Here is a 288,358-nt window from a genome sequence, read left to right on the forward strand (position 1 = left end):
TTTAAGTTAGCGCTACATAAATGTAATGCCTACTTTAGATTGGCAATTAATCCATTCGAGTAGATGAAGCATAATGCCATCCAACAACAGTAAAATTGTTAGAATCCGAGCAGAAATGAGAAAGCTACAGCATATTTGGTGGAGGCAGTATTCATCGATCACAGCAAACTGTGGGCGGCTTATACTGAACCATGATCGAATCGCCTTGAAAAATGCATTGGAAAAACGCTTCGTTGAGCGGTTACGTTTGAACAACGATTTCTCGTTTTGTAGATAACATATAAACGTGAAAGTTGTTAGGTTAATAAAACAAGACATACTCTTTTAATTTGTGTTGGTTTGGTATTTTTATTGTAAAAATTGAATTGCTGAGAATTGTTACAATATAGTTCAGTTCAGTTCAGTTCAGTTGTTTTTTTATTTCTGACCATCATATCAAAACAATACACATCAACATAGCAAAGGTCAAGAAAAAGGTAGAAGCGACAAAACGCGAACGTTAAAACGTGCTTGTGATCGAAGTAAGTTATTGAGTTGAAAAAAATTTGGCACGGTCGCAACACCTTCAGAAAAATTTAAGATATAAAGGGAAAATTAAAAAAATAAAAAATGTTACAAAACAAATAAACATATAGCCTATAGGCTATAACTTTATTAGCCTACATAACTTTAGCTGATATATTGAAGATTTGTATGGACAGTTGCTATGAAGATCGGCCATGGTGCGTTATCAAGAGTGCTGATGGTCGTAAGGGGAACACGTCTTGATGCGTTTAGCTCATAGCAAAGAGCAAGGCAGGCAAAGAAAACCCCACAAAGAAATCCTACCACGGGCAAAGCCATTTCAAGCGCAACGCACCAGGCCTTGCACGACTCACAAAATAGATAGGCTATAACTTGACGACATGAAACAATGACAAAAAACAAACTAGCAAAAAACAACATCATCATCTTGCGGAAATTCAATTATACCCAGGGAAGTTATGTCTTAAAGATATCAAGCGTGCTTTGATAAAAGTTGCGTTGATAAAGCGATAATTTTAGACCCCAGTCAGCTAAACTCGCCACTTCCACACCGATCCAACGTTGGCTAACGTTGTACTAATGCAAAAATGACAGGCATCGCCAGCTGGGATGTAGTAGTGGTATGTCCCAGTAATATGATAAATTTGGGTTACCGTATGTTTTACACGTTAAACCATATTAAAGTGACAAAAAATATCCAATTTGGCATATTACGTTAAAAAACATAGATAAACAATCAGACAATAGCATGACGATCCAGTCCAAGATATTGAAATAAAAACAACTGGTTGGAGCACATGGCCACCGCTTCACCGAAAGATGGAGATTGGTCAAAAAGGATGGAAAAACTTCTGCAGACTCTGTAGAACTTCTGTGGACAAAAAAACACAAGAACCAGAAGGCCAGTAGGAGTACTTACAATCTTACTATTTTGCTAATAAATCTACACACATTGGCTTATCATTGCTGGGCAAAAAAAAAAAATATATATATATTTATATATTAGTATGTTTGGTGCATGATGTAATACTTAGATGGGATTATTTCAAGGAAGATTTAGCTTGTTTATTTTTGATTTAAAGCCTTTTACAGTTTTACATTCATTTCTTATAGTAGGGGGTAGCTTGTTCCAAACTGTTGGCCCCATGTACCGTATTGATTGTTTGCAAGTGTTAATTCTGCAATATATCGGAATATAAGGAGAATTACTTCTTGTTGTTAGGCTACTTGATTGTTTACACATAAGTATATCATTGAATGTTGTGGGAAGCAGCTTTTTTGAATATTTAAACATGAAAGTTGCAATCTCTGTAGTTTTCATGTGGTTAATTGATTTTAAATTATTGAGTTCCATTACACCTTTTATGCTTTCTCTGCGGTCAATGTCAAATACAGTACGAAGAAAGTTATTGCATGTACGTTGTAGCTTTTGCAATATAGTTTTGTTATCATGACACCACGTTGAGATGCAATATAATATCTGACTCTCAACTAGAGAATGGTAAATGGAGAGAAGTGCTTGTTTGTTTAGGAAAGGCTTAATTTTTTTTTTGTCACGCAGAGTGTTGATCTTATTTTTTGAAGCAAGATTTCCATATGAGATTTCCATGACAAATGCTCGTTTACCATTATTCCCAGAAACTTTATTGAGGCAACCTGTTCTATGTTGCTTTTTCGAATATTCAAGGGTGGGTGGTATGATGGTGTCTTGCTTCCTTGACTTGAAAATAATATATGTTTGGTTTTGGTGACATTTAGAGACAATCGATTTGTTGATAGCCATTGATCTATGCATACAAGTTCTTGATTTGCCGTATCATATACCGTAGAAACGGTTTTATTTTTATATATAATGGTGGTGTCATCTGCAAACATAATTGCAGTTCCGTGTTGAAGGCAGTTAGGAAAGTCATTTACATAAATCAGGAATAGAAGAGGGCCTAAGATAGACCCTTGTGGGACACCCAAAGATATGTTGTTAACATTAGAAGATAGTGTGCCATTGAAAACCACTCTTTGTTTTCTATTACTCAGGTAACTCATGAACCAATCATAGGCCACGCCTCTTATTCCGAAATGATATAATTTAGCTAGCAATATTTTATGGTCAATGGTGTCAAATGCTTTAGATAAATCAAGAAAGATTCCTAATGCAGGGTGGTTGTCATTGAGTATACTAGTGATACTATCTATTAGCATTGAAGCAGCATGGCTTGTGGAATGATTTTTTCTGAAACCAAATTGATTGTTATAGAAAAATTTATGTCTAATTAAAAACGAGTATAATCTGTTGTACATGAGTCTTTCTAATATCTTTGAAAAAACAGGTAGTAGGCTGACTGGTCTGTAGTTGTTTGAATCTTTGCAGCTACCCTTTTTAAAGATAGGTATCACCTTCCCCAACTTAAATGAATTTATGAATTTTCCACTCGTTAAAGATAAGTTAAATATATGAGTTAAAGCATGCAGTATGTTGTTTGGGGTTGACTTTACAACTATGGATGGTATTTCATCGATGCCACTGCTAGTTTTTGCTGGCATTGCATGAATAATATTGCTTATTTCATTTAAAGTAGTTTGATAAATATAAATTGTCTCAGAGCATGGAGAATCAAGATATGTTGAAAATATTGTATTTGATTTGGGAATTTTTTTTGTAAGGGAATGGGCAACACAGGAAAAGTGATCATTGAAGTGATTTGCAATAGTTAATCTGTCAGTGACTGTACTATCATTTATTTTAATGCCATGGTTAGTCTTAGACTGGGATTTACCTAATAGATTGTTGATTGTTCGCCAAGTAGCTTTCATATTAAACTTTTGCTTTTCAAATTCGGATTTATAAAATTCCTTCTTTTTTTGCTGAACTGTATGGAAGTATAAGTTTCTTGCAGAGGTGTAGTTCTGTTTGGAGTGAATAGTTTTATTTGATATGTACTTTTTAAACAAACGCTCTTTTCTTCGTAATAGATGTAGTAGTTCTTTATCAAACCAAGAATTATTCTTTTTTAAAGGTGTTTTTTTCAAAGGAAAATGCTTATTAAATTGACTGGTATATTCTCCTATGAATGACTCATAAGCTTCATCAGCATCAGTTTGATTTAAGCAACAAGTGATGTCCATATTTTCCAGAGCATTTGAGAAATTTTGTATGTTTGAGAGATTAAATGATCTGGTATATTGATGACATGTAACTGAGGGTTTTCCAATGTTAGTACAATACATAACTGGGAAGTGGTCTGAGATTTCATTAATTAGAATTCCACAGCGAGTTTCATTACCTGTTTGCACATTGGACCATATTTGATCTAAGACTGTTGCACTGGTGTCAGTTATTCTGGTAGGTTTATTAATTAGTGGGTAAAAAGAATTTAAAAACATCAAGTCTGTAAAATTGCCTACATTGATGTTTTCATAATCCAATAGATTATAATTAAAATCTCCCATTATATAGCATTGTTTTGATGTACCTATGTTATTTATGCACTCACTAAGAAGATCAAGAAAATCCAAATTTGACTTAGCTTCCAATACAGGTGCTCGATAAATGCTACCACAGGTCACTTGTTTACCACCAACAAAAATATCAATAAAAATAGACTCAAATACTTTTTCTTTCATAATGGTTAGGTCATCACGCTTGGTATACATAATATCACTTTTTAAGTATATTCCTACTCCTCCACCGCGACTGTTTTTTCGAGCATTTGATATGAATGTATAGCCCGGTAGGTTTAAGTAAGGACCTTTTGAATTAGGCTGAATCCATGTTTCGACTACAGAAATTAAATCAGGACTGATGTTTATAGACATCAGTAGGGCCTCAAGTTTGGTGAAATTTTTTACATTAACAATAGATCGAGCATTGATGCATAATGAAGAGAACACTGGCCCCAGTGAGCAGTCCATTTTTAGTTTGTTAACAGTTGTTGAGTCTACATATGTTTCAGATATGTTAGGCATAAAAAGGTCATCTATGTCATTGTTATTTGTGTAAGATGTGCTAGCAAACATATCATTCAATTGATCAGGCTTGAAGGTAAGATTTGTTGATACACTGTGGCTTTCAACCAGTGTAATTAATTCGGCGTTGGATAGATGGACAAAAGGGGGATTCCAGTTACTGCACAAGGTACATGTCCAATTTTGTATGTCATGATAATTTGCACTTTTTTTACAACATTTGACATGAACTTCAATGGGACAAGTTAAACACTTAATATATTTTTGATTTTTTCTGATTGTTTTTGAACAATAGTTACATTTTGGTTTTATTATCATGTATAAACAAAAAAGTTTAAGTTAGCGCTACATAAATATAGTGCCTACTTTAGATTGGCAATTAATCCATTTGGGTAGATGAAGCATAATGCCATCCAACGATAGTAAAATTGTTAAAATCCGAGCAGAAATGAGAAAGCTACAGCATATTTGGTGGAGGCAGTATTCATCGATCACAGCAAACTGTGGGCGGCTTATACTGAACCACGATTGCTCGTTTTGTATTGTTACGTTAATAAAGCAAGTATTTTTATTGTAAAAATGAATTGCTGAGAATTGGTACAAAATAGTAACAGTTTAAGTTAGCGCTAGATCAATAATAATGCCTACAAATATTTAAAAATCAATAGGCATTCCGCTTTTACTTCTATTCCGCGTTTTTGCACCCTTCCTAAAAGTAGTTGCGTTTTTTTGCATGACGTCACAGATTTTTGTGACGTCACTAACCAAGGCGGCCGATCCTAAACCAGCACCGGATATTGTACTCGAGTATGACGCAGTCATTGATATATTTGCCAAGCACAGCTATCGCACTAAACTGTAAATTGTCATTGTGAATCGCCGAGAATGTTCAAAAGGTATTCGAGGTTGGAAATACTAACTTATTATTTATATTCTGAAGTGTTTGATATCTTTTGTTGGTTCATTAATTGGAACAGTAACTTACTTCTCTGGATTCGCTCTTAATTTTGGACCCCCTCCCCTTATCTGACGGTATTCTGACTGTTTCAGCTAACCCCATCCCTCTGTTCTGACGCATTATATGACATTTTGGTATACCCCATTCTTTTTAAAGGATCAAACAAGTCTAATTTTAACCCAAGTAGAAAACATTTGAACCAATTAACAGCTCTTTTCACCAAATTTGAGCTTTCTGTGTATACTACCGTTGAGACTATACCCGGTGTGTACTACCCCCAGACCCCCATTGGCCTCCACCGCCGAGTCAGCCGCTACGCGGCTGACTGACACAATGTATTGCCCCCCCCCCTAACAAACTTTCTAAATACGCCACTGCTTACAGTGCACAGTTTAGCAAAAGTTGAGGAAATCAAATCTCTCGCAAAGCTAAACATACAGGCAGAGCTTTGGAGCAGGGCAGGCATAAATATTAAGTTGCTCCAGCTCCAGAGCTCTCTTTTATCATAAATTAGCTCCAGCTCCTGAGCTTATTGATACCACTGCTCCGGCTCCAAAAAGTGCTTTCATTAAAATAATGACGACATATAAATTTAATTTTTAAAGCTTAAAATTGCCTGCAGTCAACTGTTGCTAAAAATGGCACAACTTTATGAAATTTAAGGTACCGTACAGCATATGATATACAGTAGCCTACTGTACCGTACTTTCATCATAGATATCTTACATATAGATATGCAACTCAGCAATCGTGGAATTATCGTCACGCTCGACTGACTTTATGGACACAATCAACAATCAAGGTTGCCAGCTTGGCTAGCGTATCTATGGTAGGCTATTATTGTACGGTTTGGGCTTGGCGAGTGGTGGCTTTTGAGCTCCTTTGGAATATTTTTGATGTCGCATATTTCAAGTTTTCACAGAATAGCCTACTATGAAAAATCAAGACAATAATTTTTCTTCACGTAGGTTACGCAACTTCTGTTTCATGATCGTTGGAACTATCATTTAAGCTTATTTCCAGTGACTCATTAAAGCTTGTTGTAGGCAGTTTACAAACCTGAGATAGAGGGGCGCCGGAACGATTTTAGAGTGAGATATACGGTAGCGATAATTGTCAAACATTTTCAGGGGTTGTCGAGGATTTTCAGGGGTTGTCAGGCATTGTAGAGTAGCTACTTTCAGGCATTGTTGGGAATTTCCAGGCATTGTCGATCAATATCAGTGGTTGACAGGGTTTGGTAGTCATTATGGAACATTTTCAGGCATTGTCGAACATTTTCAGGAATTGTCAAACATTTTCAGGGGTTGTCGAGCATTTTCAGGGGTTGTCAAGCATTGTAGAGTAGCTACTTTCAGGCATTGTTGGGAATTTCAAGGCATTGTCTAGGATTTCCAGGCATTGTCGATCAATATCAATGGTTGACAGGCTTGTCAACCATTATCAGTCATTGTCGGAAATTTTCAAGAATTGTCGAATATTTTTAGGTGTCAGGGGCTCTCAGGCATTATAAAATACTTTAGATTCTTTCTGGCAGGCATTGTCGGCAGTGGCGTAGCTAGGGAATGTGCCGCCCGGGGTGGATTCAGATTTTGCCGCCCCTTCAAGAAAAAGCATGTGAAAACAGGCCCGATTTAGAGGGGGGGCAGAGGGTGCAGGTACCCCGGACCCCCCGACTTTTAAAGGGCCCCCCTACGTGAAAAAAATGTGATTTTTTTACTATTAGCTTTTGTGGTTTCTGCAAAATGCTGTGCAGTGCTGGATTGATGCTACTGTAGACGTCGAGGGGGTGTTTCGCGCCGTAGGCGAATTTTTTTGCACGGGGGCCCCTGATCTAAAAGTGCCCGGGCCTCCCATTAGCTAAATCCGGCCCTGTGTGAAAATGAAATGCGTTTTTTATCAGATTATAATCAAAATCAAAATCTGAAAGTAGCTTAATCTAGAATGCCTGACTACCCCTGAAAATGCTAGACAACCCCTGAAAATGTTCGACAATGCCTGACAAACCCGTCAACCACTAATAATGATCAACAATGCCTGGAAATCTTAGACAATGCCTGGAAATTCCCAACAATGCCTGAAAGTAGCTACTTTGCAATGCCTGACAACCCCTTAAAATGCTCGACAATCCCTGAAAATGTTCGACAATGCCTGAAAATGTTCCATAATGACTACCAAACCTGTCAAACACTGATATTGATCGACAATGCCTGCAAATCCTAGATAATGCCTAGAAATTCCCAACAATGCCTGAAAGTAGCTACTTTGCAATGCCTGACAACCCCTGAAAATGCTCGACAATTCCTGAACATGTTCGACAATGCCTGAAAATGTTCCATAATGACTACCAAACCTGTCAAACACTGATATTGATCGACAATGCCTGGAAATCCTAGACCAGTGGTTCCCAACCGGGGAGGAATTCCTCCCTAGGGAGGAATTTCATGAGTTCAGGGGAGGAATTTCAGTTATTGCCCGTTCGTGTGCAAGAGCTACCTTTAATAAGTTAATAGCTGTTTATTTGCTAATAAATTTCATACAAATATTACCCTAAAAGTGTTTCCAGAAAGCGCTATAATCCATTATTTTAGTGTAATTTTGCAAAAATTTCCCGGGGGAGCATGCTCCCGGACCCCCCTAGAATACGCGTGCCTTTGGCACGCTCTAACCCCCCACCAGTTTTATTGCTTTCCTTGCTCAACCCACCAGGATACGCCACTGCACATGAGGTAGCGATGTCTTTAATCAAACACTTTGTCGTTCTCTTCGATCCATCAAATATTTGGCCCCCCCAAAAAACATTTCTAGCTACGCCACTGGCCAACACGCCACTAAAAAGCCTTCACATACCTTGGGTTCCGCTTGCGCAGAATGAATATGATCGACACGATGGTTTTGAGAAGCCAAACCAAAAACTGGCTTATCCGGTAATTTTTATAGACCGCCGGCTGTGCGGTCCCTGCTCCCGTTTTTACTTCCGATCGGAATGAGGAAAGAGTCTTAGAACCCTAACATAATGGTGTCTATTACAATCTGGGGGAATTGTAGAGACACCATTTTAGTTAAAATTCTAGGGTTTCTAAAATTTAGGACTCCCTTTTTTGTTTTTAGTAATATGGGGAGGAATGAATAGTTCCAAAATAGGCAAAGGGAGGAACGCAACAAAAAAGGTTGGGAACCACTGTCCTAGACAATGCCTGGAAATTCCCAACAATGCCTGAAAATAGCTACTCTACAATGCCTGACAACCCCTGAAAATGCTCGACAACCCCTGAGTATGTTCGATAATGCCTGAAAATGTTCGACAATGCCTCACAAGCCTGTCAACCACTGATAATGATCGACAATGTCTGGAAATCCTACACAATGCCTAGAAATTCCCAACAATGCCTGAAAGTAGTTAGCCTACTCTACAATACCTGAAACCCCTGAAAATGTTCGACAACTCCTGAAAATGCTCCACGACCCCCCAAAAAGCCGACAATGCCCGACAATGCCTGACAATGCCCGACAATGCCTGACAAAGGGTATTTAGAGGTACCCTCTGTGACTGTGATTAGTTTTCAATCGCCAGAATCTCCATAAAGCAGTCCATGCGGAACGAGAATGTGACGTCATCACAAGCAATCCATACGTCAACTTAAAAACGAAGAAAGTTTTATTTAAACAAAAACCAAAAAAATATATTAAAAATAAAGTTGTTTTGCTGTGCCAAGTTTGAAGTCAATGCATACAGCCATAGCTACGCTGTTAGCCTTCAAACATCTTACGCACCACTGAGTTGCATATCTATATATAAGATATCTATGCTTTCATCAAAACGTCATGCGGAACTGCGTTTCAAAACATATTTGTTAATTCGACGTCTGATTACACAAATAATTTCTTAATTTTGTGAAGGGGGCTGTTAAATTAAGTGATGGTTAAATTGTTAAATTATGGAATGGACGACAAGTGGCTCCTCGTGCCCCATCCTGTGAGTAACATCTGCACCCAAGCAGATGCCAAACGAAACTTGTCAAAGAGCCTCCACCCGGATGGCACAGCTGCAAGGGGCAATGGACAAGTTCAGACGCCCCACCATTCTGCAGCTCAACATAGAAGGCTACACAACAAGCAAGATCAAAGTTGTGGAGCAGCTTGCCCATACCAACCGGGCACTCGTCATCCTCTTCCAAGAGACCCACTGCACCTCTGCAGATAGGCTAGCTATTCCTAACCACACGCTAGCCGGGTCTACCTTAAGCAGGAAGCACGGCATTGCCACGTTTGTGCATGAGAGCCTAAAGTGGACCTTTGTCGACCAATCTCCAATTGATGCTGAGATTGAGTGGGTGTGCATTTGTATCTCAGACTACAAATCGTCAACATCTACAAGCCCCCACCCTCGCGAATGTTGCCACCACCCCTTCCAACGTTCCCCTCCCCCAGTCTCTAGGCTGGCGATTTCAACTGCCAGCACATCGACTGGGGCTACAACAACACAAGCAGCGACGGAGAATTGCTGGCTAACTGGGCCTCTACAAACCATCTTGCCCTTCTATTCAACCCAAAGGAACCAGCCAGTTCCACTCCGGCCGCTGGGGCACTGGAACAAACCTTGACTTGGCCTTCGCGAGTGTCGACAGCTCTCTTCCAGACAGACGTGTGCTTGAGAAGTTCCCGCGGTCCCAACACCGGCCGTCCCTCATCATCGCCGCAAAACTTGTGGTTCGTGTCCCGAGTTCACCGGTGAAGCGATGGAACTTCAAAAAAGCCGATTGGAATCAATGTAGGCTACAGCCTCCTGACAAATGAGTCTGCTGCAAAGTTACCATCACCTGAAACATGCAACGCAGACAAGACATACCAGGACTTCTGCAATGCCATAATAACTGCGGCAAAGGCCACAATACCATGTGGCCATCGAACCAGCTATAGGCCTACACCATGCTGGAACTCTGAGTGTGAAGCTCTCTATCGCTCCTACTTAAGCACCACAAGTGGCGCTGCTTCTAACACCGCCGCCACCAGACTACTTGAGCGGCTGGACACAAGTAGTTGCGATCCCTAAGCCTCACAAGCCACCAGAGGACCCAAGGAGTTATCGTCCAATATCCCTCCTCTGTGTTCCTTTCAAGATCCTCGAAAGACTGATCTACGCACGCGTCAACCCAATCATCGACCCGTTCCTTCCAAAAGAGCAAGCTGGGTTTCGGCGCGGAAAATCCACTGTAGATCAGGTCACACTCTTAACCCAAGACATCGAGGATTGCTTTGAGGTAAAAAAGAAGGCCGGCGCTGTTTTCTAGATCTTACAGCTGCCTATGACACCGTATGGCATCGCGGCTTTACTTGCAAGCTGCTTCGCCTGCTTCCTGACCGACATATGGTTCATATGATTATGGAACTTGTCAGGAATCGAAGCTTTACCCTTGTAGCGATCCATTATTTCAACATATAAGTTTTTCTGCCTTTTGCTAAAGTTTCTGTAACTTTCCATGCAACTGCTCCCGAAGTAAATAGAAAAAAGGGAACAGAAAATAAAAGGGTTTGTTCGCCCTTTGACGAGAGCTCGATCACATCAAACCAGCTCAATTAGACAAAGAGCTCTATCAAATCGGACCAGCTCAAGCAGAGCTCAGTTAGACCAGTTCAGCTCTCAGAAAAACATTAAATTGATTGTTTATTTAAAATGTAATAACTCGTGATAATGTTTCACTATCCTGTAATTTCATTATTCTGTACTGCTTAAATTCAAATTGTGTTATAGACCTACAACATTATACGAACACCTTCTGATAACTTAAAATTATAATTCGAATAACAATTGTGTGGAAATTAGATAATGGAGTCAGATAGCTAAATTAGATAGATAGAAATGTCATCAAGCAGTTAAACAAACCATTCTCATACTTAAACTCATACTTAAACATAAACTATCCTTACACTTAAATAACCTAAATATAATATTACCACATTTTTATAAGTTGCGCTAAATAAAAATGTTACCACACCCTCACCACCGGTAGCTCACGGCGAAGCAGACTGAGACGCCTGAAAAACGGCGTCCCACAGGGCAGGGCCTCCGAGAGAAATCAGCACTGGTCGGGAAACAATACGAAAAATAGGCCCCATAATATTTTTTAGCAATTATAGCCTACAACTATAATTTGTATGTTGCGTTGCATGTTCGTGTTAAGCTGAAATTAGCCTACTTTCCTCAGCATGAAAAGAACTTCCTTCAATGTAAAAATCATCAATAATAGGCTAATCACTGGATTACACTTGCAGCAAAAATGCCATTGAGGCAAACGATTTTGTCTAGAAAGCTTTGTAAATACACAATAGGCCTGCAGGCAACGAAAATAGTTCAACCAAGCATTTAATTCAGGAGTGTCCAAACTTTTTCCTACGCGAGCCAGATTTGATAATAAGTGTTCGCGGGCCAACAACCACAATAATTTTTCTGAAAACTGCAAGTTGAATTTAAATGATTTTTGTGTGTCTGCAGGCCAAAACTAACACATTGTACGACAACAGGCGCGAGCCATACAAAAACGTCTCGTGTGCCGGAGTTGGCCCGCGGGCCGGACTTTGGACATCCCTGATTTAATTCAACTCTTTGTGGACTTTTTGCAATGCAAAATTACGGATCACAGCATCAAATGATAAAATTTTGCGACGTCTGAATTGATGTACATGTATAGTTAGGCTTTTCAGTCGGTTTTGAGTCATAGGCCTACTGGAGCGCAAACAATTCTTTACAAATTTCAGTAATTGCTCAAACCACGTTCTCAAAGCGCAACCGTTGGAGGTAGCTACCGGAACACAAAAAAAAATCATACCAAAACTATTTGACAAAACCTTTCGAAAGTTGCAATCAATGATTCCTTGTGTAGAAATTATGGGGTGGTTCGTTCTGGTTTGCAGCTGAAGTTTGCTGTGTGGCTTTCTGTCAAAAGTACCAACTCATCCAAAATGTCTTGAAAAATGTCGTTGCTGTAGCCTACAAATGGTTTAAATTTATCCCACATGCCCGCAACTGCACAACAGACATAGGCTACGATGAAATTTTTATGGAACTTCAAACTCATCGACGATATGGTTGAGTTTGTTGATACATTTGTCAATTCCAACAACTATCGAATCCTTTGCAATGTACGATAGAATACATTTCCTTTGAATGATTCGGCTAGTTAAGTGGAGTTATAAAAGCGTTCTGTCCTCCGGAAAAGAAAATCATTTTCTTTTAAATTTATAATTGCCACTGCAACTTTAGCTTGCGAGTAGTGTAGCCTACACTTACTTACATTACATCTTCCTTTAGGCTAATTTCATTAAATTCATCGTTGAATCTTGTTTAGGACCGTAATCCACATAATGCAAAGCGTCACAAATTTAAAACTGCTAGTTGTAGGCTACTTTAGCATTGACTCAGCCTCCGATCAAGCTCTTGTTGGTTCCAACTTGATGCATTTAAGAAACGTCTTTAGAGCTTCAATTTCAAACGGATAATGCAAAGCATTGGGTTTGACTGCACCACGCCTTGATTACCCTCTCGAAGTCAATTTTCTTTGCAAGATGATAGGACAGCTTTCTTTAGATTTTTCAGAATTTTTCTCTGACTGGGCTATAACTTTAAAGATGCCACAAGCTTACAAGATAATCAATTACTCCAAAATGATAAGACATTTGAACAACGCTGTCTGTAGGCAACATTATGAATTCCAACTAGATTTAGCCTAAACAACAACATCCATAAACAAAAAACTCAAATAAAGAAAAAACTCACTACCTTCCAAAATCACATCATGAGTTCAGTTCAGTTTATTTTTTGTTTTGTTGGCGAAAAAGAAAGACACAAAAAGCAAAAACACAATAAACACAAATAATTCGCACAACCAGGATGGCAGCGAAAGACCAAAAGCTCACCAAAGTCAGCTGCCACCCAAACATTTAAACAAAAGACCCAAAATTAAAAACATTAACACATACGGTATATAATATATAGCACAATACCAGCACTTCACTTTGTAAAAATTAACAATGGAATTAACAATACATTAACAATGAAATAACACAGGGCAACATAAAAAAAACATTGTGTAGAGAAATAAGCGGATGATACGTTTCAGGAGTGATCATTGTACAAATTCTTTAATGAACATTTATATTTAAATTTAAAAACATTGTAAGACTTTTCTTTTATTTCTTTTGGTACTTGATTCCATAGTTTCACTCCATTAAAACATAGCATCTTCTTACCAGAGTTTGACGTTGTAGAAGGCAAATATAAATCATTTTTTTGGTTCTGACGGGTTTTATGATGGTGAATTTCATTTACAAAAATAAAGCAGCCAGCAAAGGCCCGGGGCAGCATTTTGTGCACATATTTGTACATAAATTTTGCAGTTTCTAATTTAATAATATCGTCAATTCTGAGCACATTAAATTGGTGATAAAGAACAGTTGTATTTGTTGACCTCGGCAAAAATAAGCAGGATCGAATGAACTTGTTTTGTAACACTTGTAGTGGAGCAAGCAATCTAGAGTTTGCTCTTCCCCAATTTATAATCGAGTATTGGATCTTGGATTGAAACAAAGCATAATATAAAGCCCGTAATACTGTTAAAGGGGCTATATATCTCAGCTTAAATGCTATGCCGCAGCCCTTTGCAAGCTGCTTTCTAAGATTAATAATATGACTAGCCTATCCCATGTCAATCGCTCATCCAAAGTTACACCTAGATAGTTTATACAGTTTATACATTTTTTCTTTTCGATGGATCGGCCACTGATGGACAGACTAAAATTTTCTGCTGCACTTTTTTTGTTGCAGAGGATCATATAAGTAGTTTTACTATAATTTAATGAAAGTTTATTGGATTTCATCCACACACCAATTTTTTCTATTTCTCTATTGACATTTTTTTGGAGAGATGACAGGCATGAGAACTTGAGAAGCATGACCAAGAAAAGGCTACTTGACCACACGAAAACAGAAGATCTTTTAACTATGACAAAATTACATTCAATTGCAGCAATAATAAAATCAAAAGTTTTAAAACTATTCGGCCACACTAAAAGATCACAATTCGGAATCAGCAAAGGTTGCACAGAAGGAAAAGTAGAAGGAAAAAGAAAACGTAGCAGACAACCAAAACGATGGTAAGACAACATCCAATCATGGACCGGACTCAACTTGACGACACTGGGCGAGTTGGCTCAAAATCGCCACTCTTGAAAGCAAATAACCCATGTTGATGCGCAATCTGCTGCAGGCGGAGATGATGACTGATGATGATCCATAAACAAAAAATATACAGGATTTACTGTCTTTAATCGTGCTTGGACTGATACCTCTAACTTTCCCAGATAACTTATGTTGGATACAACATCCTATGCCTGGCCAACGCAGATTTTGAAGTTAAGGTTCAGTTGTCAAGCAAAAATAGTTTCCGCTTAGCTAAAACAGCACCAGTTTTCAAGTTGAAAGTATCAATACAATCGAAACCGTTCAGTTATACAGAAATCATTTCAGCTTCAGATTTTACGTCTTGAAGCTGTTCAACATCGCCTACCTTAACACGAAAATGATTTGTTCTTAATGAGAAGCATCGAGAGTGACATTTACAATGATTGAGAAATACTTGGAACTACGCACTTCATTTAAGAATTTGTTGATTATTTAGTTGGTACATTTTTACTTTAGTACTAAAAATGGGCCCCCCTCAAAAGTGCAAAAACAAAAAACTACTCGTTTTTCCTTTACAATGTTTTGCTAGGGGGGAAACTGGCTCGACTTCTTCCCCCTCTCGGAGCCACTGCCACAGAGATCGGTCCTGGCTCCACTTCTTTTCAACATCTACACCCACGACCTGCCAACTACGGTCTCCGCAATATATGCTTATGCGGACGACCTGGCAATTCTCCACTCCGCAAAGTCGTGGGAAAATTTAGAAGACACCTTGAGCCAGGACATGAAAACTCTCTCAGCCTATCTCCAGAACTGGCGACTGAAACTCAGCGAAACCAAAACTGTAGCAGCAGCTTTCCACCTCCATAATCGGAAAGCTTATCATGAGCTACACGTCCAGAACAACGGAAAATCTCTGTCCTTCTGCCCCGAACCAAGATATCTTGGGGTGACACTGGACAGATCGCTCACATACCGCCACCATTTGGTGTCACTACGCAAGAAACTCACATCCCGCGCTGCGCTACTCAAGCGCCTGGCAGGCTCTAGCTGGGGGGGCGAGGGCTGACACTTTGCGTATAGCAGCCTTAGCCCTTGTCTACTCTTCAGCAGAGTACTGTGCACCTGTTTGGTGCCGCAGTGCTCACTGCCATAACATCGACACTGCCATAAACAGCGCCCTGTGCACAGTGACCGGATGCATGCGTCCCACACCATTGGACAACCTCCCCATTCTCGCTGGCATCCAACCCGCTGAGCTTCGTCACGAAGAAGCCACTCTGTCCCTCGATCGACGGGCACTGGAGCCTAACCACCTTCTCCACCACAAGATCTCTGCTCTCCCAAACGAGCACCCCCGTCGACTGAAATCAAAACACCCATTCGTGCCAGCCGCTCAACTTCTTATCAACAAAGCTGATGTACAAGACATCTCTGCGACTGCTTGGGCGGACCATAAATGGAGTTCTGAATGGAAGTCAACCGCCACCAGACTCCATTCGTTCATCCCCGACGCCGACACACGCCCCATCGGTCTAACACTACCAAGACAGGCATAGGTGCGCCTTAACCGTCTCCGTACGGGCGTCGGGCTTTTCCGCTCAACCATGCACCAATGGGGAATGGCCTCTTCCTCTTCCTGTGAATGTGGTGCCGAGGAACAGACCGCAGACCACATCATCAATGACTGCTCCATCTTCAAGCCACCTAACGGAGTGGAAGGTGTGCGTGTCATGGATGATGAAACCAAAGACTGGCTGCTCTCTAGTAGCCTTCCAGTGTAGTCAGGGAACATCGTGAATCTGGGGTGGTAAAAGGATAGACCCTCGGCCCCAGACGCTCACACGACGACGACGAATTATGTGAATTCAGCCTATAGTAGTAGCATCTTGGTGCATTGTGTCAAAGTAGTTGGGTGTGATTCCGTGAATGTAAACACGGGGTTTAAATCAGGTGTGATAACTGGACTAGAACAACGCCTTGGTCATCGTGTGAGTTGGTTTATATGCTTATTGCACACCAATGAGCTACCCCTTCTTTTCTACACGTCGTCGCTACATTAGATGGACCTACCACTACCAGTGGTGATAGATCATTTAAAAGGCCAATAGGGAAGCTTCTAAGTAGAGTTGAATTTGAAGAAATCAACAGTGGCCGAGTGGTTAGCGCGTTGGGCTCGCAGTCGAGAGCCTGCATGTTCGGCTCTAGCCACCCACACTTGCTGTTGTTTCTATGGGCAAGAAACTTTACGGTAATTGCCTCTACTCAGTAATCGATTTCGAGTAATGGGTAGTACCAAATTTAAGTCATAAGTTAAGTAGACAACCGGAAACAGACATTGCAGTCGGCTGCAGCGTGGGTCAGGTGTACGTCGGAAGGCGTACACCGATGCATAGCGCTCAAGTCCGCTTTCCCGCAATGCAGGATAAAGATATGAAAACAAACAAACAAACAAAACAAACGTTGCTGCAAACTATACACAGGGATATCTAAAGAAGGGGATACGAAGGCCCAGAGCGATTGCTGATTCTCATAACACTAGAAGGGCGGTAGTAGTTGTTGGTACGCCCTAGAAGGGTACGCCCTAGTTGGTACGCCCTAGAAGGGCGGTAGTTGGTACCGCGTTAAACATGCTATTCTTTTTAAAATTGCAGAAAGTTTTGTGGTGCAGCTGGTACACTCAGCTACACAAGACAGTTAGCAAGTGTTATGTAGAAGATATTTTAAGAATACTTGTTTGAAAAGACAGTTGAAAGGTTACCAGTAAGCTGTTTTTTGACAAACCTTTGCAGTTGGCTAGGTGTAAAGCAAGTAGGCTATACGGGTAATTGAATTAACAAGTGATTATGAGCATTCATTGAATGTCCATACCTATGGTTGTAATAGTGCAATGCAGGTTGTCATAACAAAGTTTATTAATTACTATATGTGCCAATTGTCATTTTACCATAAACAGAGAGTATTTACGATAAATAGAAGCCCTTCTATTGTCAGACGTAATCAAAGCCTTCGTATCCCCTTCTCTAGATATCCCTGACTATACATCAGTGATGTATAGTTTGCAGCAAGGTGCCAAGCAACGTACAAATTGCCAAGTGACATTGCAAAAAACTTAAAAATAATTGTTGTGCATATAGTAATTCAATATGCCCCATGTTGGTTCGATATAGAATGTGAACCATTGTAGGTACAAAAACAGACCAAAGCATATCCTTAAATCGTTGCAGTGCTGTTCACTTTTGCCTGATAAAATTCAAGATATTGCGTTGAAATATGTTTAAAACAATGCCTATTTTGCACATCCGGAAAGGCAGTGTAGAAAAAATCTTTAAAGAACAGTAGCCTATTGTTATTTAAAATCAAGCCAATCATAACTAATTGATAACGATCCATTGATAACGATCTAATTGATCTAATTGATAACGATCTAATTGATAACGATCCATGATAACGATAATTGATAACGATGCAATTGCCAAGTGACATTGCAAAAAACTTAAAAATAATTGTTGTGCATATAGTAATTCAATCAAGCCAATCAAGCCTCGAAAAAAATCGCTTCAAGTAGCCTACCTTTATAAATCGCGATTTTTACAAATGAAGACGATGTCCGATCAAGCTCAAACTTTCAGGAATGTCGTTTTATGACTATTTGCAAGAAAGAAAGTTTGCAGCAATGAAATCGGAGAAAAAGTCCAAATTTAGACCCACCCCAAATTACGCAGCTATGGAGAATCGTAGCCTAAGTTATGTTATGAAAATTTAATCTCTGCTTATTTCTAGTAATTTTGTGAAAATGTTATGTTTGTTTTCCTCTTTAGTGTGTAGTTTTAAGCTCGGGAACATTGTAGCCTATTGTTCTGTTATTTACATCTGAAGTGACAAAATTATAGTTTTTGCATTGACTGTTAGGTTCGAACGTCCCGCATGGCTTCATCAACTGGCACTCCTCCAGTTGGTTTAGGTATGTAGCCTAAAGCCAATTATACTATTGGTTCTTTCAACTAAATCTTTTATTTGTAGATAGAGGCTCTTGACGCAGGGCCGGTTACCGAGATTGGCAGAGTGAAGTTTTCCGATTGCTGAAGTGTTGTTGCCGGGGAATTATTCCATTTACCAGGTGCCGCTGAATGGAGAGCAGTCCTGAAACGCGTTGCTCAAGCGCACACCCCGAGAGTCAAATTAGCGCCGCGTGATCTTGAGCCGGACGCGTAACCATCTGAGCTATCGGGGCGGAATGTATAGGCTCTTTCAACTTGGATATTTCGACAATGTAGGCTACTGTTCTTGACAAATAAACTATTGATTGGTTGATGGTCTGATATAATCATCAAAACGGTAAAAAAATTCTGTTTCTGGCAACGCTGCTATTTCTGTCGTAGGCTAAATGATGCAAATAGCAAGTGTTGAAGGAAAGGTTTCAGTTTTCACTTTCAGCAGCTATTTAACATTATTTCATTCAAAGCTTTCATTATTTTTTGCAGGAAATCAAGTTGACTAAAGTTTTTAGGGTACCGGTAGGCTCTTATAGGTTAGTGGTAAGAATATAGCCTACATACCTATCGCTAATAAAAAGTGTGATTTTTGTGTAGTCAAGTGATGTTTGAGAATGGTCAACAGCAATTGTAGTGGGAAATGTGATATAAAATGTTTAAAGGTAGGCAGCTTATCCAGTGCATATATCAAAACAAAAGAAGATACAGAGAAACATTTCAGCAAGTCTACAGTACAGGACCCAGCATGCAATAAAAGGCAAATCACATGACTCAGGTTCGGATAATAGTTCAAGTGCAGAAAGTAGGCTACTAATATAGCCTCCTGGTAGCCTAAATGTAAAAAAATTGCTTTACGTACTGTATATGAATTCTATTAAGATTGCCATGCATGCACTTCTGGAAGTACCCTGCGTTGCTTTCAGATTTTTTGCGGGGCGGGAGCAGTGTGACATTTTCATATTTTTTGGTATTTTTTTGGAAATTTTCATATTTTTTTTGCAACATCAGTAATGAACACTTCTCAATTTCAGCCGCACCTAAAAAGATTCAGTATTCGGTGCCAAAAATTCAACTTCAGAAAAAATAGGAAACCTTTTTGGGTACATGGCGAGCAGCTCGAAAATCGGCTTTGCTTGCATGCCAAGATTAACAATGACATGCCGTTTCCATTGAAGGCATCCTTCTCGCTTGCACCAAACGCCACAAATAACGTTTTAATTTATTTTAGATTATTTAGCAATGATAAGTGCAAACACTACGGAGTTATTGCAAATAATAATTGCTCATGTAAATCTGAAAACAGTCGTGCATAATTACGGACAAGCAGTGATGTACGCGCATACAAAAAACATTGACGCCGTCAGCGTAAACGCAAACGTTCGAAAAACCATACGCCGTATGCGTCAACGTAACTTGTAAAAAAAGTTGGCGGCGTCAGCGCATACACTAGCGTAAACTCATTTTGTTGGCTAGGTGCCAAACATTCACACGATATAAACCACTCGAAACAAACAAGTTTTATTTTGAATTTCCACGAAGAAACACAAGCATCTGAAAGGGTTCATCTGACATTTTGCTGCGTTTTGGTTTCAATATGTCTTTGCCCATAGAAAACATTCTTTCAACTTATCCAAAATTTGAAAAGTTTAATAAAAAAAAAATGCAAACAACAGCTAAGACATTAAAAAGTATGCGTTGACGCTATGCGCTAAAAAACCGCGAAAACTTTACGGCGTAGCCTCAAGCGACAACTATTCAAAAAAATGTGGCCGCAAGCGTTAGCGTAAACAAAAAGTCTACGGCGTAGAATTTGCGGCATATACGAAAAACTAAACTACAGCAATGAGTATTTGCTATGTTAGAGATCGATTGATGGAATGTGAAGTGCGGTAACGCAACTCAGTGAATTTTCACTGCGTATGAAGCAGATTATTGCATGAAGTAATAATAAATAGCAACATAGCAAGCTCTTATATTTGAAGTAATTAATAACAATAATTATAACCTAATACATGACATAAACATCAATAATTAAATAAAAGACGACGATAATAGGCTACATCTCATGATTAATGAACTTTGATGCATATTTTCCGTGATACCTTGCCGTGATAAAGCGTCTACAAAATCGTCACACAGGCTATGCTACGGAAGGTTTAACCTAATAGGCTATTGATTGCACAAAACAGGAAATACAAAGAAACAATGGAATTAAATAGCCTACCAATATTCATAAAAATTAAGATAAAAAAGGAACACTATTGGTCTAAAGAGAAGATGTAAGATTGTTCCACTTGAAGCGTTTTTGTAAAATTTCGCTGGCATCAATAGCGCAACCCCAGTGCAGCGCGACGCCAGAACCCCCATGGCCATAGTTGTGCAGGATGGCAACTTTCTTTCCACGCAGCAACTTTTCTTCAATTTCCAGTCTACATCAAAACAAAATGAGGGATAAATAATGCTAAAAAACTTTCAAATGCCCTAAAGTTAAATACAGTTGAGGTTCAAATAATAGATAACAACTGCAGCCAGGTGGGTTATGGACTTTGACTGCTTGTTGTGGAAGAACAAAGTAGTTCAATAACTTTTCCCTAAAAAGAAGTATAACTTGGCAGAAAAATCTACGATAGGGTAGCTATATATTTGACTTGTCCATTATTAAAATCTGTAGCCTAATGGCCGAAATAGGGTGGGCCGGGTGGGCGACGCCCACCCAGCCGTGAAACGAGGGTGGGCAAAATATGTTTCGCCCACCCTGTTTTCATGACACTTATGAAGTATTCGTTACAATTATTTCCGTTTTTGTTAAACGCTGAATTATCCAACCAACTGCAGCGCAACTTCTTGTTTTACGCTATGTCTCTCGCTAGGTGTCCGGCAGAACAAAGCAATTCCGCAACAACGCTGCGTGAAAAAAAGGTGGTTACTAAGTGCATTGTTGTTGCTACGGCAACTGCCACACGCTGGCAATTCCTGGTGAGAGAAAGCCACGTTTGATCTTTTCTCCGAATGGTCTCACTTTCGTTACGTCACAATCAAACTTCAGTTCCGGGTCAGCGTAAGGAAATATGACATCATAATGAACATCACAATAAAATAACCGATACAAACTAAAAACGCACTGAAACAATCGCTTTTTACAAACCTTTGCTTTTTACAAATCAAAATGCGGCAAATCCGAAGGCGCCACTTTAAAGATAACAGGTCACGAATCACGCGCTTTTTAGGTCGCAAAGGAAAACATAAAAGAAGTTTGTTTAGTTTAGCAGCGCTCATAAGCAGCGCTTCCACTTTTGTGGTAATTACCACAATTGTGGAATTTTCATCATGCTTGTGGTAAAAATGTGGTAATGAAAAATTTGTGGTAAAAATGTGGTAATGTAGAAATTTTGTGTGGAAATGTTGCCAAAATATGGAAATTATAAATTTTGAAAATTTGACATAAAATACTATCAATAAATAAGAGCATTTAAACTGTTGTCCTCCAAAATCGAACAGATATGCAAAAAACTACTTATAACAGCATGTGACTAGCATGTTCCGCTGTTTTCGGTTTGATTTTGGAATGCGTCCTGACTTTTGACTTTGAAGGTAAGGTGACCATGTGATCATATTCATAGTCAAGATGTCTTTCAGATTCTAGCTGCGGTGTCAAGTACAGTACTTTGCAGTGGCGTAGCCGGGGGGGGGGGGGGGGGCTGGGGGTTACAACCCCCCCTTTGGCACGCGTGTGACGCCACGATATTGAGAATGATGCTTTCAGTCTCTACGGTATGTCTCTAAAACAAAGTATGCTTAATTTCAAACGAAACTGCATTAAAAGAGCAAGTTTTGCGAATAGGCTACTAAACATTCAAATATCTCAGCCAGGAATTAGCAACAAGAAAACATAGAGACTTAGCTTTATTACCGAAAAATGCCCAAGAAAACAGGATTTTATTCTTTTGCTATGCCACCAGACAGCACTATTTTACAGGAATATTTATACCCAGTAGCGTAGCCAGGAATTTTGAAAGGGGAGGTTTTGACCACCCAACGGCGGGGGGTCTGGGGGGCCTCCCCCAGAAAATTTTGAAAAATTACTTTGAATTTGGTGCATTCTGAGAGCATTTTCAACAAAAATGTGGGTACGAATATTCCTGTAAAATGGTGCTGTCCGGTAGCATAGCAAAAGAATAAGATCATGTTTTCTTCGGCATTTTTCGGAAAAAAAAGCTAAGTCTCTGTGTTTTCTTGTTGCTAATTCCTGGCTGAGATGTATGAATGTTTGGTATTGGCAAAACTCGCTCTTTTAATGCAATTTTGTTTAAAATTAGGCAATTTTTTTTTTTTAGACTGAAAGCATCATTCTCAATATCGTGACGTCACACGCGTGCCAAAGGGGGGGTTGTAACCCCCAAAACCCCCCCTTGGCTACGCCACTGTTTATACCCACATTTTTGTTGAAAGTGCTCTCAGAATGCACCAAATTTAAAGTGATTTTTCAAATTTTTCTGGGGAGGCCCCCCAGACCCCCCGCCACTAGGTGTCGCCTTTGGCGAAAAGGCCGGCGGCCGTCAAAACCCCCCCTTTCAAAATTCCTGGCTAAGCTACTGGTACTTTGCTTTCTTATTTCGGACGTTCTGTTAATAAACTAAGTAGTTGTTTTAAGCCTTATTTTACACTATACCCTATAGTGTAAATATAACCAAATAATAGCGTTGCCGGATAAGGAATTCTGTCGTAATTTGAGAAAAGTTTAAAGCTGTTGAAAACAAAAACTTGCATTTTAGAAAAATTTTTAGTTCTGGGTAAAGATCAAAACCCTAACCTTATTCCTAAGTCTTACCTTACTAACTTTAATCCTAACTCTGACAACACCTGATAGTAGCTATGGCAACAAGTGGGTAAAGATAGCCACTGTGTTAATGTAAAAGTAAGTCGAAATACGGTTAAGATCGGGTAAAAAATCACAGTAAAAAATGTGGTAATCTGAGGACAAATGTGGTAATACAAGTGGTAATCTAGCTTTGTAAAAGTGGAAGCACTGCTCATAAGATCGCAAGGTGCAAGAAAGCAAACATCAAACCTATTAAAGCTTAATTGCTGCAGCGACGCTAAACGCAGTCTTTGTGAGAAAGACCAGCCACAGTCTTCGAAATTAGCATCGGCAATTGCCGACGCAGATGCATGAATGGCGCATTAGCATCGGCAATACAAATGCCGAAGCCACACGAGCGCTTGCAAGGACCACAAGATTTCAAAAAAAAACTAATTTTCTTAGACTACACCAGACTAGGATGTTGATTCAATCTTACTATTGCTGGATGTTTTATTTGGGTTACTTCCTACTTCGCCGGCGCTTAGACACGTGCCCATCTGGGAGAATCTTTTATAGAAATATCACCCTATTTGCAATGATTTAACTCCAGTAGACGTCAAATTATTGTAAGCATCTATTCTCCTTATTGCGCCTCGCTTGCCGTTATCTCGTCCAGCTGATACAGCATCTGATGACACCGATTCTGACTAGTTCATCAAACAGACTTTGTGTTGCTCGCAGTGTCCCAATTGTGCCGAAATTATGTTAGTGCATACGTAAATCAAGGCAATCTTCTCGCAGGGAGCTATTAATTTGTTACCTGTACCTGGTTGAGTATTGAGCAATTAACGTTATTTTATGATAATTCAACGTCAGTAGATGTCGAATTAATGTAAAACAAACGTAAATTTCTTATTGGGCATTGTTGTTACGCAATATAACCCGCCGGGAAAATTAAATCGATTTGTGCTGACTTTGAACGTTGAATCAACCCAAAATTAACTTACTTTCCCCCTCCCCGTGAGTTTTTTAACGTGAATTACCGTAACAGCGTGCGTAATCCATGGCGTATCGCGTTGCTCGCTTTATCGCTACTTTTGGTATTATTACATCACAACAAATCAAACAATGCGTTCGTGATAGACTAGTCTAAATATTTTTAGCTTCTCGTTTTACATGTTTTAGTACAATCTTTTCGTAATAAGTGTTCACAGCAATTGCCGAGGCAATTTGGCCTCGGTAACGTTTTTGCCGAAGTAAAAATATGCTAATTTCGAAGACTGAACCATTGCGAATTTGCAAACATACAGATTCAATGAAATCTGTTTGAAAACTCTCGCCCACCCAGAATTCCTCTCTTCTAAGAAAAAATCGACGCCTATGTATAGGCACAGGCCTCTAAGCTGCTTTATCTTTCCGGCAACCAAGCATGGCCTGCCAGAGCTTCCGGCGGCCAAATTCTTGCGCCCGGCAGCCAAACTACAACAGTCCGTTAAAAATTCGTATTTTTAAAAATCCGTTAAATCTATCCTGTGTTTGCTTTCACTCAGGTAAGAACAACGCAAACAAGGCCCTGAAACGTATTTGCAGTCGTATTTATATGCACTGCTTCTCAAGTAGATGTAGAGGTAATCTTCGAGTTTTTATAAGTCGACGCTCAGACTTTTTACGAAACTTTTATCAGCAATACTTCTCATCCGCGTGTGAGAGACTTTGCCTTGTTTGTGAAAAAAGGTTGCAAGGGAAGAAAAAAAAGTTCCACTTACGAACGCCAGTGGAAAAAAAAGTTTCAAATACCAACGGAATGGAGAAATGTTGGCTTGTGGAACCCGGCGACCACACATGGCCTACCGGCGCGGTAGTTTCGGAAGCCATCTAACGACTTCTCGGCTGCCGGGAACGTATTAGGCTTGAGGCAGCAGTAAGACTTATACTCGCCTTATTGGATCTCTTTGGGGTCTTAATCCGACACGTTCTTCAACTATTTCGCTGTATTTGACACTCGGGTTGAGCTTACAGCATTCTTCCCATATTATTTGGCTGTCAGTGGGATCAACTTTAGTATTGAAATCACCTGACAACAAAAAATATAAATTAATCAAAGTTTTCTTAGACAGTAAGAAATTCAAAGCCGTAGGTCAACAGTTACTCGTTGACAATCTCAAATTAGTTTGGAACAATTGGACATTACCTTTTATCAAGATACCTGCTTTCAATAGTTGGAAATCTCACGTTTTGGTTTGACCATGGCGATGAATCGCAAGAAAAAAAAGGATTACAAAAATGCTGAGAATGTATATAGGCCGACTTGAATGACTAAAGTTATGATGTAACAGTTTGTCTAGACATGTAAAGTTCACATTTCCATAACTTATAAAATCCAGGGATTAATAAAAAAAAAAACTGAGTTGTTCCTGAAGTTCCAGATGGGGGGCTTCGCATAGGCTACTTGCGAAAGCTTTGCACCACTGGCGCAAGCTCCGTAACTAAAGTGGGCAAGGCTGCTGTTAGCCTGTTAATATACGTAGGCTAAATGAAATCATACACTAAGAGCTAAAGATTATATTAATATAAAAAAGAAAATACAACATGATTAAAATGAAATTTCAAACGTTTTCGACACGTACTTGTGTCATCAGGCATTTCTCTACGTCTACAACATGCATAAATGTGAGAATTAGTAGATAAGTTATGATATATTGGAAGATGCAATTCCTGATGACGACACAAGTACGTGTCGAAAACGTTTGAAAATTTACTTTAATTGTGTTAAATTTTGAATAAGGCCCGATCGAACAAAAAATGGAACACGCCATTGTTGAGTACCACCCTAGCTTTGTATCATCAGTGGTGCATATATAATATCCATGTGTCCAGAGTCGGAATTGAACCTCCGTCAAAACCGCACTACGGGGTAGTACGGTCTCAACGGGGTTCGTATGAGAGTGAAGAGTGATTTCGAGTGAATTCGGAGACGTTCACGGTTCCATTAAGTTGAAAGTTTGAGCCCTTCTCAAGACACATGCACCACTGATGATTCCAAACATGGGTGAAACTTGAGTAACATGGCGTCTTCCATTTTCGTTCGATCGTGGCCTCAATGACTTTACAAAGCCAACACACCCTTAAAGTTGTATTTTCTTTGCGTAATGAAAATAAAATATGTTCATTCCATTGAAGTTACTTTGTTTTGTATGCCTGTGGTACAACAAAGCAAACACTCTACCAAAGCTTAGTATGGAAAAATCGCTAATCAGACCGTGAAACAGTAAAAAGATTAGTTTGTAGTGGAAATGTCGGCGTTTAAAACTATTTGTGATAAATGCTACGTACGAATCACCAAGTTAATTGGAAGGTAGAGTTTCTTTTTTTAAAACTACGTTTCAATTAAATGAAAGCAACATTATTTGCTATCAAACTGTTCACGTTACCTTTTTGACAGGTGCCTCCCAGTACCACGTTGTTCAAACGGGGCAATATATACCAAGGTAGCTTTAAAATCATGTGATTAAGCCAAGGAGCCTTAACAACCATAACCTGTAAAAATAACCCAATGAAAGCCAAAATAAAAAAACGATTTTATCTCATGACATGGATTGGTAATGTTGCTCTTTTAATTTGATTTGCGAACCATAACAGTAAGCTGATGTTTCTTTGAGCGCAGTGATATCCACGCAATGGAATTTCTCATAAGGCGTCATTGGAGAATGTGAAGAAAGTAATTAGGTATTTTGTCTTTTAAAATTGCTTTTTTCAAAACGCAATTTTGAATAAATCCTTATCAAATAAGATTTGCCAAATTACCTGTCCACGAACCGGAATCAACTTGTCATCATTGGTTAGATATTTTGCTGACAAGCCTGCACAGTTCACAATGACGTCATACGAATTTAGCTCTTCAAAAGAAGTAATGTGACGCTTCACAAACCTTCCACCTGTGTTCAAATGAAACAACGCTTATATATAGAAAACTACTACACTTTTTACTATTTTTTTTTCAAAAACAACACACGGATAACATTTTTAGGTTGACCATAATAATTTTGTGATTGGTTTTATTATAGACCACAATTTATAATAAAATCTCTAAAAAGAAGTCATTTTTTTAAGTCGTAAATTGGAAAGTAGCGTTAGTTCGACTGAAAGAAATGCAGCGCCTCTCTGCTACATTGAAAAAACAGCAGTGCGGCTACTGCAGCCGCTACTCCAACAAAAATGTAGCGCCGCTACAATTGCCATAAAAGTAGCGGCGCTACAAAAGTAGAGCGTTAATGCCCACCTTTGGTGGTTACGGAACTACATCACTGAACTTCATCACAGCAATGCTACAAATTAGAAAAAGTAATAGTAAAAGAACCCAAAAATAAAATTTAAACGCAATTTTTTCTAACAAATTAACCAGATAGCCTAAAGAAATAAAACCTTCTGTTGCTAGTATTGTAGTAACCGATTGCTATTAAACTGACAAAGTTACATAACTTAAATTCAGCGTTGGTTGCACCTAAAGTTTTTATTTTGCCTGTAAGCCAAGGTAGGTATTTGTTGCACTGACAAATCCATGTAGTTAACTTCCACCAATTTTCTTCTAGAGATAAAACAGTTGACTCATTTTGTGATAGTGGTTGAAGAAAAGGAAAAGCATTCATTTCAATAACATTAGGTGGCATGTCACCTGCCACATACCCAGAGGTTGGTTGAACACCTGAAAAGCATAATTAACATGAAATTTTAAATATATTTTGTCGATTCAACCACATTTTTTCCACCCGTCCCATGTGTGCAAAAAATCAATGAGCAAAAATATTTAAAAGCAATGTTTTTAGAGCACTGTGAGAGTGGTAGTCGTTAAAAATCCAAAAGGAAAATCTATACTCAACATACAATGACTAGAAAGTATTTTCGAGAGAGGGTATATTTTCCAGTCGGGATATTTTCTGTATCGATTTTTACCTAACCTTTAGTAAGGGCATAGATGAATTTGAAACATAGGGTAACTTTAAAGGATTATGCACACATTCTGTTGCAAATTACATGACAAAAACGTAACCAAGTACGGTAACTCAACAGTCAGTTAAAAATTGAATGAGGCTGTTCACCAGGCATTTATAACACGATAAACGTTCTTCTGGTGCAAACTAAGCTGAACTATCACAAAATGTATGAGGTGATAATTTCCTTTTATTCTGACGTTTCGTCAATCAGACACGACTGGCTTCTACAGGGAGTTAGGTCAGGTAGTAATTACCTGTCTAGCATGGCAAAACACAGGACCATGTTGCTGTAAACCAACCAAACATGCAAAATGAAATTCAGCGTCCAAACAAAAATGATTGCACGCAAATTTTGAAACTAGAAAAAAGAGTTTAAATGTTATCAATGAGCAAGAAACTTAGATAACGGCTGAGCGGGGAGAGAGTGAACCGTATGAGTCATGAGGAATCAACTTGCATACGTAACACTACACAGTTTTCAATCAGCATGAAACCAATTTAAATACATCAGTGTGACGAAGTTCTTCATATGTCCTATTGTCCTACCCCTGGCACCTGCTGGTTTTGTTGGCTCTTTTCTTTCCACAAAGATAAGAATTAAACTGACTAGTAAAGCGGTGGTCGATTACGCCACCCCTAAATCACGCCGCTCCCCGCCGCCGCGGGGTGTGGCAGGCCGGTTTCTTAAAACATTCATTACCTTATATCATCACCTTATGTCTATAAACCAGTGTCATCTTTTTTATAATGCTTCAGTCTCATCTTCGAGGACAGCAGCGACTGAAATCAAGACGCCCATTTGTGCCCGCCGCACGACAGCTTCTGAACAACGTTGAAGATCTTGGAATAAGTGCGGCACACTGGACGAACTACACATGGAGTGGCAAAACAACACCTCCCGACTCCGTGATTTCCTACCCGACGTCGATCCCCACCCTCCGGGAATGTCCCTCGCAAGACTTGCGTGGGTCCGGCTTAACCGCCTACGAACCGGCGTCGGTCGCTTTCGTTCAGACATGTGCAAATGGGGCCTGGCTCCCTCACCGGGATGCGAGTGTGGCGCCACAGACCAGACAGTAGATCATGTCGTCCATGACTGCCCAATCCATCAACCACCACATGGAGCGCCTGGACTGAAGGCCCTGGATGACGAGACTGTCGAGTGGCTGATGACATCATGCCCAAACATATAGTCCAGAAGAACAGCTCATACGACGAAGAAGAAGTCTCATCAAACCCAAGCATTCAAAAATGAACAAAGGAAAGGAATAAAATGTCTCATGCACATTGTGAATCGAGACTGGTTTAACAGCAATTAAGTAACTTCAATCATCACTAGATCTCTATGTATTAATCAATCAATTGTTTTCGCCTTGTAACGCTGTTCTTGCCCGCTCGGATCAACCTCACTCTGCTTTCAACGCATTGATCAACACGATCCCCTGATCAACTCGATGCAGCCTCAAAATTTCCACCCCAATATTCTACTTTTTCCTGGTAATGTAGCCTGTCAGTGCCTCTGGTTTCGATCGCTAGCCTCCCCAACCCAGCTGGGCGAACCTGCCTCAACGTCTGGCCAGTGCACATCCGTGCTCGCCGAATCAAAGCTTACTCTTCTCCAGTGAGTATGTATACATTCCCACCTATATTTTTTGTTTCTATTGATTAATCGAGCCTCTGCTCCACATTTTTATTTGAATTTCGTCTGCCACGAGAGCCAAATTATCCTTAAATAGTTGACTCTCTTCCTCGTGGTAGACCTCAATTTTATCCGCTCTGCCTACTGGCAGACCGGGTATAAGAGTCAAGTACCTGCGCCGAGGTCGCGTGAAGGAGACGTGGGCACCGCCCGGTGGTCAATTACTGCCGGTTCCAGCGTCCACACACGACGGGTCGCCCGGCCCGTCGCAGGCCATCTTTCTAGGCTATGCAGAAAGAGCCTGTCTCCCTGGCCGCTCCGCCATTCTAAATTTGCGGACGGGTCATGTAACGTTTTTGATCCACACTCTCCCTCCACAGGTACCTCGACTCCCCAGCCTGGCCCCCGCAACCTAAGCTGGTGGACTTACCCCTCCGGATGCATCGTCACCCCTAAATCACGGCGCCGCGGGGTGTGGCAGGCCGGTTTTCTAAAAGTCTTTGACCTGGCTATGTTTGTTTGTGCTCTCTCGCCGTGTCAATCCTTTGTACCCGTGCGCTGTTGATGCGAATAAAACAGTTGAACAATAATACGGTGAGATACTGATGAGCCCAGCCTCATGGGCGAAACACGTGTCTATCGCTGTCAATTCTTGCTACAAATCGGCTGCCCAGAAACTTAAATACATCAGACAAGCACTTATTATAGTCTTTTTATAAATAGTAGGAAAAGAGATGCCATCATTACGATTCATTATATGGGGCTTTTGATTGATAAACCAACTTTCGGAAAACATCCATTTTTGATAATCACTTTCAACTTTTAGAATAGCTCCATGTTATTTTATGATCTGAAGTTATGGCATGTATGCAGAGAGCTGAGTTTTAAAGCTCTTTGTGGAGGAATAGGAATAAAAGCAGATTATCACCTCATACATCTTGTGATAGTTCAGCTTAGTTTGCACCAGCAGAATGTATATCATGGTATTCAACAGTCAGTTGTTACTCTAAAGCAGGGGTGTGCAACGTGCGGCCCGCGGGCTAAATGCGGCCCGCGAAGAAAAATTGTGCGGCCCGCGAAGATGTGCCAATTTTGAATTGTGTGCAGCCCGCGAAACGTGTTTATAATTTAGTTTAGTCTGGTACATGTGAACAATTCATTGTGGAGTGGATTATTGTAATTTCGCACCTTCTGTTAACCATTTTAGAAATTTCCCACTGGCCACCGCTAATCCATTGTATTTAATTATTTGGAACTTCAGCAGATCAGAGGCGGAGCCCTGCTCCCGTCTCTGGCTTTATCGCCTTTTTGTTTGATCTCGTGCTTAAGACCTTTTGTAGAACCGGCTTGTGTCAAATTTAGCAGTTGTCTAATGTAGGCCTAGCCTACAAGCAGTTGGATCAGAACAACTTCAGCCTAACGGCCCATTCCTTGCCAAATTTGTTGAACCAGTCAAAATAGCAAACTTGTTAAAATTAGAAGTAAAGAAGTAGAGGTATGGGAAAAAAAACAATTGAAAAAGGGCAAAAAAACAATTGAATGAACTCAATACAAGACTGCAGCAAAAAAACAGGATGCGAATCCTCAGAAGAAAACTGAATTTGCAAACCAACTTGAAAAATTGTTATATGAATTTTTGGCTCGTTTCAAGGACTTTAAATCTCATGAACATTTGTTTGGTGTATTCTCTTCGCCATTCAACACAGACATTGACAAAGCTCCTGGTGATATCCAACTTGAACTGATTGATCTTCAAGAGAAAACGGATTTGAAAGCAAAGTATTTAGAAATGAATCTTGGCGATTTTTACCGAAAACATCTCAACCAAGATGACTTTCCACATTTGAAAAAATTCATGGCTTCAAAATGGCTCTTTTTGGCTCAACGTATTTGTGCGAGCAATTTTTTTCTAAAATGGGCGTCATAACATCTCCCTATCGATCAATTCTGACAGACAAACACTTGGAAAATGGACTTCAAATTGCGAGCACTTCCATTAAAGTAAATTTGGAAAAAGCCGTGGGGAAAAAAGAAGCCAGCTGCAAACTTCTCACTGAACTCGTTTAAAGATTGTGTGACAATAGAATTGAATAGCAGTTTTCTTCAGAAATTTATATGTCTTAACTTATTATTTCTGCAAGGAAATCCCCTAATAATCCCATATGAATAACAAAAAACTACTTTTTTGTGCCTACAACTACTAGAAATTATATGTTAAATAAAAATGCGGCCCGCGGTTTCACCCAGTTATTTATATCTGGCCCTCCTGTAAAAAAGGTTGCACATCCCTGCTCTAAAGCACTTGAAAATACGAAAGTTTGCGAGACAGCTCAAGATTATGAATTTTGATGAGACGTTACCTGAATCATGTTTTTGTAAGGGTTTATCATTAACAAATTAAAATTAACTGAAGTACTGTAGTTTATAGCCTACAACTATTTCATTTATGCCAATAATGATCACAAATAGTATTGCATTTTGAAATATAGATGCAATTGATATAACACCACTGAAATTAGCAAAAGACTGTACAATCATCTAGCATTCTGGTTAGTTGCTTCCGTTTTTGACATGCTTTAAACTGTCTGGCCAAGACACATGCTCTCGTACCATGTCGAACTGTCGTCGTGTTGGTGTTCTCACACGTTTTAGGCAACTGAATAGAATATACTGTTGCTAGTAAAACTTAAACCAGTTCTGCAGTATTATCTTACCTATTTCAAACGCATTTGAATTTTTGAAAATATCTGCAAGGTGTTCAGTTGTTAATTTTATCCATTTAGATATTCTGTTGTCATCACATGAATAAGGAAAGATGTAACCAGCTGAAATATCCCCAGTGGTATTTGGTGAACAATCATCAAAAAATATGGTAACCTGAAAAAAAAATTCACCAAAAATGTCAATGTATATAATATGACATATAAAATTTCATTAGTATTTATAGTAGTAGACTATTTTATAATTCAAAATTATATAATACAAGCAAAATAAGTATAGAAAGAGAAATAACTTTACTTGCCAGTCAGATTCTAATCTATAATAGTAGGCTACGGTACCGGGAAACAATACGCTTACATCACAATAACACATTATTCATAAACATAGAGGCACGAATAAGTACGCTCAGTGCTGAAAAATCCATTCTGATTAGCCAGTAGCAGTGAAAGACCATTTGGTCAGCTGCTCGATAGACTCACTGACTTGTTAGTAAACCAAAAAATAACATTAATGGAAAAATTTGAAATAAACTAAACTAGCAGATGGCAAAATAATAATGCAGTAGGCATAGCTACAGTTACCACTTACTAGCCTATATGGTAGCCATACCCTCTGAGGCTATTGTCCTATCATCACCCGATTATAAAACTATGATATATACTTGATTTTGGTTTGTTCTTTATCCTCAGACTGGGAAAGCTTCTTTGATCCTGGCAGTTTAGCATACTTGTACATAGCTCAAGCGCACACCCCGAGAGTCGAGTCAGCAGCCGCTTAATCTTGAATCAGGTATGTAACCACTGAGCTAATGGAGAGGATTGGTTTCAAGTTTGTATGTGTACCGTACTGTATACGGCACAGGCATGCGCTTATTTTTAGAAAATATACACATCAGTGCATGAGTTTATGCTTGAGTGACATGCTTGACATAATATAGCCTCAGTCCAACGATAAACTAGGATTTTAACCATAACATTATATAGAAAACGAAAATATAATAAAAGAAATTGATTGATTGATTGAATCTTTATCCTCGGACTGGGAAAGCTTCTTGCAGAGCTTAATCCTGGCAGCTTCGCATACTTGTAGAGGCTTTGAATCACTAACGCAGGCCCGGTCACCGAGATTGACAGAGTGAAGTTTCCGATTGTTGAAGGCTTGTTGTCGGGGAATTATTCCATCCATTAGATACCGCTGAATGGAGAGCAGCCATTAACGTGCGTTGCTCAAGCGCACACCCCGAGAGTCGAACCAGCGCCGCTATTGATCTTGAAGTTTCTTCGTTCCAGAAGTGACGCGCTAACCTATTGAGCTATCGAGGCGGGGCAAATAACTTGTAAGATGTACCAAAAGTATTAGCATTATAATTATCAATGATATTAGTGGCCTACCAAAATACACTGATCTGTGTAAACATTGTTTCAAAGTTTTTACTGACCTTGCAGTTCGATAAATTTTCCAATATTTTATAAGAAGTTGATAAACCAATAATTCCAGCTCCAATAACAGCTATATCAATAGACTGACTCATGTCAACTTAACTTTGACAGTAGGCTACATCTAAAAATGCCAAAACGATTTACATTATCAAGTGCAAAATATTTTGAAAACACAATATATATTATATACTATAGGCTAATACTTGTCTAATGTCCAGCCTGATAGCTCAATTAGTGAAGTGCTCAACAAGATCAAGCAACGCTGGTTTGGCTCTTGGGATGTGTGCTTCAGCAACGTATTTAACAACTGCTCTCTATTCAGTGGCACATAGTGCATAAAATAGTTCTAGCTTTTTATAACTCATCCTATGTTTTTGCAGTGATTTCTTTTGCTTTGATGCTCAGAAATAAAACTAAACTTCTCGAGGGAAACCTATCAAGCAGGATTGATGTTTGCTGATGTCCTACTTTCGCAGTACCGGTAGGCTACTGTAGGCTATGTGAAAAAATATTGCAAAACCAGGGAGTAGTGTTAGGCTAGTATACTGTCAACGGGACAAAAAAAATATAGGTACCACTCTATACAAAACGCTAATAACAGTAAATTTTACCATTGCTGGGATTTTCAAAATATTTTTATTAAAAAAAAAAAATCAACTTGATCAGATTAGATTTCATGGTTATCTATTGGGCATTAGTCTTCAAAGTAGATGCAATTTGTCATAGTAAATAGTTTCGTCCACAAAAATTCGAGTTTGCCAAGATTATGAGGGTGGGCACTATGTAGAGTGGTAGACTGGTACAGGTACTCACTTTTAAAAATTAAACATAAAAGTTTTTGGTAAAACAAATGAATCATGGCATCAATCAGTAGGCTAGTTACAGGAACAGTGTTTCAACCAATCAGAAAGGTACAAATAAAGCAGAGAATATACACAAACATATCTGATGAAAGTAAAATTACTGAACATTCCGCCGTAGCCAGCAATGGTCTATTGCAGGGGTGGGTAAACTTTTTCAATGAAAGAGTCACTTGCCAAAAATTAAAACCACTAGTGAGCCGCAAAATGTGTAGCGTCAGTAAATAATGTATATTTACTGTATTATTATTATAAATAAAGTAAAATATTTACTGTATTATATATATATTATTATAAATAATGTATATATAGCCGCAAAATGTGTAGGGTCAATGAATAATGCAAGCTTTACATGAAATAACTTAAGACAGTATTAGGTTTTTGTTTGATTTGCTAATCTCTGAAAGTTTGGACTTATGTGTTATTAAAGTGGTACAAATTAATTCTTCCCAGCATTCATTTGTTATGATTGCAGGATGCCATGACTTTGCAAACTTCATTTCAGAAAATAAAGATTCACAACAATATATCCTGCTAAATACAGAAATGTCTTTTACACTCAGGAAGCTTTCTTCCAAACTCAATTGTAGTGTGGCATTAACAAAAAAACTTTAGAGCCATGTCTTGCATTTCATTCAGTTTTATTTCTAAGGCACACGTGCCTGAAACAAACGGTTGGCAAACTGGACAGCCATAGCACTGACTACATTAACATTGAATGAATTTTTAAGGATATCAAAGCATGGTTTTAACTCCTGCAAATCTGGCTCGCAACTCCTCCTGCAACCTTTGCACTTTAATTTTGTATTCTTTCAATTTGATCTGACCTTGCCTCTTTAGGAGAACATTTGTTCTCATACTGACACTGAGAAAATGAGGTAACAACACTTTCTCATTTCTCAACATTACTATTCAGCTGAAAGAGCCACAAGAAAGATGTCGGCAAGCTGCATGAGACACTCGCATCTAGTGGGTTAAGGTTAGGGAATACATTTTGATAATGTGAGTTTGATTCCTACTCCTGTGATAACTCGATTTCTTCTGTACGGTAATTACCAAAAAAAAGTTCAAAGTAGGATCAACTCTCTAGCTGAATGCTAGAGGGGTCCCAATTGAACAGTAGCCACCTTAACATAATATGTTCTGATTGGTTGGCGGTGTCTTACAAGGCTTACAGAGATTGTCATAAGTGGCTACGGTACTGAAAAAAAATAAATTGAATGAATACTGGCTACCATGTAAACCAGTTTTTCTCAATCTTTTTTGGTCCAACGCCGGCCTTCATGAACTGGCAAAATTTTACCACCCCTCAACGAAAACGGTTAATTACGAAAAGCGAATATAAAACAAAAAATACTATTAAGTACTACAAAAAGTGCTCAATGCCAAGCAGAGCGAATTACATAAAATTTAGGCTAGTTACCAGTCTCTAAAACCCTTACAGCCTGTTTTACCCTAAAAGGGGGATCATCAGGTCTTTATTCAAATAGAATTCTATTTCTATTAGAATAAGGACCTTTTGATGATCCCCCTTTTAGGGTGAAATGGGCTGTAAGGGTTTACCCTAATCTTATTCCTAACTTACCTTAAACCTTCCTAACTTTAATCCTAACTCTGGCAACACCTGGTAGTAACCATGGCATTGAGTGTGGAAAAATAGCCACTTCCTAAAGTAAATTGGAATCACTCTTCACTTGGGTGAATTCCCTTCTTTGTGATAAAATGTGTATCAAGATGTGGGAAGGTTATGCTTGACAAGGAAGCAGAGTTGCCACGGTCTACCATGGTTCGTTGCTATTTTTAAATTATTCTAATTTGGAATGTCGTTTCTCAGAAAATGTATTTTTTTGCAAGAAAATCAGTTTCAGACTAAGAGGTTTCAAGTTCATTGGAATTATTAAGAAATAAACTGATTTTACATTTTTGGAGTGGAAATCTTGTTTTTAAACAAATAATGTTAAAAACATAAGTGAAGCTCTCAAGAAACTTTCTCAGACCAAGGATAAAAATTCCCACAACTGAAATGTAAGCTCACGCAGGCATTAGTAATCTGCGATAGCACAGTTGATAAAGCGATCGACATTGTGAAATAAGAAGCCGCAAAATCAGTCTACGATGATTCTACCCTACTCTCGGGGTGTGCGCTTAAAAACGCTTCTAGGGAGGGTGACTAGTCCTCACACCCAAGTGGTTGAAGTTGTCTGTGACATGCGAGCAGTAGCGTTGACGTGAAGGTCCAAAGTGTAGCTACTTATAGGCCCGGAATGGTTTCAGGAGCGCGGGAGTTTGAAGAAGCCACCGAGTATGCTTTGGATATAGTACGTTTTTTTTTTAGAAGGCTGGATTTGGTGGGGCTCAAGGATCTCACCAAGCCATGGCCCAAATTATCCTCTGCATGCGAGACCTCCCGCTCACCAAGGCGACCCTTGGATCTAGTTGTTTCGTACCACAACGCAATTCCACAGTAAAACAGCCCTCTATCCAGCGACCAGCGGCACTTATTTTCTTTACTTTCTGTTAGCCTACTGGGGATGACACACAACAATTTGCAAACTGCTATGATTCGCCGTTTTATTAGAAAGCTTGATATTCTTTGCTGTCAACGGAAGTTCATTATAAACATTGTAAGCGGTGATACCAAGCAAAGAAATAAAATCAATCAAGTAGGTGTGAGCTAAAAGCTGAAATACCTAGTAATTGGATTGTGCATTGGTAAGTTATTGAACAAGAAAGCGATTTTTACAAACAACATAAAAAATAATTACCGGTACTTTGCATAGGATAAATGCTGTAAAGCAAAATAATAAGAGTATACATCGACAAACCGTTGAAGTTTAGATCATTCGACAAAACAACATGTACAGAACAAATTTCAACCAATTATGTACGATAGAGAACATTTAATAATGTCATGTTAAATTGCATTAGAAAAGGAAAAAGACAAAAAAATGAACGTATCCCTTTAACACTTTTTCGAATGAAGTACATAATAGAGAATTAAACAGGATCGAGCATAAAAGCAAATACAACCAGTTTACATACCGTAATTAAAGAAGAAAATCCCCATTGGTTAACCATAAAAAAAAACTATTCTTCACATCACCTCGTCTAACAAGACCAATAAACACGCAAAATTAATAGCAATATGTTCATCTTGCATAACCGGTTTTCATCTATAGAAACTCAGTAATGACGAGTCCTCCAGGTGAAAATCGGTCCTGCAACATGAACAATGAACATATTGCTATTACTATGTTGTGTCTATTGTTAGATGAGGTGATGTGAAGAATACCATGTTTTATGTTTAATCAGTGGGGATTTTCTTGAATTACAGAAAAAGAATTGCCTTTTTTCGATAAAAATTCGTACACAAAACACCGTGTGTTGCACAAAAGTTTAAAGCTGCATGAGCAACACAAAACATACCAAAAATTGCAAGTCAACCTCAAATCATGATAACGTTAAAACGATAGTACTTGATGGGATATATGTTCTGCAGTCCAGTGGTGTGGCATGGCCATTTTTTTGGGTGTATACTTTTTCAGTCGCCTTTAAGCATTATACTGTAGTCTACTTGTTTTTGAAAAAAAACAAAACAAGCAAACATGGTGGCGCTGACTCCGTTGAACAGCTCACAGGACTTTTTTTTATATACAACTCAGCTTGAATTAAAGTTAACACCCGAAAAATGGTCACGCTCACTACCACTGCAGTCCCAACTTCGACAAGAAAGTGAATGTAAAACTCAACGTTGCACATCTTGTTGCGCGTGTTTCAACCCAGCCAGCAAAAGCTACCGTTTTCATATGAGACGATGAAATAATGTAAAAAAACGGTAACTTTTGCTGACTGGAAGCTTGCCATTCAAACGACAGTGTTCCCTGTAATTACTTGGTAAAATCATACAAAACGACTGAAGAGGAGGTGGTACAATAACGTGCGGAGCGACCTACGAAAGGGGAACCTTGTGGCAGTCAATGTTCAAAATAGGGGCAATGGAAAGCCGCCATAAAGCCGGATCGAAATTTGCTGATGTTCCACCATCGCAACACGGGATACAAAAGACGTAAAACCGTGCACTAACTAACTAAAGACGCAAACCGCTAAAAAAACGTTTTTGCAACATGAACTTATTTCCTGACTTAGCAAGTGCGTTGTCAAAGATAAATCCAACAAAGCATAAGAGGTTCTTAATAAGTACAACTTAACCACCTGTTTACCGACAAAGATATTTTGAAAAAGAAGGCGGAAGAATAAACAAGAATAGTTTCTCTACCATATAAAGTCTACTTTTTCAGTGCATTTGTGATGTACACTGGCATACAGAATAGATACTAGTGGCAAAATCATTAAGTACAAGTGCTTGCATTTCATTCTTTTTTCATTTCATTTCATTTCATTCCAGCAGGGTTGATCTCTAAGTGGTCAAAACTGGTTTTGACCACTAAGCAGTTTAAACCTGGTTTTAACCGGTGAAAACTAGGTTTAAACCGGTCAAAACCCAGAATAATATTTTATGTAGTGAATGGTCGGCTACCTGGGCTATGGGCTATTTAGGAAATATAAAAGCAGTTGTGAGGTGTGACCATTTTGATAGGCAGGCCTCGAAATAGCTGGCGGCCATGGCCGCCTGAACTTTCATTAATGGCCGCCAATACCGACCTGTCAGGCAGCCACAGATGGCTGCCTGTAAAATTCGTACGAAAGATTATATCTATCTTGGATTTTTTTCTTGTTTCAGCGCTGCCAAAAACAAGACATCAAACAGCGTTAAGACTACTACCTTAATTACATGTCGTGCTACGTCTAAATTTGTTGGAATATTCCAAATTCCAAATTTTATTCCAAATTTGTTGGAATAAATTCTTGTACTTCAGTTGGCTGTGCAAATGATTCATCTTTCTACCAAGCATTTTTTGGTTCATCAGAAACGTATTTTTAGAATTTGAATTTTCTCAATTAAAATAACCAACTGATTGAAATATCAAAAATAAACCGAGAAATTGAGTATTTTTTGTTCCAAATCCAGCATTTAGGTTATTGTTGATCAAAACAAAATATAGTTGAACATCATTACTAAACATGGAGGGTAATATTTTTAATTCAATTGAAAAGCAACTTGATTCATACACTAAAGGGGTTTTGACCAGTAAGAGGTGGTCAAAACTGCCCGGTTTAAACCGATCAACCCTGATTTCTAGCATATCTTGAATTTCATATACAATTCGAACGAGTGTTAAAAGGTTTAAGCTCACATTGATTTGCTTGCTAATTACAAAAGTAGAATCTTTTACAAATTAGAACTGATTTTGATCTTCTGCAAATGCTTTTGCAAAATTTCGCTGGCATCAATAGCGCAACCCCAGTGCAGCGTGACGCCAGAACCCCCATGGCCATAGTTGTGCAGGATGGCAACTTTCTTTCCACGCAGCCACTTTTCTTCAATTTCCAGTCTACCAAAATATGTAGCGTGTCATTCCCTTGAAGTTTTAGCTTATTTAGTAAGCCTACAAAACCAATACAACAAATTTTCGTCATATTCAAGGTCATGCCCCTTGGTGAAAGACTTAGATAAAAAAGGAACGGAAAGAGGAGAAAAAAATGAAGAAAAAATCAACTTCAATGCGGACATGATGACCAACCCCTCGCCTTGGAGCATACGACACTGCAGGCAAAATCCACTGAGGCTGAATGAAATGCGGCCTTGATTTGTTGAAAAATATTATATTTGTAATAATTGTCCTGTTCATCTTCAAAAAGCCAATCTTCCTGTTCATCTTCAAAAATGTTACTAAGTGTTTCCGAAAATCCAACAACGCTGGTTCGGGTCTCGACATGCGCCTTTGAGCAACGCATTTTTGAAGACTGCTGCTTCGAAAACTTTACTTTGTCAATCTCGGTGACTGGGCCTGCGTCAGTGGTTCAAAGCCTCTACAGTCTACAAGTATGCAAAACTGTCAAGATTAAAAAAAAGTTGTTGATAAAACAAAAACGAAACAACTTAACTGACAAGACAGGTTGTTAATATATGGTGAGCTGTCATAAAAGCTAAACATTAAGCTGAAGAAAACAGGAATGCTTTTAGCACAAAGAAAATACTTGTTGGCCACAATAATGGGACTATTTCATGTTTTTGTTACATCCCGGCCTAAGCTAGGGTACTGAAAATCTGGATTACGTGGCATAACTAGAACGGGGCTAATCTTTGTGTCAAACTTTAAGCATGCCATTAAGTCTTTTGTTCAACCACAGGCGTGTCCTCACAGTATGAGGGTGAAATCGGTGATGCTAGGCATCTGTAAGACACTTAGACCGCACATTTCATATATTTATGGGCTTGTGAATGTCTCATTCATAGGCACCAGATAAAATGCATGGTATAGCAGCACTGGACGAAGCTGTACACTAACCTAGCTTTCCATCAGTTGCCCTGAAATCTGAGCAATTACGAAAGAAGAAGTGTAGCCTACATTTCATGATACTTTACACGTAATTTTCACCTCACTGGATCCCTGTAAGGTCTCAATCCGACACGTTCCTCAACTATTTTGCTGTATTTTACACTTGGATTGAGCTCACAACATCCTTCCCAAATTTTTTTGCTGTCGATAGGATCAACGTTTGTATTGAAATTGCCTGATGAGAAAATGAAAAGTGGATCAAAGATCTGGCAAAGAAAGAGTTTAAACAAAGATAAATTTAAAAATTTAAAATATCAACTTCAATGCGGATATGATGACCATCGACCAACCATCGCCTTGGAGCATACGGCACTATAAGCAAAATTCACTAAACCACAGGCTAAATGAAATGCTGTCTTAATTTGTTGAAAAATATTATTATTATATGTGTGATAATTTTGAGACGATCAATGTGTCATTAATCAGTCGCTTTGAAACCCAAACCCATCTTTTATATTGATTCAACGTTTTTAGACAGTGAATCAATGTAAAATACATTGATTTTTTAAACATGAGAATGTATGTCTATATTTTTTATATATAGTTTGAGCACTTCGGCAAGATGGGTGAAAGTACATTGCGTACCACAAATGGAAAAATCACCACTTTGCATTACTTATATAGTAATAAGGCGTTCCCGCCTAGCGTGCGATTTACTGCACTGAGGAGACCTCACGGTCGAAACAGTGGCGTCCTGTCTGCATTTATACAATATATATACAGCCGGTTGTTGAAAATGCCACTCACCTCCACCTACATCCTAGGGTGTAATAAATTGGGTGGGCATAATTGCTGCAGGAAAGGCGGCCGAAAGAAATGAACTGACCATCCTACTGTCCTTAGTGCCGAAGGCTTAATGTACAAATAGAACCTTATCTTCTTATACCCGACACTTGAATCAAGTATGGGATAACGTTTACCTTTACCCTGTTTTACAGTAATCGGGACTCATCACAAAGAGGTTAATCCAACTGATGAAACGAAGGTATGATATTAAAAGTAAGATCTTGAAAAAATGGAAAATACAGTATATCAATGTTTGTTCTACCTTGCTGGGCAGTGCCTCCAAGTACAACATCGTTTAGACGCGGCAATATGTAAGAAGGATTTTTCACAATTATCTGTTTCAGCCAAGGCGCCTTCACCACTGTAACCTGCAACAATCAAATACTAAAAGCAAAAGATGCTGATATTTAAAAGTACGATTTTGTCAGTAATACATACAGTACATATATACATACTACATACACATAATGCAAACCTAGCATAGATTGCTCACATTTGCAACCAAGGTTTATCACCAAACTGCCACAGATTGCAATAGCTAATGCAAAAAAATCTTCTTCCCTTTAATTGGCAAAAACTTACCTGTCCGCGAAAGGGCACTAATTTCTCATCTGATGTCAAGTATTTAGCCGACATACCAGCACAGTTCACAATGATGTCATAATTGCACAATTCTTCAAAATTACTGATGTGACGCTGAACAAATTTTCCACCTGAATTGATATTTTGGAAAAACGAACTGATCCTTAATTCGGAATTTAGAATAATAGAGGTAGGCCTACCACCAAAATGATAGGCTACGCAATACAATGAAAACGGTTATAGGCAAATTGTTTGTAAGCAATTATTCGTAAAGCAATTGTTCGTAAGCAATTGTTCGTAAGCAATTGTTCGTAAACTGTTTTTCGTAAAATGAAATCCGTAAAACAATTCTTTGTAAACCATTTCTTCGCATATAGGGCCAACATCAAATTTTAACTGCATGCACAAAAAAATGCTTTAGGAAGAATTGTTTACAAAGAATTAATTTTACAAACAATTGTTTTACGAACAATTGCTAACAAACAATTTGTCGGACACCAATGAAAACTAACCCATCCCATTCAACAAAGATGAAAAAAGTGTTTTAAAGAATAATTGACATATGATAATATATAATATATCAAAATTAGTTACGGTAGTTAGTTCACTAAAAGTTTCATCAATGTTGACAATAGCTCATATTACAAGCTTTTGAAAAGTTTTCAAAATCAAATTATATATATATATTACATTTGCTGCTAAATCAAGAGACTTAAACTGCTCTGAGAGCCAAAGGCACATTTGTAAATTCACCCGAAGGTTGCAATACACAATAAAAAAATCAATACATAAAATAACACAGTAAGAACGCAATAAAAGAGATAGTAAGAAGGCATAAAGAACATAAGGTGACAATAACAGAAATACAATGGAAGTAAGAACAAAGAGATAGAAAAACACTGTAAGAATGCAAATGCAATGACTTGGACCAGAAGAGCAAAAATCTTGCAACCAACTTTTGAAAAGCACGAAAAAAAATGAAGTTCACTGACTGCCGCAAAGACCAAGGTTACTATTCTTAAAGCGGCACGATAAGTTATTAAGTAGATTAATGTGATTGTGATGTAACATTACGAGTTTCTTGTTACTTAATGAAATGGAATGACAGTAGCGCTCAAAACTCGTGTGAAGTTTCAGGGGCATTTTCAGATTTTTTGATAGTTACATAGCCACATTTTAGAGAAATTTTACCATTTCAAAGCTATATAGAAAAAATATGTGGTGCTTGAACAGTTAAATTATAGTAAGTTGTTTGAAAGTTCAAAAATACATCGCAGGCCACACCAAAACTTTGTCGAAGTGTGTTTGAGACCATTGTGCAAAACTATTAAAATCTTGACATGGAAAGCATTGCATCACACACTACATAAGTTCAAAGAGAATGCAAATTATTACCGTACCTAAATCTTTTATATTTTTTGTCAGCCAAGGCAGGTACTTGCTACAGTCACAAATCCATGTGGAAATTTTCCACCAGTTTCCCTTCAAAGATAAAACCACTGATTCATCCTTTGTCAACGGTTGACAAAAAGGTAAAAAGTTTTCATCTGCAGGCTGAGGGATGTCTTTTTCATCTACATAACCACTGGACGGCTGAACTCCTGAACGTATGGTAGTGGTGCAGTTGTTATCTTTGGCTTACAAACATGACCAAAAAAGCACAAAGTGTTGTTCTTTGGGCCTTTGGGGTTAACAGCACTAAAGAAGGTGGCAGTTTTAAATATTTAAAGCAGTAAGATTCTTGGGTGTTACTCTAAATTAGGGCTACAAGCACAGAAATTTTTAGATTTAATTTTGAATGTCAGATTTGCCTTTCATTAAACTTACATAGAATTTACCTATTTCGTATGCATTGGGATCTTTAAAGAGATTGGCAAAATGGTCCATAGTAACTTTTAACCACTTCTTTACTGAATTGTTGCCAGCACATTTGTATGGAAAAATGAAACCAGCTGAAACATCTCCTGTTGTATTAGGTGAACAATCTTCATAGAAAATAGTTACCTTGAAAAGATGCAAAGCATAGTATGTAATATTTCTGAAGAGCAAGATAAGTTTGTATTGTTGATAAATAAATAAAACAGCCAGGAATTTAAATCCACACTATTTTAACTGACATTTCTTCAAAGTAGTTTTAAAATTATTTGATTGCATGGAACATAAAGCAATTATTCATTTAATGAGTTCTAATTGATACACAGACAAGTTGTATATATCTGTAGAACTTAAATAATAGGGAGTAATATATTGCTTTCATGTGGACAAACCCTTAACATCAATCAAAGTCAACACATAGTCACATTTCTAATGTACAGTACTTAAACATGTTAGCATAAGCAAAGATCGCGTTTTGAGTTATGTAGGTATAATACCTTCTTTAGACCCAGACAGTTTTTAGACTTGCAACAACAACTTTACTAACCTTTGCATTGGGTATATCTTGTAAAACCTTATAAGCCGTCGGTAAACCAATAATACCAGCTCCTATAACAGCTATATTGACACTCATTATTTAGTTCGGTTAAACCTTGATTCCAAAGTAAATATGCAAAGATATGTCTTAAAAATGGCTGTATAGTATAGCAGTGACGATCGGTGAGGGAAAGCAAGGAAAGCAGTGCTTACCTGAGCGAAAACTATGCAAAGTAGGCTATAATGACTGAATTCTAGGTTTAACTTCTTATTATTTTTATCATGTCTATTTTAACTTGAAAATTACTGTATTCGTGACTAGAATTACTCGTAACGCTTGTGAGTAGTCTAAATCCTCACCAAACCGCATGTCTTGCCTATAAATGCCAATTAACGCAAACGCTTCTGTCAGAAACAATCACTGAGGCTCTAGGTAAGCAACTATCAAAGTTGCTTACCCAGATTCAAAAATGTCAAAAAACGCCTTCGTTTTATCCAATCATCACTCGTTTTGCAAAACGTCACCAGCTGCTTAGCGAATCAGATGTGTTATGGTGAGACCAGGTGAGTCTTGCTTTCCCAGTGACGTCAATGCATACATTCGCTAGAGCGGCTAGACTAACTCGTCAGAATGGTGCTCGTCACGGTACACAGCACAAGCATCATAATGCCGAAATAATTGTTGCTGTTTTTTGATGTCTCCTCGCCATGTACTGTACTTTAGCCTACTAGCTTTCATAGTCATGCCTTTGCCCTTTTTACAGCGTTGATGTAACGTTACTTCGCCAATGAACGTTCAGGTGCGGCTGCAATATTTAGTTTGTTAAGCTTCTATACGCAGGAAGCAAACTTATCCAGCTTTTTGTACAAATTGCTTGCGGTTGTAATGTTTAGACCTAAGTGTTAGTTTTTGTAGTGTAGGCCTAACTGAATATCTCAGAATGAACATTCATGACGAATTAAATATTTAGACAACTATTATTCCATGTCTAACACTGGATTTTGGTCCTGCAACGTTAAAATTAAGATTGTTCATGACTTCTAAACATTAAATGGATGTATGATCACGACATAGGCGAAGCACAATTTGACAGATTTTTGTGTTTGATTTGTTTTGAAAATGCTCTCAGAGCGCACTAAATTGGAAGTGTTTTTCAAAAATTTCTGGGGGAGGCCCCCCAGACCCCCCGCTGGAAGTGTTGCCTTCGGCAACACGCCTTTGGGGTTTGCCCGACGGTTACGCCCTTCGTGCCTAGGCCTACTACCTTGCTGCAGCATATTTACAAGTTGCTTTCCCAACGGTTTAAGCCACCGAACGTCACTGTAGTATAGTGTATTATATAAAACCTAGCCTATGCAGCAACTATAGTTAAGTATATACCACCTATATGGTAATGGTAGCAAAAGCTTCTGAAATTATTATCCTTTTTTTAGCACAAATCTTACAATTTTTGTAACAAGGCTGGCTTAAATAACCTCATAATTCGTTTTTTTTTACAATTGAGTTAAGCAAATTGTGGAGTTTCATTGAGCCAGCTGATCTAGTTTTTTCAGCAAACTTGAAATGATTCAACTCAGTGCTACAAATAAAATCTCCACACAGCTATCTCACAAATTTCCAAAGATAAAATCTTAATAAAATATCTTCCCCTAATTATTGATACTTTTTTTTCACCATTTTGTGGATGCTCTTTCAAAAACCACTACAGGTTGTGCCAAGCTTGCTACGAATATCTCACTGTTTGCCACAACTTTCAGATTTTAAATATTGACCCAATTCAAAAAATTACTTCTGATAACAATCTGGCAACTCTACCGGTATTCATTTTTATTTATATGTATTAGACAAGAATATCCATATTCAAATTACACAAAAAAATAAAAATACAAAAATAAAAGTCATAGGCTACAGAACTACAAACAAACCGCAAAATATCTTGATCTCAAAAAGAACTCAAATCAGTTTGACTCTCATAAATTAAACCATCGTCGCAACTGAACTGGAATCATGGCTTGACTAAAGAATAGAACATGGTGCAATGATTGAACAATGTCACCACTCAACAACTGAGAAAGGAATAGTAGGCTACTGAACGACTGAGAAAAAATCATACTAATGAAATTTCTACACCAAACGCATTGGTTTAAGGAGTTTTCAAAGTTGATAGAAATATCCTGAGCGAAGCTTGCAATCACGATATACAAAAGCACTGTGGCATGCAACATAATGTAGGCTACAACGCTAAGAAGACATAAAACTATGTGTCGTAAATGTTAAACTGCCAGTAGTAAAAATGTGCTCAACTTATTAGTGACATTCAAAATTCCTTAAAAGCACACAAATACTTGAAGAATTGCACAAATACTTGAATTCCTAGCTAGCTCTTCAAATTTCTAACTTAATAAACGACACAATGTCCTAAAGAAAAACTGCAGGGGATGAAAGGCCTCCAGATTTCACAACAGTAATAAGACGTAAAAAACACATACCGGTAATCTTGAAAAACCACTGGATGCTGCAAAGGTCATCTCAAATCGTATTTTATAAAACAACCTTTTCTGAATGTATATTGTTTGCAACAGTTTTTATATTATGACTAATCAAGTATACATTTTTGAACTGACTTGCAATTTTGGATTATTTCTCTTGATGATCTCTTTAGTTTGTGTTTTTAACACTCAACAACAGAGAAATGAGAGAATGTGATTCTGTTTAGTGTTGCCAGATTCCAGATGGTGTTTTACGGCACCAATTTTGAAAAAAAATGGTGTAATTTGAAACGGCTTGGTGTAGAAAAATTGTTCTTCTACACCATCACAGATTTGGTGTAATTTGATAAATATTTGCCAGTTTGTTCTAATTAAGTATATTTATTGTTGTGTTGCATATATAAACCTGTTGTTCCGTAATCCTAATCCTAATAATTATTTTAGCTGTTTGCATACTTGCACTGTCTTATTGGAAGAACAATTGAATGTTATTATGTTTGACAAACTATTTTCATTTTAACCTCTTAACTTCTCCACCTAACTGTCATACTGTATTGGCTGTGTTGTACATGTAACTGAGTGATTTTCGTTCTTTGCTATGAAAATTTTTGTTATTTTCATTACTTTTCTAACACTTCTGTATTTTTAGGAGAAAATTTAGGGCTTTGTTGTAATTCTATTCTAAGTGAAATGGTGTAATTTGGAGGTTGAAATGATGTAGTGAGCAAATTGGAGTCTGGCAACACTGATGCTGTTTCCCTGTTTGCCAAAGGATAACATTTCATGGCGTCATGCAACCTTTACTGCACAACTGTACAGTGTACAGTGTTTCTCTTAGTTTTTATAGTCAAATTTTATTTTAATGTAGTTTTGGAAACTAAGAAACCTTAAATTACACAATTTTTATTTTTTATTGCCACTAGCATCAAATGTTCCTGAAATAGTAGGCCTAGGCAAAATACCCAATATAGTAATAATAATCATGCTTTTATTTGCGCCTATTGCGATAACATACGGGTTTTTAGCTTTTAGCAGAAAATTTAGCTTTTATCATAGTAGTTATTAAAATTAATTCATATTTTTTATTTGACATGAAAGAGTATTGATATAAGTATAAAATATGTGAATTTCAGTTCTTAATTTTTATACCCATTTTTTTTATAGGCCCCCAAAGTTTGGCCTCCAAAATATGCATGTAGCAAATTGAAACCTTTATAATCATATAAAGAAGTTCTCTGTCAACGTTTTAATTTACATTTTTGGATTCCTTGGGTCTTAAAATGTCTGTCTAGCAATTTTCAGCCATTTTGTTTGATCACAGGTTAAGAAATTAGAAACATAATAAGAAATTGGACAAAATCACTGAAGCGGAACAGGCAAAAATGGTGATTTTTCTAATGACCATAACTCTACTAATATTTAAAATTTTTCTTTGCATTCTTAATATTTCTTTGACATCTACAAGTATGCCAAATTTCAATAAAATCTATGACATGTGGTGTAACCCATTTGCTCATTTGGCATGGAATGACCCATACAGTACACTGCGATCACAGATGCGATACAACAGACGACAGGAAGCAGCGAAGTGACATATAGTCTTCGAGTCAGCTGCTCTCCAGCTGCTTCCGCTATAGCAATACATTGTACGGTATCGTACTAACAATAGCCTACTTATCTAGTGTGTAATACCATTTTCTTGCTTTATCTCATTCTCAATATTGTTCTGGAGGCTCATTTGCCTTAAGTGCTGTATCAGATCTACTTTTTAGCTCTAGGCATAATTTGTTATTGTGCTCATCTCACTTTGCTTAATTGTTGTTTGTACCTTCATCTACGGCATGGGTGACGAACCTTTTTGCGGTCGCGGGCCACTTTGTCAATTACACATGAGTTATCGGGCCACACGCCTTTTTAATCGTAACCTACTATGAAATCTTTTAGAAGCGACTCAAGATATTATTCAAGAAAAGTACGGTAACAAACGGCAGATGAAAGTTATAAAACCCACACAGTTGAAATTATCTTAAGCAGAATCGAAACATACAACAGTAAAAAATAAAAACAAATCAACTTGAGCAAAAAGGATAGAGCAACAGTACTGTACTTGCACTGATAATGACGACAGTTTAATTTTTGAAGCGTTTGCTTTCATATGAATATGATTTCTTCTTTTTTGACTTTATCCTTTTTGCAAGTTGACTAAAAAGTTAGTGCTTAGGGCAAGAAAATAGCAAAGGAATGGTGTAGGCTACCAGTGAAGGATAAAACCATTCCATAAAACAGTTTTGAGATGTCTTTTGTCTTAAATGCATGAGCGATTGTCGAATTGTTTTGCAGGCCGCACAAAATTCTTTGAACGGCCGCATGCGGCTCGCGTGCTTCAGGTTCGTCACCTCTAATCTACGGGAAAAGAAACACTTTTTTGTATAGTGTAGTGCTATGTTAGATGCAATCGGGATGGCTGTGACTCACTTTATGTTCCATTTTTTGTTGTAAAAATCTATTGTAACCTAGTTAGGTAGAAAAAAAAAAGAAAATAAGAAATTTGGTGATGGTATAAAATCTGCCACAACAAGATAGGGAGACTTGTTGAACAAGCTCCCTAAAGCTAAGCGTAGCAAGTGTTCCTAGAAAGCCTTGAGGGATGCTCCAAATACAGTAGGCTATATAAAGTTTTTGTCAATGGTTTATTAGACATATATATATAAATATTATTTATTTTAGAAATATGCTATGCCAATAATTGAATAAGCTGTATAGATTTGGTAGACTTACAAGTTGTAAACTGTCTAATACTTTTGTTTTGATACATTCGTGTGTACCTTAAACTATCATGAAATTGGTGAGTAGTAACTTAGTAGGCTAGGCTACTACTGTAGTGTTTTTTCCTCAAATATATTCATAACTTAATGTTTAACTTCTTTGTATTAATGTAAACAAAGTTGATGCAATGATAAAAATTCTGGTTGCTGCATCTGAAATGATTGTTAGAGAACCTCATTCAAATTTTTTTAATGATATCAAATTGGTTGGTTGGTTTTGAATCTTTATTCCTTGACTAACAAAGCCTTGGTTGGCTATTCTTGGTGGCCTAGTTTTGCATACTTGTAGAGGCTTTTGGCACAGGGCCGGTTACTAAGATTGACAGAGTGAAGTTTTCAATTGTTGAAATGCTGTTGCTGGACGCTGGTAAGTTATTCCATCCACTTGGTGTCACTAAATAAAGATGGAAAGCAATCCTGAAATGCGATGCTCAAGCGCACACCTCAAGAGCCGAACTAGTGCTGGGTGATCTTGAGTTGAGCACTTAACCACTGAGCTAATGAGGCAGAAAGCATATTGTAATTGCCGTATTGAATTAATGTGTACCGGTAACCTTTTGTGTTGTTCCATGTAAGAATTTGTCTATTGAATGATTAAATGTTTTCACATTAGCCTTTCACATGTTTAAGAATTTCTATATTCTAGTACTGTATTTAAAAAAAAATTGTTTAAAAAAATTCCATGCTTTGCAGTACAACTTATCAGCAAGCGACAGCTGCCCCTGCATTGTCATGAAATTCAAGACTTGTACAATCATGTTTGATTGTTCCCTAGACTTATCTTCACTGTTCAATTTTCTTCCTCTTTCATTGGTTGATAAAAGGTTGGTTGTAATTTTGCAGTATTGATCTAATCACAAAAACGACAAAGCTTATGAATTGTCATTCATAAAAGTATTCAATCTTTGAAGAAAAAAAACAGATAAATTTGACAATTTACTGTGCTACGGTAGGTTATTTGTTGTGGTTTTGTCTCTTCATCTAATCCTATTCAGAGTCTTAAACTAAATTACATTGATTGCAGTTTATATTAATTTTCATCTCAGTCTGTAGAAAAAATATTTCTCAGTCTATTTATTTGTTTCTGGCAAATTCAATCCACAACACTTTTCATTAGGCTGTCATTCATTACTACATGTGTGCTTCACTCTGTTTTTGTTTTATTTGTTGCTATTTGTTTTTTTTTGGGTTTTGTGGCCGTACTAACTACTGATATATATATAGCGTACTACATAATTTTTCATTCAGGCACGTTTTAAACCCTTCAAGGTTTTGCCATCTTTTCCCGTTTGTTAACATGCTGGTAGGTTTATATCGATTTTTGTAGTTAGTATCTTTTTTGTCCCGGACGCGTTAATGACGAAAAATAAAATGATTGATTGATTGGTTGTGCAAGATTGATGTATTTTTCGTATATAGAGATTCTAACTTGCTTCCATGGAAACTAAAAGATGAACACGGTCGTCTGGTAACAAATGAGGTATGGTTTAAAGTTACCACATATTTTCCGGCAATTATGTTGTGTGCAAGCAACACAGCTTTACTTTATTTGGTGACTAACTGCAACAAGGATGTTTCAACTAAATCACGTTTGCAATTTCTTTTTGGTTAGAGGTTGGTGAAAAACCTTTGAATAGAATTATTTATCTAATATATAATGTTTTTGAATATTTTGCTGAAAGGCAGAAGTCCACGGTCAATCGTGATATGATCCTCAACTATTGAAGATCATATCAAAATTGGATCTACTGTTATTTCCTTGCGGAAAAGTGGTTAACCGTAGACTATCTACAAATGGATGTATAACCTACATTATTAGCCTGTTCACTTCGTAACCCCAGAAGAGGGAGTTTGTAAAAGTATGCTATTGTATGTGATTGATATTGAAAAGGCATTCTACAAATATAGCTCCATACATTTTATTATTTTTCTTTTGTTTAGGAACTCAAGGATTGTTCAGGAAAAGTATTTGTTGATAGTACTCCAGAATTTTGTTATCCTGAGGTTTGTAAAACACTATCGTATTGTTTATGTTGTACATAAGTGGAAGTGGTGTAGCCTACTTCTTGTTTAAGTACAAGCATTTGAAAACTAAACTGCCTCTTGTTGCAACTGACTGACTGACTCTTAATCGACCTGATACAAGGCGTAGTAACGCAGTACAGTAGAACGACAATGGATAACTCGACCTTCTGCTTGTCTGATGTTCACTTTGTTAGAATCAGTGAAATAGCATTGATTTTATTAAAGAGATATGTTTTACTATTTCTTGATGCAAAATCCAATTTCATCAATGTATTTACCTAATATTAGTGTAGATCTTCTATCTTTAACACTCTTTGATTGTATGTTTAGACTGAATTGATAGATCTTGCCAGCATTGACGTAATTTTGATATCTAATTCTGGAAGCATGGCTGCATTACCATACATCACTGAAGTAAGTTATTCGAATTGTAAAATCATACTGAGAAATCCTCTTCTGAAGCTTAATCTTAATAATTCCATATTTTATTTGAGAAGCAGGGCCTCATATCACCAAGATTAGCAATGTACTGTTTCTGTTTGTTGTTAAAAAGTAGCTGTCTGAAAACTATTAAATTAATATTCTTAGGCAAATTGTATATATTAATTTTTTGTTAGTGTATTCAAAATTAAGTAGCAGGTTTTAGTTGCATTACTTTATGCCCATTCAATGTATCCCACTTTTGCAAAAGTCTCATTTGCTGTTTTGATATCAACATTTGACAAGTTTTGTTGAATGCTCAAAATGATTGAGGTGGTTTTTTCATAAAATGGATGTAAAATTAACCCCCAGTTGTGTTGCTTTGCTTCTTAATGTTTGTGATATGTTTTTAGTTTTTTATATGTGTGAGTTGTGTACCAGTTACCAAAGTATATATAATATGCTTTTTATCAAAGCTCAATCATTCTTATATCTATCAATGATAGAAAATATAAAAACGACCACAATAAAGGCATTCTGGCAACAAATTCGACCTGTTTTTTTTTGTCCGATTTTAACAATATTTTCTATCTTTAAAGTTTGTATATATTTCATGCTTGAAAGCTCGATTAATACTTGGCTTAAATTGTGTCCTTGATAAATGGTCACCCAATCATATTATTATATTCATTTTATTTTTTTAGTATCATGGCTTCCACGGTATGATATATGCCACAGAGCCAACTCTTCAGATGGGAAGGTATGTGAAAATTAGTTGATCATTTGAGAGTGAAAAATTATGTTTATAAATATGTGTCAATGGTATTTTTCGATTTACTGTTAACAAAAGTTCTTCCTCGAGTATAGGTTTCATTCACTGGCCCTTTATTTTAGGTTACACATGGAAGAATTAATCGAATATTGCCATACAGTGTCAAAAGGCCGTCAAGCTACAAAATGGAAAGACCGAAAACTACGAAAGTGCGTCAGTGCTACATAAATGCATGATTTGCATTGAATTGTTTTGGCTAACGTTGTATCAATACAACGCAATAGCAAACTTATCAACTTATATTGCTCTCAAAGCCTTTTACAAATGTTTGACCCACAATCACAGCTCTTCTCATCAATCAATTATTTGATCATGATCATATGCTGTCGTCAACTGATGTCTCAGCTGTGTGGCCGAGTTCTTCAATGAACACTCCAACAGTTTTCCATTCGACAGCCACCGATATCACATTTCGTGTTTTGGCTAGTCACTTGACGTGCTTGAAGGTGAACACGAAGATTGGCATTCATGCCTTCCGGACCACTTAACCTAAACCATCCAGCACAAGTCTAGATTTGATTAATGTTAAGCAAAACCCATGTGTTTTTTTCTCTTTGGTGTGTGTTTTTGTTGACTGTAACAACCTAAATTTGTCACAGACAATTGCCAACGTCATTGGCTGGCTGTTGGGATCACAACTTCCAAGCATGGAAGCAGTGCTTCAGTGCTGACGATCTTCAGGCGTCCTTATCAAGAGTTTCTGTTGTAAGATATGATGAAAAAGTTGTAAGTAGCGTTGTTGATTTTTTTAATCTATTCTATAATCTTGGTGACTTTTTATATTTAACTCTTAACATCAAAACACATATGTCTTTTGCTGCCAATCTTGTTATTGCTAAATTTCTCGATAACCATCGACTGAAAATGTTTGTTTTCAGATATTTTTTAATATTACATTCCAATGTTATTCTATAACGTTAGCAATAAAATTTAGAGCAAAAATGCCAGGTGGAAACATTTGCACAAATCTCATAGAAATGTTGTTTGTATTTGGCTATTTTTAAAAGAAAAAGTTCGCAATTTGATTTATGCTTTACAAGTCAGTCATGAGAATTTTTTTGCATGAGCTTTCGTTTTAAAGCTAAAATATGCTTTGTAGAATATTTTTGGAGCCCTCAATGTCACCGCATACAGTAGTGGCTACTCCCTCGGTAGCTGCAATTGGCTTGTGGAATCCGAATTTGAAAAAGTAAGTTCATTTTTATTATTTACAAGTGTCTTTTTGATGACTCACTGACAGTTTTTAGGTGCAGTGCCAAGTTCGCAAAATCGATTCTTAGACAAGAAAATTACGTTAACAGATTAAACTGTTGTGCGTACGCAACCATTTCAAACTATTGTGATCAATTGAAATTGCCCATTTTCAACGTGCACATCCTACTTTTTCCTGCAGATCACTTATCTTTCCGGAAGCTCGTCTCTCATCACACATCCCCAACCTCTGGACTCGCGATATCTCAACAACAGTGATCTTCTTATTTTCACAGGGCTAACGCAAGCTCCTACTCACAACCCTGACAACATGCTGGCCGAGTTTTGCGCCTGCATCTGTAAGTGTGTGCAGATTTTGTTGCCTAGATTCCCATGTAGACACATCTTGTTTAAAAGTATATGAGTTTATGCTTAAACTGCGTGCTAAATGAATGATTTGCTCCCTGCTTTTGGGTAAACGACGATCTTTCGAAGCCGACCTCTCGCAAGAACTTTTTTTTCATTGATCCCTTGCGTGAAAGTAAAGTAACCCTAATGTTTGAAAATTTATATTACTCATTGTGACCTGTTGATATAATTTGTTTCCTAAAAGTCCTGGCGTGGAAACTATTAAAATCGCTCTTCATTTCAAGTCTTGAAAAGTTTTATATCGTCAATAGACTAACAACCACTTCCTAGCCTACGGTATATCTAACTATTTGTATTCTCAAACTGTTTGACTTTCTTGTTTCTCAGCTAAAACTGTCAAGAACGGCGGTAATGTCCTCATCCCTTGCCTCCCATCCGGACTTTTATATGATCTTTTGGAATGTTTGCTTCCTTACATGGAGCAATCGAACATGATTAACATCCCCATATACTTGGTCTCACCAAGCGCCAAAGCATCTTTGGCCTTATCTCAAATTTACTCAGAGTGGTGCGTATCAATGCTCGTTACATTGTTTTATCTTTTGGGAAAACAGAAACTGTGTAACGTTCTCTAACATTCAATCCACTATATCTTTATCTATACTTTTATTTTGCATATAGTGACGTTAATTTAAGGGAAACCATGCAGACTATACTTTCAATTGCTTGATTACATTAAGGTTGTGATTTTATAAATACAGTAGTATGAGATGGCGTAACGGTTAGCGGTTGATTTTCAGTATTTGTTTTGAAAACTGACACGTTGTTACTTTGAAGGTTACACCCAAACAAACAGAACAAAGCCTACTTACCCGAGCCACCGTTCCCCCACGATGAACTGCTGCAACTTGGGAGGTTGAAAGTCTTTTCCAGTGTCCATGGTATTTTGTTGTCATTGACTTTTTACAATTTTGTTTATCATGCTAAAACATAACTATTGTCTTTCTTTGCTGGCCCTTGCTTGAGGTGCGGATTATACGCAAATTGTTTTAATTAACCTCTGCATTCTTGAAAGATCGTTTTTTATCAAAATATGGCGCCCAGCGAGCTTTTTGGAATGAAGTCGTTGCACCAAAAGCACCATGTGAAACGAAAGAACCACACGAATTTTCTGTTTGTTTTTTTTTGGAATATTTGGATCTCCTCGCAGATAAGGTTCGGACTGTACCTATATGAAGTTGCAAACCATTATTTTCATCCCCTTTGTTAGGTTTTTAAGAAGTTATCGTCTATCGACCGAGATCTTTTTGCATTTCAACACAGTTTTATGATGCTTTTTTCTGCGGATCTTTCAAACGTAGGCTACTGCGTTATCATGCGCATTGTCCAACATCAGTTTTCGTTGTTCGTTTCAGATGGTTTATCCGTCGGTTTTAAGAAGCCGTGTATTACATTTGCCGGCCATCCGTCCTTACGATTGGGAGATGCGGTTCATTTTATTAATCTATGGAAAAATTCCTCTTTAAATTCAGTTATATTTGTAGGTAAGTCGTTACAGAAAATGTGGTGAATTAGATTTTGATTGAGATATTAAGGTATTTTTTGTCACGAAGGCAACATATTTGAAATATATGTCAAGGATATCTGTGTTCATTGAAAGCCGATTTCGCGACTACATCAACGATTATTTCGTTTATTATGATTGTTTAAACATACATATTTCCTACAATCGGTTTTACCTGAAGGATTTACTGTATGTCTTCATCATTATCATTGGCGTCTGTTCTGGACGTGTCTGAGAACAAATCAGTTTGTTCCAACATACTTTTTCATGTGCCATGCTTGTTTCAGGCCTATATCAAATTATATTCTGAAAATTTCTTCAGTTGCGAGAAGAAAATAGTTACTGATGTTGCCTGGAAAACTCAAGACATTGATACAAAAAGTGATTGTTTTTTTTACATTAAATAAACGTAAACTAACTTATGAGGTATTTTACTTTGTACATTAGTTTCAAAACGTTTGTTCCAGAATCTAATTTTTCGTATCTCGATGCTCTGGCGCCTTTCCAACCTGTCGCCGCTCGTGTTTTTCACTTTCCCATTGACACGCGAACCAACCACCAAGCAGCAGGTCGCATGATTGACAGCCTGAAGCCCCGGCTTGTTGCCATGCCAACCAGTTACAAAAATCCTCCTGTTCTGGCGCCGAATCGCACCGATCTGGTTTTAAGCACAGTTGAGTATTCCGAATAGAGGTGTTGCCATTTTAAATTTATAAATGCCATAATATCGGGCTGGGATTATGTAAAGCAGTATATTTAATTATTTATATCCCAGATTCAACGTTAGGAGTTGGATGTACCATCACTGGATTAAGAAAATCGACAGATTAAATAGCTTAATTCACGGACTGATATGTTTAGCTTACGTACCAACCGTAATCCGCTGATAAGAATCACCAATTACTGATCAACCGATGAACTTTGTGCAAAGTGGTTTTCAATTAACTAGTCATGCGATTAGCTTAATCAGCTGCTTAAAAGCTCCGCTGTTGGTGCACCCAATTTTAAGAGTTGATTAATACGTTGGACTTATACCTGGTCCGGAAAAACATTATGTAGTTTTATCACTGCCATTCTACTGTATATTAATCTAGCAAACATATATTATAAATACTATTTACTTACCGATTTCCTTGTCCCAAGCATTTCGAGTGAGGCATTTGCTTGTTTGTCTCATTGTTAAATTTGAGCGGTTGCGCATCGAACGATACGTGTCTCATTCTTTCACTGAACTCTGTTCACAAAATTAACTCAAGTGCTTATCACGTGATCAGGAATCCCAGACCATTGAACTTCAGCGCGCCTCTGTTCACTGTTTGAATGTTAAAAGAACTCTTGAAAAAGTGGACTTGGAACCAGAGGTTAGTTTGCAACGATGGTTGATACCATTGTTTCTCTGTTATATGCTGTAAGCAATAGTATCGTAAACTAAGTACCATTTTTCGTGTTTTCTCTCATCGCAAAGATATTTCTTAGCTTCTACTTCAACACATCGTCGTATTGTATAACTGATTTGAAAGACACATCTATGTGGAAAGTGGGTACATGCAAGATGTGCTAATGTCAAGAGAGCCGCAACAAGATTGGCGAAGTGTTTTGTTTGTGGGAAATGCAGTAAAGGAAGGAATGAAGTGGAAGGCCATGATGATGAGTTCTGCCAATTGCATCGAAACAGTGACAGACTTCTGTTATCTGGGTGGTCGGATAGATGGAAGTGGTGGATGTGAAGCAGCGGTGACAACAAGGGCAAGATTGGGCTGGACAAAGTTCAGGGAATGTGGGGGAATGTTGTATGGCAGAAAATTTTCACTAAGGATGAAAGGAAAAGTATATCGGAGCTGTGTGCGGCCTGCAATGCTATATGGTAGCCAGACATGGGTATTGAGAGAGAGTGAACTGGCAATCCTGAGAAGAACGGAAAGGTCAATGGTGAGAGCAATGTGTGGGGTGAAAACGAGAAAGGAAAAAAGGACTGAAGAATTGTTGGATATGCTTGAGATGAGAGAGACCATAGACCAAATGGCAAGGGCAAATGGAGTAAGATGGTATGGACATGTGATAAGGAGGGAGGAAGGAAGTTTTCTTAGAAAGGCACTAGATCTAAAGGTGGATGAGAAGAGGAAACGCGGTCGTCCAAGAAGAACGTAGAAACAACAAGTGAAAGATGAATTTAAAAAAGTCGGACTGAAGGAGGAAGATGCAAGGGACAGGGTGAAATGGAGAAAAGGGATTAAAACAATTGCTGCGCGGAAACAATCGGCCACCCCCACTAGTGGGGAACAAACCGACGATGGATTATGATGATTATGATGATCAGCGAAATTGTATAACTAATTTGAAAGAACGACGGGTTTCGATTTTATGCAAATTGATTTTGAAATCTCTTCCGCTGACAACTGAGTTTGCAGCGAAGTTTTCTGCTTATTTTTCTGCATCTTTGTGTCATTCAATCTCACCACACTATCATTACTGCAGCTTGCTTCTTCGCTCCAGCCCACAGAAGTCCGCGGGGTTTTGATGGCTCCACTGTCCACACAAATAGTCACCAAGAACAATCAACATTTACTTAAGGTAACATTGCACTAGAAAAAAAAACGTAAATTGCTGTCTGTTTTCCGTAGTACGGTATCTGATATGCTTTGTCTTCACTGCAGGCGATACACAAAAGAACTTCGACCGGTCGTAAGCGGAAGTTTCATAGCGAAGTTGTTCATCGACCGATTCTGTGCGGAAAACTGAAAGTAGATTCTTTTGTTGACAACCTTAAAAAGGTAAAGCTCCATGTCGTTCGATGATCACAGAAAATTTATTTTTGTTTTCTTTCAAGCAACGTGGCCTGTGCTCATTGGTCAATAAAAGTCCTCTAAAACTGTTTCGTCGAATAACCGCTGCAGGAAAAAGCCAAAACAAAAAAAAAACGCTAAAAACACAAAAGTTAAAAAGAATACTACCAGTAACCTTGCTTGGTTTGATGTTTTCACTATCTTGTAATTTTTTGTTTTTTGTTCTACACGAAGATGATTGTCTGTCCCTGTCAACTCCGCCAAAACGCGATTGGGGTGAAATCATCATGTATCTTGTGGTGGTAAACTCTTTCTTTGTGTGGGGTTTTTGAATGGAGACCTCTTTAATCCAATCTCTTTTTTTTGTCACCCAGGAAGGATTTTCAGACGTCAAAGTGGAAGAGGGGAGTTCCGGAAAAATCATTTTGTTGGTGAGATTGCGTTCCAGCTACGGTTATGAAAGTTATCAATCGCCAGCAACAATCCTTGTCTTTTGTGCAATGAGTTTCAAAATTGCGCTTTTAGACAGCTTAATCCATGTGCTTGTAGTGCTCTTCCATGCTTCTGCACGGGAACCAAAATAGCCTTCATTCTATGAGGCAAATCATCCACTTATATCATGTTAAATTTAACATTCGCTCTTCGGAGCTGATTGTGAAACGGATTCTTAGCTTTTGTTATAACATCTTCATTAGAACATCCGTGTGGTCTACCCATCTTAGTATCATGGACAAAGTAAATTTGCTCCAGGTTTCCGATTAATGACGTGTCACTGTTAGGGTTTTTCGGTTTCCGTGATTGTTCAAGGAATGTTGCAGTTTTACATAACGTTTAAAACATCTTATTTACAGTTCGTTTACCAGCACACAATGCAATGGTCTCATCATTCAAACAAAAGAGCGAATCACTGAAAACACTTCTTTCTTTTTCAGCAAGACACAGTTATACAAATTGAAGACGGATCGACTCATATTGTATGCGAAGGTAGTGACACTCTGCGTGTGAAACTGAGAGACATCATGTTAAAGAATCTCAGCGGCATTTGATGGCTTTCCAATTGGTCAAGAAAGAGTTAAGTTTCAGTTGTAGCACTGCCTTGGCTGTTGGCTTAGAGAAGAGAACTGAAAGAGATATCAGAGGAGTCGCTTGCGCTGACCAGCTGACATTAGACTCTAACCTTTACACTATAACGTAACGGTTAGAGTATTCCACAATTGTGTGCCTCGGAATATCTGTCAGCTGATTCCATTTATTGTGTTTTACCCAGCCATCAAATTATTTTTTGACGTTAGTTCAACGTCTGCAAACTGATTTGCCGACTGGGTACCGGTAACTAATAATAATCTGCTGAAGAAGATTTTTCTTGCCCGCTGCAGTTTTGTAAACTGAACTTTCAGCGCAATGGTAGTCAAATATACTTTTGGAAATAAACGAACTGAGATGAGTTAAATTAACTTGTGGACAAACAAATCTTAGGCAACGATGATCTGCATTGCAGATTAGCTTTTTGTGTTCATTGTGAGAGTAGGCCAATATACAGTATACGAAACATTATAGGCTGACGCGCAATCGTTTTGCTGCAAATATCGGTAACGCAGTTATTATTGAGAATACAAAATATCAAAAGCGTTCTAATAGATTGTAGGTTGACTTTTATGTCTGGACCAAGCAATTAGAGTTTGGAGATTAATCACACAATAGTCAACAAATAACTTAGAATTACATTAAGCTCTCTTAATTTCGACTTGGCTTTACATCCAAACGAACCGCTCTCCGCTTGAATCAATGCGTTTCTATGTGGACCAAAAATCTGTAGCATAATTAATAAGCAAATTAAAATTTAGGCCTAAATAGTTATTTTTGTAGTAATTTTCCTGTTGTAGGTTACTATGGTAGCTGGTAAGGCTTAAGCTTCCTAATTAAAGTTGGCTATTGAAATTGCGAAAACCTTCAGTCTCGGACTGATAAATCCTCTTTAATGCAAATTTGTTGCCAGACGCTTTTTGAATTTCCAGTACAAGTGCCAAAATCTACTCGGTTATTTGAATGGTAGCAATAGCACAGAAGTAACTCAAAATATAATTTACGCAAAAAGTTCTTCTGGTTTTATTCCCACTTCAAGTGAGGTCGCCAGTGCAAATTGCAGTCTTCCACATCACTCGGTCAGCAGTATCTTTTCCTTCACTCTTAACTATTTCCATGTCTTCTGTCACACAATCTTCTTTTCGGCATACCTCACTTTCTTTTACTAACTTCAAATTGTGTGATTCTTCTGACATAATCTTTGTCTCTCCTTACGACGTGACGCAACCATTTAGACTTGTCTTCCAGCTCTCCAACTTGCATTCGTTCTCTGATGATTTCATTTTCTATTCTGTCCTTCTTTGTCAACCCCAAAGACCATCGCAACATTTTCATTTCTGTCACTTGCATTTTTCCTTCCAGTGTTTTTGTCAGGGCTACCGCTTGCATCTCATACAACAGGGCTACTCAACTGGCGAACCGCGGTCCGAATCCGGACCTTCTAAGTGTTGATAGTGGACCTCGGGTCTTCAGAAGAATAATCTCATTGCCACATTTCTGGGCCTCTTTCTTTTCTCAACACATTTCTACTGGAAGAAAGCATTTTCTTCTGTGATTATCCTAGTAGGCCTATCTGGGGTCGGGGCCCCCCAACACTTTGTCAAAAATCCTGGAGGAGTACGTTTTACTTGAAAATGGTTCGTTACTATCATTGATACTTTAACTTTCGTGGTTGCGTATGAAATAATTTATTCACCAGACCGCTAAAAGCATTCAATTTGTCACACTGGACCTTTATTAACATTTCTTGAGTAACCCTGTCATACAACATTGCTAGTCTTACTGTTGTTTTATAAAGTTTCCTTTTAGTTTTTCTGGCACCTTTCTAACAAACGACTACTGTTATTTTCTTCCACGTTCCCCATCTTGCCTGACATCTCTTTGTCACTTCTCTGTCCAAGTGTCAATCGTTCCGTTCTCTTGAACTGTCGAACCAAGATGTTTGAATTCTGAAACTTGTTTCACCGTTTTTCCTTGCAGTTGTATTTCTGTCTCATTTTCTTCTTCATTATCTTCTGTTGACCTCCGGAGTTTGAGATATTTTGTCCTTTGCCTGCTTATTTTTATGCCTCTATCTTCCGTCGCTGTTCTTCAAGTCTCCATCAGCCCCTCTGCCGCTTCCTCCTTCGTCTTTGCACACAAAGACTACATTTATTAATTAATACTCAAATGATCAAACTTATAGCCTAGGCCTACTATCTATTTTAGCTACCAACAGATCAAGCTTCAGTCAAATTTTAAGCTTCACGTTGTCATGGCCTGTGTAGGCTATAAAGGTCTCCATGGTTTAAAATATGCATAAATAGTGCTTGGAAATCACTGTTGTAACAATCCAGTATTATGCCAAACACGTTTTCCTTCCTAACAGTTGGTGAACCATTTTAACCCATAGGCCTACGTCATTTTCTAAAGATTTTGTAATTTTCCATCCGAACTGCTTTAAATAGAAGAAAGGGAAAAGAAAATAAAACAGTTCAGATTCGCCCTTTGACGAAGAGAGACGAACAACAACACGAGAGACTGAGAGAGAATAAAAATTAGAACGTAGGCCTATAGCCTACATTATACAATATGGATGACTGTTACAATGTGATAATTCGTAACCTTTTATTGACTGTTTCGTTATTCTGTAATGTTTAAATTCATTTTTGTTATAGGTCTACAATATCATATGAAAACTTTCTGATAGCTAAATTTTATAATTCGAGTAATAATTGTGTAGAATAGTTTAATAGAGTCAGATAGTCAAATTACAGTAGAACTCGGTTAATCCGGATTCGATTTGACCGACGATTCCATCCGGATTAGGCGAAGATCCGGATTAACCGATGACGGTTCTATCAAGCCTGACGTTACCTAGATAGAAGGGTATCGGTAAAAATCACCGAAATTGAACGCATTAGTGTGGTCATCTGCAAATTCCGAGACGCGCGATCACTATATTACGATAGAATTCTTTTGAAATGCAGTATGCATGTAAAACGAATGTATTTGTAGACTCTGCGTCTAACGCAAGAACACACTGGCAAAAGTTATATCTTCAGACATGCGTGTCGGAATAATCTGTAGTAACTCAAAACTTTTGATAACAGTTACAGAAAACGAGTTTCTTTGGAAAACTTACAAAAAATCAAACAAAGTCTTCTATTGGAAAAACATCACCGACATACCTCCGAAAATTCCACCGACATCTTTTCAAGTTACAGTACGAGTTTGAGCATTTGCGCACGAATTTTGCGTTAGGAGGGATTACTGTTCATGAAAAGAAGAAATCCGCAATAATTTATTGCGTCACATTAATGGAACAATAGATAAGAAATTTCTCGCAATAAGCCACGTTACGTTTTAGCATAAAATGGCAAAACTGTCGGGAAAATCCGGATAAAGCGATAGAGAAAGCGCAACTTTTGTCTGGAATAGGCGAAGATCCGGATTAAATAATCCGGATAATCCGAAGCCGTTTCTCAAGAAAAAGATTACAAATCATTTGTACTTCCAGTTTCATCCGGATTAGGCGAAGATCCGGATTAACCGAGTTCTACCATCTATGGTTCTACTGTAGTTAGAATATCCACCAGGAAAACATAATTTCATTTAACAGACAATTAACTATCATTAATTTGCACAGCCACCACACCTAGAAGAGAATATCCCTGGAAGTAACACAAAAAAAAACAACTTAATCTGTGCTGTTTAAATGTAACAGTAAAATAACAAAACAAGCCAATGAAAAACCTAAAGATTATGTGCATAGAAATAAGAAAATGATATGTTTAGGGGTGATTTTTGCATGGATTCTTTAAAAAAACATTTTATTTAAATTTAAAAGTATTGTAATGTAAAGATGTTTTTTTTTTATTTGATGTGATAGCTATTTTGGAATAAAAGTGCATGTTGTTTAGTTCAGTTTATTTATTTTTTCTGCTGGCAAATCAACAAAAATATACACAACACAATGTACAAAAACAATTCGCACAGAAAGGATTGGCAGCGAAAGACCAAAAGGTCACCAAAGTCAGCTGTCACCCGAACATATACTAAGCAAAACAAGGTTGTGTGTATTGTTTTAATTTCTCTGAGTGTAAGGCTTTTTTCAGATATTGTTGTTATTTTATTTGTCAAAAATAGAAAGAAACAAAACTGCACAGAGCACAAGAATCAAACCCCCTACAATTTCAGTTTTTACCAGTCATAATGGAATCGTTTCACGCTTGGTTTGCAACATTTTGGGAAAAATCTAGAACATCACACAACTCAGGCGAAAGAGAAATTGAAAAAAGAGAACTAATCGGGAAAAAAATAATGGTTTGCGAAAATGAGAGAACTTGTATACCTGGGACTGGTATATAAGTCCCCCCACCTCCCTTGGTAACTCATGACAAAGACAAAGACAGGACTCAATGGACATGGCTCTTTCGCCTTAGTTGTGTGATGTTCTAGGCGTTACCAACAATTTGCTGTAGCCGTGTTGCCACCAAAATTTTGTTTTGGAATTTTAATTCACTCTTGAATTTTGCCTGACTGTTCTCGACTCCAAATGCCCGCACGCGTTGGTTGACATTTCTAGCTAGCTTCCGTCCATAAGTTAGCGTAACTATTACCATTATAAATAGAATAGTTCTGATAAATTTTAGTATTGCTAGGCTTTTCAAATACATCGGCTACTAAAATATACATTTTATATACCCGGTAACTTACTATAGGGTAGGTGTACATATCATCACACTTTACTTTAACATTTATGCTTGGGCTTAATATTTACCTAATGTTTAATGCAAATCTGAACTATTCTATCTCAATGTGTAGATTGTCAACTTGAAAACTAAATTTCACCTTAAGCAACTTAAGAAGATATTTTCCATGTAATAATGAGAAATAAATTGTTTACAATTGTGTCTTTATGGTGCATTTTCATAATCTCAATTGTGAGTGCTTTTGAAAAGCCTGACCATTGGGTTGATCCTGGAAACATGGTGACATTTGATTATGTTACAAAGACTAATCGTCAACCAGAGGTAATTGGGATACAAGTATAGGTTGCTGTTTCTAGTGGTTGTGAATATATTTTATTAATTACAATAGTGTTTCTAAAAACTCTCATGGTAAAAGCTGAGAGCAATTTGATAAATAATTATTTTGTCGGTTCCACGGCCGAGTGGTGAGAACGTCTGTGCGACATTTGAAAGAACTTGGGTTAGACACCGCTCTAGAGCATGCAGCTGTGTCTTGGTAAATATACTTAATAACATGGAAAAATATGAATAACAGCTGACTTGAAGACTGAATGTATCTGTGATCACAGTAAACTGCATGTCATCACAATAAGCAAAACTTCAATTCAGTTTAATTTTTTTTCTGCTGGCCAATGAATAAAAATAATTTGGCAGTGGCTATTTGACCGGCGCCGGTCTTTGAATCTGAAACACTATTTTACCGGTCATGACGTCACTATATAGGCACTTTTTTCTTTTTCTCTTTCAAAGCAAAAGACGAGAAGAGTGCCTATATAAGTTCTAAATTCAACAATTACGTTCAAGTGATTCGGTGGCGCTTAGGATACGTCTCGGGTTGGTGTTCCAGAGGGAATGAGTTCGATACTACACAGAAGCGTTTTTTTTTTTAAATTTTAAATTTAATTTTGACCCGAAGTGACTCAATCGTTGGGTTGCTGCATTTTTGTGGTCAATTTTTAATTTGAGTAGCCTACAGCCCAATTTTTTATGTCTTTTCAAATATGAATAATAAAATTCAAAGAAAATGAAGGGGTGTACCAGCAAACATCTATAGGATTGGCCCATGATACAAGAGAAGGATCCCCAGAGGATACACACTGATATAAATGAATCAACAAGTGAATAAAAAAATAACAGTTAACCTCTCAAGTACATGTAGCTCCACACAGAGTGAAATTTACATGCCTTTTGACTCTTTTTTATTTCTTTAAAAGTATTATTGACCCAAAAAGAATGTCTAAAAAGACATTACGAAAAGTAACTACGGACAAAGGCCAGTGTTTCGATCTTCCGATCTCTTCAGCGTAGTAAAGTGAAAGTAGAAAGTTGTCTTGAAGAGTTGGTCGAGATGATGATTTGAAACTTGTGTGATTGTTGTGCGACAATGAGACTGGATTTAAGTTTTAAATTTGGACCTCAGCGAAACGTAGCTTTATAGCCTACTAGAAGGTGTGATTTTTTTGAGAGAATTTGTGCTAAGGAATGGCAGGAATTTGTTAAAAATAAAAACTAGAAAAGAAGACAAGAATTTGCAACTGAGCTAGGACAAAACAATCATCTGAGATGGATCTAAAATACAAGAAATTAGATACTAGCGGCACATATAAGTATTAAAATTCAAAGAAAATGAAGGGGTGTACCAGCAAACATCTATAGGATTGGCCCATGATACAAGAGAAGGATCCCCAGAGGATACACACTGATATAAATGAATCAACAAGTGAATAAAAAAATAACAGTTAACCTCTCAAGTACATGTAGCTCCACACAGAGTGAAATTTACATGCCTATTGACTCATGTAAAGGCATGTAAATTTCACTCTGTGTGGAGCTACATGTACTTGAGAGGTTAACTGTTATTTTTTTATTCACTTGTTGATTCATTTATATCAGTGTGTATCCTCTGGGGATCCTTCTCTTGTATCATGGGCCAATCCTATAGATGTTTGCTGGTACACCCCTTCATTTTCTTTGAATTTTAATACTTATATGTGCCGCTAGTATCTAATTTCTTGTATTTTAGATCCATCTCAGATGATTGTTTTGTCCTAGCTCAGTTGCAAATTCTTGTCTTCTTTTCTAGTTTTTATTTTTAACAAATTCCTGCCATTCCTTAGCACAAATTCTCTCAAAAAAATCACACCTTCTAGTAGGCTATAAAGCTACGTTTCGCTGAGGTCCAAATTTAAAACTTAAATCCAGTCTCCTTGTCGCACAACAATCACACAAGTTTCAAATCATCATCTCGACCAACTCTTCAAGACAACTTTCTACTTTCACTTTACTACGCTGAAGAGATCGGAAGATCGAAACACTGGCCTTTGTCCGTAGTTACTTTTCGTAATGTCTTTTTAGACATTCTTTTTGGGTCAATAATACTTTTAATGAATAATAAAGTTAGAGTTTTTTATTTTTCTTGAATTTGAGAATTTCTCTGAATAATTTTCCGTTCATCATAAGAGGATGTGACCGTGTTTGCCAAACGACGCATTCGGCAATTCACACGAAGAAAAAAGTGCCTATATAATGACGTCATGACCGGTCAAATAGTGTTTCAGATTCAAAGACCGGCGGCGGTCAAATAGCCACTGCCAAATAATTTGCACAGCAAGGATGGCTGCAAAGGACCAAAGTCACCTGTCACTCGAACAAATAAGCAAAACATAATCAATAAAACATTGTTGTGTGATGCGTAGCACTTTACTTCACTACATATCAGTATTAATTAAGTTTTGCAAAACATCAGAAATTCCTTAAAATGGTAACCCATCCTGCAGACAACATGCACAATAATAAGGTTTATTAATGTTTCCAGGAATAGAAATTTGTTTAGTAGTTACCCCAATGCATTTTAAATGTAACCAATAATCACAAATAACAGATTGGATAGATCTTTGCGTAGGTCTACACTCTGCAATCTACATAGGTTGATACAAACATTGCAAAAATATTTGGACATCACAGTTATCAGAAAAATAAATTTCAAAATAGAATTACCATTTCAAAAAACATAGATGTGTTCAAACTATGTACGAGTGACTCATAATTGACAGTGCAAAGTCAACATCAATTTTTATGTTAGATAAAATAATAACAATGAAAAGTTGTAGATAAGTTTTACAACTCTAACTACTTGTTATCATACTGTGTTATTAACTCAGTTTTAAAGGAGTGTGCTTACTTGAACTAAGCCTATGCCAAATCATTACAACTAAAATCTTGCATTCCTTCATAAAAAAAAACTCATTATTTTAACAGGAGAAAGCAAAAAGTGTTGAACAAACTGAAAAGTTTGAACTGGAATCACCAAATAACATGCAAGGGGCTTCAAGTGAGCAAGAAAATTCTGACAAAACATTTGCTGAAGAAAATTGTCCCAAAGTTGAATGCCCAAATGTGCCATCCTTGCAGCCAGTAGAGCAATGTAGTGAAGTTCATGAAGGTTTGTAATCTAATAAGTTAAGTGATTGTGAGATGGTTTATCTTTAAACTAAAAAAGCCTCTCTGTAGCCTTAAACTTTGCAATTTTACATAATGGTTCTTGTAAGGACTTGAGTGTTACATATTGTAATTGTATGGTCATGATGAAAATAGCTTGTTGTGTTTGTGTTGTATATATATATTAGGGTGTTGCATTTTTTGAAAAAAATTTGAAATTATTTTGGTATATAAGTATTATTTTCAGGTTGGGAATTTTGTAAAACTGGCTCAAAAAAAATATTTTTGAAAATTTTTAAGTTTTAGCGGTCCCACGCTCACCCCCAATTTTTCATCCTTTGATGATTATGGTACAATCTTCAATCGCATGTAAAACTTACATTTTTGAAGTTAAGTATGACATGTCACATATCATTTCAATCAAGATTCAAAGAAGAATATGTTGATGTAAACAAAAATCGTGTTTTATTCAAAAACAAAAACTCAATAATTTCAGGATTGAAAGTTAAAACTACAACCTTTGTTTAACTGCCACCACCTAAGCTTCGGTATGAACTTAGGGTTGGGTCAACCATGGTTATTCGTCAAGCACTCATTTATTTCAAATTCTGGACTTTGTGAGCATCACAAGTCCATGAACCATGCTTGTGTGTCAATATCCTTTATGTATGCTAACTAGCCTTGAGGCTTGGGGCAGTGGTATGACAACAAATGAGTTGTTGACCCAGGTCTATGCATTTCATAAAAGACATAAAAGACTGCTTGGAAGTTTTGTTGTGCCATCTATCCAGAAGCAATCAACAGTCCATGAGAGATGACCAAGCCTGTCTTTTAGCTCTTGTGTGCTTCACATTTATGGATGTTCCTCAAGCAATATGCAAATATCTATTTCGACGGCAAGAAACCATTCACCATCCAAGATGGCTGACGAAAGCCAATGGATAGCTGAGAATTCTAAATTTTCATCCTTTTAAATTGACTATATCACAATCAGCAGTACTTGAATCTATATGTCAGTTTGTTGTGGATGTTTACGCCCAAATGTTCTTCTCAATTTACACCAGACCAAGTGCTGTAGAAGGACCTGCTTTAGTGTTGTTAAACCGTAATTTGATGAAATCGTCTCAACCTGAAATCGTGAAACACACAAGGGAGTGCTTTTTGAAACATACGAAGGCCTGGTTGTCTCCAAAAATCGTTGCATTGTCTTGCCATTCCACAAATCCTCCTGTGCCAACTGCCGAAGTGTCGAAAATATCAACTTCTTTGGTGGATATCACGCATTTACTTTGGAGCAATCGCCCACTGGTTGCATTTTTCGATATCACAAGCCAGTGTTCTCTTTGTCTATTCCTGGGCCAACCAAAAGATTGGCTATCAATCATTCAAAAACAATCAGATGGCAAATGAGAGACTGATAGGTAACATGGCAAGATGCTTAAAGCAGAGAAAAGTAAAAGACAGTGATGACACAATGTCTGACGAGGAAATGAAACAAACTGATGACAAAATTCGAGCATATGTCACCACAATGACAGTTGATCTCGAGAAGTTATGAGTAGGACGTGACGTGAGTAACAATCGGCCACCCCCACTAGTGGGGAACAAACCGACGATGGATTATGATGATGATGATGTGAATTGACATGACAATGCGAATTGAAATATTTTTTGGAATTTTGTGAAACATTTTTGCATATTTGTTGGAACTTTCAGAAAAACACATTGATTATTGTAATAATTAGACTACAATTTGATTAAATGAATATGTCATGGTATGAGTGATCAAAATCGGTCTCAATAAAATGATACAGAATTTTTTTTTATAAATCTCAATTTTTTTTTTTTTAGAGCTGAACATTTTTTTGTTTATAGCAACAGATTCTTCTTCAAATCCTGATTGAAATGATATGTGACATGTCATACTTACCTTCAAAAATGAATTTTTTACAAGTGATTGAAGATTTTGCCATAACCATCAAACGACAAAAATGGGGGGTGAGCGTGGGACCCCTAAACCTTAAAATTTTTCAAAAAATAATATTTTTGGGCCAATTTTGCACAATTCCCAACCTGAAAAACATACTTACAACATAAGTCACAAAATTTGCAACACCCTAATATATATATGTAAACTGTAAATGTGTTTTAGAAAAAATTTAAAGGCCTTACTGTATATGATACGGCAGGGTTCAACCTTAACTTTTTCTCGCACTGGCCAACCGGACCAGTGCCTCACCATTTGCACTGGTCCGCATGAGATCGCACTGGTCCAACCCGTTTACTGATAAAAACAAGATTGTCGTGGTAAGCACGAGGCCAACCCAGGGAAAACCACTGGTCCATCCCGTTTACTGATAAAAACAAGATTGTTGTGGGAAGCACGAGGCCAACCCAGGGAAAACCACCTTAAAACGACAATAATGAATGGTGGCAATAACATGGATAAATTGGATATATATATACAATGGCAATAACAGTAACAACAGTTTATCTAGGCAAGACATTCAATCTACGTTGAGTCTTACGATTTAACACCGTCATGTGATGTTGCAATTGCTTTTTTCTTACGATTTAACACGTGATGTTGCGATTGCCTTTTTCTTACGGTTTAACACGCACGGATCATGTGTTTTATTGTTTGAAGAGAAGCGCAAATGAGAACCACGCACCCTAAACGATCAAACGACATAATACGATGATATTTTCGCACTGGAAAGTCGGACCAGTGTGAAATGATTCGTACTGGTCCACGGGGAACTCGCACTAGACATTGGCCAGAGGGCCAGTGCTAAGATCGAACCCTGTACGGTATATATTTCATAGTTTATTCTTGAATCGTAAAAGTTTGTAAATTTTCTATTGATTTTTATATGTGATAGTGATAATAATATAGTAGTAATGTATGTGATAATAATGCATTTTATTTTTTTAGGTTCAATTTTCATGAGACGGTTTGTCGCATTTTTTTTGGAGAAATTGTCAGCTGTTGGAAAGGTACTATGACTGAAACATAACATGGTTTAGACATTTATATATGTTGTTTTTTTTTCATACTCATACGATTTTGTCACTAACATTTTTGCACTCACTTTTTTATGTCTATCATTATCTATTAATTATTTTATGAGATATACTGGTACAATTATGAAGTTACAAGAACTCTATTATGGCAGTAGTACAATTCCAAACCTTATGCATTTATTATAACAGCCGACAGATAACTCAGATTACCAAATCATGGTTCGATTGAATCAACGCGATTGGAATTTCTTGGAAGAGTTCTGTGCTCAACCAGACACAGTTGCTATTCAGGTGCTTTTTTACAATATGTATATACGAGTTCTGTGCTAGTTACAACTGGATTTTCAAATGTCTTTATCCAACTATTTTCTAATTCAATCTTGTGTCTTGATGAAAATTTGATTTTAGATAGCCTTGAACTGCCTTAAATTATATTTATTCATTTAGGAGAATTGCTCGCAACCACATTTTGTACGGCTAGTTTTTTCACATTATATGTTTGCTGTGTAAAATATATACCACTACAAATTTAGGGTCTGCTACTATTCGGTGAGTCCGATTCGGTGAGTCTGATTCGGTAAGTTCCTAACCTCTAACCCCTAACCCTAACTCCTAACCCCTAACCCTAAAACGGCAATGATAATTAGGCTACGGTACCCGATAATTAAAAAAAAAAATTGAAAAAATCCCCCGTTAAGGGATCGGACTCACCGAATCGGACTCACCGAATCGGACTCACCGAATCGGACTCACCGAAACGGACTCACCGAAACGGGCCATTCCGACAAATTTAATGCATACATTTTTTCAGGAAGTATTGCAGAAGGTTGAGGACTCCTTTCGAGAATTTGACTTTTACAGGCAGAATCACAACAATAACTGGTTTTGGAAGTTTGAACATTACTTTCATGTGACAGTTGATGATGCAATAAAGGTAATGTTGTTCATTTCGGTTAAGAAATATATGACCTGTTATACTTTAAGATGTCTATACTGTATATATATTTCGTTTGCTGTTCCCACCAGTTAACTGTTGCATGTAAACTATTTGTACGCATGTTATTGTTATATGTGTTGGTAGCTGAACAGAATATTTTACCTCAGTTCCTGCTTTTTTCCCTTGATCAACACATACATATTTAAATTAACAAGGCTAATTGCATTTGTTACCTCAGCCGTATACGGTGGCCATGATACATACTGAAGATTGTAGCTCTTCATAATAAGACTACATGAAATGCAACAAATGTTTCTGTTTTTCTGACAGTTTCAAACTTTTCTATCTTGAACAATGAAGTATTGTTTTCATGAGGTTAACTAAGCACCGTGAATTTGTAGTTTTGTAGCATTGTATGTGTTTAATTTTTTAGTGCTGCATGGTGGCGCTGTTGGTTATGACGATTCTTACTCTGGAGTACTTCAGCCGTATATCTTGGTCAACACAACTAAAGAGGTTTTGCATCCTCATGCTCCTTGTCAGCTACACTTGGACATACATCCATCAGTATCAGGTGTGGAAAACTCTACTGCTATATGGAATGACCTGATCTACCATATATATGATTTTGAATTATGATTGTATTACTATATACAATAAAATGCAAGTAATCTTCATCTGCTTACAAGTTACCAACCGTCTGAACCGCTGATTTCCCTTCCATAATATTATTGACTACTTGCTAGTAATAGTACCATTTGTTGTAACGTCCGTTAATGGTATGAAATCGTGCCCCTTTTACTTCCGTGATTTGCTTAATGTTAATGTATTTCTTTTTGTCCCATCCTTTGGTCCGTTTACCTCATCATCGGAGTCAGCATTTCGTTTTCTATTTAAGCAATGTTGCTTTAATTAAGCAATTGTTGCTTCTTGCAATGTGCCCGTACTATTTCTTGTTGACTGGATATATTTTGATGTTGTTGAATTTTTTCAACTTTTGTTGCTTTAGATTGCCGTTGCAAAACGCAATGCCGCCGTGTCCAAGAGTATTCCAGATTACTGCGTGAACGGGGAAAAGCAGATGACCTATTTTGAGACAATCGCAGCCACTTTTAGGAACACTTTCAGGTTTTTGTAGCAAAAAGTTCAATATGATACTTATGACATTGCAACTTCACCGTTGATTACTCAAACAGCAAATTAGTTGTTTTTTTCTATTGATTCAACATATGCAAACGTTAAGTCAATGTAAAAAAAGGTTATGCGTCAATTCAAAGCTGATAATTCAAAGCGGTAAATTCAAAGCCATTAATTATTGACGATAACCCTAACACTAACCCTAAGCCTAACCTTAACCCTTCGTCTTTGAATCATCGACTTTGAATTGTCGCGATACCGTAAAAAACGATTTGCTGTCTGGGATAGTTGAATACTAATGACACGTCGTGAAGCAGGAAAACTGTATTACTTAGACACTGCTTTACCATAAAATAACGTGATTTTGCTTCAACAGAGATGTTGTTTGTTACAGCACAGCGGACGACCCTTGCACTCAGCATCACAAAGATTTTGTGGAAAGTCCTTTTCTTACGGTGACACCAACTAAGGTACTTGGAAACGAAACTAAATGTCTTGTGTTTACGCATCTCTTTTCTCACAATAGTTACGCAGTGGGAATCCAATGCGAATTCATGCAGCACAGTGGGAATCCAATGAGCTTTCACGATCATTTATACAAGATTCAATACAGTATATTATGTGGAATGCACTGTTAAATCTTGTTAAAACTGTAGACCACGTGAATTTTACACTAGCTATGAGGTCGAGTCTAATTGAAATGATGTCACTGGTCAACAGCACGTTTTAATCAGAGACCCGATTAGGCGATTTTTGAAGGTTTTTGACGTTGATTCAGAAATGTCCATATTTTTCCTCCAGCACACCAGGTTTTTGAGATATTTGAATTTTTGTTGTTTAAATTTGGCTTATAGCGACTCATTGGGGATGTTTGAAACGTATTTTTTATAACTAAATACGTAAAATACCTAAACTATTAAAGTACAGATATTTTCAAAACCTGATGTGCTAAAGAAAAAACGAGTGCAGATTCCGAATCAGCGCCAAAAAGTTACCTAGAAAAGTTTACTTAAGTACCTCTGATTAAAAAATTTAGTTAAAATTTGTTGACCAGTGTAATTTTTAATTAATACCGTGTGTTTACTTGCCTTGCTAAAGCTGTAAGTTTAAACTTCCTCAGGCCCTTAAAATGGATTTAAGCTCAAACATTCTTGATGTTATAATAATAATCTATTTCTTTTAACTACATTCGCTTTAGGTACTAGCAGTTACAATTTCGGAGTTTTTTTTGGAACCACTTTCTCATTTTGGAAAAGCATTCAGCAAAACATTTCGGAACATGTTTTCTGAACTCCCAGCAGTTTTGTGGATTCCAGCCTTTATTTTCATCATTGTTGTAGCGCTATGTGTCCTTCTTATGCTCACAGGTAGGCTTGGCTTTGTCATACGTCATAGCCAATTACGTCATAGTTAACTGAACACCGTTGTAATGGTATATAGTGGTCGGTTTTAAACAATAAATATTCATAATTGCCCAACTAGAAGGTGAATTTATAAAACGATTATTTTATTTTCTAATGACGCTAAAAATGGAATGGCACTGTTCACCAGGCATTTTGTTCAATAACACTCGTCTAATCCAAAGCAAGAAACTATCACAAGGTGTTTCAAGGAATAATCTGTATTTATTCTTAGAATAATGAACTATCACAAAATGTATGAGGTGATCATCATCATCATCATCATTTTGCTCCTTCCTCGTATGGAGGGTTGGATACAATGCGCCATTGTTCTCGACCATGAGCTGTTCGTACTGCACTTTCATAAGTTAATTTTGTCCATTTTGCGATGTTTGTTGTCCAAATCATTCTTGGTCTGCCTTTACTTCTTTTACCGTTTATCTTCCCTTCTATTAATGATCTTTGTAACGAGTTTTGCCTTATTGTGTGTCCGAAATACTTCAATTTTCTTCTTTTAACTATTTGTAAGAGAATTTTGTTTGAATTAAATTTGGATAATACATCATCGTTAGTGATCTTTTGTTTCCATGAAATTTTTAACATATTGCCTGTATGTCCAGAGCTCGAAGGCATCGATCCGTTTCTCCATTTTTTGTGACATTGTCCAAGTTTCAGAATTGTATTTATAGGGTCGACCAGATATAGCATTTTAAGATCCTGAGACTGATAAATTTAAACGTTGATTGGTTAAAATATTTTTCATTTTTCCAAATGTAGTTCTTGCAATTTCAATCATACCTCCCATCTTCAGTTATTAAATGTCAAAGATATGAAAAAGATTTTACTTTTTGTATAATTTCATTTTCAATTATAATTTGGAGTACTGGAGTGTCTGGTGATTTTGAGATTATCATTAATTTGGTCTTTTTAGCGTTAATTTTCATATTAAATTCTTTACCAATTGAGTTAACATTGTCCAATATTTCTTGAAGATCTTCTTGTGACTCAGCGAATGGAACAGTATCATCAGCATAGCGTAAATTTGTTATGTTCAATCCGCCAACATTTACCCCTTTTATATCATCAATGGGTCGAAAAATCATTTCTGTATATATACAAATTAAAAAGACATGGAGAAAGTACACATCCTTGGCGTACTCCACGCTTGATATCAATTCCTTTAGACAAATCTTTTTCCATGCGATAAATGCTTTTTGATTCCAGTACAAATTGATAATAAAACGTAAGTCTTTGCCATTCATACCAATATTGGACAAACAATGAATCAGTTTCTCATGGTTAACTTTATGAAATGCTTTCTCATAATCAATAAAACATGCATATACAATATACATCTTTATTTACTGCATTGTAACTCTCACAAATTATTCTGAAATTAAGTATACCCTCTCGTGTTCCTTTACCAGTTATAAATCCACTTTGAGTCATGCTAACCTCATTCTCAATAGTTTGTTTTTCGATTTCTAAACAAAGTTATTCTCAACAAAATTTTCAGTACATGATTGATCAAACTTAATGTTCTAAAGTCACTGCAGTTCTTTGCTTTGGATTTCTTTGGTTGTCTGACAAAAACAGTTTCATTCATTTCTTTAGGTATAAATCCAGTCATATAAATTTCATTACATAATTTGTGTATGCGTTTTAAACTTATGCCATTGAGTGTTTTTAGCATTTCTGGATAAATGTTATCTTTTCCTGCAGCTTTATTACATTTTAGATCTTGAATGGCTTTCTCAACTTCAGATATCAATATTTCTTCTTCATTGTTGGTAATTTCAGGCATATATACATGTTCTATCATCATCATATAATTCTGTTACATACTCTTCCCATCTACTCTTTATATCCTCTTCCTGAAATAACATTTTTCCTCCACTATCCGTGATGCTACTGTTTGCTTGTTCAACTTTCTTCAAACATGTTAGCTGTTTAACTTTATTGTGTAATTCAAGTGACTTATGAGATGTTTCTAGTTGTTCTATTTCACTGCATTGATTTTCCCACCACCTTTGTTTAGCATCTTTGCATAATTGGGATATTTCCTTATTTAAAGCTTTATATTTCTTGTGATTGTAGAATTTGTTTTTCTTTCTCTGTTGCATTAAGTCAAGTGTCAAGTATCTTATGAGGTGATAATTTTCTTTATTCCGACGTTTTGTCAATCAGACACGACTGACTTCTTCAGGGGGCAGCTCAGGTAATGACTACCTGTCCAGCATGGCAGAACACAAAACCAAGTTGCTGCAAAAGCAATTAAACATAATTATGTAAAATGAATCTCAATTTCGAAATAAAATTATCGTGCCTAAATTTTGAAACTAAAAAAGGAATTTTAATGTTATTAATCAACAAGAAACTTAAATTGAGACCAGAGAGGGATAGCGCCCAGTATTAATCATGAAGAATCGAATTCTACACGCACCACTGCTCAGTTTATGATCAGCATGAAACCAATTTAAATACCCCAAACCAGAACTTACAATATATAGTTTTTTTTTTTTTGTATAATCGTAGGAAATAAAATGTCACTATTTCGATTCACTGCATGTTACTTTTGATTGACAAACCAGCTTTCAGAAAATATTCGTTTTTTGTAATCACTTTCAACTTTAAGAATCGCAGCGTTCCTCCATGTTGTTTTGTGATCTGAAGTAATAGCATGCTTGCAAAAAGGACATTCAGTTCTTTTAAAACTGTGTGTTCTTCTAGAATCTACAGTGGAAGAAGGTTGGGTCGATAGGGTTTTTGGTAATGATAAAACAACGGTATAACCGGGCAATGGAAGAAGAGTCGTTGTAAAACGTCACATAATAATAGTATACAATGCAAACTTCCGTACATACAGAACCCCTTTAAGTTACAAAACATCTTGGTGCCAAATAGTCTGACGTCAAAGTGTACCTAGCCTACAACGTTTTGCGTCGTAAATTGTATGCAAACCACAATTTATATTCTCCCAGTGTGCCTTGGTTATTCCTGGAACTTGCATTTGCCATTTTGGTCTGGCTTGGAGATAGCACCTCCTACACATGCTCTCAATTCGAGACATCATGAAGAAATGGTTTGCAGTCTTAGGTAAGCAAATTTAGTGGTGGGTGACGTTTGACTATACGCAAAGTAACAGAACGTGCTTCATCGCTGTAATGTTCAACTTGTAATTGAAGTGTGTCAATTGTATTGTTATTGCATACTTCATTACTTATACATTGTCATAGTGAGTTGATCACTTTATTTGAGTAAGAAAAGTTGTCATTGGATACTGCACGTTTTTAAATTCGAATTAAAATCACGACAGCTTTTGAAATGACAATCACTCGCTGAAATAAAAAAAAACAAAAAAACTTTGGGACTGTCTTATACTGTATTACATAATTTTAGAATAATTGAGTAGGCCTACTTGCAGTATAAAGATTGGGCCAAGCACAGCTTTGTGCCAAAGCTTTGTTTGTATTATGACGGCATCTCATAGTTTATTAATGTTATGTTTTTGTAAAGGTCACATCTTTTATATTTTTTGCATAAACATGAACAATACTTTTTTGTTAAGTTTATTATAATTTCTTCCATTTATAGCATTTTAAGTAAATATAGTTTCTTTGGTTTAGGCAACAACTTGAACATCAACGCCAAATAATCAACACAATGCAAACCCATCAACGGTCAGCTATCGAGTATCCAAGTAATGACGAGTCTTGGGGGTCGTCAGTACGACGCTTGTTTGGTTACCGTGACGACAATCGGCCCAGCCCTCCCCTTCCTAATCAGGGTCAAACGTCTGGATGTCAAAGGGAGCCATATTCAAACAATCCGTCAACAACTGACGTTCCTTTACTTCCTCCAACTGAGGTCAGCGGAGAAGGAATAAGGCGAAGACACACTCTTCCCTATCCAACCCAACTTCCTTACCCACCTGAGCCCCAGTATCCACCCATATCTCCTCCAGCTCTCAACGTTTCTCAAGGACCCCGTTTTTCCCAAAGTTCTCCTCAGTACGAAGCAAGAGCAAGTGACGATGACTTATTTATGGACACCACAGAGTCTAGACCACCATCTTCTCCTGGAAGTCGTACCCGACCTGACTCTTCATCAATGATGCTGGATCCTGAAAGTTTAGGTTTGATTGTTTTATACGATGCTTAATCAGTGAAGTGTTTGATTCTCTAAAGTGGACATCAGCATATGACGTAGCAGTTTCAACTTCTGTGCAAGTAGACAATATTGAAAACTTGGCCTTTAGTCAGTTGTCTCATTTCTGTATGACCTGTTAGTGAATTCTATATTCATTCTTATCACATGTTTTGGAATTATTGTGTTTGTGATGTTTTTACAGTACACTTACGTTAATTAGCCATAGACATACCGACTGTGTAGCATTGTATTTCTATTAAATTGTTAAAAGGATTAACTTTCTTTGTTAAGGTGATCCCCCACCATATGAGGAAGCAAATCCTTCACCATCGCAAACAAGGTAAATCACCTTGTTTCATTTCTGAACCCTACTACCCAAGCGGAATCGTTACTATCTTAAACGTGTATGTAGATTTGTGTAATCTAGATAGAGGCAAAGACACTATCAACAACCAATAAATTTTTCTGCACATTAATCTTATCATAAACACATAAAATAGCTTTACACAAGATAAAATAGAATTTGTACAAATAAATCGTGTTGAATATCCAGAAAACAGTTTTAATCACATATGAAGCTTGCTGACTAAAGAGAGAAACGACTCAAACAGTCAAACACAGTCTGTGATTTATAATTTTTGATGTGCACTACCTGATTTACTAATTTTCTTCTACACGGTTTGTGTGTTCAAGCCACCGGCTCCCTTGGTTGATTTTTATTCTAATTTTGCAGAGAAATTGGATTCACAAGACATGTTCTCGAAGGTTCCACTCTGATGAGTAACTCCCAAGAGATCTCCAACACCAACTTGCCTCCAATAAATGAAGATCCTTCGCCATCAACATCGTCAGCAGCTGGTGCTCAAGTTTCCAGCGCCACTAAGCCAGTTGAGACAATTAAACATAAACATTCTTAACTTCTTAGACTTGTGATAGCATTTTTGCGACCATTTTATCCTATTTGTTGCTGCTGTGCCAGTATAGTACGTGTTTCTAATATAACTTGGCATCTGTATTTCGACTGTGGTCTATGTGAGAAAATGGCTTTGTTATAAATTATAATGAACTAAAAAACCTGTAGTTGTCTCTCACAATTTATTTTCTTGCAGTATGAATTTTGAAAACAAAAAATAACAGTTTTAGCAACTTGCTTGCTCATTACAATCGATTTTAGATTAAATTCGTGGATCTTAGCAGAAGTTACTATTTAACACATAGAGACCACATTGCAGCTGTTTCTCAAAGATCACAATCTACTCTGAAAATATGGCCGTTGATCAAATACCCTTTTTTTCTTGAATTTAGATAATTTTCGCGTGTAGATCATAATATGTTGCACTGGCTGGCAACGTTTCTTTTACCAAATGATGCAGAAGGTCTGCCTGTCTGAACGAAGACATCTAGGATGATGTTTTTATCGTGTTTTCATTTTATGTTTAACGTCTGAAGCACATGCATAAGTTTCGATTTAGCTCAGCAATGGTACATTTTGATCAACTTCCGACTAGCTGCTATAGTTCATGGTGTTCGTTGCATACATTCTCAAACGCGCAATGCTGTTGCAAAGTAGTAAACTCGTTTATCCAGTTTTCCGCCCTAGTTACTTTCTTTGTTTTGAAACAGGGTTCTCTGCTCTTGTGCTGTTCACTTTTGTGTTGCCTTCAATACGTTTTGTGCTTATGTTTTTTTTTTAGTAATTTCAGTGTTTATGCGTGTGTTGCCTTCAATACATTTTGTGCTTATGTTGTTTTTTTTAGTAATTTCAGCGTTTATGCTTGAAATTGAATTGAAGTGAGTATCCCCGTTAGCAATATTCATCATGTTTACATTGATTCAACGTCTGCAGACGTTGGATCAATGTAAAATGATGGATTTTGTTGTCTTTGTAGGTACATGTATTTTGTTGATACTATTCTCGTTATCCCACTCTTGATCACCTTCAGATTAGAATTGATTGACAAGAGACAGGGAAATTGTCTGCTCTACCCCAGGCGAAAAGAAATGTCAACACTGAGTCGCTGGTGACTGTGTTATGAATGTGGACCAATTTCAGTTACGCTTACCCATTTTTCTAGAGAAGTGGATTGTTTATTTATTTTTAGTTTTGTAATTCTCTGCTTGTGTTGCATATGAGCAATGACAATTATATTCCACTGGCACTGCTGTTTCATCTTGTTATGTGTCACAGATGATTTCCTTAAGAATTTTCTGTAATGATTTGTCAACATTAGCATGCTTGCGGTGTTGATCGTTATGCGAAAGTAAAAGTCAGCTACTTTTTATGGGTTTCTGTAAACTTGTATTGTAGTAGTAGTAGTCCAGTTTTAATCCGGTGATGTCCCCGTTACCGAGGGTGGCCGGATTCACCTCCAAGTGCTGCAATCGCCTTCACACCCTGCCTCACATCGATTTGTCTAACGCGTCCTCTCTTGTCAAGCCCATCTTGCTACTTTCCTTCTCAACTTGCCTTTTTCACGTTGTCTTGGGTCTTCCTTGTTTTCTACGACCCCCCACTTGCAACTCCAGCGCTCTTCTCAAAACATCATCTTCATCCCTTCTCAAAACATGCCCATACCACCTCACTCCATTCGCTTTCGTCAACTTATCAACATTCTCATTCAAACCAAGCAAATTCATAAGTGTATTATCACAAATATATTCCCCTAGATCTTGAGACAATTTATTTCTAACTTTTTTGATGGTTTTTATTTGATATGTAAATATGAGCCACTTTGAAAGTGTTTTTTTGCTTGTTTTACTCCTTTAAGTAACACTCCTTCAAGACATGTGCTTTCTTTTTCTCTGTATAGTTTTATCTGCCTATTGTGGCAGCTTTAGCTGGTTAGCACTTGCCGAGTGTTTTTTAAGCACATTTTTCAATTTTTTGCCTGATTGCTGTTGTTGTGTATATGAAGCCGTTTACTCGCGCGACAATACCCCAGAACGCAATTCCTTTCTTTCGTACATTGATTTAACGTCTGTAGACGTTGCATCAACTGCGGACGTTCAATTCACACGAAGAAGATGTTTTGTTCTAGCCCTTGCTCTTATCTTGGTGTAAGGCTTTACTAGTCGTAATGTTCTTGTTGTAGTGAAATTATTTTCGAAAAATTTCAGGTTGTTACCTAAATGTTGATGGCTGTTGTCCTTTACATGGAAATTGCAAGATCATGTTGGTGATGTGTTTGCTTTTTTAATGTGAAATATGTCAAGCAAAGCCGATGAAACTATTATATTTGGGTAAGCCGTGTTTTGCATGTGATTTGAGGTATTTTGATAATCTTCATACTCAGTATACCATTCTCGTAAACAAACTGCTTCCTTAAAATTGTAGTTTCACTGGTTTTTGAATTGAAGGATTCATGATAGCGTTCATGTCCTTGCTTGATAGTCATTTGGTTTGAATTTCACAGTAACAAAAAAGTGCCAGAGGACGTGAAACGGAAAGTACTGGCTGAGAAGCGGGCTCATGACACGGTGAAGGAACTGTTGGAAGAAAATATCACCGAACATTTTTTCACCGATGCGGTATTGTATTGATCTATGTTGCAGTTGGAGTTGTTGATTCTCGAATTTTTTAATTGAAGGTGCTTTTCGCCCAACACAATACTCTGCTAGGCTGTGCAGTGGGCAACGACAGTGTCGGGTTAGGGTTGTTTCTACAAAACAAGCACGTTTTTTCCCCGGTGGATTCGTTTGCGAGCTTTATTGCCTTTTTTGTCAACTTCCAATTTAAACTTCTCACCATCAAGTATAACCCTTCCTACGACAAAAACTACAAAATCAAAGTCATCATTTTGACGTGATGCAATTTTTTGTTAAAGTCAAATACCATTGAATTCGCTATAGTGACATTTCACTATGGTTGCATCTGATGCAAAGCCCATTTTTCAGACCACAGGTAGAACTCAGCCATAGTGGTATTTCTCTATAAGTCTATATAGTGACTAGAGTTGAATTAATTTTTTGAATGTATAATTACAATTACACAACAACAAAAGGTCTCCATTACAATTACATGAAAATGAATAATTAATTACATTTAATTACAATTGTAATTAATCCAACTCTGATAGTGAATCGAAGGTCCCTTCAAGTGTCACTATAGGCCGAGTTCTACTGTGTTTTAAAAATTAATCATTTTTAGTCATTGTATGCTCCTTTCAGATAAATCTCATCACGAAGGAGCACTACAACGACGTCGTCGAAGAGAGAGCGATCGTGCATCTTTGTGGATACCCCCTCTGTGCCAACAAGCTCAAAAACGTGAGAGGATCAACTTTGCATGGGGCTGTTTCAATCGTACTGGCTGTTGGTTTTCATTGAAATTAATGTCCCTCGTCGGGAAGTAACTGTCTCCGCCTCGGAGTATTTTGACCAAGCAGCTGAATGAACGATTGAACGTGAAATATATGTAGTGGGCTAGGTTTTATATAATTTACGTGTGGTATACAATACTGTACATGGCGTTTGGCGCTCGCCCTTCTGGTGACAAAAAGTTAGCTTTGAAACGCTGAACTGCTGCTAAATTTTCATTGGCTTGGATTTGGCTCAATCTGTTGTCAGGTCCGGGTCTACTGCTACAGAGACGACACCTGTAACCATTAGACCAAAAAACGGAAAAAAATGTTGATTTGTGGCTGATTTTGTCCCCCCTCCACAAAAAAATTTCAACTAAACTAAGTCTCTATCTCAAGTAAGAAATGAACGGAACTGTTCTTTGTGTTTATTTTAACTCGCTAACGTAACCACAACGTTTATTTCAGGTTCTTTCGCAGCAATACAAGATATCAAGTAACAAAGTATACGATATCACGAATCGGAAGAATTTTTGTAGCAACGCTTGCTATAAAGCGTCGGAACACGTCAGAAAGCAGATATCAACGACACCTCTTTGGTTGAGAGACAATGAAGAGTACGAGCGTTTTTTCGAACAAACATATCCTCTGTAAAAACTTTTTGAATCTTTGAATAACAGTTCACGTTCAAGTCAAGAGTGCTTCTCAGCTCGAGGGATTATGCACCCACACTTCAATGATTGGAACCAGTGTTACGATAAGTGGTATTGATTGTTTGCTCGCAATTGCCTTTGTTGTTTTTAATCTCACTGTAAAAGAAATTCTGTGACGTATCACATTGCAGAATACTTTCCGTGGAACTGGATTCATCCTGTTCAGGCCTGAAAGGTGACGAAATAGATCTCGTGCAGTTTGCCTGTAACGAAGACGACAAACGCGCAGGTGCGATTGAAATTGTGAATTACAATAATCTACAATTTTTGAACTGCCATCATCTTTTCCAAGCCTGTCAGCTAAGATTGTACAAAACCGTACATTGTGTAGAAGGTAGCCAAGGTGTCTCAAAATCATTGCTCTGTAAATTTGTCTCACGACACGAGTGCGTGCCTTCGATGCAACGACACCCGTTTCCACACCATCCGACGTCTTTATCATTCGGTGACGTAATTTACATTTTCTGTGCACTTGATGTTTGCTGCTGACGTTGCATCAAGTATTGAGCTCTTATTCGCGGTTCAGTTGCTTGGTTGTTTGTGCCTTTGGTTTAATTAGTTTGGTGACGTAGCTGCAGTAGAAGGACATTTGTTTGGTTACCGTTTATAGAATAATTAGCAGCCTTTTTTGGATGTTAGCAAATCAAGATTATAGAATAAGTTACTTTTTTATTGACGTTTTCAAACCATTTTACCTTCAGAATCCTCTGATGGATCTGGCAGCTCTGGAGAAGCCCCGGAAATTGATACTTGTGGGTCTTCTGTTCTTCCCCACGATAACCCCCACTTTTCCCTACCCAATTCTTCACGGACTCCCCACAGATCGGACCAAGAAAACAAAGCTACCCCTAAACCTGCTACAACTTACCAAAAGCCTCCACCCCAGTCGGGGACGCATCAAGTTTCTATCGACCCTGTTCTGAACATCTTGAAGGAATGGATTACTAACGATTCCCTGGTCTACCTCGGCTACCGACCTGCTCAACCTGTAGCGCAGGTATGAATGTACAATAATCTCCGCTTCTAAAGCCCACGTCGGGACCGGATGATTTGGGTTATTAAGCGAGGGCGATTCTCTGCCACTCCTTTACGTTCAGTAATTCTGGACCCGACAATATAGGGCTAATAAGCTGGTAGGTTGGGCCTATTAACCGTAGGCTGAATAAGCGAAGCCTACTGTAGTACATATCGTTTGTGGCAATTTCAGTAGGTTGTCTTTCACTGGCTTCATTGCAAGTTCACAATTTTATTATCAGCAAACATTTCTGTGAATTTAGAGCTTTTTATGTCAAGTGAAGAGGCGACACTTGAAACGTCGAAAACGGAAGGTTTTCGCATCAAGGATGATAAACACCATAATATAAAGCCGCGATACCAGAGATTGTTTGAAAAGTATGGAAACGCAACGATTTCTTTGTGTTTGTACAGGATGTGGAGGCAGATGAAGAATCAAAAATGAAAGTGATTAGAAAAGTGAATAAACAAAAGTTATTGAAAGAAAAAATGAATCAAATTGTTCTCGGAGACAAAGCCCCTGGTAAGATTTTCAACATTTAAGCTCACACTAATTAGCACGACTTCTGCCACATCGGTTTTACCTCATGGTTAATCTCACTTGTATTTTGTTTGAAATTTGTTTGAAATATTTTCAGATTCCTAATGAGGGGTTAAGTTAAGCAGAAAGCTTTCGACTGTTACAATTATATGTAAATATGTAAAATATATTTATATTATGCTCAATCCTGTTGTGTTATTGTGCCTTGCCTGTCTTTCTGTGGTACAAAATAAGCGAACTCTCTTCCGAAACGATATTATTCCGATGCAGTGCTGCCAGATAAAGCTAAAATAGTCGAAACAGAAGCGGTTCACATCTACACTCGACGAGTTGAACAATTCTACAAGGGACATCTTACTTCCAAGGAAGTCCAGTTTCAAGACGCGAAACAAAACCAAGTGGTGATTATCACATTTTATCCAATTCAAAATTTATTTAAAAGATACAGCTGTTATTTTATCTAAAACTTTGCGTTTTAAACAAAACAAACACGCGATACTGGTAGATTGCGGTGTATTGCTATACTACCACATTTGAACATAAACTTTATGTCTTCAAACACTATGCACATCGACTTTATCGATTTTCCGTACTACGTACTCTTTGGCACCAGCGCAAGTTTATATCTTGCATAGAAGCAAGCATTGCGCATCGCTCACCATACCAATTGGCCGAGTTATGCATCTCTTTGTTCTCATAGTCGACTACCTAAATGTGTATTGTGTAATTGGGTTTACAATTAAGTTGTCTTTATGGTTTATTTCTTGGCATAAGTAACTTGTCCTCTGTTTAGAAAGCCGACAAAGTGGAAACACCGGTTTATCCTCACGTCGATTCAAGAAATCAAACCGTGATCCGCAGAAAGATCTTGCACGAGAAACTTGCGAAGACGTGAGTTTAAGCTTGGTGGCGCTAAACTGGATAGCTGATTAATTTCTTTTTGTTGTAACATCAGTGCATTAAAATTCATGCAAGAAGCCGTTTTAAATCAGTCTACAGACGTTAAATTAATATAAAATGAGGGGTTGGCTGTCTGAGATGAAGAAGCATGGCTTCATCACTTTAATTTATCAGAGTAAATATTCTACTTTAGGTATACGAGTTTTGCTTGGTGAGGTTATGCCAGTATTTTCCTCCACAACAGGCTTTCGCATGTTTAATGTACATTTAATTGATGCACTTATGTAGGAGGCTACATGTAAGGCAAACCGGGGCGTGTTGTCACAGGTTTGGGGTTTTTCGATTTGTGCTTTTGCTATAATATACAATGCAAGTGATTTAGTTATATCATTCGTACGCTGTCCACTTACACTTCCTTTTGCAACTAGTTAAACTTTTTAACCGCAAAAGGATTTTAAGAAAATCAAATTTTTGTAAAAATAAAAAATTGTGACTGTTCTTTTGCACGTTTGCAGTAACTTAAAACCTGCTAACCAGTGCCGCATCAAGTCCATTTGGGGCCCCCGCCCAAATTCTAGCAAAAAGGGCCCTCTTAAAATTAGCCTATGTTAAATATTTACGGTTTGAAATCCTAAAATGTACTTTTTAGCACTTTGGCGTTACGTTTTCACTATAAAGTTAATAGAAAAATCCGTAAATTAAACAGAATTCAAAGAAAAGGCTTGTGTTGATGGGGGTGACGTCCCCAGTTTTTGAAATTGTTTGGAATGTTTCCAAACAATGGATGTTTGGAAACATTTTCGGAATGTTTGGAATGTATGGAAACAGTTTGGAATGTGCAAAAAAATTGCTGTGACAACACGCCCCGGTTTGCCTTATTTGTTGATGTATTCAAGTATTACACTTAAGTATTTGTTATTACACATAAGTGAGTATCATAGTTATTTGGGTTCTCAGGCTCCAAGATCTTATGCCACAACTTCCTGCATCTGTTTCTGCGCACGATTTGAAGCAATTAATAACATCCTTTCAGTAAGTGCCTGGTTTTTGTATTTCATTTTGAAGCACACAGTAGATTAGATTTAGTTAGTTTCTTATAACTCTGTGAACAAACACGGCTTTGCGAACGACACAACGGTAGCAACAATGGTTCAACGATAGTTACTCTTTCGGGCTATGCTCTGTGGAGAGAAAGAAGTTATAGCTGGCGACACTGCGACAACAAATAGACACTTCAAACTGCCGACCTCAGCCTAACCTATGTCGGTGGCTTAAAGTCTCTACATGTTTGCGAAATCGCTATAGATTAAGCTTCAAATTATGCTTTGTCAGAGTTAAAGATCTCCACAATCCATTATTTTGTTTACTGTTTAAGCCGTTTTCAATAGTTTGCAACAATCTTTTAGGTTGTCAAGCTCGAATATTGTACTAGCGACTACCCAGTACCCGCTGATGGCCGTCATGCTCGTGATTTTGTAAGTTTTGGGAAAAATATAAAACATCGTTTGACGTGAACAGATTTTATGATTGAATTGCACTCTCTTGAAAATAGTTTTCAAAAAGGTTAATGTTGCCTTAGGGAATCATTTAAAATGCTTAAAAAATTTTGACAGTTCGTTACATGGTTAACTGTGCTTAAAACAATGTGACAAAAATGCATTTTGTGTAGAAAATGAGAAGCATTTGCACCGTTTTGTTTCAGGTTTGAAGGTTGTCTTTTGGTTGTTTGCGAGTTACTTTGTTAAAATTTCCTCCCTCTTGGGATGCAACCAGTCAACGTGGCTTTAGATTTTGCCACACAAAGAGCTATGACGTCATTTTTTACTTGCAGGTTAAGCAAGCGCAATGCTGACGTAGGAAAGTGTCTGCTCCAATCAGAAGCTTTGGTTAATCACGTGACTTCGTTTTACCAACTCAGTTTAATAAGTTTGAAAAAAAGAATTCACAATCTTCTTAGTTCAATGATTATGGACAGATAACAGTAATTTGGTTACAAAGCATTGTACCCGTCGTGTCTACTCATATCTCCTACCAACCTTCGGCTACATTCGTGGCAGGATAGAGCTCAAACTTGTGTGGAAGTATGGAAGCTGTAAAGTTACTGTTCTATGAATTCAGTTGGCCTCGTTCTGTACATGTTTTCTTGATTTATTCGTTAAAAGCAAACAATGTTTTTAGCATCTCTTTACCAAGGGAACTTGCAGTCTATTGCTTGTGCTTTTTTGATATTTTTTATCGTGTATTTTACGTAAGTGACTCGACTTGCCAAAGTACATTCTTAACATTCTACTTTAGGCTACTGGTCGGTTGGTTTTTGAATCTTTATCCTCGGACTGACAAAGCCTTGATAGGTTATTCCTGGTAGTTTCGCATACTTGTGGAGGCTTTTGACGCAGGGCCGGTTACCGAAATTGGCAGAGTTAAGTTTCCGATTGTTAAAGTGTTGTTGCTGGGAAATTATTCCATCCATATAGTCAGCGGAATGGAGAGCAGTTCTTAGAATGCGTTGCTGAAATGCACACCCCGAGAGTCGAACCAGCGCCGCTTGATCTTGAAGCTTCTTTGTTTACAAAGTCACGCGCTAATCAACTGAGCTATTCACTAAAGTACTAAAAGGAACATTCTTTGTGAAATCATCCCGAATTTTGTTACCCATAGTCACAGATTTTCATGAAATTTTACACAGTTGTAGAACCTAGTTTTTTTGAGCAAAATAAGACTAATTTGAGAAAGATTGGGTCAGTATTTTTTAAGTTATGGCCTTTTAAAAATGGAAAATATTTGCGTTCACTCATGCATGAAGTTTTAAAAAAATTCGAAGAAAGTTTTTAAATTGCTATAACGGACGAAATTTTGAACTTGTAAATATGGAATTTAATCAACTTGTTACTAGTGCATCATTATCCTATGCACATTTCAAACAACTTTAGTCACTCTGAGTGATTTCCTACACACTTTTCTAAGTTAACAATAAAAACGAACAACGAGATTCTGAATTTAAAGCGGAAAGAAGTTTAACCACTAGACGACAGCAGATGCAATCCGTACGGCGCATTCCCAAGCATGGATAGATTCTACGGAACGTAGGCTATTTTGGAAGTTATAAAAGCAAGGATCTACGGAAATTGACATATTCAACCAGTGTAAACAAATGAGCCACTAACGCAACTGTCAAAACCAAGAAAGTTAACTGCACATGACAAAGACTGATGACTAACGTCTATACCAAATTTGGTAGGGAAAGGTATGGACTGATGAGCCACTTTTTCACATTAAAAGCTATAGTTGGTTAACCAATCACTCTATGATGACGAAACTTTCACACAACATAGTGTGATCACTTCAGTATATTGTGTAAAAAATTCAACCACATATAATTATAGGATCAACAAAAATATTTGACAACATTGACGGTGATCAGAGTGGTTCAAGGGTGCAAACGCGTTTGGACCCTTGAACCACCGGGTATGGACCCTTGAACCACTCTGATAAGTTTGACCTTAAAGATGTTTAGAGCAAACTTTTATGATACAATAAATACACTGTCAAATGCGCTCACTGCTAACAGTTTGCAAAAATAGATTAAGCAATATTAAACTGCGAAAAGTCGGTTCAAAACTTTTTAATGTCGACTGTTTGTTTTGTCGTTCCTGCAAGTGGTGGGGGGAGGACAAAAACAATTGATAAGGCATCACCAGCTTCGCTAGTCATTTTATTATACTTCACACTTCACTTACAATACACAATAATTTCTAAAATAAATGAAACATGTTTATTGTCCCTCAATTAGGCATTGTGCTAACCCATGAACTACGTGGTTCAAGGGACAACACTTTTGGTGGATCATCGGTCAGAATTGTTGGTGACAAAGTTCCATCTTAGCTTTACTTAATTAGAATGAGGTAAAGTCTAAATGAACTGTACTAAATCCTGCACTATATAGTCCATTACAATTTCTGAATTTTATATCTCGATGCTAGCTGTGTTTAAGTTTCTCCAAAGCTTCAAACGCAAACGAGAAATTTTACTAAAACACCTCAAAATCACACCCCACCCTCTAACTTGCAAAATTTTAAAAGATTCCATCCAGAACTTTCCAAGAAATACAATTGAACTAAATGCAATTTATTTAGTTGATAAAAATCTACTATAAGGTTTTATTCGAATTTGGAAGGGGGTGGTTCATGGGTCAGGTATGGTCATGGGTCCATACCTTCCCCTACATGATCAATACTACCACACTGAAACTGTTTAACCCCCCCCCCCCCCCCCATGCTACCTTGGCAATGACAAACCGGTGATTGTAAACCGAAAGTTCACTTTTGAACAAGGGAATTTCCCCACTCTTTCTAATGAGTGGTTTTGCTTAGATTAGACTCTTAGTTGAATGTGAAGTAGTCATGCGTAGCCTACTTTTACTAAACCATGCCTGTAGGCAATGCTGCTCAATAAATTCAATTGCCGTAAGCTGTAGGTTCAACGTTTTCTGGTTTTGGTTCCTTTTTCATGTGAATAGGCCTATCTCTAATAATTGCTCGTGATCAGGCGTAGGGCTAACCTCCAACAAAACTGATCGTAAAATTAACCACAGACCAAATAGTGAGTTAGGCTGTAGTAGACAGTCGTAAGCCTAAAAATGCAGAAGTCATATTTTATATGAATTAGTTAGAGAGTCGTGTGCACTGTTGCAAACCGAGTGGATCCAATCAGTTTTGAAAAACGGAAATTTTTTCCCACAGCCTGGGTGCCAATTTCCCAAACTTAACCTTTTGTCCCCAACAATGTTCACCAACTTCGGTTAAGCTAAAATGCTAAACTGAACATGATTTAAAAAAAGAACTTTAGCTACCTGTTTTCGAAGCAATTTTCCCGTCGATTTCAACGTATTCTTATGGAACGAATAAGAACGGTCTTCGCCTATCTTTATAGGAGCTTTCGCAACCCGTTCAGGTTTTTCAGAGCCACATGGTTAATGTTTCCAAAACATAGGAATCCAACTTTATCCGTTTCTTGAAAATTGCACAGAACCTTCAATCGTTTTTCATCTTTGTCAGATGAGCTGCTTGAATCATTAGGGTTTTATAGCTCTTTTTTATCACTTTGTTCATGCAACCCATCATCGTCAGACTCCTCCTGCAGAATAGACATTGCTTTTCCAAGAGAATATATTGAGCTCATTCCATTCTTATAAAACATTCATTGGCAATGATACACTTTCAGTTCACCCTTTTGTCATGTAAGCTATTGGCCTACCTCCAACCTATTTTGACAAGGTTCACAATTCACATATTTTGTGAAGTATAGCCTACCTTTCTAAATTTCTTTGTTTGTAAAACGGCTTGCAGCAAAATTGCCCTAAAGCGTTCTATTTACAACTCATCTGTGATGTTATCAAAAACACAATCTGAGTAGGAGAGACCGGGGCAAGTTGTGCAAGTCCCCGTTTGAAAGGAAAAAAAGAGCGTAATGAATCTTTAACGCCTATAATGCCTTTAAAGCACGTGTATCGCAGTTATCAGTTTTTTTGGGCAGGTTAGGCTTGATCAACAATATAAGGTGTTTACTGTTTAGGTCTTAGGATTTAAAATCGGATGCTGACGAAATTTTGATTTTTTGGATGCATAGCAGAACTAGTCAAACTTTAACAGTAGGGGTCAGTAGACATAGAATGTGGTTGTATTTTCGCAATTAATTTTTTTTCGTACATTTGCTAGTTTTCTTGAAATTTTCTGTTTTTTGAAAAAAATGTGAATGGGGCAAGTTGTGCAATTGATGACGGGGCAAGTTGTGCAGTTGCACAACTTGCCTCATCAACTGCACAACATTATTTGTTTTTTATTGAACTTATGTGGACGAATGGTTTCAGATCAAATTAGGCCTAGATCTAATTTTTAACTTCCGAAAACTTCAACCCGGGGCTACGATCTAGGAAGATGGGGTTTTCACTCCCTCCCCCACACACACACAATTGAATGGAGGATGATTAATACAAAATTACCCTCCCCACTCATTTGGCTTTTGGCACATCGCTTGATTGAAAATCACCCTCTCTTAATTCAAAAAGTGATCCAAGGCCCTGGCTTCAACAACAACGTATTTACTTTACCTTCTTTTTTTTTTACAAAGAATTGAATTAAAATAATAGCAAAATAGTTCGCACCGGTAGGTACGTATAAACGGAAGATAGATCCGTACCAAAAGCAGTTGGTGGAACAGCACGTTGTAAAAAGCGACTGGTTCTTCCTTGCCAGTTCAGCGAATGGAACATTGACTAGCTGTAGCTACTAAACTGCTTTTTGGATGATGTGAAAAATTTGTCTCAACAATATCCGAAAAAATTTTGAAGCTCCAAGCAGAGCCCAAAATATAGGGATGTAAAGTGGATGGAAATGTTTGGTTGAGCTCAGAGGGAAACAGCTCAGCTGCATATTTTTCCTCCTCCATACCTATTTGGGACTATGCTAAAAGTGCCTCAAATTTTTTTTTATTTGCTGAAAGTTCATGCTTAACCGCCTTTGTTAATTTACAATGCTGTAGCCTATTAGCCATTTTTACATAATTTCAAAGTCTGGAAAAGTTTGATCAATGTAAAAATAGCTGACCTGTTACAATTGTCTGTGTTTTTGCTGGCGTAATATGTTGCTCAACTTGTCCCTGGTGTTGCTCAATTTACCCCATGGTGCTACACAACTTGCCCCATTGTGCTGCACAACTTGCCCCGGAAAAATAATCCGGGGCATGTTGTGCAATCGTTACTTAAACTCGAATACAGTGCAAAATAATAAATAAAACCAACCAGTTTTTTTCTTAAAATTTGGCTTATTAGCATGTGTTTGAAATGCAATACTTGAGTCTTCGAAAAAATCAGTGAATTAATAAAAATTAGATTTAAAAAAAACCTGCTCAACTTGCCCCGCCTTCCCCTAGGCCTATCACTGTATCAATAATGTCATTAAAAGGCAGCTGGTGTCGATTTCGATACCTCCGTTCTCAAAATATTATTTATATCCTTAATATTTTTATCTTGGTCTTTTTACGGTTTATCCAGCTCTGAATTTAGCTAAAAATATTTAGAAAATGCCTGAGAACTCTAAAAACCGTGTTTCTTGTAGGCAAGCTGACAACCAAGTAGCAACAAAAGTTAGCTTTACAGAGGTAAGTCAGATTGAGATTGAAGTTAAAAAAAACTCATGAAATAACCAAGAAAATAAACGTGGCATAAAATTACTACGTGAAATAAACGAAGCAGAGTGACATACACACAAGACTTACGTTTTTAGAAAAACACATGCACGTAAAACAACGTTCAAGCCAACGCACTTACCACATTTGAGAAAGGTGGTTTGTTGTTTGCTGTTAATTGAAATAGAAATTTTCGTTGAATTTTTTCCAAAAAATGTATAGGTTTCCTCTTAAAAATCTATTGAATCAGCTTAAAATTGTTGGCTATCACATGTCTAACAAACGCATTAGCCTTTCGAGTGAAAAACAAACATGCATTTTTGTGGAATACGGTATGATGAAATTAAATCGTAGCTTAGTAGCCTATCGTACAAACAGACAACTACTTTCATTGAAAGCGACTTTCTGAAAATTTTACTTTTAACTTGAACATATAGCCTCGAAAAATATTACAGAATACAGAGAAAATAAAAGCGTTTGACTTTTAGATCGTGTCTCGTAAGGTTTAATGCAGGAGTTCCCAACCTGGGGGCCATGGCCCACTAGTGGGCCATGAGCCTTTTTCAAGGAGGCCATGGAAAATTTAGAAAAATAACAATTTTTTTCATTTATTTTCTCTAAGTCCACTCCAACACTATATAACAAAAGAAATAAATTAAAATTTAATAAAAATACTAGTACATTTTGCCCAAATTTTGGTGCGCAAAGCGAACTCAAAAGACGGTAACCCAATTGAGATTTGAGAAAGATAGTTTGACCACATTTTGGGCAAAACTAAGAAAATCGTACCTTAAGCATAATGAAATTGTCATGCCATTGGTGTTGCCTTTCCCATCAATATATCGTTGTGAATGTGGGTTTTCAACAATGTTACTTCTGAAGACAAAGCAACGCAGTGTCTTGGATATTAAATATGACATGCGGCTTGCTCTTTCCACCACCAAACCAGCAAGACATTGTCAGAGCAAAAACAAGCTCAAACATCACATTAATTGCATTGGCTATGTAATAACTAATTAATGTAGCCTACTATCATGTTTATTGTGTGTTGTATTTATATCATTTTGTCATTCTAACTACCAGTTACTGTATAAACAAGTTTTTTTTATTAAAATGACGTTTCTTAATTTTTTCAAAAGGTTGAAAAAGGTTTTCAAAAGGTTGAAAATATAGGAGGGCCATAGATTTTTCAAAATTTTCAAAGGGGGCCCACGGTGGAAAAAAGGTTGGGAACCCCTGGTCTAATGAGATGCGTTGGCCGCCCACCAGCAGTAGCTTAACCAGCACTGATCTATTTAAAAAACGTTGGCAAATATTTTAAATCAGATCTGTGTTGATTTTGATGTTGCCTAGTTTGTTTTTCAGATGTTCCTGTATCCATTCTGGGTATTAGTTTTCATTGTGTGGGGACTGATTATACTTACATTTTGGGCAAGTTTTGTCATGACGTACATGCGTGAACACCAGGTAAACTATTGTAATAAGCACATTTTGATGAATACCTTATGGTACTTTTTAACAAAATTCTGTTTATCAAAAGTTAATTACCGTATGCAAGTCAATAACAGTTGTCTACCGATAGCATTGTTAATAGTTAGTAGAGGTTAATAAACAATTAATCAATAGGCGTTAATAGGCAATCATAGACGTAGATAAAAATGATGTCGCACAGAAATTTTTTAGGCTGCTTTCCGTAACATGTTTTTAAGTCACACCACATTGCAACTGCTTTTCTTCAAACAACTGCTATGGCTACTGAAAACGAGATAAGTCTTGCAGTTTGATTTATGTTGTTGAACACCGGTTTCCATCGTTTCTATCTTCAAAGTTGTTCGGAGGAACATGTGCTGGCATTTGAAGTTAGATTGGAAGATAACACCTCCACAAATTACAATCAACTCTATGGGAAGATAACACTAGGGCTACCATATGTCCTCTTTTAAGAGGATTTGTCCTCTTTTTTGAAGAAAAGTAAATTGTCTTCCGAGGACACCCAAAAATGCTCGAATGTCCTCTTTTTTACATTTTCAGTTTTCTTGCTAATATTTTCAACAGAATTTCATTGTTATGTGACTTTTTCGCAATTTCTAACCATTTTTGTACCAATGTAACATGCTGATTTGTAGATTTTGAAAAAAACATTGACGTATTATTTGATCTGCTGTTCTAAACAATCTTAGAGGTTCATTGAAACATACTACATTGCTTTGCAATTGTCGTAGGTAGCCAAATAGTGGTCAGCGATGAGTGCTAGTGGAACTGCAAATCCACTTGTGAGGAAATTTCCTCATTTGAGGAGATCTGATCAACAAATTTATGAAAATGAAAAATTGGGACAAAATCAAAAAAAAATAAGAAAATTAAAAAATGGAGTAAATCGCAAAGAAATAAAACATTAAGAAACGCAAAAACTTGCAAAAGAGTTTGACATGTTTACATTTTAAGCTTCTCACACTTTTGCTGTAAATGATTGTTTTACCCAGATCTATTTTGTATTGATATAGCGCTTGTAGACGTTGCTAATTACTAACTTAATAGTTTGACTAATTTGTCAAGTGGAGCAAATCTAAAAAAATATCCAATGTGCACTGTGCATAACATAAATATTTCAAAAATAATTATTTTTAAAATAAATCGTGGCATGGATACTTACAACTTATGTGGGTGCAAATGTAGAATGAGTTTAATCTATGATGCAGTCACAATAATACAAGGAAGGTAACAGCCTTTTAGTTGAATCTGTCCTTAGCATCTCATTAACAGCTGTATACAACTTCAACTATATTTCATGCAAGTAATTTTATGATTTCGTTAAAGCTGATCCTTTTTTTCTGAAAAAAGTTAAGGCATTGTGATTTGTCACATTTGCTGATTTAGTGATTTGTCACATTTTTATCACATTATTACATCACATTTTTATTTTGTCTCACAAATCGGCTTGCGAAAAACAAACTTGTCTGGATTTTTTGTATCTGTTTTTTTGCTGTAACTTTTGCTGCATAAGTCTATAATTATCCAAAAGGATGTAAAAAATTCTTCATACGTAACATTCTACTTGTATTTTACTCGCTGGCAAAACGTGTCCTCTTTTTAGGCGATGAAAATATGGTAGGCCTAGATAACACACAAGATATGAATCCTCAGCAAATAATTACTTGTCGCATTACTTATTGCTATCTGTGATTAATTGCTTGGCTTCGTTCCTCAGAAGGCTCTTCCTACTTGTGAAGGCTTGCCTTGGCGAGCGATCAATTTAAATCGATGCGGGTTAAAAAGAAGCCAGTAGCCTGCTTTTACCGACAATCGCTCCAAATCAAACGTCATATAAAACCGTTATGGTCTACTGAACCTAGCGTCTTACGTAATGGAATATTACTAAAAAATGAGCAGAGATTGCACAATTCCTTTGCAACACCTGTAAAATATTACACAAACCGTTTGAACACCTGTTAGAGTTGCATAACAATATTTATCACTGTTACGTCACAGAAGCTGGTTACGTACGTTTGAAATATCTCAAGTCAGTTTCGTCATTTTTAGAATCGCTGTTTGAAAGGTTGGTCGCTTTGCTTGTGCTTACCAACTAGACGAAATTTCCGTCTTTATTTAAGTAATTTGTATTGTAGTGACAAGTTTTAGTGGTGTATAGCGTTGCACTCCATTTTCGACAGCCAGTGGCTATTTTTTGCTGAAACACAATTCTTGAAAAAGGACGTTTTCCTGAAGAGTATTTTATTCGTTTCGATGTCATCGCATACAGACGAACGGATCCAGGAATTTTATGCCTTCATCCTGAAAGGTTATTTTTGTATGTGCAGTTTAGTAGTGTCCAGCTGTAATTTATTTTCTTAGGTTTATTTTTATGCAGGAAATTTCGTCTGTTCTGAAAAGGATAGTGTCGATATTGAAACAACATTTTTTCTTACAGAGTGTAGTGTTTTTTCTTATTTGCTTAGTTCAATTTTTTCACTCTTGTAATTTGGCACAGGTAGGAAGTAGCGATAAGGCAATGTACTAATTTTACTGCATTGTTTTGCAGACTGATAAGCTCACTTTTTGCTCCATAATAAATCATTACTGTGCAAGTTTAAATTTTAAGATGACGTCATCACGACTTTTGCAAAGTCATTTTGACGTCATTGTCAGAAAATAATCTGAGGTCTTTTTTGTGATACACAAAACCCATTGAAAAATTTTCAAAGATGTGCATACATGTAGGTTAGGGTGGGTCGTTTTTTACTTTTTTTAAATTCAAAAACGGCTAGTCATAAAAGTGGCACATGCAAGTTAAAATGTTACGTGTGCAAAATTTCATCAGTTTGGGGTGCATCATCTGCTGCCGCAGGAAGGTCAACTTTCAATTTTTCGAAAAAAAGATGGAAATTTACTTTCCGTTATAACATAATTTTTTTTGTAATTTTTCTTCTGGCGAGTTATAAATTGTAAATGGGATGTACCCAGAACTTTCCTATGTAAAGGTATGGTCGAAGGTTAAGGTTTACTGCCCCCGCATCAACGACCAAAATGCTGAATTTTCACCAATTTGAGATGCAATTTTGTCATTGCTCTATAAACAAGCTTGTCGCAAAAGGGCGAGATGATGTTAACGCAGTACGCTCATTTATGTTTTGTTCATTAACTTTGCAGGATGATACAAATGAGGTACATCAGCTCACTTGGTGTCGCCACGTTACTCTTGTTGGACCATGTTACTTTGCTTTGCTGACAAGCTTTGCTAACTGGGTTGATTCGTAGTTACGAACTGAGATAAAAGAGAAAAGCAATAACAAGTTTGATCAGTTGCAGCTATAAAATACAACTTATAAATTACAGTGGTCGGTTTGTCCAGATACTATACTTCAGAATAAAAGCTATATGAACTGCAGGTTCCTTAAATACAGTGTAAACTTACGATAATCTATGAGGCTCGCAGACTAGTTAGGCTTAATATTGCCATGTAAAATAGAAATAATTCATACGAAAAGCATAGGTTTTTCATCCTTTTTGTGAGAGTCTATAAAACCGTCTTTCCTTGAATATTAGACAACTGTCACTTGCGGTGCTTATCAGCATGGCAAGAATATTGTTGATTAACAACATTTTGCAGTAGCCTACTAAGCTAATTACATTCATAATACCAGAAAAAGTCTTTAAATTTATAAGTGTATAATATTTTTCCAATTTATTATAAATTGAGTTGGCACACCGACCTATATTGCCATCAAAAACTTGCATAAAGGAACACTGCTCGTGAAACCCAATACCGGTGAAACGCACACTAGTGTTTACATGACATTTACAAACTTAAAATAAGCAACCCTATGCTCACAGACATTTTCGAAATTCGAAAACAGACGTTTTAATCAATCACTGGGGCAGTGTGGCTGGACATCGCATTGGAATAACTTTAAACGACCCCTACCTAGAGCTACAATCTGATTGGTCGGTCGGTGGAATCGTATGCAAAGCAAAAATATGCTTCTCGGAAAGTATTTTTTGCCTTCATGCTGTTTAACTCCTCAAGAAAAGTGTTTTTAGTTATACTTGTGCGCTGATACCATCCGCGGGCCGCACATAACAGCGTGGCGGGCCGCATGCGGCCCGTGGGCCGCCAGTTGGTGACCCCTGCACTATTAGGCCATTGCGTTGGTCATTACTGTGCGTTGATGTGAGCTAGAATTGTAGATCTAGGCCTAAGTCTTGGATTGTTTTTCGAAAAGTATTAAGACCTAATCACTGTTTGCAGATAGCTGTTGCCAAGCATATGGCTGCCGTATCTGACAGTGAATATTATCGACAAAAATGCAGAGAAAAGAGGAACATGGGATTCATTGATCGAGGAATTAAGTGGTTTTCGGATACCTTCGGGTATGTTTGTTGTGGTAACCTTGTAAGTTTCAGTTGACTGGACAAGTTCTAATGACTTTATAAAATATGCGTTCATTTGCCGTTCCAACGTCTTTTCTTTATGAAACCTCAAAACTTTCTCAATCCTAATTTTGTGCCCAACGACCTTGCAATTTTTCAATATTACAGTATATTAGGCCTACATGTAGGCTATTGCAATAAACAAAATAGATTTGTTTTCATGAAAGTAAATAGGAGAAACTTCACAAAGTGGAACTCTTTCAAACAAGAGACTAGATGTGAAACTTTGGCTTGACGCTAATGCACGAGAGATGTTCTAATCCACCTTTTCCAAGATCCTGATCCTGTCCTGATCCAATTTTGTCTTGATTCCATGGTTTTGGAAATTTAAATGATCCGATCCAGTTCAAAGCCAACTGATATCCTAAATCATAGTTACATTTGTTCACAGTGGTAGAAGAACAAGCACCTTCTCGTGGTCCCTCCCATCAGTACCATATTTTCAAGGAAAAAACATGCGAAACGAAGCTTGTCATACTCGAGCAAACCAGGCCCAGGTTCAGCGCAGGGTGGATAGGGAAACGCCCTTATCAGGGCGCGTCAGCTTCTCTGTCGAAAAGTACCGACGACCCATCGTACTGCAGCTGAACACCGAGGGCATTACGGCCAGCAAGCTCAGCATCATCGAGTATCTGGCCACAAAACATCAGGCCCTCGTCATTCTCCTCCAGGAGACCCACTGCACATCTGTGGATAAGTTGGTATTACCCAACTTCACACTCGCAGGCGCAACCATCAGCAGGAAACACGGCCTTGCCACGTTTTTCCATGAGCAACTGAGCTGGACGCCAATAGACCAGTCCAGTGCCCAATCGGAGATAGAGTGGCTATGCATAGAGAGTGGCTATGCATAGACATATCAGGCTATCACATCATCAATGTCTATAAGCCACCACCCTCACGCTTAACACCAACAGCCATCCCAGTGTTCCCCCAACCCAGCCTCTATGCTGGCGATTTTAATTGCCACCACGTTGACTGGGGCTACAACACCACCAACATCGACGGAGAAAGCCTGGCCTCATGGTCAGCTAATAATAACCTCACCCTACTGCACGATCCCAAGGGTGCAGCGAGCTTCTTCTCCGGACGCTGGAACACTGGTACAAACCCCGATCTGGCTTTCGCAAGCGATGACCCCGATAATTGCCAACCGGACAGACGTGTTCTAGAGAAGTTCCCCAGGTCCCAACATCGACCCTCGATTATCACGGCTTCAACGCTCATAATGCCTGTCCCGAGCAAGCCTGTTAAGCGATGGAACTTCAGAATGGCTAACTGGGAGTACTATAGCCTCCTCACAAATGAAGCCACACAGTATCTCCCATCCCCTCACACCAACAACGTAGAAAAAGCCTACCAGGACTTTTGTGATGCAATAACATCAGCGGCAAAACAATCCATCCCCCGCGGCCGACGAAAGACCTACATACCGTGCTGGGATAAGGAGTGCGAAAGCCTCTACTCCGACTTCCTCCACGCCCCTCAGGGCAATGACACCAACAGCTCAGCCACAGCTCTGCTGGCAAGGCTGGACTCAAAGAGGAAGAAGCGCTGGACAGAAGCAGTTGAATCAATCGACTTCACGCACTCCAGCCGCATAGCATGGAGTACACTGAACAACCTAACTGGCAGATCACGTGCCTCTCGTCAACAATGTCCCGTTTCAGCAAATTCCATCGCCTCACAACTTGTGGAGAACGGGAAATACAGATCGAGAGATCGTGAATCAGATAAATCCGTCTTGCAAGAAATGACGGACCTCTGGAGGGCAACAACCCCAGACGGGGACAACATCTTGGGTGAGTTCACCCTGGAAGAATTTTCCGCAGCCCTCCAGCACATAAAGCCAGGTAAAGCCCCGGGCCCTGACCACCTTTGCCCGGAGCTGATACTCCATGCTGCTGCCTCCTTAAAGTCCTGGTTAAAAGACTTCCTTTCCTGCTGTTTGCGCCACCTGAGAATTCCCAGAATCTGGAGAAGAGCCCTTGTGGTTGCAGTTCCTAAGCCAAACAATCCCCCAGGGGACCCGAAGAGCTACCGTCCAATCTCACTGCTCTGCATCCCCTTCAAGATTCTCGAGAGACTCATCTACGCCCGTGTCGAACCAATAATAGATCCGAAGCTCCCCCGTGAACAAGCTGGTTTCCGACACGGACGATCAACCGTAGATCAGGTCACACTTATGACCCAAGACATTGAGGACAGCTTCTCAGCTAAGAAGAAGGCTGGCGCTTTGTTTGTTGATCTCACGGCTGCCTATGATACCGTATGGCATAGCGGCATTACCTGCAAGTTACTCCGTCTGCTCCCTGACAGACACATGGTCCATATGATGATGGAACTTGTGCAAAACCGCAGTTTTACCCTCACAACCGGTAGCGGTCGTCAAAGCAGACTACGCCGACTTAAAAACGGCGTCCCACAGGGCTCAGTCTTGGCTCCTCTCCTGTTCAACATATACACCTACGACTTGTCCTCCACCATCTCCAGGAAATATGCTTACGCAGACGACCTGGCACTCCTGCACTCAGCAGGAAACTGGCAGTCAGTGGAGAGGAACCTCAGCCAAGACATGCAAACACTATCAGCTTACCTCCAGAAATAGAAGCTACAGCTCAGCAAGTCAAAGACAGTGTCGGCGGCCTTCCACCTTAACAACCGGGAGGTACAGCGTGAGATAAACATCAACATTGATGGGGAACGCCTGCCCTACTGTGCCGAACCTACATACCTCGGCATAACCCTGGACAGGTCACTCACGTACCGCCGGCACTTGAAGTCACTGCGCAAAAAACTATCTACACGCGTCGCGCTTTTGAGGCGGTTGGCGGGTTCCGGCTGGGGAGCTGGTGCTAAAACTCTTCGTACAGCTACCCTAGCCCTTGTTCATTCCACCGCTGAGTACTGCGCGCCGGTCTGGTGTCGTAGTTCTCACACCCACCAGATTGATACCGCCATCAACGACGCACTGCGTACTGTGACTGGATGCCTGCGTCCCACTCCAACGGACTGCCTACCCATCCTAGCAGGCATCCAACCCGCTGAGCTACGCCGTAAAGGAGCCACGATTTCTCTCGCTCGCCGCGCTTTGGACCCCGACCATCTCCTCCATGCAACATTCAAGAGACCACCGCCTATAAAGCAGCGGCTGAAATCAAGACGCCCTTTTGTGCCTGCCGCACAACAACTACTTAAGAACGCAGAAGAACTTGGTTTAAAGTCTTTTGTTTCTTTACCTTATGTTAAGGGAGTTTCTGAAAAAATTCGGCGTATCTTAAATGAAATTGGTGTAAAAGTCGCTTTAAAACCTTTCTTGACAATAAGTAAATTTTTGCCATCTTTAAAAGACCCCTTGAATCAAAGCGAAATCTCAGGTTTAGTGTACCAAGTTTCTTGTGATGATTGCAATTTAATTTATGTTGGCCAAACAAAACGAGATCTCAAATCTCGCATTAATGAACACAAAAGAGCTTTCAAATATCAACGCCCTGAACATTCCGCTCCTTGCATGCATGCCATAACTTCAGATCATAAAATAACTTGGAGCAATTCTAAAATTCTAAAAGTTGAAAGTGATTATAAAAAGCGAATGTTTTCTGAAAGTTGGTTCATCAATCAAAAGCCTCATGTAATGAATCGCAATGATGGCATCTCTTTTCCCGCTATCTACAAAAAACTATTGTAAGTGCTGATTTGACGTTTTTTTAAATTGGTTTCATGCTGATTGTAAAACTGTGCAGTAGTGCGTACAAAACTCGATTCATGACTCATGCCGTTCACTCTCCTATCTTGTTGTTATTTTAGTTTCTTGTTGATCGCAATTAAGTCCCCCTTTTTTCTAACTTATTTCAAACTTTGCGCGCGATAAGTTTTTGTCCAGAAGTTGAATTTTCATTTTGCATGTTTAGTTGTTTTCAGCAATATGTCCTGTGTTTTGCCATGCTAGACAGGTAGTCACTACCTGGTCTAGCCCCCTGAAGAAGTCAGTCGTGTCTGATTGACGAAACGTCGGAATAAAAGCAGATTGTCACTGTATACATCTTGTGATAGTTTAGCTTAATTTGCACCAGTAGAACATCTCATATCATTTAATTTAATGCCTGGTGAACAGCCTCATTCAATTTTCAGCATTATCAGAAAAGAATATGGCAAGGACGTGTTAAGAAAAGCGAGGAAACTTGTGAATGAAAATTTGAAGATTAGCAAATTATATCAGCATCTCAAGTTTAATCATTGCTGTTTGAGAGAAAGAATTCTTCCTAAAAGTCTACAGTTTTCTCCCCCTATTCGCACATCTCGTGGTTTTCGATTAGCGTCTAAACACGGTTTTGAATTTTTAAAATTGCGCATAACGGAATGTCACTTTCAAATTAAGAAGAAAAAATCATTTTATAATCAACTTTATGACTTTTTGAAGAGCAAGCTAAAGTCAGGCCATGTCCAAGATTTACTGCATTACTCTACTAAAACGCAACATTCTTCAAACAATAAAACAAAGAAAATTCATGAAAAAAAGTTAGCTGCTTTACGACAAACACAGCTCTCAGAAAGAAATGATACATCATCGTTGACAAACCGATGGGTGAAAAATCTAAGCCAGAAAGAACTCACTAAACCTCAAATCAAAGTGTTGAAAAAAGGTCTCAATTTTGCCATTTCGCCCAAGTCAATTCCTAAATTAGATATTGTAGCGGCAACAGAAAAAGGATACAGAGGAGTAAATGACGCAGCTGGTGTTGCAATGGCCAGATCAAAGATTACTCAAATTCTGAATACGGCAAGACCCCCACCACCTAACCTTCTTCCAGAAGAAATGACAGCTTTAAAAGAACTGAAATCTGACAGCTCCATCAAAATAATGAAAGCCGATAAAGGGAACGCAACGGTAATTATGGACAGTTCTGAGTATCATAACAAACTCTCTGAACTTTTAAATGACAATACTACATATAAAATTTTAAGACGTAGACCTAATCCTATTGCATCTATTGAAAAATCTGTAAACAAACTAGTTTGGCAATTTGCAACTCAACGAAAAATCACCATGCCAGTTTATCATCGTCTTAAGTGTAATAAGAGTGTAACTCCGAAAATCTATGGATTGCCCAAAATTCATAAAAACCACACCCCTCTTCGACCTATCGTTTCCTTTATCGGTTCGCCTACTTATAATTTATCGAAATTTTTAATTGATATTTTATCGCCATTGTTGAACCAAGAATACACTGTAAAAAATTCATCTGAGTTTGTACAATTAATCAAAAACACCTCTGTTGATTGCAATAATTGCTTTGTTTCTTTTGATGTTGTGAGCTTATTTACTTCCGTTCCTCTCAAAGAATGTTTGCAGATTATCTCTCTACTACTTTCGCAAGATAAGTCTTTACACGAACGCACTAAACTTTCTATCAATGACGTCACAGAAGCTTTGAAATTGTGTTTTGAGTCTACTGTATTTTGTTATAATAACGTTCTTTATCGTCAAATTTATGGTACGCCGATGGGTTCTTGCATTTCCCCGGTCGTGGCTAACATTTTCATGGAATACATTGAGCGCACTGCCATCACTTCATTCCATACACCACCGCAACTTTGGGTGAGATATGTAGATGACACTTTTTGCATTATAAAAAAGTCTGCGGTCAACCAATTTCATCAACATTTGAATAGCATATCTTCTTCAATTCAATTCACAACAGAACATGAAAAAAACAACTCCATATCATTTTTAGACGTCTCAGTTATTCGTCACAATGCCACAAACACGTTGACCACTACAATTTTCAAAAAACCCACACACACTGACAGATATTTAAATTTTAATTCACACCATCCCAAACATCAAAAACTTACTGTAGCTAAAACTTTGTATGACCGCATTGACACACATGTCGCAGATCCGCATGAACGTTCACGACAGAACAAAGCATTACACAATACTTTGCGCCTCAATGGATTTCCAAGAAAGCATGCTTGCCAACGACAACCTAAAAGTTTAGTACCCCCATCTACCCAGTATAAGTCTTTTGTTTCTTTACCTTATGTTAAGGGAGTTTCTGAAAAAATTCGGCGTATCTTAAATGAAATTGGTGTAAAAGTCGCTTTAAAACCTTTCTTGACAATAAGTAAATTTTTGCCATCTTTAAAAGACCCCTTGAATCAAAGCGAAATCTCAGGTTTAGTGTACCAAGTTTCTTGTGATGATTGCAATTTAATTTATGTTGGCCAAACAAAACGAGATCTCAAATCTCGCATTAATGAACACAAAAGAGCTTTCAAATATCAACGCCCTGAACATTCCGCTCCTTGCATGCATGCCATAACTTCAGATCATAAAATAACTTGGAGCAATTCTAAAATTCTAAAAGTTGAAAGTGATTATAAAAAGCGAATGTTTTCTGAAAGTTGGTTCATCAATCAAAAGCCTCATGTAATGAATCGCAATGATGGCATCTCTTTTCCCGCTATCTACAAAAAACTATTGTAAGTGCTGATTTGACGTTTTTTTAAATTGGTTTCATGCTGATTGTAAAACTGTGCAGTAGTGCGTACAAAACTCGATTCATGACTCATGCCGTTCACTCTCCTATCTTGTTGTTATTTTAGTTTCTTGTTGATCGCAATTAAGTCCCCCTTTTTTCTAACTTATTTCAAACTTTGCGCGCGATAAGTTTTTGTCCAGAAGTTGAATTTTCATTTTGCATGTTTAGTTGTTTTCAGCAATATGTCCTGTGTTTTGCCATGCTAGACAGGTAGTCACTACCTGGTCTAGCCCCCTGAAGAAGTCAGTCGTGTCTGATTGACGAAACGTCGGAATAAAAGCAGATTGTCACTGTATACATCTTGTGATAGTTTAGCTTAATTTGCACCAGTAGAACATCTCATATCATTTAATTTAATGCCTGGTGAACAGCCTCATTCAATTTTCATCAATAACCAGTAAGTTATGTTGTGTAAGATTAGCCCTACCATACTCAGCTTGCATTAACGATACTTTTTTAGTTTGCATCAACTAGTTTGCTCATTTGGATAGATTTTGTATAGAAAACAAAAAGGTCTGAGATAACACTCTTGACGTCGCATATAATTGTTTTACGTAGACGACGTAGTTAGCTTATTCAACCCAATGAACCATACGTGTTGAGGGTATGTTCAGTGGCGTACGCAAGATTTTCTTACTGGGGGACGGGTAGCCTACATTCGATATAACTTAAAATTTTTTTTATCAAGAGTAGCTTTATGCTACTTAGTCTGACCAAGGTTTAAGAAAACTCTCACAGTCTTTGCGTATGTCACTGTACTTTTGAATTGAATTGTTAGACATGTGAATGTCAGATTAAAGCATCAATCAAACCTTTCTGTGCAAGTTTAGATATCGAATGCAATTTATTATGGTACTTTAAACAAAAATTATTGCACTCTAAACACACATACCGAAAAAGAAGGGCTATTTTACAGGGCCGTTTGAACACCATTCTGTCTCACCCCCCTCTCCGAAACTCCCCATAGGAGACCTCTACATTTTAGTAAAAGTGCCTAAAATGTTGTTCAAACCATGGGCTGTGAATTCGGATCATAAACATCAGACTGACTCCACAATCTGTTGGAATTCCATCTTTGACTAGCCTACATACAATGTAGTAAAGGTCTATAAGGAGTTTAACAAAAGTAACTAAATGATTTTCATTATCATTATTTTCTTTCAGCCTGTGGTAGCCCACTGCTAAGCCACGGCCTTTCCTTTTTCTTGCCAATCTAGTCCATCGTGTGTTTACCAGTTTGTTGTTCCAAATTCTACAAAAACTAGGTAAAAAATGACGCAATGTTTATCTTGAAAAAAAAAGACCCTGAGTTGAATGCAAAACAGCCCACTTTAATAAGGTTGTTACAAAAAATGGAAACGTGAAGTTTCCTTCCGTATGCAAGCCCTTCCCTTCCTAAAAAGTTTTTGAATTAAAAAAATCATCTCAAATGCAAAGGTATACGCAGGATACCCTATCAACACTTCTGGATGTCATTATTCAACATCTTTGTCGCGTTCAGTCGTCGAAGCATTTAAGTTTGGGCAAGTCTTATGCTATCAAACATTGAAAGACGTTTTAATTTTGGGTAAGTCTTGAAAGACGTTTTCTAAGAAAGCGAGAGCGTGGGGTTTTTTCTGTCGTATTTTTCTGTAAACTCCAACAAAATAGCATAAATTTACTAGTTTCGATCATTCCATATCATGATCAACAATACAAAAGCAGATAGATGCAGCCTATAAACTATAAAATGCTGAGTTTTTGTAGCAGTATTGTCAATTTTTTTTATTTAAAAAAATGCCTAAAACGCTGCACTAAGTAAACATGAATATGGCTGGGCTCCTGAACTGAGATGTGGGCCCTCTAACCGGGGTTTTGGAAGTGGTAAAATAGGGCCTTGCGTAATTTAAGTTATTGAATATTGAGCTTCTGCAGCAATATTTACAACATTTTTTCATTTGAAGTAGTCCAAAAAACAATAAACAAACTAAAATGAGTGATAGGGGAAGGGAAGGTAATTTGATACGGAAGGTAATTTGATACACCCCCCCTACAGAAATGTACAAAAAATATTGGTCAAAAATATTGTCATTAGGTGGAAGCTCTGTGAAAATAATGCCTACAAAAATTGCACCATGCAGCTAAATCGTGCTTTTATGGCATAAAATTGTAAAAGTGTGTTTTTTGAGTATTTTTGTAAAATTTTTAACTCATGATTATTTTCGTCTGGAAAATTAAAGAAAAGTTCCTGAAAGATGAAACCTAACTCATTTGACAGTTCATTGATAAGGCTTCAAGGGCACGTCACGTTTTTTTCTGCAATGTGCATTGGAAGGTAAATTGATACATTTTAGTGACGTTTTTAAAATTTCAATTAAAAAAAAGTAACAAACATAGAAAAGTGAAAATGTTTTTAAGAAGTGTGTAAGGGATCAGACTTTCATTTCAGCTTAAAATTAATAGTTTGTGTCACATAATTTTCAGTTAACAGGCAAAAATGTTAAAAGTGTATCAAATTACCTTCCCTTCCCCTACCCTAAACAGCCGCGCCCCTCCGGGTGGTGCGAGGGGCGATTAATATGGCCCATGTTACCCAAGACCATTTTTGATCAAAAACATGTTTGCACTACATAATCACTACAACACTAAAAAAATTAACATTTTTGAAGGGGAGGGCATGGTCCATTGCCCCCCTACGTACGCCACACTTTGTTTATCATAAAAATTTTCAGAAAAGAAGTTACTTTGTCGAACAACTTTATAAACAAAATCAAGTAACATTTTTTTGCTTGTGAAGAAAGGCGTTCTTCCCGGCTATCAGCACAAGGCTGATTACTCACTAGCACAGCGAGCAGCAGTAACGCTTCGCTAACCAGAACGGTGTAGCTTCCACGCTAGCCATAAAGACCTCCAATTAAACGTTTAAGTTATTTTGGCAGCCGATTGTAGCATCGAATAGACAGCGATAGACACGTGTTTCGCCCATGAGGCTGGGCTCATCAGTATCGCACCGTAGTGTTAAACTGTTTTATTTGCATCAACAGCGCACGGGTACAAATAATTGACACGACGAGAGAGCACAAACAAACATAGCCAGGTCGAAGACTTTAAGAAACCGGCCTGCCACACCCCGCGGCGGCGGGGAGCGGCGTGATTTATGGGGTGACGATGCACCCGGAGGGTTAAGTCCACCAGCTTAGGTCGCGAGGGCCAGGCTGGGGAGTCGAGGTACCTGTGGAGGGAGAGTGTGGATCGAAAAACTATATGGCCCGTCCGCAAATTTAGAATGGCGGAGCGGGCCAGGGAGACAGGCTCTTTCTGCATAGCCCAGAAAGAAGCCCTGCGACGAACCGGGCGACCCGTCGTGTGTGGACGCTGGAACCGGCAGTAATTGACCGCCGGGCAGCGCCCACGTCTCCTTCACGCGTCCTCGCGCAGGTACTTTGACTCTTATACCCGGTCTGCCAGTAGGCAGAGCGGATAAAATTGGGGTCTCCCACGAGGAAGAGAGTCGAACCATTTAAGGATAATTTGGCTCTCGTGGCAGACGAATATTCAATAAAAATGTGGAGCAGAGGCTCGATGAATCAATATACTGTAATCAAAAAAAAAAAAAAATATATATATATATAGGTGGGAGTGTAATTAATACTCACTGGAGAAGAGTAAGCTTTCATTCGGCGAGCACGGATGTGCACTGGCCAGACGTTGAGGCAGGTTCGCCCAGCTGGGTCGGGGAGGCTAGCGATCGAAACCAGAGGCACTGATAGGCTGCATTACCGGTAAAAATAGAAAATTGGGGTAGAAGTTTTGAGGCTGCATCGAGTTGATCAGGGGATCGTGTTGATCAATGCATTGAAAGCGGAGCGATGTTGATCCGAGCGGGCAAGAACAGCGTTACAAGGCGAAAGCAGCGTATGACAGTTCGAAACAATTGATTGATTAGTACATAGAGAATCTAGTGAGGATTGAAATTGCTTAATTGCTATTAAACCAGTCTCAAGTCACAATGTACATGAGGTATTTTATTTCCTTCCTTTTTACTTTAGAATGGTTGTTTTTGAAGAGACTGGAGTATCATATAAAAGAAATGGCGCAGGTTTATAGAAATAAGGTGATGACATAAGGTGATCAATTTTAAGCCAATATTGTTATAAGGTTATAACGTCTAAACGGTTTGCTGTCTTGCACGCCCGGATACTTACTGCAACGTTATTGGGGAATAAGTTTCTGATCGCTGATGTCGTCTTTTCTATGACGTAGCCCCTCCACAAGTGAGCCCGGCGTTCCAAGCTTTCCAGACGCGGAAGGATCCTTTGATTGAGAGGGAAGCCACTTTTCTAGCCACCTCTGCTACCCCACGAGTAGGAACGCCCAAGGCCGTCAGAGCTCGAGAGCTCATCGGGGCATAGCTCCCGAGGGAGCCTACGACGAACGGAAGTGACAGGACGTCCCTGCAAGGGCGCTTCCTGTCTTCCTTTATGTTGACACATAACTCGCCGTACTTGTCGTGTTTCCTGTCGGCGGCTTTTCGAAGAGAATCCGCGCCGTTGTCGAACGGACATGTGACGTCACATACGACCGTGACACCGTCAGGGCGTTGCAGGACGATGTCAGGACGCAGATCGGCACCGCCCGCTTCCACGTGCTGTGGAACCGTACTATCTATGGAAAGCCCGGGTTGCCATTCGGCAGGCACATGCCCCACGATCTCCCTTAATACCGAATTGTGTCGTTCCGTGATGACAGTCATCACGGTAGGGCAGTGATTCAATATGTGGGGGAGAGTCTCTTCCGCTTTCCCACACGCACGACACATGGAAGGTAGGTAACGGCGGCCATGGCTTGGTTTTGATTCAAGTGGCATTAGATTCAATCTAGCTTTGTACGCAAATACTCGGTCCGCGTGATCCAGGAGCTCCGGGTGCCGGGTCCAGGAATTTGAAAATCCGGACAGGCAGTGGGCACTGACCGTCTTGCCTTGGTCAGGTTTGGATTCCCACTGTCTCCTCCACCACAAGTCATTGTGTTGATGGAGGGTCGGCACCACTTTTTTCCTTATAGGAGGGGTGATTGTGGAGCTCCCCGCGGCCAACTCAAGGCCGCCATCCGGGCGGGCGGACCAACGTACGTTCAGGCGACGGGTGGCCGCCGGGACACGGCCCCACAGGCTCTCGCCTGTAGGGCACGGTTTAGGACGGGCGCCGTCAGGAGGGGGGTCACTATTCAGATAACTGGCCAGGTGGTCAGTCGTGGGATCTGGAGTGCCGAACCTCAGACAGGCATGACGCCTAAGCTGCCCGAGAGCGACGGCAGAGACAATGCTGTCAGGTGACGTCAGCATCTTGAAAGCATGAGCTAGCGAAAGCGTGTCACTTTCGCGACACAAGTTCGTGATGCCCAAACCTCCCAATGCAGGCTTACAGTAAAAGAACGCGCTGCAGGCCCACTTGGGAAGACGCCACGCCACCTTCAAACACCGCAAAACCAGTCGGTCAAGCTTCAGAAGCTCATACTGTCTAAAGCGCCGCACTCGCAGATGGTATGACGCGGACGGGAGAATGATGGAAGTGAGTGCCAGAAGTTTCTGGCTTGGGGTAAGAAAGGATTTCATCAATAAGGAAATGTGCTTCTCCAGAGTGGAGATGAAGGGTTGGGTTAGGGATGCGTCCGAGGCGTAACCGGTTCGAGCGCCGAGGTATTTATACGTCTCGCCTTTGGGGATGACTCGAATTTTCTCCCCGGCAAGGGAGAAAGGTTTCGGGTCGACCCGCAGACGGGACGCCGACACTTTCCCATAGGAAAGGGTGCCACACTTGCGTGGGTTGAACCGTAGCCCGGACCAGGAAGAGAAGGGTTCAGTAGCAGATAGAAGAGAGATCATCTGCTCGCGATCGGAAGAAACGAGACAGATGTCGTCCGCATAAGCCATACAACGCACTTTGATGTCGTCTTCTTTGGCAGGAAGGTTGTAGCCGCAATCCGTTTTGTCACGGACGCCCCTGAGGAGCACCTCGATGACCAAATTGAATAGCAGCCCAGACAACGGGCAGCCCTGACGGACTCCCCGCCCCACAGGGATACGGTCGGTTTCACCATTGCCGCAGCGGACGGTGCAGGTGTTGTCGACGTATATGTCGGAGATGCACTCAATAAGGTCTGTGGGGGCGTCGAAATGACGCAGGACCTCGGCTATGCATTCGTGCCGGACACTGCCAAAGGCGTTTCGAATGTCCAGAAACGCAACCGACACAGGCCTTTTGCGTGACTGTGCATCCGAGAGGATGGTGTCGAGCATGAACACATGCTCATAGACGCCCTCTGTGGGCATGAATCCCTTTTGCTCTCGGCTGATAACATTCCCCTCCACCGCCCATCGCTGCAGGCGCCGGGCCAATACGGCGGCGTAGATTTTATAAATGTTTCGGCAGATGGAGATGGGCCGCCAGTTGCTGACGTCGTGCAGGTCACCCTCAGGGTCTTTACATATCGACCGCCGCTTTACCAGTCAGTTTAACTCTTATCTTTGTGGAAAGAAAGAGCCAACAAAACCAGCAGGTGCCTGGGGTGGGTTATGTGAAGAAAGGCGTTCTTCCCGCTGTCTATTCGATGCTACAATCGGCTGCCAAAATAACTTAAACGTTTAATTGGAGGTCTTTATGGCTAGCGTGGAAGCTACACCGTTCTGGTTAGCGAAGCGTTACTGCTGCTCGCTGTGCTAGTGAGTAATCAGCCTTGTGCTGATAGCCGGGAAGAACGCCTTTCTTCACATAACCCACCCCAGGCACCTGCTGGTTTTGTTGGCTCTTTCTTTCCACAAAGATAAGAGTTAAACTGACTGGTAAAGCGGCGGTCGATTACTCAAGTGGCAAGAATACGGTGCGATACTGATGAGCCCAGCCTCATGGGCGAAACACGTGTCTATCGCTGTCTATTCGATGCTACAATCGGCTGCCAAAATAACTTAAATTTTTTTGCTTATCAATGTCAAAAAAGAAATACAATCATTGTAGGTCAGTTAATAGCTACAGCAATGGTGTAAGCAGGTTCTCTGAGGGAATTTTTAATATTTTACTGGACAGTAAAACTCCAATACAATCGAAAATTGTACATAACCTGTCAATATGTGATTTAGAATTCACGTCAACGTCATTTAGAACTCGAGTGCACACTGCACACCAAACTTTAGCTCACTTATTCATCTCATGGATCTACATGTAGCCTAAGCCAAAAAAATTTGTAAGTTCTTGAAACATTTATGTGGTGTTTTCAACCTTTGATTTGCTGCAAAAACTTTTGAATCCTGTCCTGATCCTGCTTTTCAGCGAAAATTAAGATCCGGTCCTGATCCTGTGAACATCTTTGTAATGCATTACATAGCAGTGCTGCCAGATGTTGTTTACATCTAGGACTAATCTAAATAAAGATTTTATTCAGCTTACCTGAAGAAGATCCATGTGTAACATATCACAAAATACACAATGTTGCTCCAAGTGCCACAGTGATACCAACAAAGGTTAGTACAATTTCGTGCTGTTGGAATAAATTTAGAGTTGACATATGGTTTCAAGGAATGGCTGCCATAGCACACTCAAACAGCTAAAAAAAGACGTAGAAGATTAAAAAAACATATCATAGTTTTACGAAATTTAGTTTTATAGGGCTTTTTGAAAAATCCCTCATTAAAACTGGGCCATTCAGTTCATAACTTCCATCTGAGGACATTTTCATCATAACAGTGAATCGAGCCGTTACATCAGCGGTCTGACGAAGTCCCTCTTTGGCTGTCTCTTTGCTCAAGCTCATAAAATACAAATATATTATGATTGTTTGATAAAATGACAATAGTAAATTTTTAATAAGAAACTTAAAACTAATTAAATAAAATCCAGACTAGTCTCACTTAGGATTAAAAATTTTATTTCAAAATTCTGTTAAAAGTGGAATTGAACAAACGAAACCAACCGGCTTCCCTTTTTCAGATATTAGCAATGGTGCTTTCTGAAAGTATTTTTGAACCTTTGTCTCACCTTGGCACTGCTTTTAGCCAAGGTTTTGGAAATATGTTTAGTAAAATTCCGGTACAGCTTTGGGCTCCAGCATTCATATTTGCAGCGTTTATTCTTTTACTCATAGGTAAGTTTTTCTTAGCCTGTGCCGTTTTTGTAAAAATACGATAACAGTCTGCTTGACGAAAACAATGTCTCAGCTTCTTAAGCACCATGAAAGAAGGAAAAATCCTAGTAATGATGGAATTGAAAAATAATACTTAAAATTTGCATTAAATCATATAAACCAGGCCTAGATATTAATGATTCAACGCAAGAAGTTTTATGGGAATGGATTGTTTCGATGCTAGGTTTGTTGGCAAGGTAAGTTTAATCAGAAACAACTTTGATTTGAAGTAGGCTACCGAAATAGAGCGAAGTTAGAGCCGAAATAGAGCGAAATCCAAAAAACGGATACGTTACTCAACTCTTGGTGCCACTGTGTACAAATACTCGATGTACTTTTTCGTGAAACGCATGGCTTAATCTAGACAAGAAGAATTTAAAAAATTGCTTTAGAATAGCACAAAAGCTGGCTCCATTAGCCTGTTATTTCGTTTAAATCATCATTCCTACTTCGTTTGAGCACTAACTTAGAGGTATAGGCTATACTATAGATTTGAGTAGATATAAATTACTCAAAGTACTGCTTTTGCGGAATATTTTAGCGGCCTGTGTAATGCGCTGGTTGTCAACGAGGACTTCATCGGATTTGGCAGCTACAGTGAAACGTCAGGAGGAAATGGTGACTCAATTGCAACACAGACTGGACGCCATAGCCAAGTAATTATAGTTTGTCTGGAATATGTGCAACGGACTTTAACCGCAGTCTAAACCGTTGATCAAACTGAATGTCCGAAATGATATTCTAGTACAGGAGTCGGCAGCTACCGGGACGCGGCCGGTGCTGGTCCGTGAGGAATTTGTTACCGAACCGAGCAAAACCAAAACCAAATTGCTACAAAAATTGCAATTTTTTTTATTAACCTGGCTGAAGCTTCTTCTTTTTCTGGCTTTATTCCCGCTTCAAATGGGGTCGCTGGTGTTGATTGCAGTCTTCCACATCGCTCTGTCAACAGGATTTTCTTCCTTCACTCTCACTATTTCCATATCTTCGGTCACACAGCCTCTTCATCGTTTTTTCTGCCTTCCTCTCTTTCTTTCACCAGCTTCCAATTGTCTTATTCTTTTTTCGACATAATCTTCGTCTCTTCTTACTACGTGACCCAACCACTTAAGGCGTGTCTCTCTCAGCTTATCTTCCAGCTCTCTGAATTGCAAACGTTCTCTGAGGATTTCATTTCTTGCTCTGTCCTGCTTTGCCAACACCAGAGACCATCGCAATACTTTTATTCCTGCCACTTGCATTTTCCCTTCCTTTGTTAAATTATATATTTTTTTAATAATTAATAAAACGTTTGCAGCAAAAAATGCTCAAACAAAAAAGAACAAGAATTTCATAAATTTTTCTGATAGCAATTCCGCAACAACACTTCAACAATCGGAAACTTCACTCTGTCAAACTCGGTAACCAGCCCTGCGTCAAAAGCCTCTACAAGTAGGCTATGCGAAACTACAAGGAATAACCTATAAAAAGCTTTGTCCGTCCGAGGCTAAACATTCAACACTAAACCAACGGTCCAACCAAACCGACTTTTCTATCACAGACTATATTTTGTAATTTTTATTTTTTAGGCAGAAAACTGAACTCGAATTCACCACAGCAGCAATTGCACCTCACAACATTACGTCTTCAAATCCTCGTAGTTTTACGATGCTTTCGACAACCCATGATACAACCGAGCAAACTGATCCTGACTTCACTTTAAGAATGTTCGGAACTCATAATCGGTTTTGAATTTTTTAACTTTTGTGGATAAGCGATTGTTGAACGTTAAACAAGTTGAATGTGACGAATGTTAGTTTTAATATTTAAATTTTTTTTAATTTACTCTGTAGCCTATACTGCATAGTGCTTAGCAACCTATTTGCATTTTCTTAAATAATTTAGTTGCAATTAAGTGAGAAAAAAACGTTTTGTAATTTTTGTATAATTGCCTCTTGTGAAAAGTTGAAGACGTTTCATGTGGAATCGCACACGCTGGAAATTAAAACATTCTCCATTCGATAACTGATTGTTAATTGTTTATTTATAAAATCATGTGTTTCTCATTCGTCTATAGCGCTGAAAAAATAAGAAACTTCGAATTTTTCCTTGTTTAACTCTTGCAATGCTTTTTCGTTTTCAAGGAACGAAGATTTGCAAAGAACACGTTTTGAACCTCACCACAACTCTTACTCTTCGCATCCAGTTTTTTCTCAGGTTGACGATCAGCAGCAATCTCGTCGGAGGTAAAGTTTTCTTCTTCATTTTTTGTTTTTAACTTGCCCAGATCTAACTGTTTTTCCTTTAAGAAATTTAGAAGACGTTAGGACATTGTATAAACTTTGCTTGTGCAAACTCGAGCGAGAGTTATGTTGGTTCAAATTTGTTCTTTCACAAATTATACAGTTTATTAAATTTCTATCATTGTCATCATCCATTTTGCTTTAAAGAAGCCTGGTCTTCATCCCGAAACATCAGGGTCGACCAGCTGTCTTCAATTTTCATGTTTTCTTTTGTTATGTTATTTTTCACGGTGTTCCCACGTTTTCTTTGGTCTTTATTTTCTCATTTTTCCTGCCACTACCTTATTCCAAACTATCTTTGTCAAATTGTCCTCATCCATTGGTTAAAGATGTCCAACCCTTTAGAGAAATTTGTGAAATATTTCCCCGCAACAACACTTCAACAATCGGAAACTTCACTCTGTCAAACTCGGTAGCCAGCCCTATGTTAAAAGCCTCCACAAGCATGCGAAACTACCAGGAAAAACCTATGAAAAGCTATGTCCGTCCGAGACTAAAGATTCAACACTAAAACAGCCAAACCGACTTTTCTATCACAGACTATATTTTGTAATTTTTATCTTTTAGGCAGATAACTGAAAATGAATTCACCACAGTAGTCCAGTCGCTGAATGATTTGACCAGGAAAAAAATAACACCAAGCTGAAACTTTGTCAGGAGGTTCGATTGGTGATGTGTAGTCACCAAAAAAAAAGCCCCATGATTCCCCTTTGGGAATAGCGAGTTTTGGCCATTTTTCCATAATGGCCGCAGCCCCCATAAGCCAAAAATTCGAAATCGTCTAAAATTGATGTTTTATACCTCATTCGAAAGATAATTTCATACTGAATCACTTTCACAAAAGAACTATGGTCAAAAAATGCACACATTTGAAGTTATTAGCCATTAAATGCGGACTATAAGGCAGAATCCACCATTAGGTTTTAGCCTGGTGGATTTTTGTGAGGAGTGACAATTAAGCAATGAATTACTCCATGGTTAAACCAGAGCTTACGAAAAAGTGTACAATTTCCCATCCGAAGTTACTCCTCAAACTGATTTAGGAAAACTTAATATATAAACAAAAAGTCTCCATAAAAGTGGGAAATTTAAACCAATCGTAGGTGTAGAAATTCAAAAATTGCTAAATCTATAATTTTTGGAATATTTTATCCTGAATTACTCCCAAACCAACAGTAACATATTTTTGACATTAAAATACACCACACTGAAAAAATGTTGACCGGTAAATAGCAAAATTGTAGAAATTATGTAAAAAAATATGAAAAATGTTCCATATTTTATATTAGAATAAATCAGAAATATTCCGTCCATCATCATCGTCGTTATCATCATCACTTGATTCATAAACTTCGAGTATCTAAAATTAATAACATTGATCTTTATGAAATATTTGATCTGACTGCATGTCACCTGACATATAAATAGTTAAAGTCACTCCATACAACTAAAATGATGGTCACATGACTTGCTTCTGTTGTAATGAATTATGGCATTATACACTTATTTTCAGCTTAATTGACTAAAAGCTTGATTGTCCAAGAAATTAGAAAACATTGAACTGAAGAACTGTTTCACCTCTTTATTTTCACATCCTTCACCATGACAACCACTGCATGCTGCTACACAACTGAGGCCATTGCTTCTTACCTGAACATGTCTTTGTACCACACTGATTCTTCGTTGATTGGCATTTGCATCTTATAACCTGCAGGAGACACTCTGGAGCAACTTTATTGTCCGTCATTATTGGAGAATAATTGTTGTCTTCAAGTTTCCAGCCCCACTCCTCTTCCTTTGACTCTATTTCCCTATTGCTTAAAAATTTCCGTATGGTTACTTGATGATGTGCACGAAGAGCATGGTAATGAGCTGCTCTGCTTGTTGCTGGCATTTTTCTGGTTCCAACACACCTTGGGTTGCCATCTCCATATACTTTCTATCACTATGTCCAAAGTAAAATTAGTAATGGAAGGTATATGAAATAATAACTTATTACAGGGATGTTTAAAAGATCAAGGAAATTATCTTAAATTGCTTCTCTTCTGCGTTAATTACTTAAAATGTTGCACCCTTATTCACAAATGCAATGTCTTTGAGATTCGTGCTAAAATGCTGATTTGTTATGTGGTTCTTTAATTTTCTGTAGGCTACTAGGGTAATATAAAGTGATCTTCAGTGAGAAATACATATGTATAAACTATACAATAACTGACTGAGCCAATACTATTAAAACTAACCTGAGGTTCGTTAAGGTTTCAAATTTCTTTCAACCATACATTGCTACAAAGGTTGGTTCTGCTAACATTGCAATTTGAGCTTGGTCTTCCCAAACATCGCTCATTTTTATGGATAAATCTTTCAGTTCATCAGATGTTTTCACAAGCTTGAGAAAGCTTACTTTTCCTTTTCCAAATGGAGCCGAAACAGTAGGTGCATGAATAAACAGAGGATGCTCTCTGATTGTCTCCAGTGGTGGTGGTACAGTTTTCATGCTCCATCCCTTCTGAGCTCTTTCTTGGAAAAATACAACATCTTGAAAATCTCCCTTCCAATGATAAAGTAACATAATAATGATGTCTGTGTCGTCGGCTACAACAACAATAGGGTTTCGTCTGCTTGCAGAAAGATTGATTGCTGTTTCCACAATTTCATTGTCAGCATCGCCATCACAGTTACCGTAGTTACTTGCTGTCCATCTTTCATCAAACTCTCAGAAATCAGATCAATAAATTGAGCTTTGTTGTGTTCATTCGAAAGAAAACGATCTTGTGTAGCTGGTACAGAATTGATAGACGCCACTTCAACTAATTTGGACACTTTTTACTAGCAGTTTGTCAAATATGTTCATATGACTTTGTACAGTAGAAGCGTATTTATATCCATCAAAGATAACATGAGCAGAACCATACTGTCTTCTAACATAAGATACATAGAGTTGAGCCAATTCAGCGAATGTTGAGTCTTTCAACCATCTGACTCTGTGAAGTAGGGCACCTCCATCAACAACATACAATCTGGTCCAATTACCAACAGCTTCTGTATTATTCATTAGTGCTGTTCTCAAAGCAGCTTTATCAGCTTTCCTCATAAGTCCATCCTTCAACAGTGGAGGAGGATATGGTATCATTTCGAATGAAAAGTAGGCTACTTCTCAACATCGTCTTCACGTTCTGCAATAGCGGCCAGTCTTGTAAAATGAATGATTGGAATGACATTTACGTGTTCCTTGTCTATCTTTACAAAAATTCCAAGTACCTCAAGTGGTTTAATGCAGGTTTTGTGTTGAATAGTTGCAGTTGCTAAATTTTGACCATCCAATGTTTTTTGAATGATTGCTCCTATCTCCTCTGATCTCTCACAATTAACCAAATCTTCTCCAGATATACTAATAGAAACCCAGCCGGATGTCAAGGAATGTAGATGCTCATCAGAAAAAGTAAATGGATTGCGTTGTTCAAGCCAATCTCTAAACATTACATAATCATCATAGTCGCGCTTGCGTCTGGAGTCACCCATACCTATGTGCTGTTCACTTGACTTTATATCTAGTGCGGAAAGCACCAGGCTAAAGCCTAATGGTGGATTCTGCCTTATAGTCCGCATTTAATGGCTAATAACTTCAAATGTGTGCATTTTTTGACCATAGTTCTTTTGTAAAAGTGATTCAGTATGAAATTATCTTTCGAATGAGGTATAAAACATCAATTTTAGACGATTTCGAATTTTTGGCTTATGGGGGCTGCGGCCATTATGGAAAAATGGCCAAAACTCGCTATTCCCAAGGGGGAATCATGGGGCTTTTTTTTTGGTGGCTCCACATCACCAATCGAACCTCCTGACAAAGTTTCAGCTTGGTATTATTTTTTTCCGGGTTTGACCATTTTTTTCAGTTCAGCGACTGGACTACAGCAGAAACTGCACCTCACAACATTACGTCTTCAAATCCTCGTAGTTTTACGATGGCTTCAACAACCCATGATACAATCGAGCAAACTGATCCTGATTTCACTTTAAGAATGTTGGGAACTCATAATCGGTTTTGAATTTTTTAATTTTGTGGATAAAGCGACCGTCGAACGTTAAACAAGTTGAATGTGACGAATATTAATTTTAATGTTTTTAAAAAATTTTAATTTACTCTGTAACCTACTGCTTAGCAACCTATTTGCATTTTCTTTAATAATTTAATTGCAATTAAGCGAGGAAAAAACGTTTTGTAATTTTTGTATATTTGCCTCTTGTTGTGAAAAGTTGAAGACGTTTCATGTGGAATCGCACACGCTGGAAATTAAAACATTCTCCATTCGATAACTGATTGTTAATTGTTTATTTATAAAATCATGTGTTTCTCATTCGTCTATAGCGCTGAAAAAATAAGAAACTTCGAATTTTTCCTTGTTTAACTCTTGCAATGCTTTTTCGTTTTCAAGGAACGAAGATTTGCAAAGAACACGTTTTGAACCTCACCACAACTCTTACTCTTCGCATCCAGTTTTTTCTCAGGTTGACGATCAGCAGCAATCTCGTCGGAGGTAAAGTTTTCTTCTTCATTTTTTGTTTTTAACTTGCCCAGATCTAACTGTTTTTCCTTTAAGAAATTTAGAAGACGTTAGGACATTGTATAAACTTTGCTTGTGCAAACTCGAGCGAGAGTTATGTTGGTTCAAATTTGTTCTTTCACAAATTATACAGTTTATTAAATTTCTATCATTGTCATCATCCATTTTGCTTCAAAGAAGCCTGGTCTTCATCTCGAAACATCAGGGTCGACCAGCTGTCTTCAATTTTCATGTTTTCTTTTGTTATGTTATTTTTCACGGTGTTCCCCCGTTTTCTTTGGTCTTTGTTTTCTCATTTTTCCTGCCACTACCCTATTCCAAACTATCTTTGTCAAATTGTCCTCATCCATTGGTTAAAGATGTCCAACCCTTTAGAGAAATTTGTGAATTATTTCCCCGCAACAACACTTCAACAATCGGAAACTTCACTCTGTCAAACTCGGTAGCCAGCCCTATGTTAAAAGCCTCCACAATAGGGTGGCTCGTTTTTGAACTTTTTTTTTAAATTCTCTCGGGGTAGTGGGGAAATGGTGCCAATGAGTGAGAAAACGACCATGACAAAATTTGAGATTTGTAAAAAATTGTCTTCAGCCTCCTCATGGGGCCCAAAAATCGAAAAATGGGGTCAAAAACGCAATTTTTTTTTAAATATTTTTAGTTTGGGTAGATACAATATTGTTTAGATATATTTAATTAACCTAAGAAAAAAAATTGGCGTCATTTGAACTATTCCTTCAGCTTCCTCACAGCTTCTGAAAATTTTCATTTTGCTGAAAATTTTGCATTTTTGTTTGTGGTTACATAACTACAAACTTCGTCAGTGACGTAAATTCAAATAAATGACGTCACTTTTTCCTACCAAATTAACCCAATTTCATTAAAAAATGACGCAACAGCTCAGGGCAGGTCTATAAAGAGAAATACAATGACGTTTTATAGCTGGCAAAATGTCTAACGCAATTATGTATCATGTAACCACACACAAAAATGCAAAATTTTCAGCAAAATGGAAATTTTCAGAAGCTGTGAGGAAGCTGAAGGAATTGTTCAAATGACGCCAATTTTTTTTCTTAGGTTAATTAAATATATCTAAACAATATTGTATCTACCCAAACTAAAAATATTAAAAAAAAAAATTGCGTTTTTGACCCCATTTTTCGATTTTTGGGCCCCATGAGGAGGCTGAAGACAATTTTTTACAAATCTCAAATTTTGTCATGATCGTTTTCTCACTCATTGGCACCATTTCCCCACTACCCCGAGAGAATTAAAAAAAAAAGTTCAAAAACGAGCCACCCTACTCCACAAGCATGCGAAACTACCAGAAAAAACCTATGAAAAGCTATGTCCGTCCGAGACTAAAGATTCAACACTAAAACAGCCAAACCGACTTTTCTATCACAGACTATATTTTGTAATTTTTATCTTTTAGGCAGAAAACTGAACTCGAATTCACCACAGCAGCAATTGCACCTCACAACATTACGTCTTCAAATCCTCGTAGTTTTACGATGGCTCCGACAACCCATGATACAACCGAGCAAACTGATCCTGATTTCACTTTAAGAATGTTTGGAACTCATAATCGGTTTTGAATTTTTTATTTTTGTGGATAAAGCAACCGTTGAACGTTAAACAAGTTGAATATGCCGCATGTTAATTTTAATATTTAAAAAAAAATTTAATTTATTCTGTAGCCTACTGCTTAGCAACCTATTTGCATTTTCTTTAATAATTTAGTTGCAATTAAGTGGAGGGAAAGACGTTTTGTAATTTTTATATAATTGCCTCCTGTTGTGAAAAGTTGAAGACGTTTCATATGGAATCGCACACGCTGGAAATTAAAACATTCTCCATTCGATAACTGATTGTTAATTGTTTATTTACAAAATCATGTGTTTCTCATTGGTCTATAGCGCTGAAAAAAGAAGAAACCTCGAATTTTTCCTTTTTTAACTCTTGCAATGCTTTTTCGTTTTTAAGGAACGAAGATTTGCAAAGAACACGTTTTGAACCTCACCACAACTCCTACTCTTCGCATCCAGTTTTTTCTGAGGTTGACGATCAGCAGCAATCTCGTCGGAGGTAAAGTTTTCTTCTTCTTCATTTTTTGTTTTTAACTTGCCAAGATCTAACTATTTTTCCTTTTAGAAATTTAGAAGACGTTTGGACATTGTGTAAACTTTGCTTGTGCAAACTCGAGCGAGAGTTATGTTGGTTCAAATTTGTTCTTTCACAAATTATACAGTTTATTAAATTTCTATCATTGTCATCATCCATTTTGCTTTAAAGAAGCCTGGTCTTCATCCCGAAACATCAGGGTCGACCAGCTGTCTTCAATTTTCATGTTTTCTTTTATGTTATTTTTCACGGTGTTCCCACGTTTTCTTTGGTCTTTATTTTCTCATTTTTCCTGCCACTACCTTATTCCAAACTATCTTTGTCAAATTGTCCTCATCCATTGGTTAAAGATGTCCAACCCTTTAAAGAAATTTGTGAAATATTTCCCCGCAACAACACTTCAACAATCGGAAACTTCACTCTGTCAAACTCGGTACCCAGCCCTGTGTCAAAAGCCTCCACAAGCATGCGAAACTACCAGGAATAACCTATGAAAAGCTATGTCTGCCCGAGGCTAAAGATTCAACACTAAAACAACCAAACCGACTTTTCTATCACAGACTATATTTTGTAATTTTTATTTTTTAGGCAGAAAAATGAAAATGAATTCACCACAGCAGAAACTGCACCTCACAACATTACGTCTTCAAATCCTCGTAGTTTTACGATGGCTCCGACAACCCATGATACAACCGAGCAAACTGATCCTGATTTCACTTTAAGAATGTTCGGAACTCATAATCGGTTTTGAATTTTTTATTTTTGTGGATAAAGCAACCGTTGAACGTTAAACAAGTTGAATGTGACGCATGTTAATTTTAATATTTTTAAAAATTTTAATTTATTCTGTAGCCTACTGCTTAGCAACCTATTTGTATTTTGTTTAATAATTTAGTTGCAATTAAGTGAGGAAAAGACGTTTTGTAATTTTTGTATAATTGCCTCCTCCTGTTGTGAAAGGTTGAAGACGTTTCATGTGGAATTGCACACGGCGGAAATTAAAACATTCTCCATTCGATAACTGATTGTTAATTGTTTATTTACAAAATCATGCGTTTCTCATTGGGATATAGCAGTGAAAAAAGAAGAAACCTCGAATTTTTCCTTTTTTAACTCTTGCAATGCTTGTTCGTTTTCAAGGAACGAAGATTTACAAAGAACACGTTTTGAACCTCACCACAACTTCTACTCTTCGCATCCAGTTTTTTCTGAGGTTTACGATCAGCAGCAATCTCGTCGGAGGTAAAGTTTTCTTCTTCATTTTTTGTTTTTAACTTGCCTAGATCTAACTGTTTTTCCTTTTACAAATTTAAAGGACGTCAGGACAATGTGTAAATTTTGCTTGTGCAAACTCAAGCGAGAGTTATGTTGGTTCAAATTTGTTCTTTCACAAATTACACAGTTTACTAAATTTCTATCATCGTCATCATTCATTTTGTTTTAAAGAAGCCTGGTCTTCATCCCGAAACATCAGGGTCGACCAGCTGTCTTCAATTTTCATGTTTATTTTTGTTATGTTATTTTTCACGGTGTTCCCCACGTTTTCTTTGGTCTTTATTTTCTAATTTTTCCTGTCACTACCTTATTCCAAACTATCTTTGTCAAATTGTCCTCATCCATTGGTACAAGATTTACAACCCTTTAGAGCAGGGGTTATCAACCTTTTTTGCATGCGGGCCACTTTGGCACTAAGGAGAGCTGTGGCGGGCCGCACTAATAAAATGTTAGGTAGGTTGACTCTTATGCTAGAAAAGAACGCATTTCGTACCCAGTAGCCTATCCAGCGTTACATGTTGTTCATATTTATGTTAGAATACCGCAGCAATAAAATTAATCGAACAACGCTACTGCCAGGCCAAGCTCCTTTAACAACACTTTTGACTTTTTTAACAATGCCTAATAAACGAGGCCACTTGTTTTGCGCACTTATAGCGAGGCGAGCGGTTTCATCAGAATATTCATTGCCAAGCAAAAGTGGTGTTGTCACTTCACTTCACAAAAGATATCTTGCAATTAACAATTTCAGTAAACAAGGAAATGTTTGACACATCGCAATACAGGCAACAATAGTGACCTGCAAACATATCAGCGAAAAATAGGCTCTAATAACAGGGAAAAAGAAACCAGGCACCATAAAACAAACGCTTGTGGAAATCACCGAAAAATCGTAATTCTATCGTAATTCATGAACAGTCTTCCCTCTAAAAAAGCAATGAGTTGGTTTTTCATCTTTTTTGTGAGAGTCTATAAAACCGTCTTTCTTTGATTAATAATTATTAGACAAAAAAAAACAGAGAGAGACTGTTCACCAGGCATTTGGTAATAAAATTAATTTGCGTTCTTCTGGTGACTATTTACTAGGTTACCTCGTGATGTTATAGATGATAACTAGCTTTTTTTTTTCCGACGTTTCGTCAGTCAGCACGACTGACTTTATCAAGGTGGCTAAAACAGGTTGATACAACCTGTTCAGCAACGATGGCACAACACAAAAACATACTGATAAAATGAGTAAAGTAAAGCAGCAAGAATCAGAATTAAAACACGCAACAAGATACCTAGAGGTTAAACTAAATGCAGTGAATGCCTAAAACCAGTAGGCTACTTCCCGCAGCGTAAATTTATCTATCTATTGGGCCACTGTCAAGAAACGTTGAAAAGACATCAGACAAGACAGAAAGCAATGGGATTAGCAATAACAATGGTAGAGAAGACGCACTGAGAATGGAAAAGGTGAAGCTAAAGTTAAAGTAATTTGTTGTACACAGAGGGGAAATTCTGACCATCTTTTTGGTTAAGAGCATGTTGTGCCTTCTGGTTTATGTACCATTTTTCTGTGAACAATCTTTTTGTATAATCCTTTTCAGTTTTAAGAATGGTGGCGTTGGTCCAAGTAATTTTATGGTCTGAGTTTATAGAGTGTTTGCAAAGAGCGGAATGCTCTGGACGTTGAAATTTAATAGCTCTTTGGTGCTCGTTGATTCTAGATTTAAGATCACGTTTTGTCTGTCCAATGTAGATTAAATCACAGTCATGACACGGAACTTGGTAGATCAATCCAGAAACTTCACCTTCTTTCATGGGGTCTTAGCCGAGGGACAACTGTCACTTGCGGTTCTTATCAGCGTGGCAAGAATTTGTTGATTAACAACATTTTGCAGTACTTGCTTCGGCAGTACATATACTAAAATTGGAACGGTACAGAGAAGATTAGCATGGCCCCTGCGCAAGGATGACACGCAAAATCGTAAAGCGTTCCATATTAAAAAAAAAAAGAATTTGCAGTAGGCCTAGCCTACTAAGCTAAATATTTTCATAATACAATCAGAAAAAGTCTTTAAATTTATATATAATGTTTTGCCAATTTATTATAAATTGAGTTAGCACACCGACCTATTTTGCCAACAAAAACTTGCATAAAGAGAACACTGCTCGTGAAACACAATAACGGTGAAACTCACACTAGTGTTTACAGGACATTTGCAAAGTTAAAATGAGCAACCCTATGCTCACAGACAATTTTGAAATTCGAAAACAGACGTTTTAATCAACCACTGGGACAGTGTGGCTGGACATCGCATTGGAATAACTTTAAACAACCCCCACCTAGAACTATAATCTGATTGGTCGGTCGGTGGAATCGTATGCAAAGCGAAAATATGCTTCTCGGAAAGTATTTTTGCCTTCGTGCTCTTTAACTCCTCAAGAAAAGTATTTTTGGTTATACAGTACTTGTATCCTGATGCCTTTCGCGGGCCGCAGCGATACAGCGTGGCGGACCGCATGCGGCCCGCGGGCCGCCATTTGGTGACCCCTGCTTTAGAGAAATTTATGAAATATTTCCCCGGCAACAACACTTTAACAATCGGAAACTTCACTCTGTCAAACTCGGTAACCAGCCCTGTGTCAAAAGCCTCCACCAGCATGCGAAACTTCCAGGAATAACCTATGAAAAGCTATGTCCGTCCGAGGCTAAAGATTCAACATTAAAACAACCAAACCGACTTTTGTATCACAGACTTTATATTTTGTAATTTTTATATTTTAGGCAGAAAACTGAAAATGAATTCACCACAGCAGCAACTGCACCTCACAACATTACGTCTTCAAATCCTCGTAGTTTTACGATGCCTTCGACAACCCATGATACAACCGAGCAAACTGATACAGACTTTACTTTAAGAATGTTCGAAACTCTTAATCGTTTTTGAATTTTTTAACTCTTGTGGATAAAGTGACCGTTGAACGTTAAACAAGTTGAATATGACGAATGTTAATTTTAACATTTTTTAAAAATTTTAATTAATTCTGTAACCTGCTGCTTAGCAACCTATTTATATTTTCTCTAATCTGGTAATTGCAATTAAGTGAGGAAAAGACGTTTTTAATTTTTTATATAATTATCTCCTGTTGTGAAAAGTTGAAGACGTTTCCTTGCTGTGCGATGTTGAATCGCACATGGCGGAAATTAAAACACTCTCCATTCGATAACTGATTGTTAATTGTTTATTTACAAAATCATGTGTTTACTCATTGATCTATAGCAGTGAAAAAAGAAGAAACCTCGAATTTTTCCTTGTTTAACTCTTGCTTTGCTTGTTCGCTTTTAAGGAATGGAGACTTGCAAAGAACACGATTTGAACCTCACCACTATTACTCTTCGCATCCAGTTTTTTCTGAGGTTTACGATCAGCAGCAATTTCGTCGGAGGTAAATTTTTCTTATTATTATTATGTTTTTAACTTGCCAAGATCCAACTGTTTTCCTTTTTAGAAATTAATTTAGTGGCTGGTCACAACGGTAAACCATAATTTCTTTGTGGGAAAATTGTAACTTAAGATTCCCGCATCCGTTCGTCTGTATGCAATGACCGAAAGAAACACTCTTTTGAAAACGTCTATTCAAAAAGTGTATTTTTGTAAAAATAGCCACTGGCTGTCGAAATTGGGGTGCAACGCGATACACCACTAAACTTGTCACTACAATGCAAATTACTTGGATAAAGACGGAAGTTTCGTCTAGCTGGCAAGCACTAAGCAAAACAGTTAAATATGCGACCAACCTTCAAGCAACAATTTTAAGAATGACGAGAATAGATTGCAATCTTCCAAACGCACGTAGGCAGCTACTGTGACGTAATAATGATAAGCAATGATAAGCTATTCAAGCACCTGTTCAAGTTTGGCTTACACCTGTTCAAGTTTGGTTACACCTGTTCAAGTAATTAAAGATTTAACGATAATGTAATGTTATGCTGCAGCTGCAATGTTTTACAGGTCTTGCAAACGATAGTGCAATCTGCTCATTTTTTAGAAATATTCCATTATACGTAATACGCTAAGATTCAGTAGACCTGAACGGTTTTATATGACGTTTGATTTGGTGAACAATTGTCTGGAACAGCGGCATCTATTAGATGGAATAATTCCCCGGCAACAACACTTCAACAATCGGAACTTCACTCTGTCAATCTCGGTAACCGCCCTGTGTCAAAGGCCTCAACAAGTATGCGAAACTACCAGGAATATATCAAGGCTTTGTCAGTCCGAGGAAAAAGCAAACCAGACCAAGACTGCAGTTAAATTCAATTTCATATTGTTTATGCAGAAAAAATGGAAATGTACGCCAGAAAAAGATGATATAGGCCTACCCGGAAAAATATGGATACAGACTAGAATCGTGATGCAAATCTTTTTCGTGTGCTTGTAGGCTACCAGAAAAGATGTTCGTAACCAGGCCTCTGTGTAATCATGTTTCCATCTTACTGAAAAGAATGACTTTGAAATCGCATCACAGTTATCGTGCTATGCTTCTTTCAGTGTGTAGCTTACATAAAGTAGTGTATATACAACGTAGATAGTAGATTTAAGGATGCACCGCAGCTTGATTTCCTTCCAAATATGAAATCCAAGAAAGGGTGAAAAAAGTAAATTACCAGCCTCAAACTACTTAGTTTTGAATGATTTTTGAAACCTTCCAGCAAACACACCGTGTTATACCACGTGACTATAAATATGTTGTTATTGTGACCGGCTGTCGACTATAGGCCGTAGGATCGTTACCACCATGACATTTGCTTGCCTGCTGAGGATGAATGTTGCTGTAACAAGTGAGCAAGTCTTATACTGTTCGTAATACGTTTGATACCATCAGCAATATCAAAAGGCCACGGCCACGCAGAAATAAAGAAAGGAACGCCGGAGAAATGTCGTGTAAACGCCTTACATTATTGACATCATTGAAATGTTGTTAGGCCTATCATGTTATTTGAGTTACAACGTTGTAATCGGGAATACCTCGTTTTAAAGTAACTTGGCAAAGTGACCTAAATGCTACGATATTTAAAGTAATACGTGCATGTAAAAATTAACAATATGGCTGCTGGTCACATTTGTAAGTTTTGGGCTGCCTATGTGCTTTAAATATACGGTTCAATCTAAGCCAAATATTTACTTCTCAAGTCGTTTTTAAACAGACAACACAAAACAAGAAGGCCAAAATAGGAAAAATTAAGTGAACTACTGTAGATGGAAGCCAATATTCGTCCCACCTTTATGCATATCATTAACACTTTCACTGCCAACCTCTGGATATCCAGTGACAAAATTCTAAAAAATACACTCTGTTTGCAATCACCATAAATCTGGTCTTTGTTTGCCAAACTGCATGAGTCTGACTGTTTTAGAAAGAGGAAGACTTGTATTGTCTAATAATTGAAAGAAATTACTGGGTTTGTATTTAAATTTTTTCTGCAATTATCAATTATTTACAAAAAACTGTCATTTTTTGTGCAAAGTGAAGTATATCCAGTTCTTTCTTCGCAAAACGCATCAATATCTCCGTGACAACCTTTGTGCGGCAAGCGTAGTACTTGCCTGACAACTACCGGTGAAGTTTATCACAGTTTGAACATTTTTTTCAGATATCTGAACGGAAGCGAAAAAAAATCAAAAAAACACAGAATTTTTGTAGTTTGTCAGACATTTTAGTCATTTAAGGCATTTTAAAAAGAAAATACATGAAATTTGTAAACATACTATAAAAGACTGTTGAAAATGCAACAACTTTCATGTTTTGATTTTTTTCTAGCAGCTACGGTTCTCAAAATACAGCAGTTCAAAATCAAAGCCTTTGCTCAAGCTAAATCCTGAAAATTTCATCAAAAAAAGCGTGGCAGTGAAAGTGTTAAGTGCCTTGCCCTACATAGCCGCTTGTTATTGAGCGGTTTTGAACCGACAACCTTTCGAGCTTCGTACAGAGTACAGTTGTAGGCTACCTCTAATCGACCGACAGACTCACTATGCAAAGAGCCTCGAAGTACTTACCGGTACAAACTAAACTTTAGTTAGAAAAGAATCACAAACTTGGCAATACACATGACACAGTAGGCCATATTACCGATATTAGCTTATCCCACAGCTTACGATGAAAGAAATGTTGATTGATAGGTAAGAGAGCAGCAAAGGGGTAGAAAGCTGTAGGCCTAAACTCCAAACAAAGATCATGTACAAAACGAAGTTGAGAAGCATTATTTTAGAACGCAGTATTATTTTTATAAAAGCGGCATAAATCAACTCAGACATGAGCAATTGAGCTCATTCTTCATTAAGTCTCAAAGTTTTGCATGCACTCAACGTTATCCAAGCGCACGAAATCCCAACGCGAAGCTGCAGTTGCTTCGGAATCTTAATCCTCGGACTGAAAAAGCCTTTACTTTTTTTCGTGAGATTAGTTCTATAAATGTACGGTATGGTGGCAACTGACCATGGTAACCTTTTGGTCTTCTGCTGCCATACTTATTGTACGAATTATTTGCATATATTGTGTTTTGTATACCTATGTGTGTTTTTTGCTAACAAAATAAACTGAACTGTATGATAAATTAGTTTCTGTACTTTTTTGCGTTCGTTAAGTTTTTGATAACAAACAAAATTTCGCTCAATAAAGCTCGGTATGAAATAAAAGAAACAACAAATTCACAATAATACTGTATATACTTTGAATGATAAATTGGTAATGCATAGATGATCATAAACCAAACTACCATAACTTACAACTTTACGACTGGTTTGTGCGCTCGAAGATTTTATTGCCTTTTGATTTCGTTTGCCGCCTTTTGTTTTCGTTTTGAGTTGATGACAAAACTAAGCTTTTTTTAATTTGAAAAAAAAAACACGAAATCAACTCAACAAGTTTTACGTCTTAACACAATGCCTTCGACAATTCTTTGTTTGTGATAGACGTAAGTTATAAAATCTTTCCTCGCCGATTGCACAAACCTAACGTTTCTTTTGATCAATCAAGCAATGTGAAAACGTCAAATGTTAGTTTTTGGGTTTCTATTGATGTTTGCCTGAACTAAGTCTGGGGCAATAATGCAGTGTCTTTGCATGGTTGGTTGAATTTTGGTTTAAGCTTCAGGATATATAATTTGAGCTTACGCACGCCCGGCCAATGGTGCGCCAAGTGGAACAGGTACCGCAAAACGACAAACAATGTCTTTCTGTCGCTTGCAATGTGTTGCGTTTGAATAATTCACTTCGCACACTTTTTCAACCTTTTAACTCAGTTTAGTTCAGGGCCATTCGAAAACGAAACTTTTTTAATAATTTGAGAGGAACCATTAGGCTATCCTGTCTACGCGACAATTCCAAGAAAGAACAGACAGTACAAAGTTGAAATCTGCAGAAACAAATATTTGAAAAGGAGTTTCTGGGGAACATTTTCTCCCAAGAAAACGTTAACAAACGGTTCCTTCCTTTAGTTTTGCGTGGTCTGTTTGTTAGACTATAATGATACTTGTTGTTTTAAGAGGCAAATTTGCATTTCATCGTAAGCGTCAAGCAAAAGCTTTTTGCAGATGTCGAATTTAAAAGGTTAGTTTAAAATTGAAGTTAAAAACGAAACTAAGCTTAAAAACTTTTTTTTTTAATAATTAAAATTAATGACAAGAAAATGTGATTAGACTCATATTAATTGCGATGGAGAAAGACTTCGGACTTCGGATAGAATAGACTATTTGAATGAGGACCTTCTGATGATCTTCCTTTTAGGGTAAAACAGGCTATAAAGGTTTGAGAAAGTATAACTGTATTTAATGTAATTATTTGCTCTGCTTTGTATTTCTATCTAAAACCCCTACAGCCTGTTTCACCCTAGAATGGAGATCATCAGAAGGCCATAATAATATGCAAAAGTGATAAATCAGTAGGCTAATACCTGAAAAAATATTGAATATCACAACTTTAATTTAATCTGCAAAAAAACCCTCAAAATTACAAAGAACTATCTCGGATGCCACAAAACCCTCAATGAAGACGTTCAAATGAAGACCGACCAGATTTATTAACAACGTTGGTGACGTTTCAGCGAAGAAAAATGCGATGACCGTAGTAACCTGCAGAAATCAAATTCAATTTATTTTATTTTGAAGTATTTGAGTGTAAATTTATTGTGATGACAACATTTACTCACCAACTCAGACCGCTTCTTCAGAAGGCGGCTACAATCGGTCTTTAGAATGGCCAGTTTTTTAGCAAGACAAAGGCCACAGTTTTTGCCGCGACCTCCACTGTAAGGCCGGGTATAGCTGTGGATGGACCATGATATTTTAGGATCAATATCCTTATCCTTGAGGCACACCTTGAGGTCCTAAACCGCCTTAGATAGTTTCGTGCTATTTCGCTTTAGACCTATCCATAAAGAAACATTTGTGGTTGGAGAAACGTTTTTTAAAAGTCGTTTCACAGCAATCAATGTAATTTGAAACCTTATGGCCGTTGTCAATGGTGGCTTAGTAAATAACGGCCTTCTGCAAGCATTGCTCATTCAAAGGGCAATCTGATTTCACCCTATACTTGCAACCAGGCTGATAGTTCATTTGTGGCCTGCAATATTGATTTATTGTCGGTGGATATGATACTTGCAACATTCGGAGTACATCTATAGCTTAGCTGAATAGCATTACGGTTGAATATATACAGTATAGGTATTTTCAAAGTCATCCAAGGTTTGAAAGTGAAACGAGTATGCATTTAGCTAATTCAAATTTTTTTAGCCAAATTTTAATGATTAATAAATGTCATATACAAAAATAAATAAATTTTGTTCAATTTCTTGCCTACAATGTAAAGCTTCAATCAGTGGTGTAACCAAAAGGTGATATGCAAAACTCTGTGAGCAGAGTTTGAGCCAGGGTGGCGTATAGTGAGGAGACTAGGCCGCATAGCTTTCATACATTTGGTTAGCTTAACTTTTACACGAAATATACTGTACTTTAAAAAAAACATTCTAGAAATTCAGACTCGTTAGTTCAACACCGGAAAAGTAGTTTAACCTATAACAAAATTCTACTTACAGAATTGATTCGTTTACATTCAGGCAGACAGGTGTTCTCAAGTTTGATGAGATTTGCTTTAAAATGCAGATAGGTCTTATATTTAGGTTTTTGACTGCGATAGTATTCTTATTTGTAACTGGATATTGTCAGATTCCAGGTAAGAAGTAATATTATACTTGTTATTCTTTTTATTAATTGCTTTATTTTTAATACTATTTGTATGTCAAAACTTCAAATAGTCGAAATATAAAGCGCAGAACTTATAGTAGGTTTTAAATTTCGGTATAGTTATTATATTGACAGTAATTTTTCTGCAGAGTTTAAGGTCCGTGAAAAGTCCATAAACTAAATTTAAGGCTGATACGAAAAGAGATTTCAAAGTTCTGCAGTAAAAAAGCTAAATATTATCGTTAGGTGAAAACATTTTGCGCAGTTTTTATTTTTTTGATAGTTTTAAAGCTGCAACACATATTAATCTTTTGTTGCAATTCTGACATGATAGTCTTTGTTTTGCGTGTTACAATGATTGAATAGCAGGATAGGCTTGAAAGGCGAGTATTTTATAGATGATATTACACCACATTGCACAGCTTGCTGAGGAACTCCCGAGCATCCTCTGCATCAGTAGAGAGAAGCTTTTCTGTTAAAAAACATAAATTGGCAAGAGACAGGAACTTCATAGTAGAAAACGTAAAGCATCTCAGACATCAAAATCTATCATTTTTACAATGATTCAACGTTTGCAGACCCTGAATCAATTTGGTGTTATAAGAACGACAGATTTTGCTGTCTGGGCAGTACTTGATAAATATTTAAAGACACTGCATATTTATTTCTTGTGGTTTTTATAGTGATCTTTGTTGGTATGTTTGAATCTTCTACAATTTGATATTACTTTGTCAGCAGAAAAAGAAGATAACCGAATAAAATGTTTTATCTTTTGCATTTGATTGGAAAACGCAATAAGTTACTGGTCAAAATTGTAAAATATAGAGTCAAATTTCACGTTTTATATTAAAAAAATCGGTTGCCCTAGTGATGAGACCAAACATTGACTGCATTCAAGAAGCTTTTGTTCTCGCAAACATCGAGTAGTGTAACACAAATCTAAAGTGCAGAACCGCACAAAATAGGAATATAATTTAACGCTTGAGTGCATTTTATCAACATGCCCCTCGCCTTACCAAGCTTCGGGACAGCAACCGCTATTACTATGTTGCTTTGCAAGCAGGGGCTCTATCCACTTTTAGAATTCGGGGGGGTGATTTTTGGACAGTGGGCTAAAATCGTTATAGTCATTTCAACTTCTGGGGGGCTACGCCCCCCAGACCCCACATTGCAGCATCAGCTTCTTTCTGATCGACGCGTAGGGTTTCCAAGTCGTTTCATAAAGTATGTTACGGAAAGGGCATTTTTGGGTAAGCAAACTGGTAGTCACTTACCAAGAAATAATTCTGGCACTGCAAATGAAAACTCGAACTCGAACCAATCATAAACTACGTTTTCCGTGACGTGAAAAAGGGCGAAAAGAAGATGATACAAAGCAAATCAAGTGCTGGATTTTCTATCAGCTGTTTGTTTGTTTGTTTATTTGTTTTTCATATTTTTACCCTGCATTGCGGGAAAGCGGACTTGAGCGCTATGCATCGGTGTACGCCTTCTGACGTACACCTGACCCACGCTGCAGCCGACGGCAATGTCTGTTTCCGGTTGTCTACTCTACTTATGACTTAAATTTGGTACTACTCATTACACGAAATCGATCACTGGGTAGAGGCAATTATAGTGAAGTTTCTTCCCCAGAGAAACAACAGCAAGTGCGTGGGGGGTGGAGTCGAACATGCAGGCTATCGACTGCAAGCCCAACGCGCTAACTACTCGGCCACTGCTGCCGACTAAGTTGGCAGCTGGTCGGCTTTTTAGGGGTTAGGGTTAGAAAGTAGTCATTTGATTGACGTGGGTTCGATTCTCACAACTGCTATTGCTCTTTTTTCTTCTGTAATTACCAAATAAAGTTCAAAACAAAGATTAACTCTCTGGCTAAGTGCGAGAAAGGTCACAATTGGACGGTAGCCTCTTATAACATGTTCTGATTGGTTGGCGGTGTCATTCTAGTCATTTGCAGTGGCAGAATTTTTTCTTGTTAAAGTGGCTACTAAGCAAACTAAGTTAAAACACAATGTAAACGCCTGGCTCGTAGTTCAGGGTTGCCAAACCAAAAAATCATATTGAAATGAAATATATATTCATATTGATAAAAAATTTAAAATGTGCTAACAGCGAAAATATATTTTTCAAAATTTGATCAATAAAATATCACAAAACCTTTTCAAAGCCAAATGAGTGGGGGGGGGGGGTGATTTTGCATTGATCACCCCCCCACTCCAATTAGTGGGGGGGTGATCACCCCCCTCACCCCCCCTTGGATAGAGCCCATGTTTGCAAGTCAAGTAAGCGAAGATGTAATCTTGAAAGGCAATGACTTGCAGCTTTCAAAACCACTGTTGTCGCACGTCAATAAAAACAAGCGAAGCAGGACGAAAGCCTACAGTTTAGGCTACAGCTATTGAGATATTACCATCCATCATGCTATTTGTCAAGCTCAGTGCAAATGAACTGCCCTTTCACTAAACAACAGTGAATTCTTTTTTAAGGCATACCGGTACAGCAGTAATTCATTTTCTCTGTTCAGTTGTACGCTGCGTGTTACACAAATGTTTTTGGTTGACATAATTTTTTAAAACTTCGTATTTCAGGCACATCTTCAGGATCTCAAACATCGGTAAGCGATATGTTAGCCTTTATCCCTTGTTGTATGTTACAGTAATATATTTCTGTACAACCTAATTGTCAAGTTTTGCTTTGCAAATGAAACACTTTCAATACGGTAACTAAAAAAAAAAAATCGTTTTCGTCTGCTGCTGGGTCTTGATAATATGCTTTGAGAACAACGTTATTTTTTTGTTAGTTTGAGTAGTTATTCTTTATCCGTTTTTCTATTCTTTTTGATGATCGCTGTTTTCATGGGACAACGCATTTCACCACTGCTCTTCGTCCAGTGGCACCTAGTGGATGAAATAATTCACAGACAACAAGAGTTTAACGATTGGAAACTTCACTCTGTCAATCTCGGTGACCGGCCTTATGTCTGTGGTTCAAAGATTCTACAAGTATGCGAAACTGCCAGGATTTAAGCGCCGAAAGAAACTTTCTCAGTCCCAGTATAAATATTTCCACAATCACAATTTTTCTCAACAAACAAAAAAAAATCGAGCAATTCTGTTGTGTCGAAATAAAATACTGTATGCTATCCCGAATTTAAAATATATTTACTGAAATAACCCTACTTTTAGTTTGTTTCATTATGTTATATCACAACTAATAGAATTCACAAATTGAATAAAGAGCAGAAGACTGTGTGTTAATATTTTGTTCTTTGTTTCAGGCACTTTCAAACGGCACCGACGCATTCCTCATATTTGCTGACTATGATCTGGTAATTATATTGGTTAACCCAAAATATAGTTTTTGTGAATATGCCTATACCATTATTATATATTACAAGCTTCACTAGACCGTCGCAGTGTTCGCTTAACTAAAGGTCGTTTTCCTAGACCTGTCGTTTTCAATCCGAGGGCCATGGCCCACTGGGGGAGACAAATAATTAATAACGATTTAGTAACGTAGAATTTAATACTGTAAAATGAGTTTTACTGGGAGAATTATGAACACATTGGCCAATAACCACATCGAATCAATATTGCAGTCCTTCCAATGCAAATGATCACAAGCCGCCTTTGCAAAGGGGAAAGGTCAGAGTGATAAAATGAGATAATAACACAATACCCAGTTATACATGTCTATAGCGGCTCAACAAAGTTGAAACGTGCAGCTTCAGTGGAACCAATTGCAACGGGCTGCCAGATGCTTTGTTTATCAAGCTCTGCCTCACAGGGTGCCTGCCCCTCAGGCACTATACCCCAATCCGCCAAAATAGATTGCTGTTGGGCACTTTTACGTGTGTCCATTAGTCTCAGGAGTTTCCAAACATTTCCCTAGCTTTCAGTCTGGGTTCACCTCTACACCACGTCGATGCATCTTCATGATGGGGGCTGGGCAGAATCAGCTCCCTAAACACTTCGATTTTCGTAGAAAATGAAATATCAAAGTGATAACAAAGGTCATTTTCTTCACAGACTAGCGGACAAAGCTCTTTGGTTTCAGCACAGATCAATGCGGGATTTCCGCCAACAACGACAAATCTTCTAGTCAAAGGGAATGCTCAGTCTCATTTCTGGGCAATGGCTATGGACTACCGGCGCGGTTTAGTCTACTATACAGACTATCAAGCCAATTATTTTGGAGCTTACCATGTTGAGGTAACCCGATAATTCGTAGTAGCCTATTGTGAAATAACTTTTAATGCATCACTTGTCATCTTTCAAAAGATTTTTGCTTATAACGCAAGAATTTTGATATGGGCTGCTGTGAAACATTGAAAAAAAAAGTTTTAACGCTGTTTTGTTATGTTCTCTTCAAATAGCTCCATGACACAACAGTGCAGTTTGGGATAATTTGGGTACGGTGCAAAGAGAAGCCAATACCTCCCCCCCAAACAAGACCCTTAAAGAAAAAATGGGGCTTAAAAATTAAGGTCTATTCGGTTTGCCTGGAAGCATCTATAAAAGGATCTCCGGGCCTGGGTACAGAATTATTCTCTGCCATAGCTATTGCGTCACAATAACCTGCTCAAAACCGACAATCGTTCAAGCGTAATGTAGGCTAGACCTTGTCACTTAGCTGGGTATTGCAGACAAACCACGACCTTGCTATTTACTTAGCCACATGTCTACTGTTTTTTGTGTTGAGAAAAATATCAGGCTACAATCCATCCGAAGACGCATCGGCATAAATTGCAATTAGACTTCAAACATCTTTTATTGCCGGCGTGAAATAGAACTTTTAAGATAGTATGCTGAAAATGAACCGGCTTAGCTTTTGAAATGTTGTACAACCGTGCAGTGGGACGTGTCTAAATGTTTCTGATAAAAGTGGAACAAAAGTTAGAACCACTGTAGTCAAACAGAGTTATTTGCATGCACAGTTAAAGATTTAAAAAAACATCTTAACCTAAACTTTCATTATTGAATTTTCAGACTCAACTCCATGATACAGCGCTAGAAGGTCTAAGTTTTGGAATAGATGGTTTGGGTGTTGATTGGTTCACAGGAAACATATATATGACAGACACTGAACTAAATCAAATACTGGTTACTGATCCAACGGCCACTCGCCTTGTTCAAATTCAAACGATAAACAGCCTTGTTCCAGCAAAGATTGCAGTTGATCCTTTAACACGGTAGAGTGGACTTGAGAACGTGGTCTTGGTAGGCTTATTTTGCTCTGTAAATCAGGCCTACCTAGTACCTACAATGCTTTGGTGGTCTGCGTTATGCTTCTCTAAGTCGGCCGGCTATTTTCCAGTATTATCTTTTGGCGCTGTTATTGTTTTAGAAAATATTTTTGAGTTTTTTTGCATTTACTACTTTCCACTCTTTTGCAGAACCTTGTATTGGTCAGAAAGACAAGACAGTCAAAGTTCGATTTATAAAAGCGACTTAGCTGGGAATAACCGCCAACTTCTCCACCAATTCGATGACATTACTTCGATTGATGCAATGGCAATCGATTTTAACGCAAATAGGTAGAATAATATTGTATTCAATTGGTCTTCGAGTTGACATTTCATTATTGCATATTTTATGATCTTTCATAGATTACTTTATTTCTTTTCTCCATTTTCTTTTCATCCACCATATCGTTCTCCTTCCTTTGTTGTCTTCCTCATTTTCAACTTAATTGTTGGTTCAAGGTTCTTTTTTGAGACTCTCGTTTCATTTTCTTTTCTACCTTCAAGCCGCATGGGATTGGGTTCCTGAGCAAAATTCTTATCTCTCACATCAGCATAACACAATTTGCTAAGTGTTTGTAACTTTTGGAGCTTTCGCGTGAGAAATTCAGCTGAGATGTTCTGACAAATTTTCTACGACTTAGTAGCCTATATACATCGAACTTTCACCCGCGAAGCGATAGAACTTCTAAAAAGCCGATTGGAATCAATCCAGCCTCTTGACCAACGAATCTACTGCAAAGTTACCACCACCTGAAACGTGCAACGTAAAAGAGGCATACCAGAACTTCTACAGCGCCATAATAACTGCGGCAAAGGCCACGATACCTCGTGGCTGTCCACCAGCTATATACCACGCTGGCACTTTGAGTGTGAGACTTTCTATCGCTCCTACCGAAACGCCACCCCTGGTGCTGCTTCTAACACCTCTGCTGCTAGATTACTTGAGCGGCTGGATGCAAAGAAGCTTGAGCGATGGAGTGAAGCCATCCAAACCATCGACTTCTCACACTCACATCGCAAACATGGAGCATCATCATCACCTTTTCAGGGCGCTCAGCATTCAGCAAACCCTTCGCCAGTGCCCCGTTTCTGCAAATGCCATCGCTTCCCAGCTAGTACAGGGTCTACAAGACAAAGGACCACAAGGCATTCCGCCTTGTCGCAAAGGAAGTGACTGCCCTGTGGCAAGAGGAAACATTACCGAATGAAACAATCTCTGACGATTCCACCCCAACAGAGTTCCCCACCGCCCTCCGCCTGTGAAACTACATAAATCTCAAGGGCCAAATAAGATCTGCTCTGAGCTTGTGCTACATGCTGGCTCTGCCCTCAAGTCCTGGTTACATACATTTTTTTCTTCCTGCTTGCATCACCTCACAATCCCAAAAATCTGGAGATGAGCTTCAGTGGTTGCAATCCCTAAGCCTCACAAGCTACCTGTGGAACCATGGAGTTGCCATCCGATACTTCTCTTCTGTGTTCCTTTCAAAATCCTCCAAAGCTGAAAAAACCTAGAAGACAACTTTGACCTGGACACAAAAACCCTTTCAGATTATCTGTAAAATGACGACTGAAACTCAGCGACACCAAGACTGAGCATCCAGCAGCCTTCCGTCTACACAATCGGGAACCTAATCGAAAGCTGAATGTCCCATACAAACCACCTCCATTCCAAGATCTCTGTTCCCCCAAACGAGCACTCCCGTTCACTAAAATCAAGACACCCATTCGTGCTAACCTCTCAACGCCTAATTAACCAAGCCGATGAACAAGGCATCTCTGCAGCTGATTGAGCGGACAATAAACGGAACTATCAATGGAAGTCAAGCCCCATCAGACTAATTTATTCATCCCGCCCCGACACTCGTCCCATGGGCTTAACACTACAGAGACAGCCGTGTGTGTGGGCCTCAACCGTCGGACTTTTCGGCTCAAGCATGCACCAATGGAGAATGGCATCTTCCTCTTTTTGTGAATGTGGTGCTGAAGAACAGACTGTAGAGTGTCGACCACATCATCAACGATTGTGCCACCTTCAACCTACCTAATGAATGTCTTCCTGACTTGGATGATGAAACCAAAGAGTGGCTGCTCTTTAAACCCTTCCAGCATAATCCGGGATCCTTGTGAATCTTGGGTGATAAAAGGACAAACCCTTAGCCCCAGAAGATCACAGGACGACAACGACGACTAAGATTATTCTATATTTGTTGAATACCATGACCATGAATGTCGTTACCGCGATTGTGATCGACGGTTTTTCTTATTTCTGTTAGTAAAGTTCTGCACTACTAGTAAAGCACCGAGAATCAAAATGGAAATTTAAATTGAGATGTTTAAGTTTGCTAAATAATCAGTAATGACAACCAAATGATTTTTCTCTGCTTTCCATAGAAGCACGTTTACTGTATTTACTTGCTCATATAACACAAACGAATCCACATGCATCAAGCGCATCAGTGACTGAGAATCGATATGTCAAAAAATTTATCAAGATACGGTTTTGTGAGAGAAGTTGTTTTCTTTAATCATGAGAGCAACAAAACGGAGTAGCTTACATTGTAGCTATCCTTCGTATGTCCACATGACATTTTGCCACGCGAGTGAAGGAACACAGGGATGAAGCTAATTTAAACAAAAATGTGCCATTCCAAATCACATGGGCCTACTAAATCATGTTTAGCAGAAGACGTATCTTGGAATCCACTGAAATTGCTCGTTGGCAAAATGCCTTTCAGAGTTGACATAAAAAACTATAGAGCCCTGCCCTGCCTGCGTATCAATGGCCTACTGTTACAGATGCAATATTATCAATTGCTGGTAGCCTAATTAATTCCTCACATGTTGTAACCTAACGACCATTAGATTATCACTATTGTTAAGTAAGATATTTTAATAATGTATAGGCTACACAAATGATAAATCGCATTAAAATGAAATTAAATTGCAGTGCTAAAGAGGCTGCATTGCACGATTGTCATATAAAATCTTTGTTGTTTTGCTTCATGTGATATTCCGCATTGTTGCTTAGATTGGTTTGGTAATGGTTCAACGTTACTTTAACTTCAAAGTTTTGTTATTGTAGAGGTCGGTAATTGCCTGGCTCTGTAGACTGACCTGGAGATTTACTATTGAGGCTCATAGAAACAATAAATGTAATCTTTTTGTAGAGATGCTTAAATGGAAATGTAATTAAGGTACTAGGCTACGTGCATTAGCGCTTTTTGCGTTTTGTTTTGCTGCTTTATCTGCCCCACTTTGAAAACCAGCCAATGGAAATAGCTTCTACTGACTCAAAGGGGAATTGTCGACCCTTGTTTACCTATTAAACTTAGAGCAACAAAACACTACGAAAAAACGTACAAGTTGAGACCAGTGTTTTTCAATGTCTCTGTTTGGCTGTGGTTGAACGATTTTCAGCTTAGCAAACCTTCCAAAATCAAAGTTGTTTGTCTCAATGTTTCGCATGGTTATTGGTTAGAGAAAGACGACAGATAAATTATTAAAAAACTTCAACCTAAACGATTAACAACTCGATTTTGTCAAAACCCTATAGATAGCAGATAAATAAATACTTGCTTTGCGAACAAAAAAACAACAAGATAAAGCTGCGATGTTTTACTTTCAATATGAGTAAATTGCACAGTGCTTTTCAAGAGCGCTTTTTCATTTGGAGATATTTTAGGTTACATTCTACCATGGGCTCTATCCAAGGGGAGTGAGGGGGTTGCACAAATGCCTGCAGTTAGCATGCTTCCTTGATTACTTTTGCACTCCTTTTGTCACGTGTACTCCGCGAGGCAGTACTCTGTTTTATTCGTATCATTTCATTCTGGCAGGCTAGCGAACAACAGCTTCTTTTGTTCTAGTTCTAGTGTTGAGTTTAACAATCTTACGTTGTGTATTTTGTTGCAGAAATTGCGATTCGATCATTTTTCTTTTGTTAATACATTTAAGAAAAATAACCGTCTTTGTTCATGATCGAATCGCAATAGGATAAGGTTAATCTAAAGAAATTTGTGGAATGGTGGTGATAACATGCGCCTTTCCCAACTGTAATTTTGAAACAGCCGACGTGCCCGAAGCGGTTGCTTGTGTGGTGCTGCAAAGTCACACGTGCAGTCATGCTGCTACGACGCGCAATGTTCCAGCGCCCGAAAACCTTGGTCCGAAGCTTATTCGACCTACTGTAGACATTGGAGTTTCTCCTGAAGAATGGAACGTGTTCACCAGAAGATGGAAGGCTTTCAAAGAAGGTTGCAGAATTTCTGATGAAGCAGCTTTAGCCCAGTTATTCCAATGTACCGGCCAAGCCCTAGGGGACAGCCTTCTCCAAGCTGACGCTGAAACAGTGAATAAACCTGTAGATGAACTTTTGCTTGCAATGCGACAACTGGCCGTTATACCTGTTGCCACAGGGGTGTTACGGACAGAGTTTATGGCTATGCACCAAATGCGCGCTGAAACATTTCGCGCATTTGCAGCTCGTGCTCGAGGAAAAGCGGATATATGTGCATTCACTACTAAATGTTCTTGCGGCCTGATAGTCAGTTATACAGATCACATGATCCGAGACACACTACTCAGTGGAATTTCTAACAATGAGATTTGTCGCGACATGATGGGAATGGACAGAGTATTGTCGATTCCCATTAACGATATCATCGCCCTTGTCGAGAATAAAGAAATGGCTCGCAATGCGGTACCATCTCATGACGTTTCGGCAGTGTCGACTTTCAAGCGCAAGAAAAGCCAAAGCCCTATTCCAAGAGACCGTGAACACATCCAGGCAGCACCCTCCTCTCCCAATTGGTCAAAACAAACTCACTGCCCTAAATGCAATAGATTATTCAATCGTTACAGAGAGGGCCCCAGAGGTTGGAACACTGCGCCTTATTCCGTTTGTCTCGAATGCTTTCGGTCATCTCGTCATAAAAACAAATGGAGCGCATCCTCCTAAAGATACATCAGTCGGAGCACTCTGTGCAGCACCTACTGTACCTCAAATAGGCACATTTGCCTCAACACAAACTGACATCGTAGCCCGAGACCCAATGTGCTCAACAATTCGTGGTCCTCACCACACATTCCAAAAAGGGCATTGGACACCATCCCGCATGCGAGAACATCCCACAGTTCGGGTAGACATATCTATGGATGACTCATGTCATCATGGCAGGTACACTAGCGTGATAGCACAAGTAACAGCAATCGCAGATACTGGAGCCCAAATAAATGTATGGTCACTGAAGAACTTTGTGCAATCCGGCTTTGGACAAGAGACCCTTGTACCCGCACCAAACCTAATAGCTGCAAATCGCTTTACTATTTCCATTACAGGAGCATTTCGTGCCATCATTCGGGGTACAGCGCACGGCTGCAATGTTGAATGTCGAAGCATGATTTACATCAGTCAAGACGTTGACAAGTTATACTTATCTCATGACACACTATTGCATTTAGGTGCCCTATCCCCGAAGTTCCCAACTCTAGGGGAACATCAGATCAAGCAAGAAATGGCGCACAATCTTATCGAACCAGAAATCAACGTCGTCAGACTTGTTAACGGTGGCTGCACATTACCCAGCAAGCAACTGGAATCGTGCACTTGCCCTCAACGTGGTGCAGTTCCAGCTCCCCCAACCAAGATTCCGTTCCCGTGCACACCTGAAAACAATGACAAGATGGCAAACTGGCTACTCCAGAGGTACGCCGCATCCACTTTCAACACTTGCCCGCACCGCGCGCTACATTGTATGGCTGGTCCTCCCATAGAAATACATGTTGACCCCAACGCGAAACCAGTGGCTGTTCATACACCAGCGTCTATCCCCTTGCATTGGCAAGAAAAAGTACACGCTGATCTCCTCCGCGACGAGGCTCTGGGAATCCTTGAAAAAGTCCCCCACGGCGAACCCACCACATGGTGTCATCGCATGGTTATCACACGCAAAAATGATGGCTCACCACGCCGTACTGTCGACCTTTCCCCCTTAAACAAATTCTGCCAGAGAGAAACCTTCGCCTCTGAAGCTCCATTCCAGCTATCCCGTCGTGTCCCCAGAAACACTTGGAAATCGGTGACTGACGCATGGAACGGCTATCACAGTGTTCCACTGCGTCCTTCTGATCGGCACCTCACAACTTTCATCACTCCCTTTGGAAGATGGCGCTACACTAGGGCACTGCAAGGATTCCTATCCTCTGGGGATGGCTACAATCGCCGTTTCAATACCATATTAACTGATTTTGTGCGCAAAGAACGCTGTGTCGACGACACAGTGTTCTATGATAGCGAACTGGAAGAACATTGGTGGCGAACCATAGAATTCCTCACTTTAGTGGGACGGGCGGGCATGGTCCTTAACCCTGACAAGTTTCAATTTGCCCAACGCACCGTAGATTTTGCTGGATTCCGTATCTCAGAAGCAATGGTCGAGCCCCTCCCTAAATACTTCCTCGCCATCCAAGAATTTCCAGTCCCGAATAATATCACAGACATACGCAGCTGGTTCGGATTAATCAACCAAGTAGGAAACTATGCTCAACTGCGTGACCTAATGGCACCGTTCAAGCCGTTCCTTAGCCCAAAGCATAAGTTCGAATGGTCTCAGGAGCTGGATTCCGCATTTGCCGCCTCCAAATCGGCAATTGTTGACGCTATTCGCCATGGGGTATAAATCTTTGACCCCTGCCGTCGAATATGTTTGCGCCCTGACTGGTCTAATAAAGGCATCGGATACTTCCTTCTCCAAAAACATTGCGTATGTGCTTCCACTATACCGGACTGCTGCTCATCAGGTTGGAAAGTGACTCTTGCAGGATCCCGATTCCTCTCATCGGCCGAACGACGTTATGCCCCCATAGAAGGCGAAGCCCTAGCAGTTGCGTGGGGCCTAGAACAGACAAAGTATTTTACGCAAGGCTGTGATAATTTGGTTAGTGTAACGGATCATAAGCCATTGGTAAAAATATTCGGAGACCGTACGTTGGACGAAATCACTAACACTCGCCTGTTTCGTTTAAAACAGCGTACACTAATGTGGCGCTTTGATATCGCACACTTACCCGGCACAACCAACTGCGCAGCTGATGCTGCCTCACGTCATCCAGTATCATGCGATCTCATTGCTGTAGCGTCGTGTGCAGAAAATAATGTAGCAGAAATGGCGCTGGTTACTACCATACAGGCAGATGCCGCCCATACCTTTTGCTTGCAATGGTCTGAAATCGTTCGGGAAACAGCCGCCGATCCAAACCTTAGCAAGTTAATGCTAGCTATTGAAACGGGATTGACCTTTCCCAACACCGGCGACATTCGCCCATATCTCCCCTATCGTGACGGGTTCTTTGTTGAAGACGACGTTATTTTATATCATGATCGTATTGTTGTACCACCATCGCTTAGGCCTAGAGTACTCTCAACGTTGCATGCTGGTCATCAAGGTGTGTCTGCCATGGATAGAGATGTAAAAAAACGGTTTTTTTTGTTTTAAAAAAAAACGAGCTCGTTTTTTTTGTTTTTTATCGTTTTTTTTGTTTTTTATTCGTTTTTTTTGTTTTTTTTGTTTTTTTTACCTATTTTTTTATTAAATATCACAATATGCAGCAATTAGGGTAAACTCATTGCAATAGCGTCTCTTTCAACAAAAAAATAGTCTCATAACTCGTATAACATCTTTCAAATGAGACAATATGTCTCTCAAGTCTCAACACACGAGCCATAAAGGTTTCTCATCGTCTCAAATCGTAACACAGTGTCCTATGGTTGGCACATCTCAAGTATTGTCTGTAATTTGGTTCAGCCAGTTGTTAAATGCAGTACCACACTCGTGTACAGTTTCGAAGCCACCTGGGATTTTGGTTAATGGGCATGTTACGTTAGGACCAGGTGGTCAGGGTCCTGTTTCTCTACTTCACAAAGGCACTTTTCACCAGCACACCACACCATTACCAGTACAACGTCAAGAGATTGTTCCAGTTGATGTGCATTTGGTGCAAACGTGATGAAAATTACACAAGCGGTTCTCGAGTTATAAGTGAAATAACCTTAGCCACTAAGTGGCTTTATAGATAAGGAGCAATAGAAAAACGGCCATATCTCAAGAACCGCTCAACATATTTACATAAGTTTTAGCTCTACCCCCATGTTTTATGAGGTGGGCTATCTGTTTATGAATATTAAAACAAGTTTTGGCTACTAATTTTTGAGCTAAAAAGAAATTAACCTCTTGTCGTTACGCACCAATAAAACCATGGTGCGTAAGTTAAAAAAAATAATAATTGGGTAGAAGAAAGATTGATGACAAGTTTGGCAAAAGCAGTGTAGTGCTAAAGTCCCAACTTTTAGCCCAAATCACATTTAAATGTAGTGAAAGATGGAAACGTTTTGATGTTTTTTTATTTTCCCTGAAGAGATTCAATAATCCTTTGTGACGTCATAGTCATGTTTGTTTTCCCTTAATCACACCATTGTGTTGTCATAGACATGTTTAAAAGAAGTATGGTTATTGGTTGCACTTAATCCATCCAATTTGAACTAGTTTGCAGAACTTTGAGACTTTAGCACTTTTTTTGTTTTTGCCTAACTTTTCGTCAATCTTTCCTCTGCCCAATAAAAAAAATTAAAGTTTGCATCATGGTTTTATTGGTGCGTAACGACAAGAGGTCAATTTCTTTTTATCTCAAAAAACAGTAGGCCTAGTTCTCAAATAAATTAAGTTTTCATCTTTGATGTTTGTTTTGTATCTTTATCCTGCATTGTGGGAATATGGGTAAAACTTTATTCTTGTCAGGAAAAGCATTATAAAGCATTTATTCACTATGTGAACACTAAGCACTGAGCAGTGCTGAAACACTCCACTTTAAAGGAAAAATTTTTTCATTCAAGGTTGGTAGAATGGTAGTTACTAGCAATAGTCAACATGGGTGGTGGGCATTTGAAAGGAACATTAACCTAAACCTTTTCTGACAAATGCACTAACTTTTGACAGCTAAAAATATCAGTGATAAGATCTCTTGCATTATATGTCCCAAATAATCTGCAAGAAGCATCAATGACGAAGTGTCCAATCCAAGATCTTACAACACACGAAAAGAATACTTCTGTTTCAACATTTATAAAGCATATACATCGTTGGCAAGCTATCAGTTACAAAACATCTTTAAACAAGGTATTGGCAATAGCTTGCATTAGTAAATTACCACGTCCACAAACAAGGTAAATGTGTGTACTGAATACTGCCACCTTGTTTTGTCAAAATTTCGTCAACCCATTGAGTGTGTACAAGAATAACCAGTACCACAGTATACTAACATCATAGGCTAACTTCCATTAAAGGAAAAAGAAATTAACTCATCTACATTATGTCATGTATCAAATTTCATTAATTCAATGTTTGTCAGGTCTTACTGCCACAAACATGCCAGAGAATGAAGAAGAAAGCGAAACAACATAGGTCCTCATAGGACTATGCAAGAACATATGCTGCCAAACACAAACACTTAGGAATTTCAGCACACCAATAAAACTATTTTTAGTAATTTAATGTTTTTCAAGAGCACTATAATGAAACTAAGCTGTAAATTGCAAAAAAATTGCAACTTTTTCAGAAAAATATGAAAAAAAACAAAAAAAAACAAAAAAAACCAAAAAACGAGTGTTTTTTTTGGCTCAAGTTTTTTTTGAAAAAAAACACGTTTTTTTTTAAAAAAAACGGTTCGTTTTTTTTGCATTTACATCTCTAGCCATGGAACGCCGGGTACGTGCTATAGTATTTTGGCCCGGTATGACTAATGATATCCATGCTATTCGTGATTCGTGTACATCATGTAATCGTAATGCTCCATCTCAAGCAGCTCCTCCCCCGACGCCATGTGATCCTCCAGCTACACCATTTGAGAAAATTTTTGCAGATTATTTTGATTATGGGGGCCGTCACTTTTTGGTCATTGGGGACAGATTCTCGGGGTGGTCGGATGTATTTGCCACGCCATCAGGATCGAGTGCCGCAGGAGCAGCTGCTTTGACTCAACTCTTGCGCTCGTACTTTGCCACGTTTGGTGTTCCTGAGGAAATATCTACAGATGGGGGTCCCGAATTTACTGCTGCCGTTACAGAACTTTTTCTTAAAAATTGGGGTGTGCAGCACCGCATATCGTCATCTTACTTCCCTCAATCTAATGGTCGAGCTGAGGTGGCTGTCAAAACTGTCAAACGCTTGCTCATGACTAATGTGAGCCCAAACGGAGACCTGAACAACGATTCCTTCTTTCGTGCATTGTTACAGTTGCGTAACACACCTGATCCTGACTGTGATATCTCTCCAGCAGAGATCGTGTTCGGTCATCCTCTGCGCGACGCATTCGGTTTTGTAAACCGCCTAGTCAAGTTCTCCAATCGTCACATTCGTCGTACATGGCGGGATACATGGAAGGCAAAGGAAGACGCCCTTCGCCTGCAAGCTGGTCAAACCGATAAGGCGCTGTCTCAGCATACTCGTCCTTTACGTACTTTACAATGTGGAAACCGCGTATTTATCCAAAACCAAAACGGTAACTATCCTCGAAAATGGGACAAAGTGGGAATGGTTGTCGAAACGTTGCCGCATGACAAATATGTAGTGAAAGTGGACGGGTCGGGCAGAATCACAAAACGGAATCGACGTTTCTTGCGAGTAATTCCACATACTAAAGCATGTGCCGATCCCATCCCTCCTCAACCAAACATCATTGCTCACCCACAGAGCCTCCCATCATCTTCTTTTGCCCAGCCTCCTGAAACGGTTTACTGCCCTCCCCACCCTCCGCATCTCGAGATAGGTCCTAGCCCAGAAATTGGAGAATCACCGATGTTGCCTCACGATGCAGATCACAGTCCGCCTGCACTCTCCTGCCCCACACCAGCCTCAAGCCCGAAGCATTGTGAGCCACAGCACTCACCCGAACCTCCAAAACAACCGCTACCTTTCGATTCAGTGGAACCAACCGAACCCACAAGTGGAGTCCCTCATATTGAAAAATCGCCTGTTTTGCGCCGTTCTACGCGGTCCCGACGGCCGGCATTGGATTTAGACGCATCCTTTGGTCAATGGGTAATCAAGGGTTCGAGCTCGTAAGTCTACAGTTTCGCCTTACGAGCTGGGGGGGATGCACAAATGCCTGCAGTTAGCATGCTTCCTTGATTACTTTTGCACTCCTTTTGACACGTGTACTCCGCGAGGCAGTACTCTGTTTTATTCGTATCATTTCATTCTGGCAGGCTAGCGAACAACAGCTTCTTTTGTTCTAGTTCTAGTGTTGAGTTTAACAATCTTACGTTGTGTATTTTGTTGCAGAAATTGCGATTCGATCATTTTTCTTTTGTTAATACATTTAAGAAAAATAACCGTCTTTGTTCAGGGGTGATCACTCCCCACTCATTGGAGTGGTTGTAATGACTAAGACGAGTTGAAAGTTGTTGTCGAAATGACTATGATGATTTTAGCCCACTGTCCAAAAATCACCCCCCCCCCCCGAATTCTCAAAGTAAATAGAGCCCCTGCATTCTATATCAACTCCAACAAGCAAAAACTTTACATTGTCAATGCTGAGCTTGTGTTAATGGTAAAAAGTTTTAAAAACTGTAGTAAACTAGATAAAGCTTTTAAAGAATCTTATTCCGAGGATTCGATCAACCAACTTTACAAGATTTCGTGATATATTTTTTTTGTAAATTTTTTGAAGTAGCCTACTTTCTGATGACAGGCCGATAGTTTACTATCGAAATTCTTCTTTAACTACAAACGTAAAAGTACAGGGAGACCCTACTAAAAGCTGGGGTAAATCATGTTTTTACAGTTTGGTCATTGCTACACAATAAGCTTGACGCTTTTGAAAAAGCTTTTCCGTTCCGAAGAGAATTCCTACAATCAATGAGCCTTGCCGATACTTTGCGATACAATGGTTCTAGGGTAGAAATTTTCAACCTAGGTAAATTTTATAAAAAATTAAATGAACTACACTAGAATAAAAAGAAATTGAACGATAACTTCCCAAATTCTGGCGCGAAAATAGGTTGTCAGGATAAATTGATCTAGAAAGTAATAAACGCAGTGATCAAGTTGAAAAGTTGTCTCATACTTAAACAGACAAATTAAATTGTCTTATTGTTATAGTGGAAAAGCATCTACTAAACGTAAATTAACCGGTGAGATATATTAGCGTTTTTTCGTATCTTCCCTGTTAATCTTGGTAACTGAGTCTGCGTTAGCATTTAAAAGTCTTTAAAAGTATGTAAACCTGCGAGCTTGCAAGGAAGCTTGTTTAGTTGGAAGATAAAGATTCCTACAATAAAATCATTTCTTTCAGGTCCGTTGTGGAAATAATTTAGGCCCAGTACTAACGAGTTCCTACGACCCAAAATTTAGGACACTTCTAAAAAACGCAATATCCAAAGACTACGAGATCCTTTCTTAAAATTCCCGGACCCTTTGGAAAGGATATGGCCCGTTAAATATCTCTGGCCGAATGCAAAAATACCTCTTGGACCCCAGTTAACGCTACTGATTATGCTTACACGTTTTCTTGTACACCTCCAGGTTGTACTGGTCGGATCGTGTTCCGGTTTCATTCTTTTTCTACGCAAGGTTACTGTCTTTTGACCTAGACTCTCCTGGCAACGTGACTATTCATGTTGGGGAATTCTTTGCCCAGTTTGACGGAATTGCTCCATTTCAGGTGATATGATTTTATTAAGTGAATGGCATAAGAGTGTGGCCAAACTAACATTGTGTGGTTGCTGTATGGTCCATTGGTCCTGTACTAAATTTCCAAATGTAGCTGCTAAAAATACTTAGATCGTAAGACAACAAGCTACACGATTCAGAATATTTTACATGAACCACATTTTAAGCACATGGGCTACGGCATGTGACACACGATGAAGAAGAAGAAGAAGCACAAGATTTTATAACCTTTTTCTAGCTGAAGTTACAGAGTAGAAGTATGAAATTGTAAAATGACGTTTATTGATGCAAAACCACCACAGAGTCTACCAATTGAAAAAAATAGCGATCTGTCAAACAGCTATATTGTTATTGATTCGGTATAAGCATATTATAAATATTTCGGCTATGCCTCGATTGAAGATACACTTTCTTCTAAGAAATATTGCATTTAAAATAGATTTTTATTTTAATATCTTAATACTATGCTTTTCACTATATACTGTACAGTAAGCTACTATGCGTCAAAATACACTATAGTCTGCTCAAGACAAATGGGTTGTCACATCCGTTAAACTGCATTGAGTGTATGTGTACTTGAAGATACTAGCTTCGTCGTGTATCACAAAAGCATCAATTTATGTCAGTTTAATCAACTGTCTGCTTGAATTTGCCACCACTGACCACTTGTCTACAACTTAGTTTGAGATGATCCCAGTCATGTTTCTTTTGCAATAATTGATCTCACCTGTAGGGCACATGTCGGTTCGTTATTTTTTTGTTATTCTTGTATAATTTGTCAAATTGATCTTACTCTGTGGTATAAAACAGTCCAAGATAAATATCCTGCGCATTAGGGACAATATCAAAACCTTACAAACTTTTTTCTCCGCTCTCATTACAGCGCTCAGAACAAAGGAGTAGTATCGAATTAATAAACACAAACTCCCACGAGGTGACCTATCAGCTACTGTGTCACGTATTAATTGCTGCACATTGCAGCTGGGTGGACAAGATTGGAAACACACGACGACCAACTGGCCGAGAACATATATTTTTAATATTATGTAGTGATTCATTTCAGGATCTCATTTATTACTCTGATGGGAGTTTCGGACATATTTCAGCATATAACACAACCAGTGATACTTCGACTGTGGCAATATCGTTCGACAGTGCAGTGTTTGGAGCTATGGTTGCATACCATCCGAGCAGCCAACCTTGGTCTGACGTGGATCAGCAAGCGCGTAACTATTTGCTTTTACTCGTTTGTTTTTCTTTTTCGTTTTTACCACATTTGGCTGTTGGTTTTGGCTTGGGTTAAAAGTTAAAATATTTGCTAGATAACCGGTCATCCACCATGAACGAACAAACAAATTAGCCATGTCGAATGTCGTACGTCATCGACCTGTAGCCTATAGTTGTGCTCTCAAAATTTATGAATTTGAATTTATAAACACATCAAGTCAGTGTTTCTAATTTTTTTTTTTGCATAGGACACTGCAAGGTCATATAAGTCCAAAAGAAACCCTGGATATTTCAGAATCGTCAAATAACGTAGGCCTAAAAAACGAAATTAAGCACAAGAAAATTAACAAGCACGTTTCATCTTATGTAATTTCTATCAAATTTACAAAGTCTTTCACGGTTACCTTTTTCAAACTATAAGCTATCGATCAAGCATAAATTTCATAATGCATTGTTTCTTTCAACCAAAAACTCAACTGACACACGTATATGGCATTTTTGGCACAAAATTAGCTTACATAGCAGCAAATGCAACTCTTCAAATTTTTTTTGGAACCCCAGAGGACCCACGGACTCCATTTTGGATACTTCACTGCATCAAGTCATCAACTAACTCATGTAACTAATAACTAAAAATACAACACATGGGTACTTTACGAACATTTTATAGTTTATATTGATGCACGTATTTGACAAGTAAGCCAGCTCTTTAGATACAAATTTAACAGGAACTAAAAATAATAAAGACTTCATAATAAAATATAAGTAACCTAGCCGAAGTCTTATGAACAAAATGACAGAAAGGAGTGTGCTCTGATTGCACACAGCTTCCCAGAAATTGAAGTTTAAGTGGCTTAACTGAGCTATCTGTTAGTAGCCTACCTCTAGTGCAAGTATTTAATATAGGCCTGTCTAAGACCGACTTTAACTTGTTAAGTTAAAGACGCTACTTACTCAATAAGTTAAGGACGGCTTTGGCCTATCACATAAAGCACCCGCGAGTTACGTAAATACAGACAACTGTAGGCTACAATTTTATGTCTTCATCATTTTGATGCAGATCCTTGCACTGATAATAACTGCGACCACCTTTGCATCAGTGATGGAGATACGAGCTTTGTTTGTGCTTGTTCACTGGGATTTAATCTGCAACAAGATGGGAGGTCATGTGACTCTCCGTTGATTGAAGATAACTTTGGTTTGATTTGGGATGAAAGACTCAAAGCGATATTTCAGGTGAACTTTAATGGCTTACCTAAGAATTGATTGCAAATAAAAAATGTAAATTTTTAAACGCCTCGACGTTTAGGCTATAATTTCAAAGTAAATTAAAGCCAAAGAGTTGTCTATAGGCTATACCTCGAATAATTAAGCCTGCACTTTTCTCGTCTCTTGGGTGGTCACATGACGAAGCCCCCTGCTGAAATCATTATTGTCTGTACCCCCGTTAGTTGCGCCTACACAAATAACCGCAGACATATACAACCAAGCAACCACACGGCATTTAACATAATCCATTAAAATTGAACATAAACTATAAGCTACAAACGTTTTCGGCCATACACACGTTAGCCCTTATCAAGTAACAAACAATAACTGCTTATCATATCTACAATGAAAATGAATAACTGATCTAAACACTGAATCGAAAACGAAATGCATAAAATGAAACGGCAGAGCAAAGGAGACAGGCACATCACATGACGTTTGAATTACGCGAGGCAAAGACGCATCATATGACGCATCAAGAAAAGACGTTGAGTAAATAAGAAGCGCCTGAGGCAAACAACTGTGTATAGAGGCGAGGATTGTCTAATTTTATCAGCAAAGCCTCGTGGATTTTAGTGTCGAATTTGGTAGAACATTTACGCATAATTCTGAACGACTCCAAGGATGGTTTGTTATTAGAACATGTTTGGCAATCGAATATGTTATCTTTAATGGCACTTTGTTTGTTCAAATTATTTAAATCTAAGTGCTCCCTCACTCTTGTGGCCAAATGCCGCGTAGACATACCGATGTATGTACAATTCGCGTCATGCGAACAAGTGAACTTGTACACGACATTTGAACACAAGTAGGAGGGAGTCCTAGGTTTAAGATGAAAATAATAGCCAATTTTGAACGTTTTATACACAGGAACAATATCCACGTTGAACTTCATTTTGATAAAACTAGACATATTACTGACAAAGCGTCTCGATGCTTCACCCACAAAGAGAACTGTAAGAAAGTTTTTCCATTCACGCTCGTCCGCTTGAGAGAGCGTAGAATGTGAATCCAAAAACCCCCTCAGCACCTTATTGAAAAACCATGTGGGGTAGTTGTTCGCAATAAAACCACATCTTTCCGTAGAAAATGGATTTGAGCACCGTAAAAGCAAACGTAGAACATCTTGTGTCCTCTTTAAAACGGAACGAGAACATTTCCATAGATTCTGAAGCTAAAGATGAAATCAAATTTATTGTGAAGCGTTTCATGAACAACTCTAAACAGTTGTGCGCGTCCAAAAGAAATCAGGCCATTCACAAAGCACTAAAATCTCTATCTTCAAACAAGGATATTAAAGTATGCAAATTCGACAAGAGAAAAGGAACGGCAATTCTCAACTCTTCTGATTATTTCTCCAAATTGGACACTATTGTAAATGATACAATAAAGTTTAAAGAAATTAACACTACTACCAAAGTTCATCCGATTGTTTCCATAGAAAGATCTATTGGGTATTATGTGAGAAAGTACCTCAAAGAATTTGATGAAGACGTAACATGAAAATTGATTCCTTCTGGGAGCAGCCCAGGTAAGCTTTACGGTCTTATCAAAGTTCATAAAAAAGACAATCCCGCGCGTCCTGTTGTATCCATGATTTCCACCCCTGATTACGGTTTGGCAAAGTTTTTGGACTCTATTATCAAACCATATATACCGAATGATTACATGCTCAATTCTACTAACGATTTTTTGGAAAAACTTAATAAATTCCATTGTGCTACCAATCAACTGATGGTTAGCTTCGATGTAAAGTCATTATTCACCAATGTTCCTTTAAAAGAAACTATAAACATTATCGCCAATTGTATTTTTTCGCAAGACCAACCCAACCAACCATCTATCAAAAAAGAAATTTTTATACATAAAACTGCTGCACATCGCCACCGAAGGTATGTTTTTATACAAAGACAAATTATACAAACAAATTGATGGTGTGGCAATGCGCTCGCCTCTGGGTCCAACGCTTGCTAATTTCTTTCTGGCACATATTGAAAAAAAGATTTTTTCTGAAACTGATGTGAACTGCCATCCTAAATTGTACCTACGTTATGTTGACGATGTTTTTGCCATATTTAATGATGATAATTTTTGTATGCAGTTTCTCAACATTCTCAACTCGCAACATCCTAATATAACTTTCACGGTAGAAAAAGCCAACCAGACCATTCCCTTTCTCGATTTCGAAATTAAAATTAATAAAAACAAATTTGACACTTGGGTTTGGCGAAAACCAACCAACACCAACCTCCTTCTCAATTTTAATGCTGTATGTCCTTCAACCTACAAATCTGGATTAATTAAATGCCTGCTAAAGCGAGCACAAGATATTTGCTCTAATTTTGATAATTTTAATATTGAAGTCAATCGTTTAAGGTCTTATTTTATTGCGAACAACTACCCCACATGGTTTTTCAATAAGGTGCTGAGGGGGTTTTTGGATTCACATTCTACGCTCTCTCAAGCGGACGAGGGTGAATGGAAAAACTTTCTTACAGCTTTCTTTGTGGGTAAAGCATCGAGACGCTTTGTCAGTAATATGTCTAGTTTTATCAAAATGAAGTTCAACGTGGATATTGTTCCTGTGTATAAAACGTTCAAAATTGGCTATTATTTTCAGCTTAAATTTAGGACTCCCTCCTACTTGTGTTCAAATGTCGTGTACAAGTTCACTTGTTCGCATGACACGAATTGTACATACATCGGTATGTCTACGCGGCATTTGGCCACGAGAGTGAGGGAGCATTTAGATTTAACTAATTTGAACAAACAAAGTGCCATTAAAGATAACATATTCGATTGCCAAACATGTTCAAATAACAAACCATCCTTGGAGTCGTTCAGAATTATGCGTAAATGTTCTACCGAATTCGACACTAAAATCCACGAGGCTTTGCTAATAAAATCAGACAATCCTCGCCTCAATACACAGTTGTTTGCCTCAGGCGCTTCTTATTTACTCAACGTCTTTTCTTGATGCGTCATATGATGCGTCTTTGCCTCGCGTAATTTAAACGTCATGTGATGTGCCTGTCTCCTTTGCTCTGCCGTTTCATTTTATGCATTTCGTTTTCAATTCAGTGTTTAGATCAGTTATTCATTTTCATTGTAGATATGATAAACAGTTATTTTTTGTTACTTGATAAGGGCTAACTTGTGTATGGCCGAAAACGTTTGTAGCTTATAGTTTATGTTCAATTTTAATGGATTATGTTAAATGCCGTGTGGTTGCTTGGTTGTATATGTCTGTGGTTGAAGAAAGTGACCTCTTTACCAAAATTGTAACACAAATAACCGCAAGCAAGGATTAGAAGCCAAATGATTGTTGAGAAACGCGACAGGACATTCAGACATGGACTTCTAAATAGTAGCATCTGGACTGGAAACTCAGTGGGCAACATGACGCCAAACAGTTGGGACAACAGTGGGCCAACAGGGTTAGTTACTTGGCTGTTGGCCCACTGTTGTACCCACTGTTTGGCCTCATGTTGCACACTGAGTTTCCAGTCCAGATGCTACTATTTAGAAGTCCATGATTCAGATATGACGACAACTGTGAACGCATTTACCCAATAAAGTAAATTAGCATGAACTATATGTGTTTGCACTTAATGCAGGTCTCTCTTGACAACCCTGAAAGGTTTTCTGCTCTTCCAATAGAAGATACTGGTTTTGTTCAGGCAGTGGAGTATGATTATCAAGATAAAATGGTATACTGGTCTGATATAGACAAAAGACTAATTTTGAGAGCATCCTTAAACGGACAAGGAAAAGAAGTGTTCATGAAGAGTACAGCAAGTACGATTCAGAAGTTCAAACTAAAACACAAACGTATTAACTTGAACATCTCGATCTTTTTATTTTGACTTTATCTAAAAACTTAGCTTATAAATTCTTGAATTCAAACTTGAAAAAAAAAATAGAAGTTTTAATATTTGTAAATACCGGCTTTCTTTTTGAACCAAGAATTTTTTTTATCAAAGTTGTTTCGCTTGTAAATGCGAGTTTAAGTTCACAAAATACAATGGCCAAGTTTGTTGCTATCAATTTCAATTTTTTACAAGTTTTTAGAATGTTGCATTTATGACCTTATCCCCATCGAATATTCAACAACATTTATTGATTTATTTAATCGATTTATTTGGACTTTGGATTCAAGTTTGATTAAAGTTAGACGGACGAAAGAACATCTGTTCCCATGCGGGTGTTAAACCTTAGCAAAGTGCTTTCTGACATGCATGAAAGTGCCACAAAATTTACATTTTTGCCTTCCGCCCACTTAATCCAAGGCTTCAAATGCAGGCATTAACTCGACTAGAACTAAAAGTAACATTGAAACCATATGGCTACTTGAAGATGTAGACCTATCTCTCGGTAGCCATGAAACATACAAGTGTACGGAAACTTATCTTATAATACAACAAATTTATGACGTTTTATTGAATTTCCTTAATCGTTAATTTTTTCTCCGCAGCTCTTTCGATTGGAATCGATCATATTTCAAGAAATGTTTACTTTGCGGATGCAATCTCTGATGCTATTCTTGTTTCGTCATTGGACACACCGAATGTTTTTTCCACTTTGCACGTAGAGAATGTGTTCACTGTCTGGAAATTAATTGTGAGCCACACGTTGGGGTAAAGATAATTTACTTTATATTTAGCTGTTTTTTTCCTTTTGAAAATAAAGAAAATATATTTTCTTTCTTATAGATTAGTCAACCTGATGTCTGTTATCCTATCCAAACTTTGGCGAATTACCTCCAATGAAGTTCAACTCCTGCATATCACCAATGGAGTAGTTTTTGCAGTTTCCTTTGCTGACAAATAATGACACTATGTAGTGTCTATTTTAACACCAACCATTTCAGTTCGATCTCTCCTAAGCTTTGACTGCAATTGCCAATTACTACTTTATAACTGTTCACCAGGGACGTACGGTGACCACTTTTTTGGGTGTTTACATTTTTAGACAACTTCTAACTAAACAGCAATTAACCAATCCGCAAAACTAGTCTGTCTTTTAAACTTGCTGATAGAAAGTGAACATCCAAAAAAAGGTTACAGTGCGCCACTGCTATTTAACTATTGCTACCTATCTTCTTCAATATAACCAAATGTTGAATGAAATTGATAAGAATCGAGATCTAGCATAAATCACGTACCCCTTGCTTAGAGTTCAACTGGAGTTTTTTTTGTAAATTAGGCAAATATTTATATGTATGCCTAAATTTAATTATTATTTCTTACTGTAGTCAACCTGCTTTAAAATAAAATGAGCTGCCAGTTTTCAAAGTAACTAATCTTAATGCCAGTTTTTGCCAAGAAATTGCATCTGTCCGTTGTGTGTTTAGAAAAATCTTTTGGACTGATTGGGGTCATCCAAATTCTTTACTTGATGCGATTGGACGAGTAGAATTAAGCAATCTAGATGGAAGTGGAGGAATGACGGTAGCTAACGATTCACTCTTCCCATACGGACTTACTGTTGACGAGCAAAGTAAGTAGAGTGAAGACCTATAGGCCTATAGCGTAGCCTAGTTTGCATAAAGTGCCATACTTATGATACACCTTCCTCAATGTAGAGTAGTCTATACATCTAGGTCAGGGGTCACCAACCTTTTTTGCATGCGGGCCACTTTGGCACTAAGGAGAGCTGTGGCGGGCCGCACTAATAAAATGTTAGGTAGGTTGACTCTTATGCTAGAAAAGAACGCATTTCGTACCCAGTAGCCTATCCAGCGTTACATGTTGTTCATATTTATGTTAGAATACCGTAGCAACAAAATTAATCGAACAACGCTACTGCCAGGCCAAGCTCCTTTTACAACACTTTTGACTTTTTTTAACAATGCCTAATAAATAGAAGCCACTTGTTTTGTGCACTTGTAGTGAGGCGAGCGGTTTCATCAGAATATTCATCGCCAAGCAAGAGTGGTGTTGTCACTTCGCTTCGCAAATGATATCTTGCAATTAACAGTTTCAGTAAACAAGGAAATGATTGACACATCGCAATAGAGGCAACAATAGTGACCTGCAAACATATCAGCAAAAAATAGGCTCCAATAACAGTGAAAAAGAAACCAGGTACCATCTTCTCTTCTCTCGTGTTGTCGCTATATGTTAGGGCATCCGTTGGTTAACCACTGCCTGGTGTCGTCATCGATGGAAACTAGGCCTTCCATACCATGAGGAGGTCTGTATGGCCGGCAATCCTTGATAATGTGTGCTGCCGTCGGCATTTCACCACACTCACAAGCAGCACTCTCTGCCGACGAAAGCAAGTACCTCCACTTGGCCGCCCCCGCAAGCACCGACTTTGGGAAACTAAACTTGCTACAACTGTCGCTATAAAGTTATGCGGAAGAACAATCATCAGAATGGCACCCCCAGACCAAGCACAGCGCCCTTGTCAGGGCGAACAGCACCAGCTGTTGTAGGTCAAGGAGTGGCCATTCTGCAACTAAATGTTGAAGGCACCACCAACGCTAAACTAGACATCATCACACCAGGTACCATGAAACAAACGCTTGTGGAAATCACAGAAAAATCGTAATTTATGAACAGTCTTCCCTCTAAAAAAGCAATGAGTTGGTTTTTCATCTTTTCTGTTAGAATCTATAAAACCGTCTTTCTTTTATTATAGACAACTGTCACTTGCGGTGCTCATCAGCGTGGCAAGAATTTGTTGGTTAACAACATTTTGCAGTACTTGCTTCGGCAGTACATATACTATAATTGGAACGATACAGATTAGCATGGCTCCTGCGCAAGGATGACAAGCAAAATCGTGAAGCGTTCCATATTTCTTAAAAAAAAAAAACGTTTTGCAGTAGGCCTACTAAGCTAAATATTTTCATAATAGGCCTACAATCAGAAAAAGTCTCTAAATTTAAATGTAATATATTGCCAATTTATTATAAATTGAGTTGGTACACCGACCCATTTTGCCAACAAAAGCTTGCATAAAGAGAACACTGCTCGTAAAACACAATAACGGTGAAACTCGCACTAGTGTTTACAGGACATTTGCAAACTTAAAATAAGCAACCCTATGCTCACAGACAATTTTGAAATTCGAAAACAGACGTTTTAATCAACCACTGGGACAGTGTGGCTGGACATCGCATTGGAATAACTTTAAGCAACCCCAACCTAGAACTATAATCTGATTGGTCGGTCGGTGGAATCATATGCAATGCGAAAATATGCTTCCAGGAAAGTATTTTTTGCCTTTGTGCTCTTTAACTCCTTCAAGAAAAGTATTTTTGGTTATACTTGTACGCTGATACCTTCCCCGGGCCGCAGCGATACAGCGTGGCGGGCCGCATGCGGCCCGCGGGCCGCCATTTGGTGACCCCTGATCTAGGTTATCAATCGTCATAAGTGCGTCAAGAGTTCAATTTTCAATATGCATGGCTTCTAAAAAAGTTGGAAAACAACTGGTATAATAAATTCCAAATTGATTGTTCCAAAGCAATTTTTTTGTATAACTATTGTAAACAATAATTATTTGTGGTCGAAATTAAATTCTTTTAAACAATTAATTCTAAAAGAAAATATTATTGCTTCGAACAGCTCTTTTGTTTAATAGCTTACGGTAGGCTACACAATAAACGATTGACAATTTTTTTTTTACATTTGCATGTCTTTTTACATAAGATCTAATAATAACTTCTAGGCTACATCATGTGCGTTGCATTTTTTTGCTTCTCAGGTAACACTGTATTTTGGACCGAAGAAACTTTTAGTGGAATTCGTTGGTTTGACTTAAACAGCGGAACAAGTGGAAAACTGTCGCTTGAATCTCCTATAGTAAGCATATCCAAAGATCAGGGGCGTAGTCAGGGATGGCAAAGGAGGAAATTCCTCCCCCAAAAAGTATTGAACATTTCAAACTCAGTTACAGCATACAGCACCATTGAGTTGACCAAGTTTTACTATTAATTTAGACTGAAAGTACTCTCAAAATCCGTGATGTTAAGGTATTTTTTTCAAATTTTTTCTGCGGAAGGCCCCTAATTCTCTTTTGGGTGCTTCGCCTTCGGCAACTCCTTTGCGGCCTCACACACATCTGTGAAGATACTTGTTTGTCCTTCACTCCCAATACTTTTTGCTGACTACGCCCTTCTTACGATTTTACTTGCTTTAGTAGAATAGCCGTAAAAAGTATTTTTACTGAAAATGAATTAAGGTTTATGACATATTGTAAAAGCATCGTATATTAAAAAATACCAAAGTTTCAATTTACTCTGTGTTCAGTGATGGAATAAATGTTGAAATTACAAAAAACTTAATGATATTGTAGATACCTACTAGTCTTGTTGCTGAACTTACATCCTACAAAGACCATCTTTACATCACCTATCGTGACTCCCCATACGTTCATCGAGTGCTAATTAGCGACGTTGTCGAAACAACAACGGTTGCAAACGAAACGACCGTACAGCCATATGGACCACAGATATTCTACGGTTTGTCTGGAATTCGTTTCATCGATAGCTCTACGGTCGTTCATACAGGTAAGAAAGCGTTTCTTTTTCTGATATGGTGACCGTTTTTGGGATATGGTGACTGTTATGGTTTCTGATATGGTGACTAATGTGATATAATATGAAGAGTAACTGTGCAAATAAAGTATGGACATAAAACTTTAAAAAAGTGAACACCCAAAATATAGCAAAATCATTACACACTGGTTTAACCATAATGACAATTCATCGTCAGGCCTGAATACTCATGGGCTTGTTAAGCTATTTAAGGATGTAAAGTTAAGCCCAAAATTTGCAACTTCTTTCTTTTAAAGCTCTATATTCTACAAATCGACAGCATTTTTAAATCCCTATTCACTTAAAAGATTGTGTTTTATACGTGAGTCTTTGAGTTGGTGGCATTTTGCGTTCATCTTTTTCTTTGCTCAGAGCTTTTTCACAATCCTTAGTACAACTAATTCCGTTTCAGTCTTATTTCATATTATTTCAATGTTTCTTGACTTTGGCCTAGAGATAGATGAATTTACACTGCCGGATAGTAACCTGCTGTTTTTAGGCATCACTGCGTTATCAATTAAACTGAGCAGTAATCTGTTGCGTTTTTTTAACTCTGATTCTTGCTGCGTTATTCATTTTATCAGTATGTTTTTGTGTTGTGCAATTTGTTGCTGAACAGGTTGTGTTTACCTGTTTCAGCCCGCTTGATAAAGTTAGTCATGCTGACTGACGAAACGTCGGTAATAAAAGCCAAGCATCTTTCTTAAACATCAGGAGGTAACCTAGTAGCCTAGTAGCGCAAGTCATTTTATTTATCATATGTTTGGTGAACGGTGTCACTTTGTTTTTAGGTCCATAGGCTACGGTTGTTTCAAGAATATATACCTCAAATTTATACATTTAAACAAATCACTTCTTTAACAAAATTGTAAGTATGCATATAATTCTCCAACCTACAGGTAAAATATGAAGTCTTATGTTGACATAAAATGCTTTCTGATAAACCGCACCTGGATTAGAAAAGGTGCTAATGTTTAAAATGGTGTTAATTACAAGAAATGTCATAATGAATCTGATAAAAACTAATAAGCCCCATACTAATCTAAATCAATTTCCTGTTTCAAGGCACTTCTACATGCTCCAGTGCCGGAGAGAAATGCCCTCAAATTTGTTTGCCAAGCGAAACTCAACGCATGTGTGTTTGTGGGTATCATTATGTATACAGTGCAGCAAATAACACATGCACCCAGGTCATAAACTTTGGTAAGTTTTTTGAAAAAAACCTCCTGTACTCCAGTTACTGAGTTTTCTGTTTTTTAAGAAGTGAGTGCTCTTCTCTCTTTTACTCCACCTTCTGCTTTTATTCCACCAATTTTGAAAAAAGTTTGAAGTTCTGAACTCGGTATATGGTAGTGTATTTTTTAACAATAAAGTATTCAAAGTATATATCTAATTCCTTTACATCATGGCTTGAAAATAACAGTTTCTACCTTTCTTATCCACTTTTGTAGAGGATGATGTCCCTCCAGATTTCGGGGATACCTGTCCAGACTCGGTAGTTAAATCAGTCGATGTATGTTCTGATAAAGGTTTTACTAATTTTACCATCCCAGTAGCAACGGATGAATCAGGACCTGTAACAATAAAGACAACTGTAAGTAGCCTAATCGATGCCTGCAAGCTGATTCATAAACTAAAAGTTTATAATTGCGTTTTAAATTTTTGTTTGTCTGTTTACTGATTGAACCAGAAAATTTCTGTTTAGTTTATTTGGGTTAGGTTTTCAGTTTTCAATGCCAAACCAGTGTTCTGAAACTTCTTTCAGCAATGTAATTGCATCTTTTGATCATTTGGCATCTTTTGGACCATGAAGTCTCATGTAAACTCATAAGGTGCTTAATTAGAATGATGCACTGTGCAATTAATACATGTGTTGTTATTAATAGACCTAGGCTACACTAAATATCTTTTAATCAGCAGCCTACATTTGGGTCATCATTTTCTATCCCGAAAGAAAATAATAGGCTAATAATGATAAGAAGCAATAATAATAGCGAAGCGACATGTTTTCTGTTCCTGAAAACATAATATGTTGTCTTATTTTTTGTCATTGTCGTATCCAAGTTGAAAAAGATTGCAGGCTACCAGTCACAGTAAGCTTTTACGTCGAAGAAAAGGAAAGGCGGAAAAACCATAAAAATTTGAATTTAAAACTGATGATTGGGTGTTTGGTCAAGAACGTAAATATCTGGAATCAGCGTCGTCATAATTCCATCACCTAAAAAATAACAAAAACAAATGAAAGATGTTGTGGTTTCAAAATAGATAGCTAGTACATATTTGTAGCAAGTTAGCGCTTGTCCAATTACAGCTGTGAACGCTAAGCTAAGAACTATTCAATATGGGTTACAATATAACTAATTATTACAGTAGTTAAAATAAGTGTAATTAATTATTATTATTAATAATTAAATATACTTATTAATTGATTATTCAGCATTACCAATAATTACAAAATATGTAGTTGAATGAGTTTCGCTTTTAGCAGCATGATCGTTGCTTACTTCACAGTGTAGATTCAAACGATCTGTTATAGCCTGATGCTGCGGGTTCTTTTTGGCAATATCACTGACTTCAACACCATTCGTCATAGCACATGACTAGGGAACTGTGTTCCGAAAGCTAGTGTAATTTGATATTGCCAAAAAGAACCCGCAGCATCAGGCTATAACAGACCGTTTGAATCTACACTGTGAAATTACAAAATAACTAATTACTGTAATAACCATTTCAATTTACACTGTAATACATGTACGCATTTTTTTAGCATACTAATGAGCCTCCGCTGCATTTCTCTGGGACTCGGGCGTTTAACTATAAAGCCGTCGATGCGAGCGGGAACATTGCTGTTTGCTCGTTCTTGATTACAATTCGAGGTAATTTTTGTAACAACTTGGTTCAAAATCTTAAACGGTACTTATTTTTATCATAAACTGTATTTAATGAAATCACGGATATATCCCAGGGTGAAATACAGTTTCAAATTGCCTTTGGGACTGTTCCAAACAAAAAAATTAATGTCGTTTTGCTGCATAGCATTCCTTGTTGATTTAAATCAAAGGTGACGAACCTGCGGCCCGCGGGCCGCATGTAGCCCGTCCAAGATTTTTGTGTGGCACGCAAAACAATTTGTTTCCGAGCATAATGGTCGAAATATTTAGTCAACTTGAGCAAAAAAGATCGAGCCAAAAAAAGAAGAAATCATACTTATATGAAAGCAAACGCTTCGAAAATGAAACTGTCTTCATTATCAATGCAAGTACTGTTGCTCTATCCTTTTTTTTCAAGTTGATTTGTTTTTATTTTTTACTGTTGTATGTTTCGATTCTGCGTAAGATAATTTCAACTGTGTGGGTATTATTACTTTCATATGCCGTTTGTTACTCTTTATGAATAATATCTTAAGTCGCTTCTAAAAGATTTCGTAGTAGGTTACGATTAAAAAGTTGTGTGGCCCGATAACTCATATGTAATGGACGAAGTGGCCCGCAACCGCAAAAAGGTTCGTCACCCCTGAATTTTAAATGAATGTTTTAGTAAAAATTCGGTTTTTATAATCTCTTATAATAATATATTTTAATATCTTTTTTATAATTTTTATAATATCTACAAAAACGTTGTTTTATTATTAAATTGTTTTCAGTGATTATTTAAAAGGTGAAAACGTTTAAGTTATTGCTCATAATGTTGAAAATTAAAACAAAACTAGAAAATTTACAGCGGAGCCGCATTGTCTGGCTTTACCTTCGACCCCTGATAACGCAACAATACTCACAACTACTTGTGGCTCTCAGTTCGGTTCAAGAATTGAGATTTCTTGTGATGGGAACAATGGAATCAGTTTCGAGGTACGAGCTCCATGATTCGTTTCAACTTTTAGAAGAGATTTTTGAAATTTGGAGATTGGTTATAAAAAAACACGGCGACTCTTAACATTAAGTGCTTTTAACTAGTAAGCTTGTTTCTTTAGATTCTGTAAGAAGTAAAAACATAACCTTTTTAAAGAAATTAATTAATATTTTTAATACCCAAACTACTATTTGAACCAAACTCCCTGTAGCAATTAAACCTAACCCCTTATATGGAGGATGGATTCAACAGATGCTCGTCACTGGTACAGTCTTCGTAGACTAAACCGCTGCTTTCGATACAATCAGTCATAAAGCCCTGCTCCTTAAATTGCTTCAAGTTATCCAGAATCCCACAATTACCCAAGCAATTCATTTTCTTCTTACAAATACACGATTTTTTGTCAAGATGAATGGTCGTAAAGTCGTTGGAGAATCCAAGGTTATGGCGTACCACAAGGTTTTGTTCTTGCACCTATCTTATTCAACATCTATCTATACTAATGATCAACCAAAGCCTCCCAACGTAGCCTACGCCGTTTCATTTATGCGGACGACCTCTGTCTGGCTACCCAACCGAAAAAAAAATCTGTTAGTAGAAAAGACCTTAACAAAAGCGCTTTCCGAGTACTCCACCTAAGTTATTACAAGCACTGAAGTTTAAACGCCAACCCTTTTAAAACCCAAGTTACCTGCTTTCACTCAAATAATCATAAAGCTAGTCAAAAACTTAACATCAACTGGAAAAACGCTACTTTACAGTAGGCTACAATATACCCTTTCCTGTGTATCTTGGTATAGCATTGGATAGAACCCTATCTTATAACACACATCTCCTAAAACTTAAGAACAATTAGTTACCGCAATAACCTATTGCAAAGGATTGAAACTCAAATAGGAGAGCAGATGAACATACACTGAAACAGACAGCAGTGGCTCTATGGTATTCAACAGCAGAATACTGCTCTCCAGTATGGTCCAGATGAAGCCATACCAAAGTGATTGACTCTGAACTAAACGAAGCATGGAGAGTCATAACTAGCACATTCCGTCCAACACCAAGTAAAGACCTCCATAGACTAGCCACCATAGCTCCACCCTATATCCGAAGAGAAGTTGCTACAAAAAATAAAGAATAATACATAGCCTACAGTAGGCTATATCCGACCAACGCCATCCTCTCTATGAACACAAACATATTAAGGCTAAGCTCAAGTCACACAAGAGCTTTATCAAAGTTAGTCCATTGGAACACACAAACGCGGCAATCGCACGATTGAAACAATGGTTATCCTAGTTTGATGGCACTCATTGCAACATCCTGCTATCCCAGGTCCTTCCGAAATCCTCCAACAAGTTTCCTTCCTTAAGATAAGAGAGTGGTGTTGCTTGAATAAAGCTGCTGCGGTATTGCGGAAAATAAAACCAATCTTTTTCGATGGAAGATGGCTCCGGACTCAATGTGCGATTGTGACTTAGACAACACCATGTAACACAAAATTTGTCCATGGGTTAAAACTATTATTTTCTGATTAAGTATGGTCTAAATCAATAAAATTGAGCTTTTAAAAAGTTCAAACTTTGGTTCTGACTGTATGAGATTAATTTATTAGAATTTTTTCGTCTAATTTTGCTTTGTTAATGCCTTTGCTCCCCCTATATCTTTTTGGATCATTAGCATGGACTTAAATCTAATATTAGTTGTTGTTATTTGCTTTCTCATAACAAAATAATAACGGAAAATGTTGTTTTCAGAAGATATTTCTAAAAAATTACATAAAGAAGAACACAATGTAGGCTATGCAAGGCGATTTTACTACATAAACACGAAACAAAAGCCGGCCTGGTGCTATAGGCCTTTATTCAAAATTGTTACAGAGCAAACCTGCGTTGTCACTTAAAGCGCTCAAAACTTATAACTTAATCAAAAAGAAACATTTTTTTGAGATTGGTAACGATATGTCAGTTCAATTTCACGTAAAAGGTTCCATAGTCTCATATAATATATAAGTAGAACACTGAGAACCGCGATGTCGCTTTCTCTGTGAAGTAATTCGAACACTGTCATCCAGTTAGTCCGACTGCTTTAGTCTGGAAATGAGTAGCTCAACATTCGATTTTGTCAATGACAGTTTACTGACAAGATCATTTACGTCTTCTTAACTGGGGTAGTAGGGGCACCTTTTACCGGCAATTCGGCATTGAAGATAAGCAACAGATGGTTCATCCGTTTCTGAATCTGTAGAGCTTACTTACGCAATGAATTGTTTATCTTTCAACCTGGGTAATTGTGGGACAGGCATGCTAGTTGCGCTATTGGGTATAGGTGCAATAAGAGGTCACGGAATGTCGGGGTACCGGTACTGGGATGGGAAGGGCATTTTTTTTCCTTTTGTCATTGGTTTGGGTCCACCATACCGAAGTAACAGATTTGTGAGATGGTTTGTGGGCTCATGCCAGACACGGGAGAAAGCAAAACGCATTTCCCTTTCTCTTCTCTACACCAACCGCTTTGGTGTACGGCGGTAGCGGTAGTATTTACATGTAATAAGTGGTGCCCAACGTTTATCTTGATCAGCGACTGGCATCGTAAACTATGCATGATAGATATTTTTGCACGGCTGTAACTCTCTAAACCAGTGTTTCCCAACTTTTGCCGAGCCTCTTGGAGAACAACATACATCATATAATGAACAACTTAAATCAAAATATAGTTATTACTATCTGAATCCTTAACAGTCTGTTTCACCTCAAACGGATCATCAGAAGGATCTTATTCAAATAGAATCTTAATAAATCAAATAGAAATAGATTCTATTTGAATAAGATCCTTCTGATGATCCGTTTGAAGTAAAACAGACTGTTAAGGATTCAGATAGTAACAACCATAATTGATTTAATTCGCTCTGCTTTGCTTTTTTGCTTAGCATTGAGCACTTTTTGTAGTATTAATAGTTTTCATTGTTTTAATGAACAACTTATATTTTTAGCGCAATTTTGGTGCCACGTTACCCCATAAAGTATTGCATATGTCTCCCCGGAGGTAATTTTCCCCTAAGTTGGAAACCACTGCTCTGACAGTGCTATTTTTGCAAAGAGTACACCACACGTCAAAAGAAAACTGCTGAGTGCTTGCAACCACGGCAAGCCATTGCACACTACTAACAATTGCGGTATAACCGACAATCAATGTAATTTACATGCTTATTGCATGTTATTGCCATGAGAAATAGGAAAAATTTCAAATTAGTCTTAGGAACACAAACCCAAAGTTATAGTGGTATGATAATGATTTTTCATGTTTTTTCGGCAAAAGCAACCAAAATATAGCAATTGTTTCCCAAGGACAAGAAAAAAATTTTTTTTTGTTACATAGTGGCAATCAGACGATGAAGCACATCCTCGCCAACTGCCCCTTAGCCCTTCCTGTTGGTCACAGCGGTAAACCATAATCTCTTCGTGGGAAAATTTTAACGTAATATTCCCGGATTCGTTCGTCTGTATGTAATGATCGAAGAAACACTCCCTTGAACGTCTTTTCAAAAAGTGTATTTCTGTAAAATTAGCCCGCGGCTATCGAAATTCTGACGCAACTCCGTACGTCATTAAAACAACTTGTCACTACAAACCAGACTAATTGGATAAAAGACGGAAAATTTGTCCGGCTAGCAAGCACCAAATAAACCAGTTAAATGTGCGACCGACTTCCAACAAACAATTTTAAGAATGACCAGAATAATTTGCGATATCTCAAACGCACGTAAGCAGTTAATGTGACGCAATAATGAAAGACATTGTCACGCAATTCAAACATGTGTTCAAATCGGCTGATGCAATACTTTGTCAGTCTAGAAACAATGAGCCAAGATTGCATCATTTTCTAGGAAAAATTCCATGACGTAATACGATAAGATTCAGTCGACCATATCGGTTTTTATATATGACGTTTGATTTGTTGAACAATTGTCTGGAACATAGCGACCCCTAGTTATGACAGTCTGTCATGGCATAACTAAAAAGAATTGACGACAATTGTGAGCCAATGAATAAAAACACACGATACACAAATTGTTTGAATCACTCACGATGAAGTTAATACGTAAATACAAAGGGCATGCAAAGAATGAACAACAATAAGAATAATACACGACGATACATGAATTGGTACCATAAGTACATGCTAAATGACGCTATATACACAATGGTTGCGATAATAATCGACTGTTCTGATCTCAGACAAAGGTCGACCACCGCAGACTGAACCAGGCTCAAACCAGTAACACTTAGGTGTTCTTTACGGGGGCGAGGCACGAAATATCCCTCAACACGTAGTCTACTTTCACTTTCCCGTACTCTCATCATAGTTGCAGACGGCAACTTTAGCTCTACGAACCACAGGCTTCCCTTTCCTAATTTGTGGGACCACCTCATGCACCCTCCCAAGTTGATACTTCCCACGTTTACCAATGTCTTGGAGAGAACCCACCACTACAAGTTGACCAGGCTCCAAATTCTCGGCTATTTTTAACCATTTTTTCCGGCCCTGAAGCCCTGGCAAGTAAAAATTTATCCATTTGTTCCAAAACTGCTGAGAAAGTGATAAATTGAACCGATAATCCCTTCTTAGTTGGTCACGATCATGTGGTTGTCCAACAACACAGTATGGGTCTAAGTATGGGGTCAAAAGTGAGGCAGGGGTGATGACAGTAAAATCCCTAGGGTCGTCACTCAAAGGTACCAAAGGGCGTTCGTTCACGATCCGAACGGCACTGCTGGTGTACGTAAGCAGTTCAATAAAATTGGGCTTACGTATTGAAGCTTCCAAAATGTGAAAAAAGTATTTTGTCACATCGGCCATGAAACCAAATCTATCGAGCCGAAATCGAGCCAAGACATCTGCCAGAGGGTTTAACAAGCCAGACAAGTCAGGACAAGAAGACATTACATCATTTACACAAGTTCCTCGAAATTCAGACTTGCCATCGTAAGCAATGCGCTTTTTTAATGGTGACGTCATAAAGTATGGTGAATACCACGAAAAACCCTTTACATTTCCTGCTTCACCAGCACGCTCAATATAACCATTAGATTTAAGATCTTTCATGGTGCCGGTAAGAAAATCACAAAGTTCAGGTTGTTTTAAAGCCTTCTTCCTTAAAGCAGCAGCTCTATCTGACGCCAACACAAAATTGTTAGGTAAATCAATATCTTCTTTCAACGGTACAGGTATCTCAAATCGACCATCTTTCAACTCAATATTCGGTTCGACAAGTTTTCTAGCCGAAATATCATTGCGAGACAATTCACAGGTTTCATTTTGCAAAGTCAAATCCTGAATAAATTTATTCAGGTCTGCTATTTCCATATCACGAGACTCAATTTTACGCTGAAAGCCAGAGATGACATCCGACTCTGAGGACGTCTGCACTCTGCACACTTTAGCAACGCTTTCAACTAAGGGTGACTTACCACCACAAGCCAACCAACCGAGAGGAGTGAGTAAAGCATGCGGTTCACTACAATTTTAACCCCCACGTTCTTCTTTTGCCCACATCAAATAAGCGTTGTCGTTGCCAATCAGTACATCTACAGTACTACAATCATTCAAATGAAACATATTCACGTCATAAAAATGACGGAAACCACTTAAATCTTGTTTATGCGGTAAAGTTTTAACATCGTCAGCCCAAGCTGGGTTAACCACCGAGGTTATACCACAAAACAGTTCATCAGTTTCTAACGACTGAATGTTGAGTTTAACAAGGTCAGCACAAGTAGCTTTCTGACCAGCCAGAGTATCCATTTTGAACGACGCTTTATCATACGGTTTAAAGCCAAGTTCGCACACCAAATCACTCGAAACAAAGGTCAACTGTGAACCAGGATCATGCTGACAATACACCAACTTCGATTTGCCAGTCATTGGATTCAAAACACGAGCAGCAGTAACGCGGTTAAAGGCTGCTTTAACATTTCCAATCTTAACATTACGCACAGGAACTCTGGCACAAGCATCATCTTTGCCAACCGAATCCAGAGAATCACGTGACGTCACATAAAAATCATGCAGAAGAAAATAGTGTTTCCTATTGTTGTTAGGCCCACATTGACGACAGCCGTTTGCATGATTACAGTCTCTAACCATATGCTGGCGCAAACAATTCAAGCATTTGCCAGCTTTCACAATGACATCTCTCCGATCTTTAGGTGTCAAGCGCAAAAATTCTTTACAATTAGACAAAAAATGATATTCAACTGACCACGTGACAAACAACAAATACATGCCGGCAGGTCTTTACGTCTAGCCTCACCACCGCGCGGTGCGCCAACAGCAGTCGAGTACTGCGAACTTCCTGACATGACATTATCATGGGGTTTTACCGTCGTCTGCCTAACCGGACATGAAGGCAATTTTCCTTTGCCAAACTTTTTAAAATGCTGCGACTCACCAGAATCGCCCATTAGCATAATGTTAAAATCAGTCGACTTGCGCGTTTCCTCCCATACTACAAAATCGAACAAACTCTGAAAAGTAAGTTCCTCAGTGCTACCATACTGATCACCTAAAAAGTCAAGATAACGCTGCTTAGCGTCAAACGGGAGTCGCTTAGCCAAATCCAAAACAAAACGTCCTTCCAATTTGTCGCGCTGACCATAAGCTTGCGCGTAAAGCAGACACTGCGACAATTCATCTTAAACTCTTTCAAATCACTGGAAGAGATCGAAGTTAATTTGCTACCATAGCGATACTTTCTAATTTCTGGTTCGGCAAAAAGACCTCCACGAACCCCGAAACGCTGGGACAAGCGAGCTAACGACATTTCTATCCTGTCTTCCTCTGACAAGCCAGGGATGTCCGAAACCAAATTAGCAATCGTTTGCGCAACTGTTCTAACACAAGCTGCTTGTAACAAAGTCAAACGAGTTCCTTTAAAGGGCGAAGCTGCCATTAAGGCCATAACACGATTTTTAAAGAAGACAAATGGCATATTATTACCATCGTAACCAATCAAGGCCGCCTTATCGAAAAACGTCCTACTATTTTGGTATTCAAAAAAGCAATCCTGTTGTTGAGAACTCGATTTAGCGGGAGAAGACAAGCTATATCCCTTAAGGGACTGAGTGGGCTCAGTCACATGCACAGCCCGATCACGATCCTCACACACGTTAAAACCAGGAGACGCGATACGCCTCTCACAACCACCCAAATTACGTGTAGCTGGGCGATCAAAAACTAGCGGTGCAGAAAACTGTGAAGGGGGCAAAGCATTACTGCTAATGGCGGCCCGTGACCTGTACGCTCTGGGGGAGGAGTTCGGTTGTAATTCGCAGACCTTGGCTCTACAGCCTTCGGAAGACCCTTAGCCGCGGCCCCGAGACCTCCTGAAACAGCTGGAAAACGTGTGGATTGCCCTGGTCCACCCACGGATTGAACAGGCGTTTGGAAAAGGTCATGTAAATTAAACTGCGATTGATGTTCACTTCTGGAATGCCTAGAAGAGCCCTTCTTAGAGCTACGCCGGGAGCCCAACTCAGAACGATATTCAGCTAAAACTACCTCTTTACGTTGTTCGGCCCTCAACTGAGCGTCTTTGAGTGCGAACTCAGCAGCTCTAGCTTCAGCTCTCGCGGCGGCTTCAGCCGCTCTCGCTTCGGTCTCAGCTCTCGAGGCAGCCTCTGCTCGTGCGGCCTCAGCTCTCGCGGCAGCCTCTGCTCGTGCGGCCTCAGCTCTCGCGTCAGCCTCAGCTCGTATGGCCTCCGCTCTCGCCATGGCATCAGCAGCTCTTGCTTCTGCCTCAGCTTGTATCTGGAGCTCTTCTCGTCTTAGCTGCAGGTTAATTTGTGCAACTATACGTGACGAGCTCTTAGACATTCTAGTGCTTACATTTGAGGCGCTATCCTCAGGATGTATGTCAGCATTCAACATTTCGGGGTACTCACTTTCTTTTTGTTCGAAGTTATTTTTAATGAGTTAAATTCGGGATCTACCCTATCACGAAGTTCTGCCAAAATTGCAGAGTAAAAATTTTACTCAAGAGAGCATGGAAATGCCGTAATTCCTCTTCTAAAGTAGATAACTTAGATCTAAAAATTAACAGTTCCTGCTTTTCACTCAAAGAACCTAGGGCTACAGAAAGTTCCCCAATTTGGGTCAAAATCTCCCGTCTAAGATGCCGGGCCTCTCGAACTGACTTAGCCTCATCGTTAATGGGTCCCTCTCCAGAATGGCCTGCCCGACCGCAAAGAACATCATCAGGCCTAAACTCAGTCGAGTCGACGGCGGTCGAGTCCCTGTCGCCACCGAGTGTAGACATATTAAATGTTGGGGCTAAATTTAACAATTAAAAAATTAAGTTACACAAACACACAAAATTAAGTTATAAAAAACTTAACTGCAAAGACCGTAAAAAATACAAAAAGAATTTAAATGCACGATACCGTAGCTGTACGGGTATGAAATCCTAAAGTCCACAAAACTTGCTTGGATTCGTCCACTTGAATCTTCAAGCACAGATCGATTGTCTTTAATCTTCTTTCTTTCCAATGAATGTCAAAGTTATTTTTCTTCAGTACCAACAAAGAAACGCCTTTACTTTTTAGCTTGAAGTTATTCAGTACCAACTGAGAAGAAATGTCTTTAATTTTCTTTGCTTCTGTAGACTACCAACCAACAAGATCTTCTTATATTATTTCTTTGCTTTTGTAGCCTACCAACCAACAACTTCGTCTTTTATTATTTTGTGCTTCTAAATGCTTCCTGGCCTACCAGCTAACAAGCCACGTCTTTTATTATTTATGGTCACAGCGGTAAACCATAATCTCTTCGTGGGAAAATTTTAACGTAATATTCCCGGATCCGTTTGTCTGTATGTAATGACCGAAGAAACACTACCTTGAACGTCTTTTCAAAAAGTGTATTTCTGTAAAATTAGCCCGCGGCTATCGAAATTCTGACGCAACTCCGTACGTCATTAAAACAACTTGTCACTACAAACCAGACTAATTGGATAAAAGACGGAAAATTTGTCCGGCTAGCAAGCACCAAATAAACCAGTTAAATGTGCGACCGACTTCCAACAAACAATTTTAAGAATGACCAGAATAATTTGCGATATCTCAAACGCACGTAAGCAGTTAATGTGACGCAATAATGAAAGACATTGTCACGCAATTCAAACATGTGTTCAAATCGGCTGATGCAATACTTTGTCAGTCTAGGAACAATGAGCCAAGATTGCATCATTTTCTAGGAAAAATTCCATGACGTAATACGATAAGATTCAGTCGACCATATCGGTTTTTATATATGACGTTTGATTTGTTGAACAATTGTCTGGAACACCTGTAACGACAATATCAAAGAAACATCACAGTGCTCTTGTCTGGCTTCGACACTGGTGTGAGTGTGACAAGGTTTGAACGAACGAATTTAGCAAATTATGTTGATGAACGATTTTCATGCAGACAAAATCAATGTTATACAAAGTTTCGAGGAAGTTTGGGACACAAGACAAGACAAGATTTCCTGCTTTTGTGGATAGGCCTATAATCAACTTTGATCTTGATTTCAGGAAATACAACTAAACTTCCTTAACACCAGATTGAAAATTTGTGCTGTGAAAAGCAGTGGCCTATAGCCCACCACTGCAGTGTGTATAGGGGAAGGTCTAGATAGTTAAGCCAGAAATCGATTTTTCTGCAATAAAAATTTAACGACAAACTTTACCAAAAATCTGAATCCATCATGATAAATTTCAGTCTTATGCGGTTCTTGTGAACATGTTTGTGTTTGCGACTGACCCAGATTTATATCATTTATCGGCATTTTAAAATTGAAATTCGGCCGGCTCAAATGATACCCTAAATTTCACGGTTGAGCCACCCGTTGTTCACGGTTGATCCACCATTATTTCATTTCCAAAAGATATCCCAAAAGAGAGCTCAATCTGCATCAAACACAATAAACTCTTCTCTTGAACGTCTTGCAAATAAACAATCAAAAAATGTTTAAACTGTGTATTGTGTCTAGTGTCTTAAAATGAAAGAACAGTGAACACCGAACGAACAGAAATTTATACCACTGAAAACACTGAGAATCATTGAATAGGAAACTTTGCACGAAGGTGCTTTTACCTTTCTGAAACGATTTCGCGAGGTTTGTGAAGAAAACGAACATTAGCAACCAGTGACGTTGCTATCTAGAAAAAAAATAAGTGGGAGTGCTAAAAAAATTACCCTCAAACTGGCGCATTACAGAAAGAATTACTTTTATGGACGTTTAAAGGGGGCAGTGGACCGCCCCCGACTACGCCACCAGTTCTACACATCAATTACAGTATGGTACAACAAAATTAGGGCAGTACGTAAGGACCATCGGCTCATGAACTACATTCCTTATGATAAAGGCATGGCTCAACCGTGAACATTGCAAGTGGCTCAACTGTTAACATCGCCGCCATTTTCAAAATTCATGAAAAATTGCCAAGAACCAACTGGCTAATCAAGCAGCGAGAACTACTAAAACAAAGAGTAAGTTACCCTCACCTATCCCAGTATTTCCATTAAGACAACGATGAAACATCGTAAGAAAAAATAACAAATTTCTTATTTTTTTCAAAACTACTTTTACTATACCATTTACATTTAACTGCTTCACAATTTTTCTGCTTGTACTAAATCCCTAAAACTACATGTGCTGATGGACTTTAAGTTTTTCCATATTTTCGTTATGAAACGGTTGACTAATCATGCACGACGTTGCGATAAAACCGGATGGATCAACCGTTACCCGGCTCAACTAACCAAACCTTCACCTAACTGTAGGCATGGTTGTGAAGTCGGGAGAACAATATTGGACTCAGTTCAGGGAATGGGATGAGATGGAATGGAAGATGGAATGGAATGGAATGGAAGACAGATTTTGGGATGGAAGATGGAAAATGTCAAGGATGGAAAGGAATGGAAGATCTTGATGATGGGATGGAAGACAATCTTCCATCATTCCATCCCAATTCCATCATTAACTTTCTAACGCTTTATCAAGACATGCATTTTATTACACCAATTGTCCGCGATGCTTCTCAAGTATTTTCGTTACTTTGTTATCTTCTCCTACGTACAGGGCCGGATTTAGCTGATGGGGGACCTGGGGCACTTTCAGATCGGGGGCCCCCGTGCAAATTTGCGCCTAGGGCTCGAAAAACCACCTCTACGACTACAGTAGCATTAATCCAATACTGCTCTACACAGCACTTTGCAGAAACTTCAAAGGCTGAAAGAAAAAAATAATAATAACACAAAATCACATTTTGTCCACGTAGGGGGGCCCTTCAAAAGTTGGGGGCCCGGGGCACCTGCACTCTCTGCCCCCCCCCCCCCCAAATCAGGGCCTACCAACGTAGACTACTACTACAGTTTCTTTAACTTTGCTAGGTGTTGTTCGTTTCTGTATTTATAGAATCAATCTACGTTTCTAGTTATAACACCAAACGGTACGTAATCTTTAGGAAAATACTGCTGTTAAATTTTTAGCTTAAATTTAGCCTATGAGTTTTAGGTTTATTTGTGGCATATTCAACGCCGAGATCACAAAATGTGTAGATGGAAGAGATTTCTGAGATGGAATGGAAGAAAATCTCGGAATGGAAGATGGAAAAAACGTCTTCCATTCCATTCCATCCCATTCCCTGCTCAGATTCCTCGGTTTAAAACTGGTCGGCTTCAGTGCTACCAGAGTCTTTAGGGTTGCCAGATTTTTAAATTTTTTTGTCTTTTTTCATTTATCAAAATTTAATTTTTCGAAGTTGTGATCGAAATTGGAAGGGCAAATTTTATAAAAATTGACAAGAACAAACATTTATGGTTCATCGTTTTGTATCAAGCTGGACTCGACTCGACTTGTTTTAACGACGCCTTCTCCCGACACACCAAATCCCACCGATTCAACAGCTTTGTTTGTAGGAAATGCAAATACTGCTGATCACACAACATAATTATTACTATTTTTAAAGTATGAATGCACTTCAAACGGAGTCTGGAGAAGTATCGGCAATACAAACTGCTATTCAGGTAAGTTGGATAACAATAGGCCTACAACAAGACATCACATTTACATCAGTTTGCAGTGCCATACTGCCATAGCCGACATATTTTAACAACCACATATAAATATTTGTGACAATGAAATCAGCAGAGCACAGGGTATTTAAGAGGATCCACATCATGTTATAAACTTTATTTTTAGATTGCCATTGTTAAATTCAAACTACCAACAGACATTTGTACTTTTTAATCATTTTAAAACTTTGTAATTGTTTTCTGTTTTTGTTCCGTCTTTTTAAGATATGACGTTTGTGGCAACTATTGAATAAAATTTTAAAAGTAGCCTACTGCATAGAAGGTTATTCTGCCATTGGTCGAAAAACGTTTTATGCAAATATCAATTCAGAATCACCAAAGTCACTTTATTTTTTGGGGTCTGTGCCTACTGCCTTCAAGTATCAATTTGATTGAGTTTTGACAAACAGTTTGCGGAGCAAAAAAATTATTTGTCTTTCAGAAACCACAACTCAACCTGAAATGGAGACAACTGTTCCTGAGCGTAAGCCGTTTGTACATTATACAGTGGGCAATGGAAGAATAATTACCTTTCTTTAAGAACTTCTGCCTTTACGATATCAGAAACGTTGCAATAGCGTTCATCTGTGCATCATTTTATTATTATTTCATAACTGTTTATTTAACGTTTAAACATTTGTGTGTGTTTCATACAAGAAGCGTTTTGTCTAGAAAACCTCAGGATTTATATGTTTTCTTATTTTATATTTAACTTGCAATATTAAAAGGCAAATAAACCATCTCTCTCTTTCTCTCCCTTTACAACCAAACTGGATATCTCGACTTGATTGTTTTGTTTGTTGGTATTTCAGAATGTCGTTTGCTAAAATGAACACAAAACATAAATTGTTTGTATTCAGTGATTCTGTAGGCCTATAGGTTTTAAAAAACTAGAAACATGATAGCCTACCTAGAACGTATAAAGAAATCATTCAGTGAAGTCTAACACGATAGGCTACAATTTAGACCTTAAACAGTCATAGTAAAGGAATAAGTTATTGCCCACTTATATTTGCTTTCGGCAGTCCGTTTAACAACACACAAAAACATGAATAAAGCTGATATTTTCTTGCAGCACTAGATTATGGTATTTGGGCTACGACGTAGCCCTGTATTGACGTAAAATACAAAACATGTTTTTATTCTATTTCCAATTTCCCATCCAACTCACGCCATAGCAGCACAAAGCAAAACGACCTAAATCAAATTTACAAAAATACAATGCGCTTTGAAAAAAGATACAGATACGTAAAGTGAAATTCAGGAAATCGAAAGTAACAAACACAATGATACTTTCATTCTGTTGTAGCCTATATATGATGATGATGATAAGTATATGTTCGTTTCTTTATACGCCGTTTGTTTGTAAAAAAAAAACGCTCTCCCTTAAAACTCCATGTTGGAATATTTGAAGCCAGGTGCTCCGAGAGGGGGGGGGAGAAGTCGGGCAAGTTTCCCCCCTAGCAAAACATTCTAAAGAAAAAACGAGTAGTTTTTTGGTTTTTGCACTTTTGAAGAGGGCCCATTTTTACTACTAAAATAAAAAGTACCAACTCAATAATAAACAAATTCTTAAATGCAGTGCGTAGTTCCAAGTATTTCTCAATTATTGTAAATGTCACTCCAGATAAGCACGATAAAAGAAAGTAAACCCTGTCTATTTTTTGTTTATATATGTTGTTGCTTAGATCTAGTTGGAGTTCATAGTGTTGCCTACAGCGTTGAACAAATGTCATATCATTTTTGGAGTAATTGATCAACTGTAAGCTTGTGGCATCTTTAAAGTTATAGCCCAGACAGAGAGAAAATTCTAAAAAGTCTAAATTTTAGACTTTAGTGGTTCCCAACTATTTTGTTGTCACGGACCCCTTTAGCCAAATTATTAATTCTGTGAACCCCTACCCAGTGGCGTAACTATTCATTGGATCTTGTGGATAAATCCAAGGGCGGCACGTTGCTGGAGGGCGGCAAAATGTGATAACGTTTTAAACGAACAAAGACAGTCACTGTTGAAAAGGAACGATCTTCCTGGCGTCATACTACCTGACTACTCACTATAAAACAGCGAGCATTGTGTTTCGCTAACCATACCGGTGTATCCACACTAGCCATCAAGACTTTTCCAACGAGAAACAAAGACAGTCACATTAGTTTATTCTCATACAACAGACAAAGAAATCCAAATTCTTATAAATCAGGAAAAAAATAGATGGAGAGAAATCTTGCAGAGCGTAATCGCAGTCATAAAGTGTCTTAGTAAAGAAAATCTTCCTTTTCGTGGTCATCTGGAAGATTCTAATTCAAGGAACCAGGGAAATTTTCTTGAAATTTTAAAACTCCTTGCAAATTAAAGTACCGTACAGTCATTTACGAGCACATTTTAGTACCAAACTCGCCAAAAAGAGCATGACAACACCAGCTATCCAAAATGAATTAATTGAGCCTTTTGGTAAAAAGAAAAAAAAAGATCTCATGCTGGAGTAGATCGACAGCAAAGTATTTCTCAATTTTACTTGACAGTAGCCTACTCTTGACGACTCTCATATCGATGAAATGGCTTTTATTGTTTTATTGAGATACCTCAAAATCGACAGCAATAACGAGGTACAAATAAAGGAATCCTTTCTGAATTTTTTCCACTGCACTGAAAAAAAGCAGACGAAATTACTAAGTCTATTCTCAATGAGCTTCAGCAAATGGCTTAGACATAATGATGTGTAGAGGCCAAGCATACGACAATGCTTCCACCATGACAGGAGTACAATGCAGAATAAAAAAATGTTAGTTCTAAGGCCTTGCTTATCCCGTGTGGAAACTACTCACTTAACCTTGCAGAAGTTCACGCAATGTGATCGTCGGAAGTTTCTGAAACATTTTTGCTGTTGTGGAAAGGATTTATTCCTTTTTGTCTGCTTCTACTCACACATGAGAGGCGTTGCTTAAGTACTGTATGTGCCAAATGTGGTGAAACGGGTGACTGACACACGATAGAGTGCGCACTATGAAGCTGCGAAAGCGCTTCAGCAATACTTCATTGATGTCACTGGTGTGGTGGGTGCATCAAACAAACTTTGTGATCAAAATGAAAATATTGATGCACGAGGACAAGCGGGTGGAATCTTTGATGCGATCTTCTACAATTTCGGTTGGAAGTCCCTAGAGAATCTTATGACACTCAAAAATAATTACAGCGAAAAGGTTTGTCTCTGGGAAAATGTACACACAGGATGAAAGCATTTATTGTTTTCTTTGAACAATGAGCCCAATGCGCTGGTAAAGCAATGCATTGAAAGAGCGATCACGATCTGCAAAAACAAGAAATACCGATCGAGGAGAGTTGGATCAGAAGGAAGAAAAGGATGCCTGGCCAATATGCAGACGTAGTCTCTCGGCTGTAGAAGAAATTAAGAGATGCATGCTAGAAGCTATGGACCGATTTCCGAGTGAAGCTGAAAAGCATTTCAGCAATATGTGCTTGCTAAATGAAGTATTCGGCTTTTTTAATCTCCACTCCTTGTTGCGAAGTGATAGTATCGAAATATGGACAAATTTGAGAAAATGTATGCTGATGACGTAACTTTTACCAGTACCGAGTTAAGACTAGAAATCTCTAGGTTTAATCGACTAGTACAATCTAGTGGTTTTACATTTAAAAATGACGCTAAAGCACTGGACGTGCTGCAGTGGTTAAACAAACATCGTTTATGTGAATCAACACGTTATTTATTTATGAGTCTTAAGCTTTCCCTCACTGTTGTCGTTTCTATCGCAAGCTGTGAAAGAAGTTTTTTCAAAACTTAAGTTGATAAAATCTTACTTGAGATCGACTATGGGAGAAAGCAGGCGGTCTGCGCTAGCAATAGCCTTCTGTTCATTGAAAGTGATTTAGTCGAGATATTATCTTTTGATGATTAAATTGCTGAATTTGCTTCAATGAAACTGCTTTATTTCGAACTTTCAATAAAAACTAAACAAACACTGCTTTATTTCTTCTGTTGTGTGGAATTTTAATCAGCTTTTACGATAGTGTTAAGGGGGGCGGCATTTCGTGCAAATGTCCAAGGGCGGCATATTGCGTTGTTACGCCACTGCCCCTACCTAAATTTTGCCTGAAACTCAATTGACATATTATTGACTATTGTAATAATTATGCTACTTAACTACTGTACTGTGTCATATTGCATTGCCGCTATGACACCTGCGGCAAATATCAGGTTAAACAGTTGCTCAAATAAGAAAATGAATGAATTGTTCAAGAAACGTCAGCAGTATTTGAATAATTAAGGTGACCCAAAGTGCCGTGCCGAAACTTTTTTAATGTAAGCAAATTTAATGAGAGAAATGAAAGTAAAAAGATCGCTTTTCATTTTTTCCCAAAACTCATCAAGGTAATTACTGACCCCAAATGCTTTCTCACGGACCCCCAAGGGGTCCATGACCCCAGGTTGGGAACTACTCAAAGAAAGCAGTCCTATCATCTTTGCAAAGAAAATTGGCTTAATGTAATCAAGGCGTGGTGCAGTCAAACCCAATGCTTTACATTACCCTTTTGGAATTGAAGCTCTAAAGACGTTACTTAAATGCATCAAGTTGGAACCAACAAGAGCTTGATCGGAAGCTGAGTCAATGCTAAAGTAGCCTACAACTAGCAGTTTTAAATTTGTGACTGCTTTGCATTAGGCTATGTGGATTACAGTGCTAAACAAGATTCACTGATGAATTTGATGAAATTAAAGGAAGATGTAGGGGAGAGTGTCCAACAGTGCCCGCTTTTTGGAAAATTGAGGTTTAGACATCAAAAAAAATTTTTTTTTTCTATTATGAAAAATCCTCCTTTTCTTTAGTATTTCCACATAAAAATTTTTTTAAAAGTTTTACACAAACTTCATAATCAGAATGTTGGATATGGTATCCAATAGTGCCCCAGGTAGGATCCAACAGTGCCCCTATCAAAGTAATTGGTGTCTTTAGTTGCAATGTTGAACCACTCTTTTTGCAATGATTACCTAGGTATGAAACTTGTGTTAGTACCGGTATTATTTTACATGATGGATGTCACTGAGCTGGTCAGGTCAAGACAAAACCTTTTAAAAGTGGTAGCCTACATATGCTAGCCTACACAATTAGTGGCGTACGCAGGATTTTCTCAAGGGGGGGGGGCATTAAGAGTAGCGTAGCCAAGAATTTTGAAAGGGGAGTTTTGACGACCGGCGGGCGAAGCCCGACGGCATTTCGCTTAAGACAACACCCAGCGGCGGGGGGTCTGGGGGGCCTCCCCCAGAAAATTTTGAAAAATTACTTTGAATTTGGTGTATTCTGAGAGCATTTTTAACAAAAACGTGGGTATGAATATTTCTGTAAAATGGTGCTGTCAGATGGCATAGCAAAAGGATAAGATCATGTTTTCTTCGGCATTTATCGGAAATAAAGCTAAGTCTCTATGTTTTCTTGTTGTTAATTCCTGGCTGAGATGTTTGGTATTGGCAAAACTCGCTCTTTTAATGCAGTTTTGTTTAAAATTAGGCAAGTTTTTTTTAGACTGAAACCATCATTCCCAAGCATAAAGAGACTGAAAGCATCATTCTCAATATCGTAACGTCACACGCGTGCCAAAGTGGAGTTGTAACCCCCAAGGCCCAACCCTCCCCTTGGCTATGCCACTGGCCATTGATATTCCTAGTTTAGACTTTATCCATTTCTCTCTCACTAATCACTATAATAGGCTTACAGAACACTATGCTACATTGGCATACCTGGGGTGGGGTAGGTGGATTGGGCTATGTATTTCGTATTGGCTTAGTCTATAAAACAACATTGTTACAGTAATTGCTTTGACAGAGCAATGCAAAACATATTAAATGCCTTAATCTACGTCGTTAACTACTAAAACGTTTTTAAGGGGGGGGGGGGGGGCATGGCCAAATGCCCCCCCCCCTGCGTACGCCACTGTACACAATTATCACAGACACAAAATATAACAGCAACAATTATCATAACATGTAGGACACGCTATCTGCCCGTCGTGGTGACTGTGCTTAAACGAAAGAATGCGAATAGGTTCCAAGGAACCATGCGAACACACTGAGCTGTATAGTTTATAGAACAGCCCAAGTTGATTTAATTAGAGCTGTAATTACCTTTTTAAAAGCTTTGGTGTTATGACCTAATTACCAATTGCAATGACAAGGAAGGTGTTTATTCAACAGTCAATCAGTGAAAGAACATGCAATGCAGGAGATTAAAGACATCATTGATTTGGCCTACATGGAAGGTATGAATAGCACAAGATACAGACACAACACACTTTACTAGGCCTATAATGACATGTGGTTCACAAGAAATGGCTTGGTTTATGGAACAAAATAACCAAAATTGACAGACAAAATTACTAAACAATAGGCCCACATATAGTTCACGCACGAAGCTTCTTCCACAGCCGAAACTTAGAAACATAGGCTATACCAAAAACTCCCCAACACCTATAATATTGTTGATATAACATAAAATGTTGATGATCATTTTGGCACTGCATATTGATTAATAAAATCTCATGGCTTCCAACAGTGCTCCACCGGGGCACTGTAGGAGACCTCAGGGTGGGGCACTGTTAGAACCACGGGCCTACAAGATAAAATGGCGTCAGATTTTTTTACCGAGGCCCACGATCTGAAACGTTATTGCTGAAACCTAGTCTAGTGACTGACAAAGCATGAAAAACTTGTGAAGCATCCCTAAAGCCACCGTAAAAACTGCAGCAAAAAAAGTTATAAAGTTCTGAAAATTTACTTTTTACCCCCTAAAACAAACTTTTATTTCTGCCAACAACAAGCAATGACTTATTTCTGCCTAACTTAGTTTCAGCAGCTTCTACGGACCACGTGACCATGGTAATGTACGGTTGAGTGAATAATTTGTCACGGATTGCGAAAAACGATGGGAGGGGCACTGTAGGCACCCGGGGCACTGTTGGGCACTCTCCCCTAATCTAAGTAAGAAAAAGTCGAGAAGAGTAGGCTACTACTCGCAAGCTAATGTTGTTGTAGCAATTATAAAGTTAAAGGAAAATGATTTTCTTTTCCTGAGGACAGAACGATTTTGTAACTCCACTTAACTAACTGAATCATTCAAACGAAATGTATTCCACAATATATTGCAAAGGATTCGCTAGTTATTGGAATGGACAAATGTATCAACAAACTCAAACATATCGTCGATGAGTTTGAAGTTCCATGAAAATGAAAATTTCATCATATGTCTGATCTGCAGTTGCAGGCATGTGAAACGAATTTAAATCATTTGTAGGCTACAATAATGACATTTTTCAAGACATTTTGGATGAGTTGGTACTTTTTACAGAAAGCTACACAGCAAAATTCAGCTACAAACCAGAACTAACCACCTATAATCTCCACACAAAGAAACCATTGATTGCAACTTTCGAAACGTTTTTCCAAATAGTTTTGTTATGAATTTTTTTGTTTTCCAGTAGCTACCTCCTACGGTTGCGATTTGAGAACGTGGTTTTAGCACACTGAAATTTGAAAAGAATTGTTTGCGCTCCACTATGACTAAAAACCGATTGAAAAGCCTAATGTTGTGCATCAATTCAGACGTCGCAAAATTTTATCATTTGATGCTGTGATCCGTAACTTGCATTGCGAAAAGTCCGGAAAGAGTTGAATTAAATCATGGGTGTCCAAAGTCCTGCCCGCGAGACGTTTTTGTATGGCCTGCGCCTGTTGTTGTAAAATGTGTCATTTTTGGCCTGCAAACACACAAAAATCATATAAATTCAACTTGCATTTTTTAGAAAGTTAATGTAGCTGTTGGCCCGCGAACACTTCAATAGGCTATTATCAAATCTGGCACGCGTGGAAAAAAGTTTGGACACTCTTGAATTAAATGCTTGATTGAACTATTTTCGTTGCCTGTATTGTGTGTTGACAAAGCTTTCTAGACAAAATAGTTCGCCTCAATGGAATTTTTGCTGCAAGTGTAATCCAGTGATTATTGTTGATTTTTACATTGAAGGAAGTTCTTTTCATGCTGAGGAAAGTAGGCTAAGTTCAGCTTAAAACGAACATGTAACGCAAGATACAAATTAGTTGTATATTTGCTAAAAAATATTATGAGGCCCATTTTTTATTGTTTCCCGACCAGTGCTGACTTCTCTCGGAGGCCCTGTTTGAAGCTACTGTAAGTAAGTAGTTTTTGAAGTGCAAAGCACATAATAGTGCTATTGGAACTTCTAACATGCAGGTATGCAAAGTGTAGCTGGACTGTTGATTAAGCACATGCGCACACAGCATAACTATTCAAAATTCGTGGATGTTATCATAATAAACCTAGTTTGCTAAAATAAACTAAATCATTGATGACGACAACAAAATGCCCGGTAGGCTATCGACTTGTTTATGTGTCTGTTGATAAGTCGTTTCATCGTTGCAGAAAGCCCTGAAGAAGGATCAGCTGGCTTAAGCGGAGGTGTGATAGCAGGAATCGTTATTGCAATTGTTGTTGTGATCGTGGTTGTGATTGGAATACTCTTAATTATAAGGTCAGTAGAATAAGGCATTCATTATCATAATGGGATAACGATAAGCTACATCCAACCAGGCAACACCACGGCATGTAGCCTAGGCTACGCTGATATGAAAGACAACAGGAAAATTTTTTTTATACAATGTTTATCTAGCTCTTGTCCAGTATTAAACCATTTTGAAAAAAACAATTTAGCGTAAAAAAATTCTTGAAAATTTAATTTGTTTGTAATTACCACTTGGGGTTTTTATGTTGATCTACAAAAATACAACGCTAAATTAACCGTAGGCCTATTATTTCGGGATTGGTGTTATTTCAACTCATTGTGTAATTTTAGTCTATGGACTGTAAGATTATAGCAACAATATTGCTGGTTAGATATGCTAAGATTGCTCATAATAAAATTTTCATGACACTAATTCTTCAATTAGGCTGCACAACATGTCTCACTAGATTTTGTTAAAGCAAAATTCAACTTTGTTAAGTTCAGCTTCATAACTTTTGATCACGTAATGTTGTTGTCGATTCAGGCTTCCGCTGGTAGTTGAGGATTCAAATTAAGTGGAAGATTAGGAAGCCTATCTTCGTGTCCACCTTCAGGCATGTCTTTATGTGTCTTGCCAAAGACACAGCCAGGCCCGGATTTAGGGGGGGGGGCAGAGGGTGCAGGTGCCCGGGCCCCCCGACATTTGAAGGGCCCCCCTACGTAGAAAAATGTGATTTTTGTGTTGTTTTTTCTTCCTTTCAGCCTTTGAAGTTTCTGCAAAATGCTGTGCAGTGCTGGATTAATGCTACTGTAGACGTAGAGGTGGGTTTTCGCGCCTACGGCGCGAAAAAATTTTTTTGCACGAGGGGCCCCCGATCTAAAAGTGCCCCGGGCCCCTATCAGCTAAATCCGGCCCTGGACACAGCCGCATGCTCTTGAGCAGTGTCAAACCAGCGCCCTTTCGAGTGCCGTCCCAGGGCTCTCATCTCTCGGCTATGCAGCCGACCTGGACAGTGGACACTTAATGATATGTAGCCTATGATGATGGACACGAACAGTAGCTTCCTATTACCATTCCTGCATAGTCGGTTCGACACCGCTCAAGAGCATGCGGCTGTGTCTTTGGCAGGACACTTAAAGGCATGCCTGAAGGTGGACACGAAGATTGGCTTCCTTGCCTTCCTGTCCACTTAATCTAAATCTTCAACCACCAGGTGTAGGCCTAAGCCTGAATACGATGAACAAACATTACTATTCCATCTTTTTATTCCAAATCGTTAACCGTCGGACGTAAGCCTACATCCGACAAAAATTGAGTTTAAAGAACCTTCACTAAACGATTCATAAACCAACAGGTATCAGAAAAAGGGTTGGGTACCATCAAACGTCCTTTGGAATCGACGGAATGATGATGTCGGATTAGATGCTAAAGATACCAAGTCGTCTAATCCATATGACATCATTTAAGAGTTTTGCCAAATAATGAAATAGGCAATACACAACTTCTTTTGATCGCTTATTGTCCAAATGTCCAATGTGGTGTATATGATTAATGCTTTACGTATAGTGTCCAGATTTAAGCTTTGGAAAATGGTAGGCTAACAAAATTGAGTGGCCTACTTATAATCTTGACAAATCAAAATTATGTTGTAAATATATTAACACAGAGGTCATGAACTGCTAAACCGAACATCTTAGTAACAACCTCCCAGGCTACGACATTATGTTGATCATTTTTTTGATGCTTTGCTTAACTTGTGTATGATGTTCTCTTTGAAAAGGCATTTATAAGTTACTTGTTGTTCAAATTCATCGTGGGTGTTTTTCAAAACTTAGCCCATTCCTCTTAAAGTGTTGAAATTTTTACAGGCAATCCTATGCTTGGAAACGTTTTCTTCTGCCAACACCGTATTTTTCACATTCATACTATTTTAAACTGCAGTTTGAATAGGATCATTGTTGAGCTCTATAATCGGCTTGTCACGTAGCTTAAGCCTGCAGTGGTGTTAGGCTGCTAGCATTCTGTAGGCTGAGCGATGGCCGGTATTTTAACAAAACACTAGCTCAGTGGAGGAGTGGTTTCTCCTTCGGCTGTGGTGCTGGTAGATCTATGATAGGTTCCAAATCTGGTTAAACCGAAGACGACTAAACGGTACCGACTGTGTTCTTTCTTGCATAACGATTTGAGAATAAATCGGGTAACTAATAATGTGCCAAGCACAGGAGTGGTGGAAATGATCTGAATACAAAGCCTGTAGCCTAACCTTCATACAGTATAGGCTAGGTCTACTGGTTAATCGTAATTCCAAGCACAAAGGTGGGAAGCAGTACAGCTTCAACCCAAAATAACAAATTTTGAGCTTTGCAATAGAGGTACAACAACTCCATTATCTTTGGTGCTACTGTACTTACAAGATCACTCTTAGATTCTCCACTTTGTCGGGTTTCAAACTTTTTTGTAAAGTTTTCAGCAACAAAAGTGTTCTTCGATTTAATTTTACGAGACTTGCTAACAATTTTTCTATTATCTTTTTCTTCCGACTTAGACATCGGTCGTTCCACATTTTCCTTTCCGTATTTTCTCCACTCGTTTGAACCAATCTCAGCTCTCGTTGTACTGTCGTTGTACTTCATCGTACAAGCACAAAATAACAGAACTCACAGAAAATATATCACCATCAAAATGTCGTCAGACAAACAGTAGGCTAGGACTCGACCGGTGCTTAGCAACCCCGAAATTAAACCGTACACTGTCTTCAACTGAACAAAGAGTCAAGTCAATTTATTTTGTTTCAATAGCGCCACCTAAAAACAAACAAGTAGAGTAAATGAAAAGTGAAAACAATGCATTGTAGGCTAAGTTACAGCTGTTGGTTAGATTATGGCGCAATCAGAGGATGGTAGCGAAAGACCATAAGTGGTTATCTAGGCTAAACGTAGAGCAGAGCCACAGAATAACAATCGGCTTGACGGCTTCTATACACTATCTTGATTACATGCGCATTGCTTTAGAGCAGGGGTCACCAAACTACGGTCCTCGAACTGATTTCATCCGGCCCGCCACGTGCTGCGGAAATAACAGCTGCACTACAACTGTTAAGGAAAAAAGTTACCAATCTTTTTGTAAAGGGCTGACGCTGCTGTTTATCATTAGGCCACCACAAATGGGGACAGCCTAGGCCAAATTTGGAATGATTTAATGTTTTTCAAGAACACGATACCCTGTAGTGTATCACAGCAGGGAATAACTTTTCCAGCAACCTTTCGATTTTCATCACAACTTTGCTATTCCACGGCTGACTTTGTTATTTATTGTGCTCAATTCAAGTCAATGGAGATTCTAAATAATTGTATATTTTTTCGCAATTTGCATCCGGCCCGCAGCTGTTAATCTCGCAGCAATCCGGCCCTCAGATAAAAAAGTTTGGTGACCCCTGCTTTAGAGCAGCGGTCCCCAACCTAAATCAAAATAGCCTCGAGGACTGGCAATAGAAAAAAACATTGTTTGGCATTGGCATAATATATGCTTCACTTTGATCTAATTGTATAGCGGCTTAAACATAGTAGGCTAGGCTACTTTAAGTCATCAGTTAGTTAGGCTACGGTATATTGAGTTTTGAAAGGGCCCTCAATAACTTCACCAGTTGGCTACTATTTTTTCAACCGCCATTGCAGAAACCATGCATTGCTAGTGTCACCAGTAAACAGGCGCGAATCTAAGAGTTTTTTTCGGGGGGGGGGCCAGAAAATTTGAAAATCAATTAAAAAGAAAAAAAAACTAAACAGATATGAACAGTGATACTACGACATATACGATATGCTAGAAAATAGACATTAAAACAACCATTTTCATCAATTGTGATGCCGAGGGACTAATATCAGCTGTTTAGAAGCATATCAAACCATTTGATGTGGAAACATACAATTTTTCACAAAATTTCGGGGGGGGCCCGGGCCCCCTGGGCCCCCCCATAAATCCGCGCCTGCCAGTAAACGTAAAGATGAGTCCCTTGATCCAAGCATCGGAGGATGAGAAGATTTTCATTAGGCTATAGCGTACGGTAGCCTACTAAACCTTCGGCAATAACAAGAGTAAGGTGAATAGTTCCTTTCTCTCGGCCGCCTTTCCTTCAGCAACTACGCCCACCCAATTTATTACACCCTGGGTAGAGGAGAGCAGTGTTTATGAACAACCAGCATAAGCCGGGAGTCGAACCTGGATTGCATGATTGGAAACGAGCGCCTTATTCACTGCGCCCGCCAACGAGCAATAACATTTTGCAAAAATTAGATAAATTTAGTTCTTTTTTAATTGTTTTTGGTAGGTTAAGATTCATAGGTATTAAGTAGCCTAGGCGTAGCATACATGATTGCAACTGCTTTCACTGCAATCAATTTATTTTATGACTGAAGCAGTGCCGGTCTTAGGGTATTTCGGGCCCTGTGCGGAATATGCTTTGCGGCCCCAATGACAATGATCCAATTCAGTAGTGTACCTGTAGCTAAGTATTTTGAAAAGGGGGTGGTGGCGGCGTGATCGCTGAAGGCGACACCTAGCGGCGGGGGTCGGGGGGCAATCCCCCAGAAAATTTTGAAAAATTACTTTGAATTTGGGGCATTCTGAGAGCATGTTCAACAAAAATTTGGGTATGAATATTACTGTAAAATGGTGCTGTCCGGTGGCATAGCAAAAGGATAAGATCATGCTTTCTTTGGCATTTTTCGGAAATAAAGCTATGTCTCTATGTTGAGTCTGGATGTAACCTATTTCTTTCCCTGAAAAATTCGTACCCCGATTTCGTACCCTGAAATCGTGTAACAAAATCAAATTTCGACCTATTTTGTCCCCTGAAAAGATCGAGAGAAATTTTGAAATGTTTGCGGCAGCTCCGATCAGCGACTTCGGCTATGTTCTTTTTCTCGATCTTTTCAGGGTACGAAATGTTCAGGGGACGAAATAGGTTGCACTCGTTGAGTCTCTATGTTTTCTTGTTGTTAATTCCTTTGTTGAATTCACTTGTTGAAATTTTCCATTGGAAATGACAAAATTACTGAATTTTCTGAGTAAATTGTGGCCCTCTAATTTGCGGGCCCTGTGCGATCGCACGGTTTGCACACCCCAAAGACCGGCACTGACTGGAGACATAGGCTACCGGTAGCCTACTTTCACCCAACTCGCTGTTTGTCGTATCCAGGCTTCCGCCCGGTGATTGAAGATTTAGATTAAGTGGATAGGAAGGCAAGGAAGCCAATACTCGTGACCACTTTCAGACATGCCTTTAAGTGTCTTACCAATAAAGACACAGTCGCATGCTCTTGTGCGGTGTCGAACCGGCGCCCTTTCGAACGTCGTTCCAGGGCTCTCACCATTCGGCCAAAAACAACAACCCAACTCGCAATCTTGACGACCATTTGGATCGAGCGTTCCCGTGACCCGGTACTGGGTCTCGACCTGGTGGTTGGGAACCCCTGCTTTAGAGCATCTCAGGCACAACACATAAGCTACTGATTGGTGCGATGAGGCATACTACAGCATAAGGGCAACGCAAACGGGAATAATACCATTTATGGATTAGGCTATCGATGTTCCGGCGGCAAAAATGTGATTGATTACTCGATATAGCATTTCAATTTCCAACGGTAGCAAAAATAGGAAGCAACGTAAAGAAACGCAAAAATCACATGCGATACAACCATCAACACTCTGATTCTTGATAACGCTCCACGACCGACTAACATGTTTTTATTTTTTTTATTTGTGATATTATTTTTTTCTATAAACATATTTTTTTCTTGTCAGACATTAACTTTTGAGTTTTTTCTTCATATTTTTTTTCTAGACCTCTGCTATGTTTGGCACGGGCCTATATTGTTTTTTGTTGTCGTGGTCAAAAATAAAAATAAACTGAACTTCACAAGGTGTGCGATGTGCAACAGAGACTGTGGTGCAACCTAGGGACGGTATATTACGGGACGCGCAACTCCGTTGTTCCTTCAACATTAGAAGGGTCAATTGCCAATTTGACATTTTTTTTACGCTTTACTGCTGGCTTGCTTTCAACTAAAAACCTTAAATTACTTTAAAACCAACTTCACTCTTCTTATATAACCCATAAAAAGTAAAATATTTTGTAAATTACAAAAAAACGTAACCCTTCTAGTGTTGTGGATAAGCCAAAAGCGGATGAAGTTTCGCATCCCTATGATCTACAATCCCTAGGTGCAACCGTGCTAAAATCCATGTATTTCGTAAATCATTTTCTCTCGATATTTCTAACTTTCGCGTTTTGTTGCTGGCAGTTATTTTTAGATATCCCTGGCATGTTACGGCAAGTGATATTCTTTTTTTTCCTTGATAGTCGGAAATAAACATAAAACTGAACTGAAACTATCCATTTGATCAGGATAAAAATGAATACCCGTTTCAGTTCTCTTTCTTTTTGCACGGCAACATGACGCATTGGCGTTGTTGCCGCCTTTATGCTCAACCAATGATTGGTCTTCATGATTAGGAGTGTTAGAGGTGTGGTCGTCATACATTTCTGGCAGGCTGTTCTGCTGTGTTGTGATTTGTGAATGTAAGAATAAGCGGTTGGTAGCGAGCAATAACTGGTTAGTATTTGTTCTTGTAGCGATGGCTGTCCCTCGTCTTAGCATGAAAAGTGCTAGCTACCAGCACTCTTAGAGCAATAGCTTTGTTTGAGCATCCAGTTTATGCAGAACAGTGAAGATTAAAAGGCATGAACAGAAAAAAAAAATTCAATTTTTTTTAGCCTATTTTATTGATATACATTGGAAATTTATCGTAGATTCCGAATATGCAGTCAGTTTTTACCTATTTACCCTCATTAGGCTTCAAACGGAAGGTTTTTTGAACGCACCTCAGTTTAAAATGTGAATAAAAATTTGCATTTTTGTGAGAATGTTAGTTGCAAGATGTTTTGTATTTTCTGGTGATTATGTACCTGGTGGCCACTGATATATTTAATTTGTGTAGGCTATGTGTAAACTCAGTATTTTGTTCATTATGTATATTTTAGTTGTTGTGAATAGATATAGAAGAAAAAAAGTCACTTTTAAAGTCAAAGGCATAAATTTACCTAATTCTATTTTTAAAATGCGATTTACTCAAAATCAAAAATGTTTCTTCTAGAAAACTTCCGGTACTTGTCAAAATTGGCTAAAAGTTTTTAACAGATGTACACTGTACAGTAGGCCCTTACGGACATAATGGTTGAGTTTTGTTTCAACATTCAGAGTAATAAATATTTTATTACCAAATCCTGAAGTCAAATTTGCTCTCGATGTAGGCTATAGCAATTATGAAATTTTTTATATTTAAAAAAATAAAAGAGTTAAAAGAAATCCTCTCTATCAGTTTATGGCTAGGATACCCTACTAGATCACCATGCAGTTCGAAGTCCCTACCTCAGTTTGAAGTCCCATTTTTGAGTTTTTAGGGCTGCAATGGAGACAATCGGCTGATTTTATGTACAAATTCAAAATGGTAGGCTATAAACCCGTAATGGATTGCCCCAGCCTAACAAAGTAAATATTTTTGGATAGCTTGTTTCCTCCTTTTTGCAGCAATATATGGTTTGTTGGGGTTTGTGGGTGAACTTTTGTGTGTAGATTGGTATTTATGACAAGTACAAAAAGTGCGATTCTAAGTAGAACTGCCCCCTTAAACAACTCTGATCCATTAAGCGGCAAAGAAACTTATAAAACGCCAGCATAGGCCCATTGTTAATCAACTTATCAGTTTGAGCGAAAATATCATTCACCTCTCAAGAACATGTTGCACCACACAACATGAAAATAGCATGACTTTAAAACTCTTTTTTATTTTTTCAAAGACATTGCCTACAAAGGCATATTTAACTGTAGACAAATGGCCAACCATTTCGATCTTAGAGATCTCTTTGATGCAGTGAAATGATGGAAAGTATAATTTGATTTGGATTGCTTCAATTCTTCATATAAGAAAGTTATTTTCCAGGGTAATTGATGGGTCATTTCATTATAATACAGACATTGGTTGGCACCACCTAATTTTTTTATTGGCTTAAAAGGTGCTTCTCACTTTTCTGAGAAGAATGGTGCAAATTTGATAAAAATAACATAAGCGGTTCTCGAGTTATAAGTGAAACAACCCTTGTCCACTAGGTGGCTTCATAGATAAGGAGCAATAGAAAAACGGCAATATCTCAAGAACTGCTCAACATATTTGGATAATTTTTAGCTGTACCCCCATGTTTTCTGGGGTGGGCTATATGTTTATGAACATTAAAACAAGTTTTGGCTACTACTTTTTGAGATAAAAAGAAATTGTCATTACTCACCAATAAAATTATGATGCGTAACTTTAAAAAAAATATTTTTTTTTATTGGGTAGAGGAAAGATTGACAAAAAGTTTGGCAAAAACAGAAAACTGCTAAAGTCTCAAAGTCCTGCAAACTAGTTCAAATTGGATGGATTTAGTGTAACCATATTTCTTTTAAACATGTCTATGACAGCACAATGGTGTGAGAAAACAAACATGACTATGACATCACAAAGGAATATTGAACCTCTTCAGGGAACCATCTTTCACTACTTTTAAATGTGATTTGTGCAGAAAGCTGAGACTTTAGCACCACACTGTTTTTGCCAAACTTTCATCAATCTTTTCTCTACCTAATCAAAAAAAAATGTTTTTAAAGTTACGCATCATGGTTTTATTGGTGCGTAACGACAAGAGGTCAATTTCTTTTCATATGGTTTTGCAAATTTTACTTATCGTCTACTGCTGTAATTACAGCACTGTTTCACAGTTAATAAAATGTAAAAACTTACGTATTGGTTTGATAGAATTACTTTTATGCCTAAGATTAGATGTCATGCCTAATATGATACTACGCTACTAATACTACTATACTGGTGCATTTTACATAAAACAGCACCAAGCAGGCTACTATAGATCATAATATAAGAAAGTGCTGTGCAAATTGTAGCTTAAGCAGCAGGTAACTTCGTTGTAGGACAAATCATGGAGCTGGTGTGCACTGTGCAAGTCTCCGCCTTGGTCAAAATACTATGATGTCATAAATTAGAATCGACTAAGAAATATAAGTGAAGTGTGTGAATAGCATTCGACCATGCGAAAGGTGTTTTATGCCTTCACTGCTTCATCTTTCCTTGGCTATTTTCTCAACCTAAACCTTCAGGGTTTAGGGCTATGAAATAGCAAAGCATGGGTAAAGTTGTGAAGCCGCCATTCACACACTTCACCCTGCTTTTTTCTATTTCAATTTATAATGATATTAATGTCATTACATTTTTGCACATATCGGAGACTTGTACACCAGCTCCGAAATCAGGTTATTTTATAAAGTGCAAAAGTTGCTATCATAACTGTGGTTGTGCACTGCAGTTCCTCCTAAGTAATTGAATCATGAGGTAACAAAAACAACCCTGCAATAAGGAATCTTGTAAAAGGTTTCAAAATAGGTATTTAATTATATCGAACAGTCTATTAGGTATCATATTAACTACTTTAGGTCTACTAAGATACCAGTTTTGTGGTATAAAATGCAAGTTAATTTCATATCTTGTATGTTACGAGTACTTGTTCGTTTAGTAGGCTACTTGTTTGTCAAGAATACTGCATGCATATTTATATGCATATAAGAGTGTTTTTTTTGTAAGTCTATGTCATTTTAATTGATTAGTTGATAAGTAAACATGAACAAATTTGTGATGCAAAAATGTTTGAGAAACTCGAATCCAGTTTTTAAAAGCCAGATACATCGATTGTTATTTACCCAAACAAATCCAAGTGGAAAGGAGCACAAAAACTTGTTGGTCAAAAAAGATGATTTAAAATCTACATCATTGAATTGTCATTTGCACGGTACCAAATCCAAGAGTCTGGAACCAAAAGTTACAGCCAAACCGGAGCTACATTTTCCTTCAGACAAAAATGGACTTGAATGTTGGGATGTTGATTTTTATAATGTTGAAAATGCCTACAAAAACAAAACAACTGCGGAAATACTTCGTGCTTTGCTTGTTTTTCAGTTATGCAATGTAAAGTATTTGGTTAACAATGGACTACAAGTAAGTTTTGATAGTTGCATGCGTATTGCGTATTATACGGTACCCTATTATATTACATCAAACCTGGAAATTAATAAGACATGTGTTGTTTATTATATGAAATTGTTATTTAACATTTTCATGAATAGATATCTTATTACCATCATTATTTAGCACTGTATGTCAAACATATTTTAATTGCTGAATAAAGAATGTTTATTTGGCTATATATAATCATTTTTATGCTTCAAGCTTATTGCAATATTGCATGTAGTTGTTTTAAAGTCTAGTGGGCTATATAATAGTTGGATACATTTATTATTTTTGGTTTATTAGTTATTCATGAAATGAAGAATTATTGCAAACATGTATAATAAATCCATAAACACTAATTGCACTGAATAAGAAGAAGTGAGTCTAACTTAACATCTTTCATGATCATATTTTGAGTTTTTATTATATATATGTGATATATATGGTGTGATTTGTAAGTAATTGCTACTGTCGCCTATAATCTTCAATAGCAAAGTTGTTCATCAGATCATTTATATAGGTGTGATACGGTGAACAGTGTAAATTAATTGTTTTATTGATACAGCTTTCTCAAATTATGCAAAAAGTTTTTGGAAAAACTGTATTTGAAAAAGCCATGAAAATGTCTTTCTATGGCCATTTTGTTGCTGGAGAAAATAATGACGAGATAAAGGTTTGTAATTGAATGTTTACCTTTAGGAGATCCTATTAACTGAAATAAGTTATCATAGTATTGTCCCATGTGACATATCCACACGGTTATGGAAGCTTCCATGGTTGTGATACTGTAACATAGTCTCTGTGTACATCGTTAACTGGTGCACGTTGTCCAAGAAACTATATCATGAATAAATACTAATAAAATCTAATTGAATGCTATGAGCTACAAGGCTGAGCAAGCTTAAGTGATGTAACAAACGGAGATTCTGATGTGAGATGATGTCTTTTACGTTTTAAGTCCAGTTTATACTTGTTGGTTTATTGCTCGCATGAACTCAGTGACTCAGTGTGAACAGTGAAATCTCTGACAAGTAGTGTCTTTGCGTAGAGATCCATGAATCGTTTGCAACAACACGGGGTTGGTGCTATTTTGGACTATGCTGTTGAAGAAGATTTGTCAGAAGAAAAGGCAAAAGATCTTGAAATGAATGCCTGTACTTCTGATTCTCCAGAAATGCAAGGTAGGAAATTGCGATTTGCATGTTATGTTAAAATGCAGAGTACTGGTTTCTATTCTGTGAACTGAAATTAAAAACTTAGTGTGTACCGGTACTGTAAAAACTCAGATTAGACACTTTTAGACAAGGAATGTGTAGGCTATAAGCCTATAGCATGAAATTGTGACCGTTTTTATTTCGTAAGCTAGCTTCAACATATTGGTTGCCCTATTCTCAAAAGAGGTGTGCATATTAGTTAAACTGACTTTAAGACATATAATATATATATACAGAGAAGGTTATCTTTTGGCAATTGATTACATTTGTAAACGTTATATATACGACGTTGATGTTAGAAAATTTTCATTAATTTTTTACACATTGCAGAATAAAAATATCATTTTGCATTATCTTTGCAAGAAATTTTTTTTTGTGAAATTCTTATATATTTCTGCACTGTGCAATGTGCATTTGTTTACAATCCGCTACAGCAGCAAACTGTATCAATTTCTTCATGTAGAAAAATGTGTTGTGCTCTTAAAGTATCAAACCGCAAACTTGCAAGAGTTATATTACGGTTTCGGTAATCATGTGACAGCGACAGTTGTAGCAAGTTTAGTTTCCCAAAGTAGGTACTTGCGGAGATGACCACGTGGAGGTACTTGCTTTCGTCCCCTAGCTGATGCATCGATGACGACACCAGGCAGTGGCTAACCAACGGATGCCCTGACATATAGCGACAACACGAGAGAAGAAGAAGGTAATCAAGTATAGAAAAAATTCACATATACCTTTGCAGAGGACACAGCCTTGGCAAGATACAAACCACACAGAGAGTTTGGTGACCGTCGTCGGAAGGTTACTAGTGCTCGTACTTATTTCTATACCGGAGAAGAAAAGTGTGACGAGAACATGAACGTGTTTCTGAAGTAAGATGATATTATTTTTCCTGCTAATATTTCTTTTCTCTGTACGTTTCCTGCTAATCTTTGCCATTAGCCAACTCGACCGCTTTCTTGAAAAGCATAGTGAACAGTACTGGTCAAACTGACATAGACATATAAACATATTCTTGTGGGCCTATAGGCTATCCATTTTTTTCGAGTAGTGAAGTAAGCCACGTTAACAGAACTCAGCAGATTGTGTCCTTCGGTCGTAACCTTAAATGTGTGTATTTTTTCAGATGCATAGAATCTGCAGGTCTAGCCACTGATCGAGGTTTTGCTGCCATCAAATTGACTGCACTTGGGAGACCTCAATTTCTAGTATGTTTAAGTTTATGCGCTTTCAACCTTTATTTGGTTAGCTATAAGATTCTTAGAGCGATTTTATTATGCAAACTGGTCTTGTTTTAAAAGTTTTAAAAACTTTATATGAGAAAATGTTTTACAACAACATAACTGTGTCTAAATGCATGAATAATTTCTGTTTGGTACGAATTGATTGTGAACAAGCTGCATGCATGAAATTGAGTGTGACAAATCCAAAGCATATTCCTGGCATGTAACATGAATGTATAGTGTTTCCTGTGAACTGTCCATGTGCATTGTATTTCTGTTAGGATTAGTTTCTTACTAATGGAATCTGTAGTTATACGGAAACGTCATCTACGCTGGCTTGGCCACGATGAAGAATGATCAACTTCCAAAACCGCCTCAAACCACCGTGTGTTGGGCCTCAGTGGAAAAGCTAAAGTGACGATTTAAAGACGTTGCTGTAACAGACCTACCTTCCTTTCCTCCACATGGGCATAAGTTACAAACGGTGCCGCCTGGAAGACCATCCATCTCCGCGGACAAGGTCGCTCTGTGAAGTCGCACTTGACAGAGATTGGAGTCGCAACAAACCCACCGGCGCAATGACGGAAAGGGCCATGATACTGATATGATATGTTCGTAATTTTTTCCTATTGAATTAAGGAGAAATTATTTTTTGGGTCATTCCGTGTCAATTCTCACGCCATATGCAATATCTCTATCAGATATTTGTGGAATTTTGTACACTCTTTGATTAACCCATGTGATAGTTCGCCAACTTTTCAAAGTGATGATCACTTACAAAATGTAAGCAAATTTATCAAGAAACTATTCACATATGAAGCAAATTTATACAAATTCAAGCAATCCAACCTTTTGCAGTTGCTGGAAAATTTCATTTTAAAGGAAAAACAATCACAGTATCAATGCAAAGGGTCAATGGTAGCCGACCTCAAAATGTAGTTGTTAATATCTTATGCAGTTATTCTTTTAAAACTTGTTAGTTAAGAATGCTACGCACTAGTGAATTGCGAGTTATAAATATAAACAACGACATTTTTCTCTAAGACATTTTAATTCACTTATAAACCCACCTTGTTAAAATTCGAAGACTCAGCGTCACGAAACTCAGTTTTACGGCTGAAATCTTTGCCCTACGGTATCAGTCGGTGAAGGTATGTTTGAAATTTCAACGAAATATAGAAGTGATTGTAAATATTTTTAGCATTGACACGGAATGGCCATTTTTATTTTTATACAATGTTCTATTGGCTGCGTGGTCAGAAGATCTGACTTATTTTTTGTAAGGTAGTCAGTTCCATTCATGTGGCTGTGTCTTGTTAAGATATTTTGTGATGGTTGAAGACGGACAGGGAGCTTCGCTTCCTTAAGTCTCCGGCCATTCTAAATTTTCAACTATCAGGCCAGAAACGACACCCAACATATGATGACTGATGAGTAATTGGGTGACCTGGGAAAGTATAACCAGACAAGGTTCCCTTATGGCAGCACGGTCTGCACAAACAATTACTACTTTTGCATACTGTCGCCTGTGCAAAATGTAGCTAATGCCTCATCCCCACCATGCTGTAATCAAGGAAAGTATGGCGTGACTGCTTATCACGCCATACTTTCCTTTGTCTAGTGTTTTGAAAACTTTTATTCTTCATATGCGTTTTTTTTTCTGTTGCAACACATTTCAACACTTTGTTTGTTAAAATTGATGAAACCAGCGAAATTAAGTTCGGTTTTTCACATCACATTGTGCCTCTCTATTGATGTATGTCTTTATTCAGAAACAATTTTCTGAAATAAAACAGGCGTGTTTGGTTATTGCAAATCAACTAGGCCTAACGTCCATCATAAATCAAATTTCTTCCATCAAAAGTTGCTATTGAACGTTGTTTTAACGTCACCAAACGCAAGCTAAGCTCAGTCCATTGGTTCACATGTTTTAAGCTTTGTGTGAGCAGTCACGAAACCCAAGTCAAATTTGTAATATCAGCTTCCATATTTTACATATCAATGGTTCATTGTTTACCATCAGTTAACTCTGATGTGAACGCACTACAAGCATAGATGACTTACTACGTCATCTATGCTGCAAGTAAAACGGTGCACGCACGCACACACACTCATGCCTTTTTATTATTTTCTTACAGAGGCTTTTATATAGCTCTTGTCATGTTGTGTGACTTGTGTATGCCTGGCTGTGGAGGGTACACTGTACAGCACAGGTGTCTGCTGTTATACTGCAACCGACTTTCAACCTTAGCATCTATCAATACTACTTGACTGTTTTGTCCTTGCTTATCATTGACCGTTAGCGGTCGGTTATGGTTGAATTTGGCGTCAGCCCTGTAATACGTTATTGTTTTTTTGTTTGTTTTTTTAACACAGTTTTTGTCTACATTTTTGCTCTTTATTTCTTGATTAGATCTGAATTTTTTTTTTATGAACGATTGGACTTTTTTTCTCTTTACTTATCTATCACTTTGTTACTTTTATGACCTTTCTCGCAACCCGGTTGCCAAACGTTTCCATTTAGGTCGTGAGGTTGTGCGTGTGTTGCATCACGGCCTCACCGTCTGTATAAAGTCGCTGAGCAATTAAGTTTCTACTTTTACATCGTTGCAACGTCTGGTGATGTAGAAGCGTTGTAAAATGGCATTAATTTAAAACAATTGTTGTGCTGATGTTCTCTCATCTTCCGCATGCGCTAATTGTGTTTAGCCTGCAAAGCTCCATCAGAAATTAAAATATAACGTTGCAACAAAAAACTTTCCCTCTTAGTTTGCTAGCACGCTCACCCGCTCAGTGCGTTTACACAGATCTTAATGCGTCTATGGTAAAATAGTATCTTGGCCTTGACGCCGACTTTGTCTTCGGGGTCATAAAACAGTACAGTAGTTTGTTGTTCAATCCCTAAAAACTGTATGCCTTGGTGCATAGACAATGTTTGGTTGATTACAGTTATTCGCTGTACAGAACCTACAATATTATTAATATTCAAGTAATTGTGAGATATTTGCATGACTTTATGATTGCACTTTGTTATATGAATTTTCTACTTGTTTTAATTTTTTTCTGCTAGATTTGTCATGCCAGGTCTATTTAAGTATATATACTTATGCATATAAGTAAGTATATATACTACGCCATACAAGGCATATCACTGGCAGTGTAGAATGCGCGCAGTTGTTCATTTATTTTTGTTGCATTCTGTTATTTCTTGGCTTATCCGGATGTTTCTGTTTTGCAGTTACAATTTTCAGAAGTTCTTGTGAAAGCGCGTGAACTTTTCAAGAAGTTTTCCGGAAAGCAAGGGACTTTGATGGACAAAAAGTTTGACTTGGAGCGCTTTGAGGTTTATAATCTATGATTTGATCGTTTTGTAATTAGCATTTGTAACGCCATTGCAGTGGTGATGTTATTGGAACATGGTAGTAACATTTACAATTCTAGTTTTCTGTTTCTGAAACTGGGCTAGTGGTCTGTGTAATTTGAATGACGAAGCCACACAATGTATGCTTTTGTGTGCGCTTGGTTCTCGGAGTGTGCGCTTGAGCAGCGTATTACGCGAACAGCTTTCCATTCAGCGGCAGCTAGTGAATGAAATAATTCACATACAACAACACTTCCATAAGCATGAACTTCACTCTGTCAATCTCAGTGGTCGGGCCGGGCCGTGAAATTTTTTTCCCACAAACTTTCTGTCTGCAATGTAGCCATTACTGGTTACCGCGCTGCAGGTATCTGTTTTTACCGATTCATTTTTTCGCGCGGTTTTCAAAGTCAGCAGCCAATTTTCACCCTCGAGTTCCAAATCTAAACATTGAACTTGAAAAAACGAAGCCTGGAGACACACCTAGTCTCGTCAAGTTTAAAAAAGTTAAGAAAATAAATTGATTCTGATCACTCTCAAAGTAAAATTTTCTGAATTGATTAAGAATTAACCCTAACCCATTATCCCTAACTCTACTTTTTTTAAAAAGCTTTTGTGCACCGCAAAAATTAATTTAAAGAAAAATCTTGACTTCGATGGCCGTCGAACCGTTGTTGTTACGAACATTAGGCAGAAGATGAAACCACTGAACTAAACATGCCAATGAAAAAATGTTTGCATTCACACGATATTATGTAATACAAACTGTATGCGAAGTAACCGACAGAAAAATTTACCGCACGCGGTAACCAATAATGGCTACACTTACCGAACATGTAAATGAGACAGAAAGTTTGTGGGAAAAAAAAATTTGCGACCGGGCCTTTATCAGTGGTTTAAAGCCTCTACATTGCAGGTGTGCGTAACTATTTGGATTAAGCTCTCGTAAAAGCTTTCGCAGTCTGAGGATGAAGATTCCCACAATCGTAACATCCTCGGGTGTGGTAAAATGCAGAGGCCCTCGATCTTTCGACTGTCGAAGGGGGTTAAAACGATGAATGCAGTTGTTTTCGCACTCCACTAGCGTTTCTCTCCAAAATACTTTTTGTTTTCGAAGTTTGACTTTATATGTAAATATCCACATTTATTTCATTGCTTTCACCAAGCTTCACAAAAAATCTTGAAATCACAAGCCTTTTCATAACAAGAAGTGTTTATTCCACTGTCCCTAGTAGAAGGTATGCGTGAGTTTCTGTTACGTAAATTTAAAGTACGTAAATTCCCAGACATTAAGAGCAGTTTACTATGCTCTAGTTCACTCCCATCTAATGTATGGTATTATCTGTTGGGGTCGTGCGTCTAAAACGGAACTGTATCCTTTAAGTCTAGTACACAATCGCATCATTCGCTGTTTAAACTTCACCAAGATTAAGGACAGAATTCCCACCAAATCTCTTTTCAATAAAAGCAACTTGCTACAAATCGAAGACATGTTTTTAATAGAAGTATGCAAGTTTGTTTATAAAAGCAATAAAGGACATCTACCGGCAATTTTTTTTGAGTACTTTCGTCCTAGTAAGGAAACTCATAACTATAATACCAGAGGTGCTAAGAAAGATATGCTTTTCAAACCAAGAATGCGTACAAAGCTTGGTCAACGCTCAATTAAATTTCTTGGAACAAACACTTGGAACAAATTACCGGAACAGCTAAGAAAATTTCAAACAATTAGTATGTTTTCTAAAAAATTAAAACTGCACTTAATGTCTGAGTATAAGTAACTGATAGCCTATAGTACCATCAAACTGCTTCTACTTATTCTCACCGTATCTCGCTAATTACTGTATATTTGCTTTTGTCTTACCAGTATGCTGTGTTGTATGTATATTGTATATGCCATTTTGTATTTTTGCATCATTTCTAGTAGTTCTGTTTTTTTTTTGTATATTGCACTGCTAAATTTCGTATGTGTATTGTTTTTTTATGTTGTATATAATATATATCTATCAATCAAATCAATCAATATATCAATCAATCAATATTTGCGTTCAACTTCGACACCGTTCCATTTTAAATAAGCCATGACACCACTCGGGTGTGGCAGACTCGATGACCAGTTCGGTCCTTCTGTCACTCCCATCGTCATCAGCAAACAACCTAGCTCACATTGTAATCTTGTATTGTTTTGTTTTTTCGCATGTGCTGATGATGCAAAATAAAAGAACTTCTTCTTCACCCTGTTATAACCGCTTTTCTTTCTCAGAACAAGGCGGAGAGGTTAGGTATTCTGATAGGCCGAGATGAGAGCAGGAAGTGGTTCACCTGGATGGATAGAGACGGAAGTGGTTATGTTGATTTGTTGGACTGGAATGAGCTCATAGCAAAAGACCGAAAGTTTTCAGATATTTTCCAAGTCCAAAATCCTGAGGTAAGTCATGATATAGCCAGAAGCCACAACATATGGGCTTATTGAAAACACGTCTGCATCGGGTGGAAAGCAACGACCTGTTTACAATGATTGCACTTGTACGTCTGAATCAATAAAAAAGGCATGTTTTGCTAGCTACAAGGAAATACGCCTCATGTTGCAATGACGCCCTTTTTTTATATTGTAATTGTACCGTATGTTACTGGTCGACGACCTATACAGAAAGACCATTTTTTTAAAAGCGCAAAGTTAAAAATTATCAAAAAAACAGCTTGTCAGTTTGAACTAGTTTTCTATGCATTTCTAAGTTTTATACAAAAAACAATGTATTTCAGAGATAAACAGTTACATTTTTTCTTACCTCTTTCAATGTTTTTCATCTCGCTTTAAATCAGAAATAAATTTACCAACTTTCCTATTTATCCTAAGTATGGAGGTAGGAAAAAATATATAATCAGTTTGAACTTAAAACGTAGATATGATATCGAAGTATAAATTCTTTATCCACCCAAAGCAAAAAACTACAATTTCATGTCGTCATTTTAGACCGGACATCTGGAATCATTGCTTCCCAGACTCTCAGATGAAGAAGAAGCGCAAATGAAGAGGATGTTGAACCGAGTAGATGTCCTTGCTAAGAAAGCTGTGGAGTGTAATGTTCGATTGATGATAGATGCAGAACAAACCTACTTCCAACCAGCCATCAGTAGGATCACCATGGAAATGATGAGAAAGTTTAACAAAGAACGGACAATCATCATGAACACCTACCAGTGCTACTTAAAGGTTAGTTTGTCATTTCTAAGCTAGAGTAATACGGTTTTTACTGAGTTTTTCTACAGATCTAGCTTTACAGTTTGCTTTTTTTAATCGCATGTTATGATGTTGTGCTTATGCAAATCTGTACTTTTGCAGTACGAACATTCGTGTTTATTTTTAATATTGCCGCTGTTACTGCCCTTTTATGAAATCTCTTCGATATATTTTCATGATATCTCTCAGTGCGTGCTCAGTCTTCGTTGTGATGGTTAGTTTAATAGCAGAGGATTACAAACCAGCTCAGTCTCACTGACAGACTGGTAATTAGTCACTAGTCCTGCCAATACTTTTGGTTGGCCCTGGTTCGATCCCCGGTTGGGTCATAGCAAATATTAAAAGTGAAGGTTATGTTATTGCATGAAGAAGTTAAGGCATCCCGAGGTAAAATGGTAGTTAATTGTCGTTAGATCTGAATCGTGACAGAAAAAGGAACTTTGCGTTTTTGTGTATGCTGTGTCGTGTGTAGCGCTATGACACTGGTTTAAACTAGTTTCGTTGCACTTATGCCATCTTCGTTTTCGGCTCCAGTTTTCATTCAGGAAATAACCTCTTTTTGCTGAGTTCATTATTTTCTGAAGGATACTTTGCGTAGTTACAACACACAATGCACAGTTGTAAATGTCTAACGAAAGATCATGATGAAGATCACGTACTGGGTACTGCGTTTATGTTTTTAACTTAAAAAAGCAAAGCCGCTTGTATTTGGATACCAAGGCGGCTTTGTGCAACCATCCACAGTTGGGCAGCGTAACTAGTTCATTTTTGTTTTCATTATTTTTGTCCGTTCTTTACCCTTGGATCTCCTATGACCAGCGATGGCCATTTTTTTAATGTGGATTTTTTTTTGTTAAGATCATGTGATACTGGTTTCATTTATTGGAATGCACTTAATGGAATCGCTTCCATTGAAATTCTTTCCTTTTACATTAAATCAACGTCTTCAAACGTTGAATCCATGTGAAAAGGACACATTTTGTTACCAGAGCTAGTACACTATGACCCTGGGTGGAAAATCTTAGCTCAGTCTTACGTTTCAGCTGATGTTTCCTCAGTCTGGGAATAGACATTTCTACTGTCATAGTGTCATACTTTTTATGCACAATCAATATTTACACGCTTGATTAAATAAACGTCATAGTGTATTTTCGCGCTAGGACGCCCGTGACAATTTGATGGCGGACCTTGCCCTATCGCGGCGAGAAAACTTCCACTTTGGCCTCAAGCTGGTCCGTGGGGCGTACATGGACCACGAACGGGAGAGAGCAAACCAGTTGAAATATGAGGATCCCATACAACCGACCTACCATGACACTAACAGGTAGAATGGTCAACTTGATTCAACGGTTTTTGACGCCAATTTAACGAAAAAAAGATGCAATACTTGAGTTAGATAGTATAAGCGGTCATGTTTATATCGGCATATACAATTATACATATCCCAATTAACTTATTTGACATTTAACGTCTCATTATTACATTCAACGTCTGCAGGAGTTATGCAACAAGTCTACACTTTTTTTCTCAAAGGAGCCAAAGGATGTTATCACTAACAGATGGAAAAAAATACGCGGTTGGATAATGTAAACCATTTTTATAGTAATCAAGATGAAAAGCTGTAAAAGTAGACTGTTTACATTGATCGAACGTCGCAATGAGTTTAATCTCCACAAAAAGGACTTAATTGTGAGGAAACTTTTGCCAGCGATCATTATTGACACTCAGGTTAAATTACGATATAATTGTTGCTCTCCCAGGAAATTACGATCACCATCACGAGGCAACTATCGTTGTACTTTCAAATACATGCAGAACGTGTTTATAACGTGTTTGACAACATTTTTTCCAGTAGGATTCAACTTAGCAACAGCTTCTTCCCCATTGATCACGTAATAACATGGTTTTAGTCGTATCCAGGCTTACACCCGGTCGTTAAAGATTTAGATGAAGTCACCGGGAATGAAAAGCTAATATTCGTATCCACCTTCAGGCGTGCCGTTAAGTATCTTGCCAAAGGCAAAGCCGCATGCTCTTGAGCGGTGTCGGACTGACACTCTTCCGATTGTCCTACAAGGGCTCTTACCACCTCGACATATGGTTGAAAGAAGTAACGGATATCATGCTGATTGTCTGCAGTGTTGTGACGTCATTCCGACGCCATACAACTAGGGTTGGGACCCCAGGAAATCCCGATCCCGGGATTTTAACCCATTTTTCTGATCCCGATCCCGGGATTAATTTTATTAAAATCTCGGGATTTCCAGAAAACATCTACAAAAGCTGATGTAGCGCCATATCGCTTGACGCTTATATTATTTTGGTTTTAAAGCAGCTTTAGTATATCAGCTGGTTGTCTTGAACACTCCACATTGGCAAAATGCCAGAAATGTCACAATAATAATGTGGAGTCCACATTAGTGTGATAATACGAACTATGACAAAACAATGAACTACGCAATCGCTTCAGTCCTAGTATTAGTGCAACTGGGTATCGTAGTGTTAGAAAGACGGTTGTGTCATTGTGCTGTCAGTACAGTTTCCGCTAATTCTGCACTAGCTTTTTGCAAAGGAGAAATTAAAATTTAGCTCTAAATGGCGAATTTTGAAGATGTAAGTTCAAAGAGAAAACCCGAGGTGTAGCAAAACTTTTTGTATTGTAAATCTACGCAAAAAGTAACTTGTGTCAAGCCGTTTTGAAAACTTCAGGGTCCAGTACAAAGGGACTACTGTAGTAACTAAAGTCGGAAATTAGCAAGCACTTGAAAAAAGGTTTAGGTTTCGAATCGACGAGCGTCGGAATGTTCAACTGGTTCACCTTTTTGGGTACCTCAAGAAACCCTCCTACATTGATCAACCGCAGGATCAGCTTGGTCATGAAATAAAACGTCAGAAAATCGCTGCCCTGGCCACGAACGTTCTTCAAAGATTGTTCCTAAGCCCAACTGTTGAATTGGATCGAGGCTCTACTGAACAGCATGAAGATGCCAGTACAGAGGATAGTAGCCATAACACTGAAATGACTTTAGCTCAAGACCTGAATGCTTTCGTAGCAGAAGATGAAAGTGAAGAAGCACAAATTGTGATGTCTGCGCTCGAGTGATGCAAAAAGAAATGCTGCTATATGAAACAAGCAAAAAAAGGCCAGATAACCCGAACTATTTATATGCAGCATTGAAAAGTATTAAGCCAACATCTGTTGAGGCTGAACGTGCATTTTCAGTTCTTGGATATTTTGCCAGGAAAATCAGAAATCGTCTTAACGATGATACTCTCGATGCTCTCATGTTTTTGCGTCAATATTACAGTAAATAAATGTGGCTTGCATGTGTACAGTATTTCCCTACTTTGCTAATCCCGATCCCGGGATTTCAAATTTGATCCCGAAATCCCAACCCTACATACAACTACGCGTTAACGTTTCCTGTCGCAAGTTATGTAATACCGTGATTTAACACCATATCAGAAATACATGCACAGCTAACAAAAATGTTACCTTTTTACGTTGATTTAGCGTCTACAGACGTTTAATTAAACTTAAAAAAAAAACGTTTTTTTTTTGGTAGGTCAGACTTTTTCATCGTTCAATCGGTCGCTAGTTAAGTCAACTGTTTGTAACAAAAGGGCTATTTTTTAGACAGCTTGGCAATACATGTGCTGGCAATTAGTAAGCAGGTCAACTTCAAGCACCATTAATGTTGTGGACATGGTAGCTAGCTAAATAAACACAACGGATTGTGCATTGCAAAATCAAGTTTGAAAAGGTGGCGTTGACTGGTAGTACATTCCTCTATGATTGTTTCCATACTTGAAGTGGAACGAGTGTGTATTTTTTTCATTAAACCGTTTGCCTTATTTAAGTGGCGATTTTCCCATATGGTTTATTGATTTATTCAATTTGTGAACTGATTACGAATCACGAGTAACATGCGATCAAGCTGATGGCTTGCACAAATGACATATTGTCTATATGAAGGATACGATTTCGATATTGCAGCACTTGCTAACAAAGGTAGTCAATAATACATCAAAGCAGAGTCAGTATAACAACTAACGAAGGACGACGTAGCGCTAACTAAAAGTTACTTAGCTCTCGTTGGACGCTGCCTCATCCAAATGAATGCTTCTGTGAAAAATGATTGTACGTACGTTTAATTTGCCTAAAGACTCGTTCGGCAAGAAATTTTAGTAGCTCTTAATTTTTCTAATGTATATTGTTTCAATGTTGTCCCCCTATAGGTTAGTTGGTTATCGCGTGACTTCGTGAGCAAACAATCCTCAAGATGAAGCGACGCTGGTTTGACTCTCGGGGTGTGCGCTTGAGCAACGCACGTTAAGGACTGCTATCCATTCAGCGGCATCTAATGAATGGAATAATTCCCCGGCAACAACACTTCAACAATTGGAAACTTCACTGTCAATCTCGGTGACCGGGTCGCGAAATTTTTTTTCCCACGAGCTTTCTGTCTCATTGATTCTAGTCACTCTAAAAGTAAGATTTTCCGAAAGTGTTTTGAGAGATTGGTTGATTCAGATTGCGAAATAACTATTTACCAATGAAATTCTGCAATAATAATAAAATGTAAGCTTTCCCTAACCCTACTTTTTTTGAAAAGCTCTTGTGCACCGCAAAAATTAATTTAAAGAAAAAAAAAAGTTTGACTTCGACGGGCGTCGAACCCTCATTCTCACGAACACTAGGCGGAGGATGAAACCACTGTGCCAACGAGAAACTGTTGCATTCACACGGTTTTAATACAAACTTTTACCAAAATATGTAAATGAGACAGAAAGCACGTGGGAAAAAAAATTTCGCGACCGGGTCTGTGTCAAAAGTCTCTACAAGTATGCGAAACTACCAGTCAAATAACCTATCAAGGCTTTGTCAGTCCGAGGATAAAGATTTAAAACCAACCAACCGTTGTCTCTATACTATCTAGTGAATTAGTTTTAATCCAACCACAAATTAATGAAATCTTGTTCTGCTGCGTAGCCATGTTGGCTATTGCGTTGCGTATTTACAACGTCAAGTAGTGTTGTTAGCACGCAACGCTAAATCGAGCTATTTCCCTGTGCTTTGCACTACTTCAATAAACGGATGTGAATTATTGTAAGCGTATTGACCTCTTGATGTCACTTTAACTTATTTTTGCTTTTACGTTTGTTAACGTAATTATTCCATGTTTTGTTTACAGAAACTACAACAGCTCTTTGTACACCCTGCTGCAGAGCATACATGACGAAGGCCGAATCACAGTAATGGCCGCCAGCCATAATGAGGAATCGGTCAAGTTTGCTCTGAAAACGTACGTTTTCTTTATTCAAGCGAAACATTTCTACTTTACTTCGTTTCAACGTCATTAGATCTTGGAATGATGTAAAGATGGCAACTTTTGTTGAGACGATATTGTATTTGAGTGACCTTATACAGGCAAACGAAGGCGGACATGTGCTGCTGCAGCATTGAGATAGGTTGCGTTTTCATACAGCGATGTGTCTATCTGTGATACCTGGAGTTACATCTAGCAATATGATCCATACACTACTAATGCAACCGAGCACATGGAAAAGATATTTTGTCTATGTTTTACCGTAAAGTCGTTCTGATTAGCTTGTGGGTTAAATTGTAAGATAGTTTACTGGCATTTATATAAATTAGCCCGACAGGGGCCTAAGTCTATCGGCTCGTTCTTCTTCGTCGTATGAGCTGTCTTCTTCCGGACTATATGTTTGGGCATGAGGTCATCAGCCACTCGACAGTCTCATCATCCAGGGCCTTCAGTCCAAGCGTTCCATGTGGTGGTTGATGGATTGGGCAGTCATGGACGACATGGTCTACTGTCTGGTCTGTGGCACCACACTCGCATCCCGGTGAGGGAGCCAGGCCCCATCTGCACATGTCTGAAAGAAAGCGACCGACGCCGGTTCGTAGGCGGTTAAGCCGGACCCACGCAAGTCTTGCGAGGAACATTCCCGGTGGGTGGGGATCGACGTCGGGTAGGAAATCACGGAGTCGGGAGGTGTTGTTTTGCCACTCCATGTTCCATGTGTAGTTCGTCCAGTGTGCCGCACTTATTCCAAGATCTTCAACGTTGTTCAGAAGCTGTCGTGCGGCGGGCACAAATGGGCGTCTTGATTTCAGTCGCTGCTGTTCTCCATGTAGGCGCTGGAATGTACTGTGGAGGAGGTGGTCGGGGTCCAGTGCGTGACGAGCAAGGGAAATCATGGCTCCTTTACGGCGAAGCTCAGCAGGTTGGATGCCTGCAAGGATGGGAAGGCAGTCCGTTGGAGTGGGACGCAGGCATCCAGTCACAGTGGGTAGTGCGTCGTTGATGGCGGTGTCAATGTGGCGGGTGTGAGAGCTGCGGCACCACACTGGTGCGCAGTACTCAGCGGTAGAATGGACGAGGGCCAAGGTAGCTATGCGAAGGGTTTTCGCGTCAGCTCCCCAGCCGGAACCCGCCAGCCGCCTCAAAAGTGCAACGCGCGCAGATAGTTTTTTGCGCAGTGACTCCAGGTGTCGTCGGTACGTGAGTGACCTGTCCAGGGTTACGCCGAGGTAGGTAGGTTCGGCGCAGTATGGCAGGCGTTCGTCATCGGTGGTAATGTTGATCTCACGTTTTGCTTCCTTGTTGTTTAGATGGAAGGCCGCCGACACTGTCTTTGCCTTGCTGAGCTGTAGCTTCCATTTCTGGAGATATGTTAATATAGTTGACATGTCCTGGCTTAGGTTCCTCTCCATTGACTCGTTTATAACGTTTAAAGAGGCGAGCGTTTATAACGTCTCTAAACGTCAAAGTGATCCTCCCCAACGTTTATCACTCCGCATTATTAGTGTATGACGTAATTTGTTTGTTTGTGCGAATGAAAGTTTTTACTTCTGTTCCCAGATAGCAAAATTCGTCATTTTAACATTGATTCAACGTCTGCAGACGTTGAAACAATGTTAGAATGACGGATTTTGTTGTCTGGGTTGTTGATGTTTGCAGACCAAATTGATTTGTATCTTAGAAACAATACAAACAACGTAACTTGCCTTATTCTCGGCAATTCTGCTGTAATCTACATGTTATAAAGTTGTACTGTAGAGGATTTGATATCCGATATCGCAATCTACAACATGATTGGCATTTCGCAATAGGGTTTTACGACCTGTTTTAGCCTGATGCTGCGAGTTTGCTGTGGTAATATCGAATTGCACTAGCTTTCGGAACACAGTTCTCTAGTCATGTGCTATAACGAATGGTGTTGAAGTCAGTGAGTCGCTATTTAAAAGCGAAACTCAATCAATTGCATGATTGGCATTATCTGAACTTTGTCGTGTATTTACCTTGAATGCAGAACTTTCTTTAAGAATGCTACATCTTGCTATTCGTCATTCACTTTCATGACTTATTAATATTTCAGAATGCATGAGTTGAACATGACGGCTGAGAATTGTTCACAAGTTTACTTCGGCCAACTCCTGGGAATGTGTGACTACATAAGCTTTCCATTAGGTAAGCAAACTATGTGGATGTATTTGAAACTAAATTTGTTTTTGGTAACTTTGCTAGGCCCGCTATCAATACATTTTCTCAGTGGAAACTAAAATTATTTCTTGATTGCTGGTTGGTTTGAAACATGTTTCAGTACTATATGGGAACTGTTTGGGAGATCGTTATGTTTAAAACGTTTTGCATTAGACTCTTTCCATTTTGATAAAACCAAGCGCGACAATACGACATTTCGCATAATATACAGATTACAAAAATATACGTTTTTTTAGACGTTTCCAATTTCAAGTCTATTTCTGTATATTACGTTAAATGCTATTTCGTTGTTTGGTCTATATCTGCTTATCGTTCCACAAGTTACCGCTCCAAATTGTATGTGCACCGCTCTAAATTGTATGTGCACTGCTTTAAATTGTGTGTAAATTGTATGTAGGCTACAGCGCTCTAAATTGTATGTACCGCTCTAAATTGTATGTAAATTGCGCTAGTCTTGAATGTCATCTGAAATTACGTGTTTGCTTTCCAGGCCATGCTGGTCACCACGTGTTCAAATATGTTCCTTACGGTCCGGTCAGAGAGGTTGTACCGTATCTCTACCGACGGGCACAAGAAAACCGATCAGTACTTAGTGCATCAAAAAAGGAACGAAAGATGCTTCGGCGTGAACTGTGGCGACGGATCAGGACAGGACAGCTTCTGCAAGCGTCTCATTAACTGAAAGATCGTACCGCTCTGTTTTTGATCGTAAAACAACCTCATTTTGAGTAAAAATGACGTTGGTTGTGTGTGCTTTGGTAAAGGGTGAAGTTTTGCTTGGTGTATTAATTATAACTACCTTTTATTATGATATTTCTTTAATTTTTCACACATTTTATAGTTTTATTTCACACTTTACACACTTTGTTTTCGAATTACGATTTGCAATTGTAGTTTTGCCCATGCCACTTTATTTATTTTTTGGGAGCTGTTGATATTTACGTTTTACCTGCCACGAAGACTTCACGTAATGACGCGGAAGTTAACTATTTCAATGGATTTTAATACACAAGGCCCAATTAAGTCTTCAACACTTGTTTAGAAAATTCTCTAACATTTCATTTTAATTTAAAAGGATACCAACCAGCCACCAAACGTTGTACTGTTTTTATATCTTTTCAACGTTTGACGACGTTGAAACAATTTAAAAACAGTGGTGATTCAAAGCTGGGTAGCTTGTTACGATATTTCGAGTTCTTAGTTTAAGAAAAATTCTAAGTTTACCAAAATTCAGCTCAAGAGCAGTGTTTCAATTTTGCTTTTGAACTTTTTAAAAACGTGAAACAGGTTAATAAAGTAGTAGAGTTTCTACGCTTCCTGTTTTCGTTTGTGTCCTGATGCCACAAACAATGTTTTGTTTGTATTTTCGTTTTACTTAATTGTAACATCTGGTCTGTGACGCTGGATACTTGTGGAAAACGTTTCGACCATGACCAACTGTATCAGGACTTTTAGGCCTCTTTCTGCTCAAAGGCAAATATTTTCACTCATTTTGAAAAGTGAGAGACTTCATTTACAATGTTCAGTTCAGTTGGCTTTTATTTCTTACCATCTCAGCGAAAACAATTCATGTCAAACATAACAGATATCCAGAAAACTGCAAAGCGTGTACCTTAAAAAGATGCGCTTTAGGTCAAACTAACTTAGTTAAAAAGTTGACAAGGTTGCAAATTTGCAATTTTAATTCATGGCTCCAAAGTTATACTGTGGGGTTGGTATAAATATCCCGTTGCTGGTTGAACAGTGAAAAACCTTTTGCTTTCTGTGATTTTTCTCTTGCCCAAGTCTTTTGAATTTTTTTTTATCTTTGCTTGCTGTCTGAAACTTTGCAATGTCCTCAATGATGCACAAGACATGACAGGGTTGCGTATGTTTTCAAATTGTTAACAAAACACTGCTAGTTGTATTCTTGCACAGTTGAGAAGTAGCGATCTTCCTGGCGTCAGCACTACCTGACTACTCACTATAGAACAATATGTTTTGCTAACTAGTAACTATACCAGTTTAGAGTGACTAAAGCAGCGGTTGAGAACTATATGGCATAAATTAGTGGTGTGATTAGGGGTGTTCAATTTGAATTTCGATTCGATTTCGATTAAGGTGATATTCGAAATTCGTTTTTCGTATCGGACATATTCGAAATTAAAGCAGCCCTTTCGACTGAACGCTGTTGAAAGTAACGCGAGTGGCGCGAAATCTGTCTTGTCGCATTTTGCAAGCGAAAAAAGACTTCGACGCATGCGTATCGTCGATCACGTGACTATCACACGTTCTCGCGGGTCCAACGGCCAGTTCTGCAGTTCAGGACAGGGATGCCAGGTTGGCATTTTTAATGCCAAATTTCACAAATTTCTCAAGAATGAAGATAGCTAGGTTGTGCAATAGCAGAAAGTGTAGGCTGAGCTTTGTCGCAGTTTTATCCATTTTTTACCGAATCCATAGGTGCTTAAGCCGTGGGGGCAGGGCCGTAGCCAGACCGCAGAGCAAAGGGGGGCAACTTTTTTTAGGGGGGGGGGGCTGAAAAAATTTAAATGGGCAAAATCATTATAATTGTAGCGGTTGCTTGAGAATGTTGAGATTTTGCCAAGGGGGGGGGGGGGGGCGAGGCCCCCGACTGGCTACGGGCCTGCGTGGGTGCCAGGCCTCCACGCATATTTCTGTGTGGGGGCAACTTTTTATGCTGTATTGAATATTGATACATAAAGCAATAGATGAACTAGCGATCGGCAGCAGGAAAACACTTTTTGAATACAAACCGCAACAGCTTCGCGATAAATAATCACAATGAACGAGTTGCGATGCTACAATCCAACACCAGACAACAAAATCTGTCATTTTTACATTGATTTAATGTCTGCAGACGTTGAATCAATGTGAAAATGACTGATTTTGTTGCCTGGGACATAGCAAAAATCTACCATTTTGTGTCGATTCAATGTCATCAGATGTTCAGTGGAATACACCCAAAAACAACATAATTTACAACATAGACGGAGCGTGCGTTTAGCTTTATGCGCTTGCAAACAGACTCGATGTCGCTTTCGAGTCGAAACCTCTACACTCTGCAGTGAAATGTCGCGGCAGTGAATCGCTCGCTGTGAAAATGAACTTGAAGTGTTTGGGATCCCAGCGACCTCGGCTCCAGCGGAGCGATCGTTTTCAAAAGCTGGCCTGACCGTCACGAAGCTGAGATCCCGACTGACGGGTGACCATGTCGATCAGCTTGTGTTCATAAACACCAACATGGGCCTGGAGCTGTAGAGGTTATTTTGTGTTCTTTTTTCGCAAATTTTCATGGCTTTTTTTCGCGTTTTCTAGCGAATTTTCATGTCGTTTCTTTCAATATAATCTCATTTTGCAGTTTGGTGAATAGTTGTGATATTCGAAATCGAAAACAAATTGAATTTCGAATATTCAAATAATCGAAATTGAACACCCCTAGGTGTGATACTGATGAGCTAAGCCTCATGGGCGAAACACGTGTCTACTGTCTATCGCTGAATTCATGCTACACTCGACTGCCGAGAAACACATGGTATTCTCGCAATGTTTAAAAAGTAATTTATGGGTTGCTCTGTCGATAACTATTTCACCAAGATAGTGGTATAGATTGAAACACAACCATGCATGTTATTGTATCTGTTGTGTCTCCCTGTCGCGTGGTTAGGCTTACAAACAGTTTTTATTTTTCGCCGGCTTTCCTGCGATATGCCATTAGAATTTTATCTTTGCAGCGGTAATCTTCCTTTTTTGTGAAATATTTTGGCATCTTACACAAGTTTCATGATATTTTGCGCACAAACATTTCACCGCACTTATATTTCTCGAAACACTTTATGTTGAGTACTTTGAAGTTTTTTAATTATTCACATAGCATAGATGCAATGTAAATATCACTCCGTTGCACAGACAGCTTGCCTGCTGCTTTGTTTTCACGGTATCAGAACCCAGTTTCCACGATGTGATATTAATCAACCAGCTGTTGCTAACTATTATGTTGCAGCGTATTCATATTTTACAATGCATTTCTGTACGACGTAAATTGGTACAACTAGGTAGGCTGTATTTTACTTGGCATGTTGCCATTTTGAGGTTATTTTGAATGGAAGTTTTATTTTGCTTCTAAACCAGTGGTTTTTAAAACAGCAGTCCATGGCCCGAATCTGGGCCCGGGAACTTCAATAAACCACCGCTCATTTTTTGAATATAGTAGGCTACGTTTTTCTTAGAAGTGTCTTAATTGCTGGCCCAAGGATCTAATTGATACCGAGGCCAAGTTGTCCTCTCAACAGCCCTGGGTACACCTATCGATTTGCTTTGTTTAAATGTTATTAACACTTTGAAAATCCTCTGCCAAAGTTCACTAAATTTTATTATGAATGCTATAGAATGATCCTGTAAGTGAGGTGGTCATCTAAATGTGCCACTACCTCATCAACTTTATGAAAGGCACACTAGAAATTATTTTTGACGTCATAGCTAACTGCGTTATTTCTTTCAGCAGATTTATACTTCTTTTTAGTGATCTTTATTGTTGCTGTTTTTTCCTACTTGCTAATTTTGTGTTGAGATGAACAGAAAATTTTTAATGAAACCTTACATTGTTTCAACCATGGCCACCTGCATGCATAGGCCATCGGTGGCGTAGCCAGATCCATTATACAGAGGGGCAAAGAAGAGGCAATGCTTTTTCCAGGAGAGGCAATATTTTTCGTGACGTCATAAGTGAAGGCGATATAAATTGCTTTAAAATTGATGTCAGCGTTAAATTATAATTGACAATAAAAGATTAACTTTCTGTCTTGGACTGGTCATTCCAATTGCACTTGCTGAGTCTGGTACGGTTATTGAAGGAAAAGCGACACAAATGACAGATTCTAAAGAACGATCATGGTGAATTAAGGTTACTCATCATTTCGTGATCATATGAAAAAATTAACAGAGTCAGTCGCAATAAGGACAGAGAAAAAGTTGCTGCTTTCAATAACAATCGTTAGAAAAGTTGTTGCAGGATATCCTTTCTTTGGTTCACTGGAGCATGAACATTGAACAAACTACAATAGAAAGGTTGCGGGTAACATTTAAGTTAGTCTTAAGCTAACTTATTGTGGTATTTTGATAAAGGAAAAAAACCGGCACCAAAACGACTATTGTGGTTATTTGCAAATACAGTAGAACTCGGTTAATCCGGATCTTCGCCTAATCCGGATGAAACTGGAAGTACAAATGGTTTGTAATCTTTTTCTTAAGAAACAGCTTCGGATTATCCGGATTATTTAATCCGGATCTTCGCCTATTCCGGACAAAAGTTGCGCTTTCTCTATCGCTTTATCCGGATTTTCCCGACAATTTTGCCATTTTATGCTAAAACGTAACGTGGCTTATTGCGAGAAATTTTTTATCTATTGTTCCGTTAATGTGACGCAATAAATTATTGCGGATTCATGAATTATTCATTTCATGAACAGTAATCCCTCCTAACGCAAAATTTCTGCGCAAATGCCCAAACTCGTACCGTAACTTGAAAAGATGTCGGTGGAATTTTCGGCGGTATGTCGGTGATGTTTTTCCAATAGAAGACTTTGTTTGATTTTTTGTAAGTTTTCCAAAGAAACTCGTCTTCCGTAACTGTTTTCAAAAGTTTTGAGTGACTACAGATTATTCCGACACGCATGTCTGAAGATATAACTTTTGCCAGTGTGTTCTTGCGTTAGACGCAGAGTCTACAAATACAATAGTTTTACATGCATAGGCTACTGCATTTCAAAAGAATTCTATCGCTAATATGGTGATCGCGCGTCTCGGAATTGGCAGATGACCACACTAATGCGTTCAATTTCGGTGATTTTTACCGATTCCCTTCTAGGCTATCTAGGTAACGTCAGGCTTGATAAAAACCGTCATCGGTTAATCCGGATCTTCGCCTAATCCGGATGGAATCGCCGGTCAAATCGAATCCGGATTAACCGAGTTCTACTGTATATCAACCAAATGGGAGATTGAATTCTAATCAAAAACGGTTATCCCTGATTAACGTCTCATAAATTGGATTTTTACAGAGAGGACAAGAGGAGGGTCAAAGAATTTTATAGGGGAGTAATTGCCCCCCTTGGCTACGCCACTTTAGGCCATGCCAACGTGCACGCTTCAGATTTGACTGAAGGCTTATCTGCCACACTTGATAGCAGCCAGAATTTCTAGTACAGTTGATTTTCTAAGTGGCAGTTGGTTAGCATAATCTTTGTGCATATTTTGGGCTACTTTTGTGCTATTGTTACCATACTAATAATAATGAACTAGATTTTGGCTCTTGTGTTGGAAGTTCGGAAAGCATCTGGCAACATTGTTAACAGAAAAAGATCTTTGACATATTATCGATATGCCACTTGAAACTTTTGTAGCGATTTGGGATTCAGTGATCACATTTTTGCAATTTGGTTTCTCATAGCTATCATTTCCAAAAGTACGGTACATTTTGATTTAGCTTAAACCTTCATTATAGGTTCGTACGTTGACAAGAACTGCACATAGGCTAGGGGAAGGGAAGGTAATTTGATACACTTTTAACATTTTTGCCTGTTAACTGAAAATTATCTGACACAAACTATTGATTTTAAGCTGAAATGAAAGTCTGATCCCTTACACACTTTTTAAAAACATTTTCACTTATTTTTGTTACTTTTTTTTTAATTGAAATTTTAAAAACGTCACTCAAATGTATCAATTTACCTTCCACGGAAGGTAAATTGATACACCCGGAAGGTAATTTGATACAGTAAAACTAATACAGAAACCCCCTTTGACAGCAAAGCAATAAATAAAAATTTAATATGTGGTTGGCGTGCTTGGGTGCAAAGATGACTGTTGAGGCCCATGTGTGCGGCGAAGTTTCTGCAGCGGGATGGTCATGGGAAGGATCATTGGCTGGAGTTCTTATTCAAGGGGGGTGCTTTGCACTTTTCTCATTTTTTGACAGCAGATAGCGTGTAGGCCTACGAAAGCTTATATAATAGTTGTTTCCCAAAGTAGCAGGTCTTGTTAATAAAGAATAACTTATTTAAATCAAGTAGATCAATGTCAACATTTATTACAGTCACAAAAAAGAATTTAATATACTGTATCAATTTACCTTCTCCACATGTATCAATTTACCTTTTTCAAAAAAAGTTATAAAATACTGATTTTTGTATGCTTGGATGCACATTGCAGAAAAAACGTGACATGCCCTTGAAGCCTTATCAATGAACTGTCAAATGAGTTTGGTTTCATCTTTCAGAAACTTTTCTTTAATTTTCCAGACGAAGATAATCATGAGTTAAAATTTTTACGAAAATACTCAAAAAACACACTTTCACAATTTTATGCCATAAAAGCACGAGTTAGCTGCATGGTGCAATTTTTGTAGGCATTATTTTCACAGATCTTCCACCTAATGACAATATTTTTTGTACATTTCTGTAGGGGGGGTGTATCAAATTACCTTCCGTATCAAATTACCTTCCCTTCCCCTACATGTAACTTACAGTATAGATCACTCTGGTTTCAATGAAAAATTAGCCTACTACATTTTAATATACTGCTAACGTATAGCAATAATCTGTCAGTTTGTAAAGGTGTGAAGCTGATTCGGTATAAAGTTTCTTCGTCGAAAATATAGAAAGTAGTTTCACTTTATCTGGTTTCTGTTCGTTCATGAGATGGCAGAAGTCTAATTCACAAGGCAAATGCTGATCGCATAGACTTGCTTCACCAATCACCATGAATAAAACCAAGCTCACATATTTTATTTGCGTGGTGATTCTGGTTTTGATTAGCTGGCTGCTGTAAAGTGAAAGCACAAACTGATATGATGTTGAATTGAAGTACAGTAGAACTCGGTTAATCCGAATCTTCGCCTAATCCGGATGAAGCTGGAAGTACAAATGAGTCAGGTTTGATAGAACCGTCATCGGTTAATCCGGATTGAATCGCCAGTCAAATCGAATCCGGATTAACCGAGTTCTACTGTATGTGAGTTTGACTGCTAAATTTTCTGTGTGTGATTGTGGAAATCTTTATTCTCGGACTCAAACAACCTCTTTTAAAGCTTAATCCTGACATTGTCGTAGGCTATATTAGCCTACAGTTGCAAAGGTAGGCATGAGCGCGTTACTTTTTCGGTAGCGGCGCTACATTTGTTTCGGTCGTTTTCTTACTTAAGGTAGGCCTACATTCCAATTTAAAATTGTTTTGAGATTTTTGATAAAACACAGAATAAGAATAAAATTTCACTTAGAGCTTGTTTTCTATGGGCTACCAAAGTTGAAATGGCAGTGTAAACAATCGTGGCATCATTGGTTGTCAAAGTTAAGAATTTTACGAAGTAGGAGTAGCGCCGCTCTTTTGGCGAATGTAGCGATAACGCGTAACTTTCAAAGTAGCGGATGCTCCCTATGTGTAGTTGTGATAAAGCTTTGAAACACTGACACAAGTCCGGTCACACAAATAGACACTAGAGTTTCAATTTACTGCGTACTGTTGCATGGAGAGTAGTCCTAAAAATGCCTTGTTTAAGCGTACACCCCGAGAGTTGAACAAGTGATATTCAAACAAGCGAATATCGTACAACACGGTACAAGTGTGATCGTACACCAGTGGGCACTGTGCTTAAAGTCAAATGAGAAATTATCAAATTCGAACATTTACTCTAGTTACCGTACTTTTAATTCTCTAGTTACCTTTAATTAATTTCTTACTCTAGTTACTTATAATTCACCTGCACTTCTGGTTGGATCGCAGCCACCAACAGCGCTAGCAATCAACTATAGCTTTTTGCTACAAACAAAACCACAATTGAAAATATTTTTTATAATAAAATAATAGTCTGCAACTCTACATACATAATAAGCTTGCCACTCAAATAGAATTCGAAAATCTCCAACAGCAACTTTCAGTTATGAAATTGAAGATAACTTTTCCTGTTTGTTTGAAGATTTCTTTACCAGAAGACTAAACGTTAACAATCTGTCCACTAAGTGACGTGGAGATCCGAACGGGAGGGTGAGTAAAATTCAACAAAGCGTGACGGCTACGCAAGTCTCCGTGAAACATTTATGACAAGTAAAAGAACAATCGTTTCAACAAACACAGCAGCAGGAAGACGTCGCGGGGCTTGACGCGGTTATAAAAGGAAAGCGGACTACATTTTTTGTTGATATCTCCAATAAAGACATTGAACATATTCAAATTTTCTTCAACCACAAATGCGTAATTGCTTTGTTTTCGCCAGCCAACAAAACTCACATTGGCCGTGTTAGTTGAAATAGTTTGAAAGCAAAAACATTATCAATTGTGGGCGACTCAATCGTCAAAGACGGCGGCGACTCTGGTCCGAAACCAGTCTTTGCCTGAGATTGTTGACCTCTTCCATCAGCTGCATCTCTTCCTCGTCCAGGTTCCCACGGTTACGCTCCAACGACCCTGAATATTTAAACACAACGAAATTACAAGCAGCCAAATGTCGAGCATCTCAACAACACGCTGTAGCCTACTTTCATGAAAATGAAGGCATTCTGGGAGTTTTGTGTCTTCTGAATCTGTTTTCACGCCATAGTTTTTTGACGGCGCGAACGTTGTAGCGTCTCCGCTTTTACCCTTTTCTATATCTCCGTTACGTAACGAGGTGTTACGTAACCCATTCTTCTTAGTTGTGAGTAATGAACATTAACTAGGCAGTTCAAGAAAAACTTCTATAAAAACATGTATCTTACATTCGCTAGTTTCCTGAGCTTCATTGTCTTCGGACAACAATCTCTGGTTGTTGACAGCCGTCATTCTGCCAGAATCTCGTAGACTGCGCTCTGAAAGGGTTAAAGGCATAATCTGATGTGAATATCTAAACACAATTTTCGTGGTTCTATGATACAAATATAATCGTGTTGATGGTCAGAAAGAAAGCTAAAACTGAGGAAAAGTAATAGAGTGCAAACAATTCTTCATAGATGAAGTTATTTTTTCTCATGTATTCATTTACTTAACTTTATACAAAATGAAATGACAGAAGTAATACAACGATTAACTTGAACATGCGTCTGTGATTCAATATCAAATAAACCCGGATGTTACTTCCGATACTGTCCGCATACTCAAAGTGGAATGACTGTTTGTTTTACAAAAGAAAACGCAGAGAGAACCACTTTGGTACAATAGATAACAAGCCTTTCAGTTTGTATTCTCTACAGTCTACGTTGTTATTGTACGCATGGAGTAGAAATTGAAGTTTCAATAATAACCAAAAAGTGACAAACTGAAGCAAGAATGGAATGGAATGTACTACATCAGACACCACACTCTCGTTGGTGCTGTAGCAAGAGTGCGCTAACAATAATTTCATTGCTAAGTTTTAAGATTATAGCAACAACTTTTACTCAAAGCTGGAGTTGTGGTATCTGATTAACAAAGCCATCCATTGCTCTAAGTCTTATTTTGTAGTTATGTTCAGATAACATTCAACCACTTTTTATAATAATCTGAAACAAGTCGCGTCTGAAAAAAATCCTTGTACCTTCCATTTCTTGGTCGCGTTCTTCTCTTAGATGACGCCGATGAGCGTCCAATTTATTTTCTGTTTCTTTTATTCTCCTCTTGCTTTCTTCCAAGTCTTTATCATTGAGCAGCATTGCTCTTCTGTCGTCTCCCTCCTTCTGCATCATTTCGAGATGGCGGAGGTGCTTTCTTGTGTCAAAAAGTTCCTTATCCTGAAAATATAATCTATCTACATCAAAAACTTCTCGAGAAACAACGTAGTTCAATGTATAAACCGTTACAGACAAACAAAACAAAGTAACTTTAGCGGGTTTAACATGTTTTATTACAAAGAGATACCGTTATACTTGCAAAAGAAAATGACTAACTACAGAAAACTTGCAGTGTTCACAAAAATTGAAACTAGTTTTACAAAAATAAAACTTAGTAGTTCAGCCAGTCCAACAATAGCCCTATTTAGTACTATACAGCATATTTTGCAAAAAAGCACGGTAAATTGCATTTGCCGTTGCATCTCTCTTAATGTTGTTTTCATAGGTTCTGTTGAAAAAACTAACAACAGAATAATTAGTGGCCAAACGCAGGGAGGCAAACCTTTTCCCCACGCAAAACCTTCAGTTTTTCGTTGATTTGCTTCTGTTGCTTCAAATGTTCGATGTTTCTGGACAATGAACGAGCTAGGTTTTTCTCCCGCTCAATGTCGCCGTAGAGCAGGCGAGTGGTGGCCTCGGTGCGATGACGCAACGAGTTTTGACGTAATTGGGCGCTGGCGAGGTCTTGCTCCAGTTCCTAGAACATTCCAAAATGATTCAAATAGCGAGATTTATTTATCTTACACTAATATCACCGAGGTTGCTCAACGTAAATATAGATGCAATCTAACGTAAAACTTTAATAAATTCTACGGCTACGCGGCCGAGTGGTGAAAGTGACTGCAGGATGGTTGATTTCAATGTCATCGGTTCGGCTCCAGACATGAGCAAGTGGCTAAAAGGGAATTTAGCGACACCTTATTTTTCTTTCTTATTTATTGAAACATAAACCACCAGCAGGCACAAACCTAGCCACAATCAAAAGTAACTCAAGTTCAGAAGTCAAAAAGATTCACTTTTGTCTCAGTGACATCAATCGGAACATCCTTCAAATTATCATGCATCCTTTCCTCCACTTGTTCGAGTCGTCTTCGGGTGTTGATGTCATTCCTGATGGCATCCTCCAACTCCGATTGCTCCCGCGCCATCTGTGATTAAACGTCCAGTTAGGAGCAAAGAAATAAAATATGTTTCTATCTGGTGCGATCATTTTACAAACATCACATGAACAAAAATGGACGCAATTTTGTTTAAAAAAAAAAAAAAACTTCTATTGTCAATCCAATATTTAAGTTTTAGGCTAAAAACGATACTTCAAATTGAAACTGGTGCCGGTGCAATAAATGTGATTGCAGTGACTTTAAGGGCTTCGACGTATTTTACAAATATGGGGAAGAAATTGTAAGAATTACCTGTTGCTCAAGAGAAGCTCTTTGTGCTTCCAGCTCAAGTCCTTTAACTTCCACATCTTCCACTGCCGCAGCCGATTCCTCTTCACGGAGCAAAGCCTGGATTCAATGCAATATCCTTTTGTAATTTGAAATGAATCTGTAGTGTTAGATCAGGTTGAGAACTACAGTAAACCCTGCAGCGGCTATTTCATATGCCTATGGTAGGATGAAAATGCACATTGTACAATACATGCAAGGATTTAGTTTGATATTAAAAGACTGATTGTAAGTACAGTAGATTAAGAGAAGGTAAGGAACCCAGCTTTTGGGCCCCCCTTCAAGCAATACATTGAACGACTTACCAAACGATAGCAGCAAGCTCTCAATCGGGGATAGAAACGAAGTTCCCAGATAACAAAATCGGTGATTTTCAACAAAATTCGCCATTTTTACATTTATTCAACGTCTGCTGTAAGTTATTTCCAGGAAGATCAAACGTTTTTGCCACTCAACCAGCAACAAACATCTAAAAACGTGATTCTAACCATAACCAACCTTCCTCTTCAACTCTTCTTCGAGGCGATTTATCTCAATTTGTTTCACAGATTGCTGATGGTCCACGAATCTCATCCGGGACTTGTCAAGGAGCTGGAGCTCCCGGATGCGCAACTCCCGCTTCATCGCGGCCAGCCTGGCGTCAATAGACTTTGCATAAGCTCAAGCTTACCATATATAAAAATAAGATTTTCCATTTTACAAACGAAGCCTCAGTAATCTTTATTTTCAGGAAACAATTTTTAAGTTGAATTTAATTTGGTTGTGGGGTCGTAAAAAATTTAAATATTTTTAAGAGAAGTTAATTATAAAGCATTAAAAGTGTCAACCAGGGGTAAACTAAAGAACCGTTTTGATCATAAATTGAAAAACTTCACATAGATGGCAAATTGCCAAGAAGTAGCATCCTTAGACATAATTTTTTATAAACTTAGTTATGACAGTCATACCGGCTCAACATAAACCCAGCCAACAAACCAAACCCTTTGTTACATTGATTTAACGTCCACAGTAAAAATGATCAGTTTGCTGGTTGGGAAAGCTTTCTCATGCTTGGAGTAGTTCTTTCCCTTCATGGTCTTCTTTTTTGAATATAGTTAAATTCATTTTTCTTACTTTTTTCTTTGCTCCACAAGTTTTCGTTCCTCATCAATGAGCAACTTCCTTCGCTGATCCTCCGCATCTTCCAAGATCTCCTTCCTTCTGTACCAAGTCTCCTCATGAAGTTTACGCTCCTCCATTTGTTCGGAAAGTTCTTGAGCGATGTGTCTGATGAAGAGGAAGTTTTTACAGGAAATTAAAACCTTTTTTCTTTTTAATAAATTCCAAGGTTATGCGTGGCCGCCGATGATTTACATTAAACGGATGGAAAAGCAAAGAATCCTTCTTCGTGTCCACCTCAGTGATTGTCTTGTCAAGACACAGGCAATTTCCTCTATGAGCAGTGAGCACCAAACTCAAGTATTTTTAGCGTAGTGCGTGGTTTCTCGTGATACGGTAACGCAGCCAACGTTAAGTATCTAGACGCCAACAAATATAACGATAAACACCAAATAATTCATAGTTTTTCGTTTTTAAATATTGTTTCTTTAAAAAATGTTTCGACACCCGTTCTTACTTTTCACGCAAGTAGTCCAGTTCGTCTTTTCTTATTCTTTCTCTTTCTTGGGCTTGGTAATCTACAATAAACTTCGGATACTTGTTGAATATCGGGTACGTTTCACCAGAACTCAGAGGTTCAAAATCGTCCAGGCTAAACTTGGGATCAATATTTTTCGGGGAACATTCCGACATACGATACGCTTCACTGATCACTGCTCCGATATCGAGCGGATTCCGATGATGATAAAAGTACTAAAAACACATGATACTTTCTGTTACTTTAACGTTAAATGACGTTTAATCATCAGTGTGAATTGCGTACAGGCAAAAAGAAAAAGCAATTGTAGCGTTATCAAATTAATACAGAATGCAAATGAGCAAGCCATTTTTCAATTAGACCTTTATATTTGCGAGAAAACTTTTGTAATCTAGTGGTCACACAGAAGTAAAGCACCTTTGAGCCAAGACTAGAAGTCTTACGATCACTTGATAAATCTTAAACGGAAGAGATCACCGCGGTGCTTTTTGAAAAAGCACTTGACGGATACCTTGATCGGAGTCGGAGATTTCACGAAATATGTGTCAAGGTCGTGGTAGTACCGGAATAGTCATGGAGATCAAATAAGTTAACGACCACTTCAAGTTATCACCTTGAAATCTTCCATCCGCGAGATCTTCATCAGTGCTGAGCGGCAGCAGGTGGAGTAAGAGACAACGCAATACAGTAAGAAGCTGGGATGGTTACTGAACACGTTGTCAAATAACTTCAGCCAGTCGTCTTTGGTCAAGACCTCGGACATGAAGGTTTGCAATAACGGCCACGCGTAAGTCTGATCACAAATAAAACCTGGTTTGGATAGTGTTGGTCAAACATAAAGAAACATAAGTAGAATGAAAGTCAGATATGAACATTACCTACGGTATGAGGCTATGACTCTGACAGAAAAAGACCATACGAGTTTATCGGCTTTATCAGGAGCAAAGCCAGCAGCAATATTTAGTCCAGTGAATGTCCTATTCTTTTCATAACAAAACAAGAATTGTTGAAAAAAATGGGTTACAAAAAGAAAATCAGTTACCTGAGTTGTGACCTCACAGTTCACAAAGTGGCGTAAAAGTTGCTTGTCATGATGACTCAGCAAATTCTCAATCATACTCAGCACATTGATTGGAGGATTAGGGAAGAATTCAAACCAATGCTGGCACCAGTTCGCTGAAACCCAATGAATACGGTTTGTTGCATCTTTGATGTTGTTACAACGTAAAGTTAGTCAAATCAACACAAAAAGGAATAGTTGTGACTGTGAATTGCGAAGCTTAAGTTTCAAGACCATTTTAAAGGGCACTCACTCAAAACTGTTGCAATCATTTCGAAACAAATTAAGTGATTGTTGTGGAAGAGTTTGATGAATGGAAATGCCAGCAGAGGAAGGTAGTCCAGTTCGGAGAATATAGCTGACCAGTGGGCGAGGTTTGAGAGCGTTCTAAACAAAAAGAGTTGAACGGACACAAATATAATGACGTCACATTAAGTTGGCATGCAGTATCATGTGAAGTTTAATTTCAGAGAAAAATTTAATCGAACAAACAGGGCCAAAATACTTTGTAAGGCGTTGAAGTTCACAAAAACATGATATTTTAATGTTGTTTGAAGTATATTTTAGAGAACTACGATGTGCAGATAACAGAAGGTGTAGTTTCAGACAAACGTAAATAAGTTACCGAAATTTATGCTTCGTGCTACAAAAGTTTGTTACAATCAACAATTAAAAAATGAAATAAGTTCTGGATGTTAAAAGGAAAAAAGTCCTGATCATTCAAATGCAAAACAAGTTTCTGCAGTCTTAACATTATAAATAATGCAAACAATAGCCTAGTATCATAAAACAAACATCTATTATACCTTTGCATGACCCTCATGAGCCTGGCACTCTTGACAGGAAACTTTTCTTCAACAGTTGCATATGCAATGTTGACGCCCTTCTTAGTGAGTGAATCAAATGCAGTCTGGTTTTCGGGTATCTGCAGCATGCTGCGCCATATGAAGAGACGATAGTTGTCCGGGTAATCCCCACGCCAGCGTAAAACCTTTCGAAGGCGAACCATGGACAAACCGTTTGGAAGCACGTCACCATCCTGCGTGCAATGCATCGAGATTTACATTACGGCCTCGGTAAGCTAACCTACACCATTGTCGTCAAATAATCCCAAATTAGTTAGGTTTTTCTGACATTGAAACAGTGAAAATCATAGGAAAATATCCCTACCATCAAACTTCCAATAAAAGTCTCGACAAGTTTTGATCCACTCGCAAAATTCGTGCTTTTTTACAGTAATTCAATGTGCTAGCTGGAGTTCAGAAATTTTAAAATATGACAAAAAATTGTACGAAACTGCTGCATTCAAAGTAACCGACAGATTCATGAGCAAACTTCATTGAAACTATTTCAAGTATGTAAACACAAATTCCTTGATTTGCAAACTATGTTTTCATTTTAATTATTGTAGCTGTGAAACAGAACATATGAGCAAGACTATGAAGGGCAATGCCATAAAAATAAAACCATTATATATTATACTTGAGGAAGACTTTTTTCTGTCTTCAGTTTTCTTGCTCGAATTCTTCCCGAGCTGACACTTCCATCTAATGGCCGGCTTGCAGAACGCGAATTATTGGAAGAATTGATACTGGACTTTTCTGTCAAACTCTTTCGCTTCCACACATCTTTGACGACTTTCACTAATGGAGTGGGAAGCTACGATAAAACAACAAACTACTATTTGGAAAAAACGGAGAACTTGACGCCAAACGGAAGATGAAAAGAAGTAGAACTAACCTACCTCGGAAAATGTCACATATATAATTACATATATGACTCTGTATAATGTATATTCTTCGTAAACTATTGCAAAGCAATACGTACCTGGTATAGTGGATTAGTGGTATGTATAAGATGGTACAAGTTGAAATTGTACAAATGCGTACGAAGCAGGGTCGAGAAAAACCCGGGTTTTTTTTGTTTTTTTTTAAAAAGATGCAAAAAAAGGTAGATTCATGCTTATTTCACCTTAAATACTACTTTTTACGAGTGAAGTGCCTTTCACTCACAGTACATGCTTGCATAACTCAATAAAATAATGCACTAGGGCTGTTGTTGCTTGAATGTTGCATCATCCATTAGTTTCAAGATCAAGTTGGATGTTGCATCATCCACTGATTTCTATACCAAGTTGATGCTACTGTGGTAGAAATCACATTATTGCATCATTTGTTTAGATTTGAAGGCAAGGAGCATTAGGGTGTGCCACTTTGTAACTTTTTTTTCATAACCAAGGTCTCAACCCATTTTGGGGTTCCTTTTAGGACCAAAAACTATCCCAAAAATTTTTGGGAAAAAATATTCGAATTTAGTGGCGCCACAGAGCACTTCGGGCAAATTCGGAGCAAATTTGGCCAAAATTGCTATATCTGACTGACCGGTAGGGATAGAGAGTTGATTTTAGGCTTTATTGAAAGGTAATCATCATGTTTCTATATGCTTTAAAAGAACATTTTTCTCTAAAACAAACAGAAATTAAGTTATTGCCAAAAAACTGATTTTTGCTGAATTTTTGGGCATTTTTACTGTATTACATAGTATTGCCTTACACTTTGTATAGGTTTTAGCAGATTTTTTTATTGGTACTTTGGTGTTATACTTCAATACATGTTAATAAGTGAGTTTATTCTTATCAATGTACGAGGTCCGGCTAAAAAGAAACGAGACTGACACCACAGACTGCGTAATACAAAAGTCTCACTCGAATCAATGCTTTCACAGAGTTTCATAACATCTGTTGAGTGTTCAACAGATGTGTTGTCACAATGACATTGTTGCGTTTGTTTTTAGGGAGAGTGAAGTGAAGGTGGTAAAGTATCTGTTAACAATTTCCATTACACTTTTTTATTGAATAAAGTGATTTTGTTTTCAATTTTGCAAAATGACAACTGAACAAAGAATCAACATCAAATTTTGTGTTAAACTTGGAAAAACAGCAACAGAGACTTTGAAGATGCTGCGTGAGGCTTATGGTGATTCTTGCATGTCGAGAGCAAGAGTGTTTGAATGGCACAAGCGATTTGTGGAGGGAAGGGAGGATGTGGATGATGATCTCATCAGGAAAACCTTCCACTTCTAAGACAGATGCAAACATCGAAAAGGTTCGTCAGTTGGTTCGCAGTGACCCCCGGCTCACTATTCGAATTATGGCTGGCGAACTTGGTCTTGACAAAGAAACAGTCCGAAGCATTTTGGTAGAAAAGTTGGGCATGCGAAAAGTGTGTGCCAAAATGGTTCCACGGCTCTTGACACAAGAGTAGAAAGCTCGTCGTCTGAACGTGTGTCAAGACATTCTTGAACAAATTGATGCAGATGAAACAATATTAGAAAGGGTCATCACAGGAGACGAATCGTGGATTTTTCAATACGATCCTGAGACAAAAAGACAGAGCCGGCAATGGAAAACTGTGAATTCACCAATCAGCACACATCAAATCAATAGAAAAAAGGGAATTTGAAGAATGCTTCAGGACATGGTCAAGAAGAATGACAAAGTGCATGGAAGCCAATGGCGAATATTTTGAAGGTGACCGTTAGAGGTCACATTATAGTTGTACTTCGTATTCAAAGTGAACTTCACTTGCTATGGGTTTTAATAAACTTTAAAATTCACCAGTCTCGTTTCTTTTTAGCCGGACCTCGTATAGTAATTTCGTTCTCTTCTCAAGATCTATTGCCCTTGCTAAGCTAAGGCTTGTCAACGAATGGTACTATGTAAATAAAAAAAAATGTGCATGTTTTTTTACTAAAGAGAAATAAAACAAAGTAACTTTGTTTTATTTCTCTATGGTTCAACAAACCAAACTCTCTACCAAAGCTTTTTTTACTAATTAAAACAAAACAAGAAAGGATAACACAGCACAGACGATAAAGAAATTTACAGCAGAGTCACAATATCTTAAATTACAGTCCAGATGAAGTGGAAGCAAGATCAGCATTTAGCAAAGTTTCTTTCTTTAGGTTCGGAACCAATCTTCTTACTTCTGCGACTGTTTGAAAAAGTGCAGATTTCTGCGCCTTGTTCTGGGTTAATTTGTTATGATATGTCTTTGCTAATAAAATTGCCCTTTCTGCAGCGTCATTGACTACATGCATATGCTCAAATGAATGTTTAGCAGCTATATAGGAATCATATTCGCTCCTTGTTCCAGCATGTTTTTCAATGAAAGCACAATCTAACTTGCTCCTGTGTGGAATGAGCCAAGAATCTGGTCCAAACAAGTTAGACTGTTAGACTAGTAATTAGACTGTTTAGACTAGTAATGGTTAGACTTGAAAATCATATTGGTCAGAAATTGTTGCATGTATATTGTCGTCATCATATTTTTGAGAGAGTGGTGGGTGATATTGCTGAAACCGTTCTTGGTAAATCAAGCTCTCCTGAGACTGGCCTTTACAAAATTATGAAAGATGTCTGGCTAAACATCAGAGTAAATGAACAGTTTCCATTTCTAACATTTAGCAGAAGCCTTGACTCATATGTTAAACATTTTGTTGAATTTGCAACAAATGCATTAAAAACCCTCCCACTAAAGGATAACTATCAAGAGGTTCTTGAGTATTCTTTGCTATTTCTTGCATCATATCCCCATGACATGATAGCCCCTGTGATCAAAAGCATTGGTGTAGCGAGCCATACACGATGGATGGCCAAATTACTGTGTGAGTTAAAGCTTGCTCTGTATTCTCTTCAGTTTGTTCAACTCAATATAATTACCGAGGAAGAAGCAAACGAACATAGATCTCTTTCCTTGTTTTTGACATTATGTCATGTTCCTGCATTGATAACCGCACCTGTTCCATTTGATGCTCCATATAACGATCTCCATCTGCTTAAAACTCTTCAACTTAAAAAAAAGAATGATCTTCCAGAATCTTTTTCAAAGTTCATTGCAGCAATGATAAACCGTCGTATGCAACATCTGTGGTATCTTAGTGAACCATTTGTATTTTTGGTATTGTTTTCTGCATTATCGTCTGTGCAAGAAAAGGAAAAATGTCGTAAAACTTTGCTAAAATATGAACCGGCTTCAGAATCATCGTTGAAAAACTTGGAAAAATTAGTCACACCTGCAGAAATAACAATGTCAACCAACATGAATAACTTGTTTGGACCAGATTCTTGGCTCATTCCACACAGGAGTAAGTTATATTGTGCTTTCATTGAAAAACATGCTAGAACATGGAGCAAAAATGATTCCTATACAGCTGCTAAACATTCACTTGAGCATATGCATGTAGTCAATGACGCTGCAGAAAGGGCAATTTTATTAGCAAAGACATATCATAACAAATTAACCCAGAACAAGGCGCAGAAATCTGCACTTTTTCAAACAGTCCTAGAAGTAAGAAGATTGGTTCCGAACCTAAAGAAAGAAACTTTGCTAAATGCTGATCTTGCTTCCACTTCATCTGGACTGTAATTTAAGATATTGTGACTCTGCTGTAAATTTCTTTATCGTCTGTGCTGTATTATCCTTTCTTGTTTTGTTTTAATTAGTAAAAAAACATGCACATTTTTTTTTATTTACATAGTACCATTCGTTGACAAGCTTTAGCTTAGCAAGGGCAATATGATCTTGAGAAGAGAACGAAATTACTATACATTGATAAGAATAAACTCACTTATTAACATGTATTGAAGTATAACACCAAACTACCAATAAAAAAATCTGTTAAAACCTATACAAAGTGTAAAGCAATACTATGTAATACAGTAAAAATGCCCAAAAATTCAGCGAAAATCAGTTTTTTGGCAATAACTTCATTTCTGTTTGTTTTAGAGAAAAATGTTCTTTTAAAGCATATAGAAACATGATGATTACCTTTCAATAAAGCCTAAAATCAACTCTCTATCCTTACCGGTCAGTCAGATATAGCGATTTTGGCCAAATTTGCTCCGAATTTGCCCGAAGTGCTCTGTGGCGCCACTAAATTCGAATATTTTTCCCCCAAAATTTTTGGGATAGTTTTTGGTCCTAAAAGGAACCCCAAAATGGGTTGAGACCTTGGTTATGAAAAAAAAGTTGCAAAGTGGCACACCCTAAGGAGCATTTATGCCATCATGTTTAAATATTTTTTATCATTTATATATATATAGTAATGGATGAGCAATTGAGCGATTGCGTGGCCATTTAGGCAAATGCTCTGAAACAGCCATGCGTTAGAATCCAGACTCTGTAATTGGTAAATAGCCTCCTAAATTGCATTTCACATCATATATACAGACTACAGTAGGAGTAGTACTTTCACCAATTTAACTATAAGGCCTTCTTGCATAAATGAGTTTTATTGTAGTATACACAAAGTGACATTACTTGATTTTTGTGTACTGTGCAATATCCACTGCGTTTTCAGTTTATTCTTGGAAATTACTTCACAATCACATCCTTAAGTCCTAATTTAAAGTTTGTTGTAAATGTAAGTGCCTTGTAGTGTTTTTGTAAAATTTTTTAATTTTCCAATAAAAACTGGACAAATATGATGCTCTGGGTTTTTTTATGTTTTTTTTTGGGTTCTTTTAAGTGGGTTTTATCAAAAAAACCCACCCGGTTTTTTTTGGGTCGGGTAAAATACCAACAACCCTGGTACGAAGTCGGAGATAAAATGTCTTACTCACTTCTATATCTCCAAAGCAGGCGGATGAACGCAATTACGTACTTTTTTATCATACAATTCTTTATAAGATCAAGGCTTACTTTGTTGCAGTCAGGACACAAAGCTTTGATGCTGTAGACAGCGAACCTTCCTGCTTCTGTGATGCCAATTAATTGGTCAGATCCTTCAGAACTCATGCATACATTGATCAGCTTATCTCCGGGCTCAGGGGAGTGCACTTCAAACACAACTCTACAAGAGTCTATATTCACAAACCTGGCGACGCCATCTTGGCTCAACACGCCAAGAATCTGAAGTCAAATAGAGAAGTTTTTATTATAGGACCAAAAAGTAACAATTATTCTAAAACAACGCTTTAGACTACTAGAGGATAATGAGAACTTGTTTTTTAGTTACTAGAGTGGTTAGTGCAACGTAAAGTTTCATAAATGTTAACGTAAGTACACATGGGGTCTATTTTTAGCTAAAATTCAAGTATCATTTAAAATTTGTAATACAGTAGTAGGCCTAACACAAACTATACAATTCCAGAATTTTTTGAGTATATTAACAGCCGTATTGCACAAATAATCTTCATGACACTAAAAGAAAAATATAGTTAAACCTCCACACCCAGCTGATTAGCCGAGATGTCGGCTGCATAGCCTAGTGGTGACAACCCTGAAACGGCAATCGAAAGGGCGCCGGTTCGACACCGCTCAAGAGCATGCGGCTGTGTCTCTGGCAGGACACTTAAAGGCATGCCTGGAGGTGGACATGAAGATTGGCTTCCTTGCCTTCCCGTCCACTTCATCTAAATCTTTAACCACCGGGTGTAAGCTGGGTACGACAAACAAAACCCGGCTGAGAGGACTGCATTATTGTGGTCGCAATTAACGAGATGACTGCAGGCGCAGCAGTGTCTATTTTAATCACAAGCGGGTGATCGACTGGTCGTTAACCAATTTCACTGAACAACGTTTTCATTAATTTAACAAATGATTACCACAATTAAACAAACTGCAAAAAGATGTATATATAATATATATTGTTTTGAAACAAGAATACATACCAATCAATACCGGAATGACCCGTTTCGGTGAGTCCGATTCGGTTAGTCTGATTCGGTGAGTCCGATCCCTTAACGGGGGATTTTTTCAATTTTTTTTTTAATTATCGGGTACCGTGGCCTAATTATCATTGCCGTTTTAGGGTTTAGGAGTTAGGGTTAGGAACTCAACGAATCAGACTCACCGAATCGGACTCACCGAATCGGACTCACCGAATCGGACTCACCGAATAGTAGCAGACCCAATCAATACAGCATCAGAACTTTAAACTAGCAATTACTGTTTACCATACAATGCAAAAAGATAATGACGGAAACAGTGAATCACCTTGTTAGCTCCGGAATCGAATTTGTCGGATAAAAACTCAACTTGTTTCATGCTATGAACTTCGCTGGGCATCTTTATGACTTGAGTTAGTTTGTGAGTCTCCAAAGAATAAATATGAAGCAAGTTGGATTTCCCGCCGCAAGCTAACATCTTTCCATCTCTGAATGAAGGCATGTCATTAACAAACTAACAAAAACATTATCTGTGTTACAACTGGCCAGTGGTTGGTAACAAAGAAAAGGATTTCTCTATATTGTAGCGATAGTTGGGCTAATGGGCTATGCGCCCTATGCCAATCATTAGACGTATCAAAGGCAAGCTGTGCTTGCACTTTTTGTTAGCAAGTGTCACTTGTATAATATATATATATTATATACAGTGTACAATCATTACAATCATAATATATATATTGAAAGTAAACTTGGAGATGTGAACATCGCTTGCCTTTTTCAAAGAAGCAATTTAAAGCATGCCGTACAAATATCGATTTGACATGTCGAAAATGAATTTTAAAACTTTTACCACTTTTGCTTTCTTTAAACCACGCTAACGTATTATGAGGGTTGCCATCGACATGGACCTCAAAATAAGGGGAACTGAAATTTAAGTTTTTATATGAACAAACGGATGCCAAAGGAAAAAGGTGGAAGTTTTGTAGGCATAATTGTTCAAAATAAGGACTTAAGTAAAAAACAAGGACAGAAATACGGACAATAAATTATTTTAAGACATTGCCCTTTAAAATAAGGACAAATTTTAGAAAGGACGATATGGCAACCCTGTGTAGTGTGTACAATGTATTGTTGCAAAACTATACAAAGTTGAATGTATTAATGATAACTTTTTTTGCTATGGCACTGACCTGGAAGCAGAATAGGTTTTATATCCCAAGTTATGTTGGTTACCAGGGTCAAGTTTAAATTTTGACTCAAAATTCTCACTTTCCCAGCCGAATATGGAATCATCGGTGAAGCAAGTTAAAATGGTGTCACTTTCAGGCAGAAAAAATACCTGCAAATATATAACTTTCAAATGTTTAAAAAGATTTTGAAAAAAATAATATCAAATATATAATTCCTATATACTGAAAAAGTACAAAGAAACAACTCTTCAAAACCAATTCCAATTATATTTGCATCTAAGAATATGTCAATACCTTTTGAATAGGTACTTCGGATTTAACGTTGAGTTTTCTAGTTCGTTCAAACGTATCAAGATTCCACATCTGGGCAGTGTCACGAGATGTGGTGATGGCATATCGGCCACTGGTGTGCACAGATATAGAATGGACAGCAGACTCATGACCACGCATCCAGCTGACCAGTTCTTTATTTTCTATAAAATGATAACGTAATATGATAATACCAGTAAATATAAAATGATTCAATTTCATTGGCTTAGTGAATGCATCGAATGAGACAACATCCCAGCACATAATTTATGATTTTGTGAAAATCATGTTCTGTTTATTGTTTTGAAGCATACATACACGTCTTTTACTGGTTTAATAAAATAACTCGATATTATTAACACAGGTACTGAAATTAAGAGATGGAAATATTTTGCATGTTTTTATGAAAATAAATACAATGAAATCTACATGACACAAACAACGCAATAACTGACAAATGGAAGAAATTTTTGGCAAGCGTCAAGAATATCAAAAAAATCTCAAACCTGTGGAATAACATTTAACAGATGAATCGGCGAGGCCAACCAAATATTCATTCGGGCGCTTCAAGCCACTGGCAATAGCGGTGCAAGATTGTCCACAGTTCTGCACTTTAGTATACCTGAAACCACACAGTTGAATGCATTTAAGCCAGGGATTCACAAGGTTAGGGTTAGTTATATTATGAGTCTCTGATTTAAGCGTTTCAAGAATATCATAATTTGAATCACTTGTGCTAATTTGTAACATTAGCGATAGTTTGATTAGTGAGCCAAACTAAATGCTTAACATTGGTAATAATATATGATCATTTTATATTTGGTTAACAGTATCCCATGCATCATCAGGTAAAGTAACTTATTAAACCTATTAACATCACAGAGCATTTGTCAATTGCTACAGAATCTAAAAACAACTCAAAAAATTAAATTAAGTTTTGTATGTTTTTTATCATTTTATGTGGCTGTTAAAAAAATTCAAAAATAACAACAAGGAAAACAAGCAGTTTTATTCTCTACTTGCTATTAATTCACAGCAATTTGAAACACATGAAGTACTAAAGGCTTTTAGTCAAATGGCACTCTTTACATTGGTCTATTTTACCTGTTTCGAGAAAAATCAAACACATAAATTCCACCAAGGTGGTCAGCTGCTATTGCTTTGTGACCAGAAACATCAAATGTAGCGTGAAGGAAACGCTGATGTCGACCTGCCTTTAAGCCTTTTCCGGAATGCACTAAACTGACAATTAACCTGCAGAAAAACAGGACAATAAATATTGAAAATTTACTTGAATATAAGGGGCTTATAAGTGAAAGAAAAGGTGTAGCCTACTCCAATATGAAATAAGAGTGTTTAATATTGTGTTTTTGTGTTCACTCAGGTAAGAACAACGTAAACAAAACCGTAAAAAATATTTGTAGTTGTATTTAAATGCTTCCAAAATAGTGTAGAACTAATTGCATTTTCCTGGGTTGACGTTAGAGATGTGTAATTTAGAATGCCAATTTGAAATATGATCTAAATCATGAATGAAAAAGAATATTGGACAAAAATCGAACATTATGGTGGAAACATTATTGACGATCCAACGTTACCCCTCCCAGATTTTTCGACATGCAACAGAAAGGAATGGATCAGTTATAATAGAATTTTACCTGTCATGCCCGAACTGCTACCACTCTTCATTGATGAGGTTATCAAAACACACCAATCTGTTCAAATTGCGAAAAAAGCAGGCAAAGTGTTGATCATTTGATTTTAGACCATCCATGGACTGTTCTACCCTATGGTTTTTAACACAGTTTACCAATGCGGAAACATTTGTGAGAACTGGCTAAAAGACAAACTTCAAGTGAGAAAATGCCAAAAAAAATTACTATTGCGTTTAGTTAATGTTATTTTGCTTTTTTGGTTAATTTTTTAGATCAAAGTTTTGAGAGTATCTGAAAGATTTCCTCAAAGAATGAAAAATCGCATTTTTCATCTTCAGTCAATTGGAGATGATCATTCGTTCATAACCTGCATACGTCATACATTTACAGTCCGACAAAAGAAATGTTGTTTAAGTCAACGATTTTGGTGCTTGACTGATTCAAGTCATTCTGTACTTTGAAGGTGCTAACAAATTTGTGATGAATCTTCACAATTTGTAACTTTACAGTGACATCAAGAAAATTTATCATTCTAAACTGTTTGACTTTACAAGAAAAAAAAAAATTTTGTTTAGAAATATTTGATTTGAACAGGCTTCAGATGAAAACTATGTTTGTTTCTAAAAACGTTAAAGCAGATCTATCAGAAGAACGGCAAGTAAAACAAATAACATTAGCCAACCTACGCCTTTGCTAATTAATATAATATTGTCAATTTAATTTCTTAAAGTATCTAAGCAATAATTAGAGTGAAGTATTGTGTTTGGTCTGTCTGGTCAACACCGTTTCATCCAACAGTTTGACAGTCATTACTGCGATAAGCTTTTGTTTCACTAACACTTCAACACCAATGATTTCGCATTTTTCTTGTGTGACAACCTAGGTACCGGTATCAAAACTATTTTTTGTATGGTTTGTTTCAGTGTTTTCAGATCATAAATCAATATAAAAACCATTGTTAATTGCTTTGTTTGACTTGCTTGAATAACTTTATTGTATCAATAGAAGCAAAATAGAACCTTGTCAATGGATGACGCACTGATAATAATTGCCGGGGTTCACAATATTAGTTTCTAATTTTGGTAGAGGTAATTTTTTTTAATAAATTTTTTAAATAATCATATGATTATTTTTGGATATTTACTTTTTTCAGAAAACTTTAGGCTAGTCTACTTGTATTTGAAACAGCACTAGATACCGGTATGGTTCAACCAAGTCCGGAATGGCCCGTTTTGGTGAGTCCGATCCCTTAACAGGGGATTTTTTTAATTTTTTTTTTTAAATTGTCGGGTACCGTAGCCTAATTATTATTGCCGTTTTAGGGTTAGGGGTTAGAGGTTAGGAACTCACCGAATCGGACTCACCGAATAGTAGCAGACCCAACCAAGTCAGCTTTACTATTGTTTTTAAGTACAAATAGACTACCGTATATGCTTAAAGACAAAGTTTAGGTATTGAAAAAGTGAACCCTTATAAAGTGGTCACCCTGGTTGGTTTGGTTGGTTTTGAATCGTTATCCTCGGACTGACAAAGCCTTGATTGGTTATTCCTGGTAGTTTCGCATACTTGTAGAGGCTCTTGACACAGGGCCGATTACCTAGATTGACAGAGTGAAGTCTTTCTGATTGTTGAAGTGTTGTTGCCGGGGATTTATTCCATTCACTAGGTGCTGCTGAATGGAGAGCAGTCCTGAAATGCGTTGCTCAAGCACACATCCCGAGAGTCGAACTTGCGTCACATGATCTTGAGCCGGGCGCGTAACCACTGAGCTAACGGTGCACCCTATGCAGGCCCGTAGCCAGGGGGTTCTCGGGGTTCCCAGAAACCCCCCCTTGAGCCGAAAAGGTCCACATTTTGGAGAAGGTGTAGTGTACATACGACCAAAGGATCAGCTACCTATGATCAGCTGAAACCTTCCAGATAGTTCTGAACAAGAGGTTTCTGGAAGATAAATGGAAGATTGTACATTGTACTTAGTAAAGTATTAAACTTTGATCTTTGCTGTGTCATAATGCCATGTGTTGCAATGTCAATGGTGTCTATCACCTGTTTGTGAATAGTCCAGGGTTGTCGGTATTTTACCCGACCCAAAAAAAACCGGGTGGGTTTTTTTGAAAAAACCCACTTAAAAAAAAACATAAAAAACCCAGAGCATCATATTTGTCCAGTTTTTAATAGAAAATTAAAAAAATCAACAAAAAAACTACAAGGCACTTAAAACAAACTTTAAATTAGGACTTAAGGATGTGATTGTGAAGTAAATTTCCAAGAATAAACTGAAAACGCAGTGGATATTGTACAGTGCACAAAAATCAAGTAATGCCACTTTGTGGATAGCCTACTACACTAAAACTCATTTATGCAAGAAAGCCTTATAGTTAAACTGGTGAAAGTAGGCTACTACTCTATTGTAGTCTGTATATATGATGTGAAATGCAATTTAGGAGGCTATTTACCAATTACAGATTCTGGATTCTAACGCATGGCTGTTTCAGAGCATTTGCCTAAATGGCCATTGGCCACGCAATTGCTCATCCATTAGTCAAATACTATATATAATATATGTATAAATGATAAAAAATATTTAAACATGATGGCATAAATGCTCCTTGCCTTCAAATCTAAATCAAATGATGCAATGATGTGATTTCTACCACGGTAGCATCAACTTGGTATAGAAATCAGTGGATGATGCAACATCCAACTTGATCTTGAAACTAATGGATGATGCAACATTCAAGCAACAACAGCCCTAGTGCATTATTTTATTGAGTTATGCAAGCATGTACTGTGAGTGAAAGGCACTTCATCCGTAAAAAGTAGTTTTGAGGTGAAATAAGCATGAATCTACCTTTTTTTGCATCTTTTTTAAAAAAACTCAATAAAACCCCAAAAAAAAACGGGTTTTTTTTAAAAAAACCGGGCGGGTTGGGCTTTTTTAAAAAAACCCGGGTTTTTCTCAACCCTGGAATAGTCGCCAATATTTGGTTGTTTAAACTGTTGTCTGTCATTGTGGTACGAAGCAAAGTTTTTACTCGCCTCATGGCGCTAAAACTGCGTTCAGCATTGACCAAGAGGAGCGCGATTGTTCAATAAATGCACAAGAGTTTGTGTATTTCCGAAAGATAATCTTTGTTGCTTGTTTAGTTAGAACCTCGCACATCGTAGACAATTTAAGCTAAAAGCAAATACTAGAAATTGTTATATTGCAAAATGTGCAGTAGCTTGAACATGACCTTAAAAGGGCATCCGCCTCCTCTGCCCCCCGCTTCCGGCGCCCCTATCGGTTCCACTGTAACTTAGATGTGCTTTTGTTAATGTGAAAATTGTTTGTCGCTTATTTATTTATTTCGTTTTTGTAATGTTGATAATTTGAAGTTTGTTTTGTTTGTTGGTCTATATATTATTTACTGCCACTTCTTATGTTTTGATTGCTTGCTTGTGGGCACACCAAGAAGAAAGTTAAAAGGTCCATATTTTTGGATTTGGGAACCCCCCCTTAAAAATGTCTGGCTACGGGCCTGCTATGTCACTGGTTTTCACCACTCAGAAACGCATCTACCACATACAAAAGCTATATCATACAAATCAATTTTAATAAATATACAGATTTCCAAGAATTAAGCTGATTGAATTTAAGAAAAAATAATGTCACTCAAAGCAACCTACCCATTCTGTGTTGAGGTAGCAGGGTTGCGATGCCAAATTTTTCCAGACAATTGCCCTGTGATATCACGGCGTTCCATGCAAACCGTGCAGTTGTAAAAGTTTTTCTTTGAATCACATTAATGAGTTTAAAATAAAACTACAAAGCCGTTAATAAAAAACCGTAGCTTGTGGCCTATCAAGATTCAAAACGATCTTTCAAAAATTGTGAGATCAAAATCAAACTCCAAAGTCGGCGCTTTGCTAAAAATAACGTAAATCCAGCGGTTTCTCAGTGAATTGATGTTTCGCTCTTCAGAAATAATTACTGGAAATTTAAAAGAAAACTTACAAGGACCATTCAATATATCAATCAATCATTGGTTTATTTGTCAGGAACAGAGCACGTTTAAAATATGCAAGTCGCATATACATTGCAAAAGAGGCACAAGTTTCTATGCTATGCTCACCAAAGCAAAAATTTTAGATCTCGATCCTGTTCAACTTATCAAAAAACATAAGTCTCTAAATATGGCTATTAAACTCATGGACAACAAACGTTTAAAATGCTGCTTCGGACTTTTTCTAGATGCTTTACTTTTTTAAATGAAATTTACCATTATTAATAAATATGGGTAGGCCTACCCTAAAAAATACCCTAATTTGTACTCTGCTGAATGCAAGGTTGCAAGTCGATATTGAAAAAAGTAGGGGATAAATCAATATCGATAGTCAAACGAAAAAGTGGAGAAATATCCGATTTCGATAGCTTCCCAAAAAAAGTAGAGAAAGATCCGATTTCGATAGCCTCCCAAAAAAAGTAGAGAAATATCCGATTTGGAGAGCCTCACAAAAAAGTAGAGAAATATCCGATTTGGACAGCCTCCCAAAAAAGTAGAGAAATATCCGATTTGGACAGCCTCCCAAAAAAGTAGAAAATAAAGAATAGGCTAACTGATATTAAATGCAATTCAAAAAAAAAATACAAATCAAGTAGCCTATCTGATTTTACACTGCCTACCAGTGTTCCCTTTCTGCTCAATCATGCATAACTTCAAACAAAATGCTTATCCTTTCAACCCCGCTTGATCGGTATTGCTCAATTACCATTTTTCTCGCAAAAGCGTCAAAATATGCTATGATAACTTTGTCCGTCGTATATTATTAAGTAGAATTAAAGGCTTAAAAAAGTCGCAAAACAATCGAATAAAGGTTGGTTTTAAATCTTTATCCTCGGACTGACAAAAGCCTTGATTGGTTATTCCTGGTGGTTTCGCATACTTGTAGAGGCTCTTGACACAGGGCCGGTTACCGAGATTTGCAGAGTGAAGTCTTTCCGATTGTTGAAGTGTTGTTGCCGGGAAATTATTCCATTCACTAGGTGCCGCTGAATGGAGAGCAGTCCAGTTTACTAGCTGTTAATTAGCAGTGATGTTCGGTGGCTTAAACCGTTGGGAAAGCAACTTGGAAATACACTGTATGCTGCAGCAAGGTAGTAGGCACGAAGGGCGTAACCGTCGGGCGAAGCCGAAAGGCAACACTTCCAGCGGGGGATCTGGGAGGCCTCCCCCAGAAATTTTTGAAAAACACTTCCAATTTGGTGCGCTCTGAGAGCATTTTCAAAACAAATCAAAAATAAAAATCTTTCAAATTGTGCTTCGCCTATGTCGTGATCACCTACATCTATTTAATGTTTAGAAGTCATGAACAATCTTAATTTTAACGTTGGTCACAGCGGTAAACCATAATCTCTTCTTGGGAAAATTTTAACATAAAGTTCCCTAATCCGTTCGTCTGTATATAATGACCGAAGAAACACACACTTGAACTTCTTTTCAAACAGTGTATTCCTGTAAAATTAGCCCGAGGCTACCGAAAACGAGGGGGTGCAACGCCTACACCACTTAAACTGTCACTACACAACAGATTACTTGGATAAAAGACGGAACTTTTGTCCAGCTAGCAAGCACTAAGCCAACAGTTAAATGTGCGGCCAACTTTCAAACAATCATTTTACGAATGACCAGAATAGATATCAATATCTCAAATTCACGTAGGAAGTAACTGTGACGCAATAAATGAAAGACAATTATGAAGTCATTCCAACAGGTGTTTAAGCTGATGTAATATTTCCTGTTTAAACAGGCCCAAACAGGTCCAAACAGGTCTTATGAACGATGGTGCAATTTTGGCACATGCTTTAGGAATTTCCATGACGTAATATTCAGTAGACTTGAACGGTTTTTATATGACGTTTGATTTGGTGAAAATTGTCGGGAACATAGCGGCCCCTAGTTATGACAGTCTGACATGGCATAACTAAAAAGAAATGACGACAATTGTGAGCCAATGAATAAAAACACATGATACACAAATTGTTTGAATCACTCACGTTTAAGTTAATACGTAAATACAAAGGGCATGCAAAGAATGAACAGCAATAAGAATAAACACGACGATACATGAAATTGGTACCATAGGTACACGCTAAATGACGCTATATACAATAGTTGCGATAATAACCGACTGTTCCGGGCTCAGACAAGTATCGGCCACCGCAGACAAAACCAGGCTCAAACCCTAACACTTAGGTGTTCTTTACGGGGGCGAGGCACGAAATATCCCTCAACACGTAGTCTACTTTCACTTTCCCCGTACTCTCATCATAGTTGCAGACGGCAACTTTGGCTCTACGAACCACAGGCTTCCCTTTCCTAATTTGTGGAACTACCTCATGCACCCTCCCAAGTTGATACTTCCCACGTTTACCAAGCAATGTCTTGGAGAGAACCTACCACTACAAGTTGACCAGGCTCCAAATTCTCGGCCATTTTTTGCCATTTTTTCCGGCCCTGAAGACCTGGCAAGTAAAAATCGATCCATTTATTCCAAAACTGCTGAGAAAGTGACAAATTGAACCGATAATCCCTTCTTAATTGGTCACGATCATGTGGTTGCCCAACAGCACAGTATGGGTCTAAGTATGGGGTCGAAAGTGAGGCAGGGGTGATGACAGTAAAATCCCTAGGGTCGTCACTCAAAGGTACCAAAGGGCGTTCGTTCACGATCCGAACGGCACTGCCTGTGTACGTAAGCAGTTCAATAAAATTGGGCTTACGAATTGAAGAGTCCAAAATGTGAAAAAATGCGATTTTAAATTGTTTTACCATTGCCTCCCAGGCGCCACCTTGCGCCGGAGCATACGGAGGTATAAATTCCCAGTTTATCTCTCTCTGTCTCAGGGCGTTGTGAAATTCAGCTGATTCTATCAACTCGGGTAACTTCTTAGATGCTGCCTGAAAGGTACTTCCATTATCGGAATAGATAGCATTAACCTGCCCACGTAAATCTGTAAACCTTGTAAAGGCAAGTAAAAAATCACTCAGCGACAATGACGTGACCAGCTCAACATGAATAGCGCGAGATGCCATACATGTGAATAAGAGTCCCCAAGCTTTTTTGTGACTCCTACCTTCAACAAAGGTCAATGGTCCAAGATAGTCTAAGCCGCAATCAAAAAAGGGTTTCCTATTGGCAGTTGTGCGAGACAAAGGTAAATCAGACATGAGCTGCCTTATAGGCCGAGCTTTCTCAATCGCACATACACCACAATCATTAAGATACCTCTTCACGGAAGCATTACCATTAGCGATCCAAAACTTCTGTCGCGTAGACAACAAAGTGTGCTGTACTCCACAGTGCGCATTTCGATTATGATGCGACAGTACAACAAGCCTAGTGAAGGGGTGCTTCGAAGGCAAAAAAATCGGATGCTTTGCTTCTAGAGAAATCTCGGGAGAATTACTTAAGCGCCCTTCAATGCGGATTACACCAGCATCATCTACACAAGGTCTGTACTTTTTAAGTGAACGCAATCCTTTCAAGCGTTCCTTCTCACGTTGCGAAGCGCCAACACTACCCCGCTTTATCACTTCCTCAAGTGCATCCGGCGATCGTTTGGTCATTAAATGTAACACATCGCCATACACGCTTTTCTGAACAAACTTCACAGTTAAGTCTAAGGCTCTATCAAGATAAGAGGCGTCCAGTTTTGGCTTCATAAAGCTACGCTTTTTCGTTTTACAGCACAAAAATTCAACAAAAGCAACCAAATAAGCAATTCTCTTTTTCATAACATACAAAGAAGGTGCGGCCTCGATCAATCTGTGAAGGCCACCCTGTCCAACGTCAAGCGACCCCTCTTCGTCACGAAGATATAGGCTATGGACAGGTACTGGAGTGGGGTTTTCTACAGATGGAATTTCTTCACACTGATAGAGAAGACTAGAACCATTTAACCACAACTCTCGAAACTCTTTCTTTGTAATAAGATTTGGCCTTGTGCCAACATCAGCTGGGTTCATATCGGTAGGGCAAAAACGCCAATCCTGGGCTCCAGACAACAATAAAATATGCTCAACTCGACGCGTAATAAACTTATTCAAACGTAAATCAGGGTTCTTAACCCACTGCAACACAGTCCGAGAATCACACCAAAAATACTTACTGCAGTCGGGCATCTTCAATGCCTCGTAGGCCTGCTTCACGAGTCTTGCTGTATTTAAAGCGGCAACAAGCTCTTTCCTAGCTATCGGCCAAGAAAACTGATTTTTTACAACAATGGTAGATTTACCCAGAACGAAAGACACACTCGGAACTCCGTTAACCAGTCTACGTAAGTAAACAACAGAAGAGAAAGCTTGATTCGAAGCATCACTAAACCCATGCAATTGATATGAAACAATATCATCAGGACTGCACACACCAGAGTTTGCAAAATACCATCTCGGTAACGAAAAATCCAAAAGCAGGTCCAAAGAGCGAAGCCACGACTCCCACTCTTTAACAAAGCTATCAGGGACCTCGGTGTCCCAATCAAACTTGTCTATCGCCAATTGCTGAAGTATAAGGCGTGCTTTTAGAAAAAATGGCGCTCCAAAGCCTAGCGGATCAAAATTTTGTCCAAGCTGACTGAGCATACTTCGGCGCGTGTGTTTAGCTAAGGGCTTTAAGGAACATGCGATACGCATCTCGTCAGACTCGGTTTGCCACACACAACCCAATGTCTTCGCTGATGGCAAAGTCATATTTTCAGTCTGAAAGTCAATGTCACGAATCAAAGGTGAAAGCATCTCATTATCCAAATTTGACAAGACAATCATAGCCTCCTTGTTAGCACTCCACTTAACAAGTTTAAACCCACGGCTATCAAACAAAGCAATTGATTCATGAGTGATTTGCTGAGCTTCCTCTAAGCTATCAGCCGAAAATATAAAATCATCCATGTACATATTATTTGCAATATTGCAGAGAGTCAATTCACCAGCACTGCTGGGATTCTGCTCGATCATTTTCTTTATAGCCAAGCAAGCGATATACGGGCTACTCTTTATTCCCCAAGGGTGTACACAAAAACGAAATGGTACCATCCTACCATTTTCAAGGTCATCATCTTCAAACCACAATATACGAAACAAATCCCTTTGCGACTCAGGTAACATTATTTGAAAGAAGCATTTAGTCACATCAGCCATGAGACCAAATCTACCAAGCCGAAATCTAGCCAAGACATCTACCAGAGGGTTTAACAAGTCAGGACCCGAAAACATTACATCATTAACACAAGTTCCTCGAAATTCAGACTTGCCATCGTAAACAATGCGCTTTTTTAATTGTGACGTCACAAAGTATGGTAAATACCATTCAAATCCCTTGACATTTCCTGCTTCACCCGCGCGCTCAATATAGCCATTAGATTTAAGATCTTTCATGGTGTCAGTAAGGAAATCACGAAGTTCAGGTTGTTTTAAAGCTTTTTTTCTTAAAGCAGCAGCTCTATCTGACGCCAACACAAAATTGTTAGGTAGATCAATATCTTCCTTCAACGGAACAGGTATCTCAAATCGACCATCTTTCAACTCAATATTCGGTTCGACAAGTTCTCTAGCCAAAATATCATTGCGAGACAATTCACAGGTTTCATTTTGCAAAGTCAAATCCTGAATGACTTTATTCAGGTCTGCTATTTCCATATCGCGAGACTCAATTTTACGCTGAAAGCCAGAGATGACATCCGACTCTGAAGACGTCTGCACTCTGCACACTTTAGCAACGCTTTCAACTAAGGGTGACTTACCACCACAAGCCAACCAACCGAGAGGAGTGAGCAAAGCATGCGGTTCACTACGATTGTCACCAACACGCTCTTCTTTTGCACACATCAAATAAGCGTTGTCGTTGCCAATCAGTACATCTACAGTACTACAATCATACAAATGAAACATATTCACGTCATGAAAATGACGGAAACCACTTAAATCTTGTTTATGGGGTAAAGTTTTAACATAGTCAGCCCAAGCTGGGTTAACCACCGAGGTTATATCACAAAACAGTTGGTCACAGCGGTAAACCATAATCTCTTCGTGGGAAAATTGTAACGTAAGATTCCCAAATCCGTTCGTCTGCATGCAATGACCCAAAAATAAACACACTTTCGAAACGTCTATTCAAACAGTGTATTCCAGTAAAATTAGCCCGAGGCTATCGAAAATAGGTGTAACGCCTACACCTCTAAAAAAACTGTCACTACAATACAGATTAATTGGATAAAAGACGGAACCTTTGTCCAGCTAGCAAGCACTAAGCCAACAGTTAAATGTGCGGCCAACTTTCAAACAATCATTTTACGAATGACCAGAATAGATATCAATATCTCAAATTCACGTAGAAAGTAACTGTGACGCAATAAATGAAAGACAATTATGAAGTCATTCCAACAGGTGTTCAAGCTGATGTAATATTTCCTGTTTAAACAGGCCCAAACAAGTCCAAACAGGTCTTATGAACGATGGTGCAATTTTGGCACATGCTTTAGGAATTTCCATGACGTAATATTCAGTAGACTTGAACGGTTTTATATGACGTTTGATTTGTACAGAGATTGGCCGTAACATAGCGGCCCCTAGTTATGACAGTCTAACATGGCATAACTAAAAAAGAATTGAAGGACAATCGTGAGCCAATGAATAAAACACACGATACACAAATTTTTTGAATCACTCACGTTTAAGTTAATACGCAAATACAAAGGGCATGCAAAGAATGAACAGCAATAAGAATAAACACGACGATACATGAAATTGGTACCATAGGTATTAGGTACACGCAAAATGACGCTATATACAATAGTTGCGATAATAACCGACTGTTCCGGGCTCAGACAAGTATCGGCCACCGCAGACAAAACCAGGCTCAAACCCTAACACTTAGGTGTTCTTTACGGGGGCGAGACACGAAATATCCCTCAACACGTAGTCTACTTTCACTTTCCCCGTACTCTCATCATAGTTGCAGACGGCAACTTTGGCTCTACGAACCACAGGCTTCCCTTTCCTAATTTGTGGAACTACCTCATGCACCCTCCCAAGTTGATACTTCCCACGTTTACCAATGTCTTGGAGAGAACCTACCACTACAAGTTGACCAGGCTCCAAATTCTCGGCCATTTTTAGCCATTTTTTCCGGCCCTGAAGACCTGGCAAGTAAAAATCGATCCATTTATTCCAAAACTGCTGAGAAAGTGACAAATTGAACCGATAATCCCTTTTTAATTGGTCACGATCATGTGGTTGCCCAACAGCACAGTATGGGTCTAAGTATGGGGTCAAAAGTGAGGCAGGGGTGATGACAGTAAAATCCCTAGGGTCGTCACTCAAAGGTACCAAAGGGCGTTCGTTCACGATCCGAACGGCACTACCTGTGTACGTAAGCAGTTTAATAAAACTGGGCTTACGTATTGAAGAGTCCAAAATGTGAAAAAAGTATTTGGTCACATCAGCCATGAAACCAAATCTTTCAAGCCGAAATCTAGCCAAGACATCTGCCAGAGGGTTTAACAAGTCAGACAATTCAGGACAAGAAGACATTACATCATTTACACAAGTTCCTCGGAATTCAGATTGTTTTAAAGCCTTCTTCTTTAAATCAGCAGCTCTATCTGACGCCAACACAAAATTGTTAGGTAAATCAGTATCTTCCTTCAACGGAACAGGTATCTCAAATCGACCATCTTTCAACTCAATATTCGGTTCGACAAGTTCTCTAGCCAAATTATCATTGCGAGACAATTCACAGGTTTCATTTTGCAACGTCAAATCCTGAATGACTTTATTCAGGTCTGCTATTTCCATATCGCGAGACTCAATTTTACGCTGAAAGCCAGAGATGACATCCGACTCTGAAGACGTCTGCACTCTGCACACTTTAGCAACGCTTTCAACTAAGGGTGACTTACCACCACAAGCCAACCAACCGAGAGGAGTGAGTAAAGCATGCGGTTCACTGCGATTTTCACCAACACGTTCTTCTTTTGCCCACATCAAATAAGCGTTGTCGTTTCCAATCAGTACATCTACAGTACTACAATCATTCAAATGAAACATATTCACGTCATGAAAATGACGGAAACCACTTAAATCCTGCTTATGTGGTAAAGTCTTAACATCGTCAGCCCAAGCTGGGTTAACCACCGAAGTTATATCACAAAACAGTTCATTCGTCTCTAACGACTGAATGTTGAGTTTAACAAGTTCAGCACAAGTAGGTTTCTGACCAGCCAGAGTATCCATTTTAAACGACGCTTTATCATACGGTTTAAGACCAAGTTCGCACACCAAGTCACTCGAAACAAAGGTCAACTGCGAACCAGGATCATGCTGACAATACACCAACTTCGATTTGCCAGTCATTGGATTCAAAACACGAGCAGCAGTAACGCGGTTAAAGGCTGCTTTAACATTTCCAATCTTAACATTACGCACAGGAACTCTGGCACCAGCATCATCTTTACCGACCAAATCCAGAGAATCACGTGACGTCACATAAAAATCATGCAGAAGAAAATAGTGTTTCCTATCGTTGGTAGGTCCACACTTACGACAGTTATTTGCATGATTACAGTCTCTAACCATATGCTGGCGCAAACAATTCAAGCATTTGCCAGCTTTCACAATGACATCTCTCCGATCTTTAGGTGTCAAGCGCAAAAATTCTTTACAATTAGACAAAAAATGATATTCAACTTGACCACGTGACGAACAACAAAAACATGCCGGTATGTCACTACGTCTGGCCACACCGCCGCGCGGTGCGCCAACAGCAGTCGAGTACTGCGAACTCCCTGAAATCACATTATCATGGGGTTTTACCGACGTCTGCCTAACCGGACATGAAGGCAATTTTCCTTTGCCAAACTTTTTAAAATGCTGCGACTCACCAGAATCGCCCATTAGCATAATGCTAAAATCAGTCGACTTGCGCGTTTCCTCCCGTACTACAAAATCAAACAAACTCTGAAAGGTAGGTTCCTCAGTGCTACCATACTGATCACCTAAAAAGTCAAGATAACGCTGCTTAGCGTCAAACGGGAGTCGCTTAGCCAAATCCAAAACAAAACGTCCTTCTAATTTATCACGCTGACCATAAGCTTTCGCGTAAAGCAAACACTGCGACAATTCATCTTTAAACTCTTTCAAATCACTGGAAGAGATAGAAGTCAATTTGCTACCATAGCGATACTTTCTAATTTCTGGTTCTGCGAAAAGACCTCCACGAACCCCAAAACGTTGGGACAAGCGAGCTAACGACATTTCTATCCTGTCTTCCTCTGACAAGCCAGGAGTGTCAGAAACCAAATTAGCAATCGTTTGTGCAGCTGTTCTAACACAAGCTGCTTGCAACAAAGTCAAACGAGTTCCCTTAAAGGGCGAAGCTGCCATCAAGGCCATAACACGATTTTTAAAGAAGACAAATGGCATATTATTACCATCGTAACCAATCAAGGCCGCCTTATCGAAGAACGTCCTACTATTTTGGTATTCAAAAAAGCAATCCTGCTGTTGAGAACTCGATTTAGCGGGAGAAGACAAGCTATATTCCTTAATGGGCTGAGTGGGCTCAGTCACATGCACAGCCCGATCACGATCCTCACATACGTTAAAATCAGGAGACACGATACGCCTCTCACAACCACCTAAATTACGTGTAGCTGGGCGATCAGCAACTAGCGGCGCAGAAAACTTTGAAGGGGGCAAAGCATTACTGCTAATAGCGGCCCCGTGACCTGTACGCTCTGGGGGAGGAGTTCGGTTGTAATTTGCAGACCTTGGCTCTACAGCCTTCGGAAGACCCTTAGCCGCGGCCCCGAGACCTTCTAAAACAGCTGGAAAACATGTGGATTGTACAGGTCCACTTACAGATTGAACAGGCGTCTGGAAAAGGTTAGGTAAATTAAACTGCGATTGATGTTCACTTCTGGAATGCCTAGAAGAGCCCTTCCTAGAGCTACGCCGGGAGCCCGCCTCTGATCGATATTCAGCTAAAACTACCTCTTTTCGTTGTTCAGCCCTCAACTGAGCGTCTTTGAGTGCGAACTCAGCAGCTCTCGCGGCGACCTCAGCCGCTCTCGCTTCGGCCTCAGCTCTCGCGGCAGCCTCAGCTCGAATGGCCTCAGCTCTCGCGATGGCCTCAGCAGCTCTTGCTTCGGCCTCAGCTTGGATCTGGAGCTCCTCTCGTCTTAGCTGCAGGTTAATTTGTGCCACTATCCGAGACGAAGTCTTAGACATCCTAGTGCTTACATTTGAGGCGCTATCCTCAGGATGTATGTCAGCATCCAACATATCTGAGAACTCACTTTCTTTTTGTTCAAAGTTATTTTTTAACGAGTTAAATTCGGGATCTACCCTATCACGAAGTTCTGCCAAGATTGCAGAGTTAAAGATTTTAGTCAAAAGAGCATGGAAATGCCGTAATTCCTCTTCTAAAGTAGATAACTTAGATCGAAAAATTAACAGTTCCTGCTTATCACTCAAAGAACCTAGGGCCACAGAAAGTTTCCCAATTTGAGTCAAAATATCCCGTCTAAGATGCCGGGCCTCTCGAACTGACTTAGCCTCATCGTTAATGGGTCCCTCCCCAGAATGGCCTGCCCGACCGCAAAGAACATCATCAGGCTTAAACTCAGTCGAGTCGACGGCGGTCGAGTCCCTGTCACCACCGAGTGTAGACATATTAAATGTTAGGGCTAAATTTAACAAAAATTAAGTTACACAAACACACAAAATTAAGTTATAAAAAACTTAACTGCAAAGACCGTAAAAATACAAAAAAGAATTTAAATGCACGATACCGTAGCTGTACGAGTATGAAGTCCTAAAGTCCACAAAACTTGCTTGGATTCTTCGACTTGAATCTTCAAGCACAGATGGATTGCCTTTAATCTTCTTTCTTGCCGATAAATGTCAAAGTTATTTTTCTTCTGTACCAAACTGAGAAGAAATGTCTTTACTGTTTAGCTTAAAGTTCTTCAGTTGCCTACCGAGAAGAAATGTCTTTAATTTTCTTTGCTTCTTTAGACTACCAACCAATAAGATCTTCTTTTATTATTTCTTTGCTTCTAAGTGCTTCTTGGCCTACCAACTAACTAACTTCGTCTTTTATTTTTTATGCCTTCAAGTGCTTCTTGGCCTACCAGCTAACAAAATCGTCTTTTATTTTTTATGGTCACAGCGGTAAACCATAATCTCTTCGTGGGAACATTGTAACGTAAGATTCCCAAATCCGTTCGTCTGCATGCAATGACCCAAAAATAAACACACTTTCGAAACGTCTATTCAAACAGTGTATTCCAGTAAAATTAGCCCGAGGCTATCGAAAATAGGTGTAACGCCTACACCTCTAAAAAAACTGTCACTACAATACAGATTAATTGGATAAAAGACGGAACCTTTGTCCAGCTAGCAAGCACTAAGCCAACAGTTAAATGTGCGGCCAACTTTCAAACAATCATTTTACGAATGACCAGAATAGATAGCAATATCTCAAATTCACGTATGCAGTACTGTGACGCAATAATGAAAGACAATTATGAAGTCATTTCAACAGGTGTTTTAAAGCTAATGTAATATTTCCTGTTTAAACAGGCCCAAACAAGTCCTAACAAGTTTGACACAAGTCTATGAACGATGGTGCAATTTTGGCACATTTTCTAGCAACTTCCATGACGTAATATTCAGTAGACTTGAACGGTTTTATATGACGTTTGATTTGTACAGAGATTGGCCGTAACAACAGTTCATCAGTCTCTAACGACTGGATGTTGAGTTTAACAAGGTCAGCACAAGTAGGTTTCTGACCAGCCAGAGTATCCATTTTAAACGACGCTTTATCATACGGTTTAAGACCAAGTTCGCACACCAAGTCACTCGAAACAAAGGTCAACTGCGAACCAGGATCATGCTGACAATACACCAACTTCGATTTGCCAGTCATTGGATTCAAAACACGAGCAGCAGTAACGCGGTTAAAGGCTGCTTTAACATTTCCAATCTTAACATTACGCACAGGAACTCTGGCACCAGCCTCATCTTTACCGACCAAATCCAGAGAATCACGTGACGTCACATAAAAATCATGCAGAAGAAATTAGTGTTTCCTATCGTTGGTAGGTCCACACTTACGACAGTTATTTGCATGATTACAGTCTCTAACCATATGCTGGCGCAAACAATTCAAGCATTTGCCAGCTTTCACAATGACATCTCTCCGATCTTTAGGTGTCAAGCGCAAAAATTCTTTACAATTAGACAAAAAATGATATTCAACTTGACCACGTGACGAACAACAAAAACATGCCGGTATGTCACTACGTCTGGCCACACCGCCGCGCGGTGCGCCAACAGCAGTCGAGTACTGCGAACTCCCTGAAATCACATTATCATGGGGTTTTACCGACGTCTGCCTAACCGGACATGAAGGCAATTTTCCTTTGCCAAACTTTTTAAAATGCTGCGACTCACCAGAATCGCCCATTAGCATAATGCTAAAATCAGTCGACTTGCGCGTTTCCTCCCGTACTACAAAATCAAACAAACTCTGAAAGGTAGGTTCCTCAGTGCTACCATACTGATCACCTAAAAAGTCAAGATAACGCTGCTTAGCGTCAAACGGGAGTCGCTTAGCCAAATCCAAAACAAAACGTCCTTCTAATTTATCACGCTGACCATAAGCTTTCGCGTAAAGCAAACACTGCGACAATTCATCTTTAAACTCTTTCAAATCACTGGAAGAGATAGAAGTCAATTTGCTACCATAGCGATACTTTCTAATTTCTGGTTCTGCGAAAAGACCTCCACGAACCCCAAAACGTTGGGACAAGCGAGCTAACGACATTTCTATCCTGTCTTCCTCTGACAAGCCAGGAGTGTCAGAAACCAAATTAGCAATCGTTTGTGCAGCTGTTCTAACACAAGCTGCTTGCAACAAAGTCAAACGAGTTCCCTTAAAGGGCGAAGCTGCCATCAAGGCCATAACACGATTTTTAAAGAAGACAAATGGCATATTATTACCATCGTAACCAATCAAGGCCGCCTTATCGAAGAACGTCCTACTATTTTGGTATTCAAAAAAGCAATCCTGCTGTTGAGAACTCGATTTAGCGGGAGAAGACAAGCTATATCCCTTAAGGGGCTGAGTGGGCTCAGTCACATGCACAGCCCGATCACGATCCTCACATACGTTAAAATCAGGAGACACGATACGTCTCTCACAACCACCCAAATTACGTGTAGCTGGGCGATCAAAAACTAGCGGCGCTGAAAACTGTGTAGGGGGCAAAGCATTACTGCTAATGGCGGCCCCGTGACCTGTACGCTCTGGGGGAGGAGTTCGGTTGTAATTTGCAGACCTTGGCTCTACAGCCTTCGGAAGATCCTTAGCCGCGGCCCCGAGACCTCCTGAAACAGCTGGAAAACATGTGGATTGTACAGGTCCACTTACGGATTGAACAGGCGTGTGGAAAAGGCTAGGTAAACTAAACTGTGATTGATGTTCACTTCTGGAATGCCTAGAAGAGCCCTTCCTAGAGCTACGCCGGGAGCCCAACTCAGAACGATATTCAGCTAAAACTACCTCTTTGCGTTGTTCGGCCCTCAACTGAGCGTCTTTGAGTGCGAACTTAGCAGCTCTAGCTTCGGCTCTCGCGGCGGCCTCAGCAGCTCTCGCTCGTGCGGCAGCCTCAGCTCGTATGGCTTCAGCTCTTGCGATGGCCTCAGCAGCTCTTGCTTCGGCCTCAGCTTGGATCTGGAGCTCCTCTCGTCTTAACTGTAGGTTAATTTATGCAACTATCCGTGACGAGCTCTCAGACATCCTAGTGCTTACATTTGAGGCGCTATCCTCAGGATGTATGTCAGCATCCAACCTATCTGACAACTCACTTTCTTTTTGTTCGAAGTTATTTTTTAACGAGTTAAATTCGGGATCTACCCTATCACGAAGTTCTGCCAAGATTGCAGAGTTAACAATGTTACTCAAAAGAGCATGGAAATGCCGTAATTCCTCTTCTAAAGTAGATAACTTAGATCTAAAAATTAACAGTTCCTGCTTATCACTCAAAGAACCTAGGGCCACAGAAAGTTTCCCAATTTGAGTCAAAATATCCCGCCTAAGATGCCGGGCCTCTCGAACTAACTTAGCCTCATCGTTAATGGGTCCCTCCCCAGAATGGCCTGCCCGACCGCAAAGAACATCATCAGGCTTAAACTCAGTCGAGTCGACGGCGGTCGAGTCCCTGTCGCCACCGAGTGTAGACATATTAAATGTTAGGGCTAAATTTAACAAAAATTAAGTTACACAAACACACAAAATTACAGTAGTTATAAAAAACTTAACTGCAAAGACCGTAAAAATACAAAAAAGAATTTAAATGCACGATACCGTAGCTGTACGAGTATGTGAAGTCCAAACGTCCACAAAACTTGCTTGGATTCTTCCACTTGAATCTTCAAGCACAGATGGATTGCCTTTAATCTTCTTTCTTGCCAATAAATGTCAAAGTTATTTTTCTTCTGTACCAAACTGAGAAGAAATGTCTTTACTTTTTAGCTTAAAGTTCTTCAGTTGCCTACCGAGAAGAAATGTCTTTAATTTTCTTTGCTTCTTTAGACTACCAACCAATAAGATCTTCTTTTATTATTTCTTTGCTTCTAAGTGCTTCTGTGCCAAACACTAGACAGAGAATCGTCTTTTATTTTTTTATGGTCACAGCGGTAAACCATAATCTCTTCTTGGGAAAATTTTAACATAAAGTTCCCTAATCCGTTCGTCTGTATATAATGACCGAAGAAACACACACTTGAACTTCTTTTCAAACAGTGTATTCCTGTAAAATTAGCCCGAGGCTACCGAAAACGAGGGGGTGCAACGCCTACACCACTTAAACTGTCACTACACAACAGATTACTTGGATAAAAGACGGAACTTTTGTCCAGCTAGCAAGCTTGTCCAGCTAAGCCAACAGTTAAATGTGCGGCCAACTTTCAAACAATCATTTTACGAATGACCAGAATAGATATCAATATCTCAAATTCACGTAGGAAGTAACTGTGACGCAATAAATGAAAGACAATTATGAAGTCATTCCAACAGGTGTTTAAGCTGATGTAATATTTCCTGTTTAAACAGGCCCAAACAGGTCCAAACAGGTCTTATGAACGATGGTGCAATTTTGGCACATGCTTTAGGAATTTCCATGACGTAATATTCAGTAGACTTGAACGGTTTTTATATGACGTTTGTTTTGGTGAAAATTGTCGGGAACAAACGTTGCAGGACCAAAATCCAGTGTTAGACATGGAATAATAGTTGTCTAAATATTTAATTCGTCATGAATCTTCATTCTCACTAATTCAGTTAGGCCTACACTACAAAAACTAACACTTAGGCCTAAACATTACAACCGCAAGCAATTTGTACAAAAAGCTGGATAAGTTTGCCTTTTGCGTATAAAAGCTTAACGAACTAAATATTGCACCCGCACCTGAACGTTCATTGGCGAAGTAACGTTATATCAACGCTGTAAAAAGGGCAAAGGCATGACTATGAAAGCTAGTAGGCTAAAGTAAATGGCGAGGAGACAACAAAAAACAGCAACAATTATTTCGGCATTATGATGCTGTGCTCTGTACCGTGACGAGAGACCATTCTGACGAGTTAGTCTAGCCGCTCTAGCGAATGTTCGCATTGACGTCACTGGGAAAGCAGAACTAACCATACCATTACCATAACCATAACACATCTGATTGGCTAAGCAGCTGGTGACGTTTTGCAAAACGGGTGAGGATTGGATAAAACGAAGGCGTTTTTTGACATTTTTGAATCTGGGAAAGCAATTGATAGTTGCTTACCCGGAGCCTCAGTGATTGTTTCTGACAGAAGCGTTTGCGTTAATTGGCATTTATAGGCAAGACATGCGGTTTGGTGAGGACTTAGACTACTCACAAGCGTTACGAGTAATTCTAGTCACGAATACAGTAATTTTCAAGTTAAAATAGACGTGATAAAAATAATAAGAAGTTAAACCTAGAATTCAGTCATTATATTTTGCATAGTTTTCGCTCAGGTAAACATTGTTTTCCTTGCTTTCTCTCACCGATCGTCACTGTTAATTAGAGAGGTGTGATTAAGCAATTCAATCGGAAATAAGCTATTAAAAGTATTTGGCTGATCATTGGAACCACGATCACAACCAACAAATGACGCATTTGCATTTTGTCTGTCTGTGCAATTACGACTACCTAATTATGTGTACAAATCATCGATAACATGTTTGTCAGTGTCAACAGGTTCACATACTGCCCAGATATAATCTGCACGTGAAAAATATAAGCAAATATTAGGCTAGGCTGGGCTATCTTTTTTCTAATGAGCCAGAAACGTGCTAGGCTAGGCCTACACGTAGGCCTAAGCTATGGTTTGGTTTGAATGGCGTGAGTGGCGAATCCCACTTCTGATACCATGTTGTGTTAGTCTCCAATGAAATTCATTCACGACAGTGTGGACGCCAGATGAGCATTGTCTTTTGTCTGCAATGTTTTTCAGGTCGTTGTCGTCGACCTGAAAGGAAGGGCTAAGGGCAGTTGGTGAGGATGTGCTTCATTGTCTGATTGCCTAAGTCACAAGCGCACATTGGGTCGGGAGTCATCTTCCATTGGAAAAGAGCCGGATGTTGTGTTCTATAGAGGACGCAAAGTGCTGCGGTTTTGTTCATCAGTAGGCTATAACGGCGACATCCCGAGCATTGTATTGGTGGGGATGATCCGAGCAAAGAGGCCGCAACTATTCTTAGCCTACACGAGTTTGTTGTGTCTAAGGAGAAAGATGAGATGCAGCACAGTTTCAACAAAAATAACTGAACCCAAAGAATGATTGTTACCGTCAAACTTCATCAAATATAAAGCAAAAGTCGACCGGTCCATACTATCACCAATTTAAACTGTAAGTAATTATAGGCTAAAGCGTCTTCAACAGATCCCAGAGCAGCAGTATAGATTAGGCTAGACTAGAATTGGATTGCAATAAACTGACTAAACAACCGAGGTAAATAACTATAGCCTCCTTTTTAAGGCAAGCAGCAATCTTACTGGAAAGTTAGTGCTTTTTCTTTGCCAAGATACCAGTTTTGGCAAAGACACCCGTTCGGACTAGTTCGATTTTTAAACTTGAATGTTCGTACTTACACTATTAATATGGTACCATAAAGGTGAAAGACAGGTAGCTTATTCTGCTTTTATACCCAGGGCTGCGATTTTTTTCCTTTGGCATCTCTTAATTAAGTCTCGCAGTCTTGCTTGGTACGTAAATGGTTATGCACGTACCCGCACGCAAACACAGTTACTCAGTTAGGCGCGAAATATGCATGTTATCAAACTTGTGTTTGATACCAAGCGTTCGAACTTCAATCAAAGCATTTTTCCGCAGTGTTCAAAATGTTCTTGTGGAAGAGAACTCCTTTCCATAAAAATAGCGGCTTTCTTCATTTGTATTTCTGAACATCTGGTCGCCAACTAGGCTGTTTTCTAGTTGTGAAAAACTTGCGCAACAAGTATCCATTTATCCAACAGAGTCATTTTCACAGTGCAATATCGTTAATTGGCTCACAGGGTGAAATACTAACTGGTATAGGCTAGACGTTAACAACTAAAAGTAGCCTAGGTTATTTTATCTATAAAAGAAACCCGTTGTGTCGAATAGCAAGAAACGTGTGTGGCGAAATGTTTGATGCCAGGCGTTAGAACTTTGATCAAAGCATTTTCCCGCAGTGTTCAAAATGGCGGCGCGGACGCCTTGGGAATTTCTCGCTTGAAACGTCACTTTTAGGCCTTGCCTTGAAGTAGTACCTAGCGCAAGAAAGTTTACGTAAGTCGGCACTCTTATAATTGCATCACCTGATGCTACAAATAACCCTAACCCTACACTTTTTATCGTTGAAAAACCTGCGTTTGGTTCATTGCTCTCACATCTCCCATATACTAAAAAAAAAAATTGTGCTCGCTTCGCTTGCGCCGTCACATTTTCAGAGGTCTGCAATGCGCTCAAAGGTAAAATAGGGTAACAAACCCTGATCTAGACCGAGTCGCCGCCACTGCTCTAAAGTAGCAAAGAGAAGCCCCATGGCTGTTGGAGTGGTGAAGAAGAAGATATTAGTCAAAAAGTTTCTCACTGTTTATTGTTATAAAACAGAAACCAAAATTAAAGGACAAAGGTCACAAAAAAACAATGCAAAATTACATTTTTTACAGCATGGTTTATTAGTAATTACTAATTACGCAAAGTTTCTAAAAAACTTAGATGCAATTAAAAGATCAATTAAAGCAACTTAGAAATCGAGTTTGTAAACAAAAGGTGAAACTATTATAATTCAGGAAATATCTGCGTCGCAGCTTCACACAGTACGACGTTCAGCAATTTCATTAGTTCTGTAGGCTATAATTGGAAAGCAAAAGTACAAGCCGGTATCAAGCTAAAATATCAAAGTATGTTATGAAAATTATGTCATATCTTCAAAACTATATACAAAAGCAATGTCATCAAAGCGGAATAAACACTTGAATATAATTGTCATAAATTATATTATGACATTTTAAAAGTAAAAGTCATAAAATTTCAAAGGTATTGATTACGTAGTTATTTTCGCAGCCTACTTACAGCGTATAGGTATGACAACAAATAAGAAATCTAACTACGAGGTTATGATGAAATAAATATAACGACAGAAGAGAAGGAATTTTACAATAACATCATCAGATAACAGACGACAAAGCAATGTAATTAAATTACATTATTTAAACAATACGAAACAAATTAAAAACGTAATGAAATCAAACGTTTTCGGCAAAGCTCTATGTCCTTACCAGGAAAATAAACAAATACATTCGAAGGAAACAAAAAATAGGCTACATATAAATAATATTACAGTAATCATGAGAGATATCACATTTACACACTGATAAGTAGAATACAACGATACTAGAAGCAGACACAGAAGTTGCCAGGATTAATCTGTTGCGAATATTTACAAGAATGTAGTCACAAGTTAAACGTAGCGATATGAATAACAAACGGACGATGACACAAATGGACGTTCGTAATCATTTACACTGGAGGAGCTTAGCTCCAATATCTTATCACATCCTCATCTTGTACGTCTCATTGATATACAAGAAGTAGCCTATTGGTAAACTGTCATGCATAGTTTAGCCAAAAACCCCCAAATAACCTTTTGTTGTCAACGATGCAGCATCGAATGCAAAAATTGACGCTGCAACATCAACTACAATTATATTCCAAACGAACTTCACGCTGCTACAAGCGAAACTCAATCTATTGCATTTCAAACGAACATCAACAGATGTCAATTCGTATAACGCCAGATCATGCATTTAATTGTATAATATTTAATGGCACTATTAATGATGGCACTAAATGTATATTGAATAGTGAACGCAACATTGAACTGATATATTCAAAAACATTAATTACATTTTTGCAACTTTCATCACGTGATTGTTTATCATTGTGTTCCAACGTCATACAAATCTCATATTTATGGTGACATCACCAGTTTTGTACAAAGATCTAACTTTGCGTTGATTGGAGAATGTTTTTTTTTTTTATTCAATTTTATTAAATCTACAAAAATATTAAATTTCAATATTTTTATACCAACTGTTACGGTAGATGTTATTTGAAATCAATAATTTGCTTTTTCTTTACGAGAGCAATATTTTTCTAGATAGCAAGCATGACCCTGATCAGGTTCCAATAAAGGATGAAACCTTCTCAAGCAGTCTATAAATACCTCATTATAAAACCAGCACTACATCTCAACATGGAGTCACAAGTTACATTATCGACTCCGCACCAAGTAGCCTATCTAGGCAGTTGAAATGTCTGCTATGGAGAAGTGATCCGAGCGAGAAAAACATAAAAATGAGAAGGATTCAAATTAAAAATGGCGCAGAGGTTTCTGATTGGAGTTTCGTTGCCAGAGTGACAAGTTCTTTCTCAGCTATCTTAAAGCAAGTAAAGCAGTGAAAGTGTTTCATTATTATTATCGTCCTGACTAAGACCATTGACTACAACAAACGATAGAAAGTAAATCACCAGTCTTGCATGCGCAGCCTAAACTGTTTCAAACATTAACGCCATCATCAGTAGTGATAACAAAAGAAGTTATACACTGTCGGTGTCAAAGCTGCGTAAGGTGAGTTTGCTTCCAAGCTAAAAACAAACGCTTCCAGGTTTTCATGAGAAATGACCCATAAATCTTACGCATTATCAGCAGAGGGTCACATAATAGTGATTTTGTCTATATAGAGATGAAATTACTTAGCAACGTACGCAGGAGCGATGACAACAATGATTAAGTCACAAGAAGTTTCCAAAGAAAGCTACAAGATTTACAACCTGCAACAACGATAATTTGATGCGTAAAAGTGCGAAACTGATTTGCATAGTCTTACAAAAAATCAAGAAATGTCAGCTAAATGAATCGAAGCACATTACTAAGCAAATAATATTCCAATCAAAATATTTCACATTCATTACGGGAATGTTTAATTAAGCTTTAATCATGGGTCACAACTTACTGCATGAAATTGAAACGATTGAGAGAATTAATTCATAGCAGCAAAAACAATAAAAACTTGGCCTAAAACATTGTTTGATCTACACTTGTGAAACAATAAAAACATATATCGAAGCAATGCTACAGCCAAGTAGGCTACATCATCAGTGAACATGAAAATTGACAAAAGCAAATAAAAAAAAACATTAAACCAAAATCAATAAACAAAATACAAACAGAAATAGACTTCAGTCAAACACACATCGCTGAATAAATTTTTGAGAATTGGAGAGATGATAATGCAGTTGAGAATATTTATTCAACCACTTGTATAGCTCATGGATAAAAAAATATTTAAAACAAGTTTAGTAACTAAGCTACTTAAATATTAGCTGAAAAAACCGGGTTTGCAGGTGACTGGTTAGTATTTGCGTGACTGTATCAAGCAAGCCTAAATGATTTCAATGCCGGTTAACCCTAAGCCTAGTTAAACCGGTTATAATAGTGCCAACCCTAACTGAAATATAAAAAACGATAAATATTGACGTTTTTATGAGTAGTTTAATATTGGTTAAAGTTAAGACTTTACAGAACAACAATATGATCCAAGCATGGAAAACATAAAAATTATAGAAATGAAGATGTGATAAAGTACCTTGGTTGGCACAATGAGACAATGTTAAAATGAAAAACATCGTTATTTTGTGACAAACAAAGCAAAATTTAAATTTTAAAAACAGACTGAAAATTAATTTAATCTTAGATTAGGCTACCTAGGAAAACTCTCTGCAACATCTTCATACATTTACGTTTTTTCATGTAAAACAATATCTCTCAGTTCACAATGTACAGAAGATACTGACGACTTGTTTTAGCCTGATGCTGCAAGTTCGCTGTGGTAATAACGGTTTCACTAACTTATGGTTTTATTTATTATCGCTCTACAACAGCTAAGGTCTTTTAGCGACAGGGCTCATTTTTAATTTATATCAGGTTTACGATGTTATCACATTATCACCCGACTCATTCTCGCTGCGCTATGCAGGATAGAACACAATCGGTACCGTTTTTAAAGTCTTCGGTTTAACCCGACCTGGAATTGATCTCAGATCTACCAGCACCAGAGCCGAAGGCGAAACCACTCGGCCACTGAGCTGGTTGCTATAACGAATGGTGTTAGAGTCAGTGTGTTGTTGTTTTATAAGGCTCATTTCTTTGGCTTGAGGCTGCTGTCTGGATTGCTGTCTGTTGAGTTTATTTGTTGTCAGGCGATGTCATTGTAAAATTTTGTCGCCTGACAACAAACGATTTGCACTAGTAATAACGATTTGCACTAGTAATAACGATTTGCACTAGCTTTCGGAACACAGTCCTCTACTCATGTGCTATGACGAATGGCGTCAGAGTCAGTGTGTTGTTGTTTTATAAGGCTCATTTCTTTGGCTTGAGGCTGCTGTCTGGATTGCTGTCTGTTGAGTTTATTTGTTGTCAGGCCATAAAAATTTTGTCGATTTACTTGATTGATATAGATTAGGTGACATAATTCTTCCCTTTCGGCACGATTGTTGATCTTCGAACTTTGTCTACTTATGAAAATGGCCTCTTTGAAGCGCAATTGCACAGCGTGGTACTCTCGGGCAATGATTGCAAACCTAAAGTCGACGAGGCACTGTTGTTGATGATTATATAAAGACCGAACATTTTTTCTGAGCTAAGATGTTCTTTCAGACGGGAGAGGAATGAGCGGATCATGCAGCCTATGTAGCTTTCTCTGCATTTCTTGCACATGATCTTGTAGACACAGTTCTTGGTGTTACACATGTTGTTCGTAGTGGGCAGTCTTGTAGCCAGCAAGGTTCGGATTTCTGTCGTTTTTGTAGAGCGTTTCGGAGGGTTTGTGAGGCGGATCCAGGTTCGAAAGGGTTTGAAAGAGGCGGATCCAGATCTTTGACACTTTCTTTATTTTACGGTCCGCATTGTCCCTCATATAAGAATTTCAAAATGCATTGGGTTATATGGTGTTTGGGGGTTTGTCTAATTTGCTGGTGTCGTCATCGTCTGAGTAGTTGCATAAGGAAGTCCTTGAGGTATACGTAAGAACACCTCCGTCGTTAATCATCAACAACAATGCTTCGCCGAATATGAATTTACAATCATTGCCAGAGAGAACGACGAGATGCAATTGTTCTTCAAAGAGGGCATTTTCATAATTAGACAGAGTTCAAAGATCAACAATCGTGCTGAAAGGGAAGAATTACGTCACCTAATTTATTAATCAACTGATTCGACAAAATTTTACAATGACATCGCCTGACAACACAATATACTCAACAGACAGCAATCCAGACAGCAGCCTCAAGTCAAAGAAAAAAAAAAACGCATAAAACAACAACACACTGACTCTAACCATGGCCACCTAGAGATATGGCCTGATTTGTCACATTTTGCAAAAATTTCCAGGTTTTTCTAACTTTGGGCAAACGTTTAAATAATTTTTTCTAAAAATTAGATTTTTACGCTTTCTTTATTCTTTTCCCCAGATGACACAATAGGTTTTAACATCCTCACATGTTGAAAAACAAAGAAAATTTGATTTCGAAGATTTTAGTCAGACTGTTAATTTTCAATAACAGTCTGATTTTGCGTTTTTCAACTCACTTTTTCTCATTTGCTACTGCTTCCCCAAGGCAACAAAAAAGTTTTATGTCATTAGCAAACCGCAAAAAGTAAAAAGATCTCAAAAAATGTCAGTCAAGCGCTAGCAGTAGCTGTAATCAAAATCTGCAAAATGTGACAAATCAGGCCGCATCTCCAGGTGGCCATGCTCTAACACTATTCGTCATAGCACATGAGTAAGGAACTGAGTCCCGAAAGCTAGTTCAAACCGTTATTACCACAGCGAATTCGTAGCATCAGGCTAAAACAGGTTATCAAAATCTACATTGTGAAGTAAGCAACAATCATGCTGGTAAAAGCGAAACTTAATCTATTGAAATATTAGTTAGCTAATACACAAAACAAAACTATACTACGATATTAGTTTCATAAGATTGAAAGTCATCATCAATACGAAATACATATAATAAATAAAAGCAGATTTTTTATTAATATTTAATAACGATTAAATAATGATACTTTGTTGATAATATTAAGAAAGAGAAATAAAACAAAGTAACTTTAGCGAATTTAACATGATGTATTACATACACAGATATAACATAATCAAAAATAAACTCTAACGTTTTCGACACGTACGTGTGTCGTCATGAGGAATTACATATCTGCAATATACATAAAATGAAAATTGTAAGGTAAATTTGACTTTGCACTATAAATGTAACTGTATACTAACGACACTTCAGACTGAAAAGCATATCAATCTGAACATATGGCCTGAATTTTTGGTATCACTTGTTCAGTTTGTGTTTTTTAGTCTGGAGTGTCGTTAGTACACAGTTACAGTTATAGTGCAAAGTCAAATTTACCTTACAATTTTCATTTTATGTATATTGCAGATATGTAACTCCTGATGAGGACACTCGTAGGCCTACGTGTCGAAACGTTAGAGTTTATTTTACTTATGTTATATTTGTGTATTTAACACATCATGTTAAACCCGCTAAAGTTACTTTGTTTTATTTCTCTATGGTTAAACAAAGCAAACTCTCTACCAAAGCTTTAATATTAACAAAGTAGTAAAATTTTGACAGATTGTTGAATTTGTGCAAAAAGTCATCATTGAATACTGCAATTTCTCTAAACAGACAGCTGCTCAGTGCAATTGTCAATAAGACGCAGCAACTCCGTAACAATTTTATCGTTGTTTTTTTGAGTTGACAGACATTGTTGGATGCTCAATGACTTTTGAAAATAATCCATGGCCTCTTTGTATTTATTTGTATTTAAGCAACAGTTACCAATCTTGTGTAGAGTCACAGCCACACCTTCATCACTTTCCTCATCTATTGACACTCGCTTTTTGATTTCCAGTGATTTTTAAAAATAATCCATGGCTTCTTTGTATTTGTTTGTGCTTAAGCAATAGTTACCAATCTCGTGTAGAGTCACAGACACACTTTCATCACTTTCCTCATCTATTGACACTCGCTTTTTGATTTCCAGTGATTTTTGATAATAATCCATGGCTTCTTTATATTTGTTTGTGCTTAAGCAACAGTTACCAATTTCTTGTAGAGTCACAGCCACACTTTTATCACTTTCCTCATCTATTGACACTCGCTTTGTGATTTCCAGTGATTTTTGAAAATAATCCATGGCTTCTTTGTATTTATTTGTCTTCAAGCAGCAGTGACCAATCTCGTGTAGAGTCATGGACACACTTTTATCACTTCCCTTATCTATTGACACTCGCTTTTTGATTTCCAGTGATTTTTGAAAATAATCCATGGCTTCTTTGTATTTATTTGTACTTAAGTAACAGTTACCAATCACGTGTAGAGTCACAGCCACACCTTTATCGCTTTCCTCATCTATTGACACTCGCTTTTTGATTTCCAGTGATTTTTGATAATATTCCATGGCCTCTTTGTATTTGTTTGTACTTAAGCAACAGTTACCAATCTCGTGTAGAGTCACAGCCACACTTTTATCACTTTCCTCATCTATTGACACTCGCTTTGTGATTTCCAGTGATTTTTGAAAATAATCCATGGCTTCTTTGTATTTATTTGTCTTCAAGCAGCAGTTACCAATCACGTGTAGAGTCATAGACACACTTTTATCACTTTCCTCATCTATTGACACTCGCTTTTTGATTTCCAGTGATTTTTGAAAATAATCCATGGCTTCTTTGTATTTATTTGTTTCTAAGCAACAGTTACCAATCTCGTGTAAAGTCACAGCCACACTTTTATCACTTTTCTCATCTATTGACACTCGCTTTGTGATTTCCAGTGATTTTTGAAAATAATCCATGGCTTCTTTGTATTTATTTGTCTTCAAGCAGCAGTTACCAATCACGTGTAGAGTCATAGACACACTTTTATCACTTTCCTCATCTATTGACACTCGCTTTTTGATTTCCAGTGATTTTTGAAAATAATTCATGGCTTCTTTATATTTATTTGTACTTAAGCAACAGTTACCAATCTCGTGTAGAGTCACAGCCACACTTTTATCACTTTCCTCATCTATTGACACTCGCTTTGTGATTTCCAGTGATTTTTGAAAATAATCCATGGCTTCTTTGTATTTATTTGTCTTCAAGCAGCAGTTACCAATCACGTGTAGAGTCATAGACACACTTTTATCACTTTCCTCATCTATTGACACTCGCTTTTTGATTTCCAGTGATTTTTGAAAATATTCCATGGCCTCTTTGTATTTATTTGTACTTAAGCAACAGTTACCAATCTCGTGTAGAGTCACAGCCACACTTTCATCACTTTCCTCATCTATTGACACTCGCTTTTTGATTTCCAGTGATTTTTGAAAATAATCCATGGCGTCTTTGTATTTATTTGTCTTCAAGCAGCAGTTACCAATCACGTGTAGAGTCACAGCCACACTTTTATCACTTTCCTCATCTATTGACACTCGCTTTGTGATTTCCAGTAATTTTTGAAAATAATCCATGGCTTCTTTGTATTTATTTGTCTTCAAGCAGCAGTTACCAATCACGTGTAGAGTCATAGACACACTTTCATCACTTTCCTCATCTATTGACACTCGCTTTTTGATTTCCAGTGATTTTTGAAAATATTCCATGGCCTCTTTGTATTTATTTGTACTTAAGCAACAGTTACCAATCTCGTGTAGAGTCACAGCCACACTTTCATCACTTTCCTCATCTATTGACACTCGCTTTTTGATTTCCAGTGATTTTTGAAAATAATCCATGGCGTCTTTGTATTTATTTGTCTTCAAGCAGCAGTTACCAATCTCGTGTAGAGTCACAGCCACACTTTTATCACTTTCCTCATCTATTGACACTCGCTTTGTGATTTCCAGTGATTTTTGAAAATAATCCATGGCTTCTTTGTATTTATTTGTCTTCAAGCAGCAGTTACCAATCACGTGTAGAGTCATAGACACACTTTTATCACTTTCCTCATCTATTGACACTCGCTTTTTGATTTCCAGTGATTTTTGAAAATATTCCATGGCCTCTTTGTATTTATTTGTACTTAAGCAACAGTTACCAATCTCGTGTAGAGTCACAGCCACACTTTCATCACTTTCCTCATCTATTGACACTCGCTTTTTGATTTCCAGTGATTTTTGAAAATAATCCATGGCGTCTTTGTATTTATTTGTCTTCAAGCAGCAGTTACCAATCACGTGTAGAGTCACAGCCACACTTTTATCACTTTCCTCATCTATTGACACTCGCTTTGTGATTTCCAGTAATTTTTGAAAATAATCCATGGCTTCTTTGTATTTATTTGTCTTCAAGCAGCAGTTACCAATCACGTGTAGAGTCATAGACACACTTTCATCACTTTCCTCATCTATTGACACTCGCTTTTTGATTTCCAGTGATTTTTGAAAATATTCCATGGCCTCTTTGTATTTATTTGTACTTAAGCAACAGTTACCAATCTCGTGTAGAGTCACAGCCACACTTTCATCACTTTCCTCATCTATTGACACTCGCTTTTTGATTTCCAGTGATTTTTGAAAATAATCCATGGCGTCTTTGTATTTATTTGTCTTCAAGCAGCAGTTACCAATCTCGTGTAGAGTCACAGCCACACTTTTATCACTTTCCTCATCTATTGACACTCGCTTTGTGATTTCCAGTGATTTTTGAAAATAATCCATGGCTTCTTTGTATTTATTTGTCTTCAAGCAGCAGTTACCAATCACGTGTAGAGTCATAGACACACTTTTATCACTTTCCTCATCTATTGACACTCGCTTTTTGATTTCCAGTGATTTTTGAAAATATTCCATGGCCTCTTTGTATTTATTTGTACTTAAGCAACAGTTACCAATCTCGTGTAGAGTCACAGCCACACCTTCATCACTTTCCTCATCTATTGACACTCGCTTTTTGATTTCCAGTGATTTTTGAAAATAATCCATGGCTTCTTTGTATTTATTTGTACGTAAGAAAAATTTTCCAATGTCGTAAAACGATTCAGCTACACTTTCGTCAGTGTCTTCATCTATTGAAAGTCGTTTCTTTATTTCCAGTGAATTTTGAAAATAATCCATTGCTTCTTTGTATTTGCTTATTTGAAACAAGCAGCATGCAATGTCATGAAACGATTTTGCCACACTTTTATCAGTTTTTTCATCGATTGAGATGTTTTTCCTGATTTTCAGTGATTTTTGAAAACAATCCATGGCTTGTTTGTATTTATTGGTGTATAAGAAGCAATATCCTATTTCCTGGTAGAATTCGGCCAAACTTTCATCAGGTTCCTGATTTATTGAAAAGTTTTTTTTCATTTCTATTGAATTTTGAAGAAAATTTTCGGCTTCTTTGTATTTATTTGTATATAAGTAACAGCGACCAATCTGATGGTATAATTCATATACACTTTTATCAGTTTCTTCATCCTTCGACAGTTGTTTCATGATTTCCAGTGACTTTTGGAAACTCTCCATGGCTTTTTTGTATTGACTCGTTTTTAAAAAACAACGACCAAGCTCTTGAAGTGAACCAGCAATAATTTGCACGTTTGAATCCTTTGTTTGCTCTTCCTCAATTTTTAACAGATCTGTGTACGTTTTAATGGCATCTTCATATTGTTGTGCATTGTAGTAATCGTCCGCCATTATTTTAATAACTCGTATTCTTCTGGATTTTACTGTAATATCATTTGTTGCTGCATTTTCAGTCAACATCAGATATTGTTTGCCATAATCCAATGATTCTCTATAATGCTTGTTGTTGTGTAAAATTTCACATATTTTTAAAAATAGATCAATTTCTTCTTTGAATTGCATTTCATTGGTTTCAATTTGAGTTTGTTCAACATTTCTGTTTATTCTTTCCAAATTCTCTTCCAATGAACAGAGACTTGTTTCAAAATCCATCAGTCTTTCATCAAAAGTTGGATTGTTAACAAATATTTTCATTAGATTTAAAGCTCGGTGTTTTAACTTGAGAAAGTTGCAAATTTGCACATTGAGCAAAGTTATGTTTGGATAAAAATGTAACTTTCGCATCTCAAATTGTTTACAGATGTCACATTGCAGAGAGTATGCAATTTGGAAGAAATTGATGCAACTTCTTTCTTCAATAATTCCAACCAAAGTAGTTATATCGTTAATCGAGGAGTCGCTTGAATTTGTACTTTCTAAGAAGTCGATTTGCCTCTTGTTCTTCATGTAAACTCTCAATCGTATCTCACAAGCAGTAGCGATTGCAGTTGACAATTTGTGTTTTGAGTACTTGCTGATGACATGTTGTTCATGAAGTTTGGCAACAATATCGAAACAAGAATTTGCTGAAATGTTGTGTAGTCTTTTCAAAGCTGATAAAAACAATGTTACACTTCGATACACAACTCGCTTATGGTTAAAAATGTCTTCATCAAGGACTTGGTTTAGTAGCAAAGTTTTCCAAATCTTCTTTGATTTGTTTGATGATGTTATCTCGAAAAGATTCGTCTGAAGTGGAATGATGTAATAATTGTTGCACTCCATCAAAGAATTCATCGTATATTGTTTTTTCTCCAGCAACAAAAACAGTTTCAGTGAGAATATCACCAAGGTGATACCCATTTTTCAATGATTCTTTGATGGTTAGGTAATGCAGCATTTCAGTGACCGGCTTGATGAGCTCAGTCTTCCAAGGTTTGTTTTTGGTGAGTTGTTGTCGACCCAAAGGAAATTTGCAAGCATGCGGCATCATGCCATCAAAAGACACTCCCCTGGTTGTGATAGCATCAAAAAACCAATACTTTCCTGTCTGGGACTTACTTTTCAAACAGTCAATATCTACACTTGGTAGTATGGTTTCTTGTAAGTTGATTATAATTATTTGATACACAACTGAAAACCAACGGAAGTATTCCAAAACATTTTCATAATTATCAAAATTTTGGCAACCCTCTTTTAAAACGATAACATGTTCAAAGTCCGAGAAAGGAGTGATCTCCTTTCTCGCCAAAGATCCCATTCCTACGACAGCATAGCCACAAGGTGGTTTTCCCATCACGGATTCGCAATAGTCACTGATGCCTTTCATGATTGATGTATATTCATCAGTTATCATGTCTTGAATGGATTTGATGTTTCCGATTATTTTAACTTCCAGTCTGTGCAATGCATCATCTTCAACAACGTTTGGAATTTGTTTCACTTCAAGCAAAAGCTTGTCTACCGATTACCGCCCCGATAGCTCAATTGGTTAGCGCGTCACTTCTGGAACGAAGAAGCTTCAAGATCAAGGGCCGCTGGTTCGACTCTCGGGGTGTGCGCTTGAGCAACGCACGTTAAGGACTGCTCTCCATTCAGCGGCATCTAATGGATGGAATAATTCCCTGGCAACAAGACTTCAACAATCGGAAACTTCACTCTGTCAATCTCGGTGACCGGGCCTGCGTCAGTGATTCAAAGCCTCTACAAGTATGCGAAACTGCCAGGATTAAGCTCTGCAAGAAGCTTTCCCAGTCCGAGGATAAAGATTCAATCAATCAATCAATCTTAATTTTGTGAAGCTTGTTTTCACATCTCTTGCTTTTTCAATCAAATCTGCATCTTTCTTTTCTGCATTAGCTTGATGAAGAATATGTGAACACAATGTTTTTAAAGCAGTTTCTTTTCCAGCCACATTGTCAGGTTTTCGCGCAATGGAAGCATTCAATAGAGTTGCACTTTGTATCAAGCTTATTTTATCTGGAGTCCTTTTTTGGTAAAGCAGCCCTAATTGATGTAGAATATTTGTTGATTTTGAAATGTCTTCTTCATTTTCATCAGAAAAGCAAACTTTAAGGGCCTCAGCAAGTTCAGATTCTGCTGCTTCGGACATTGTTTCATTCACACGTACTTAAACCACATGCTCAATATTAACAAGTTTTTTTATCATTTTTGACCAATTATTGTCAAATGCATCAAACATTTTTTAAAGTTACGTATCATGCAATTGAAAACTGAACAGCAAGTCTGCTTTTATTATTTGTTGACATCATTTAGTTTTTATTTGTTTTTGTACAACCTAAAACTCAACAAAAAATTATCATATTTCAATATTTTTTGTTAATGTGTATAAAAGCGTGTGAAGTCTAACACAATAGGCAAACTGCTTTAAAGCATGTTTCATAAAAAGAAGGTAGATTTAGTGAAAAAAGATAAAAGCGTTCAATAAAATATTTTTGCTTCTGATGGAGCGTCAGTCTTTTCCGTTGCTTTGCTGAAGGCATTATAAATATCTTGTATTTGCGTGATTCTTTGTTTTTCAAATATTTAGCCATTTTTTAAAGCTATTGCATTTGAATCTCAGCAAAATTTAGCGTTGCTATAAATACAAAATGAAAAAAATAAAAAATATTTTTTTTAAAGTTATGTTTGAATTATTTTTCTACACTTTTCAAAATTTACTTTTATCACTTGATATCCGAACAAGATCAAGAAAGCTTTTTCAAAAAACGCTTTATAGACTTACATTTCAATGAAGAGCATTAATCTACTTAGCATAGTCGCCGACTTTTGAAAAAACCTTGGGGGGCGAGAAAGGTGATGACGTCATAACCATAACGTTATTTTACATAATTAAAATGTCTTGTTTATACTGACATCTAGATCGCAAACCGAATTTATTAGAAACGCTGCTTGAAACGATTAGTTTTACGCATGCAGTACGCCCAGTCGTAAAAGTTTTGATATTGTTAGCTCATAATTGGAACAACTGGAAAACAAGGAGATTCATTTCCTTTTCGTGCGAGTGAATAACAAAGATTAAGACAGTGAAGATATCGAAATAAAACGCAAAAAAACATGATCTCAAGCAGAGTAGAAACTCGCTATCAGTTTTATTAACCTCGTTTTGCTAATTACTTGCCTTCAAAGCGTTAACAACGGCGAAGAGTTTTCTCTTTTGTTTTTTATCAGTGGCGTAGCCAGAAATTTTTTTTGGGGGGGCCAAATATTTGATGAAATCATGAGAACGACAAAGTGTTTGATTAAGCCATCGCCACCTGATGTGCAGTGGTGTATCCTGGTGGGTTGACTAAGGGAATTGTAGAATTTCTCGCGTTTTTGTCCCTTTTATTTCATTTAATTAATTTAATTCAGTTTCTTTGGGGAAACTCTGTAATCTCAAGCATTGGTCCTCGCTTTGTTTTTTCAATCCTTTTGTTAGTGTTTAGCTAGGAGTAGGTGCTAGTTGAGATTGCAGGGCACATTTAGTTATGGGTTTGTTTGGGACTACGGATGCTGTCAGGCATGCATTCACCATCTGACCATATGTTTTCTATTCTATTTGAATAAGGAGAATCAATAGCAGTTGTATGCTTGTTAGTAAATGTAACATTGTGTTAATTATGCTGGACAAAGCCAGCTAATGACTTGGATGAACCAAAATTGGTATGTAATTGTATCTTATGTGTGTTATATGTTTTAGTGTACTGTTATGCCATTGTTTGTACATGCTACATATCTGTGTGTGTAGTTAGTAGGCTACCGGTAAACAGATTTCAATTTCACCGTTCTTAAAATTTGTAATTTCTCAACCCCACAACAATTAGTGAATAGGCTAATTTAAAACTACAAATTTCAACTTCAACTTACCTAGTTAATTGTCTGTGTTTAAAATCATTTTTTGTTATCTAGAAAACCGCTTATTGTCATTTCCCTGAAGTAAAAGAAATTTGGAACTTTTGCGTGTGGTGCAGCAGAGAGTGACAGTCAGCGCGTAATTTCAATCCGTAAGAGAAGCGGGTGTCCAAGTCCACCAAACGCGCTAACTTACATCGTTTTCAATTGTTCGTACTTGCTGGGAGATCATCGTTGGCAACTTTCCTGAAATCCTTGCTCTTAAGTTTGGAATCTTGATTGTGGTCAAGGAAAAGTTGAAACCTGGTTCCTGAAGCAGTAAGAATTTGGAATTGCTTTGGACCCTCGTAAACATTTGTGTAATTGTTTGTGCTCTTTGTTTACATAGGTACTGTTACCTTTTTAAGTTTGTTAAAGCTTGTTGCCTTTTATACTTTACTTAACTAATTGAATTTGTTGTTACCTCAACCTTTAAAACATGGAGGAGTCAACAAAGATTGAAATTTCTGCCTCGCTTGATGCCCTTAAGGCCATTTATATCCGTATTGATGAGGCCATGAAATATTCGGACAATGACAAAGTAGTCAAAGAACATTTAAATAGTATGGGTAAACATTTTAATGATTTAATGTCGTTGTGTACGTCACTGTCAGATGATGATACCATGCCTGGCAGTGTGTCCCATAAAATAGATTGTGTGAGGGTGAATGATAATTTAAAACGGCGGGTAGGAGAATGGTTACAAAAATCTGGTTTGGATAAGCAGAGTGATAAGCAGACAATGCCTGTTATACCTAATGTCTCTGATAGTGATAAAGCAATTGAAGGTGCTGCCAATCTAAATTTAAAGTTAGAGACTCAAAGTGTAAAATCCAAATCATCTACTACAAGCTCTGTGCTAAGCCAGCGCCGCAAAGAAAGCCATGTGAAAGTGCAAAAGGCGCTTTTGGCACTTCAACACGAGGAAGAGAGGGTACAAGAAGAGGCAGAGCAACGAACTCGTGAAGCCAGGAGACAACTTGAGCTTGCAAAGATGGAAGAAGATGTTTGGGAACAGGAGTCCATGTCTTATCGAAGCTCAAGATCCGCAAGGCATGGTGGTGGTTTGGAATCCCACAACATTGGTAAAAGGGATCGTGAGCTTGATGTTGGTGGTACCGGAATAGGTGCTTCAAAAAACATACATTCAGCACCACATCGATCACGGTTAGGCGATGCCAATCCCAATCCTCATGCCGCAGTGCCATGTTCACATCTTCAACCCCTTTACCCATCTAATCGACAATCTTATCAAGAAGTCGGTGAACGTTACCTGCCTAAACCATCAATAGAAAAGTTCTATGGCGACCCCATGGATTACTGGGCGTTTGTCAACAGGTACAAAGTCCATGTTGCTGATAGGGTGTGTGACGATGACCTGCGTCTAGTGTATCTGCTGCAGCACTGCTCCAAGGATGTCCATGACAAGGTAAAGCATCATGCTGGGATTGTGGACAAGCGACGCGGCTATGAATTGGTTTGGGGCGAGCTTTATGAGAGGTATGGCCAACCACATGTTATAAGTCACTGTTGTCAAAACCGTTTGCTTGATGTTCCCCGCATCAACCAAAATGATGCTGAAGGTTTGGAAAATTTGGCTGTGCTCTTGAAACGATGTTTGGCGTCATTGGAAGAGGAATCTGGGTCTTCGACCATCAACTCAGTTAATTTTATTGCTGCAATTGCTAACAAATTACCGGTCGAGCTAAGAAGAAAATGGATATCCGAGGCTCTTCAAATCCAACAACAGAGAGGTAATTTGGCTGGATTTTCTGACTTTGCTAGTTTTGTCATTGCTCAGTCTGTGGAGGCAAACTCAGTATTTAGCAAAGCTATCTTTCCTTCAAAGTCTGATAGCTTGCGGCGACAAAATGTCGGTTCATTTGCTACAGTCAACCCTACCAATTCCAAGCCTCTGCGAAAAGGTGACTTCAATAGTTGTCCTTGCTGTGGCAAATTTCATAAGCTTCTTGTTTGTGTAGAGTTCAAAAATAAAACATCTAAAAATCGTAGGGACTTGGTTCGCAGCAAGCGCTTGTGCTACCGTTGTTTAGGGTCTGGTCATGTGGCAAATGATTGCCCAAGCGAGAACAGTTGTCAAGAATTAGGATGCTCCAGTGTACGTCACCACACTCTGCTGCATGCACCTAATGCAGTTGCAGATTATGGCACTGCTTCCACTTCCGTTCTTTTTGCTAACAACTCTACCATCTTCAATCCTATGTCTTGTTCATTGCTTGATATAGTCCCTGTCAAGGTGCGTAACGGAAATATAGAGGTGCACACCTATGCCCTGCTTGATCCAGGTTCAATGCTCTCTTTCTGTGAGCCAAGCCTGATTACCGCCTTGAAAATCGATCATTCTGGACTACCCTTTGAAACCACTGTTGAAACCATGACAACGAAAAGACCTCAAACCATGAAGACACAGGCATTTTCGTTGCATGTTTCACCTTTGGATGGCGGGGATTCGATTACCTTACCTCAAGTGATCACAGTTGATAGGATACCGGCTGAGCCAGGAAAGGGTGTCAGCACACAGCAATTGAGCAAGTTTGACCACTTGAAGGGAGTTTCTTTACCGCGAATTCCTAATGGAACTGTAACGTTGTTGATTGGTAATGACAACTACTTGGCACAGTTTCCCTTAGAGACTAGAGTTGCCCCAGACCCGGCCAAATGCCCTCATGCTATTAGAACACCCCTCGGTTGGTTGCTAAAAGGTCCAACATCGAACACCGCTAATGTTACTTTAGATTACCACTCCAGCTTTCTCTTGAGTGGGATGAAAGGTTCGGATGCTAGGGATCCTTTGGAAAACTTGCTAATTACGAGCGAAGGAGAGGTGTTCCCCCATTCTTCTGACTTTGACTCTGGAGACATAGATGACCTTATGCTATGGCTGCGCAGCAACAGGGAAGCTTTAGAATTCGGTTGCAAGTATTCTCGAGAAGATACTGTTGCCTATGATGCTATGTTGCGTTGTATTAAGCATGTGGATGGACATTTCGAGCTTCCGTTGTTGTGGAAAAATCATGCGGCTCAGCTACCAGACAGTCTTCCCATGGCTCAAAGGCGTTTGGAAAGCTTGAAGAAACGACTTCAAAGGGATCCTAATCTATGTGCTAAATACATTGCCCAAATGCAAATAAATTTAGAAAAGGGTTATGCTGAGGAAGTGCCCATGGATCAGAGGGAAACGTCCAATCGTACAAGCTACATCCCACACCATCCTGTGGTAAACCCTCACAAACCGGACAAGGTGAGAATTGTTTATGATTGCGCTGCCAAGTGTTGTGGAAAGTCGCTAAATGACCAGTTTATGAAGGGCCCTGACCTGGGTAATAGATTACTGGGTGTCCTGATGCGGTTTCGGAAAGAACGTATTGCTGTTGTTGCTGACATTGAGGGTATGTTCAACCAAGTCCGGGTTGCACCTCAAGATCAAGATGCCTTCCGGTTTCTTTGGTGGCCGGAGGGTGACCTATCATGCTCTCCTACACCCCACCGCATGAAGGTGCATGTCTTTGGAGCAACATCTTCACCTAGTTGTGCTACCTTTTGTCTTTTGCAGACAGCAAAACAGTTTGGAAGCTTGTTCGACCCACAAGTAGCTAGAGTGGTGAAAAGAAACTTTTATGTTGATGATTGTTTGGTTTCAGTACGTGACGAGGCGGCTGGTGCAAAGTTGGTAAAAGACTTGCGTGCTCTCTTAGCAATGGGTGGTTTCAAACTTACGAAGTGGCTCTCAACAAGTAAGACAGTCACCGAGTGTGTACCCTTGGAAGAAAGAGCAAAGGTACTACAAAGCTACAGCCTTGGAGAGCCTATAGAGGAGCGTGTTCTTGGTTTGAACTGGAGTGTGTGTAGTGATGAATTTGGGTTCCACGTTGATATGCACAAAAGTTCACTGACACGCCGTACATTGTTGTCCATGACCAATTCTTTGTTTGATCCCTTGGGATTTGTTGCACCTGTCGTTCTGGAGGCCAGGCTGATCTTCAGAAGTGTTTGTCAAAAAGGTTTGGGTTGGGATGATAAGCTTCCAGTCGCTGAAACTGCAAAGTGGGAGGCTTGGCAGACTACTTTGCCGCTGCTAAATCAGGTATCGATACCTCGTTGTTTTAAGAGTTTTGCAGGTGATGGACTTTGTGATGCCCAACTTCACTTCTTTGCAGATGCGTCCACGCAGGCACGTGGATCTGTGTGTTATCTGCGAACAATTGGAGCCAATTCCAGGGTACATTGTAGTTTAGTCATGGGCAAATCGCTCTTAGCGGATGCCAACGCTACAATTCCACGGTTAGAGTTGGAGGCAGCAGTGGATGCTGTCAACATGTCCCGTACAGTTCGACAAGAGCTTGAACTGCATGATTGCCCTTCAGTATTTTGGACCGATTCATCGATTGTCCTTCAAAGTCTACATGCAGACTCCAAAAAGTTTCCTGTGTTTTCCCGGAATCGTTTGGCCAAAATACAGAGGCACACTTGTGTGTATGACTGGAGACATGTACCATCCCTCATGAATCCTGCAGATCAAGCCTCTCGCGGCATGACGGCTGAGGCATTGCAGAAGTCAGGTATGTGGTTTTCTGGTCCTGACTTCCTCAAGCAGGCTCCGGAGAATTGGCCCAAACAATTTACTGCCAAGCCAGTTACCAATGAAATTCACCAAGGATTTGATCTTAAACGACCAGCAGTAGTTTCTATGGTTGCACCAAGCGACGCTGCAAGTGCTACCGATGACCTTATTGCCCACTTTTCTTCATTCTATAAGTTGAAGTTGAGCACTGCTTGGCTGCTGCGTTTCAAGTCGTTTTTGCTGTCAAAGGTGACTGCAGCCAACACATGTTTCCTTACCTCCCCAGTATCTGTGCAGGAACTCCAAGAGGCTGAAATAGAACTTGTGAAGTATGAACAGTGCAAGGAGTTTTCGGATTGGCTTGTCCATTTGTCACAGGGTCGAGGTCCAAAACCCAGAGCATCTGATGCGCTTTATAAGCTTGACCCGATTGCAGTTTTTAATGTCTTGCGTGTAGGTGGGCGATTGGACAATGCTAATATGAGCTATGATGCTCGTCACCCTGTCATCTTGCCCGAGGTAAGCCGACTGACTGAACTTGTGATCGATGATTTCCATGTGAAAGTTGGTCATGCCGGAGTGAACGCCACTTTGAATCGTTTGAGACAGCAGTTTTGGATCTTAAATGCCAAGGTGGCGATTCGTCGTGTTATTGCTGCCTGTTTGATTTGTTCAAGAAAAAATGCCAGGCCGGGTCAACAGCTTATGAGCCAACTTCCACCTGCTCGGCTTCAGAGCGACGCACCTCCGTTTACTCACGTTGGAGTAGATTACTTTGGTCCATTGATTATTAAACAGAAAAGGAGCGAGATCAAGCGTTATGGTTGCCTGTTTACGTGTATGACAACGCGGGCCATACACCTGGAAGTGGCTCCAGATCTCTCCACGTCTTCATTTATAAATGCTTTGCGAAGGTTTGTTTCACGTCGAGGACCAGTGTCGCACATTTATTCTGATAACGGGACGAACTTTGTTGGGTCAGAGAAGGAACTTCGTGATGCTGTTAATCGTTGGAATCAGCACCACATTCAAGACAATTTGAGACAGCAGCACATCAACTGGACGTTCAACCCTCCTGGAGCAAGTCATATGGGCGGTGTTTGGGAGAGGATGATCCGTACAGTCAGAAGCATCCTATTTGCGTTGGTAAGGAACCGGTCTTTAGATGACGATTCTCTGCACACTCTTTTTCTTGAAGTGGAACAGATGGTCAATTCTCGCCCTCTAACTGACGTGCCGATGGAACCAGGCGCCGACACACCTTTGACTCCAAACCACTTGTTGAGAATCAATCCCTCTGTAGGACTTCCACCCTTGATGACTGACAGTAGTGATTGCTATGCGCGACGACGATACAGAGCGGTACAGCTCGCTGCTGATGAGTTTTGGCGCCGTTGGGTCCAAGAATATCCCCACACCATAATCACCAGGCAGAAGTGGCACGAACGAAGAAGGAATGCATCGGCAGGCGATATCGTTTTGGTAATGAACGACCTCACCCCTCGAGGTAAATGGCCCCTTGGTCGAATAGTCGAAACCTTTCAAGACAAGAGCGGGGTCGTTCGCAGTGCCAACGTTCAAACAGCTTCTGGATTGCTGAAGAGGCCGATCACAAAGCTTTGCATTTTTATCAGATCTGATGGGGATATGCAACAAACTAATTCTACTGATAATGATTAAAATTTAAACTAGATCTTTGACTGTTTCGAATTTTGGCGGGGAGGATGTAGAATTTCTCGCGTTTTTGTCCCTTTTATTTCATTTAATTAATTTAATTCAGTTTCTTTGGGGAAACTCTGTAATCTCAAGCATTGGTCCTCGCTTTGTTTTTTCAATCCTTTTGTTAGTGTTTAGCTAGGAGTAGGTGCTAGTTGAGATTGCAGGGCACATTTAGTTATGGGTTTGTTTGGGACTACGGATGCTGTCAGGCATGCATTCACCATCTGACCATATGTTTTCTATTCTATTTGAATAAGGAGAATCAATAGCAGTTGTATGCTTGTTAGTAAATGTAACATTGTGTTAATTATGCTGGACAAAGCCAGCTAATGACTTGGATGAACCAAAATTGGTATGTAATTGTATCTTATGTGTGTTATATGTTTTAGTGTACTGTTATGCCATTGTTTGTACATGCTACATATCTGTGTGTGTAGTTAGTAGGCTACCGGTAAACAGATTTCAATTTCACCGTTCTTAAAATTTGTAATTTCTCAACCCCACAACAATTAGTGAATAGGCTAATTTAAAACTACAAATTTCAACTTCAACTTACCTAGTTAATTGTCTGTGTTTAAAATCATTTTTTGTTATCTAGAAAACCGCTTATTGTCATTTCCCTGAAGTAAAAGAAATTTGGAACTTTTGCGTGTGGTGCAGCAGAGAGTGACAGTCAGCGCGTAATTTCAATCCGTAAGAGAAGCGGGTGTCCAAGTCCACCAAACGCGCTAACTTACAGGAATCAATAGAAGTGGTGGAAGGTTAGAGCGTGCCGAAAGCACACGAATTTTAGGGAGGTCCGGGGCATGGCCCCCCGGAAAGTTTTTTGCAAATTTACACTCAAATAATGGATTATAGCGCTTTCTGGAAACACTTTCAGGGTAATATTTGTATGAAATTTATTAGCAGATAAACAGCTATTAACCTAGAGAACACCAAAAACAGCTACACAAAAACTCAATAACTGCACAAAAACCCAACAGAGTAAGCCATTGTGATATTGCTCCACAAATTAACTTAGTTAAAAAAAACGTGAATCGCGTAAATTTTGCGCGATTTACGATTTGTAAAATTTATTGGTATCTTTCTGTGTGTCTAAAACAAACCCTTGGGGGTGTTAATAGCCAGATGTCTTGGAAAACGTTATAAATTTATACAAATTTTATTATATTTTCAACAAAGGGCTCAACTTCGGAATCCAAAATTTAAAAATTTGGGGGGGGCCATGGCCCCTTTCGCCCCCCCTGGCTACGCCTATGTTTTTTATCGATAGTTTTTTATCGAATACCGTATATACTCAAGTATAGGTCGAGATGTTCGCAAGTGATTTTCAACTCAAAGACAGGCTCAACTTATAAACGGGACAAACTGTTGTCTCCAGTTCGGCAGTTTTCAAAATGAACGCATTTTTGCTGCGGCAAAATCATTGCCGACGTAGATTACGGAGTGTGAAATGGCGTCGGTCATGCCGAAGTGAAAGTTTTGAAAACGTTTATTTGCAGTGATTCAAACTTAATTTTTAAATTTAATGATTTTTTGTCAATTCTAAACTGTATGCACTTGTTGAGCAATATGCAAAGCTCACGAGACAAAACAACAAACAAAAAAGTTTGCTAAAATCGATTTCATGTTTGAAGTCACAGAAAATCTAACGGACGTTTGGATAACTCGTGACTCGTTTGGATAACTCGATGATTTTAAATTGGCCGATCGAGACATTGTCAGTGCACGTTTTACAAGAGGTGATGTGCTCTTTAATTGCACTTTTAGTTGTTAGGTTGGGTTTAAGTGCTCCCCGGCCCTTATCAACAAATGTCTGGTTGACATACCAATGTAGCCTATGTGTTGTATTCTGATGAGGACACACGTACCTGTCGAAAACATTTGAGTTTATTTTAATTATGTTATATTTTTTGTTATGGTTTAACAAAGCAAACTCTCTACCAAAGCCTTATCACTATAAAGCAATTTAACAGTTTTGTAAATGTTTTGGCCAAATTGGGCCCAAAAATGGAAAAATTTTGCTTGTTGATACAAAAGGCAATCGTGAAAACTCAATGTAAGTTATTAATGATATAAAGTATTTGGAATGCAGCAATGCTAAGTCGGATTGATTTTGACTGCTGCGCCTCTGGGCCCACCTACTTTTAAAATGGTTCCTCCATCACTGTCAATGTTTATATATTACATTCAATAAAACATAATACTGCGTTAAACTATGCCGAATTGGTGACTGAAAAGAGCTTGTAAGGCCATAGTCTACATAACTTAAAACAACAGAACAACTATAGCAGGCTTTAAAAAATTTTCCAAAGCAGAGTCAAGTTTTGAGAACTGCAGACAAGACTCCTCAATCACACTGCATCTTTTTAACTTCCCAACCATCAAAATTCACTATTTTTACATTGATTCATTGTCTACAGACGTTGAATCAATGCAATAGGAGCAAATTTTACTAGCTGGATTGTTACTTGTTCATCAATGTCCTCATTTTGTTACTAAACGTTTCATTGCACTCAACTTACTAGCACAATGTCAAAGATTATCTATATAGCACAGATAAGTAAACTTCGCTCCATGGTGGATATGTCACAAAACAAACGGAATTGCTCGCAAAAAAATGCAGCCTTTATCGCTCTTCCTATTCGTAACAAGCTTACTTGGCACATTATTGTCGGTGAAATATAGGCTTGTTTGATCAAAGCAGTCCAAAGTTAAACTTGTTTGTAATAAAAGCAAACAAACTGAAGTGGCCAAACGCTCATAGAAAAGTTTGAACGCTTGCAGTACTGGTGCCATAAACCACATGCTGTTACAGTTTAATTATTAACTAATACAAAACAAGCAACCGCTTGTAAGTGAAGTTTTTCATAAAGGTCAACTCTAAAAAAGGACAATAATAATCATGTTATAATTGACGTCCATTATGACAACATATAGGCCTACAGTTCACTTCGATTACAGATGAGTTATATTTTTCCATTCCAAAGGAAATTCGAATTTGAGTAAGTAAAATTTCCATCAATGTGCATTGTCATCACATGTACATTTTCACTGGGCCGTGTTAACCGCGCCCGTATGTCCCGGGCGGAGGAGGAAAACGGTTGATTAGGGGCGCTCTCCTTTTAATATGTGTAATGTTTTTTGACTGTTTAAACCATAAAAAATTACTACAGAATTTCAATATTCAATAGCTTAAATCATGCAAGGCCGAATTTACTGTTTTTAAAGTGCCCCTGACAGGTTGGATCCAAGTATAGTAACTTTTTAAACCATTTCCTAGCGCAGAATTACACTTAGCGAACTTTTTAATCTTAACCTCGTAGCTCGACTGGTTAGGGCGTAATTTAATCAAACGACTGCTCCGCAACGCCACCACAGGCGAAACTCCATATTTCACTGCTCTGGGACGACTTTGGTGGTATTACGTCATTGTAAGTCGGCGTTCTTAGCGACGGATGAAACATACGTTTCCTAGATGTAATTGCTGGATCACAGTTTAGTCGGAGTTGGTAGGCCTACAAGCGGTTGCTTTTTTCAAAGATCTGTTGTTTTTTACAGTTTAATAAAACTGTACTGGATACGTTCCTACAAAACCTAAAATATACTTGAAGTGAAAAATGAAGAAATTGTACGAATCATCATTCATATTTAATTCATCATCACTATTCAAAAATAAATAAAAGTTCTCTCTCTCATGATGTGCCCTCAGTACGTACATAGCAGAGTCTATACATGTAAAAGCCTAGTTTACCTGTATAAGGGTACGTTTTTGTAAACGTTGTTGTTTAGAAGTGCTGAAATCATCATCAGCAACTGGTTGCATCTTTGCTTTTGTAGATGGTAGCCTATGGCAGATTTCTTCAAAATGTAAAGTTTGCTCAAGCCCATTTTTACTTGAGTTGAGTGGTATTAACAAAATCATCTTCAGTGAAGTGAAGAGAACATATATGACTAGTTTTGTATGGCCCATCCTACTTTCGAACACTTGAAGAAAACTTCGACCATTTTTTTCTCAGCACCTTGTTTTGTGGGAAAGCGTGAAAAGCACACGGTCTTTGTCACTGACACTGTCACATATTTATTTATTGTTTAATTGCGTCAGACAAAGCTGTCCACATCGAAAACAACGAAATACTGTAATACAAAAACTGAAAATGCACAAAGATCACAGAGAGCCACCTTGGATGCCGTCGGTTTAAAAGCTCACTAAATAGGCTATCTACTGTTACAAATTTACATACAATGAGCGTTGGAAGAATTGAAAGCATTCAGAACGATAAAAACAATCAGATGACATCATGTCTGATATAAAGCGATTTGAGGAGTGTATGCAATCGGTTAATAAACGAAAACATGTTTTTCCCTCAATAAAGCATCAAACGTAGTTACATTATTCATTACTTGATATTCACGGGCACTGACTTAACGAGGCAAATTGTGCAATATTCTGAAAGAGTCATTGTAAGCAACACGTAATTGTTTTATACTAGAAGATCTAAACTTGTTCCACAACTGGGATAAGTAAAACGACATACAATAAGAACGAAATAAACTGTTTTTTACAGCGGGTGAGCATTTAGAAAAATTGAGATTTTGCATTATTTGCAGCACAATACTGAGAACGTACTTGCCTTGAAATATAATTTTCATCTGAGAACTATCAATAAATACATCCAGGTATTTTACAGAGTCTGTGAACACAATTTCAGATTTACCTAGATGTAGCAGAGGAGCACGTAAAAGATAAAAGTTTTTTGGGGAGAATAACATACCAAATGACTTTTTAGAATTGAAAGTAATTTCATGTTCAACAGCATACCTGTGGCAAACATCTAACAAATTTTGTAAGCCACACAAGCTAGGCGAGATGCAGCAAATGTCATCAGGAAACATAGTATGATTTAGACAAGAGTTGCCAACATAGCAACCAACTTTTGTTTTATTGAGATAAGAAAGCTGATCAATATATACGGCAAAAAGATAGGGGCTGAACAGTGAACACCCCACCTTGTCAGACTCCGTTGGACACAGTAAATGATTGGCACAGGTGACCTTCCCACCTCACTTGCATGGTTTTTTTACTATAAAGGCACAAAGGTCACCAGTATTCCAATAAGCGAACAAAATAGATAGGCAGTAGGCACGTTACGTGTGATAAGCGTTTTAAACAATAAATGATGATTGACTTTGTCGAAGGCTTTTGAAGCATCCAAAAAGACAGAATATACAGGAGTGTCATGACTGATATAAGAGGACACTGGTTGTTTTAATAAAAAACACTCATGTCAGTACTATGACCAGACTTAAACCCAAATTGATTGTCACTGGTATTCAAGAAAGGCAATAGATGATTCAAATAAAACATTCAAACAGTTTTGAGATTACTGTAGCTAGAGCAATAAGTCTATAGTTACCTGAATCTTGAATGTCGCCATTCAAATTCTTTACAATCGGGACTAAGACAGTGTTCAAGCAAGAATTTGGTACAGTGCCA

General features: G+C 38.3%; 10 protein-coding genes, 2 non-coding genes and 1 pseudogene across 17 annotated transcripts; 10 read left to right on the plus strand and 3 right to left on the minus strand.

The window, feature by feature from the left end:
- Positions 1 to 19,824: 19,824 nt before the first annotated feature.
- Positions 19,825 to 34,333, minus strand: LOC145770569 (D-aspartate oxidase-like). Its single transcript, XM_082582255.1, has 7 exons — positions 34,210 to 34,333; positions 32,765 to 32,927; positions 27,922 to 28,122; positions 27,225 to 27,355; positions 26,852 to 26,957; positions 25,359 to 25,494; positions 19,825 to 21,048 (listed from the first exon to the last, which is right to left on the minus strand). The coding sequence occupies exons 1-7, from the start codon at positions 34,300 to 34,302 to the stop codon at positions 20,886 to 20,888; spliced, it is 993 nt and encodes a 330-aa protein (XP_082438381.1). The 5' UTR covers positions 34,303 to 34,333; the 3' UTR covers positions 19,825 to 20,885.
- Positions 34,334 to 37,623: 3,290 nt separating this feature from the next.
- On the minus strand, positions 37,624 to 45,408 carry LOC145770004 (D-amino-acid oxidase-like). Its single transcript, XM_082581581.1, has 7 exons — positions 45,322 to 45,408; positions 44,738 to 44,903; positions 44,300 to 44,500; positions 42,900 to 43,030; positions 42,580 to 42,685; positions 41,571 to 41,706; positions 37,624 to 40,523 (listed from the first exon to the last, which is right to left on the minus strand). The coding sequence occupies exons 1-7, from the start codon at positions 45,406 to 45,408 to the stop codon at positions 40,361 to 40,363; spliced, it is 990 nt and encodes a 329-aa protein (XP_082437707.1). The 3' UTR covers positions 37,624 to 40,360.
- LOC145770002 (integrator complex subunit 9-like) lies at positions 42,484 to 61,285 on the plus strand. 3 transcript variants are annotated; one of them, XM_082581579.1, is made up of 20 exons: positions 42,484 to 42,516; positions 49,123 to 49,186; positions 51,320 to 51,450; positions 52,046 to 52,106; positions 52,568 to 52,630; positions 52,982 to 53,065; positions 53,776 to 53,831; positions 53,966 to 54,052; positions 54,503 to 54,629; positions 55,003 to 55,092; positions 55,297 to 55,453; positions 55,851 to 56,031; positions 56,301 to 56,404; positions 56,879 to 57,007; positions 57,495 to 57,700; positions 58,302 to 58,388; positions 59,503 to 59,598; positions 59,682 to 59,798; positions 60,185 to 60,241; positions 60,743 to 61,285. In XM_082581579.1, the coding sequence occupies exons 2-20, from the start codon at positions 49,184 to 49,186 to the stop codon at positions 60,854 to 60,856; spliced, it is 1,950 nt and encodes a 649-aa protein (XP_082437705.1). In that variant the 5' UTR covers positions 42,484 to 42,516; positions 49,123 to 49,183; the 3' UTR covers positions 60,857 to 61,285. The 3 variants fall into 3 exon arrangements, with proteins under 3 accessions (XP_082437705.1, XP_082437706.1, XP_082437704.1); XM_082581580.1 differs by lacking the exons at positions 42,484 to 42,516; positions 49,123 to 49,186 and adding an exon at positions 50,379 to 50,462; XM_082581578.1 differs by lacking the exons at positions 42,484 to 42,516; positions 49,123 to 49,186 and adding an exon at positions 50,527 to 50,646.
- A 7,627-nt stretch (positions 61,286 to 68,912) lies between these two features.
- Positions 68,913 to 82,828, plus strand: LOC145770847 (uncharacterized). Its single transcript, XM_082582583.1, has 12 exons — positions 68,913 to 69,068; positions 72,000 to 72,061; positions 72,278 to 72,379; positions 72,900 to 73,022; positions 73,459 to 73,599; positions 74,035 to 74,153; positions 74,557 to 74,632; positions 75,361 to 75,529; positions 78,544 to 78,658; positions 79,189 to 79,697; positions 80,003 to 80,051; positions 80,445 to 82,828. The coding sequence occupies exons 1-12, from the start codon at positions 68,942 to 68,944 to the stop codon at positions 80,626 to 80,628; spliced, it is 1,776 nt and encodes a 591-aa protein (XP_082438709.1). The 5' UTR covers positions 68,913 to 68,941; the 3' UTR covers positions 80,629 to 82,828.
- LOC145770849 (RNA polymerase II subunit B1 CTD phosphatase Rpap2-like) lies at positions 80,676 to 89,380 on the plus strand. The gene is made up of 12 exons (XM_082582584.1): positions 80,676 to 82,951; positions 83,125 to 83,239; positions 83,879 to 83,977; positions 84,478 to 84,626; positions 84,854 to 84,951; positions 85,424 to 85,719; positions 86,151 to 86,259; positions 86,548 to 86,678; positions 87,071 to 87,168; positions 88,135 to 88,209; positions 88,584 to 88,652; positions 89,009 to 89,380. Exons 1-12 carry the CDS (start codon positions 82,917 to 82,919, stop codon positions 89,154 to 89,156), a joined length of 1,422 nt encoding a protein of 473 aa, XP_082438710.1. The 5' UTR covers positions 80,676 to 82,916; the 3' UTR covers positions 89,157 to 89,380.
- A 4,871-nt stretch (positions 89,381 to 94,251) lies between these two features.
- Positions 94,252 to 130,386, plus strand: LOC145770447 (uncharacterized). Of its 3 annotated transcripts, none has more exons than XM_082582098.1 (12): positions 94,252 to 94,332; positions 95,713 to 95,826; positions 100,106 to 100,227; positions 114,249 to 114,327; positions 114,794 to 114,947; positions 115,528 to 115,642; positions 123,814 to 123,915; positions 124,540 to 124,695; positions 125,092 to 125,193; positions 128,000 to 128,137; positions 128,563 to 128,661; positions 129,559 to 130,386. In XM_082582098.1, exons 1-12 carry the CDS (start codon positions 94,255 to 94,257, stop codon positions 129,593 to 129,595), a joined length of 1,296 nt encoding a protein of 431 aa, XP_082438224.1. In that variant the 5' UTR covers positions 94,252 to 94,254; the 3' UTR covers positions 129,596 to 130,386. The 3 variants fall into 3 exon arrangements, with proteins under 3 accessions (XP_082438224.1, XP_082438226.1, XP_082438225.1); XM_082582100.1 differs by having other exon boundaries at positions 124,540 to 124,677; XM_082582099.1 differs by having other exon boundaries at positions 95,725 to 95,826.
- Positions 127,112 to 127,218, plus strand: LOC145771417 (U6 spliceosomal RNA). The gene has a single exon (XR_014289209.1). It is a non-coding gene; the product is annotated as a U6 spliceosomal RNA (small nuclear RNA).
- A 3,930-nt stretch (positions 130,387 to 134,316) lies between the features above and the next one.
- LOC145770208 (low-density lipoprotein receptor-related protein 2-like) lies at positions 134,317 to 190,281 on the plus strand. The gene is made up of 22 exons (XM_082581799.1): positions 134,317 to 134,447; positions 137,047 to 137,072; positions 137,736 to 137,786; positions 138,487 to 138,669; positions 139,447 to 139,649; positions 139,854 to 139,994; positions 152,282 to 152,420; positions 153,492 to 153,654; positions 154,716 to 154,891; positions 158,542 to 158,722; positions 159,399 to 159,561; positions 160,278 to 160,423; positions 162,641 to 162,738; positions 163,232 to 163,445; positions 164,538 to 164,675; positions 164,924 to 165,066; positions 166,240 to 166,348; positions 167,193 to 167,320; positions 179,332 to 179,389; positions 179,880 to 179,921; positions 187,886 to 187,994; positions 189,320 to 190,281. Exons 1-22 carry the CDS (start codon positions 134,372 to 134,374, stop codon positions 189,429 to 189,431), a joined length of 2,799 nt encoding a protein of 932 aa, XP_082437925.1. The 5' UTR covers positions 134,317 to 134,371; the 3' UTR covers positions 189,432 to 190,281.
- Positions 161,632 to 161,733, plus strand: LOC145771444 (U6 spliceosomal RNA). The gene has a single exon (XR_014289232.1). It is a non-coding gene; the product is annotated as a U6 spliceosomal RNA (small nuclear RNA).
- Positions 190,282 to 197,688: 7,407 nt separating the features above from the next.
- LOC145770017 (proline dehydrogenase 1, mitochondrial-like) lies at positions 197,689 to 217,120 on the plus strand. Its single transcript, XM_082581597.1, has 12 exons — positions 197,689 to 198,063; positions 198,641 to 198,748; positions 199,124 to 199,256; positions 200,032 to 200,161; positions 200,416 to 200,497; positions 203,751 to 203,855; positions 206,137 to 206,301; positions 206,848 to 207,087; positions 208,275 to 208,438; positions 212,310 to 212,420; positions 214,522 to 214,613; positions 215,137 to 217,120. Exons 1-12 carry the CDS (start codon positions 197,689 to 197,691, stop codon positions 215,322 to 215,324), a joined length of 1,893 nt encoding a protein of 630 aa, XP_082437723.1. The 3' UTR covers positions 215,325 to 217,120.
- Positions 217,121 to 223,484: 6,364 nt separating this feature from the next.
- LOC145769908 (TBC1 domain family member 31-like) lies at positions 223,485 to 244,125 on the minus strand. 2 transcript variants are annotated; one of them, XM_082581454.1, is made up of 21 exons: positions 243,899 to 244,125; positions 239,679 to 239,828; positions 239,081 to 239,196; positions 238,560 to 238,738; positions 238,266 to 238,414; positions 237,404 to 237,563; positions 236,108 to 236,317; positions 230,889 to 231,065; positions 230,213 to 230,445; positions 229,660 to 229,793; positions 229,389 to 229,522; positions 228,960 to 229,139; positions 228,326 to 228,561; positions 227,824 to 227,976; positions 227,209 to 227,344; positions 226,675 to 226,770; positions 226,279 to 226,410; positions 225,765 to 225,959; positions 225,190 to 225,382; positions 224,396 to 224,485; positions 223,485 to 224,105 (listed from the first exon to the last, which is right to left on the minus strand). In XM_082581454.1, the coding sequence occupies exons 1-21, from the start codon at positions 243,973 to 243,975 to the stop codon at positions 223,993 to 223,995; spliced, it is 3,243 nt and encodes a 1,080-aa protein (XP_082437580.1). In that variant the 5' UTR covers positions 243,976 to 244,125; the 3' UTR covers positions 223,485 to 223,992. The 2 variants fall into 2 exon arrangements, with proteins under 2 accessions (XP_082437580.1, XP_082437581.1); XM_082581455.1 differs by lacking the exon at positions 230,889 to 231,065.
- LOC145769909 (protein GVQW3 pseudogene) lies at positions 232,291 to 233,014 on the plus strand (annotated as a pseudogene).
- Positions 244,126 to 276,999: 32,874 nt separating the features above from the next.
- On the plus strand, positions 277,000 to 282,822 carry LOC145771116 (uncharacterized). Its single transcript, XM_082582856.1, has one exon. It carries the CDS (start codon positions 277,000 to 277,002, stop codon positions 282,820 to 282,822), a length of 5,823 nt encoding a protein of 1,940 aa, XP_082438982.1.
- Positions 282,823 to 288,358: the final 5,536 nt, after the last annotated feature.

Source organism: Aplidium turbinatum, chromosome 5 (genome assembly GCF_918807975.1).
Source record: "Aplidium turbinatum chromosome 5, kaAplTurb1.1, whole genome shotgun sequence".
NCBI lineage: Eukaryota > Metazoa > Chordata > Ascidiacea > Aplousobranchia > Polyclinidae > Aplidium > Aplidium turbinatum.

Excerpts from the sequence above, each read along its gene's own strand:
- LOC145770447 (XM_082582098.1), top strand. The coding sequence starts at position 94,255 with ATGCCTGAGAACTCTAAAAACCGTGTTTCTTGTAGGCAAGCTGACAAC. Across the intron at positions 94,333-95,712 it reads CAAAAGTTAGCTTTACAGAG|TTTGTTTTTCAGATGTTCCT; the intron begins GTAAGTCAGATT and ends GATGTTGCCTAG. Across the intron at positions 114,328-114,793 it reads CCACAGTGATACCAACAAAG|ATATTAGCAATGGTGCTTTC; the intron begins GTTAGTACAATT and ends TCCCTTTTTCAG.
- LOC145770002 (XM_082581578.1), top strand. Across the intron at positions 53,832-53,965 it reads CCAACTCTTCAGATGGGAAG|GTTACACATGGAAGAATTAA; the intron begins GTATGTGAAAAT and ends CCTTTATTTTAG. Across the intron at positions 58,389-59,502 it reads AAGTGGACTTGGAACCAGAG|CTTGCTTCTTCGCTCCAGCC; the intron begins GTTAGTTTGCAA and ends TCATTACTGCAG.
- LOC145770569 (XM_082582255.1), bottom strand. The coding sequence starts at position 34,302 with ATGAGTCAGTCTATTGATATAGCTGTTATTGGAGCTGGAATTATTGGT. Across the intron at positions 27,356-27,921 it reads AGGCAAAATAAAAACTTTAG|GTGGAAGGTTTGTGAAGCGT; the intron begins GTGCAACCAACG and ends ATTTGAACACAG. Across the intron at positions 25,495-26,851 it reads GGGAGGCACCTGTCAAAAAG|GTGATTTCAATACTAAAGTT; the intron begins GTAACGTGAACA and ends TTTTGTTGTCAG.
- LOC145770208 (XM_082581799.1), top strand. The coding sequence starts at position 134,372 with ATGCAGATAGGTCTTATATTTAGGTTTTTGACTGCGATAGTATTCTTA. Across the intron at positions 137,787-138,486 it reads TATTTGCTGACTATGATCTG|ACTAGCGGACAAAGCTCTTT; the intron begins GTAATTATATTG and ends TTTTCTTCACAG. Across the intron at positions 139,995-152,281 it reads ATCGATTTTAACGCAAATAG|GTTGTACTGGTCGGATCGTG; the intron begins GTAGAATAATAT and ends GTACACCTCCAG.
- LOC145771116 (XM_082582856.1), top strand. The coding sequence starts at position 277,000 with ATGGAGGAGTCAACAAAGATTGAAATTTCTGCCTCGCTTGATGCCCTT.
- LOC145769908 (XM_082581454.1), bottom strand. The coding sequence starts at position 243,975 with ATGGAACGCCGTGATATCACAGGGCAATTGTCTGGAAAAATTTGGCAT. Across the intron at positions 227,977-228,325 it reads CTGGACTACTTGCGTGAAAA|ACACATCGCTCAAGAACTTT; the intron begins GTAAGAACGGGT and ends CCTCTTCATCAG. Across the intron at positions 225,960-226,278 it reads TTGATGTCACTGAGACAAAA|GAACTGGAGCAAGACCTCGC; the intron begins GTGAATCTTTTT and ends GGAATGTTCTAG.
- LOC145770017 (XM_082581597.1), top strand. The coding sequence starts at position 197,689 with ATGAACAAATTTGTGATGCAAAAATGTTTGAGAAACTCGAATCCAGTT. Across the intron at positions 200,498-203,750 it reads TTGGGAGACCTCAATTTCTA|TTACAATTTTCAGAAGTTCT; the intron begins GTATGTTTAAGT and ends TCTGTTTTGCAG. Across the intron at positions 207,088-208,274 it reads CCTACCAGTGCTACTTAAAG|GACGCCCGTGACAATTTGAT; the intron begins GTTAGTTTGTCA and ends TTTTCGCGCTAG.
- LOC145770849 (XM_082582584.1), top strand. The coding sequence starts at position 82,917 with ATGTCAAGCAAAGCCGATGAAACTATTATATTTGG. Across the intron at positions 83,240-83,878 it reads AACATTTTTTCACCGATGCG|ATAAATCTCATCACGAAGGA; the intron begins GTATTGTATTGA and ends TGCTCCTTTCAG. Across the intron at positions 86,679-87,070 it reads ACGCGAAACAAAACCAAGTG|AAAGCCGACAAAGTGGAAAC; the intron begins GTGATTATCACA and ends TCCTCTGTTTAG.
- LOC145770847 (XM_082582583.1), top strand. The coding sequence starts at position 68,942 with ATGCAAGGGGCTTCAAGTGAGCAAGAAAATTCTGACAAAACATTTGCT. Across the intron at positions 72,062-72,277 it reads AATTGTCAGCTGTTGGAAAG|CCGACAGATAACTCAGATTA; the intron begins GTACTATGACTG and ends TTATTATAACAG. Across the intron at positions 78,659-79,188 it reads GAAATGGTTTGCAGTCTTAG|GCAACAACTTGAACATCAAC; the intron begins GTAAGCAAATTT and ends TCTTTGGTTTAG.
- LOC145770004 (XM_082581581.1), bottom strand. The coding sequence starts at position 45,408 with ATGAGTGTCAATATAGCTGTTATAGGAGCTGGTATTATTGGTTTACCG. Across the intron at positions 42,686-42,899 it reads TAGTGCCCTTTCGCGGACAG|GTTACAGTGGTGAAGGCGCC; the intron begins GTAAGTTTTTGC and ends TGATTGTTGCAG. Across the intron at positions 41,707-42,579 it reads TGGAGGCACTGCCCAGCAAG|GCAATTTCAATACAAACGTT; the intron begins GTAGAACAAACA and ends TTTTCTCATCAG.